The sequence below is a fragment of the Calonectris borealis genome, chromosome 1 (assembly GCF_964195595.1).
Source record: "Calonectris borealis chromosome 1, bCalBor7.hap1.2, whole genome shotgun sequence".
NCBI lineage: Eukaryota > Metazoa > Chordata > Aves > Procellariiformes > Procellariidae > Calonectris > Calonectris borealis.
Genome location: NC_134312.1, coordinates 76,487,501 through 76,765,950, shown reverse-complemented (window position 1 = coordinate 76,765,950; position 278,450 = coordinate 76,487,501). Strand labels below are relative to the sequence as shown.

The 278,450-nt window shown below is 44.0% G+C and overlaps 9 protein-coding genes across 29 annotated transcripts; 4 read left to right on the top strand and 5 right to left on the bottom strand.

Moving 5' to 3' along the window:
• Positions 1 to 5,080: 5,080 nt before the first annotated feature.
• LOC142087307 (lactosylceramide 4-alpha-galactosyltransferase-like) lies at positions 5,081 to 55,995 on the top strand. The gene is made up of 10 exons (XM_075161428.1): positions 5,081 to 5,141; positions 7,972 to 8,111; positions 18,243 to 19,449; positions 23,380 to 24,986; positions 26,310 to 26,420; positions 26,555 to 26,618; positions 40,135 to 40,221; positions 42,258 to 42,353; positions 44,832 to 44,942; positions 54,073 to 55,995. Exons 1-3 carry the CDS (start codon positions 5,081 to 5,083, stop codon positions 19,368 to 19,370), a joined length of 1,329 nt encoding a protein of 442 aa, XP_075017529.1. The 3' UTR covers positions 19,371 to 19,449; positions 23,380 to 24,986; positions 26,310 to 26,420; positions 26,555 to 26,618; positions 40,135 to 40,221; positions 42,258 to 42,353; positions 44,832 to 44,942; positions 54,073 to 55,995.
• LOC142087335 (lactosylceramide 4-alpha-galactosyltransferase-like) lies at positions 27,278 to 29,971 on the top strand. Its single transcript, XM_075161474.1, has one exon. The coding sequence runs from the start codon at positions 27,310 to 27,312 to the stop codon at positions 28,390 to 28,392; it is 1,083 nt and encodes a 360-aa protein (XP_075017575.1). The 5' UTR covers positions 27,278 to 27,309; the 3' UTR covers positions 28,393 to 29,971.
• LOC142079522 (poly(U)-specific endoribonuclease-A-like) lies at positions 28,913 to 44,067 on the bottom strand. Its single transcript, XM_075144314.1, has 6 exons — positions 44,047 to 44,067; positions 32,316 to 32,427; positions 31,628 to 31,749; positions 31,430 to 31,542; positions 30,699 to 30,852; positions 28,913 to 30,273 (listed from the first exon to the last, which is right to left on the bottom strand). The coding sequence occupies exons 1-6, from the start codon at positions 44,065 to 44,067 to the stop codon at positions 30,013 to 30,015; spliced, it is 783 nt and encodes a 260-aa protein (XP_075000415.1). The 3' UTR covers positions 28,913 to 30,012.
• Positions 44,859 to 67,145, top strand: LOC142087313 (lactosylceramide 4-alpha-galactosyltransferase-like). Of its 7 annotated transcripts, XR_012675419.1 has the most exons (4): positions 44,859 to 44,942; positions 45,957 to 47,167; positions 47,675 to 47,741; positions 47,819 to 48,671. XR_012675419.1 is itself a non-coding variant. In XM_075161439.1 (2 exons), exon 2 carries the CDS (start codon positions 45,960 to 45,962, stop codon positions 47,091 to 47,093), a length of 1,134 nt encoding a protein of 377 aa, XP_075017540.1. In that variant the 5' UTR covers positions 44,859 to 44,942; positions 45,957 to 45,959; the 3' UTR covers positions 47,094 to 48,671. The 7 variants fall into 7 exon arrangements, 1 of the variants encoding a protein (XP_075017540.1); XR_012675422.1 differs by lacking the exons at positions 47,675 to 47,741; positions 47,819 to 48,671 and adding an exon at positions 67,064 to 67,145; XR_012675421.1 differs by lacking the exons at positions 47,675 to 47,741; positions 47,819 to 48,671 and adding an exon at positions 54,073 to 55,995.
• LOC142087361 (poly(U)-specific endoribonuclease-A-like) lies at positions 47,613 to 57,922 on the bottom strand. Its single transcript, XM_075161515.1, has 7 exons — positions 57,671 to 57,922; positions 52,854 to 52,953; positions 51,016 to 51,127; positions 50,328 to 50,449; positions 50,130 to 50,242; positions 49,399 to 49,552; positions 47,613 to 48,973 (listed from the first exon to the last, which is right to left on the bottom strand). The coding sequence occupies exons 1-7, from the start codon at positions 57,679 to 57,681 to the stop codon at positions 48,713 to 48,715; spliced, it is 873 nt and encodes a 290-aa protein (XP_075017616.1). The 5' UTR covers positions 57,682 to 57,922; the 3' UTR covers positions 47,613 to 48,712.
• Positions 62,026 to 83,440, top strand: CYB5R3 (cytochrome b5 reductase 3). Of its 3 annotated transcripts, none has more exons than XM_075161494.1 (9): positions 62,026 to 62,221; positions 67,064 to 67,195; positions 70,977 to 71,049; positions 73,557 to 73,663; positions 75,022 to 75,151; positions 76,784 to 76,867; positions 77,005 to 77,090; positions 79,359 to 79,458; positions 80,927 to 83,440. In XM_075161494.1, exons 1-9 carry the CDS (start codon positions 62,201 to 62,203, stop codon positions 81,097 to 81,099), a joined length of 906 nt encoding a protein of 301 aa, XP_075017595.1. In that variant the 5' UTR covers positions 62,026 to 62,200; the 3' UTR covers positions 81,100 to 83,440. The 3 variants fall into 3 exon arrangements, with proteins under 3 accessions (XP_075017595.1, XP_075017587.1, XP_075017603.1); XM_075161486.1 differs by having other exon boundaries at positions 62,151 to 62,221; positions 75,022 to 75,156; positions 76,789 to 76,867; XM_075161502.1 differs by lacking the exon at positions 79,359 to 79,458 and having other exon boundaries at positions 62,151 to 62,221.
• Positions 83,441 to 84,369: 929 nt separating this feature from the next.
• Positions 84,370 to 87,303, bottom strand: REP15 (RAB15 effector protein). Its single transcript, XM_075161528.1, has one exon. It carries the CDS (start codon positions 87,301 to 87,303, stop codon positions 86,551 to 86,553), a length of 753 nt encoding a protein of 250 aa, XP_075017629.1. The 3' UTR covers positions 84,370 to 86,550.
• Positions 87,304 to 89,656: 2,353 nt separating this feature from the next.
• PPFIBP1 (PPFIB scaffold protein 1) lies at positions 89,657 to 232,423 on the bottom strand. Of its 6 annotated transcripts, XM_075161295.1 has the most exons (31): positions 231,906 to 232,423; positions 174,473 to 174,548; positions 145,202 to 145,363; positions 142,952 to 143,157; positions 132,020 to 132,106; positions 130,688 to 130,801; positions 130,000 to 130,131; positions 123,439 to 123,531; positions 122,846 to 122,938; positions 120,960 to 121,074; positions 119,394 to 119,426; positions 118,013 to 118,074; positions 117,222 to 117,297; positions 114,082 to 114,239; positions 113,004 to 113,134; positions 111,394 to 111,447; positions 110,146 to 110,206; positions 109,036 to 109,065; positions 107,672 to 107,843; positions 106,196 to 106,228; positions 103,745 to 103,886; positions 103,336 to 103,464; positions 102,511 to 102,661; positions 101,158 to 101,269; positions 100,923 to 101,011; positions 96,319 to 96,441; positions 95,367 to 95,492; positions 94,321 to 94,509; positions 93,584 to 93,763; positions 93,172 to 93,237; positions 89,657 to 92,344 (listed from the first exon to the last, which is right to left on the bottom strand). In XM_075161295.1, the coding sequence occupies exons 3-31, from the start codon at positions 145,263 to 145,265 to the stop codon at positions 92,258 to 92,260; spliced, it is 3,108 nt and encodes a 1,035-aa protein (XP_075017396.1). In that variant the 5' UTR covers positions 145,266 to 145,363; positions 174,473 to 174,548; positions 231,906 to 232,423; the 3' UTR covers positions 89,657 to 92,257. The 6 variants fall into 6 exon arrangements, with proteins under 6 accessions (XP_075017396.1, XP_075017407.1, XP_075017423.1 ...); XM_075161306.1 differs by lacking the exons at positions 106,196 to 106,228; positions 231,906 to 232,423 and adding an exon at positions 207,535 to 207,639 and having other exon boundaries at positions 117,213 to 117,297; XM_075161322.1 differs by lacking the exons at positions 122,846 to 122,938; positions 231,906 to 232,423 and adding an exon at positions 207,535 to 207,639 and having other exon boundaries at positions 117,213 to 117,297.
• Positions 232,424 to 232,948: 525 nt separating this feature from the next.
• BMAL2 (basic helix-loop-helix ARNT like 2) lies at positions 232,949 to 272,647 on the bottom strand. 8 transcript variants are annotated; one of them, XM_075161416.1, is made up of 17 exons: positions 272,414 to 272,647; positions 264,689 to 264,836; positions 263,374 to 263,409; positions 260,154 to 260,192; positions 257,334 to 257,491; positions 253,991 to 254,070; positions 253,158 to 253,250; positions 251,005 to 251,122; positions 250,039 to 250,182; positions 248,124 to 248,364; positions 247,074 to 247,180; positions 246,330 to 246,480; positions 245,041 to 245,096; positions 244,120 to 244,228; positions 238,272 to 238,359; positions 236,520 to 236,628; positions 232,949 to 235,208 (listed from the first exon to the last, which is right to left on the bottom strand). In XM_075161416.1, exons 1-17 carry the CDS (start codon positions 272,472 to 272,474, stop codon positions 235,072 to 235,074), a joined length of 1,875 nt encoding a protein of 624 aa, XP_075017517.1. In that variant the 5' UTR covers positions 272,475 to 272,647; the 3' UTR covers positions 232,949 to 235,071. The 8 variants fall into 8 exon arrangements, with proteins under 8 accessions (XP_075017517.1, XP_075017465.1, XP_075017456.1 ...); XM_075161364.1 differs by lacking the exon at positions 272,414 to 272,647 and adding an exon at positions 272,202 to 272,286; XM_075161355.1 differs by lacking the exon at positions 260,154 to 260,192 and having other exon boundaries at positions 272,414 to 272,591.
• Between the last annotated feature and the right edge of the window lie 5,803 nt (positions 272,648 to 278,450).

Genomic DNA, 278,450 nt, shown 5'->3' with positions numbered 1-278,450 from the left:
CAGCTCATTTGGAATTAGCCCAGACAAACGTCAAACCCCTTGCAACACACAAAGAAGTGGAAAAACTCCTCTATTACACAATATTTCTGTGAGCTGGCTGACGGACATGAATGGATCCACACCTATTCCTCTACTTGAGGTTTTTTTGCCTGTTGCCCAAGTTAGCTTCGGTGGCTCACAGTCACATGCTGCTTTCAAACTGCTACAGGTTTCATATCAAAATGGTACATCCACTTCAAGTCAACAGGAAACTTAAATGAAAATGTCCAACGCCCCAAAGCCCCAGCACTCAGACTAGACCATCCTCTTTCTGGAAGGTGCATTAGGATTTGAGAGGGCAGCCCCAGATCAATAACGAGCCAGGCAGATTTTTTGAAAATGGACCTTCTGCATCCACCTACGTTTATAGTCCTAAATGAATTTTACTTCCAAATAGCCTCAGACTAAAGAGTAATTCATATTTAAAGTGTAATATTTAACTCAACAAATATCCTTAAAGACCACATTGAACAAAGGAGTAACAGAGGACTTCTTAATGACCTTTATTCGTGTAGGAACACAACGGTCAGTTGTTTTTAGGACCATCCTCACCATGTTAATTATATCTACACCCCACGGTAGGTTAAGCTGCAAAAACCAAGAGTATTTTATTGTGTGCTGTGCTGGAGCTGGGAAATGCTGCAACTGCTTTCCTTATGTTAGGAAAACTCCACGTTATGCCCTTGGATGGTAATATTAGTCTGATAAGCGATAAACATTAACAAATACATGGAAATGCAGGGAGAGGGGAGAGCCAAACACTGGGTGTTTGCAACTTCATCTCGGTGCCCAAATCAGAACCACCTGATTTAGGGGAACTGGCAACTCTTACCGACTCCAGTGACTCTGTCACATTACACAGCTTTACAGATGTGGACCCTTATTATTAGCTACGAAATTTGTCCTAGAAAATCATTGCTATGATCAGTGCAGTCAGTTTGGGATTTTTCAATTGTTTTGTTTTTTCTGACATTTCTTTCAAAGTGGCCTTCTGGCAGGAAGGACAGAATTTTAGTGAATATCAACATTAAAAGAAGATGTGATGCAGGGAAATAAAGGTTGGCAAAAAATTTTCCAAATTTGACACATTCTGAGAAAACAGTTTCCCTCCAACTCAAAACAATTATTCCTTTTGAAACTTTAATTGAATTTTGAGTTATTTAAATACGATAGAAATTAAAATGATTTGATACAATCAGCACAAAACTTTTAAATATGATCCAACTCAATTTGGTGGTGATTATTAATTCAATACTCTTCTACTTTGGACTTGGGCCAGGGAAAGCTTTTGCAATCTCAGGTTCCTACAGAGAGGGAAAAGCATCCTTGATTTCCACATACCCAAATGTTTCCAGATCTTCCTGCAGCCAGCTATGGATATGCGGGAGTCGCCTTTACTGATTCGTGTCCCGAATGAGCTTGGCCAGGTAGAAAGCTGAAGTCAAGACGTACTTGGCCCGTTTTTGCGCAAAGCGGATGGCTCCTGGCCTTTCGTCCAGCTGAAGGCTCTTATGCCTGCGGTAGCACACCTCCCTTTGGGTTTAAATTATGTAGCAGCCATCCTGCCTTCTGTCTGAAGGTACCGCGCTGTTCCAATTTCCCTCTTACCACATCTTCATTTCTAATCTGCTCGCTGGACACGGCGCTTATCATCATGCTTGACTCAATTGGCAAAATTTCTAAGTGCATCCCTCCTTGGTGAATACTGATTGATAAATATGATACCATCCTAACAACACCGAGTTAATGCTTCTAAAAGGATTTATCTGTATCTGCCAACTTCGTTTTAAAAAAAAGTCTTTTGGTAGAGGCTCAGCAACTTCATTTCAAGGGGTGATGTCTGCTAGCAAAACCATTCACTTTTTTTTTTCTCTTCTTTTTTCGTCTCACAGAAATTTGATCAAGAAAACCTGGCCATGGGAACGCGCTCCGGTTTCGATTGCATTACGGCTGATCGGGAATACCATCCCCTTGGCACCGTAGCACAAAAAAGGCAGGTGGTTTAAGGGTCTCAGTCTGCAGTCTGGCTCCTATCAGGAGAAGACCAGACAAGCGCTGGTGTCCACATCATGAGAGGGTTTGTTCTGCTGTTCCGAAGAGAGGGGAATACTTCTGGTTTGCTTAAACACCAAGCCCAAAGAGACAGCAGGAGTGAAGCCCACAGCCGAGGTTGAGAAGTGGGAGGAAGGAGAGCAGATGCAGGCGGCTTTCAGCCTGGCCGCCGAGTCACTGTCCGCCCCCCCCCTGGGACGAGCCGTCCTCCACTGCCACCCTGCGAGGAGCCGCCGGACGGAAAGGCGGGAGCAGCGCTGCACCAGACGTCCCCGGTGCCTGCAGGAGGCAGCCCTCGGGCAGGGAAAAACAGCCCCAAAGGCAAGACTGTGCCCTCGGTTATGCCCATTTACTACTTTGGGCCTTTCAGCTCCAAGAACATCTAGGCCATGGTCTGTCCGTCAAGGAAAAGGTATGTATAACAGCAGAAAAGCATGTATAATACCCGGGAGGGTGATACCACAAGGGCTTAATGCCCCGCTGGCCACCTTTCCTCCCTCCCCACTGCACGCAGGCAACCCAAAGCCTCTGGCATGTGCTTCCTCTGCCCCCGTGAGCCATTTACTTATTTCCGAGGCTGAGACCAGCGCCGTGATTACGCCTCTTTCGTAGGAACAATTTTTGCATAAGCTTTTTCCAGCACTGGTGCCTTAGCGGCTGATGCACAGACCTTTCCGGCAGTGGGACTCAGCCCCGGCTGGCAGCTCATTGGCTTATTTTAAAAGAGGGATGAGGATGAAGCCACCTGTAGTGTCATAGCAATCCTCCCCAGTGGCTCTCCCCTCCCAGTTCAAACCAAAGCCACCTCACTGGCTGACAGATGAGGTAGGAAATTTCTCATCAAATCAAAACCAGGCTGAAAGCACTTAAAAACTGTTTACTCAGGTGATTTGCAGCTGTGAAATTAGCTTGCAGGTGATGCTGCCCTTGTTCTGCCAGGTGCTTTGGAGGATGATTTGCATGGTGCTACGGCCTTTACAGTGGCTGGGGGTAGATCATTTGCCTCCCATAGCCTCCCTGAGACCCTGCGTACCCCGACTCTGATTTGCTAGCAGGGCTGGCTAGCATCCTTGGGGTACTCGCCAGGTCATTGCCTCCTTCGAGCACGCGGGCAGCTGTGCCACTTGCACGTCAGCACTTTAAGGCAAATCCAAACCAGTGGCAGTTCACACAGGGCTGTAAGCTTGACAGTTCAGGAACTAGTGATAAAATGGCCCAGAGGCACGTGTGAGATCCAAATTCTGCTGTTTAGCTAACATCTCCATATCCAGAGACTAAGACTTTACCACCTCTGCTCTAGTAGCCCCATGGGAGCTAAATACTGGCTCTGGCAATCTTCTGGAGAGATCTCCGGGCTTCAGGTCCTCCTTCTCCGCTGCTGTTACCATTTCACAGGGTTCCTGCGCATGGCAGTGCTGCAGATACTGCGCTCGCCCTACCAGCTCTCGTGATGTAGCTGTTTGCCCCTGAATGAGCCCAAGTGCACAAACCCCATCTTGCCTTCCCCTGCATCCGATGCCTGCTTTTACCCAGGGACCAGGTGAGGAATAGCATCTCGGGGCTCAGCGCCACGGGCTGCTGAGGGGGCTACTCGTGCAGCTCAGAAACGAAGAAAAACTGAGGTGGGAAGGGATCTCAGGGGGTCATCTGAGATCCCTCGCTCCAAGGAGGGTAAGCGTTGACACCTTCAGTAGCAACTGTCTCATTAATCTAAATTCTGCTCAGCGGGGCAGGCAAAAATATCTGGAAATCGATTTTAACTTCAAATTTGATTAAGGCCGGTTCTTATAAAAGAAAGAGTTTAACATTATTGCGGGGGCGGGGGGGCAGTTTCAGATTACTTAATTGTGGGGAAAATGTGTTTTTTGTTTAAAGTAAATGTCAAACCTTCTTTCGTGGAAATGTTCCTTATGGGTACACTGTTTCCTAACACATAAGTAACATGGTGTATCATGAGAATCATAAAAAACAGGACTGGAAGGCATCTCAAAAGAGCTCGTGTCCAACCCCTGCTCCAGGTAGGATTACCTCCGTCTAAACCATTCCTGATTATCATCTAACCTGCTTCCTAAAATCTCTGGTGATCTTCCCACGCAATTTACTCCACCCCATAATAGCCTTGCAGTCAAAGGTGCTTTTCTAAATGACAGCCCAAATTTCCTTTCTCTGTTCACGCTTAAGAACTTGTTAAGCAATCCTTTGCCAGGAATAATTTAGGCAAAACTTTCTCCTGCCTGAGGGTAGATATGAAACTTGCTCTGCAACATGTAAGCAGCTCATCTGCTGGCTAGCTTTTTTTTTTTTTAACTAAAATTTTCAGTTTCACGTCTTTATTGACCCGTGTTAGCTTTGTAATCATTTCCCTTGGCGTCAAACGATGTAGGAAGCTCCCACCCTCCCCCTGCTCCTCCTTCTGTCCGTCGTTTACCAGCCTTCAGGCCGTGAAGTCTCAAACGGGGGTCGGTGCAATCCCCTACCTGCTGCCCTACCGGCCCAGGGCTCTGCGCTACCGACCACCGACACGCATGGCGGCTTGCGCTCCCCTTGATGTATCGCAGCGTGACAAGAGGTACAACTGCGATGAACAGCGTGGATCGGATTACAAGCTCCCGACCGGCCGTGGGGTAGAGGAGAAATTCCCGGAGGTGGGGGGGAGAGAGCGAGGGGGAAAAAAAAAGCCTTACAGCAATTTAAAAAGATTGAATTTGCAATTGATGAATTAGAAAACCCCAGCCCACCACCCCAAAAGCAGCAGTGGCCTTGCCTAGGGAGGAGCCGTTTCTCGGTGCCGTCGGGGGGGCGATACCGCCCACTCCGGGGCGCGGGGGCTGCTCGGGCGGCGCCACCGGCGCCGCGTCTCCCGCGAGTAACGGGTACATTTCCCCGCCGGCTCTCTCCCACCCGACCCGCCCCGCCGGGGCGGCCCCCGGGAGGGGGCGGCCGGGGCCCGTGCGGAGGCGGGACCGGCGGGGGGCGGGCGCCGTCGGTGATGCCCGGGGCGGCGGAAAGGAGCAGCGCTTCTCGGCAGACGCAGAGCGGTGGCCCCGGAGGTGAGCCGGGGCGCGGGGGGCCGGGGGCCGCGGCTTGAGCTCCGGGCCGGGCTGCGGGGTGGGCGGCGCAGCCCCGGGACGGCGCCCGGCTGCAGTCGGAGCGAGGGGGACGCGGGTCTCGGGTTGCCCGTCAGCCGGGGCTGGGTGGCTTCGTCCTCCCTCCCCGCTCGGAGAAAGGTGTATTTTTCCACGGGGAACTTTGCCATGAGCGCAGCGCGTCCCCGGCCACCGTGGTGCCGGCCACCAGCCGCCCTGCGGGCAGTCCTTAGGTGTGGGTTGGAGCCGACGTGCCCCCGGGACGGCGGCTCCGCTCGCCTGGTCGGGCGCAGCGGGTGGGAGGGCTGCCAGGCCGGGGGGAGGCGGCCCCGCACGGCTGCCGGGCTGCCCTCAGCCGGGACCCCCGGGCAGCTCTGAGCTGGCTGCGTGCGGCTGCCGTGCCCGGTCGGAGCTCTGCAGATAGCAGTTCCTACGGTCCAGGCAGACAGGGGGGTCTCCCGCCCGGTGGTGGCAAGGCATTTCGGATGAGTTTTGCGAAGGGGAGCTTCTCTCGGATCCCTGCACAGCTGTGTGAGGGTTTCTGCTGCGCAGGCATCGCTGTCAGAGGGAGCTGGCGAAGGTACGGCTGAACATAGCAGCCGCGGGGAAGGGAGCTGCACGTACGGTGCCCACGTGTGCTGCAGACTGAAAGGGCTCCATCCCACTTGAGAAGGACGAGTCGAATGCTGAAACTGTGGGTCCAGGTGAATGGTGGGAGCATGGTGGGAGAATGAAGAGAAAAGGGTCGGATGGGATGGAGAAATCATCTTTGCCGGCGGTGACAGGCTGGGTTGGGTGAGAGAATGGAAAGACAGCAGAACTGGTGACAGGGGAGAGTGCGGTTGGCCGTCATGTTCCCAGGCAGACGCGCCCTGAAAAACGTTGGAGTCTGACCGCAGATAAGGTCTGAGCAAGAAAGATGGATAATCGCAACAGAGCTGTAGAAATGCTTGCTGTGGCAAGAGGGGGAAGAAAGCCCGTACAAAAGACGCGTAAGAAAATATGTAACTCTTGTAACTGTAGTAACCTAAAACTAGTAATGCTGCTGAAAGAAGGCGAGTTTAGAAGCTTTGGCTACGAATGAGCTCTCCTGGTTAAACTAACATGTTGTTTCCTAATGCATGAGAGGTTGCTCAGAATAGACTGGATGTTTCTTAACCCTGAAGAAACTCTCTCTAGCTTCTGCTGAGCTCTGATGACTTTGCACTATTATTCATGTTTTTTGTGGCCGGGGAAGTCAGAGGAGCAAATCTTACAGAACTCAAATTCCCCTTTTTGGTTCTTGTAGCAATTGCAGCAGCGTCTCGAGGCACAGGCTCTGTAGGAGGAAGCACCGACTAGGAAGCCATATGTGAAGGCCTTTCTCTTGTTCGCATGCCCCTCATTTGACAACACAAAAATGGCAGTCATCCTTGAGGGCCGGAGGGTGTGATGTTGGGTGAATAGCAATCTGCCTGCCATGAATTAGTTTTAGGTGTGTAGTTCAGGTAGCTGCTGGTAGCTGTGCCCCAAGTTTTCCTTCTCACAGGATTTCCGCTGGCTCTCAAGGCATTGGCTGTCTCCATCGCACAGTGGCTCTCATGAAGCGTTCCCTGCTCAGGGGGATCACAGGGCCAAGTTCAGTAATTGTGGACTGTGGAGGCCTCAGTGTGCAATTTGGCGTTACCACGGAGCTAAGGTTGGTGACACTAAAAGGCTGCAGCCTCCTGGCTGCCTGTTCTTGCATCTCTTTCTGTGCCTGTCTCACCCTGCAGTAGAGCAAAACCAGTTTGGGGAGCTAAACCAGCAAGAAAATCAAATCCTTCAGCAGAATGGGCTTTTTGGTGCTTTAGCTCTCAGGGCTGGTCATGGCAGGGTCAGAGGAATGTCAAGGAAGAGCCGGAGGAGGAAGAGAGGGGGGCTGCTTGCTTTAGCAACAATTAGCCATTGCTCTGGTTTTGTTGTGTCATCAGCAGATACTTTGGCACGAGGTACTTACGAGTAATTCTACTTCCACCTTACTTTCGTTGCATTTGTTTGGTCATTAGTATAGAGAGAAGCTGCTCTCTGCCAGGCGCAGTTACAATACAAAACCATACAGATGTGCCTGTTCCATACGTAGAGGAGAGACCAGATGAGCCGTGTATAGCATTGGATACGTCTTGCCATTGGTGCTGTTGTGGTTTGGATCAAGTATGTGATGGCAGGAGAGACTGGGGATGCCCCTCTTTTCTTTACTGGCAGCCCCTCAGTAAATCAGCATAGCTGTACTATCACTTAGCTCCCTAAGGCTTGCGCTTCCTATGCTTGTTAAAAGCTTGGACTGTGTCTGCTGGCTTTGAGATCCCCTCCTCTGCTCTCATCTGGAGTTGTGTGTTTTTTTTTTTCCACAGGCACTCCTGCCCAAACAAATACTTAAAACCCCTTACGTTGCTGGGTCATTTGGATTCCAGAACAGATTCACAAATCTTATTTTGAGTGCTTTCACTGGGAAACAGGTGATATGTTACCAACTCACTTCTTTGCTTGTAACTCACTTCTTCGCTTGTCTCTACTGGCTTTTACAATTGTCTTAAACTGGGGTTGGGAACCCTGCCCAACAGTTTAAATGAGATTAAACAGTTTAAACTTCAGATTATGGCATTGTGAACCAACCGCTCCTCTGTGAGCAAAGGATTGAGTACAATCATGTTAGTATTTAGGTGTTTCAGTTAAAAAGGAAAATGTTCCCACGGTGTGTTTTGTATAATTGCACAAAACCTCCCATCTGTGCAAGATACATGAGCTAATATCTCCCCATCTTGAATATGTTCAGCCTTGCAGTGGCTCCATCCAGGGAGGAAAGTACTCCTTCCATGTTCGCAGGAGGAAAGTTGTGTTAGAAACAGAAAAACAACCCCCCTGCGATCCTTGAAGAAATTTAGACATCTACTTCACTATGGTTTCAAGGCGGAGGTGAGATTTTATGCTTTAGTTTTAAGTGACTTATTTCTTGGCCCGTAAGAAACCTGTTCCAAGGCAGCAAAATAAATAGAAATCCCCTGAATCCATGTGTAGTGGTCTGCTGGTTGGACCATTTTCCTCTCCAGCGTGCCTCTGGATTTTAAAAACAGAGAAAGAAAGTGTCATCCAGATTAGGGTAAGGAAAAGATCACTACACATTGGCCTATTAGACTTGAAGTGTTTAATCATTAGTATGCTCTGATACACTCCATCTCTTCACTTGTTAATACTGCTGGATGCCCGGTCACATTCGACTGACCTCCCTGTAGAAGAGGACAGCATCCTCAGGGCCTTCTCTCTGTTTTGGAAGATCTGCTGTGAAGCCCTTGCATAAGCTTGTAGGCAGCAGTAATATTGGTGATTAACAGGATTCGCTCACTTCCCAACCAGGCGTTGTTCTGACTTCCGTGTTCTCGCAGTCTGCTCGTACGTGCATGTCCTTCCAAAGAGCTGCTCCTTTTCTAGCCGCATGCCAGTAATTGCTTGAGCTGTGAGGGTTAAAACAGTGTTTAGATTTAAATTTTATACACAGTTTCCAGCCCTATTATACAATGAGTGTGCATGGCTTTCTACAAACATGCAGTAATAGGAAACTACTATTTGAAAGCTGTCGGTGGCAAAGAGCTGTATCAGTTTGCTAGCTGCTCTACTGCTAGCATCTGTCCCTTTTGTCTGTTTGTCCTTTCCAGCAGCTTTCCACAGCCAGATTCTGCCTTCTCTTTTATTTTAAATATTGATGAGGGGTTTGTGTGGTCTGTTTCTTGAAAGCTAGAAGCTGTGAGGTACAAAAACTGCTCCTTTCAGTTAAAGACGACGCAAATGCTAAGCCGTAAAAAAAAAAAAAAAGTGTTGGGAAACTTTTCTTGACAGGGTGCTGAATAAGATGCTCATGTGCTATTTTGGGGGGAAGGAAATACCATTCTGACTGTGCACTGTAGCTGGGTTCCTGATTTCAACAGCCTTTCTCTACCCAGGTCTGTCCATAAATCCTCCTGCTCCCCTTCGTGCCTGGCAGTGACCCTGGCATCTTTCCTCGCTCCGCCACACTCATTGCATTGCTTGGGGTGCTCCCACCAGGATGAAACCCTTCACCACTCAATCCCCCGGGGACCTTGGTTTGGCACAGAGGAGCCCAGCACCCTGATGCTATATGGTGTTACCCCAGCAGTACACTGGGGAGCCACGCAGGGCCCTGGGGAATGAAGGGGCCGGGCAGGCCCTCCCCAACCCGTGCCAGCCCCCGTGAGCCGAGTGGGGCAGCCCTGGGGTGCAGCGGGCTCAGCCAGGAGCCCTGCACGAGGCCCAGCCACGGGGGCGAGGCAGCTCTGGGGTCAGTCTGTGGGGCAGGGTCTGGATCGATGGGGTACTGGGCCAGCATAGGCATGGCTGCAATGTCAGGGGCAAGAGCCTCAGCTTAAAAGCCCTCTCCACGTTTCTCAGCTCCTTCCTTGTTCCCGGCCTGCAACCTGGCTGCCTCGTACTGTGCTTTCTCCTCTGTTGAGCAATTCCATCTTCTGTCCTGCCTCACAGCTCTGGGTTGGTGATGCTTGCTGTTGCCATCTCTAATTCCTGAAGCCGTCCTATGTAGCTGCTGCTCCCCAGTGTCTCCTGTGCTGGGCTCAAGGGCCATGGCAGAGTGGGGAGGAAGGTGTGGAGCAGAGCAACATGGGGAAGGATGCACCTGCGATGAGGAAGTGAAGGGGCTACGGCCCACCGTGAAGGAGGGATGGAGGTTCAAAAAAGGAAAACGAGGAGTGTGCTTCGAATTACCACAGGACTTTTTGAGTTGGGAGGCAGGTTACAGCTCCCACATCACTGGAGTGCTGTACTCTGCAGCTGGGAGTGCTGGCCGGCTGTACAGTACCTAGTGCTGGGGACTTTGCAGTATGTTCTGCTGTTGTGTCTGTCAGGTGCAAGTAAATCTTACCACTTTGTTCATGAAATAGGCATAGAAATCTCATAGAAATCTCAGGCTGTAGTGTTTTACTTGTGCTTAGGAAGCTTCACTAGGAAATACTCAAGATGATTTGAGATCCTTGCAAGGACACGCGGAGTCTTATGTTTCAGTAAACGGTCTAAAGAGTAGCAACAACTTTTCGTAAAGTTTAGAAGAAAATTAATCTTCCTGGGGCTTTTTGGGTAACCTGAGGTGTCCCCGAGCAGGTGAGGAGCAGATATCTACCAGAGGGCCTTCCCGCCCCACACCTTGGTGGCCTCACCGCAGAGGTGCTGCTCGCACCTGCAGAGCTCCCTGGAAGGCTTTGGGAAAGCTGCAAGTCAGAAATGACGCTTCCTCTTCAGCCCTGTATTTGTTTGAGCAGTTCAGCCCTGATTCATTTGAGCAGGCAGTCACGATTTCCATATTAAATCTCTGCTCTTGATCAGGTAGCTGATTCTCTATGTGAATGCTGTGTGGAGCATGAATAGCATTGAATTTTAAAAGGAGTGCATTCAGGGAGGTTACGTGTGATTCTGATACGCGCTGCTTGAGCTAAGTGCAAATAGCACATTATCATCAAGTGTGCAGAAGTGAACAGAATCAAATGCATTATCTCTTGGTGTTTCATATGTACAGTATTAGTCTTGGGGGAAGCCTTAATAAGCACGAAACTTTCACTTAGATTCAGGTTGTGTAAAAAGTTGAGGCATTTTAAATGTGTTAACTATGGTACCTGGTGTACCCTTTGGAAAGGGCACCATGTTTCCCCCTTAGGCTGTGATCGTGTGAATGGCTTCATACAAACTGACCTGCGTCTGCTTCCATACAATCTGTAGCAGGGGGGCAGAACCAAAAAGCACAGCTCCAAACATGAGTCCTTTGTCCACCTTTCTGCTGCAGGCTGCCTTGTTCCAAGTATTTCTAGAGACCGTTCTTGACCATAACTCTCCACGGCACATAGTAACAATTCAGAGTATCACTTCCTATTTACTGTTTGGGGCAAATGTGCTAAACTTGAAAGAGCGAAGGGATAAAAGCGGAAGGGACAGTGCAGAGCAGTGTTGTGTAAGGACTTTGGACTGAAAGACGCTGCACAGTTTGCTTTGACAATTTGCGTAGTCTGTCGATCTGTTTTTTTCCTAATTTGTTCTTGATGAAAGCTTTGCAAGCTTTAATTTTCCATTGTGCTTGAAAGGAAGGAAATGCGTATCTGTAGCTGCTCTGAAACACAGTAACTGGGACCATGTGAACTTTCAGCAGCTTTTTTTTTTTGGTTATACTTAAGGGTAGGGTGCCTTAACACCAAGTGTATTTAATGGGAATTATGCCCACTGGTTATTCTAAATTCCCTTAGTTCTAGATTCAAGCTTAATATATGTCATTCTGGTGCACCAAATGTTACTTAAAAGTCTACCTTGACAATTCTGCTTTGATACTAGCTTGAGATTTTAAGATTTTGTGTATTTTCATGTGACTTATGTTTCCAGTAGCTTTTAGAGGAAAAGCTATAGGTGCACCCCCCAAAAAACCTGTCGTGGCTTTCCAAGAAAAACAGAAGCAAGGGCTAAAACCTCTCTGCAGAGAGGAATGGAATTATGGCTTTGACCTTCTCCATGAAGCAGCAGCAAAAAGACTCTGGATCTTTTCTAACGTTGATCTGGGAAAACATCCTGGACTCAATATTAGGGAGCATATTTAACAAAGTATTTAAAACCAGCACTTTACCTGACCCATGTAGAATGCTCTAAACTTCTATTATATCACCTTCAGTGAATTGCAGCCCTGTCTGCCTTGTGGAAACTCTTGAATGGCATGCTCCGTGCCTTGCTGAGCCAACAGCATATTGCTTCAGCCATGGTTAACTAACCATCAGGGCTGAAATAGGAGGTATCTGGCAGCATGTGAAGGCCACTTTGTGGGATGGATGTTGTGATTGATGCTGGCATGTGGCACACCATCCTGCACAGAAAGTACTATACTGAAGGTACTTTAAAATAACAAACAAGTTTATTCCTTGGTGTGTGCACCACAGTAAATGAACTCAACAGAACTGTCCCTGCCCCGTGGGAAAGTGCAGCCTGGTTTCTGTGAGGGAGGACCTGGCTCTTGACTCTTGCTGCTGTGGTACCTGTTTGCTGCTAAGTCATCTCTGCGAAGTGAAGTCTTAAAGCGCCTCTTTCTGACAGGGTCAGGAAACTCCCTTGCTCAGAGCTTATTAACGTTTGCTTTGCTTTTTAGTCACAAAGCACCTGTGAAGTAAAAACATGAGTGCATTTTAAGCAAACGCAGCTGCATGTTTGCATTGGTGTGGCAGTCATTTCTGTGCTTGTGGTCGTTTCCTCCTCTTTTGTTTCATCAATCGAAATTACTAGATGGGACTTCAGTGGTGTATCAGCCATCTTGTAGCTTCAGACAAGACTTCAGCAGACATGATAGAAAGAAATGGAGGTCTAAAAGACTACTTTTGCTCTAGCCCTAGAGGTGTTTACACTGCCATGGAGGAGCCTGTGGTTTCCCTGGTGCTTTCACTGTTGTTGCTATTTACTGCCTGAGATATTTCTCTCCTGTTCAGCTGCTGAGTATCTTTGAAAGAAATCAAACGGGGACATTGCTGTCTCCCCACTGCTCATAAGGAAGAAGTGTTGAGGGAGCAATAGCTCTCTTAACTACCTTCCCTCAGTTTTCCCAAGATTTGTGCTTCAGTCAAGCTGTTCTGTGGGAGCTAAACCATCAAAAAAGCTTCGTATTTATTTTGTGGGTGGAATTTTCTGCCTCAGATACCTGAGGGAATCCCCCTTCTGTTGGAAATTTCTCCTTAGGTTAGTTTAGCTGCAACACAAAGCCTTGCTTTCTGGAGAAGGATGCGTACATGGGGTGGCAGTGCTGGGACGTCCTTACCTTCCTGCTTAACTGGTAGAGAGTCATTTGGCACGTGCTAAGGAGACATTTAGGGTAAGCTGTTGACAGGCTTGAGCAAATTATGAGTTCTCTGGAATGTGAGGCCATCAATAAATTGTTGGCAAGCCCTTTGCATTGCAAGTAGGTAAATGATGATGCGTCACGGTCGCTCTTTTTCTTTGTTTGTTTAAAGAATTGTACTCGGAGCTTTTGGAGACAGATGTTACCACAAAGGGAAATAAATACATGAGTCATTCAGGAAGTCTGTAACCTGGACCACCTAACGTGTTTTTTACCCCATTTTGTTTGCACTAGGTAGTGAAGAACTGTTCACCAATTGGTAATCTAACATCCAAATCCAGATTTCACCCTTACAGGGGAAAAAAAAAGCAAGCTAGGGACTTCTCTCTAGACATTACAAGGTACTTTGTATTAGACATAACTGGCAGGGTGTGGGGAGCTGGGGGCTGCAGGGGTGACCTGTGTGGAAAGGGGCCATGAACTGCCCTGTGCTGCTTCTAGCTGGTTCCAACAAGCTCCAAAACAGACGAAAACAGCCCGTTGCACACCAAAACTGCAACCGGTCAGAGCAGCACACGGTGCTTCTGCTTGAGCGTATTTAAGAAAGGGCAGTAGCTGCTAGGGACAGGACTCACAGAAAGGAGACATGAGAGGAGACACAAAAGGGCACACATGAGGACAAACATGGGAGGACACGTGAGGATGCAGAAGAGGAGACGTGAGGAGTCACAAAAAAGGACATGAAAAGGTGACATGGGGCAGGAGGCACAAAAGGACATGTGTGAGGACAAGTAAAAGGAGACACAAAAGCAAAGATGTGAGGAGACACAGGAGGACATGTGAGAAGAGACACAAGACGACATGCAAAAGGAGATGTGAGGAGATACGTGAAAAGACATGTCTGGAGTAAAGGGAGGAAGAAGTGGAGGAGACGTGTGGAAGGGGCCATTGTTGGGTACGTGGCTGGAGATGCTCTCTTGGAAGGAGGCACACTGTGCTGGAGGAGGTACCCTTGAGGGACTGCGACCCATGCTGGGCAGGGACACCCCTGAGGGACTGTGGCCCATGGAGAACCTGTACCAGGGACTGCAGGCTGTGGAGGACCCATCCTGGAGCAGAGGAGCAGTAAGAAGCAAGCAGCAGCGGGAGAAAAGTGAGATGCGAGGAGCAGCCAAAAGAAACCGTTAAGGACTGACCCACAGCCTCCTTTGCCTCCTGTTGCCTCACTGAAGGAATTGGGACAGACTGAGTGTAACCCACGGTGAAAACAAGGGAAGTTGAGACAAGGAAGGGAGGAGAAGAGGTGTTAGACTGAAGATGAGCCTGGGGAAAGAGGAGGAAAGGTGTTTTCCAAAGTGTTTGTTTAATTGTTGGTTGGTCGTCGTCCACCCCCCAGTACCTGAATCGGTAATTAAAAGTTTATAGTAATTTGTAATAAATTAAAAAGTGAAATTCCACAAGTCAAGAACGCTTTGCCTATGGCAGTATATTCATTATGCTGGGATGCAGTGGTTTAGCAATGACGTGGCCAAGCAGTACAAACCCTATGTGGACATAATCTGGGTAGTTGCCCCCCTCCATGTGTGAGACTGGCATACCCCTGTATTGCTGCGTCGGCGCTTTGGCGTTTTTGCAAGTACAGCCTTCTAGAGAAGGGCCAGCACCAGCCAGTTGCAGGTGTTCACGAGTGGTGATCTTTGAACACGTTGTGTAGGCAAAAGCCACAAAATAGATGCAGTTTTATTTGCAAACCCTTATATTTAGGCTGTAAAAGATTCATTGTAGGGCAGAGCTAGAATAAACTTCTGCTGTTGATGTGCTGTTTCTGCAGGGTGGAGTTGCGTAGCCATCTCTTTTCCCCCACCCCCAAACTCTTCGCTGGTGCAGTACTACCAGCCTGGCAGTAACTATACCGTGTACTCCAGGTGCAATGCGGTTAAAGAAAATCTCACTCCCTCACTCTTGTTCCTTCCAAACACAAGTGGAGCGATAGAGGGAAAAGGGAGAGAACAGAGGGAGGGGAGATGGAGGGTCTTGCCATTTCTTGCAAAGAAAGTGTGGAAAGAAAGTGTGTTACCCTCTTAGAGTCTGGAGGAAAGCAGAGGGTACGGAGGGGAAGGGCAGCTCACCGTGACGTGGCCGTTGATGTGTCATTGTCTACAGGTAGAGCAGAAATGCTCCAAAGTGGTCTCTCTGAGAGACTGAAGATGTGTTGAAAAATCATAGGATGATAAGGCTTTTGTTCAAATGGAGGAAAAAAATTGAGAGAGAAAAAAATCTCAGCGGAGATTTTTCTTTTTTTCAACTGAAGAATGATTAATCTGAAATGGAAAATTCTGTTCTGTTATTAAGCTGACCCATAACTATCTGTAGCAGGCGTAATGTAATTCTCTATTACATTCTGCACATTTTTGGTTTGTCTCACAAAACTTCTGTTTTCACTGTTGGATTGTATTGATTTTATTTCTTTTAAATTACGCAAACTTTTACCAAAAAGGGAAACAGGGATTAAAGCAGAGAAGACACTAAAATGTTTTGCATCTTTCAGACAATGTTTTTTTTCTTTAAAGAGTATATTCCTTGTGAAACCTTACTGTTTTTTTCTTTATTAAGAGCCTGGCACCACTTTGACTATGCAGGCTTTGAGGAAGACGTTGCCACATTGATGACAGCGCCCTTCAATTAGACTGTGCATTGACACACCTTGTTTCAGACTGTTAAAAACTGTTGGACTTTCTGGGAGGTAAACTCAGCTCTACTATTCCATTTCCTGCAATGTATATCTTCATCTCCAAATCTATACTTGGACTTCAGAGATCTAAACTTGGGGGCTGGCCAGGACAGTCACACTAGGCTTGTAAAAGCAGAAATAGCACTGTGTGTCCCAGCTCAGCTGCCTGACAGGGGGGTATATAGGTGTCCCCCTACTCTTGAGTGTACTGCTAGAGAAGGTCTGGCTCTGTGGGTAGAACAGGTGGGAAGAGAGGAGAATGTGTCTTTTAAAGACGAATGCTGTGCTGAAGGCTTAACAGTCATAATGTCCGATTCTCTTTCATGAAGTGTGGTTTTAAATGGTGAAAGAAGGGAAAAAAATAGTGGTTTTTTTTTTTTTCAGTGAAGAAAAGTGTTAAGTACTTTAAGTCTAGAGGCTTAAATACAAAATTAAGAGCATGGTCAAGAACAGAGGTGCTATGTGAAGGAACATAGTAAACACTACCATGTTGTGGAGCTTTGTGGCAAATATGGGACACAGGCTGGTTATCGAGGAATAAATGGAAGGGAAACAAGTACCATTCTGTGATTCTGGGAGCTGAGACCTCTTGACAGGAACACATCATAGCACTGGGGTTTTAGATTAGTTCTAGTTTTGGGGAAGGCTGGCAGGTGGTTCTCCTCTGGGAAAACAAAACACCTCAGAAGCAGCTGTCCCACTCACTGTCAGGTGTCAGGATCATTAGTATGGCAGCAAACTGGAGGACAAAAGAGAATCTAAAATCCTAGTATCTAGGATTCTTCTTGTATGTGTCTGATTTGAAAATAATGGACTAACAAGGATAAAATGGAATAAATACTGTATTTCCTTACAAGTGGCAAGCACAGTATGCATCCAGGGAAGTAAGCGTCAGTCTTGGTTTGTGAAGGAGAGTAATCTTTGCTAGGGGACAATATATCGTACTAGCTCCAACAGCCCGAGAGAGGTGAGGCTGCTGCAGCTCCATGTCCAGACAGTAGCGAGGCTGAAGATGTATTCAGCGGGCACACGCACACAAAGCACACATATACACTACATATATATGTGCATATACATGGCTGGCCACACAGATCACAGGCAGGCAGACAGAGCACCCACATGAACATAGGGAGCACCAACAGCCTCATCCTGCTCCCCTCTCTGGCTGGTTGGACAGGATGGAAGTCCACAAGTGAGAATATACATAGACATATGTACAAAGTGGATTCCTCCAGCAGCTGGGCTTAGACACTCAGCCCAGTAGCTGCCCCTGGATCCCAGTCTCCCCTGTTGCTGGCACCTGGACATACAAGTCCCCAGGGCCGCAGCCCTACTCCAGTTGCCGGTACAAACCGTCAAACGCACACACACACAGCTGGCCAGGACTTTCCATGTCCCATAGCCGACCCCCCTGCGCTCTCGCCCTTAGAGACACACAGGTGCTCTCACACCCAGAGCTGGCCCTTAGGGACCCACTCATGCTCCTGGCTCCCAGGCCACTTTGCATACTCACAGGCTGGTCCACTTGATCTTTGCTAGCCATTGCACACTTGCACACTCACACTCACTCCAGTTGCTGGCACCATGGACACATAGCTCCTCTGACCTGCGGTCTGACCCCAGTTGCTGCATTCAAACCCTGATATGCACACGTGCACACAGAATTGAAAGCCCTCACCCAGGAAAGAGTCAGAAAGGAATTTAATAAGAAGACAAGAGAGAGACTGCTGATCAGGCACAGGGCACAGCAGACAAGCGTACTGACCAGCAAGCTATTTACCTGCATCTGGCCCTTGTTATCCCCTTAAACCTCTATTTTCCCACTCTTGTTCCTCCCAAAATCACCTAAACCCCTCCCTGGCTCTGCCTTTGGTTTCTTTGCCAAGTATCTCATAATAAGTCCTGTGTGATTCCAAACTGTTCTTTCCCTGCACCCCATAATATGTTCCACCCCTAGGCAGTGACCCCCTTAGTACGAAAAGTGATCTGGAGAGCTGCTTCTAGTGACTGTGGTGATGGGTTTCATGCCTGGACACTGGACAGCCCTGGGAGGGGTCCAGACAAGGTGCTGGTTCTTCCAGAGTCCTTGATCTGGGATCCCACCTGCCGTTGTGCTTCTGTGCTCCTCTGGACTTGGGCAGATGGGCCATTGATGGGCTGATGGCCCCTGTGATGGGCCTGGGAGTAGCCTGGCAGGGTGTGTTTGGGCTCCCCCTCCTGCCATTGTCCCTCTGAGCTTTTTTGTGGGTGTGCAGATGAGCTTTGTCACATAACCTCACAACCTGAACCTGGGCTGTGGTTTCTAATGGGGCCCTGTGGGCACTGTGGCAGCATGGAGGAGTCAGGATGCTTTTTTAAAGATGACCTAAAGGTGTAATTCAAGCATGCCAGCATGAAGGGGAGTTCAGCATGTGGCTCTGCCATAGTACTGTCCTGAGGCTCGTGATCTGTTGCCTTCCCTGTCAATGTCTTTTTCTTCTTTCCTCCTCTTCAGATCACGACGGTTGTCTTGGGAGAGCAGGCTCTGACGGGAGCGAGAACGCTCAGGATGCCCAACTGCCTTCTAAAACTGACCAGGGTGGTGCTGAGCCACAAGCTCAGGACTCTGTTTATTCTCACCTTTAAGTTCATGTCCTTTGTCTCCATCATGTTGTACTGGAGAATCACGGAAGACCCTAAGGGCAGGGGCCAGGTCTACAGCTTGCCTGTTGAAATTCACTGTGCTCATTCTGTGCCTTCTCCTCCCCGTGCAATTGGTGATGGGCCCCCTCCTTCCCCAGGGGATGTGTTTTTTGTGGAGACCTCGGAGCGAACTAACCCAAGTTACCTGTTCACGTGCTCTGTGGAGTCAGCGGCCCGGACGCACCCTGGGACAAGGGTCGTGGTGCTCATGAAAGGCTTGGTAAATGGTAATGCCTCGTTACCCAACCACTGGGGCTTCTCGTTGCTGAGCTGCTTCCCCAACGTGGAAATCCGGCCCCTGGACTTGCCGGAGCTTTTCTCTGGAACACCTCTGGCAAAGTGGTACTTGCAGGCTCAGCAGCGCTGGGAGCCTTATTTCTTACCCGTCCTGTCTGATGCCTGCAGAATTGCCATCATGTGGAAATTTGGTGGCATCTACCTGGACACAGACTTCATTGTGCTTAGGAACTTAAAGAACCTCACCAATGTACTTGGTACCCAGTCCAAGTATGTACTGAATGGGGCCTTTCTGTCCTTTAAGCCCAAACACAAGTTCATGGAGCTTTGCATGCAGGACTTTGTGGACAACTACAATAGCTGGATCTGGGGGCACCAGGGCCCACAGCTCCTAACGCGTGTCTTCAAGAAGTGGTGCTCCATCAGGAGTCTTCGGAGCAGTACAAGCTGCAAAGGAGTCAGTGCTCTGCCCCGTGAGGCTTTTTATCCTATTCGGTGGCAGGACTGGAAGAAATACTTTGAAGTGGTCAGCTCCTCAGAGCTTCACCACCTCTTTAATAACACCTATGCAGTGCATGTATGGAACAAGAAGAGCCAAGGGACAAGGCTAGAGATCACATCCCAGACTTTGCTGGCTCAGCTGCATTCTCACTTCTGCCCTGCCACATACGGTATCATGAAGAAGGACTCTGAACTGCAGTGACTCAAGGGTCAGCTAAGAGATGTTGCCTGGGAGCCCACAACTCTCCAGCTCTTCCATCACAAATGAACCTTCTTTTGAAGTGAGGTGGTGGGAGTTGAGGATAAAAGCCATTTGTGGGGTGTACGTGTAGATGGAGCCTGCTTCAGCCAATGTCTGTGTAGTCTTTGTCTTGACTTTAACTGCTTACCAGCAGTATTTTTTTTCTCTGCAGGACCTTTCTTCTGCTCTGCTTGGTCAGGTAGAGAAATCTCAGGAGGGGAGCAATGTTGCGCCACTTGTGGCAGCCTCCATCAGCCTTTCAGAGGAGTAAGGCCCCTTTCTATGGCTGTAAACCTGGAAAAGGCCTTTGTAGAAATGCATATCTCATAGCCTGATTCTCAGGACTTCTGAAGTGCAGTCCTCAAAGCCACAAAAGGATGGGAGAACAAAGAACAGGAACTGAGGAGGAAGTTAAAAATGTGCTAGAGGAGGTCTCCTGAGAAAAATGTAGAGGAAGACAGAGAAGAAAGAAAGGGCTAAAGCAACTTCTTTTTCTTTGCATTCCCTTCTCTTCTGAAGCCTTTGGTGGAGGAGACACTCTCATGTCTGGTTTGAGCAGGGAGCAGGATGCTGCAGTCTCTGTTCAATGTCATAAATCTAAAGACATGGAAATCTAGTGTGAATCAGAACATGAGGATCTGAGGCCAGCTCATCATTTAGAAGGAGCTCTTGCGCAGCAATGTTTTATTTCATAGTAGCAGCAAATTAACACCCTACTAATCCAAATCACACCTTAAATTGCACCTGACACAGGAAGAGCTGAACTATCTTTTACACTGAGTTTGTCTCTGTGACCAAATGTCCATAACTTTGTCTAAGAAGCACCAGATCTTTCAGCACTTGGACGGATCCTAAAGGAAAGGCATGATATTTCCAAGTATTTCCGAGATTACAGAGAGCTTGGTAGGGAACCTATATGTCTAAATTCAAGTCCATTTGTGAGTCATTTATAGTGGACCTCTTCAAGTAGCCTGGAGTATTCCTGCAATTCACTGTCCAGGAGTACAAATCTCTCCTGGGAGGTCTTGAGGAGGGCAGTGGAAAGCTTTAGTCTTCTCCCTGAGTATCCTCCTGAATTGCAGTGGAGAAAGTTAATATATCTATTGCAAGGTGCTGATGTGCCTTTGAGGGTTCCCACCACAGAGGCAAGTTTGTTGAACAAACTGTGGGAGAAAACTCGTCCCTTACCTTGATGGGTGAAAGGATGTATTGATGCTCTTACAGTTCTTGTCAGAAAATAATGGAGAAAGAGCAGTGAGAAACAAGAATAAGGTCGAGACCATCAGCATCATTACATCTGGTCCCCACCACATTCTAAAGGGGATTGCTGAGGCACATGAGCTTGGCACTACGATAGGGTTAATGCAGATGGACAGAGCATTGTCTATCCCCTCTCCTACACTACTAAGAGATTATGATCTCACTGTAAAATCTTTTCGGCCTCCTTTTCTCTTCCACACCTATGAACAGCAGTGGGGTGGTCCAATGGCCCCTTTGATGACCACAAGTCGGTCAGATTTTCAGTGTCACCTGGCCCCAAAGTGACAGCTCTTTCATGTGGTGCTTCCTGCAAGTCCTCTGAGTGTGACTCAAATGATTTCTAGATCTGCAGTTGTCTGAGGCCTCTTCCGTTTCCCAGATCAACCATAAGCAATGTGAGGTTTGCTCAATTTAGCCAAGGCAACAGTCAAAAACGTAAAAGCCTCTGCATGCAACATTTCTCTGCATGTCTCAGGATTATTTGTCTCTTCTTTGATGATAAAAATGAGAAAGACAAATTGACCATCACTTTTACAAAACAGTTCCCTGTCCCTCAGGGAAAACGGCCATGGGAGCTTAAGGAGGGTGTGCACCTTTTGGTTTGTTTTTTTTTTTAATGCTGAGCTGTCCGGTGTTGATCGGAGGCTAGCGCTGCTTTGATTGAAAGCTACCTGCCTGTGAGTTGGGCAGGGTGTGAGGTCTGTGCATAAGTAGCCACTCTGGAGTGAAGAAGGTGCTGGAAACACCCCTCCAGTGGCTGGCACCACATGCATGCATGTATGTAGTGCTGCCCCTTTGTTCTGCCCAGCTTTACGGTATATCTTGGAGGCATTCAGGATTTTGAACGTCTGCAGCTCTTCCAACACTGAACATCTTTAAGAATAAAGACTTTGTGGGGAAACAGCAGATCTTCCTGACTGTATAAGCATTCTTCAACACACTAAGTGGTATAAATGGATGTTGTTTTCACTCCCTACTCTCACTGTCACTATTCTGTGGGGTTTTTTTCACTGCTTTCTTTAGAAGCAGCTGCAAAATTGTCAGCCTTAGTGTGTGGTCAGTGAGGCATGATTTGTCCTTCTACTGGTTCCTTCTGTATTGGGCCCTTTCGGCTAAACAACAGAAATCTTAGTGAGCTACGAACCCCTACCAGAGATAGTAAAATGGTGGTTGGTGATCATAAAGGCATAACAGGGGACTCTACTGTGGCAATACCATGGACTGATTATGGGAGTGTTTGGGACCCACTGCAATGAATATCTGGCTTGATGTACCACTGCTTATTCTAGGAAAGTGCCTTTTTGGATAAGTGGAGTGGATTTTTGTTTTGTTTTTCTTTGTTTTTTTCCCCTATAGAGTCAATGTTCCAGCGCTTGATAAGGAGAGAATCAAACCAAAGCAGCCTTTGGCCTTTTCCCTCTGTCTTGTGAAAGAAAAATAAATACAGTTTTTACTATTACTTGTCTCTGCCAAGATGTTCCATTTTGTTCTGTGAGGCATTGGTGGTAGGTCTGAGCAATCTGTTAGTTATTATGCAGAAAAGCATTTTAAAGTTCTGTCCTGAAGTGACTCACTAGAATTAGGAGTGTGGAGTGAGCATGAGACAAATTGAGCAGAAGCACATGTGGAAAGAAGGCTCTGCGGACCATGACTACATGCTATCTTTGGGACTTGAGCAGAGGGAACAGAGGAAAGCACAGTGTGTGGTACTGATTCCTAATCCAACCAGGTATCGCCTTATCATTCATGACTTGCAATCTATCTGAAGCAAGGCATTTTAGTCTCACTCTGAAAAGTCTGGATGTTATGGAATAGGAAACTCCATGAGAAATTGTGTTGCTTTCTCCCTGGGTGATAGGCTACAGCCTCCCTTAGTAGTGACAGTGTCTGTGCTCTTGTAGACCTAAAAGTGGAAAGCTTGTGCAGCAGCCATTCATTTTCCCACCTGCCTTTCAGAGGCTGATCTAAAGACCCTGGAGTCCAGGGGAGCATTTTGAGAAGCTGTGAAAGGACTGGTGGGGTCTGGTGTGCAGAGGAGTTTTATTGTGACTCCTTGAGTCAAGAGCCAGGGAAACAGTTTTCGCTTGAGTTGTAAAATAGTTGCCTGTGCTTTCTTCATTGCTGATATGCAGTCAAGGATGATGGGAAGTGGTGAGAAGGCACTAGCTGTTTCTTGCCCTGTCTCCTTTGTCCTTGAGCTTGTGAAGGCTCTGCAGTACATCAAGGAGAGAAGCCAGGGGCGGGGGGTGGAGATGCAGAATTGGACAGTGCAACAGAAGAGGAGTAAGGAAGGATCAGTAGGGTAATCCTGGACCTGGTCTCCTGGGAAGAAACTAAATGATGATGATTTTCTCTGTGCTGACTGAGAGCGCTCCTATGGAGCCAGGAGTCTTGGGGGAGCATCTAGGATGCGCAGTAAGTGCTAATGCTCTGTAGAGGCTCTTTTTTCCCTTGTTCTTCTCCTTCCTGTTTCTTCTCCTTCCCCCCAAAATGTGTATTCCAGGAAGGCTGTGGTGCAAAGCAGGTTAAGAGCCCTTCTTGGGGGAAAGTGCAGTTACCTGCCTTAATCATATACATGTTGGGAGCTGAGGTCTGCCTAGGCTGGTTTGTCCTCAGCAGGAGAGAAGAGGAAAAACAAAGCTCTCCACATGCGCTGTTTGGATATGCCATTTGTGAACGCTGGCACTCTGGTCTTTCTTACGTACTTCAGGTTCATCTCTCTCAAGTATTTGTGACCATTCCCTGTGTGCACTTGGCTTGTGGTCTCTCTGGTACCTTCTTTGCAACCATGCCTGGAACTCAGATGAATAGGCGTAGTCCAGAAGAGAAAACTACAGAAGGAAGTCATTTCAGCTGCACCCTACCATTACAGCTCAAGCTCAGATCTTGACCTTTAAATTTGTGTATAATGATGGAGCCAAAGAGCAGCTGCCATGGCTCTGCAGTATGTTGGCAGAGGTATGAGAAGTAAGAAAGTACTCTTCACAAAGTGGAGTTTTTCCAGAGGGAAAATTAGGTAGGCACATAAAGTCTGGCAAGTTAAATAGGCTATAGAAAACATTGTTTGAAAAACAATTAACAAAACACATTAAAGCTACCAAGTTGTTATTTTTTTTTCCAACTGCAGAAGGAACAGGAAGCCTGCTAGAGAGGCGGAAGGTCAGTAGGCGATGAGAGATTGAAAGGGAGTTCAGAGATCAGTTTGAAGCAAACGAAAATTAATTTCTGCATCTGGCTACAGATAAGAGGAACTTGGGGATGTTTCTCTACACTGTAATCCCTCCTTGTAGAGGATGCATGCCACAGTCTCTTGTGCATCACCGTGTCCATGGAATACATTTCAGGACTGAATAAACAGACAGATGATGGGACCTGATGGGATGCATCCATGAGTGCTGCGGGAGCTGGCTAATATCATTGAGAGACTGCTCTTTGTTATGCTTGAAAGGTCGTAGAGATCAGGAGAAGTGGGAGGAAGCAAAAGTCACTCCCATCTTGCCTATCTTCAGGAAGTGCAAGGAAGAGGATCCAGGGAACTACAGGCCAGTCAGTGTCACCTTGACCCCTGGGAAGGTGATGGAGCAAATCCTCCTGGAAGTCATCTGCAAACGTATTAAGGACATGAAGGTGATTAGGAGTAGCCAGCATGGATTTACAAAGGGAAAATCATGTCTGGCTAAACTGATAGCCTTCTATGATGAAATGACCAGCTCAGAGGACAGGGAAAGAGCATCGAATATTGTTTATTGCGATACTTCAGTATTGCCTTACTTCAGTAAGCCTTTTGTCACAGTCTCCATAACAGCCTCATAGACATACTGATGAAATGTGGACTACATAAACCCAGTGAGGTAGATTTGAAAACTGACTGAACTTCTGGACTTGAAGGATTGTGATGAGTGACACAAAGTCCAGGTGGAGGCCAGTAACTGGTGGTACACTCCAGGGATCTGTGCTGGGGGCAGTACTGTTTAAAGTCTTTATTAATGACCCTGATGATGACGGGACGGAGCGCAACCTTGACAAGTTTACAGATGATGCAAAACTGGGAGAAGTGGTTGATACACAAGGTGGTTGAGCTGCCTCTCAGAGTGACCTCAACAAGCTGGAGAAATGAGCCAACAGGAATCTTGTGAAGTTCAACAAAGAGAGATGCAACTGGTGAGAGATAACTCCATGCACCTGTGGACAAGAAGTTAACAAGGAGCCAGCAGTATGCCCTTCTGGCAAAGAAGGCCAACAGCCTGCTGGGCTGCATTACGTAGGGCATGGCCTGCAAGGTCAAGGGAAGCAATCCTTCCCTGCTACTCAGCACAGGTGAGACACATCTGGAGTGCTGTGTCCGGTTCTGGGCTCCCCAGTAAAAGTGAGACATGGACATACTGGCCCAAGTCCAGCGAAGGGCCGCTGAGATGAGAAAGGGACTGGAGCATGTGCCATACGAAGAGAGGCTGAGAGAGCTCTGATAATTTTTCTTGGAGAAGAGCAGGCTTGGGGGGTGTCTTGTCAAAGTGTATAAATACCTGATTGAAGATGGGTGGGGTAAAGAAGACAAGCCAGACTCTTCTTTGCAGAATCCAGTGACGGGATGAGACACAATGGGCACAAATTGAAATACGGGAAATTAGAATGAAAGAAATGGTGGTGAAACACTGGAACAGGTTGCCCAGAGAGGTTGTGGAGTCTCTGTCCTTGGATAAGGTGAGAAGCCAAGAGGACACGGTCCTGAGCAACCTGCTCTAGGTGACTCTGCTTTGAGTGGGGGGTTGGACAAATGATCTCCAGAGGTGCCTTCCAACCCCAACCCTTCTGTGATTCTGTGACTAGATGGGACCTCACCTGAGGCCTGGAGAGCTCCATCGGTGAAAGGGCTGGGAAAGCTTAAGGTGCTTTCCAAAGAGTGTGGGCATCTTATGAGTCTGTCTGTGGTGCTGCCATGCTTGGAAGGATTTGGGGAGAGGTGAGGGGTCTGGGAAGCTACAGAGCAATAGGCCTGACATTTGTTGCAGGCAACTGAGTAGAAACTGCACTAAACCCTAAACTTAGTGGCTGTATGAATAAAGGTGGTATTTTATGAATGCGTGAACGTGTCTTCTGTAAGGGAAGATCAGCCGCCACCAAGTACAGGGACAAGAGGGAACTCTATCATAAAATGAGGGACACCTGAATTTGGCAAAGTCATTCAATGAAGTATCAGCATAAGAGTGAGTGTTCCCAAATGGATGAATAGATTAATTGGTTGAAAGAGTGTGTGTTCAAAGGAGTGTTCAGAGCTGAAGCCTTGGGGTGGAAGGAGGCAGCTCTATGAAACTCTCAGCTCAGTTCTTGTGGCAGCCACCCAAGCAGCATGAGCACTGGGAATTCTTAGCAAAGGAGTAGAAAACAAAACAGCAACCGGTTTTGTGCCACAGTATAAAGCTTAAAGTGTAGTGATAACGAGGTCTCAATTTCCTTCTTCTTTTGTGTTTTTTTTTTTTGTTGCATTTTGCTGATTCTTTTCTAATTAGATGAGTTCTTCACAGCACAGCCGCATGACCTTATATCAGCCACTGTATTAGCTGAACGAATGATGTCACATCCTCCTTGATCTGCTTGTTTTTTCCATGTGTTCAGAGTCCATCTTTCACCATTTATTTTCAGGAAAAGGAAGTGCCAGACCACAGAGTTATAGGTGCTCTCAGAGACACTAACCTCTTGAAAATCTTGTCCAGCTGAGCAGTGACTTCTGTGGTGTCTTGAAAGCAGGGACAGGTGAGTAGTATTTGCAGTTTCTGTGAGTGGGACTTGCAGTTTCAGAGGAAGGTAGAGAGCCAGATTTCCTGCGTCTGTTTTGAGGAAGAAAGAATTCTGTCCCCTGAAGCCTGTCCTTGCTTTCTCTTCTACAGTTTACCAAGCTAAAGATGATTTACAGGATTCAGCCGGCTGTGGTGTGGAGGGAGGGGGAAATAGGTATGTAGAAAGCAGAGTGGGTTTTTTCTGCTGCATGTAACAGCCACAGCACATGCTGGCATTTCTCCGCAGGAGAAGAAAATGTTCTGGGAATCCAGAGCTGATGATTTGTGTATCGGCTGCATCTCCTCTGTCCCCCAAGCCCCAGTGGCTAGTGGAGAGTGGTGGCTCCGTGCTGTTGCATTTGGAAATCTGCCAGTGTGGCTGACAAGTCATTTTCTGGCTACATGGAGAGTTTAGTAAGTGACCCAGTTGCAGTAACCAGGGGTGAATGACAACTGGGACCGTGCCAGCTGGGTTCTCTGTCCTGTTCCCTGTCTGTTCGGTTACAGCTGTTTGATTAAAGTTTTTGCTGTTTCCTGAAGCTCTCTGCTCTGGAGCATGGGGATTTGGAGATGGAGCAGAGGGAGGCAGGAGAAATGCCACGATCCTCCTTCCTGCTTCCCCCTCAGTTGTGCATTGACCTGAACAATATGGAGAAGCCGGGAGGCTGTTTCAGAAGTGACCAAAAGGCATAGGTTAAGCATGCTGCCCTGAGGTGTAGGAAGGAGAGTTCTGCTCTGCTGTGGCACTGTCCCAAGGCTTGTGGTCTGCTGCCTTGCCTGTCAGTGTCTATTTCTTCTTTCCTCTCCTTCAGATCACGACGGTCGTCTTGGGAGAGCAGGCTCTGATTGGAGCAAGACTGCCCAGGATGTCCAACTGCTTGCCAAAACTGACCACAGTGCTGCAGAGCCACAGGCGCAGGGCTCTGTTTATCCTCACCACTTCATTTGCGTTCTTTGCCTCTGTCATGTTCTACTGGAGAACTGGGGAGGATGCTGAGGGCCAGCTCTACAGCTTGCCTACACAAAGCAGGTGTGCTCAGCTTTTGCCTTTCCTTCCCCATCCCACTGCCGGTGGGCCCTCTCCTTCCCCAGGGGATGTGTTTTTTGTGGAGACCTCGGAGCAAACTAACCCAAGTTACCTGTTCACGTGCTCTGTGGAGTCAGCGGCCCGGATGCACCCTGGGACGAGGGTCGTGGTACTCATGAAAGGCTTGGTAAATGGTAACGCGTCATTACCCAACAACTGGCCCTTCTTGTTTCTGAGCTCCTTCCCCAACGTGGAATTCCAGCCCCTGGACTTGCCGGAGCTTTTCTCAGGGACGCCTCTGGCAAAGTGGTACATGCAGTCTGAGCACCAGAAGGAACCTTATTTCTTACCCGTCCTGTCTGACGCCTGCAGAATTACCATCATGTGGAAATTTGGTGGCATCTACCTGGACACAGACTTCATTGTGCTTAGGAACTTGAAGAACCTCACCAATGCACTTGGTATCGAGTCTCAGGATGTACTGAACGGGGCCTTTCTGTCCTTCAAACCCAAGCATGAGTTCATAGGGCTTTGCATGCAGGACTTTGTGGACAACTACGATGGCTGGATCTGGGGCCACCAAGGCCCAGGACTCTTATCGCGTGTCTTCAAGAAGTGGTGCTCCATCAGTAACATCCAGAACAACATGAGCTGCAAAGGGGTGTGTGCTCTTTCCCCAGAAGCCTTTTATCCTGTTTTCTGGAATGACTGGAAGAAGTTATTTGATACAATCAGCTCCTTGGAGCTTCACAAGCTCCTTAAGAACACCTACGCGGTGCACGTATGGAACAAACTGAGCCACGGGACAAGGCTAGAGATCACGTCCCAGGCTTTGCTGGCTCAGCTGTATTCTCAGTTCTGCCCTGCCACATATGCGAAGATGAAGAAGGACTCTGAAGAGCAGTCAAGGCCTGCAATGTGACCTGTGGGCCCTTGGCTGCAGGGAAGTCCCCCAACCTGAAGGAAACTGAGTGCCTTTCACCTTCTGTGGAGCAGGTATTCTGTGTGACATCTCAGTGATTTTGTACCGTTTCCGATATCTGCCTCAGATCCTACGTGCTTGAAAATATACACCAGAACCTGAGTTTGGAGTCTTTTCTTGTCCATCAGTAGCTCTTGACGCTGCAGGGAAGGGTGAATTGGTTAATCGGTGCCTATGAGTTGCTCCTCTGTCGCTGTTCTTCAATTGTATCAGGCCTGAAACACCTCTCGTGTAGTTTCAACAGCTGTAGGAACCCTTGGCTTGCTCTCTGTAACGTTTCTAAGTATGTACATAAATGCCAACCAGTGCTATAGGACAGGGTTTAGAGGAGCTTTGGACCAAATTCCCTGGGTGGTAAAGGTTCTTACGGCTGGCGAAGTTTTGGGAGAGACTGCGAGTATATGAAAATTGCTTTAAGAAACAGAAAACATTTTAAATCCCTGCTCGGCTCAGTGTAAAGTTTTTCTTGTTTTCCAAAGGTACTTTATTTCCAATGATCTTGCCTACTGTTTTACATTCCAGAGCGATAGGCTGACTTTTCTGGTCCTCTTCAGGAAAACAAATAGCCAGAAGCAGTTCTTTTACCAGTGTGAGTAAAGATCCTTGCGTAGGTGGAGAAATTCTTGTGGCATGCGAGTATCTAACCAGTCCTTGTCACACTCTCAGAGGGTCTCAGCATCTGCCTGTTTCTGCATTGGTATGAGAAGGAGAAGCATCACCTTCCTTTCTTTGGAGTATTGAACACATTTTGGAAGAACAGGGGCAGACATGTCCACATCAGCAGAAGGACCAGTGACCAGGTCCAGGAGTAGGAGCAGTGTCCCCAGAAAGGATAATGAGATGTCAATGGATTATGCATTCATGTAACCCTAATGCAGACTACACAAGCAGATAAGTGGCTGCAGGCATCACTGCCCGTAATGGGAACACAAGTGTCTGTACCACGGACTGTTAAAGTTAGGTGAGATAAAGCCTAGTGTGGCTTTTAGCAAACCTGGGCAAAGCCGATGCAACTTGCTGTAGATCTGATGACCATTCTTACATCTGAGTGTGTTTCCTGTGTGTCCAGGGCACTGCAATTGTAAAAATGCATAACCTCTTATGAAATGAGGAGCGGAGAAGAAAACGTACTGTGGTTCTGCTGGTGCCAAATCAAAGTTCCTGTCTGGAAGGCAAAGTGTAACCAATGTGGGGTTATTGCTCTTTCAGATATATGCAGTAGCTAACAAATAAGAGAAATATCAATTTTAACGTAGCCTTTTCCTAAATTCCATTATCTGCTGAAAAGTACAGTGTTATCATGCATGAAGGAAGGCTGATCTAAGTTTGATCCAGCCTTTAATATGAGCAGCAGTATGTTTCAGGGTTTGTCAGACACTGAGCCACAGCACACTGTTGATTGAACACTCCATTGCAGACCAAAAGCGAGTGAGTCATCAATTTTTACTCAAAATGAGTTGTATAAAACAACACATCAGCTTACTCTGCTGTCCGGTCCCGTGTCCCGTCTCCCCCCACCCCCCGAAAAAAAAAAAAAGAAATGTTGCCTGGTGACTCTAACTACTGGTCTTCACTACTGGTGCTGAGGAGTACTGGATATGCCGTTCCAATGTGGTGCCCATGGCGGCAAACAACCATCTGTAGCTCATATTCCTCTATCTTCACTGTTTCACGTGTGACTCTTTCTTCAGCCAGCAGGAAAATGACGGTGTAAAGGGCAAATTCAAACTCTGGGCTGACACCAATAAAGGTGCTTCCAATTGGCTTGACCGAGCCCTTCCAGCTGAACTGGATGCTCAAAACTTGGTCATCTTTGTCAGGCTGAAAGCATAAACAAAACAACAGAATAATCTCCAGCACAGCTGTGACCAGACAGATACAATTTCCGACTCCAAATTTTTGAGGCCATTGCAAGATTCAGTCATCCTTGCTGTGCCAGGGTGCTATGGGTAGAGCACAGCTTTTCCCCTGTCCTCTGGAACGTACATGATCGATCATTGATCTCAATTAAGCTTCAGCAGTGTTGCGATGGTGTAAACACCAGCACTACTTTTTAACGTAGTTTTTGCAAAAAAAGAAGCTGGACTTGAGGGCATGCTAGTATTTCTTCTGCGTATATAGCCCTGGGCAAATTAGGTTCAAAGCAGTTGAGCCTACGATTGCATCGTTGTGCCTTGATTCATTACCACAGCTTTTATTTCTGGATCCATTTGTCTTACTTGCAAAGGCACCCTGCTTGTTCTTACCCTGGTTTTGTTCTTCCGAGCGACATATCCCTTGTAATCAATTTGGTTGTGCTTTTCCTGAAGGTAAAACTGCACCCAGTTGTGCAAACCTAAGATCTGTTTACCACGCCTTGTTTCTCCAACAAAAACGTGTTCAAAACCGCAAGAATCAGGTCTGTAATAAACCAAAGAATAATATATAGGTCTTTCATGTGTTTAAATAGTTCAAAGTGGCAGAGGTAAAAGGCAAGAATATGCACAAGCTTGCTTAGGTTGATTTGTGAGCGGGTTTTTTTATTTGTCTGGATTTGTTGGGCTTTCTTTCCTACTTTGCACAAAACTTGCAATGAAATCTAGCCACTATGCATCACTGCTGCTTATCCAGATTTTAGCAAGGCTTCTGACACTGTCTCCCGTACCAGCCTGATAGGCAAACGGATGAAGTACAGATTAGAAAAGTGGATGATGTGGTGGGATGAAAAGTGGGTGAACGTCTGCGGTTGAAGGCCTGTGATTAGGGACACAAAGTGCAGCTGGAGGCAATTCCCCAACGGTGTGCCCCAAGGGTCAATACTGTTGGTATCGGATGAGTAAGCCTTTCAACACGATCTGTGTGGGAGCAACGAACACCTGATTTAGGCCGTATTCTGAGGCTGTCTTCCAGTTCCGTGTGTAACAGATGGCCCTTGGGCGTATATTTACCCGAGTCAGAAGAGTGTAGAGATTATCGGGGCCATATCCATCCAACATACCTGTCTCCTTCTTTCCTGGCATAGAGCTGGAACCAGATGTCATAGAGCTGATATTTGAAATCGGCAGGGTTGGGCTTTGCTAGGTTTTTTTTAAGCAGATATTCATGAGCTAGCTGAAGAATAGAAAACCAAGATATATTCAGAGTTTACTTTTTAATTCAGTGTTTTCAGCGACTGAAAAAGATCTGTGTTACTCACTTTCATGACTTCTGTTGCTAAGATAGCATCAAGAAAGCAATTGTTTTCAACTATTTCTTCTGGAGTCACTACTTCTGCTACCCCAGTTGATGTCTCGTAGTTGTCCAATAAGGAAATAAAGGCTGCAGAAAAAGAGAAACTTTCAGCATGCTCATCCTGATGAACAGGCCATATATGCCTCGCTAGACACAGGATTGTGTGGCTCAGAGAGGAGTCGGGGGAACAGAGGACAATGGTGCTCCCCATTATGCCAGCTGTTCAATCAGCTTAATGTATCCGGGGAAAAGAAAAATCAGGGAAGGAAACAAACATTTATAGACACCCTTGAAGTATAGCCCCCAACAGAAATGCAAGAAGCTGTGAGCAAAGGAGGAAAGATGACTTTGGCGTCTTTTTCAATACATGGAATAACATCAAGGCAGTGACAAGAGTGTCATCCATTTCACTTTATAGTGGAAGAACCACAGAGAAATTCAGATTTTGGCCAAGGCACAAAAGGATGTTCTTCCTGAGGCTGAGGCTACAGGTAACCTCCGTGCAAACGTTGTGGAAGCTACCTTCAAATGACGCGCGGCCTGATCCTCACCACCATCCAAGTTATATATGATGTTATATTTTAGGCAAACACAAAAAAACCAACAGGGATTCTTCATGTCATTTGCACCATTAACAAAAGAACGGGTCTCACTTGCAAAAGTTTTTATGCTCTTCAGGCGTTCTTCGTTTACATTGTGAAACAGACGTCTGGCTGCGCTGTCCTGGACAGCACTGTCACCTTGCTGTGCGGCACCTGCTTTTCCCTAGGAGAAACACCAGAGTAAAACAAGGAAAGAAGTAAGATGTCCTTTGGGGAGACAGTGCCTGCCTTATAATAATGAAAACAAACCCCATAACACTGCCAGGATTCTTTGTTAGGAATGGTCTTCCTACGAAACAAGAGAAGACATTGCAGAAGAACCGCCAGCACAAAGAAAAATGACGTAATCTCTGACACTGTAAGAGCCTGAAATTTCTCTGTTGACTCATTTTCAGAGGTGATTGTGATGACCCATGTGGTAGCTCAGTTCTGATCAGTAACCAGCTGTGCTACTATGCTGTATACATCACAAATGATGAAGAGAAGTAATGTAGAGCCAAGGCTCCCTCCCACCACAAATAAATAAACAGGAGATCTGTGCACCTCCTTTCTCTGTTCATTTGTAACCCAGAGACCCACTGCATATAGTCGATGAGGCCATGCAGTGCAGCAGAGGGATTGTTTCTCTCCTGAGTCCCTACTCCCCAAGCTAGCCGGTCTAATTCTCCTCTCCTCCGTGATAATGCGTAAGCAATCCAACTCCTGAGCAGGCTCCCTCAGGCTCAGCCGTTGTTTTCTCCCTCTGACTTCATGACCGCAGCCCCAGCCATTGCCCCCGGTGCCAGGGAGATGCTGAGATAGTTCTGTGCAGCTCCACCAGCTTTGGACTGGTACGTCCTGGTGCTCTGAAGTTTTCAAAGACTTCTGGTTGGCCACATTTAAGGGCATTTGAATCAACGTTACCAATAAGCACATCCAAAATGGAAAGGAGGCTTTCCTGACAATTTTCAAGTTTCTGTTCCAAAAAAGGCATTCTCAAAGAAAGAGGAGAAGAGATGAGTAGCAGTTTGTTGACATGGGCAAGGGGGAAGTAGAGCCTTGTTCTGAGAAATGGCGAAACCATATGGGAGAAGTTTTCCCCCACACATTTTGGCCTGAGGTAGGTACCCCTTTTTCAAGTTCATCAGCCATAGAAAATTATATCTGAGAGTGTGAAGCAACGTTGAAATAAAGTGTCTGAGCACTTGTCTGAGTACAAAATTGGATACTGAATATTCAGTAGCGTGCTGCAATTTGTGGCCAAAACACACGGTCATGTTTGCACTACGCTGAGCTGGCAAGGAGTGAAATGGCTGCTCATCAACCCTGATACCCACTCGTCCCTCACAGTTCCCTGGGACTGGTAGTAGCAACCCTGAAACCCTCCTCACCCACACCTCTGTGCTACTCCACACTCTCCAGGAGAGACTCAGGAATTCCTCACATTCCTCCCTTATTCCCCCAAGAATGTCTTGGGACCTATCTCCCCTTCTCCCTTGCTGCAAGTCACCCAGCTCATACACACAAGCAAGTCATACACACACAGAACCATCCAGGGTGGAGGGGATTTCAGGACATCTCTAGTCCTGCTCAAAGTATGGTCAACACTGAACTCAGACCATATTGCTCAGGATGTCGTCTTGTTGGGTCTTGAAAACCTCCAGAGATGGAGATTTCACAGCTTCTCTGGGCATCCTGTTCTGGTTGCATTTGTCCTTGATGAATTTCATGATGTTCCTTCCTTGGCCTGTTCCTCCAGCCTGATTCTTCGTCATCAGGAAGTCCTGCCTGTGCCATTAGTGGAAATGATGAAGCATAGGCAACTCTTTTAGCAAAAGGCAGTTTTGCAGCCACCTTTTCCTACAGTACCATACTGCCCTTACTCCTCATGTGACTTAGCAACTGGTTACCTGCAAATCAATTGTGCAGTTCTTTTACCAGCGTGGGGAAATGTGACAGGTATTGAGAACAATACTGTCCTGCTGAGTCACTGCTTGGAAGTAGAACGGTCCTTGTCTAAATTGCACTTCTGCAACACCTAAGTAACATATTTAAGATAGCACTGGTCCTAAAACAGTTGGTAGGCTGTCAGTGATTAGAGGGTGGTTTGTTTGCTTCTTACTGTTACATAGGTAAAATAATAAGTAACCCACAGTAATACAACTCAAATTTAACTTACACCAATCTTTTTTCCTCGCATCCAGAATCATACGGTTTATGACTATATCATTCACTCTGGTGGGTACTTGTATGTCATTTCTGAGAAATGGTCCTGTCATCTTTGTCAGGAGTGTGGTTGTACACCTTTTGTTAACCTTCTGTATTTGCTTGATATGGAAGGGTTCTTCCGTAGAAGTATTTCTGTCAAATGCTAGGATTGGTCTGGGAAAGACCAGGCTGTGCAAAGATGCAGGATGGTCAAATGTGCAGCTTGTCATGCGTTTCTTGTAACTCTTGTTTTAGACTGGATACCAGTAGTACCATAGTGAAATACTGACATCTTTATACGGTAACTTGCCCCGATTGTGTTATGGAAAAATGATCAGTCACTAATGGTACGATACCTTGATATACGTCTGAATTTCTTTTTCTCTGTCATTACTCTGTACTTGCTGTTTGTTCACTACATAGAGATCCCAGTGCACTTACCAGCTATACATGTGGGCAACTCTGCTCCCAAAGGGAGTGCGTGTATTGCCAACCTAGTAGGACTAACATCAGCACATGGATGTGTCTCGGAGGTGCATGTAGGCAGAACAAGCCGGTGGCTTTCCAGATGTGTTTTTTTCTTCTTTTAACAACCACTCTTTTTTCTACCAAAAAAAGCCCCTCTCAGAAGTCTCTTTGTGTTTTATTGTACAATTGACAGAATTCTGGAGAGCATAATCAGTGGGAATATTTCTTGATTAAAAGATTCCCATCAGAAGCATGTGAATATAACAAACACATTTTGGCTAGGTTAATCATTTTAGCCAGGTGAGTTTCTTAATTAAGTTCACAGCACAGCTGCATCACCGAGGTCCCCTCCATGTACTAGACACCAAGCCCATCCCGCTAGGTGCTGCTTCGATCTGCTGCTTTCTTTCCTGTGTTCAGCAGCTCACTGCCCATGCTACTCCTTCACAACAAGCTGTGCAACTGATTGGTGGTATTAGTATGCAACAGGATAAAACCTCCACTATCTTTATGTTGGTTTTTCATCTACAGAAAAACACAATGGGAGGAAATTTCTTCTTGGGCTGTAAAAGAATCCAAGTGTAACTTCTGCATGAGGTTGCTGTTAGATCGCAGCGTCTGGCTGTGCAACTGGTGATTCTTTTTTCAAGAGGGGAAAAAAAAAAGCAGCGCTTCTGCTTCTGGTCAGCAAACCTGCACCAGCTCGGCTGTGTTGGAAACTGGGGCTATAAGGGGAGGGAGGTGTAGAAGACACAGGGGCGTAGGAAGCCATGAGAGCAACAGACTGGTGCTGTTTGTAGAAAGTGCCTAAGAATAAAAAGCCCAAACTTGCATTTCTGTATCCTTGCCCCTGGCACAGCTGGGTGCGGTCTTTTGGGTGGCCCCCATGGCACGACTGTGTCTGAGCACGATGGGAAGGATGAGGGAGGTAAGTCAGCACCAGCACGGCAGCCTCAACCAAAGAGGAAGCAGGAAAAAGGCAGAGTGGTCTCACCTGTGGGCTGGCAGGCTCCTGCAGCCTGCCTGGCCACGGCGGGGCCATGGGAGCACCGTGGCCAGCCAGGGCTGTCATGGAGAGGAGGAGGGCGAGGAGGAAGGGGATGTGCTGTGGGGAGTGGGGCAGGGGATGGCAGTGGGGGATGGTTGAGGTGCTGATGGGGAGGAGCAGGTTGTGCTACCTGCCCTCCAGAGTTGCCTTCGGCTGGAGAGGCGCTGAGGCGGGCACCTGCATGGCAGCAGGGGCCCTGCTGCCATCTTACCCCGTGGAGGAGAGCATTTTGGCAGTCCCTCCTCGAGCTCTTCCTCCTGCTCAGCTTTCTCTAAACCGTGGAAAATGGGGCTGGGCCGCCCCTCCCTCCTCCTGCTGCCAGAGCCATGCAGGCCCCACAGACCACGGGCGTGTGCCAGGGCAGTGCCCTGCCACCGCGGCTGGGCTGGGGGCAGCAGCTGAGGTGGTGGTGCTGCCATGGCGGAACCTTCCGGAAGGCTCTGTGCAGCCAGGGGCTGCCTTCCTCCCTTCTGGGCAGTACTGGGGGAACGGAGTGGATTTGGGGTGGGCTGTGCCTTGTTCCCTCTATTTCTGGGCTGAATAGGAATAACACGTCTCTGGGAGAGGCATCTTGTGCTCCTGTGGGCCTGTGTCCCTCCCTCCTCCTGCCTCCCCAGCCCTTTGCTCCGGTGGTGTAGAGTAGCGCAGCTACAGCCGTGTTGGCAAGAGCCATCCCAGTGCGTTATGTTAACGTGGTGAAATCCTGCCCCTTCCTATTGCAGGGTAGCCCTGCTGAAATTTAGGCAGTTTCTTGGGTCAGTGATTAGAGGGTATTTCCCTAGTGGTTTTTCTGGTGGTTGGGGATGGTCCCAGTGCTATGAGGCTAAGCAGCCCTTGGCCAGAGATGTCTGATCTCTTGGGGGTCTCTGACCCCTACCTGTGTTATAGGGAAATACAGCATGTCTTAAAGGCAATCTCAACTCCTGGGGTTCAGCTGTGGGAAATGCTGATCGATTTATCGTTTCATGTTTGATTTTTTTCCCCCCTCTTGTGTTTTAATCACATTTGTGCTGTTTTTCTTGGAAGAACATTAACTCTGAGGCAAAGATAGGATCTGTGTAGCTGTGCCAGCATCAGTGCTGTGAGTGAAATGCAGCCTCTCTGCCTTGCATTAATCCTCATCTTCATAATGTCTTTGCAGGAGATGAAGAAAAGAGCTAGTGCATACCAGAATATGTTTGGATTCTTGTAGCCATGAGCGATCGTTTCCTGCAGACCTTTTCCCCAGTCCTTTCCTACCCGCTATGTCATGGGCACATCAGTTTTCACCTTCCAGTACTACGGAGTATGATCTAAACGGCAGGCAGGCCCAGACTTTTTGGGTAGAGGACTCTCTGTAGCAGTCCCTTTATGGACAAGGTGCTCAGTGGAGTGATCCATTGGCGTGTTGCTTTATGGTCACTTCTTTGTGGGATCTGAAGGATCCTATAGCAGTGCTGGAGCAAGTTGTGCTCCCTGCTTCATCCGTCCACCCTCCAATGTGATCCTTCCGTCCCTCCCTTCCCACATGATTCCTGAGTTAGCTCAGCAACACTCCATTCAGTCTGCTATTTTCTGGCTGTTTCTGAAGCTGGAAACTGATGTTTCCAGCCGCTCCCCATAGGCATGAGATGGTGCGGAAAGAACCTGCAATTACCAGAGCTGAGCCAGGCCGGGAATAAAAACTAGAGAGAGCATCTCTAAAGTTGAGGACAAAGGCACCAGCTAAGCTGTGTAAACTACATGGTCTCTGTCTACTGGGGAAGTGAGCAGCAGAGCTGACTATGTACTGGGGTTGGCACCTAACAGTTGACATGTGTCGTGGTTTAACCCCAGCCAGCAACTAAGAACCACACAGCCGCTCACTCACTCCCCCCCGTTGGGATGGGGGAGAGAATCAGAATAGTAAAAGTGAGAAAACTCGTGGGTTGAGATAAAGACAGTTTAATAGGTAAAGCAAAAGCCGCGCACGCAAGCAAAGCAAAACAAGGAATTCATTCACCACTTCCCATTGGCAGGCAGGTGTTCAGCCACCTCCAGGAAAGCAGGGCTCCATCATGTGTAACGGTTACTTGGGAAGACAAACTCCGAACGTTCCCCCCTTTCTGCTTCTTCCCCCAGCTTTATATGCTGAGCATGACGTCATATGGTATGGAATATCCTTTTGGTCAGTCGGGATCAGCTGTCCCAGCCGTGTCCCCTCCCAACTTCTTGTGCACCCCCAGCCTGCTCGCTGGTGGGGTGGTGTGAGAGGCAGAAAAGGCCTTGATTCTTTGTAAGCACTGCTCAGCAATAACTAAAACATGCCTGTATTATCAACGCTGTTTTCAGCACAAATCCAAAACATAGCTCCATACTAGCTACTATGAAGAAAATTAACTCTATCCCAGCCAAAACCAGCACAATGTGAAAGGCTAGTCCCACGCTGGACACAGGGAGTTCTGGGTTAGCTCTTGTGCCATTTTGGGGCTGGGGTTCTATGACTTCAGCTGGGCCATCACCCAAACACGGGCTTGGAATGGTTCCTAGGAAATTTTAAAGCCCAGGTGAAAGCTAATGCTCACAACTAGGGATTAGACTTGAACTGGAAATCTGGTTTTGGTCCATTTCCAGTAACCCCAACCAGTCCCATAAGTCCAGAAGGATACGAAAATTGCAAGGGACAGAAAGCTCCAGGGTGAGTCTGAAACTGAGCTCTGACTTGCTTTCTTAACCTTGTCGCTTTGCGAGGCTGCTGCTAACAGCCAGGTCGCCAGCTGGTGCCAGCTTGTTTCTTTTGGTCTTGAACTCCTGCTGCACGCTTGTGAGCAGAGGTTTGTCTGTGCTGCCGGCACTAACAAATGCATTGCTGTGCCTGGCTGACCCGCTCCTGGCAGTGACTCAGGTGCTCCGTGCCACACAGCACGGCACATTCTGCCTTGCTACGTACTCGTTAAGGTAAGGGTGCAATTGCTTTTATCATAAAAGGAGACCGGTCTCTTCTCTGGTGGTACGTTAGCCTTGTGACTAGTACTGACTGCCTTTACTGGTCAGTCCATCAATCCCTATTTTATCTGTACATATTCAAAATGGAAGTTTACCTGCTGTTTTTCAGAAGCAGCCAAACAATAGAACGCACCGAGTCTAATACTGGGTTTTCCACAAAACAGCTCTCTTGTGCATAAGAGTAGTGTGGAGAGACCCCAAGGAGTGAAGCTAAGGAAGTGCTAATTCTTTGTGATTTCAGGTGAGGATGAACAAATAACGAGCCGTTTTCTTGCCCTGCATCTCAGGGTTGGTCTGATAGAAACCGCAAGTCTAGTATTTCTTCTTAGTCCTGTTAGAAGTCTTAATTCCTGAGGGAAGGGAGAGCTGAGTGGCACAGCACTGGGCTCTGGGCTACAGTCCCCTCCTTGGTGGCTGGATATCTTTGATACTGAGCCATCACCACACTCAGTATTAGTGTCTGGCAGCCATCAGTGGGGTTCAGAGTCGTCTTAGTGGCAATACGTATATCTAAACTTGGTCTTTTCCTGCTGCGGGGGTTGGCTCAGGGGTTAGTGCTCATATGCACTGTTCTGGTGCACCACTGCACTGTCTCTGAGCTTGCTCAGCAAGCAACTTACATTGGGGCTGTAACTAACAACACTGGTAACGTTAGAAGAACCGCTTCTCTGTTATGAATTCATATGCCACCATTGTCAAATAGCACTGTCACTGGGTGCAAGCGAATCCTGTCAAAGTGTTACTGTCTGAGAAAATAACAGCTTCTGCTAGTGTTTTTTTTACATTTGATGAAGGTATTGAGCAAGCTCACGTAACTGAAATTGCGCATGCCTGTTTTTTCGGAAGCTGTTACAGCTCTATCATAATTCATTCAACAAATTTCCTACTCTATCTAACTGTAATAGCATTACTGACCATCTTCCACTAACCTTAGACTACTGCTTATTCTATTTAGGAGACGGAAGCTGATTTGAAGGTGAATGATGTTGCCATGACTGGCTATGTGATTTTCTGTTTGTGGCCATTACTTACATCATTGGTTCTCTCTGTTGCAAATAACAGACAAAGGCTGTGTATTTTTTTCTGGGTAACTTCAGTGAGATGCCATCACATCTGTGGCCACATTCTGTACAGTGATTTGGGAATCAACAGCTATAAAAACTGCCATATCATTTCTCCCCACAATCTGTTTATTTTTTGCAGAAATTGCTAATATCCTCCGACTCTTTCCTGTGGCTTGCTTTTAATTTGGAGTGTCTATCCAGCACTGCATGAGAGCTACACGAGCGGGTAATTTCACTTTTCTTTCTTTTATTTCAGGAGAAAACTTAGTTCTAAAAAACATGTAAGTGAAATTGGATATTGCAGGGTTCACTCTGCAGTGAAGTTCACTCAGGGTGAAGTTGTGATTAAGTACAAAAGATGAAGTTAAGAGACAGATATGTGTCCTCTGTATGTAGCTGCAGTATCTTATGGCTTCGTCTTACAGTTACATTACTTACTCTCATCTCACCTCAAATATTTGCACATGCTTGGTCTGCCATTCTGTCTAGGGTCAGAAGGAGGAGCTCTAAAGTTGTTGCTAAAATGCTAAATACTAATTCCCCTAAATACTAGGGGAATTAGCTGGTGACTTCATCCCTGTTTGGCACCGCTCTGCTATTCTGTGCCTAACAGACTGATCTAGTTGAAGATGTCCCTGCCCATGGCAGGGGTGTTGGACTAGATGACCTTAAAGGTCCCTTCCAGCCCAAACCATTCTATGATTCTATGGTTCTATGATTCTATGATTAGTCACCTACTGAATGTTGGTATTGTAAAATCTTACCTCTTCCACTCTTGTTGGTAATGTAAATCTGGAGAAAATGGAGATCTTCAGCTGTTTTCTGGTGGGTCCCAAAAATACTCCTGTCAGGCGGCTTGTGATCATTGATATTGTTCAAGACCCCCAGCAGCTACCTGGGTATGCAGCAGTACTTTGCTGCGCCTTTTTCCTCTCTGTTTTTGTTACTGAATTTGTAGCAAATTTACACACCCCCCTTCAATGTTTTTCTGTTCATATGTCCATACACTTTCTTGAAGGGACATCACTAAACTCAACAGTATTTGACTCATTCTCCTAAAGACAACTGGGACTGGTGCAATCACTTCCAAGGCTGATTAGAGCTATGTTGCCATGTTTCTACTTGATGTACCATAAATGTAGCTTTTGAATAGTTTAATGGCATAAGATAGTTGAAGTTGCACTAAAATTGTGCCACAAAGACGAGCAATGATAAGACAAAGAAAGAAAGGAAGGTATACCACGGTATACTTTCATTTAGCCTGTGAAGCTAGATTTCGATGTTCATGATGTTCGTGCCCCTGTACTCGGCACTGGTGAGGCCGCACCTCAAATACTGTGTTCAGTTTTGGGCCCCTCACTACAAGAAGGACATGGAGGTGCTGGAGCATGTCCAGAGGAGGGCAACGAAGCTGGTGAAGGGCCTGGAGCACAAGTCTTATGAGGAGCGGCTGAGGGAACTGGGGTTGTTTAGCCTGGAGAAGAGGAGGCTGAGGGGAGACCTCATCGCGCTCTACAACTACCTGAAAGGAGGTTGTAGCGAGGTGGGTGTTGGTCTCTTCTCCCAAGTACCTAGCGACAGGACAAGAGGAAATGGCCTCAAGTTGCGCCAAGGGAGGTTTAGATTGAACATTAGGAGAAATTTCTTTACTGAAAGAGTGGTCAGGCCTTGGAACAGGCTGCCCAGGGAAGTGGTGGAGTCACCATCCCTGGAGGTATTTAAAAGACGTGTAGATGAGGCCCTTAGGGACATGGTGTAGTGGGTATGGTGGTGTTGGGTTGACGGTTGGACACGATGATCTTAGAGGTCTTTTCCAACCTGTATGATTCTATGATTCTATGATTCTATGACGTATTCTGGCCGATCTCAGCTGTACCAGATTCTCCAGCCCTGCCCCAGTCTCAATGCCTCTAGAACTGGGTCCCATGCTAAGAGCTGCAACTCTCCTATGCTTCCCCAGCATCTGATCCCCTCTGGGTAAGACAGTTGTTTATACTGGTTATGCTGAGGTCTAGGCCTGGAGGTTTGAGAACTTCCACAGAAGTCATAATCTGAGAATTATACAATTCTAATGTAGTTATGTAAAAGCAATTCTAATTGCTTTCAGTGTAAACTGAGAATGTAATGTCTCATTCTCTGACATAGCTAAATGCATGCCCTTAAAGAATTTGTACAGTTTATTTCTTGCCATTTATTATCACTACTTGAAGATGTGATGATGTTCTGTAACGTTGCTCAACAGAGTACATTTTTTCCTATTAGGAATGATTTGCCAGGTTCCAGGGACTTCTGAGTATCTGCTGTTGCAATTTGAAAAATAGAGGATTGCAGAAACTGGTGATGCTTGTTTGGCTTCATGTAAGTTGGCCTCATGTACAATTCATATTGTACCATGATCACCCAGTCATCCAATTGTCATCCAATTTTGGTTGTTTGCCTTTTTTTGTTGTCAAGGAAAATATCAGTAAAGCACGTTTACAGTCACGTAGGGCAGGAACCCCTTTGCTCACAGCAGGGTGCTCCAGAACCCCTTAGGGGCACCAAGAGTAGACATGAGCATGTGCTGATCCAGGAGCATCAGATTGGGTGAAGTCCTTGCACAGAGGAGTTACAAGATCTTCCAAGTCTGTTCCCTTTGTACTATGTTTTATCCTTTTTGTGCTTGGTAGAAGGGAAACTTGCTATCATTTAAGTGTCAGCCTTTAGCTTATGCAGTAAGGTGTCTCTGTACATTTTACAATTTTTGTTTGGACTGGGTTTTTTGTTTTGTTTTTTTTTTTTTCTTTGCATATTTCCAGCACTGTATTGATTAGCTAGGCTTTTAAATTTAGCAAGCAAGGTTGTGAAAATTATATGCAGTATTTTGCAAATCATGTATTATCAGAAGATATGCATTAGCAGGTTTCTTGCTCTGTTGAAGAAATTTTTGTGGCATGTGAGTATTGAACCAGTCCTTGTCACACTCTCAGAGGGTCTCAGCATCTGCCAGTTTCTGCATTGGTATGAGAAGGAGAAGCATCACCTTCCTTTCTTTGGAGTATTGAACACATTTTGGAAGAACAGGGGCAGACATGTCCACATCAGCAGAAGGACCAGTGACCAGGTCCAGGAGTAGGAGCAGTGTCCCCAGAAAGGATAATGAGATGTCAATGGATTATGCATTCATCTAACCCTAATGCAGACTACACAAGCAGATAAGTGGCTGCAGGCATCACTGCCCGTAATGGGAACACAAGCGTCTGTACCACGGACTGTTAAAGTTAGGTGAGATAAAGCCTAGTGTGGCTTTTAGCAAACCTGGGAATAGCCAAAGCAGTGATAGACTTGAGGAGAGGAGAAAAGTACATGGGCTGACCAGCTGGAAAGCATCTTGGCAGAAAAGGACCTGATGGTCCTGTGGACAAGAAGTTGACAAGGAGCCAGCAGTATGCCCTTCTGGCAAAGAAGGCCAACAGCCTGCTGGGCTGCATTACGTAGGGCATGGCCTGCAAGGTCAAGGGAAGCAATCCTTCCCTGCTGCTCAGCACAGGTGAGACACATCTGGAGTGCTGTGTCCGGTTCTGGGCTCCCCAGTAAAAGTGAGACATGGACATACTGGCGCAAGTCCAGCGAAGGGCCGCTGAGATGAGAAAGGGACTGGAGCATGTGCCATACGAAGAGAGGCTGAGAGAGCTCTGGTAATTTTTCTTGGAGAAGAGCAGGCTTGGGGGGTGTCTTGTCAAAGTGTATAAATACCTGATTGAAGATGGGTGGGGTAAAGAAGACAAGCCAGACTCTTCTTTGCAGAATCCAGTGACGGGATGAGACACAATGGGCACAAATTGAAATACGGGAAATTAGAATGAAAGAAATGGTGGTGAAACACTGGAACAGGTTGCCCAGAGAGGTTGTGGAGTCTCTGTCCTTGGATAAGGTGAGAAGCCAAGAGGACACGGTCCTGAGCAACCTGCTCTAGGTGACTCTGCTTTGAGTGGGGCGTTGGACAAATGATCTCCAGAGGTGCCTTCCAACCCCAACCCTTCTGTGATTCTGTGACTAGATGGGACCTCACCTGAGGCCTGGAGAGCTCCATCGGTGAAAGGGCTGGGAAAGCTTAAGGTGCTTTCCAAAGAGTGTTGGCATCTTATGAGTCTGTCTGTGGTGCTGCCATGCTTGGAAGGATTTGGGGAGAGGTGAGGGGTCTGGGAAGCTGGAATTTGTTGCAGGCAACTGAGTAGAAACTGCACTAAACCCTAAACTTAGTGGCTGTATGAATAAAGGTGGTATTTTATGAATGCGTGAACGTGTCTTCTGTAAGGGAAGATCAGCCGCCACCAAGTACAGGGACAAGAGGGAACTCTATCATAAAATGAGGGACACCTGAATTTGGCAAAGTCATTCAATGAAGTATCAGCATAAGAGTGAGTGTTCCCAAATGGATGAATAGATTAATTGGTCGAAAGAGTGTGTGTTCAAAGGAGTGTTCAGAGCTGAAGCCTTGGGGTGGAAGGAGGCAGCTCTATGAAACTCTCAGCTCAGTTCTTGTGGCAGCCACCCAAGCAGCATGAGCACTGGGAATTCTTAGCAAAAGAGTAGAAAACAAAACAGCAACCGGTTTCGTGCCACAGTATAAAGCTTAAAGTGTAGTGATAACGGGGTCTCAATTTCCTTCTTCTTTTGTGTTTTTTTTTTTTGTTGCATTTTGCTGATTCTTTTCTAATTAGATGAGTTCTTCACAGCACAGCCGCATGACCTTATATCAGCCACTGTATTAGCTGAACGAATGATGTCACATCCTCCTTGATCTGCTTGTTTTTTCCATGTGTTCAGAATCCATCTTTCACCATTTATTTTCAGGAAAAGGAAGTGCCAGACCACAGAGTTATAGGTGCTCTCAGAGACACTAACCTCTTGAAAATCTTGTCCAGCTGAGCAGTGACTTCTGTGGTGTCTTGAAAGCAGGGACAGGTGAGTAGTATTTGCAGTTTCTGTGAGTGGGACTTGCAGTTTCAGAGGAAGGTAGAGAGCCAGATTTCCTGTGTTTGTTTTGTGAAATAAATGGACTGGCTAATGCAGCGTCTAATATGTCCTCTTTTCTGCTACAAAAGCAGAAATGTATTTCTAAATATATGGAAGTGCAATTGTAGTAGAAGTTCCTGCTCTTACTAAAGATATGCATGTAACCTTGAAGCTCACTGTTAGATTAGAGCCACGCTTTCCTGCCTTCTCTGCAGCAAAGGCTCTGTCCTCCTCAAGCCTGTCCTTGCTTTCTCTTCTACAGTTTACCAAGCTAAAGATGATTTACGGGATTCAACCGGCTGTGGTGTGGAGGGAGGGGGAAATAGGTATGTAGAAAGCAGAGTGGGTTTTTTCTGCTGCATGTAACAGCCACAGCACATGCTGGCATTTCTCCGCAGGAGAAGAAAATGTTCTGGGAATCCAGAGCTGATGATTTGTGTATCGGCTGCATCTCCTCTGTCCCCCAAGCCCCAGTGGCTAGTGGAGAGTGGTGGCTCCGTGCTGTTGCATTTGGAAATCTGCCAGTGTGGCTGACAAGTCATTTTCTGGCTACATGGAGAGTTTAGTAAGTGACCCAGTTGCAGTAACCAGGGGTGAATGACAACTGGGACCGTGCCAGCTGGGTTCTCTGTCCTGTTCCCTGTCTGTTCGGTTACAGCTGTTTGATTAAAGTTTTTGCTGTTTCCTGAAGCTCTCTGCTCTGGAGCATGGGGATTTGGAGATGGAGCAGAGGGAGGCAGGAGAAATGCCACGATCCTCCTTCCTGCTTCCCCCTCAGTTGTGCATTGACCTGAACAATATGGAGAAGCCGGGAGGCTGTTTCAGAAGTGACCAAAAGGCATAGGTTAAGCATGCTGCCCTGAGGTGTAGGAAGGAGAGTTCTGCTCTGCTGTGGCACTGTCCCAAGGCTTGTGGTCTGCTGCCTTGCCTGTCAGTGTCTATTTCTTCTTTCCTCTCCTTCAGATCATGACGGTCATCTTGGGAGAGCAGGCTCTGATTGGAGCAAGACTGCCCAGGATGTCCAACTGCTTGCCAAAACTGACCACAGTGCTGCAGAGCCACAGGCGCAGGGCTCTGTTTATCCTCACCACTTCATTTGCGTTCTTTGCCTCTGTCATGTTCTACTGGAGAACTGGGGAGGATGCTGAGGGCCAGCTCTACAGCTTGCCTACACAAAGCAGGTGTGCTCAGCTTTTGCCTTGCCTTCCCCATCCCACTGCCGGTGGGCCCTCTCCTTCCCCAGGGGATGTGTTTTTTGTGGAGACCTCGGAGCAAACTAACCCAAGTTACCTGTTCACGTGCTCTGTGGAGTCAGCGGCCCGGATGCACCCTGGGACGAGGGTCGTGGTACTCATGAAAGGCTTGGTAAATGGTAACGCCTCATTACCCAACAACTGGCCCTTCTTGTTTCTGAGCTCCTTCCCCAACGTGGAATTCCAGCCCCTGGACTTGCCGGAGCTTTTCTCAGGGACGCCTCTGGCAAAGTGGTACATGCAGTCTGAGCACCAGAAGGAACCTTATTTCTTAGCCGTCCTGTCTGACGCCTGCAGAATTACCATCATGTGGAAATTTGGTGGCATCTACCTGGACACAGACTTCATTGTGCTTAGGAACTTGAAGAACCTCACCAATGCACTTGGTATCGAGTCTCAGGATGTACTGAACGGGGCCTTTCTGTCCTTCAAACCCAAGCATGAGTTCATAGGGCTTTGCATGCAGGACTTTGTGGACAACTACGATGGCTGGATCTGGGGCCACCAAGGCCCAGGACTCTTATCGCGTGTCTTCAAGAAGTGGTGCTCCATCAGTAACATCCAGAACAACATGAGCTGCAAAGGGGTGCGTGCTCTTTCCCCAGAAGCCTTTTATCCTGTTTTCTGGAATGACTGGAAGAAGTTATTTGATACAATCAGCTCCTTGGAGCTTCACAAGCTCCTTAAGAACACCTACGCGGTGCACGTATGGAACAAACTGAGCCACAGGACAAGGCTAGAGATCACGTCCCAGGCTTTGCTGGCTCAGCTGTATTCTCAGTTCTGCCCTGCCACATATGCGAAGATGAAGAAGGACTCTGAAGAGCAGTCAAGGCCTGCAATGTGACCTGTGGGCCCTTGGCTGCAGGGAAGTCCCCCAACCTGAAGGAAACTGAGTGCCTTTCACCTTCTGTGGAGCAGGTATTCTGTGTGACATCTCAGTGATTTTGTACCGTTTCCGATATCTGCCTCAGATCCCACGTGCTTGAAATATACACCAGAACCTGAGTTTGGAGTCTTTTCTTGTCCATCAGTAGCTCTTGATGCTGCAGGGAAGGGTGAATTGGTTAATCAGTGCCTATGAGTTGCTCCTCTGTCGCTGTTCTTCAATTGTATCAGGCCTGAAACACCTCTCGTGTAGTTTCAACAGCTGTAGGAACCCTTGGCTTGCTCTCTGTAACGTTTCTAAGTATGTACATAAATGCCAACCAGTGCTATACGACAGGGTTTAGAGGAGCTTTGGACCAAATTCCCTGGGTGGTAAAGGTTCTTACGGCTGGCGAAGTTTTGGGAGAGACTGTGAGTATATGAAAATTGCTTTAAGAAACAGAAAACATTTTAAATCCCTGCTCGGCTCAGTGTAAAGTTTTTCTTGTTTTCCAAAGGTACTTTATTTCCAATGATCTTGCCTACTGTTTTACATTCCAGAGCGATAGGCTGACTTTTCTGGTCCTCTTCAGGAAAACAAATAGCCAGAAGCAGTTCTTTTACCAGTGTGAGTAAAGATCCTTGCGTAGGTGGAGAAATTCTTGTGGCATGCGAGTATCTAACCAGTCCTTGTCACACTCTCAGAGGGTCTCAGCATCTGCCTGTTTCTGCATTGGTATGAGAAGGAGAAGCATCACCTTCCTTTCTTTGGAGTATTGAACACATTTTGGAAGAACAGGGGCAGACATGTCCACATCAGCAGAAGGACCAGTGACCAGGTCCAGGAGTAGGAGCAGTGTCCCCAGAAAGGATAATGAGATGTCAATGGATTATGCATTCATCTAACCCTAATGCAGACTACACAAGCAGATAAGTGGCTGCAGGCATCACTGCCCGTAATGGGAACACAAGCGTCTGTACCACGGACTGTTAAAGTTAGGTGAGATAAAGCCTAGTGTGGCTTTTAGCAAACCTGGGCAAAGCCGATGCAGCTTGCTGTAGATCTGATGACCATTCTTACATCTGAATGTGTTTCCTGTGTGTCCAGGGCACTGCAATTGTAAAAATGCATAACCTCTTATGAAATGAGGAGCGGAGAAGAAAACGTACTGTGGTTCTGCTGGTGCCAAATCAAAGTTCCTGTCTGGAAGGCAAAGTGTAACCAATGTGGGGTTATTGCTCTTTCAGATATATGCAGTAGCTAACAAATAAGAGAAATATCAATTTTAACGTAGCCTTTTCCTAAATTCCATTATCTGCTGAAAAGTACAGTGTTATCATGCATGAAGGAAGGCTGATCTAAGTTTGATCCAGCCTTTAATATGAGCAGCAGTATGTTTCAGGGTTTGTCAGACACTGAGCCACAGCACACTGTTGATTGAACACTCCATTGCAGACCAAAAGCGAGTGAGTCATCAATTTTTACTCAAAATGAGTTGTATAAAACAACACATCAGCTTACTCTGCTGTCCGGTCCCGTGTCCCGTCTCCCCCCACCCCCCGAAAAAAAAAAAAAGAAATGTTGCCTGGTGACTCTAACTACTGGTCTTCACTACTGGTGCTGAGGAGTACTGGATATGCCGTTCCAATGTGGTGCCCATGGCGGCAAACAACCATCTGTAGCTCATATTCCTCTATCTTCACTGTTTCACGTGTGACTCTTTCTTCAGCCAGCAGGAAAATGACGGTGTAAAGGGCAAATTCAAACTCTGGGCTGACACCAATAAAGGTGCTTCCAATTGGCTTGACCGAGCCCTTCCAGCTGAACTGGATGCTCAAAACTTGGTCATCTTTGTCAGGCTGAAAGCATAAACAAAACAACAGAATAATCTCCAGCACAGCTGTGACCAGACAGATACAATTTCCGACTCCAAATTTTTGAGGCCATTGCAAGATTCAGTCATCCTTGCTGTGCCAGGGTGCTATGGGTAGAGCACAGCTTTTCCCCTGTCCTCTGGAACGTACATGATCAATCATTGATCTCAATTAAGCTTCAGCAGTGTTGCGATGGTGTAAACACCAGCACTACTTTTTAACGTAGTTTTTGCAAAAAAAGAAGGTGGACTTGAGGGCATGCTAGTATTTCTTCTGCGTATATAGCCCTGGGCAAATTAGGTTCAAAGCAGTTGAGCCTACGATTGCATCGTTGTGCCTTGATTCATTACCACAGCTTTTATTTCTGGATCCATTTGTCTTACTTGCAAAGGCACCCTGCTTGTTCTTACCCTGGTTTTGTTCTTCCGAGCGACATATCCCTTGTAATCAATTTGGTTGTGCTTTTCCTGAAGGTAAAACTGCACCCAGTTGTGCAAACCTAAGATCTGTTTACCACGCCTTGTTTCTCCAACAAAAACGTGTTCAAAACCGCAAGAATCAGGTCTGTAATAAACCAAAGAATAATATATAGGTCTTTCATGTGTTTAAATAGTTCAAAGTGGCAGAGGTAAAAGGCAAGAATATGCACAAGCTTGCTTAGGTTGATTTGTGAGCGGGTTTTTTTATTTGTCTGGATTTGTTGGGCTTTCTTTCCTACTTTGCACAAAACTTGCAATGAAATCTAGCCACTATGCATCACTGCTGCTTATCCAGATTTTAGCAAGGCTTCTGACACTGTCTCCCGTACCAGCCTGATAGGCAAACGGATGAAGTACAGATTAGAAAAGTGGATGATGTGGTGGGATGAAAAGTGGGTGAACGTCTGCGGTTGAAGGCCTGTGATTAGGGACACAAAGTGCAGCTGGAGGCAATTCCCCAACGGTGTGCCCCAAGGGTCAATACTGTTGGTATTGGATGAGTAAGCCTTTCAACACGATCTGTGTGGGAGCAACGAACACCTGATTTAGGCCATATTCTGAGGCTGTCTTCCAGTTCCGTGTGTAACAGATGGCCCTTGGGCGTATATTTACCCGAGTCAGAAGAGTGTAGAGATTATCGGGGCCATATCCATCCAACATACCTGTCTCCTTCTTTCCTGGCATAGAGCTGGAACCAGATGTCATAGAGCTGATATTTGAAATCGGCAGGGTTGGGCTTTGCTAGGTTTTTTTTAAGCAGATATTCATGAGCTAGCTGAAGAATAGAAAACCAAGATATATTCAGAGTTTACTTTTTAATTCAGTGTTTTCAGCGACTGAAAAAGATCTGTGTTACTCACTTTCATGACTTCTGTTGCTAAGATAGCATCAAGAAAGCAATTGTTTTCAACTATTTCTTCTGGAGTCACTACTTCTGCTACCCCAGTTGATGTCTCGTAGTTGTCCAATAAGGAAATAAAGGCTGCAGAAAAAGAGAAACTTTCAGCATGCTCATCCTGATGAACAGGCCATATATGCCTCGCTAGACACAGGATTGTGTGGCTCAGAGAGGAGTCGGGGGAACAGAGGACAATGGTGCTCCCCATTATGCCAGCTGTTCAATCAGCTTAATGTATCCGGGGAAAAGAAAAATCAGGGAAGGAAACAAACATTTATAGACACCCTTGAAGTATAGCCCCCAACAGAAATGCAAGAAGCTGTGAGCAAAGGAGGAAAGATGACTTTGGCGTCTTTTTCAATACATGGAATAACATCAAGGCAGTGACAAGTGTGTCATCCATTTCACTTTATAGTGGAAGAACCACAGAGAAATTCAGATTTTGGCCAAGGCACAAAAGGATGTTCTTCCTGAGGCTGAGGCTACAGGTAACCTCCGTGCAAACGTTGTGGAAGCTACCTTCAAATGACGCGCGGCCTGATCCTCACCACCATCCAAGTTATATATGATGTTATATTTTAGGCAAACACAAAAAAACCAACAGGGATTCTTCATGTCATTTGCACCATTAACAAAAGAACGGGTCTCACTTGCAAAAGTTTTTATGCTCTTCAGGCGTTCTTCGTTTACATTGTGAAACAGACGTCTGGCTGCGCTGTCCTGGACAGCACTGTCACCTTGCTGTGCGGCACCTGCTTTTCCCTAGGAGAAACACCAGAGTAAAACAAGGAAAGAAGTAAGATGTCCTTCGGGGAGACAGTGCCTGCCTTATAATAATGAAAACAAACCCCATAACACTGTCAGGATTCTTTGTTAGGAATGGTCTTCCTACGAAACAAGAGAAGACATTGCAGAAGAACCGCCAGCACAAAGAAAAATGACGTAATCTCTGACACTGTAAGAGCCTGAAATTTCTCTGTTGACTCATTTTCAGAGGTGATTGTGATGACCCATGTGGTAGCTCAGTTCTGATCAGTAACCAGCTGTGCTACTATGCTGTATACATCACAAATGATGAAGAGAAGTAATGTAGAGCCAAGGCTCCCTCCCACCACAAATAAATAAACAGGAGATCTGTGCACCTCCTTTCTCTGTTCATTTGTAACCCAGAGACCCACTGCATATAGTCGATGAGGTCATGCAGTGCAGCAGAGGGGTTGTTTCTCTCCTGAGTCCCTACTCCCCAAGCTAGCCGGTCTAATTCTCCTCTCCTCCGTGATAATGCGTAAGCAATCCAACTCCTGAGCAGGCTCCCTCAGGCTCAGCCGTTGTTTTCTCCCTCTGACTTCATGACCGCAGCCCCAGCCATTGCCCCCGGTGCCAGGGAGATGCTGAGATAGTTCTGTGCAGCTCCACCAGCTTTGGACTGGTACGTCCTGGTGCTCTGAAGTTTTCAAAGACTTCTGGTTGGCCACATTTAAGGGCATTTGAATCAACGTTACCAATAAGCACATCCAAAATGGAAAGGAGGCTTTCCTGACAATTTTCAAGTTTCTGTTCCAAAAAAGGCATTCTCAAAGAAAGAGGAGAAGAGATGAGTAGCAGTTTGTTGACATGGGCAAGGGGGAAGTAGAGCCTTGTTCTGAGAAATGGCGAAACCATATGGGAGAAGTTTTCCCCCACACATTTTGGCCTGAGGTAGGTACCCCTTTTTCAAGTTCATCAGCAATAGAAAATTATATCTGAGAGTGTGAAGCAACGTTGAAATAAAGTGTCTGAGCACTTGTCTGAGTACAAAATTGGATACTGAATATTCAGTAGCGTGCTGCAATTTGTGGCCAAAACACACGGTCATGTTTGCACTACGCTGAGCTGGCAAGGAGTGAAATGGCTGCTCATCAACCCTGATACCCACTCGTCCCCCACAGTTCCCTGGGACTGGTAGTAGCAACCCTGAAACCCTCCTCACCCACACCTCTGTGCTACTCCACACTCTCCAGGAGAGACTCAGGAATTCCTCACATTCCTCCCTTATTCCCCCAAGAATGTCTTGGGACCTATCTCCCCTTCTCCCTTGCTGCAAGTCACCCAGCTCATACACACAAGCAAGTCATACACACACAGAACCATCCAGGGTGGAGGGGATTTCAGGACATCTCTAGTCCTGCTCAAAGTATGGTCAACACTGAACTCAGACCATATTGCTCAGGATGTCGTCTTGTTGGGTCTTGAAAACCTCCAGAGATGGAGATTTCACAGCTTCTCTGGGCATCCTGTTCTGGTTGCATTTGTCCTTGATGAATTTCATGATGTTCCTTCCTTAGCCTGTTCCTCCAGCCTGATTCTTCGTCATCAGGAAGTCCTGCCTGTGCCATTAGTGGAAATGATGAAGCATAGGCAACTCTTTTAGCAAAAGGCAGTTTTGCAGCCACCTTTTCCTACAGTACCATACTGCCCTTACTCCTCATGTGACTTAGCAACTGGTTACCTGCAAATCAATTGTGTAGTCTTTCCCAGGCATAAGGCGGTTAACATCCATATCCCACATCTCATTGAAAAGTTTAGAAAGTTCATGATTTAAGGCCTTCCTGTCAAGAAATCCAGAGAAATACACGTTAAAAAAGACTCATGCTGTTATTTCTGCAAGTCACTTCTAGAGTCTTCTATTGTCACTCTATGTTCTGGATACTAGCTTGTCATCAGGAGAGCTTTCTCTTCTCGCCACACTTTCCTGTCAGTGCTGCTCTAAAAACCATAGAGCTTACTGTTCATGTTCATATCTAAAGAATGCAGGTAACCTGAAGGAAACTTGAGCCTTCCCTGGGGTTATTTTAGAGTATATTTTAACATAGTTCTTGCAGCTTTCCTGCGGTTTTCCATGCACTGAAACAAAAATGAAGATGATGGTGTTTCATTCAGGAGGATTCTATGTACAAACCAGAGGCAAGCAGGAGGTTGTTATCAGCATGCAGCAACACTACACAACAAAATAGGAAGCAAAGAGTTCTCTCTATGATGCAAATCATATACAACTTTTCCTACCTTTTTTCCTGCAAGACTCCACACTAGAGATGCTCTCCTTCGCCCATGTGCGTGGTTATCCTAGCATAAAGTTAGCGTGCTGAAGGATGACTAAGACTCTAAACACAGGGTCTGCATACAATAAAATTCTCTCACGCACTGATCTCTGATGCACATACAAACCTACCCAGGCTGGTCCTTTCCTCATTTTAATGGAGTTTTGTCCTGCATCATAGTGTATAGTTTTCAGAAGTCTATCCATGCATCTATCAACATGATTTAGGAAGAGTTGTTATTGTGATGAACCGGCCAAAGGTAGCTCCAGTTTCAAGGGCATTATGTCTACACTAACACATAAGATCCAGACAAAGAACAGAGTGGAGAAGAAAGAGAAGTGGATTAATCTTTACATGACTGACAGTTGAATTAACCAGTTACAAACCAGCACATGCATCAAAGCCCAGAGAAGAACTGCTTGATAATTTTTAATTTCTCCTCCAAAGCAGATGTTCTCCAGAAAAAAAGAGTGCAGAAATTTGTCAATTTGGGCATTTCTTTCAAATAGCCATTTGGGCAGCTTGCCATGATTTTAACAACTGGTTCTCCCAGATTGAACCAAGGCACCTTCAAGCCCAACTCTGAACCGCCTAACTGATTGCTGTTATGTCTTCTCCTATTCTGGCCAGGATGGAGATACTCGCTGCATCCTCCAGCCAGTGGCAAATTCCATGCTCTCTAGCAGAAAGAGCAAATAAATATTGTGGTAAGGTCACAGTCTTCTGATGTGGCAGCCTTGATGTGAGGCAGCTTGAGAGCCAGGAAGAGCAAAAAGTGAGCCAGGCGGGCACCTGCCCTATTGTTGGCAGGGAGGGAATAGAAATCATAGCAGAAAAGAGGGCATTAATGAAATGGTGGGAGATTAGTCTAGAAGCAGTACAGCAAGATTTTATGTGCCTTCTCCTGTCCTGGACTGCGCTTTGTGGCTGGCTCAGAAACTGCTGATCTAAGCTCCGTATTGAAGGAAACAGAAAGTAGCAAACTCTGCTTGGGGAACTGGGACCTTTTTTTCACATTATTGAACAATTCTTCTTCTCCAGAATTGTCTGTGTAACTGTGGGATGGAGCTTATACAGCCTAAGATTAAAATCATAAGCATAAGCAATCTGTGCTTAACTCCTTGAGAGCTTGTTAAAGGAATTCATATCCCTGAGTTAAGAGCCAAAAGCAGCCAGTTTATATTAATGCACCAGATGATAAGCTGCAGCAGCTGAGGAGCGTAAAGAACATATATGATATTCATATTATACTCAGCATTATTTAAAGTGGGAAAGCAACTTCCTACGGAAGGGCAGGGCAGACAACCATAACTGCCACACCTCAGTCTGCCTGCAGCTGGGAATCTGAGCCATCATGTACCTCAGCTACACTAGAGGCACTGACAGTCCATTTTCGCTCGGGCTCTGTGATGCTTTGAGATCGTTCTTGATGGGAAATCTACAAGATCACTTGAATTTTGAACTGGGCTTGAATAGGTGTCAATACCTGATAGAAGGAAAAGGACTAAAAATTTTAGTATATGGGAGCCAAAGGATATATTTTTTTGCTAGGGTTAAACACGAATATGAAGGAAGATTTTTGCTTGGAACAAGTACTTGCATGGATCTTACAGTGGAGCAGAAGGAGTATGTCACAGAGGAGCTATATTCAGGCCTTGCCGAAAGCCCAGGTTCTGCTTATACAGCAGAAGTGTGGCTTGTGGCATCACATTATCAATACTGGCTGTGCAGCCCAAAGGAGGCACCTACTCAACTTCACGGGGAGTTAACCTCATGGCATATCACAGAAGCCACCACCAGCAGCATTTTTATTGAGCCGTACCTCCACATTCTTTCCAGAGAAGAGCAATTCCTTCTCAAAAGAGCTTACAAACCAACACTAAACAGAAAATTGTTCATCTCACCAGCTCAGCTGAAGTCCCAAGAACAGGTTCAGCAAATTCACAGAACAGTACCGGAGATGTTTTTCAAACTTCAAGCACTATCTACATTTCTGTTACCTTGAACTGACCTAATTTTATTGGATCACTTTTCTCCTGGGTTCTGGACCCTCCTGCTGTCTACTCCTCTGCATCAGCTTATCCCGTTTGAGTACCACCATATTATGTTTAATATGGTTTTACTTTGGAAATAACTACCAGTGGCAGATAGAAGTCTGCTGTCTGTTGAACATCCAAGGTATATTTTCACATTTAATTTTTCTATTAGGGGGGATGTCAGGGTTTTTTTTTAAATATTTTGTTCCATATATATAGTATTTTATATACATATATTTTAGTATGTATGTATTTTGGTAAAAGTCACCTTTACAGGAAATCTGTCATCCTTTCAATACCTACTGCTTGTTCTTGGTCTGCTCTTGGCAGGTTTGTCCTGTTTATAAAGGACTGTAGGGCTCTGTTTGATCTTTCCTCCTCTAGAAATGTTATTGAATATCACATGAGCTCATGGAGGCAAGCTCAAGCTGTCTACTCAGGAAAGGGTTACAGCAAAAGCGTACCTACAGATTTCAATCCTCATATTTATTTAATAAATAAACTTCTACTAAATGTATTCCTGCATTCAGAAAATGTCTCCCAAAACTCTAAAGTCACTTAATTTTATAAAATAAAAGCCTTTTGTCTCTTTTTTCTCTCTGGGTGCTACCACAATATCATCATGGACTTTTCCTCTCCTTTTTGTTGTCCCTTTAGTTTCCAAACAGAGCAGAGCACCTGTACACATTGTAACTGAAGATTAGAATAAAAGAAAATATATCCCTGCCAAAGCAAAGAACCTGTTTAGCAACTTACATAGTCATCTTGTAAAAACCCTTTCTGAACAGTATTTCTTTAAAAAAGGTCCATAAACTTAGCTTACACATATGAGGTGAGAGAACTTCAAAGAGAAGAAGCCCAACACCTTCATGTAAATCCGTGACACACAGCATTTAAGTAAGGTTTTCCTGAAAAAGAGTATTGTGTATTTACTCTCTGGTTTTCAATACGATTGCATGTATGACTCAAAACATCATTAATTCTCAATCCCCTCCCTATGGTGAAATCTTTCAGTTGTTAGATTTGTGCTTTCACATAGAATAAATTATTTCTGTGCAAGAAGTTTGGTCAATTGGGTTTTGTCTAGTTGGACTCTTGCTTGGATGTGCTTACGTGCGCAAAGCACCACCCCAATAACAAGAAAACTTCATCTGCACTTGTAAGACCTGACAAAACTTTTGGGGGAGGCTCTCTGCAATAATAACTCTAATGCAGCAGCAGCGCAGCTAGAGCAAAAGAATCTAACATCTCCATTTTATTATAGCTTTCAAATGAAACATTCACATGGTGTGCCTGTTTTTCCAAATTACTTTCTTGTATGAAATCTTCATTCTATCCAAAACAATGCCCCAAGAAGTCTTTTATTGCTATAAATCAGAAATTACTCAAGACATGAAAAGAATTAAAGGGCCAATGGCGAACCATGTGAGCAAGTCAACAGTGTCAAAGCAAGAAAAACATGTATTGCAAATGGATCACATGGAGCCCTGCAAAGAAGGTTTGATTGAACGTCTTCTCTAAAGTAAATTTACCTTCAGAGATCCTTTGAACAACATCCAATTTTTAAAAAGCCTTTAATCTTGGCATAGAGAAGAAAAGCATTTGGAAAGCCTGATGAGCAGCCATTTACAAGGAGTTTCCAATAATTTAAAAAAATTGGTTCAAATGTTGTGAAATACATGCATCAGCTTATATGGTTAATAGAAAATACAAGCAACTCTCTCGTTTTTCCTCTTATGCCAGTGTGTATGTCTTTTCCTTGAGTCCAGTGATGTTTTTCTTAGTTTAAAGTTGGTATTTGAAATACCAAAGGATAAATAAGACAGGTTTTGTAGGTGGAAAGGAAAATGCATTGTAAAAGGACAAACATAAGAGTGGGCAGTTACTCAGCAAACACTCTGTCAAGGTCCTGGGCAGGTGGGTGATGTTTGGAGAACCGATTCTACGTTATCAGCTATGTTTAAGCAAAAATTGATCTCAGCGTCACCTTATTTTAGCTAAAACAGCTTATGATTCAGTTGTCTCGCCAACTTTTTACGCAGAGGTGAGTTAGTAAAACAGAATAGAAACAGGAAGCAGGGTTATTGCAGTGCTGCATTTCACATAACTCCCTTTTACACGTCTCCCAGACGAATATATCCCATCCCCACTGCCCTTCGCATTAGAGAAGAATTAGTATGATTTTCTCTTACCCATTAGCCATGCCAGGAAGAAGTTTTTCTCTTAGCAAATACCCTGAGCAGGGAAAATGCAACCTGAAGCTCAGAAATCCTTCTGGTAGTCGAAGGCATGGAGCTGTCTCCCTCTTATACTCCGCTTACCCGCTGAGGACTGTCACTCAGACTGACAGGCAGTGCAGGAAGGCAAGGGAGAGGCGGGAGGTGCCAAACCCCACAAGAAGACGTAGAGTATAAGGACAGTAGCCCGTCTCACGCCTCTCTCCGTGCAGGCACGCTCAGACCAGGAAGTCAGAGCCACCTCTACCAGGCTCCTGCTTCGCCTTATTGCCGCAGACAATCAGCATGGCAGAGAATACAGAAGGCAACAGCAGAGAGACACACGGCAACCGCAGCCTTCTCCCACCTGGGTTTTCAGATACGAACCTGAGATCCTCGTATGAACTGCAGCCATGAGTCACGGCATTGCTTCTGGAGTTATGTTGGATTGTTTGTTAACAGATTTTAGATCTCTGCATGAATTTTGGGCTCAGAAATAAGCTCTTCAAGTCTGAAAGCCTTGACTGAGACGGATGGGCCATTCTAGTCTTGCTGTTCTATATACAGTTATTATTTGACAATAGAAGGGAAAATGATAATAAATCAGGACCAAAAAAATTATAGGTGGGAAGAAAAATAAAAAACCATGTGCTTCTCTATTTACAGCTGAAATTGCTAGTTGTGACCTTGTAAATATTAGGAGGCGTTATAACCAGGAAATGTTTTACAAAGGCAGCACTTTGCACGCACCACTGGAAGCAGGTGGTGGCAGGTGCTGGTAAGTGCAGGTGCCCCTTCCAGTGCCTGTCCTGGGAAGCATGCATTCATTATGTGGCTAAAGTAACCTTCAGATGGTTTAAAGCTTATTTTTGTTTGGTTGATACTTTTATGATTTTCTTATTCATAATAATTACTTCCTGAAAAACATAGCTTTAGGTTTAAACTGTATATATGTATATACAGAAGCCAAAATGGTTTGATGCTAAGCTACCAGTTATAGAAATGGTTCTGCACCTCTGGTCCATGTACCCCTTCAAAGAACCATGTTAGAGCCGAACAAAGCTGCAGGTAATGAGGATGCCTGCCACATGGAATTGCATAAGGGGTGAGACATGCAGCTAGCTCACTTAAAAGTGAAGCTTCCTTCTGACACTGGTAGGGGAAATTAATGTATCTCAAAATTGAATATCCTTAATTTTAGGAGAATTTTTTCTTTACCTTTTTTTTTATTGCTATTTATTGCAGTTCTGGGTAAGCAAGATAAATGACAAAAATACAGTGCCTGTGTTTATCAGCTGAATGCAGGAAGCCTTTTCCCTGGCTTTCATTTAAAATACAAAAGCTAGTGGGCATATTCTGTCCATAACAAAGTTGCAACTCCTTTATTCGCATTAGCAGAAAGAGCCCAGATGGGAGCCCAGGGAATTTCCATTTACAAGCAGCAGCATCACTGGAGCCAGTGTATTTAAGTTAACCTTTGATAAAATTACAGGGCAGATCAGTAGCATCGCTAGCGATTTTGTAACCAAACGTGTACTTAAATTTGTTGTAAAACTTCTGTCCTGTGATTTAGCTGTTGGGCTAAGAAAAACTTACGGATCCCAAAGAGTGTAAAAGGGTGCGTTTGCCAACAGAAACGAAGTATCGATCAAAGGCAAATGAGATCAGCACAGAATCTGGGTAGTTCCAAGGTCTAACGCAGGCAGTAAGAAAACCTGAGTGTCCAGAGAGTGGCCTTGCTAACACCGTGGGTTGGCTTTCTCTACCAAAGAGACCAGGCAATGCTTTGTCAAACCTATTGCACAGGGCAGTGTATGTTTGTTGCGCAGGAGCTGAGGTCAGGCTCCCCCTGCTCTCTGTTCCTCTTTTCTGGCACAAGGGAATGAGGAGAGTATTAGGCACTGTCTCACTCACATGTGAACAGCATTTCCAAAGGAATGGGGCAATAGACTTGCGGAAGACGCTCTGCCTAACAAAACTGCCACCTCAAGTATCAGATGCTGACCTTTGCCAAGGTCAAGGATCAAGGAAGGCCTGTGAGTAAGACCTGTTTCTAAAGCATGTAGGCATCTCTGTGCATTTCTGGACTAAGTATTTTGGTTTTCTAACCAAGGTGGCCAATGGATAAGTTCTGCTTTGTCACCTCTAGTCAGGTGCCTAAACTTCCCTGAAGAGGGAAAGGGCTCATTCAGAGTTAATTTAAACCTTGTTGGTGGATCCAGAGGGTGAGCGAGAACACTGTGCTTTACAGGTTTTCACACCAAAGCAGCCAGAGCTCACACATGCACGAAGGGCACATTTGCGCTGGACAGGCTCACTCAGGCAGACTGAGTAAAAGCTGGCAGCTAGAACAAACACCATGCAGATCTACAGCAGGCTCAGTCCTTTCCCTAGAGAAGCCAGAGCAGGCCCTTGGGTCACCTTTTGTGCGTGGATATAGGGAAGAGAAAAGTTTCTGAGAAACTGGGTTTGCTGGACATTCCCATAGGAGCTTTGGCTATTGCCAACAAATCTCCACAAGCTGACCAACACTGAAAAGTAGTGGAGATATGGCCTGGGCTGGTCAGTGGGAACCTACCCAGGTCACAGCTCACTGAGAGCAGGGAGTGGGGACTTTGAGGTCTCCACCCTTCCTTAAGCATTAGTTCTCAAGCTGGAGCCTCACCCGACAGATTGTCTCCCACCAAGCTGCATGGTCCCTGTGCCCAGCCTGTCTCTTCGTTATCCCCCCAGTTTCCTAAGCCTCAGCCTCCCAATCCTGAAGTCCTTCTCTCCAGCCAACGCTGTTATAATCCCTCTGCTTACTCGGGAGTTTCTGGTGCAGCAGCTGTCTTCAAAGAGAAGAGTAAGAGGATTACACAGCCAGGCATGGTTTTGTCATAGAAATGCCAGGAATAAATAACTCCATTCCTGCAGCTAAATGTCTTTACCTAGACTGTGCAGTGACGTGACCTGCTTACCTTTAGGTTGGTCTGTTAACCTGCCTTTATTTACCAGTGCTAATTCCCAGGTTTAATAGGTAAACCACGGCAGCCTTATGAATGTTCTCACAGCCAGATGAGCTGCCTGCACAGTCAGCAAACCCAGAGGCTGGGAGGAAGCGAGTGCTTGGGGACGCAGGTGGCTCCGTACGCCTGTGTGAGATGAGGGACTAAGGGAGGTAATTTGTTATTGTTTTTTTAATCTTAATATTAGGACTGTCAAGCATACGCCTTCCTTGATTTTGTAAGGAGAAATTGTGTCTAGGAATCATCGAGGCCTGTTTACTGCAAGTTAAGACATACTAATTAAAGAGCTTTGAAGCGTTTCACGTTTAGCACAGACACAAAGACGCATTTGCTTGTTAGTCATTAATTTATACACATCAATGTAAACCAAAATTTTAGGCGGTCTGGCTGAAACATCCTTTCTTGTTGCACAGCTCAGTTCTTGTGCTTTTCGGATAAACATTGCCATTAATGAATCAGGCTGTTGGCCATCACTGGCCTAGATGAGACAGAGTAGATTCACTGAAGGATTCAGAAGTGCCAGTGCAGGGCATCCTGGCACCCAGGCACCTTTCTCCTTACTCCTGGTTGTGTGCAGGTGCTGGCTCTGAAGCAGTACAAGCGGGGGAAGTTGAGAGAAGTTTATTTGATGTAATAATGAATTGTGGTGTTGACATTAGAAGAAGTTACCCTCTTCTCACCTTGAAAAGAGAGCGGGGCTTTGATTGCTGGTTAGAAAAGGAAGATACCGTAATTTTATGACCCTTGCTTTCCCCCATGATTATTTATGCAGTTAATCCAGGGCAAAAGGGCCTTATGTATATGGTGTGCTAATACAATAAGGGCAGGCTTATGGAAGTGGTAGCAGTAATAAAAATCACGCGCGTGTGTGTTCCGTGTGGCGGGGAGAGGCGGGGAAGGGAAACCCGCCACAGGCAGCACCGAAAGCACGACTACAGGATTTCATTTTTTGTGTCATTTCCACGCCTCCCGCTGCGGTTTGTGCAGGCACCGGGAGGTACCGCCCTGCCAGCCCGCCTGCGGGCAGCCGCGCCCCGCGGCCATTTCGACCAGCGCCGGCTCCGGGCCCCGGTACCCGAGCCGGCGGTTCCCCACGGCGACCGGCCAGGGGCGCACTAGCCGAAACAACGGGGGCAGCGCTTCTCCCACCCCGCTCCCCACCCCGCCCCACCTCCGCGGGGGAAGCGGGCCCCGCCGCCTGTTCACCGGGCGAGGGGCCCAGCGCCCGGGCCCCGCCCCCGCCCCGGCCTCGGGTGCAGCGGCCACCGCCCCGGGCGCCTCAGCGAGGAACGCCCGCCCCCTGGCGGCCGCGCCGCACCCCGCGGCCCCGGCGGGCGCCGGCCGGGTGGAACGGGCCGCGGGCCTGCGCGGGGAGGGGGGGAACCAGTTGGCGGCCACCAGGGGGCGGTAGCGGCTCAGCGCTGATTGGCGGGCCGCGGTGTGACGTCGTAGGGCGGGGCAGGGCGGGCGGTGCTTTGCCTTCTGGCAGAGGGCAGCGATGGGGGCGCAGCTCAGCACGGTGAGTGCGCCCTACCCCGGGCGGCGGGGGGCGGCCGGGCCCGGCCCGGCCCGGCCCGGCCCGGCCCGGCCCGGCCCGGCGGATGGAGGAGGGAAGCAGGCCCTGCGCCTCCCGGCAGCGGGCGGCTGGGGTGCCGGCTGCCGAGGCGCTGCGTTCTGCACACACGCCCCCCGCTCCCTCCGCCAAGGCCCTGAGCGAGCTGAGGCCCCGAGTTCAGGCCCGGAGGCCTGGCCGCTGGCGGGGGGAGAGGCGCGGCCGCTCGGCCCGTCCCAACGGCCCCGGGGCGGGCCGTCTCTGGCTGCCTGAGCAGAGCGGGGGCCGTTGGGCGGTGTCACAGGGTGCCCGAGGCCCCTGCTGCCTCCCCTGCCGTGTAGCCATCATCCGGGAGGGAGAACGGGGGTGCCTGTGTTGGGAGCCGCGTACCTCCCCCCGCAGCGATGCGGTGGCTCTGGGACCTTCTCGTGGCTGGCGTGGGCTGGGGCGTGTGTGGCAGTGTGGACACGTATGGCTCTTGTGCGTGGGATAATGGTGCCTGTGTTGGCTGCCGTGGCGTGTGCGGTTTTGTTCTCCCAGTTCCCTGAATAGTTTTTCAGTGTCCGTGCTGATGGCTTTAAAACCACCAGCCCGGCAGCTGCTGTTGTAGTGGAGAGCTCTTTCGGGATCATGTCTGCCGAGTGGTGGGTTTGCAGTGCTATTATCTGTAGCATGCATCGTTACCCTCTTTCCGCAGCTGCTTGACACATCGTTCTTTCCTCTGATGCACCTGCTCAAACACTTCTGGCTTTGAGTTTGTGAGAGGAGCAGGACGGAGGTGGGTGCAACATATGCTAGTTTGGGTACAGCTGCTTATTAGGTTACTTGAACAGAAGAGGATGAGTGAGTTGCTAAAGCTGCAGAAGTGAAGAAATGCCTGCCCCTTAATCCTCTCATCATTTTCTGAAACAGATGAGAAGAATGTTTCATTAAAATCACTTAAAAATAGGATTTGAATAAGGAAGTGGGGGAGGTGGGATTGGAGCTGAGGGTACAATATTTTTCTTGCCAAAGAAGCGTTTGGTTTCAGTGTTTGTAGGGCAGTTCGGTGATGGAGTGTCCTGCCATAAGCTTACGCGTTTAACTGTGTTTTGCTCACCACGCCCTAGCGGAAAGGGCTGGCAGTCTTGATGCTATGGCTTTTCTCTTGTGGCCTTTTTTGTTATCCCACAGAGGTTTGTTTCCATTAATAAAAATTCCTGCTCAGTTACTTATTTTGTGATCTCTGTTACCAAAGATTTGTACAACTGGAAACTGTGAGTCACCAGATCTTCATTTAGTGATTCCTGGCCTTATGGTCAGCCAGTCGCTCCCTCAGCTGCTGTAGATCTGATGCAGCTTCCATGGTTGCAGGGCAGTTATCTTCATGAATATCTCGATATACCCTGTGGTAAGAGTATATAGACAACATTTAACACTGATAATGTATTTCTTAGCAAGGGTAACTTTTTGTAATCATTCAGCCTTCAGTTCTTCCCCTTTTTTCTGCCCACCAGCTGATATCTTCTGAGTAAGGAACTAAAATAGCTAGCTGAATTAGTGGGTGTGCTGCTTCTTTCCAGGCTAAATCTCATGAGGCTTTTGCACTAATTGACCGTGAATAACAAATTGCCCTCCACGAGGCTAACACTGTGTTAAAAGTATTTGTCAAAATTAAACTGCGTTCTCTTTCAATAGACTCAGATCTGGTGCCTTGCGTCAAAAAATGGTGATTGTGCACATTTGGGGAAAGAACGTGTTAATCTCATTTATTGAACAGCTGTGGTAGTTTTCACTTGACATATGATGACCCAGAAGCGATTTGCAAAGATGGAGAAAGCATTTATCTCTGCACATAGGTGAAGAAGCTGTCTTGCAGAGATGGTATTTTGAACTCCACTCTCCTGCCTTCCTGATCAGCTGTTACTGACATACATTAGTGTTGGAGTTGGGACTGAGCCTAAGTTTTTTGAATTCCCATTTTCAGCTGTAATTTTGCTAGATCACAGCTGCGCTTTTTTTGGTCCATTTTAGACAGGCTCATGTGTAAATGAAACTAGTTTATTTTAACATATTAATGTCTTATTTGGAACATCATCTTCTGCAGATTCAGCTTGCTATCTCCACCAGGTCTCACTAACCTATTGCAATTCTCATTAGGGAGTTTATTTGTTGCTCTGTCATTTTCTTTAACAACTCCCTTCCCCTCCCCTTTCCCCCCCCTTTTTTTTTGTGACTCAATAACAAAAGTTCTTCCTGGAGCTGCAGTAATCTCGTGGATCTGTAGGAATTAAGGAATAACATTCCTGTAAACTTCAGCTTCTTCAGAAACAACCTGTTTGGAGCTATTTCAGTATTTTCAAATAAAAGTGAAAAATGCAGTGTGTGTATGTATGGCATCGTGTGCCTTCAAGCTGTACCCAGTGTTGATATATTTTAAATGTGTACAGCAGCATTTTAAGAGAGAGTTTATGCTGTCCCTTTTTTTTAATTTTACACTTGCCATAGTATTAGTAATAATAATGTAGGACATGTCTTTCATAGTCTCCTGAGAACTGTCACACTTGTGGAAATGTGCTTCTAAAAGACTGGTCAGGTCCCTTTAAAATAAAATGAAAGTGAAAGCTAACAGGGGAGGCCTTTGAACACTTCCAAAAATTAGTTAGTGCATTATATGCAATCTAAGAATCTAAGTATTTGCTGCTTTCCTTACACTCCCCCTTCCTCTGTTAAAGCATTGAATAACAAATTACAGAGTTAGAGAGGATTTTTATAAGTAGTTACTCAGTTTATTCTCCTGTCCTAAGTTAGGTCCAAGTCTACCTACACAGGTGATTTTGTAGGCTGTTGTGGTGCTATCTAACCTTGCAAGAACAGGACTGTCCCTGGGAACAGGCACTAGAAACGAAGGCACGGGCCTCTAGCTGAGCACGGTCCTGGCAGGCTCTGCGCTTGTAGCCTGTGGGTGACCCATTTTCAGCCCCATAGACCCACCAAGTGCCCGAGGCATATGGCACTGGGCCAGGGAGATGACATCTTCCTTCCGTCTTGTCTGACAGCTGTAGTTGCAGCAGCATGGTCTCTTCTCTGCCTTCCCGGGCTGGTGTGGCCACTCAGTCTCTCCTGGCTAGGCAGCCTACGCGTGGTGTCGGGGATGGAGAGGGTGGTGTGGTGTGGGGGCATAACCTGCTCTCATCTTGTGGGGCTTCAGCCCAGGGGTGAAGCTCATGTCTGCAGCAGGCTACATGACCATGTCTCCATCTGCCTCCAAGCGCTGTGATGTAAAAGGCGCAAAGCAGTGATGCGCGTTAGGTGACATGGTTGAGGAGCCTGTCTGCACATGTGTGCACCAAGGAGCACAGAGGCACAATGCTGGGGGGGGAACCTGGGTGATACCCTGACCTGGCTACTCCCAGGCCCGTCACAGGAGAGCAGCCAACTTGTGAAGGCTTATCTCCACACACATGCGCACAAAGGAGCACAGAGGCAGCGGCAGGCGGGAGAGCCCCAATAACCCACTCAGAGAAATGAGCCCCAGCCCTTCTCAGAGCTGTCTGGGGGTGCCGTTGCCCCGTGGGTCAGGGGTGATGCCCGTCTGCATGTGTCAGTGGGAGGCTGGCTCCCTTTGCAGGCTGTGGGGGCACGGGATGCAGGCCAAGAGCATTTGGGGATTGTGGGACGTTTAGGGGAGGAACCAAAGGCAGGGATCGAGGCCATTTGGGGAGGAACAAATGCCGGGAAAATAAAAGGATAAAGGGATAAAAAGGGCTGACCCTGTGTAAACAGGCTTGCTCTGTACCCTTGTCTGGCTGTCTCCTGCAACCAGTTAGCACAGTCTGTCCTGTTAAACTCGTTAAACTCTGTAGCTGCTTTCCCGGGGAAGGGATGCTGTTCTGTATGCACATGTCCGTGTGGAGGTGTAAGCGCTAGTGCCTGGAGCCAGACTGCAGGTCAGAGGGCCTGTGCGTCTGTGGTGCCAGCACCCAGCGCGAGCGTGCGGTGGCTAGCAAAGATCAAGATGGACTAGCCAACAAGTAGGTGAGGTGGCCTGGGAACCAGGCGTGTGTGCATCTCTGAGAGTGAGACCACTGAAGGCGCTGCCTGCTGGAGGGGCTGGAGGTCCTGGCCAGCTGCCACAGAGAGAGTGGGGTCTGTGGTCGAATGTGAGACCCCCAATTGCTTGGGGGTGCACAGCGCATGTGATGATGTGTGAAGAGGTCTGTGCAACAGCGGCTTGTATGCCCAGATGTCAGCAACTGGGCAGACTGGAGTCTGGGGACAGCTGCTGTGAAGACTAAGCCAGCTGCTGGTGGATCTACCTTATACACATGTGTGTATATATATTTCCCACCCATGGACCTTCATCTTGATCGGTCAGGGAGGGGAACAGCATGAGGCCATTGGTGCTGTTTGTGTGAGCATCTGTCTGTGTTGATCAGTGTGGCCAGCCATGTGTGTATATTGGCGTGTGGTGTGTGTGTGTGTCCATGTGCGTGCCTGCTGGACATAAATGCTCAGTCTTGCTAGTGGTTGGACCTGGGGACACGGAGCTGTGGCATCCTCACTTCTGTCGAGCTGCCAGGTTTGACAACCCTCTGCCGGTATGCCAAGTGCCTCAACGTAGGAGTAACGCCAGATATTCATAAAGCAACTTTGTGTGTTACGCTGGCTGGTGTTTTTTTTAATACTTCCTCTTCCTGCTCATATTAATACAAAGAAACACATTTTTTTTAGTGGTTAGATTGTCATGTTGTGCTACCATATTACTTCTCACCAAAATAACTTTCTTTTGCTATGCACACGTGTCTAACACTTTCTGTATTTCTGCAGTTGGGTTGGGCTGTGACATACCCAATACGGCTAATCTACATCACCATCCTGAGGCTTTTCAAGAATCCCCATCCTGCCATTACTCTGAAGGATCCTGAAGTGAAGTATGCATTGAGGCTGATTGATAAGGAGGTAAGTGCATGTACAGTGCTGAGTATGACCTCTCCATGGATACTGTGAAATGCCTATAGCTTCTTAAATCTCGGGTAATGTTGAAGCAGGGCGAATACTTGTATTTTAAGGAAAGGACTTCTTTATAAATGCTCCTTGCCTAGTGTAACTGAGTTCTGCAGTTCTGCAAGCAGCTTGTTTCCAAGCAAGTTACAAGTGGAGAATGCTGCTTTACAATGACCAAACTCGTGTACTTTCTGTCACGTGTGTCTCATGTCATGGAGTACATCAGCAGAAATTCCTAAACTCTGCATTACTACATTGGCTATGAGACAGAAGTCATGCTGTCAGGCAGAGCAGGCAGTTTTTTCATGGTCAGTAACATTCAGCGTAGTAGTTGTCAGAACTATGTTGATACTGATTCCTGTTTGTGGATTTATGTACTCTTACAGGAAGAAAGGTGTTTAAATGATGTAGTCCTGACAGCGCCTGAGCTGTCCCAGCTTCTCTTTCCCTCTGTTAAAAGTAGAAGCTGTTCTGTACCTCCCAGGCTGCTCAACCAGCTTTTCAAAGGAAAGTCATGACCCTTTCAGGGGTGGATCTTGCAATCAGAAGTTGGTAATTCAACTTGTGGGAAGGGGACCAAAGCCACGAAAGGTGAAAAGTCCAGATTTCCCTTGGTAAACTTACCATCAAAAGCATGAGATAGAAATCTTGGCTTTTCAGGTGTGAAGTCACACCTGAAGATATTTTTAGTGTTGACTTTTTAAGTCAATGAGCTAGTCAGAAAGTTATCAGAAGAGTTTTGATGAAGAGGGCTTTGGACTGGAACAGAGCTTTCTTTGAGGCATAAAGAGTGCACCGATAGCTTGCCTTTTATTTGTTCTGCCTGTCAAAGAAAATGATTATTGTAATTCCAAATCCTGGTTTCGTGGGAACTGAAAGCCTCCCTGTGGCTTGGGTTGGGCGGCTTTACTGAATTTATTTCCCATGTATACTTACTGAATTTATTTCCCGTGTGTACTGCAACAATGCTATTATTATATACTCCCCACTTACTCATGAGATCTGTAGCACGTGGTTGCAGGTACAGTCTGCCTGACCTGCAGGAGGGGAGGGAAGCTTGAGGCACTGCACACGCTTCTGCGAATCAAGCTACTTGCAGGTTTCTGCTGTAGCCGTTTGTAACAGAAGAGAATTCACAGTTCACTGGATTTTTTTCTAAATACTGATTTTTTTGTTACTCTGTTGGTTTTTTTTGTATGCCTTTTTTTGATCTTGGGATGGAGGAGCAGCTCTTATATAACGAGGTCAAATGCTGCTGCATGTGGTACCTTGATCAACTGAGAATATTTGACTAATGAATGTTTATTATTTTATGCCTAAATCGGAAATGTGTCCTGGAAACAAGTTAATTTTGAAAAATAATGACCTGGTACAATAAGTGCTAGTAGCTTCTAACATCGTGCCAAAAATCTGGTGAAAACACTCTGATCTTTGGTACTAAACTTCTCAACATTGCCATATCCACCTGTCTGGGAAAGATGAAATTAGTCAGAGTCTTTCTGACATGCTTCAGTTTGTATTTCACAAGCTATTAAATTTGAAGTAGATGAGAACTTTAATCGAAAAATAGCTGTCATTACACAAAAACATTTTAACTTGGGAAGAGAATCGTGGCTCTCAGTGTGGTTGTGGAGCCTACTCAAGATATCTGTGTGGTTGGCTAGCGTTTACCTTCCATTGCAAGAGGAATTTTCAGTAGGCTGGTTTTACCTTGTAATGTTGCTCCTTTTGCTTGCCCAGCCTAGCTAAAGACCCTCATATTTTTAAAGTTTCTGCTGTTCCCATGTTAGTATTTATCATTCCCTTTTTGTGAATATGAAGCTGTTGGTACCTTCACCGGCAGAGCACCAAAATGATTTAGTTTAAAACAGAAAATGAACAAATGAACTCCCTGTTTTGGGAATAGCTGGGGGCTGTAATTTTTAACCTGACATATTTTGATGATATAATTGAGAGTATGGCCTTGCAGAAACTTTTCTTAGTGGACTGTGGCCCAAGCAAAGGAACAAGAAGCTTGACCAGAAAGGGAGGTGGCAGGAACCGCTTCGACTGATTTCACAGCTAAAGAAAATGGACCGATGATTGTAACGGAAAACTGAGTCACATGTATTGGGCTGCCATGCAGCAATACATGTACGTGAAATTTCAGAAGGATTCCACAGTTACATAGAAACAGTTTTTAGGTGACTACAATCTGAAGTTTGAAAAGCACTGGTCTAGAGAATGCCTAGTTTGGCATATATGTATCTTTTAATGCAGTTTAGATTTTTGTGTATGAAAGGTGGAAATCGAACATACCATTTTGGCAAGCTGCTGCGAGCAGAAGACTTTCTTCCTCTACCCCCTGTCTGCCTTTTACCCACCAGCTGAAACATTAACATCTGCCCAAATTGAGTATGCCATACCTGCCGACTGTTGGACAGAGAAATAGGGGTCACAGGGCTTCTTCCTAGAGTTTAGCATAGGAAAAAAACCTGTCATAATATAGTTAGGTGTGCTAATTTAGTTTACACCTTAAAAAAGCCCGCAACCTCAGGGCTTTTTTTTGTAATGGTAAGCGTAATTCATTTGTTGGCTTTCAGTGACTTCAGCAAAGCACCAGCCTGCAAAAACTGTTCTCATGTGGAAGACTCCTCAGCACCTGCAACTTGAGACAGAAATGCGTGCTGGTAGCCGGAGGCCAAGGGCTTCCAGGTGCTTAGGGCAATGCCAAATGATGGCATTGGGGAATGCAGCGCAGATGACCCCATGCTGGAAATGGCTTCTGCGTTCTAGATCTTTAATCTAGTCTTGATTAACGACTTGCTGAATGGCATGCTCAGTGTCTTGGCCATGTAACAGCGACAAGGCCTAGGCATGCTGATCTGGGTACTGGGAATTTCTTGAGCCTTTTAGTGTTTCTCACAATTGTCTCTTGTGATGCACCAAAATACTTGTGTTCAGATACCTTTGGCTAAGCTATCTCGACTTTAATTGATGAGATGATTAACCGGGAATTCAGAACTTTGTTCTTTCTCCATGCTGTTAAAGACAGCATCTTAAAATAAAGGATTATTGGCAAAATCCAGCTTTGTCGTCGTGAAGTTGGTACTGAAATTTTCATACAGAAACAGCAGCGGTCAGTGTGAGAGTGAGAGCAGCAGTGTTAAGTCCACGTTAGCTGTCCTTCTAGTGGAATTTTCAATGGCAGTTACTGTTCCTGAATAGACCTAAGTACAGAGAAGCACTTTTTAGACTGCCACTCAGTTCCCTTCTTTCTTCAGCATTCACCTTAAAATGATTTATTGTGAAGAAAATTTCATCAGTGTGACCAGCACTCGTAAGTGAAGACTAGACAAACTGTGATGAGAAAGAAATCTGTCTCCATTGGTTACTTTAAAAAAAAACAAACAAACAAAAAAAGCGTTACAATATTTTATAGGATGTTTATGAAATTTTCTCTAGAAAGGATATTATGTCCCATAGGGCTTTAAAAAAAGAAAGTAATTGGATGAGGCATTAGGCTGTAGGCTGTTTCTTTGTCTTTTTTTGCTGGTTTTTTCAATCCCATGAATGTCACCTGATTTTTAAGAGGAGTTCATATTTGCATTATGCAAAAATTTCAATCAGGATGCTGCTCTCCCCCAAATATTTAATCCTGCAGGAAGCCAGACTACCGTATTGGTTTTACAAGTGAAATCACGAACATTAAATCCCAACAACATAGCTGATTGTTCTTTTTATTTTCCTCTTTCAGGAAGTTAGTCATGACACAAGAAGATTTCGATTTGCTCTCCCTTCCATAGATCACGTTCTGGGTCTCCCTATAGGTACGTTCTGTCTTTCCTTATTGAGAATCCAAGTGTTGTTAATTATACCATAAGAGATTTTGTGGGTATTTTTTTCCTACATTTTGAACTGTTGAACTTCAAATACTGTTCACATGGCTTGAGCTGGTTATTTAGAGCTTTGCAAGATTATCCTCATGCTGTGAGTCATCTGCAGGGTCTGAAATCTTGTGTACTTACAGAGAGTGTACATCCAGCTTGTTTCTGTGAAGGCAGTAGAAACAAACACTGGTCTTTACTCGTATTTTCCCTGTCTTAACTTTCCAGTGTGTGTTATTCCCGAAGTGCTTGGTCTCTGTGGTCCCTTTCCATCCCCCGAGGCAGCGCTCTCAGCTACTTCTCCTCTAACACATGCGGTTTACCAGATGATCTGCTCACTTCTGAATTTGCAGCCAGTCTCATGGAACTTCTTAGTCACCATGGGGTAGATGTTTCCTTAGGCCTTGCCATGTGGCGTGTTGCCTTCCATAATAGCTTAGTGCTATTGTTTCCTACTGCTCATATAACGAGCATTTAATTGTGACTTGTATTTAATAGGGACTTCTGCTTTAACAATCTGTTGCAATGATCTGTGGATCAGGTGCTTCGTGGTAGTCCTCAGCACCTTTCCAGCATTACAGTTCATCGTGTTTAGGTTCCCTCTTGTTTGGGATATATTATTCTCTTGGTCCTGTTAAGTAGCCATGAGGGCAAAGCTGGTTTTCTCTCCCTTGCCCGTAGTGAACATTGAGGAGTGAGCTGTCTCACCTCTGTAATTGTTATTGTCCTACACGCTAACAGAAAGGAAGCCGTCCGGCGTGAATTTGGCCTGCTGGATGCCACAGCTTCCTCCAGTGTTTTAGTAAGGTCAGGGCAAATCAGCCAGTTGTTTCAGCACAGCCTGAGAAGGTCCGTGTCTGGCTCTGCATGGTCCCAGGAGCAGCACACTCCCAGAGGTGCTCTGCATGGGCTACTCGGTGGGTGACTGAGGGAGTGGTTTACTGGGCGAGACTTGGGAAGCAAAGAGAGCTGCAAGCTGGTGCGGGTGGTAAAAGCAGCTGGGAGCAGCAGGCTTGGCAGCCGTGGAACAGATACTGGCGTGCACTCTGCATGCGTAGTCCAGCACCAGCATTTCGCTTTTCCCACCAGCTGGAGCGTTACAGGAAAAAACACGATTCACTCTGAGGGAGAGTGGGATTGTGTATGGCCCCATGCAGAGGCTGCCAGCTGCTGTGCTGTCAGGGTGGGGTAAAGCTCTAACAAGTAAGAGCATACGGCATGTTTTCCCTTTGGGGGGACACCTTTTTGGATCTGTACCAATTCTTGTGAGACATGTCCCAACAGCGGTCCCGTCTGTCTTGGTTCACAGTCTGTAGTGGTCACCATGGGTCTGTTCCTGGAGGAGGGGGCGGCGAGGCCACCCCTTGCCTGGAGGAGGAACGGGAGGCTGCTGCTGCAGCTCCCTTCAGGTCTTCCCTAGCAGGAAACATGCGTGCTACCAGATATGTATAAGCTTTGCTGAGTGGGTTATTTGAATCACCCTTACATTATGTCCGTGTACAGCTTCAAGTGAGTTACAGTTGCTGATTTCCCAAGTCACCAGGCAGCACATCTTCATTCACCCACTGGTTTGCCTCACTGGCCCTCCGGCTTGGCAAACCAGCTCCTGGTAAAATCCCCTCTTCGTGTTCCCATAACAGGCAGAGGAGATGCACCGTCTTTGGAGAGCTGCATTCATCTTAAAAGATAGGTTGTTCTGTTGACCTAGTGGTGATAAAATAACAAAAACCAAATCCCTCCCTAGGTCTTCTTCTCTTGGGTTTCTTCAAGGTGTTGGAATTTTATAGGAGAACCTTTTGAAGGAGTTAATTTAGGTTTTTTGCATCAAAAACGTAGACATTGAGAAAAGAAGCTATTCTAGAGAGCTCAGTGAATGTGTGACAGATTGAATCACTGTGAGTCATTGTGATCGCTACATTCAAATGTTAACCTGGAGGAATGGCAGGGTTAGAAAAGTGCCTTAGCAATGGCAGCTGGAAGACCTCCTGGTAGATATGAGTGATTTGTGGTCAAAGTAAGAACAGTTGTAAACTCAGCTGTAACTCAACTGTAACAGTTTATAACTAACATGTTAATAAAGAAGTGTGAACAGCACTTGACAGTTTTCCCCTCCTGTGTCCTTCTTACCTGTCTTTACGGCAGAGACATATCACATCTTTTGCAAGATCTCGCGTACAGTCATGCAAATTCATGAAGCTATCAGAACAGATATGATTGTCACATAAAATTAGCAGCAGAGTTGTCTGCCCTTCCAGGTAGAATCTGTGCATCGTTAACAACTCCGGCAAGGTGTTACAATGTCAGGAAGATGAGAGAGGAAAAAGTGGTGTCCTCAAACAAGGTAGTTAGGAGAACTGTGAGACTGCATTTGCAGTCCATGCCAAATCAGTACATCCACTGAAAGAAGAATCTTTTGAAAGCAAACTGCTTTTTTTCTTCCCTGCATACAGGACGGCATATCTACCTGTCTGCACGGATTGATGGAGCTCTGGTTGTTAGACCTTACACTCCAGTTTCCAGTGATGACGACAAGGGCTTTGTGGATCTTGTTGTCAAGGTGAGAATGTCACGCTCTTTTACCAGGCTGAGCAACTCCTGAGCCCACCTTTACACTTGCAGTGCTGTGTGAAGTCTGATGTGCTGGCTTCTGTTCAGGTATGTGCCACTGCAGTCTTCCACTATTGTAACAAGTGATCTGCGATTACCTACAACCCATACGGCATTTTGCAAGCACTTCTTTAGTGAGTGTGTCTCATGAGGTGCTGCATAATTTTCTCGTTTTGCATACTGCAATTTTCCAAAATCTGTGTAGACCTGCAGATGTTCACACACTTTTTTAATCTTTCTGAAATAAGGAATTAACCTTGCCTGAACTGTCCGCTTCTTCTGAAGCTAATGTAATATGGTCATTATGATCATTAAGAGCGGTGATCATTATCATTACTGATCAAGACAGTGTGAATGACTGATTTAATTGGCAAGAATGTGATTTTGAGTCTTGTGATAATGTACTTCTGTTTTGTCTCGTGGTAGCTAGACTAAGCAAATATATTTAAAGCTGACAGGAATTTAAAACCTGAATATCTGCACTGGATTTCCTCTTAGAATTTTACTCTTAAGTTTTTTTCTTCTTTACAACTAATAAGACTTTATTCATTTATTGTGAAAGTAGACGTGAATTTGCCTTTTACTACCTACTTATCTTCATGAGCATGGCGTTTCAACTGAAGACATGACAAGGGAAACATGTAAATCTTTGACTCAGATAGACACGTTTCACAAGACTCCTTCTTCCCAGTGTGGCTCTCCATGCATGCAAATGATGCTGTTCTTGTAAAGGTGTAGCTAGTCTCAGCTTGAACTCTTTCACACCTATGTGATTTAAAATAAAAAAACCAGCACAGTTCCAGCAATGTAACTACATCCACCGATACCTGTTGGTGAACAGTTGAATATTCAATTAGTTGGTATCCGCTTTTTTTGTTACTTTAACTTTGAGGTACAAACAGTTGGCATCCCAAGAAGGAGGTTTGGGTATATCCCTTTGCAACTGAGCTGTCAGGGATCTTTCTTAAAGTTTTTCTGTTTGAAATCACAGTGGCTTTTTTTGTTCCCCTTTTGAACTTGGGTGTAAATCGTGTTCATTATTTAGAGATATTTTCTATGTTACAGAAATACAGTGGAGAAGTTGCCAGTCTGTGTCCAATCTGATCTAAATTGGGGCAAGAGTGGCATTTTAATCTTTTTCAGAAAACTCAATGCTTCTCTTTTATTATCAGTCAAATCTGCATTGATAGTATTTCTTTATGTAGTTCTTGTCTTCTTTGCATGAGGAGTATGGGTACCTAAATATTTGAAGGGCATATGCTCATTTTCGAGCTGTGAGATTAATTGCTTCATTGTTCTTTTTAACAGATCTACTTTAGAGGTATCCATCCAAAGTTTCCTGATGGAGGGAAGATGTCTCAATACTTAGACAGCCTGAAAATAGGGGATACTATTGACTTCAGAGGACCAAGTGGCCTACTTGTCTACGAAGGAAAAGGCAAGGCTGACTTGGAAGATACAATTTATCCAGAGGAAACAATACCAAAGAAACCATTATAAAGCAGTAGTAATACTGGTCACAGTTTTTGCCAGCTTGGTTCAAGTCTTTATAGAATCATAGACTCATAGAATAGTTTGGGTTGGAAGAGGCCTTTAAAGGTCATCTAGTCCAACCCCCCTGCAATGAGCAGGGACATCTTCAACTAGATCAGGTTGCTCAGAGCCCCGTCCAACCTGACCTTGAATGTTTCCGGGGATGGGACATCTACTACCTCTCTGGGCAACCTGTGCCAGTGTTTCACCACCCTCATTGTAAAAAATTTCTTCCTTATATCTAGTCTGAATCTACCCTCTTTTAGTTTAAAACCATTACCCTTTGTCCTATTGCAACAGGCCCTGCTAAAATGTCTCAGCCCCAACTCAGCCTTTCCTCATAGGAGAGGCGTTCCATCCCCCTGATCATGTTTGTGGCCCTCCTCTGGACCCGCTCCAACAGGTCCATCTTTCCTGTGCTGAGGGCTCCAGAGCTGGACGCAGGACTCCAGGTGGGGTCTCTCCAGAGTGGAGTAGAGGGGCAGAATCTCTGTGGCTACATTTTGATTACACATGCTGTTCATAACTGACCTTCGCTATCACCTTTTATTATTTGGGCAGGTACTCTCAATATACTCACCTCTCCCACTAGGCACAGGGATTCTTTTCTGTTGTTAGCATCTCTGTACAGAAGAAATTGCTAGTGTCTTAATTAAGTCAGTGGCCATCCTGAGGGGGATTGTTATATGACTATAGAAGTGCTTGTTACTGATACTATTCTCGAAGAAGGGAATTCTCGTCCTGCTTATATGGACGTAGTTTATACAGTGATAAAAACACTTGGTATTTGCACTGTCCAATGCTAATTTCCCAAGTGAAAGTGAACTTTATCAGTAGGAAGTACTTTTATGCCAATATGAAGTATCTCACTTTGGCATAGTGCAGCCACAAATGTGTCACAAAAACCTTCTGGCAGTTTTGTGAGCAGCAGAACTCAGACACGTGGTTTTCCAGAGCTTTGTATGTTGTGTTCATGTTATCCTGGACGAAGAGAGGTGTGAATACAACAAATACAATATTTTGGGCAATTTCAAACTCTCTGTCAGACTTGGCTGAAACTGGCAAATCAGCTCAAAAAGAGGAGATAAATATACAAAAAAATACACCCTTATATTAAATTAATATTTAAGCTTTTCCCTTAAAATAATCTGTGTGGGGTAAATAAACTCTCTGAGCAGATTAATTCCTTTGTGTAGAACTGTTTCCAGAATCTGAGCTTCTGAATATCACTGGGGGTATGGGACAGGAGCAAATAGAAATACAGGTAGTGATGGCTTGATGCTGTAGTCAGGAGTAAGTAATAACCCATGTCAGTGATGTTACCATCATATGTCTTGCAATCTCTAATCATCTTTCAGGATTTAATTCGTGACATCTTCACCTTGTCTCTTTCCCGCTGCTGCTCTACGGAGGGGGAAGGGTGACAGGGCTGAAACAAAGTCAGTTAGCTGAACGTGCTGGGAAGGGATCACAGGCGCAGTTTCCTGCTTGCTTCAATGTTTTCCGTCTCTCTCTCTCTCTCTCTCTCTCTCTCCAGGCAAGTTTGCTATTCGGCCTGAAAAGAAAGCTGAACCAGTTACTAAGAAAGTGAAATATGTGGGGATGATTGCAGGTGGGACAGGTACGTATACGTAAAGAGTCGTCCTTGGTTTCTGACAGCTGGTAGATGTATTTGTTCATCTTTTCTCTCACGTGCTCACTTGTGCTTGCTTTTGCTCCTTCGCATTCTCGCGTCATTGACCTGCTTTTCTCTTTCAGGGATAACACCTATGCTGCAGATCATTCGAGCAATCATAAAAGACAAAGATGACCCTACCATTTGTCAGCTGCTTTTTGCTAATCAGGTAATTCTGTCCTTTTTTCTGTTTATAAAGTTTTACTTAACTAACAGAACTCCACTCAGCAAACAAAATTCTTGCTGAGAAAACCTGGTACAGAAATACAAACCCTGAGGGGAGAAGTGAACTGAAATGTTGAAAACGTCCCGTGTAAAAGCACTATAATGAATTGGTTTTTTAGTGTTACTACAGAAATGCTGCTTTCCTCGCAGCTAATGCTGGCTTTCCTATGTCTCGTTGCTCTGTTTCTAATCCAGTTTATAAATGTTTTAAAACTCTGCATTCCTTTGTGCAAGTTGTTGATGTTTTGGGCAGACTTTCAGAGCTGTCTTTCTTAGTGGCAACATGTCTCCTTCAGCAATTGTAACTCCTCAACTTTGCAGCAGGGTTTTATGTGGAATCTTTCTGTTTGAGAACACCTTAGGTGAGGCTAAAATTAACAGTGGTCTCCAGCAGCTCCTTCAACTATGGAGCTGTGATTCTGCATGGCTGTCTCCTTTAATTTCCATTCCCTCTGTCAGTTCGTCATGCGTTTCTATTGCTCTTTGAGGTGTATCGTACTGCCGTGCTGGACAAAAGGAAGATCTCTCATCCATGGAGTCCTTGCGATAGAGATTTCTTGGATGACCAGGCAACCCAAATGGTGGTGTGCTGCTGAACTGCAACACCCCTTCTTTGCCTGATGTTCTTCTGGTGTTAATCCTTTTGCTTTTAAATTTCTCCATCATAATGAATATTTGTTTCTGGCTTATGAGCCATTATTTGTGGTGAACCTCACTTCATGCCTGTGTTTTCTAGCTTCTTGAGGCTCTTTTCTGTCATTCCTTTCTCCTCTGATACTCAGTGTGTCCTCATTTCCTTTGTACCATATCTGAATTATAAACCAAGAATTTCCTACCCAGAAGCTATGATCCCAGTGCCAACAGATGCCCTCTTCTGATGCTTTGTTACAGTAAGACCTCCGTAAGAGCCCTGCCGGTGCCCGCTGGTGCGGCTGCAGCAGCTGGTCTCTGCTGAGCGCTAGGAGTGGGCAGGAAGTGCAGTCGGTACCAGGGCAGGAGGGCCAGGATTTGCTATGAGTAATTCAGAATGGCTAATCAGGGCTAGAGCTGCTTCAGCAACCTAGAAAACCTACTGCTTCTTGCAGGGAGGACTCGGGGAACAGTTGCCTGCCTATTAGCAACAGCCTGTGTAAATATCAATCCTTGGCTTTAAAGAGTCCTTGTACCCAGTAGCTGCACAAATATAAAGCAGCCTCACGACAAGCGGTCAGTCAGGAAAGCCTGCAGACTAGATGTTTTTTAATATTTTAAAATATTTGAAAGTATTTTTTTAATGTGTGTTTTGCTGATCTTTTATTTTGGCCCTCCTGAAAGTGCTGTGTTGGATTACAGATGACACTGTACGTGGGCTCGTACTGTGCTTCTGACTAGCATGCTTTGAGTTGGTCAGGCCCAGTAATAGCTTTTCTGGAACACATGCAACTGCAGATCCAGAAATAGGCACCTTCTCGGCAATAGTTGCCGGCACATTCCTCCTTACCCCCACAGTTACAGTGTAGTGGTGTCCTCAGTGCCAAAGTATTAAGGCTGCAGAGGATGGTACCACTTTTAGTCTCTACCCTTTTCCCTCCTTCCCAAACTGCAGCTGCTCTTACGGGAATAAGGCTTTCTTTTGGCCTTCAATGATGTTGCATCAGGGAGGAGCAGAACTTGATACCCTGGGTAGCGTTTGTTGTTCCAATCAGAACTCGATACCCTTCTGGTTATTTGTTCCACATCCTGTTTAAAAATGGAGCAATCTCCATATGGCAGTGTGGATGAAATTTGAAGCGGCAAAGGTGGAAAACCTGGCATTTTCCTGACTGAGCGGCACAGTATGGAGGAGTAGGGAGATACTTGGGTGCAGTCATGGTTAGTTTTTTGATGGAAGTTGCTTGTGTAATAGGAGTGCTAAAAGAGGGCTTTACTCCTTTGATACTACCACTAATTCCCTGAACAAGTGAAGGTTCTGTGTTTTGATACAGGTTTTGCTTTGTTTTATTTTTTAGAGGGAAGGCATTGCATGGTGAGGATTTGGGGAAGTTATGAATCTTTTTGTTAGCTCTGCTACAGGATAGTCATGGAAGTAACTTGTGTTTGCTCTCTTCAGCCTGTAAAACGGAGGTGAATAATCTGTTCCATCTCACAGGGCTGTAGAGTAGCTAATGCTCTGTGGTCATCTGAGGGCTACACTCAAACGCAGAGCTTAATCATTGTTTTCCTTATCCTGCAGACCGAGAAGGATATCCTGTTACGTTCTGAGCTAGAGGAGATCCAAGTTCAGAATCCCGGTCGCTTTAAGTGTTGGTACACACTGGACAGAGCACCTGAAAGTAAGATCTAACATGCTGCTTCCACTGAAGCTTAAGTTACGAGTATTAATGCATGTGTTCGACAGGAGACATGCTATGTCATGTGCATATTTCTGAGCTCCTTTCTTGCTTAATGAATCGTGTCTGAATGCGTCTAGTAGCATCATTCTTCACACATGATGCAGAGAAACTCTTGGATCCGGCAGTGTTTCCAAAGCTACAAAGCTCACCTCAGTGCAATGTTCCTCCTGTGACTACGCCTGAATTTACCATTATTTACTCTTCCTTTCTCCTTCCCCATAGACATAAATATAACATGTTATCTTACTGTCTCATGTTTAGAGCATGCATTAAGGCAGCTGCAGTGGGAGTGTCAGAGGCACTGGATCTCATGGAGATGCGGCCAAGTGCAGACTCCTACCAAGCTGTCATTGTATGGCAGTTCATGGTAGCAGATCTTCTTCCTAGGCAATGGAATTGCCTTTGTATTAACAGTGTTTTTCAATGAAAATACTGTTCCAGCTTGGTGCGGTCCAGTTTTAAAGATAATGTGATGTAGTTGACTGGTCTAGATGAGAGGATGAGCTTAGCTGAATGTGCCTTCCTCAGCTGTGCAAGTTTGAGGAAGAAAAGGCTAAATAGTTACTGCTGTTGTGGTAGTTTGGGGCAGAGAAGGAAAAGCCGATGCCTTCTCTTACCTTGCGACCAAGAATACACCTCCGGTAGGGTGGGGGGAAGGGTCTTGCTGTCCCCACAGTCTGTTGCTGTCATGTCATCTTCTGCAATTAGTGTTCTCCTGGAATTTCTAATCACTGTTCCTTTTCTTTGATATTTGTGAATTGTGAACTGATCTTAGCAGTTGCGATAGAAGTTCCTCCTTAGGCCCCCTCTACACTGTTCTGCAGACTTTCACTACCATACGAGAAACCAGACCAAAACTGGCATTTTTTGGACAATCTGTGGGAGAAAAATGTGTCAGTCTTACTGCGCCCAAAGGTTTAGGTCAGCAGCTTTTTGCATCCAGGGCTGGGGATGCGATGGGTAAACCTGAATCCTAGTATTAATTGATTAGCACCGTGAGTGTTCCAACCGGGAACAACTTCATCAGCTAGATTTCCCCTAGTGAACTTGTAAACAGTGGGGTAAGGAGTGTGGATGTTGTTATTTCACAGTGCTGGAGCTGAGAAGATTCACGTTTTGTTCACAGCTCTGCTTGAGATTTCCTTGGGGCTTTTAGCAAGCTTTATTAAGTTAGCCTTTGTTTTCTCCATACATCAGTTTTGCATCTTAAAAGCAGAGGTGGCAGTTTTTCCATGTAGCATAACTGTGTTGAGGACGCTAATGCGAGTGAAGTGTACAAATGCTACAGTCCAGAATGTTACTAAAAAAACCCCAAACCCCCACACTTCATTCTAAAGTGGCTTGTATCTGTCTTTTCCTCCTTTTTTTTTCTCATTCGCTTTCCCCTACTTTCGTTTTTTTTTAACAGATTGGGATTACAGCCAAGGATTTGTGAACCAAGAGATGATCAGAGACCACCTGCCTCCACCTCAAAACGATGTTCTGATCCTCATGTGTGGACCTCCTCCAATGATCCAGTACGCTTGCATTCCCAACCTGGATAAACTGGGCTACACCAAGGACATGAGGTTCTCCTTCTAAAGACGACTGATAATTCAGTGATCTTCTGTAGAAGGGAAGGAAAAACATTTAATGGGGAACAGGATGAAGTTACAGAGATAGCTGATGCACAGTGCTGGGAAGCTACATTTACATTAAAAATGCTTCTTTTTTTCTGAATCTCTGGCAAGTAAGACACTTAAGCTCAACTGTACTAAAACTGTACTGTATGTTGCAGAGAAATAACTGTATTGTGGAAAGGTGGTGATGCCTAGTGCTCGGCTATATTGTATACTCCATCTCAAGGGAGGACAGTATAGCTGCTTAGGGCAGTAAACACTCATTTACACTTTTTCTTAGCACTGTAATCAAATGGTGGTAATATCCTACTTCCTAACACTGTGCATACCCAGTATTTTATTTGGTATGAGGTATGAAGATATATAGAATGTGCTGGATTACTCACCTTGCTTATGCCAAATTTTAATCCTTACAGAGCTTTTACAGTATAAGGGCCAGGAGTGTTTGCCTTGTATGCATAATCTTTGCAACATCAGAAACGTAAAGATGCTTATTCAGTTGAAGGATGACAGTTAACCATTTATGACTGAAGTTGTTCAAGCTGCCTTGTTAATCAAAACAGAGAGGTAGACAGCAATACAAAATTTGTTCCCTTGTATTTTGGTATAGCCTCTCTTAAATGCAAACACTTTTCCAGCTGGTTGCAGTTCTCATCCCTGGGCAATGAAAGAAACTACAGCAAGCAGGCGGCTTTGTGCACGGTTCCACAAATAGCTGGAATTTTTTGCTTGTATGTGTGTGGAATACTGAAAAAAAATACTGACTTTTGCATTTACTTTTGAATAGCAAATGGTGCCATAGGAGTACAAAAGCAGTTGTTCTGCACTGTCCTGTGGAGTGAAAACAATGCTGGGTGAAAACTGGATCTAGTTTTAGTTTCTTGTTTCCCAGAGGTGGATTTGGAACAAAGGGAGCTCAGGTTTCATTGCCAGGGTGGGTTTCGGCAGGTGGCCCAGCTTCGGATGCGGTATGTATGCACACACTCGGGGGACTCGCCTGCGCGTCTTCCTCAGGCAAAGCTCCGAAGGGTTTTGCTTGGTAAGGATGCATGGGAACAGCCTTAAGTCACCAAACTGACAGCAAATTCAAATGTTTCACTGAATCTAAAACTGTTTCTTAGATGCTGTTTACTATAGCTCTGATTTTTATTTTTTTTTAATATATTTTTTTTTACAGCAGCCTTTTACCTAGTCTTCAGTAAGCTTAAGGCATCTTGTGTGCCGAACCTTCTGCTTCTAAACAACAGAGATGCTGCTGAGATTAGAGCTGTCCTGCAAGGAATCTGTGAAACTAAAAATCTTGTTCTGGTGATGAAATCCGAAAGACCGAAAGGATGTTCAGTCATACATGAAGTAATGTGGATGCTAGTTAGCTACAAGCACCAGTGTATAATACCACTTTTTTAAAGATTGGGGTAGGTATTTGAGGTTATAGCTTGCCATGTTTTCTTTTGTGCCTGTGCACCAGATGGGTACTGTGCACTTAAAAGATTAACTTTCAGCATGAATTAAAAGGAGAAAAAGATATTACAGTTAATTTAAGGAACTTCAAATGGATAATATTGTTATTGATTTTATTAATTTGACGCTTGCCTCTGAAGTCGTGAATTTTTGATGTGTGCTTCTGAAACTTGTTCTTTAATACTATGCTCCAAAGTTCAAATAATACTCAAGTAAGTTTCAGTCCCTTTTTTAGGAGGCAAAAAGCAGAAATATGAGAGAAATTATCTTGCTGCTGGTTTATATCACTGTGGGATACGCGTAATTTTTTTTCATTATTGTATTTAATGAAGTTTTCTTGTGAAAAATAACTCTTGCTGGTTACACATCAACTATTTTGTGTTACTTACTGTGCTTATTCAATTACTGGCTTTTTCACATCTGTGTAAGAAATAAAGTATCTTGCAGGTGAATCACCTGTGTGTTACTGAGCACATCATCTTCAACCTCGTAAGCGACAAACTATAATTGCAAAAGTGAAGGTTCAAAAAAAAAGCAAGCCTGTTTGTTAGATTTGTTTGCTCAAGTGCTTCTCTCTTTCTTTGGTTTGAGTTTGGTGAAAACTGCTGTATTTGGATGCCGAGTCAAGGAGTAAACTGTCTCTGTTTTTCTCCCTATCACTCCAGTCTCCTCTGTTTACCTTTATTTTGTACATCTTCCTTGTGAACATGAGGCTCTTTTAATAAATAAAGAGAGGGATTTTATATAATCTACTGAAACAAAACTGTGTCACAGTCCCTTTTGCTTGATGGTCCTGTATTATAGCATTTAAACAAGTCAGTAATAAAAGTTGGTTTCGCATACTATTTTTTTTTCCTTTGAGCCAATTCATCTGTCTTACAGAAAATGAGAGTATTCCTCCAGTTTTCTGACAGGATGTTTGCTGACACTAACCTCTGCGTTACAAAGCAGCTGGGGAAACACGAACCTCTGCATGAAAGGCATTTTGTGGCAAGTTTCCTGAGAGAAAGAGGATCGAAAGGCCTGCTGCGGCTTTGGCTGTATTGGAGGTGGGTCTCCTTCACTTAACCACTGCAAAGGCTGGTGGATGCTATCAAGCAGTGTCCCACGTGGAGCTGACCATAGAAACGAGTCCTTGCAGCAGCGGAAGGGGAATGTCTGTACAGGTTTTATCCTCCCAGGGTGTGGGAGACGGAAAAGAAAGTAGGGGTGCACTGGCGATGGGTCACCCAGGGAGGAAGGGTGGGAGGGGGTCACTGCGGGATAGCTGTGGATGAAGGCCTCTGCCAGGCAGCGTCCATGGAGCGTGCAGCTTGGGGTACACAGACCACGCTGTTGCTTCTGCAACAGGGGAGCAGAAGGAGTGGGGGGGCCATGCCAGACGTCCTCCTGGTGTAATAAAGCGCTGGCACTGAGGTCATCTCTGCTCGAGTCAAAACTCCTGGTGGACCCAGGTAGGGTGCATAGCTGTATCCTGTGATAAGCTAATCATGCTTCTTCAATTTAAGTTTCTTTAAAAAGGGTGGAGTGAGGTGTTCTGCTGTTTTTGTTATGAAGACCGACCTGGCTAAGCTAACCAGCCCACAGCAGCAGTGCTGCAGGTTTCCTCTTCTCATAGCCCTTCTTCGCTGAGCTACACTTCGGTGAGCTCTCAAGCTCAACTACAGTATAAACTATACAAACTGTGCATTATACTAAACTATACATTAGCAAACGATGTCCAAAAGGAAAAAAACAAACAACCCAACTTTGCTTTTACTAACCTTATTACACAAATTACCATGGGATTAAACTGTCTGAGGTCAGCACCTTACCTGGTAAATCAGTCTGTGAAGTTACAGAAGCTTGTGGTGTGGCTTGAGTCACCTGAGCTGAGACTCCAGCTTGGCTGAATAAATGAACGTGGTCAAGTTTACATCATTAAATACTTTGTTGTGCATCTTCACCATTATTAGCCGTAGTACAGAGTCTTGGCCAGGCTGAAGGCCCCAGGCTCCTGAGCTAAAACCCTCAAGGTAACCAGGCGAAGAGTCTGGCACAGCCTGGGCGATGTACCCGGCTCCCAGAAAAAACACCAAGCCTGAGGAACCAGAGCCACTTTGGAGGATATGGACCAAATGGGTAGCTGCCCCAATGCGTAACTTCCATAGTCCAAACTCTATAGTCAAGACGTTTTGATTTTCCGCCTCCCCTTCCAACTCTGAAAAAGCATGCAAAACATCCAAATGAAAAAGCCCAACCAGTTTTCAGAGAGACAGCATTCCTATAGAACTGAATCGCTTGAGTGACACACACTAGTTATAAGTAAGATACCAATTTAATGCAAAATTAAAGCTTTTCTGCTGGCCTTTTATAAACCAGTCAATCCAGCTGCAGTATTGGTTATGCTGTTACTTTAAACAGGGGGAAAAAAAACCCAACAAAAACCACCCAACCCTTCTGAATGGGCATGGAGTCCTCACGCTCTGCACATACCCCGCAGCTATGCACGCTTTCTACACCAGAACTATTTCCTCCGTCCCACCAAACCCTGCTACATACACAAAATACAATGACGCCAGCTCTTTAAAAACAACTGTATCTATCATCTCAATGAACTATTTCAAAACTAAAAGGCCTCCCTTCCCCATACCCAGCTACGTTTGTGACTCTGCAAAAATTTCACAGGTCTCTGTGTGTTTATTTCTGTTCACCTTTCAGCCTACAGCATGGAAAGCTACGAAAACTTCTGGCACTGATGCTGCAGCTTCTTTATGCCCTTTTTTTAATGGCTGTGTAAATAACAGCCTTTTTATTCCTCAGCTGTCACAGCTGCCCCATCTTGTAACACACATCAAAAATAGTAAAACGTGAATGAGATTTTGAAATTATTTTTATTCTGCTAAAAAAAATAAATGAAATTATAAGAAAACTACAGGCAGTGGTGTTTTGCACCAACAAACTATTCAGATAGCTATAAACAAAGTGAGTTTACCAGTTTGATCAGGTCTTCCTTCACTGGTTAACAGTGTCTGAAGGAAAGTAATTAAAATTGTGCAACCCAAAAGTCTCACTTTGTCCACTAAAAGCTGAGGGAAATGGAATAAATTTTGGTCCATAAATGCAATCAGCTGCTAAGCCACTGAAAACAAAAGTGAAATAATTTTGCCTCCTCCAGACTTTTGCTCTCTGCCACGAGTGGTCAGGAGCTGCCTCTGCTTTTCAGAACACCAACATCTCCAGGGCCAGGTTTTTGTCCCCGTTGGTTGATTTCCCCAAGTTTTCTTTAACACCTGCCACTGCTTTTTGCCACATCTTGGCCTGATGCAGCCGCTCAGCAGGAACAGGCTTTGCAGCTGGGACCAAGCCTGCCCCTGCGTTTCAGTCATGGCCCTCCGTAGCCTGGCACTCGTCTACTTTTAACAGGCAGGTAATTATTAGGTCTGTCATGTAGCCCATTTGTATCGCAGGGAAGGGCTTTTCCTCTTAGTTGTGAAACAGCTCATGCCTCTAAACCAGCATTTTTAAGCCCTGGTATTGTCCTTCACACTCAGTGTAAACCTTCTGACCAGCACCAGTACATTTTCTTTATTACAGCCTCAACCTCCCATTACAGGAAAACACTGCCACCCAGTAAACAAAGGCTGTGAGTCAAGTCTAACGCGACCTCCCAAAGGCTCAGGGCGATAAAGGTTTCCTCAGCTCCAGCCAAGACTTAATGTCTGGTGAACAAAATGTTCTGGAAAAATGACGTGCCTTCTATAAACATTTTTCTGGCAGGTACGTCCTGTTGTTTAAAACCTGGAGAGACTGACTCAGCCTGGCTTCTGCAGGAGCAAAGGGAATGCGATGGGTGGAGGAGAGGGTGGGAAATCGGGGGTGGAGGGAATGGCGTGTGAGAAGAAAAGAGTAGAGCTGAGCCCCACGCAGCCTCTGGCGCCGGCGTGCAGAGCCACAGCTGTCAACCAGCAGTTTACAGAAAGTTTATGTACACATTGCCCACCTCCTTCGGTCCATTTTTTGCACCAAGGCAGTTTTCCAGCATGTCTTTTGTGGGCAGGAAGCTGTCAGTACTGGTGACAAATTGCCGTAGCGCGTTCCTGCCCGACAGGCGGCATTTTTGCTCCTCCCTGGCAATGCTGTCTAGCATGACTCCTCGGATGTCCTTGGGCTTCCCTGGCACACCGAACATGATGAACAAGCCCAGGCAGTCCCGTCCCACCAGGCGGCAGAACTCCGCCAGCTTCTCAAACCTGCTCCTGTTCTGGAAGCGTCCGTCTGCCAGCACGGCTTCCCGGCAGCAGTCCTCCACCGCCTCAGCGGGGCCGCCTTCGCTGCGGAAAAGCTCGGCCAGCTGCAAAGCCTGCACGGCGATCTGAAGTTTGATTTGCTTGTCAGCTCCAGACAGAGTCCAGATCCAGTCCACCCCGAACAGGGAGGACTGCTGCTTGGTCATTTTGCTGGTTGTGATACGTTCCTCCACTCCCTTTTCCACACAGAAGCTGATGAAGTTGACCAAAAAGATCTCGCTCAGTGTGTTTGTGGCTGGCTGGAATTTGCTCTGAGGATCCACGAAACCAAGGTAGTCCTTCAGCCTTTGAGATGCATGGACCACGCCTTGGCTGAAGACTTCGCAGATGACTAGAGTTTCAGCCTTGTTCTCCTGGTTGTCCTCGTGTGAGACCTTCTGGCCCATTTTCTGTGCAGGAGGAGGTTGTTCCCACATGCAGACCGCCTCGGGGAAGTCCCTTCCTTTTCCAGCGAAGGCTCCGTGGGCGCTGGGCTCAGCCAGACCTATTAAGCAGGCACACAGTCACCTGCCGCCTTCCAGACGGAGGTCACGGCAGCGGCAGAGCTGAGCTCCGTGAGCGGGCTGCCGTCCCGTGGGGCGGACGGGCTTTCTCCTGGGTGTGTTTCTCCACAGCTCACTGAGCAGCGACCAGCCCGACAGGCCCAGTAACTTTCACACCTACTGAATTCATCTGTGCGTCTTTTCCTTATTGTTAATTCCGGCACCATTTCTTTAGCCGATGCTATCTCACTCCAGTCTGATCCTGCCTCCCTTGATCTCCTTTCTAGGACTATTACAGAGAAGCCATTTTATTCGCTCTGGGTGTTTCCTGGAGATGAAACCACCTTTTGCTTTTAATCCCCCAGAGAAGGGTACACATCCGAACCTGACCATTTATACAGGGTGCTCGAAATGACGCGGTGGTCTTTTTTGAAGGGCCATTGCCTGTATCCCAATATTAACTGCCGCTACTGTCAGTGGCATTAATTGTGCCATGGCAATGCACAGGGACTCAGCTGGACTTTTGGCTCAGCTGAGAAGCTTGTGCTGTTGCTGCCGCTAACTGGATTATCTCAGAGAAGCTTGGACAGTCCACGCACCACCACGCATGTATCAAATACAGCTGCAAATAAACAAGCTTCCTAACCTTAAAAAGTCCAGTCTCCCTAGCTGTGAAAGCTGGAACGCATGTTACCGCTGCAGCTGGAGCCACCCCTGTTCAGCTCTGGATGTTGCTGGTGCCAAATGCACCACTTGTGGTCTCTTCATCGGCCCAGGATCTCGCCACCATTCTCAAGAAACGGGCTCTGTCCTGCTGAACACTGCTCTTCCTCCTCCTCTTCATTCTGAATGAGTGAAAAAAGTGTCAAGGATCTGTCTTTCTCTGCCGTTTTTACTCTCATTGCTCAAAACATCTTCATTTGAGCTCGCTCTCCTTCTGCCTACAGATGTTCATGTGCTCCTGCCACCCCAGGGAAACACCTTCTCAGGTGCACGGGCTGGTCAATCCTGCTGCTGCCCTCAGGTCCCTCTCTCTAAGAAACAGATCGTGTCCTGCGTATTATGTGTCTTTTCTTCCACAGATCTTCCAATGTGTCACGGGCCCATCTCCATTCCTTCGTGACCTTCTCACAGCTGCGATTAGGGAGCACGCTGCTTCTCCTGTTATCTCTGACTGTAACTCTAATTTCCTTTCTGTTCAAGGGTTCTCCAGCACCTAATACTCTCTCCGTGCTCCAAATCTGCTGGCAACTCAGAAGGTTTTGCATCTTAGCTGCCCCAAAGAGCACTATCTTCTTCCTCCCAACTGAGGATAAAGAGGCTAAGTAGGAAAAGCTCTTGCTGCAAATGAAAATGCCAAAATACTAAGGTGAAGCATAAAGTATGCACTAAACATTCATAGCAACAAAGCGGTGCAAGGTATAAAAAGCATGCAGATAGGATAAGTGCAACTTCTCTCCTGAAGGGAAAGCCAGGATGCAACAACACCTAGTGGATGGGAATCAGAAGAGTCATTCCAGAGGTTATTCTGTATTACTTCTCCATTCCTAAGCATGTATGTAATGAAGCAAACGGAAGAAAGCTGGGTTTAATCTCCACAGGCTCTTGATCAACACACATCTACCTTTTCCTCATCACTGTAAACAAGCAGACAACAAACATTTATTATACTCTAGGTTTCAAAGCGTCTATCCTCAGTGTTCCCACTGAAACGTTGAGCTGATGAACAAAACCACAGAAATGAACATCACGAGATAGGGGTTCTGCATTCTCTGGTCCCTTATCTGGGCTAAACTGGGCAAAACATTGATCATCATTTGTACCCCAGCAACAAAACATGGTTTGGGGAAGCTCAACTCCTGCTGGCAAAGTAGGTGCAGCTCCTATGACTGCTGAGGGCTGCGAGGGCACGGGGAGGGGAACGACACCTGGGACCAGGGAGACGGTTGCCCTTTATGGCGAGAAGGGCCAGAGCTGGTCCTTCCTTCAGCACCCTGCGAGGACTCGCCGAGGAGCACACACCGAGCACACCATACCAAACAACCCAAGATGGTTCAAATCTGGATCCCAGAAATAAGTAAAAACGCTCGGGATAGTTGATTTCTTAGCTGTTAGCTGCAGAGTGTTTCTGCAGGCACTATCTACAAACAAACTAATTAGTCCACAAAAAATCTGCGATTTTGCCCCTTCTCCCTCCTTTGTCTTTTCATAGTACAAAAGGAGCTTCCTAGGAAACAAAAAGGAAAAAAAGAGGACACATTAAAAAGGAACCAGCTTCCAGAAACACTTGGTGTTTTCCAGACTTTATTGGATTTTACATGGCAATACACAGTAGTTAGGTTGCCCTCTTCAAACACGCACAAATTAAAATGCTCCAACGGTATCAACTGTGCATATGCGCACATAAACTTCCTGACTTTATCACTTGCTTTTGTATTCCACCCCCATAAAATAACCGAGGTTCAGATGACAGGCAGCTTCAAGGGGACGACCTGGTTTCCAATGCAGGAAAAGGGTTGTTGGGAGAGAACGCTACTTACACTGGATTTAAAATAAACCATCATCTGCCATTGCTGATACGCTTGCTAGCAGCACTGGACTGAAGAGAAGAGAGAGTATTTGTTTGTGCATATTTCAGCACGTAATAATGTGTCACTAGCCCCTTTTTTTTCCCCCTGTGAATACCCAGTCGTTGCGTTCACTAGCCAGTGCCCAGTGAGAGTGCAGCCGGAGGAACGCTTTTGCTCAGAAGCCTGCACCACGTCTTCCCAGTGCTTCTGCAGCATTTGGGAGAGCAGGGTCTTAAGTCCAACTTACATGTAAAATAATAACCGCATTGCAAAGTACTCACAGAAAGCGAGCCCTGAATTCACATCCCAAGCATTTGCACCCTAAAGCTGACGGCAGGCGTTACACAATGTGGTATTTCTGCCCGAATAAAATAGCTCCAACACCCCCAAGACTGCAGAGGAAGAAACAACAGATGGCAAATTATTTGCAGACATTACTTTGTCAGGAATTTTGAATAAAGCATCAGTTGTGATTTGTTTGTCGACAAATGGTAAGCAGCACAAACTATTTTATGTACACATTATGGATTGTTTACCTGGCTCCAGATACTAAAGAGAAAATGGCAGCACTTGATATTATGTATAACACAACCGGTCCACATAAAATTTTTCATCTTGGTACATAAATAATAGCCTACACTGCACGTCTTTCAAAGAACCAGGCTGGTAATAGCTTATCAGGTTACAATAATATCACGCTAGAATATGTCTCCGATCTACCCCCAACATCTGATGGGAGCTCCCTGGAAGCCCCTGAAAGAACCTTTCTTCCTTTCCTAGCTTTGTTAATAGCGTTTCAGAAATACCCACAAAGTCAGCACAAATCTAACATCCCTTGCACCACACAGCAATGTGTTGGAAATGGTCTCACTTCCAGCAAAGACAGCGATGAAAGGAATGACACACGCTCGATAAAGCAACACACCACCGCAAGGAACAATTCCAGCTGTACTTTTTTTACCTTTACAAAGCAAAGAAGCTTCATGCCATTGTGCTAAAACACATGCAACGTTCAACACCATACGAATGACCACTGCGATAAACAGAGTTACTTTTTTTTGTTTGCTTTTGGCTAGGACACCTCGCAATACCAAAAGGCTGACAAAAGATTTCCACTGGCTAGTTAGGATTTTTAAAATCTGATGATCTTCAAAAGCAAAGGAGCCGTGCTTTAAGAAGGTAAAATGATGAGCAACATATTTGATATATGAATTTTTGAGGAAAAGTCCCACCTTAGGTTTAATATTATGAAATAATATATTTCCTATACATTTCTCTATATAACTTTTTTTTTTTGCAACTACACCATCTTTACGTTAGTCACAGCACAGAAATATCCCTTCCATATGCAAGGAGTACTCTCAACTTTAAGGAATTTTTTTAAGTCACAGAAGTGTTAATAACCTTGTTTGAATGCTATAAATACTGCTGCTGGGAACAAGAAAGACGACGTTTTAAAATGTGCAGTTTCCGTAAGAGTCACTGCTAGAAGAAACATGCTTTATAATTGTTTTATCCCAAATGGAAGATCATTAAACTGTGCACTTAGTAAAAAGCAAGGAAAGCAAACAGTTCCAAAGGTCAGCCTGCCTTTTCCAGTAACCAGCTGGTATGCAAACTGGCATAATCTTTTTACAACCCTCTCCCCTTACCCCACACCTCAAACTTTCCATCACTCTATCTCACAAAATTTAAATTTTTGCTTTTGTATGTACTTCATATACTTTTTTCTTTTTTTTTGTATAAAACGGTATAAAAATAAGAGCAACAGTCAAGAGCTACCGAGGAGTTTATGCAAGGCAGGGATGACTAAAATCCTGCATTGAATACCGTAGGAAGGGCAAAACTGGTATTTGTGCTGAACAAATGCACTTGAAAAAGAGCAGTAACATCTTTTTTTCAGCTGAGAGCCTAGAGAAAGCTGATGCACAATATCTACAGACGCAATACTTCTACCTAACATCTTTTGTTATTTTAAAACAGTATAAAGGATTATCTGAGGCCATGAATAAGCAAAAGGAGCACTATGATACCATGTAAATTTAAATGCAACACTCTGAAACATATCACCAGTTTGTACATTAAATATAGTAAAAACCATTACCATTCACCAGTGTCTGGGTGTTTCTTATGGCAACTTTAGAGTAGGCACCTTTTTTTCCTCTTTTTTTTTTTTTAAATTCTCCATCCCCCCATATTACTTCTAACAAACAGAAGCAAGAGCAATGTAATGTACATGATCTGCTGCCCGTCACGTATAACGATGACGTTTCTTGAGTGTAGGAAAGTGAGCCTTTGTCAGTGCCTGCTGCTTACTGTCACACGTTGGAGTCCTCATCTGTTATACTGGTGCTAGGAGAGCGAGTCGCAAAGTCTTTAAACATTTCATCTTCTTTCAACATGTGCTAGAAAGGAAAGGAGGGAAGAGTCAAGGTTCAGGCCCTCACAAGTAAAATCAAGCACCTGGGAACGGCCCAGTCCTGCGCCCGGCACCAAACAGCGCCCGCAGCCCTGCCAGCCACCGCTTTGTTCTGCTGAGGACGTTTTTCACCCGCGCTGGTTCCTGACCAGCTCGCGGCTCAAGCCCCTTTCTGCTGGCCCCAACAGCGGGGGGAGCGCAGGCTGGGGCTGGGCTTCCACCAGGAAAACGTGGCATGACTCTCAGTTGGCAACCCACCGCCCAAGGGCAACCCGCCAGATTAGAGCTGGGCGCCATGTCCTCTGCCCTCCCCGCAGGGTGGAGAGGCAGCAAAGAGGGCTGGTGGCCACGGGCCACCACTCCTGGCTGGGGGAACCTCCTGGCCAGGATGGGCGGGTATCTTCCTCAACCACTAATTTTTCTTTTCCCCTCTGTCCCTGCACAAATACTAAAGGTCCTCATTTGACCCCTAGTTCTCATGAGGCTTCACTATACTCATAGTTTGCACAGTGTTTGACATACTTTAGCCCTCAGAGATCAGTTGGCGCTTCACTCTAAACAAAGACTAGGTCCATTATGCACTGAAATCAATCAAAGCAATTGCCCCCGAAACTACAAAACTCAGCTGCTTAACAGAGCCAGTAATAATGAAGAAAAGTTGTACTTAGTGTATTTGTATTAAATAGTGGTGCTATTTAATATTAATATTTATATGAATAGCACCGCTATTTAATACTAGCGACTGCCAAGGGATTTATATCCATCTTACAGAAACAGAGATCTTATTCCACAGACCATGCTTTTAAGCCTTACTGTCAAGTTGTTGATGCCTTCAGAAAACGCTCCTATTTGCCTCACTGTCCCTTCTGAATCTTCCATCTACAAAAAACAGACAATGAATGAATAATAAATTCATTGTATGCCACGACAGGGTGGCAATTAAGTGCAGCAAATAATGTAAAACTTGCTTGATTACGCTCCATATGGTCAGAGCAAGGGAGGAGTGTGCCCTGTCAGGAGAGGACAGTTATGCCACAGTAGGTCCTAAAGGTGCTGCATCCGCAGCTTGCACCTCCTGGGGCTGAGAGACACATTTGTGCGTGGTGCTGTGTGACTGCAAGAAGTCAGGACCTTCACAGGCCAAAGCAAAAGGCAAGTTTCCCTGTGAAAAGAAAGGTTTTTCCGCCGACCCTGCCAGCACAGTCAAGGACTCCAAACTGCTTACCTGCTCCAGCCGGTCCAAATCATCATCGTCATATACTCGGATATCCAGGCCAGGCTTAAAGCCCTTCTTCGACCCACTTCCAGATGCCCGCCCCAGCTCCATAGGACACACATACTCTTCCACATCATCTTGCTTCTTCTTCCTCAGGCTCCCAAAATTGCTGAAAGCAAGTTTCTTTGGCTTATGAGTGAAGAGAAAATTGACAAGAAGTTAGAGAGTTAGCAAAGAATTAACAGATCTCTTACTCTTGCATTGGTGTTTCACTGATGAAGGGTCAAAACCCTACTGCTCTCCTAGACAAAGGTCTTCCGAATAGCTGTATTTCACGATAGTAGCATCCGAAAGAACAAGATGTGTCCCCTCATTCTACCACTGTTAAGACAATACCATTTAAAGGATCCCAAATGAGATCAGAATCCCACTGCATTAAACCACGAGCACATAAACAGTCAGAGACGGTCTCCTTCCCAAACATCTTATAGTACAGACAGAAGGACAACACACAAGAGTGCTGCCTCTTGTCTGTGTGTGTGAGAGGCTGAGATGCGGTGCGTTCATGATAGACACACGTGTCAAACCCAGATCTGCTGAGTCCTGCTCTCAGTAGCAGCCAGCCCCTTTTCTCAGACCTTACTGCCAGACCTTTCTCAGCCCTCCAGTCATGGATAAAACCAGCACACTGGAGATCTAAATGTCTGCCTGGAAGCTCACGCACCAACCCAAAACAAGTGATCTACCTTTACTTTGGCAGTTGCTGTTAAGAGGACGTAGTCTGGGGACTCCATGGCTTCGCGTTTCTGATGCTGGGCCTGCTGCCCAATGAGGAGGTTGAAATGAGTCGCCAAGTGCCGTCTCAGCAGCGTCTTGTTTGGTGGGATGTTCAGCAACTGTGCCATGGTTTCTACATTGAAACGAGGCTCCAAAACCTATTAATCGAATCACAGAGAATCCAGCTGAAGCCAGTACTGTCTGATGAGGTCTCAAGGACATCAACAGGCACGCCTATTTCGGTCACTTCCTAAAATTGCTTTGGGGTTTTTGTTTGTCTTTTAGAGGAAACGTACGACAAAGAGAGAAAAGAGAGTTAACTAGTTGAAGGATTCATAAAATCCTACCTCCAGGCTTTCCAAATAGAAACAAATTGGCAGGTAAGAAGAAAGGAACAGATAAATCCACCCTTAAATCATGTAACATGTGAAGCTGCCAAAAAATGTTTACCCACCATCCTCTTTAATTCTGGAAAACGTAGCCAGAGGAATGATGTAAAATAAACAGACATGAAGTGTTTGGAGCAGGGATATACCTCTTCATCACCACAACAAACTTCTGCAAGTATAAGTCTTTTGCCTGGAGTATCTGGTGCTAGAGCAATTAAAAACAATCCTGGTTTGACACTGAAATCGCAAATTTTACAAAAGTAACAAGCCTTCCTCACAAAATAAAAACATATCCAGGTCTAGGAAAGAAGATGGTGGCTGTTTTAACAGCATGATAGCAGTGTACAGCATCGTAGGACAGGAGGTGGAGAATGCCATACCTGAATTAAATTGTGAGGGGAACACAGCTAATCAAATCCATTGCTGCCCACACTAATTCTGCCCAAGACATTCATGTCCTTTAAACTACAATAATAATAAAGGGTAATAAATTTTGATAGTGACTTCTTATTCAGCGGAATAAGAAGATAAGGTGTGTGCAGCAAAGATAATGTCAGAACTTTGCTCTAGCGATTCTCAGCCATATTTTTTTAAATAAAATGGAATAAGCCAGCCTAAAACCTTACCATCAGTCCCCCATGCACGCCGCTCCCCCGCAGATTAGGAGCATACTCTGCCAGATCAACGGAGCGTAACCATTCCATCACGCGATGATTGGTCCACTGGGTGACCTCGGAAGGTGTGACGTTATTCTGTGAACAGGAGGAACGGGTAGTTAAGGAGACTTCCCAAGTCAACTGTCCCAGCCCCAATCTTTACTGAAACAAACCTCTCCTGCCCTTAATGAACGCAAGCTCACTTCGCACTTGAGAAAAAAAACCTCTTTTTGGATTGCTATCTTGCCTCAATACCAACGCGGAGATGGGTCTGGACAGTGGGCAGGTCTGTTTTATGCTTCATGCCATTTGATTATCCTGCTGTGCACTAGGACTACTTGCAATTTCTACCAGTAGAACTGAAAATTTAACTAGCTCCATGAGCCGCTGTGCTTTTCTTGCAGATACACGTCATGAATCTAAATCCAAGAGTCTGGGTTGCTTCATCATCCATTGCTCTATCCAGCATACGCTGCATCCAAAACAAACCGATGGCAGTCTCTCATCTGGTAACAAGGCCAAACTCCTTTCACGCAGAAAATTTTCACAAAGCCATCAATTTTCCAGAGAGTTACACAAGACTCACGGCAACAGTGCACTGAGTTCAAGATGATTTACGTACCAGACAGCACATCAGAGGCTAAGCCAAAACGGCCAGCTGCTGGCTAGGAAGAGGAGTGGGAGATGTGGCAAGGGGACATGAGTCTGGGGCCATGACAGGTGGAGGAAAGAAAGTGGTGTTCCAGGTAGTGATGGCAGAGCATGAGACTTGGAAGAACAACATGAGAAAAAGGAAACTGAAAATGAAACAGAATGAAATAGGAAGGAGGAGAAAGGAGGAGAAGGCAGAGCAGGAATAATCAGGAACACCAGGGAAAAACCCTAGAGGATTCCTCTTCACAGTTTCATCTTAAAGCAGTACCTCATCAGACGGCCTCCTGCGCAGACAATTGGGCTCAAAGTTATTTATTCTCAAAACCTGAATGGCTCTTTTGATGCTGAGGTGGTGGAGGACGCTGACAACTTTCAAGGACAGCAAGTCATCCTGTCGAAGAGGAAGGGGGAGTTAATAAACACAAACGTTCTTATTGGTGGAACCAGAACCCGACTGGAGGAGACCGCTTCGGACCCTGGCTTAAAATGGCACATCTGACACATTCTGGGGTAGGATTTTAACACGTGAGACACGTGATTAACGTCAAACCATCTGTCCCAAAATAAAAGCTTCCCGTGTTGCTCTGCACTAGCTCCTGGACAATGTTCTTCACATAGGGTACAGAGCTTAGTACAAGAAACCTGGGGTAACGAGGAGGGGAGAGGGTGAGATGACACATCCTCAGCAATCTGATTAGAGCCAGGACAGCTTTCCAAACACAGTGCATCGGACTCACCTGGCATTTGCATTTAATCCTCCCAAAAGTTTTAATACCACAAACATCCGGCTAAAAGTTTAACTGAAAACAATAAATTACCCTGAACATTGAGGCATTCTGTATGGTTAGAACGAAAAAAAAAGAGGGAAGAAGAAGAATACGAAGGTGTGTCGGGTTGGTCTCCCACAACTGCAAACGATAAAGGATTTTTAAAATGCTTGTCCCAAGTGATGGAACAATGGAAAGGGTGACTATACCCAGGCTGCGGAGAGGCTCACCTGAAGTCTCCTTGGCCCCAGCTCACCATCACTGTGTAGCTCCTACCTTGTGCAGGCACCGGCTATGGTTCAAGAGGAGGAGGGCAGGTTGGCCAGGAGCGACGATTCCCCCTCACACGTGCCAAGGGAGCACGTTGGACACAGGGGCAGCCTGGAGGTTGGTTCTGTGACAAGGCACCACAAGGCAACCTGGCTGTGCCTTTACACCACACCGTTTTCAGCATGGGATGAGCCACTTCTCACACGTTGCAGGGCAAGAGCCTGCAAAGGCATGGCCACACTCCTCCCTGCAACGCAGCGGTGACACTAACAAAAGCAGCTGGTTCTTTCTCCAAAAGCTCAATCCTCGCAATGTGTTTCACTTAAACATTCATCTCATGGGGGACTTATTTTATAGCTTGCACAGACTGCCTGTTTAGGCTCCCACCAGTGTCCGTGGAAAGTGTCAGGCATCTCTTAGGACAATTCGTGCCATGCTAAGGAATGAGATAGTGCCTCACAGCACCCCTCTCTCTGCACTGACCACAGGGCACAGACGACTGCCTTTGGCGGGACAGGTAGCTTTTGGATGTCAAGAGCTGGGAGAGAGGAGTTCCCCCCTTCATGACTACGGTAGCAAGCACGAGTTTTGCTTTGGTTCCATTAAAGTTCCTTCTTCTCCTTCTTGTACTCAGGGGTCCTTCAAACCACTGAGAAGGGGAGAGACAAAGCTTTCTGGCACCCAAGGGGGCTCAACTCATAGGACACATGTGGTGGACAATGGCGAACGAGGCAGAAGGTTTAGATGAGGCTCACAGATTAAAAAAGGCTGCTGGTGCTACCCAACACCCTGACCTGCTGACAGGTTTGCAAACTAAGCAATGCAGAAGACGTCACATTTTGCCGACCTCTGGTTTCATTCCAATGACTAGCCCCAGAAATTTAGCATTTCAAAAACAAAATAATAAGATGCTTTCTTATTCAAGGAGCCAAGCCATGAAAAGCTTGTAAGGAGGTGTATGTGACAGGCCTGGCTAGCCTTCCCGGCTTGCTCGCTGCTGCTGCTGCTGCTGCTCCAGAGGAATGCTACACATGAAAAACCTCCCGTGCACTGCAACTGTGGTCACATGCCGTGAGACTTGCATTCCTGCTAAGATAGGCTCTTCAGCTGTAATTGAGTCCTAACTATGCCATTAAGTGTCTCAAAGTCCAATTCTCTGCTGGTGCAAATTGGCTGACAGATAAATTTATGCATCCTTGTGCAGGGTTAACCTGGCTTAATATGTTTTAGCATTACTTATGCGTTACAAATACTGGACAAATTTTGTCAGAATATTTAAAGACTAAATTCTTTGCTTGCCCAAATAAACTGTAAGATTAGAGTTTCTATTTTGTGGTTTTCTAAGTCAGGGTAACTTCATGTGATTTTAAAAAGTATTTCTTTCGTACTTTGCATATAGCTGTATTTAGTTGATCATTTACACTGAAGCTGCTGTTATAATTTGATGGTGAAAAATGCCTAAAAATATCCCTAGTGATGTATAATTAAAGGGAAGTAACAAAAAGAATACGTATTTAATAGGCAAAGCTCCTGCTACACATCCCTCCTCTGTCCATCTATTACTTTTCTTTCTTTTTTAATAGAAAAAAGACTGACTGTTGAATAACACAAGTTCCCTTACAATACAGCCTATGCTGCTTCTTATCCACATTCAATCCTCATCCAGGTAATACAGCGGTAAAGCCTCCCAACACAAGATCAAGCTCAATGGAGCCTACTGGCATCAGATCTTCAAGACTTAAGAAGCAGAAGAAAGAAACTGCCTCCTACTTTTATATTAATGTCTGAATACAAAAAAATAAAGAAAACAAACACCAAACCACACTACATAAGCAGCGAGTATTTAACATTTGACCAAAATGGACGCAACAGCAAAGTCATGCCAGGTAGCCGAGGCAGGTCAGTCCTGGGCAGCAGCTGCAGTTCCACAGCAGTGCTCTGCTTGTCTTACAGGAGTAGAGTTAGATGGATCAACCCTAGGCTTCCTCCTGGTGCTATTGTAAAGCCTATACAAAACACATGCAAATGTGGCATAAAAAGGTAACTTTTACTCTGCCCATGGCATAGCTCAAGAGAGAACAGGAGTATGATTGATTTCTTCTTTGTTATACAGAAGGAATTAATATTGGCAATGCTCAGTTTGCATTTCTGTCTCCAGAGAAGAACAAAGGTCTTATCTCATCTTATCTGAGACCTTACACAAAGGAAACCTGCTGGGTTGGCTTCACCTGACCAGCAGTAAAGTGGGGAGCTGACACTGGTGCTAAGCATTTTGAAATACATTATGCAAAAGCTATTAAATGTAGCCTGTTTTCAAACAAGATGGCTCTTAAAACGGCAATTTTCTTCAAAGGAAATTGCTTAGGTTTTCTTCACCTAAGCATCCACATGAATAGGTAAGTAGACTGAATGTTTGCTCACTGAAGAAAAAAATTCCACCTACTTCTGTTAATTAATAACAACCTGAAGAGCAAAGGCCCAGCTGCATGAACTGTGACCACAGAATTTGCACACTTTTGTGTACTTACAAACACTGCCTGAGCACATCAGCGTCATGCACAAGTGTTAAGCTCAAGATTGCCCATTTCTCATGCATGAGTCCGGACTCTTGCTTACTATGTTTGTCTTCCACCTTAAGATAGTATCTTTAAAGCTGGAAAAAATATAGGAAATACTTGCAGATGAGTAGTAGTATCCAGCCTTCTGTTTTCTATAGGTTACAGCTATTAGCATTAGCCTAATACCCACTACGTTTTCAAGGGGTCCTTTAAATACTGCAATGAAGCACACAGACAAATACAGCATTCTGACACTCTGACCTCCCTCAGCCTTCTCCCTTCAATTATCCAGAAAATTTTAAGACCTGATTTATGAACCATTCAACATCTTTGAAATTATTGTCAGAAAGTCTCATGAGACACACGAGATGTTTAGCTGTTGAAGTCTGTACTTCTGGTACACTACATAGGTGTAGCCTCTGCGACGCTGCAAAAGCAAGTACGAGTAAGCTCCAACTTTAGCTTCCTTTCAGTAGATCCAGTCATCTGGGGCAAAACTCACATGCGCAGACGGCGACCACATGGTACTTTTATGTTCCTTTTTAAAACTTTCAACACAGAGTAATGCACAGACAGTCTGCCGACCTCCACACGGGCACCAGCTTGCTGCTCTAGGAAGCTACAAGCCAGATCACTGTGATCCGGCTCTTTGGCTCCTTGTGGACACTGGATCCCATAAATGCCTGTAAGGGACCCGAGAAGGGTTGTCTGTGACATGAGAGCTGCCCACGCAGCCATAGATCCCCTTCTGCACCCCACAAGCGGGCTGCTTGTGGGGCCAGCCGGGATTTGGCCAGTGGCCGCTCGCATGGGAGGGCCGAGGGGAAGAAGGTCAGCCACGGTGGCTGGTGGCAGTGCTTCCTCTCCAGCCACAGCCAGCTGTCTCTCAGGGCCAGCTGCTGCCTGACCCTCCCCTTCCCCTTACAGGAGAGGCAGAAGGGTGAGTTTGGGGCCGGGGCTGCCGCTGGGCGAAGACTTGGGGGAGGCTGAGAGGAGGTGAATGTGGAAAGAGGAGAAGGCTGCTCGCAGAGGTGCATGGTAGGGCACGGATCCTGGTGCTGTGGGGTGCAAAAAAGGTTGCTGCCACTGGCAGCAAATAGACCCAAAGGGAGCAGGAGGAAGATGGACGCTGGGATGGAGAGGGAGGGTAGGCACAGTGAAAGCAGGTCTCTCTAGTCTCACCTGGTCTTTAGTGAGCTATCTGGAGGTACGCCAGCATGCATTAAAGTGGGGAGAAACTAAGAACACAAACAAGAAAAGAAATGCCATTTACTCACCACGCTCATGTAATGGAGCATTCGGCCGTCCACCTTTCCTTCATCAAACTGGGTCTTATACTGGGGGAGGCCAATGTCATCCAGCCACCCTAAGGCAGAGACAGACACTCATGTTAGTGTGGTAGCCAAGTTACCTAGCACCAGTTAGTGTTATTCTCGCTCTTTGATCCCCAAATTAACCATGATTAGGAACCCCTATCAAAAGTTGCTGCTTCGGCATGTAATAAAATCTTACTGGTAACCCAGTGGTAATCCAGTTTTCCATGATTGTTTTCCTCTTCAGACCCGAGTGCCTGCAGAGCAAGCTGAAGCTTCTTCCGATGCAATGGGTGCTTTATCCCAAGCTCCTGTGAAAGGAAGGAAAGCAGCAAACCTAGAGACAATACTGTATTTTATTTCTCCCTCTGCTGAATTACAAATGGTTTCAGAGAGTCACACTGTACACAGCACTTGCTGGTGACTTGGCAGGTGTATTTTCTATTTGCTGAATATCAGCATCATTTTAGCACACGTTCAGCACTAGGAAAAGGCCCGCTCACTGTGGTGGATTAATTTCAAAATGTGGTGGATTCCAAACTGTATGAAAATGTCAGGCACAATATTCTCATACCAGGTTAAAAAAACCCCACAATATAAAACATGTTAGCATTCAGAAAAATACTTGATGGGATTACTTCCTTCCCTCCCACTTAGGCAGGTAAGGTTAGAAGAATTATTTAGTTAAGAGCACATGAAAGTTCCAGGAGTTACTGAAATTTATTAATACTTCCAAATGCCTAACACCTTCCCCAATTTAGTTGCAAGTGCAGCCATTCCAGCATCTCTTCAATCCCATATACACTTCCACCAGTGCTTGCTAGTTAATGTTACCTCTGATAACATTATTACAGGCCACTATGTCCTTATCATGCCTTTCTTATTTCGGTCGTAGTATAACTACAACTTTGAATTAGCTCACTCCCTCACGGAGAAAACAGGGTTACTATTTGGTGAGGACAGTGATCTTTAAAAGCTGAAAGTTCAAATGTTAGCAAATACTGTGGATTCAAAGTATACACTGAATCAACTTTTTTAATGTTTCTAGTTTTAGAAAACAAGACATAAACAGTTCTATAACGATTTAAGACAAAGAAACTGATCACCCTTGTGTGTAACAAATCCTCATTCCTCTTTGTGTAAAATGTGCAGAAAATATAGTCAGACCAAAACAGCAGCTTTTTACACCTTTCTCACACAGGCATAAAATAACTGTACCATACACAAGTGCTAATCAATCTACAAACCCATATGATAATGAGGCACTCGTGTGTGCATATTTTTAAAGTGGCATAGCCGATTGGTATGTCCATGCTTAATTAAGTTAAATCACATATTTGTAATTATTAGTTTTATCACACAGCATTACATTTCTACGAAACTTCAACTAAAAAGAAACAAATTTGGCATCACTGCAAATGACAAAATTTTAAAAATTCATCTTTTTAAATTTTTTTTTTTACTGGATGCACCTTATAGACATGATTTACATGCACAGAAATAGCAATTTTTTGTACGTTTAATTGAAAGCAGTGTTTCCAGTATTTCTCACCTTTTCCAGATCCTGCTGAGAAGCCTGCAGAAGCGTTTGCCCAGACAGTATCCAGTGTTTGCCATGACTAATGTAAGAGCCTAGGCCTTGGTCCTGGAGCCAGTTGCAAACCTGCTCCTTTGTCCACTTTGCGAACGGCATGTCCAGCTCACTACAGAAATTTTTACCAAAAAAAGACTGATAAGTCCCATGTCTCAAATCTCCTATTCTCATACAGAACAATAAAACCAAAACCTAAGCCTAATTAATGAGTATTTTGTGGGAGCTGGGACAACCTCCGTGGGAGAACGTGCACCAGGGTTGGCTGTTAGGTGAGCCTCGTGAGGCAGAGGGTGTCCCTACTTCTGAACTGTCAGTACCACGAAGCACTGATCGCTGCTGATCTCCTGCCACTATCACAATAAACACAGACTATTAATACCACTGAAACAACCACCTCTGCTGCTAGGGTGGCTAAAACTCTGAAGTAAGACCATAATGTTTTACTTTAGCCTTTAATCCCCAAAAGTGCAGCAGGAAATGTACCAGAGGAATATCTGTCATTGCCACGTGAGGGCTCACACCCCGCTTTGCACGGCCTCACAGCTGCACTCCTGCGAAGCCGTGGACAAGGCAGGCACCACTTGCAGCAGGACCCCACCACCCAACCAGCCTCAACCCCGCGAAGACCATCTCTCAAAGGAGGAAACGGCCTGGATCCACCTGCTTCCATTTGCCAGGTGAGGGGACATTTCATTTTGGCACTATGCTTCTCCTTTGGACCCCGTGCTGGACTGGAGCTGCTGGGAAGGCAAGCACCAGCAGACTTTGCACCACTCGTCTTACTTGTGAGACTGCCCCAGGTCTCGAGACCAGCCCAGTCGCGGCCCCGCCGTTGCTCTTGTCCCTCCTCTTTTGAACTCCGTCTCGGACATGTCATCTGGGTTGAAGGTAGTAGACTGACTTCTTTTAAGTCTAGTTTAAAGGAAGAAAGCATATTCACATTTGGCTAAGGAAAAGGCATGCTTCTACTACTGCAACCAGAATAGGTAAGATCTCCTGCAGGGTTTGTAGCTCTTCCTCCGCCCCCCGCTGACCTGCTGTTAGCTCCCTTAAATGCCACGCTGGCTCCTGCTCTTGAGACAGTAACCATGGAGCCACAGGTTGGAGGGGGGAAAAAGGGAAGATGTGTTCCCAGCAAACCCCCGAGCAAGCTCCAGCTCTGAAGAACAGTCATTTCTCATCTTTTACTTACTTTCCAAATAACTTTTTGATCCCTCTGGCCTTTTTCTTGGAATCTGGAGAAGGCGGAGTCATCTGTAGACTATCCATTTCTTTTGGGCGAGGGGGCAAGCCAGCCAGATCCAAGTGATCTGCAGATCCCTTCTCTGTTTCAGCTATTAGAAAACAAAAGCTCCATCAAGACTCACTCGCGCAGGACTGTACAGACACACTCCTGAACTCGGGAATGACTCTTGGTAAAATTATTGAGAACCATCATGTTAAGAAAATGGGGCAAAGAGGGATGGGAAAATCCAGGAGAAACAGCACGTGTTCCTCCTTCATGGGCCTGACTGGGAACACTCCAGGGCAAAGCTCTGCACCGGTTAAGTGCCTTGCATCCGAGGTGGGCAAAAAACACCTCGTGAATCAATCAGTGAATTAAATCCCAAGTCTACTCTTCCTTGAGGAGTGCTCCTACAGTCCTTTCATAGACAGAGCCAAGGCACATGGATGCCCAGGAACAATTCAGTGCCATGGCAGGGCACTGAACCAGGAGTCCCCAAAGCACAGAAAAATAATTAATTTCCCTGCAGGCATCTTTGCTAATAACTTGCAGTATCCCATAAGTTCCCCATCCAGGAAATTCCAGCAACAAACAACTCCTCCTGCCCCAGGAGCAGGAGGGCCCTTTTCCCCTCACTTCTGCAAACTGTGGAATATTTTGTTCCTCTGCAGAGAAACACCAGGAGTTTAGGCTCTGTCTGAACTAGATCTTCTCTTTCGAGGGATGCATAGAACATCTCTGAGAGACCCCTACACATTACCACCCACTCTAAAAGCATTAAATCTTTGATCTGTAGCTGCTGTTTTCTATGACAACAAACCTGAGGGCTCCTGTCCCCGAAAGGGAAGTTGTCAAAGTTGTTTAGTAAAAGCTAAACTAACAAAGAAGAAAACTATTTAAGATAATTTAAAAAGAAAACTAAAAGAATTGCAATATCTACGAGGCTACGTAAGCAGAGATGTGCCAGCAAGTGCCAGATAGCTGAATAAAATCACCACGTGGAGTTTATGCCACTTACTTGCTGAGGAACAGTGACAGCACGAGCCTGTTCAGATGAAGCACCCGTGGCAAGGCAGCCTGCAGCAGGCTGACAGTCAGATCTGTAACCACTTTTACCATCTTTTAACATGGCTGTGTAATTAGATGACCATCCTTTGTTTTTGAAATGGACACTCAGACTTCCAGGAGAAAACCAAATAAGTTACATGAATCAAGGTAGAGCATATATTGCTGGGACATGTGGTCTCAGGCCACAGAGTTAATGCTGAGGCGGCCAGAACGTGCCTCAAACAGCAACAAACTGCAGGCTTTGCCAGCGTGTCTTTCTGCTGGGCAAAGTTTAGATGATTCAGCCAGAATACATTTGAACATGGCCCATTTTCCACCGATGCTTTAGACGTTAAACCTTGCAGTGAAGCAACAAGGTCACATAAAAGATTATTGCCGGGCACTTTGGTTTGACCGCTATTGAATACGGGGATCCTGCCAGTGAGAGGCAGCACGAACGTCGAACCAGGCTTTTGCATTTGTGGTTTTTGCTTTACTTGTATAAGAAAAAGTGCTAGCTTAGAAAAAACACATTTAAACAGCATTCTAGAGAAGGACAAGGTTGGGTGCATTAGTAGCAGAGATTTGCGGGTATTGCAACGTTTGCTCCTTGTACCTTGCTCCCCTTCATGCAATGACACAACCCCGTAGAACAGCTGACATTTAGGAGGCCACATGGGATACCAAGAGAGCCCAGACCACTTGGTCTCTTCGTCAGCGAGGGACACACTGGGTGGCTGTACAACCACCCTGACTGACACAGCTCTGCTTGCTAAGGCAGGATCTTGCAGGTCTTGCCTGTCCTTGCCAGAACCACCCAGGCAACGCTTACGTCACAACACTAATTTTTACTACGTGAATGGCTCCATCCCCATCTGCCCCAATTAATTCTCATTCGTTTATTATGTAATAAATATAACTACATCTTAGAAGAGGAATTACGTACCCTTCCCCCCAGAACTCCGCTAAGTGAACACCTAGGAAATACACCTCATTCCCTGCTTTGCCAGCCTTTAAGTTCTTCCAGGGGCTCCAGGACAGACGACAGCACAAAGGTGCCTCCGGTATTTAAACATCACCGATACTCACCTGCTACCTCGGACTGTGGGTAACTTTGTGCTCAAAGTTACGGCAAAGGTCTCTGCAAATTAACCCGCAATCTCTCTGATTAGTAGCAGTTACTGAGAAATGGCGCAGCTGACTTTTAGCAGATGGCAGATGTTACATGAAAACTCCTTTTAGTGATGGACAAAAGTTTCGATGCAGAGCTCTGGTGTCTAGTTCTTGTTTGAAAAGTGTGTGGCCATAACCAGCTGTTAGCAGCAGTCACAACACAGCGCTGGTACAGGCAGACATGCAGGATTACTATACCTAAAGTAGGTGCACTTGCACTTCGACTGCGATCTTCAGATATCCAAATAACGCACATAACCACACGCAGCACAATGGGAGAGAACACGCAGAGGGACAAGGTAAAACACAGTTCAAAACTTACGTCAGCAAAATACAAGACAAAAGGAGGGAGGTACATGAGACACATGCGCCACACGCAATGCTGAATTCACACAGAGATTAGGATAACCAATTTACTGCTAACCCCCCTCTCACAAAAAAGAAATGCAGTCGAGCTGTATGGTGGACAGGGTAAAACAGCACTGCAGTCACTTTGGTGCAGGGAGGTCACTTGCTCCATGACACATTGGGCAGATGACTCATGCGGACTCCCGTGAGGCGGCAAGTATCTGGACACCAGCTTTACAGATGGAAGCACTGAAATCTGGATAACATAACTAACTTACTCAAATTCACAGGACCCTGATCTAGATGGCCCATCTTCCAATCCTCTAGGACAGCCAAAAGTACTCCACTTTGTTAGACAAATTAATTTCAGGATGAAACAAATGATTACACAAAAGCACACATGAAATAGACCAAAGCAAAGAGTCTAACCCTCAGAATAGACTGTACATCTATTCCAAGCAAGCTAGCAAGTTCCCATGTGTAGGTATGTTATTTCTTTTGAACAAAAGTCTAAAATTGTCTTTGAGTAAGTAAGAACAGGAGACTTTTCTGCTCAACAAAGCGAAAGCTATCCCCCTTCAGGCTTCTGAAAGATAGAGCTAAATGCCTAAATCTTGTGCAAGAGAAAGCCAAAAACTTCAGATGTATGGCAGTAGATCTGATGCACAGACTCACTTGATGCTTGAACTGGAACAGTGGAAAGACTACCATAGCAGAGCAGTGAACGCAAGTAGGATTTCAGCTGGTGGCAATAGTGACTTCTGCATTAAGCAGAACATTTTGTTTATTTATTTGTCATGTGCACATGTCATCAAATGACAATACCAAAACAACCCCCCCCCCCGCCATTACAGGTCCAAAAATCAACATGAGCTTGAATAACTTGTCAATCCTGTTCCTGTTTTCACCATCTCTTTTGCAAGGCTGCTTAAATACACATAAAATAAAGAGGAAGACTGAGGGCTGTTGCCTCATTTCTGTACATCTGAAAATCTTATGAAAGATAAACTGAGGATGGAGCCAGGGGAAAAAAAAGCCCACAAATCCCATGTGTGAACTACTGCCAGACAGCTAGCATTTCAAAACAGCAGCAATCCAGGGGAGGTATCACAGCAGAGGGTGAAACAGATCAAATACTTCATTACACCAGTGAGGTTTTTTCCCCGGGTTTTTTGTTGCTGTTTTATATTTTCCAAACATTCTATTGAGAAAAGTGCCACCAAGTCACAGTGAGACTAAGGCTGGCCTTCCTGCTTCTTAAGACAGTTGCAGCTGTTAAGACCCTTCAAAAGACACAGAATATGCATGCAGGTGCATGATACCTACCCAAATTGGGGGCACTCGCGGTCCTCTTGTTATTTTTTATCTTGAAAAAGCCTCGTCCAAACGAAGATCTGGCTTTACGGGTACCAAAACTATCCTCGTCGCCTGTGCCACCATGAGAAGGAGACTTTGGAGGGAGGGTTGAGAAATTATTACCTTCCACAGGAGGTTTAACCTGCTCAAGTTAGGGAAATAAAGATTCGGTATCAGGGAATTGCAAAAGGCCTTTCGACTGCTGACAGATAATCTGGAGAGTCCCTCTCATTTGTTACTACAAGAAAACAGAATGTAAAAGCCATAAAGGAAAACATAAACAAGATCTTCATTTGAATATGTTCAGGACTTAGGATTACTATCACTATCTTCTAAGAGTAACATGTTGTCTTTAAGATGTTTCTCAGTTTCTGCAAGGCTGGCTTACAGGTATGGAAAAGGTAAAAATACAGTCCTGGAAGGCTTTGAACTTTTCCAGCTTTCCAGGGTTTCTGTCTCCCCTGCTGGTAGCTGTAGGGGCAGTGGGAAGCAAACAGAGTGACGAGACCCCCACAGTACATTGGTTCTCTGCCAAGTGTCAGACAGCTCTTTTTGTCTATCACTGCTCTGCAATTTCAGAATTAATGGATTAATTGACTATGTCCACTGCCAAAGCTGAGAGGAAATTAAGTATCAAGCAAGGAGTATAAAGGCCAGGACAGACATCAGACACACCAGTTAACCAATTTAAAGCAGTAGTTTTAACCTTGCCGGTTGTTTCACCGGCTCTTTAAAAGAAGGAGGAAGCAAACCCATTCACAATCCAAGTATGATCCTTCGGCTCTTACTGAATCGATACAGCATTCACCATACAAGTGGTATCTGAGGTATGTCATCTCTGCTCAGGTCTTCCTATAGGTAATAACTGTTGCATGCAAACTATGGCCATACGGTACCACAGGGTAACTGTTCTGCAATGACAGTCTTTTTAGGAACACAGTTGCTACTCATAGAAAACAATTTGGAAAGCCAAAGATTTTTAAAGAGACACTAATCAAAGGTAATTACAGAGTCAGTAAAATACTTAATGGTTAGCTTTGCTAATTATCTAGTGGTAGACCATGTGGGGGAAACATTAGCTTAGATGGCAATCTTATGCTCAACCAGACTGAAAGATAATCCATGTGTGAGAAGACAAGAACGTGCAAGACACTATAAGCCTGACTCTGAAGTGATGGTGACAACCATCATATATTCCTTGCTATCTTGTCTGCAGGTCTCCTATTTTCCCCTCTGGAGCTGCATGCTGCAATTTCATACAACTGAGCCTTTCAACACCTGCTCTCTGTCTGTGTTTCTCCAAGTACGCGCACGAGCGCACACACACACGTTACCTCTGTTGGCTTCTGTGCAGAATCTCTGTCCTGTTTGTGAAAGATTGAGAAAGACATTTAAAAAGTCATGGTTTATAGCCAGTATTCAGTTCATTATGGTTACCCTGAGTTAAATTCTGACTGAAATACCCTTCTCTGCCTATTTTTTCCCCCAAAATAAATCTCTTCAGAGCTGTGTTTCACACAGATTAATTCTTGCTTTCTTTGAGGTGAGTGAGCTGACATGAAAATACAGTTGCTTTGATTTACTTTTTAAAGGATTAGCTGTGTACATAATTAGTGATATGCCGTCTGTTAAGGCACTAATGGGCACAGCTGGCTGAGGGACCCAAAGCACAAATCAGACAGGGTAGAAGCCAAGTAGGCAAAACATCCACAGCCTCCACTCCTTGGCTGTCCAAACAAACAAAAAAACCTCCCTAAGTCATGAACTCTAGCTCTCATCATCAAGTTCTGGTTACATTTTCAGTCCTGTCAACATCCCTCGGGAGCTGTAAGGCACAGCTCAGCAGCTTGGGTATCAGGGAACTCAGGAGCTTTCAGGAGTTTAGGCTGTCAAAAAAGAGCACAGGAATTGCCCTGATTTGATGACATTGTTAGAGGCTGGCTGCTTTTGGTCACTTCAAAAGAGACCTAAGCCAAAGCTATCACCAGACCTACAAAGGCTCAGTATTTTGTCCCTGACTACCTAAAGCATATAGTCATGCCAGACTGTATTTTATAATGCATTAATTACATGGCCTTCCAAAATTATTCGCCTTAAACACAGGCAGGAAATGGTAGTGGGACTTACTTTCTTCTTGTCTTAAATCAGAAAAGCGTATCAACTAAAAAAAAAAAACCCTCATTATCTGAGGAAAAACACAGCAAGAGAGTCTGTGGTAAATGCCTCATGCAAAAAAGCGCCTGTGTTTTCAAGGACAGATTTTCTCCTTTAATAAAATCTGGAAGATATCACATGTACGTGACCATTGCTAATGCATGACATGAAGAGCCCTACTCTGACTCAGAATTTCTCAGAAGAAGGCAACAGAGTGTCCATGGGGTCACTGCCACAACAGAGATGTCACGCCTACTTCTAAGAGGATGGAAGTAAGAGACCAAACCAACCGCTTCGGATGTCTCTTTTCTCAAACTGCTCAGACTGCTGGACTTCTGCAGCGAAGAAGTTCTGAAACAACAACATAAAAAGCAAGCCAAATTACTGGAATTAAATTTGCTAAGATAAACACACTCTCAGGAATCAGCTTTAAAGAAAGCATTATAATACACTATGAGATATACTAAAAACAAAGACATTTTGAATTAAGGCAATCAATGTACTAATCAGAGCCCATGCAATTTGATGAGATACTGCAAGAACCTCCACATCTTAATTACTGTTGCTAATGCTTCGGTGACATGATGCCTACCTTTGGATATTTTTGGCTCCTTATTTAATGTTGTATTTTCAGAAGTACAAGCAGAAGTTACACAGGCAAAGGAAGTGATATAAACAAAAGCTATGAAAAATAGTATTTTTAGCAACAGGCTTCTGACTAATTTAATCCTTAAAGAAGCCAAGCATATTAAGTCAAGCATGTGTGTTTTAGTATTTTATCTTCAGTTCTATTTTCCATTTCGGACCAGATATCCCCCAACTTCTGGTGGGATTTACAGTCTAGAACACTTAGGTCTGGTTGAAAAGAAAGTTACCATTAAAGTTTTTCCCGCAACCAGGTATAAATTAAGAGTAACTTCACTGAATTTGACAAAGTTACCTATCTTTATACCAATATAAGGGGACTAGAATTTGTCTTTTTGGGAATATTCTCGTGGCACTGACTAAGTCACTCCAAATAAAAACAGCTGCTGAGCCTCACACTGCATACCAGACAAACCCTGTTGACTTAGGCTCCTTACTAACAGGTCACTTTGACTCAACTTCATAAATGTTCATAAATAGTCCCACTGATTTCCCTAGGGAATATGGCTATGTGGCAGAAATTAAAATTATTTTCTCATTGTAGTCAGCTGATCACCTTTCTCCCACTATCAAAAGAAAAAAGCAAATCACGTGCGCATTTACTATGGAAAAATGTAAATTTCAAAGTATATTGACAGTCTACAACCCAATTAGAGATGCTTCACAATGTAGAAGAAACTAACTGCACATGTGCACAGATAAAGCATTGAAAAATAATGATCATGAAAACATAGGACATGAGCAGAAAACTACCACCACTAAATATCATCTTGGCTAGAATTAGTTGACATATTTACATGTGTATGTAAAATATGTGGGTGCATTGGGGGGAGATTCAAGTCAACAATCACATATAAATATGTTTCCTAAACATTTTTGATTATGATACTTACACCGGGCTGTCACACAGCTGAGTTTCTGGGGAGGAACCTGTTGATCTTCCTTCACTGTAAAAACAAAAAAGATATGAAACAAGTAAGGTATCTGGGGATCCCATCCAAATACCTTGCTGTTACAGAAATCCTATCATCTTAGCCTGCTTTAATCCTGTTTTCACTTCAGCTGTTACGGTACTAACACATGGCAAATTTTCCCCTCTATGGTGGCAAGTCTTGTAAAAGATAAAGGACAAAGGTGAGCTCAAGAGCCCCAGGAAAGACAACTCGCCCTGTAAGTTGATGACAATACTGCACTATTCAGCTTAAATAAATGCAGAGGTTACAGCATGTGCAGGGTCTGCAGCAGCACCAAGTAGTGGAGGTCACCAGCTCCCTGCAGGTCACCCACAGTGCAGGGCATTTTGCTGGAGGTTAGTGCTTTGTTTGGTTTTTTCCAAGACGGGACACAGATGAAATCCCTGCCGGTGATGGCTAATACTGCATGAGACACAGCGCAGTGGAAACCAAGCAAAGCTGATCTTCTGGATAGGATGCTTTCCTTGACTGGAACCAGAAAAATCACACATCAACTTGTGCTTGCGCTGATTTTTCACATCAAGATCGATGACAGTTTTAAGCCAACAAGATTTCCTTGCCTCTGGATTCTTAGTATTTGATACTCATTTAGATAAAGCCTGGGATTTGGACCCAGAAGAAAAAACCCTAGCACAGCCTTGGTCTAGCTGTGAGTCCGGTGTGCTTTTCAGTACTCCCTGCAGTGCCAGTCCAGATCTGCAGGGGCCGGGTTTCCTCACGCAGGCAAGGAGGGTGCAGGCTTAGAAATGCTGGAGGAAGCTGACGGTTGCTTCTCACCCAGGAGGCTGCCACTGGGTTCAGGCATGGAGGCCCCTGGGTGCCACAGCTCTGCCACAGCGCCGGGGTGCAGCCACGCATCCCCATCCCGGCTTCGCTGGGACGCTGTGCCTACACATTTCGTCCGGCTTTCAAAATCTCAGGCAGGGCTCTCATAAGAGCAAGCGGAGAAATATCTTTGCATTTCATCATGCCAAAGGACAGCAGCAAGGATATCTCTTTCTCTGATCGTTTGAAACGCCGCTTGGGTTTCCTTCTGGGGCTCCATTAGCAGCTAAAGGTTAGAGCCAGACAGTTCTTTTGTTGCAGTTTTGGCAGTGCCTTACACCAATCTTTAGCAACTGTGGAAAATGTCTGAATGCAAATCATCAGGAATGCATTTGTGCTAGCACAGCCAACACTATCTCAGCCAGACCTAGATGATGTAAACCTAGATAAAAATAATGATTCTGTGTCCTTCATTAATTAGATCAGTTTTTCTCTCCTTCTGTTCATTTCTTGCGAAGCAGCTGGTATAGAGTATGAGTGCTGCTACAAGCAACAGCAACCAAACTAATACTTGCTTACTGAAAAAGATTTAATCAATACACTTCACGAACATAAGATTAGTTTTCTATAGCTAGTCAAGTGAATGCTAGCCTTGTTTAACTGACTTAATGACTTGACAATACAGTAACTGACAGATTATTACTCTTATTAAACATCACAGAATATTGGATTTACAACTGAAAAATACATGGAAACAATAATACCTTATGTCACTTGCAGGATCTGGCCTAGGCTGTGTTTTCACTTTCTCTGCAACAGTTTCTGAGTTCTTGGATGTTGATGAAAAAGAAGGGATTGAAATCTGTAAAATACTGGTGTGGATCTGTAAGGAATTCTAAAAAGAATGAAGAATATGTGTTACACTGTTTTGAGCTGAAATTAAGCAGTCATAAATGAAAAAGGAGTAGCAGATAAACTATGAAAGAAGGATCTGAAATAAGATTTTTAAAAGTGATTTTTTTTTCTTTCTTTCTGTTGTAATACAATGATTTACTACTTGAAAGATGGCACTGAAGATAAAACATGAATCGCTGCACAGATAAGCTACAGCATAGACAAAATCTCGTAATTCTCCCAAAGCTGTCTGCTAACTCTCTCTCTGCCAAAGACTCCATGAAGGGTAGCTCACTTTTCAGGTTTACTCCTGTCCTCAGCCACTCAGAGAATACCAAAAAGCTGCTAAACATTTAATTTAATTTTGGTTTCTTCATAGTGTGTTCATGCTGTTTAGTTAAGTAAGTCAAGTCCCTGCTCTGATTCAGACCGTTAAGAGAAGAGATCTATAGTTTTATTACTGGAAAATGTGATTGTAAAAATCAGAGATTGGACCACAAGCTACTTATCATTTAACTGAATGGATGTAATGATGATTGAATCCTTTTAAATATGACAGGATATATCAAGTAAGTCCCAACATGTTTATCTCAAGTTCCTGACAAATTAAATGCAGCTCCTAAACCAGCTATGTTTGATATGAAAAGTCATTTCTATGTTTGATAGAAAAAGTAGTTTAGACCCATTCTCATGACAAATACAGCTCTCTGCTGTCTCCTGATCCCATTTGATGATTAAGAAAAATAAATTTAACTGAACTCAAATGAAACTCCTCAGCAGCTTTCACAAGAAAACTACATTCTCCAAAAGGATATGGGACATTACTAAAAACTGTGCAACTCAGAAAAAATCTTTTCAGAAACTTGAGTTTTGGCATCTGCAATATGAATCCAGCACAAGCAATGTTTTCAAGGAGTGATGGCATTAAATGAGGAAGAAAAAAGATACCTCTTCGTGAATATTCATGTTAAACTCATCGTGGATTGGAGATGCTGTTACTGGGGTTGGGGATGGGCTTTTCTCTGGGTCAGTCAGACTTGGTGTGTCCAATAAAACCATGGAAACAGACCCTGAATTCAAGAAGTCTTCACCATCACTTTCCTTGCCTGAAGGGAGAGAAAATGGAAACTTGTTGGCTTTACTTCTGGATACATGATGACCCTCGTTCCCATGCAAGGCACAGCCGGCGTGCTCATTTATGGGCCAAAAAGGGAAGAGGCTAGGATTATTTTTTTTTTTTAGGACAGACTACAATAGGAGAAGGGGAGTCATTACCAAATGTCGCTTCCTAATTCAACCACCACAACACAGCAGGGTTGGAGCAGAGGGAAGACATACATCTGACAGCAAAAAACCCCATCAAATGCCCTCAGGGCATTTAGTGGGATCAGTTTCAACAAGCTGAATAAACTGGAGTAGTTATTTCCTGTCCTGTGTTCTGGAATTTCATACTAAATACTTATTTTCCCTTATTCACTAAAGAAAGACCAGGGGGTCAAGTCTGCCTGAAACTTAAGATGTGTCTATGGTATCTTTGAGTTACCCACGGGAAAAATGCAGCCTACCGCACAAGATTCTAACACCAGCTTTTAAGAGACTGCATTATGTTTGCAGACTGCCACAAACTGAGTGTGTCTCATTTAGTTAATGCCATAGCCCGCATCAGCATCTGGCATCCTCTGCTCCCAATGAGCGACTCACTGTTCCTGAACTACATCAGTATTACCAAAAGGCTTGGATTTCCACACTTGTCATCGATACCAGAGTACTGACACTGACAAGAAAAAGTTAAAGGCAACCAATACTTTCTAAAAAGTGAGCAGACACCTAGCACTCATTGCCAAAGATCTGATGCAAATACAAGCTAAAGTCTGTTCACAGCAAAAACCTCTCTTGCTCATTTTTCACTGCCTGAAATCTCTGTCCATGCTCCATGAATTGACCATAAAGCACAGTTCCCAGAGACCCAAGGTCTGTTTTAACATCCTCCTGTCTGAAGGCATAGCACTGCATGAAAGAGCAATATCTATTCAAAAAATGCTATTCCTCTTCTCCAACACTCAACACGGTGTTTTGCCCTCATCACCATCTTTCCTCTTCCCTCACTGATAATGTGCTTTCCCAGCCTTGCAGATCGAAGACATGCAGCTGTGTCCTTAGTGCCCCTCAGCGGTTTTAGGGAAGGAAAAGCCTTTACATACCAAGATCCAAAGCCCACAGAGAGTTCTCAGCCCAGCATGCTCTGGCACGTGCCAGCTCCCACCTGGGCTTACGTCCACGATGCCAGACTAAGAGAAGCTGCTCCCTGAAGCCACTGCTACACCCAGCTCAGGGCTGCAGTGCTCGTGGGGGAGCAGGACAGGCAGCTGGAGACCATGGTCAAGGGCTTTCATGTGGCCCTGCAAATCAGCTGGTGCCCTCAGGAGCGGAGTTGGGGATCTCCTTGCTGCAATCACCGCCTTCCCACAGGGGTGACCTCTCAAAAGCCAGGCAGAAGCAAAGAAGGGCACCAGAAACCTCTCTTTTCCCTGGGTCTTAGCCCCAGTCTTGGCAGCATTGTCCAGATGGGGCTCTGCCCTCCACTTTTCCTGTCTTAGCCCAAGACAGCAGACCCAAGAGCCCAAACGTGAATCCACCACCACAAAAATGCATGTTTTGCCTCCTCACTCATTGCTGGCTATTGACAATCTTCACTCTTTGAAAGGATCCCTGGGGGCTCCTACCTCCCTCTCCTAGGAAGGTTATCCACCTCCAACATCTGCATGGCCAACAAAAGCCACAAGTCCTTGTCTGTCCTATAGAAGCTCAGGCAACGAGCTCGGGTCAATTCAAGGTCTGTGGAAGGCTGGGTTGGCCTTCCTGGCCTTCAGAGGACTCAATGACAAAGAAGGTTTCCATAAGGCACTAATACAACACTGTGGTGCAGACTTTAAGTTGTGCATATATTATAAGTGCATATATTATCAGAATGCTAATGTCTAAAATTTGTTGGGGACGGGTCTTTCAGAGGACAGTGACCTACAAAATGCAACTTGAGTGCTGAAAGAACAGGATGATGCAGGGAATAAACCCACCAGGCCAGGATTATTGCTGTAAAGGGAGATGCTCATTTTCTAACATCTAAGCATTTTCATCTCAAACCCAGAACCATTTCAGTGTAATGTTCTACACGTGTTTCTTTTGATTTTCTTTTAAGGGAGAAAGGCGAGAGATAGGGTATTCAATATAATTACATCAAACTGATGACCACCTCAACATTTATCACCTTTGGGGATCAGAAGCTCCTGGATTTGGAAACTTCCACCAGTCTTGGGACATACGGAACAGACCGTTACGTGTTACAGTATATATTATAGCCACCATTTCAGCCACACAGTTAAGCTCATTATCTAGTGGCAGATAAGGCTTTTTTTGGGGGATGTGTGAAAAAAGACTGGTAGGAAAAGCCAGCCTGGTTCCCCACTGCAGTAAGGAAGGAGAACTATTCCACAGCTGCTGCACATGGTGGTTTGTGAAGGCTTCATTACGTGCCAAAGACATGGCGTGTCATCGCAACACAGTCCTGGCTGCACATCCACTTTGCTACAGACATTTTTGCAGCTCTCGGGCATTGCTATTACAGCGTGCACAGCCGCTGGGGTGGTGCTGGTTTGGCTTGTAGGAACGTGCATGCTCAGGCACTCTTCTGCTCAGCTACCAACTGCTCCCCAGGAATATATGCAAGAGAGGGGAACAGCAATTTTTAGCAGTTAATGTAGCAGCCAGTCCTGAAAGGCATTTCAGGAGGCTATGGAAAGAGCCTGAGAGCTTATCATATCCCAACTAATTTTACAAGGGAGAAATAAGCAACATGACAATAATAGTTACTACTACCAGACGGTAAATGGGACAGCACCCAAATGTGCAGCTGCCTGGACAAAAAAGGCCATTAGCCAGTTCACACCAGTTAAAGAACTGGCTTTTACTCTACTTAAGAGATGCCTCCCAAGATAGTAAGTCTAAGAGTCGATATAGCACTACCACAACGCACTTAGACTTTAAATGAGAGTAGAGTTTAATTTTTTTTTATTGTACAATACCTTTTTTACCTTGAGCCAATATCACCATGTCTTGAACTTTCTTGTACCTATTCAGAGATTGCCGAAGCTCTTCTATCTTCCGATCCTAAGATAAAGGAAAGTTGTGACTGTGCTTCTTCCTTCAGCAAATCAAAAATAAGAAATACAAATACTAGATATTCTTCAGTTTAATTGGCTGTGAGACTAAAAGAAATGGGCAGTGTGGATGGGACAGGACCCAGTACTCTGAGAGGCTTTGAAATATCAAAACTTGTATTTAGCAAAAACTATCATCTGGTTAATCACCAGAATTGTCCCAGCCTTGAAAGTGGATTTCAGCTCCCTTGTTAAGTCAAAGGTAGAGTACAATAAATTTGCCATGTACAAAGAAAGCAGTAAACAAAGGATTTAGGACTTTGGTGATCAAAAGAAAACATCCTATAAAACGCACATGTGTATGAATGCGCAAAATCATACATTAAAACAATTCATACGCTACAGAAAGCCCTTTTGGAAACGCAGCCTGTGATATCTCATGGGACTTGTATGGAGCTCTTTACATTTTCCGAACATGGTGTAAATTGCAGTTGTACTGAATTGAATGACACAACAGTGTAAGGACTCTGTATACACGCGACAGAGCTCATAAATGCTCAGTTACAGTCCCTTAAACGCACTGCAGTGCTTCTGACGATGTTTAATCTTTGATGCTCACAAATTTGAGTTTTTAATTGAATGGTGACAAGTTCATATGTGAAGATTTTCTTAGAGATTTAACTCAATCTGCTGAATAATTACTGAGAAAATAATGACTTTGCTACCTTCTCTTCATTTGCTGCCATTAGAGATTCTACCGCCTTCTTCATTTTCTGTACCTCTATATCTAAAAACACAATACAGTTCTCTAAGTCAATTTAAATAAGACAGTGTAAGGAAGTAAGAAAAACAAAAAACCTAGAAGCAACTCAGTTATATCTGAAAGTAAATTCACAAATTAAAAGACAAAACATAAGCCACTTAAATCCTATTTTAGATGGAAATATATAGAAGAAAACCCTTTTCAAAACCTTTTTTCTGACATTTTTATCAAGGAAATGATGAAATTTAGGATATTTCCTTACCCACCCCCCCAGCCCTTAGGAAAAATGGAAAAGTCAAGAGTAAAACTACTGCTTGACTTTCACTATCCCCATCTTTCAAATAATCAAATAATTGCAAAACAAGAAGTCCAAAATATAAAAGACTACATTTAGAGTGCAATAAAACACATCCTCATTACAACAGTCAACAAACACCCCAAATGGCATCTCAAAAACCCACTATACAAAGCAATAGGATTAATGGATATGATGAAGAAAGCATTGTGCAGTGATGCTTAGTCTTAATTCAGTATGAATGTAGAAATGAGGACAGCACAATGGAATGATACAAGTATTTGCTGTGATGAGCAGTCATGCTAGAATATATATTGTAGTTCAGACTTGGAAAAGGTCCCTAATACAGACGACAGTGTTCTGCACCTCATCTATAATCCTTATTTACAAAGAAGTATAAATACATGGAAACATGTTTGTTCTAACAAGGTTAGATTTTGGAGGTGTTCTGGACTAGAAATTCAAAAGAATGGAAATAATCTCCATTTTTGCTAAAAATCTACCTTGCATAAATGAAGTAAACTTTAAATTTCAGTACAAACATAGGCAGGTGGCCAAATTCACAGGCAAGAATACATTTTACCTTAACTTCCTAAAATTTCTGGAAAACAAACCGACTGGGAAGAACATTTTCCTCCTTAATGAAATGCAAGAAGAAAACAAGCTGCCTGGCTGGCTTTCTAGATGAAAGACATTTAGACACATGGGGCTAAAACAGCAACTGATCCAGTTCCAATGATTTTCACTCAGTTATGCTAACTGAAAATCTGGTTTACTGGATTGCGACTGCATTTCATTGACAGGCAACTGTTTTGTGAGACCCCATGAGACCAAATCTTTGTCTATCAGCTTTTCTTCAGAAAACTTTGTATTTCGAGTTTGATATGTCCACACTTATTCTCAAATTTTACTGTAAGTGTAACTAAGGGTTATAGATGATGCAACCTAACAACGTTTGTTAAAGCAGTTTTGCAAACACATGCAGAAAGCTATTCTGGAAAGCACTTCTGAAATGCAAATGCTTGTGGAAAGACACCAGAAACCTTACTTTTATCTTTGAGCTTCTTTTTACAATTTTCATCTGTGCAGGAAAATCCATTGGATTTGAAATTAGCATGAAGGTTATGACATTAAATAACTTTTAACAAAATATTGATACTTAAGGAGTCAACTGTTCCTCACGTATTACTGCAGAAGCAAGCAGTTCACGGTTTCATGCACTCCCCTGGTGCTAAAGTTCCTAATGACACAAAATAGTCTCACTGCTCTCATGCACAACTACCTGTCTCAAGGATACATTTTTCAACTTTTCACTTGTAAGGCCTCAGAAACGGCTTATACCAATAGACTACTCTGAAACTAACACTTTACTGGCAAAAGCCAGCTAAGTGATAATGTATGCATATTTGTTCAGAAAGCATAATTCAGCTAATGGAGCAGATAACCAGTGTCATCTGCAAACAGCATTTCTTAATATTGGTCCAAGGCAGAAAAAACATGGTTCATCGTAGCAGAAGATCTCCTGCTGAGCTATACTGAAAACTAACCTAAAGCTGAGACACCAGAGGGTAATGGGAGTTCAATGTACACAGCCGCCCCCAGGAAGAAAAGCCCCATATAAGTAGTCATAAATGCAATAAAGTCAGACCTTGTTCACATTTAAATGTTCTTAAAAAAAAAAAAGGAATCATGGTTCACTTGTCACTTTTAGTGATCTTACGCAGTGGTTTTGAAAACAGATTGTTTTATTAAATAAAATGTGAGAATCTACACACAGCGTTTTCCTCCTCAGGTCAGGGGAGGAGACTAATTAATCTCTTGTGGCTTTATTCTTCTAAAAAACATACTTTAAAAGCGCAATCTTAAAATCAGCAATAACTATCAGCGAGAGATATTCAGAAGTGAAATTGCAGCAGGTCAAAAAAGTCTGTGGAAAATTTTTGTGAGGCTTTAAAGAAACATTTCTATTTTTAAATAAATTCCCGAATCTAAGTTTCCCCCAAATAAATACTGATTTTGTTTCTTCTATGCAAGCAAATAGAAGAATTATCTGACATGTAAAATTTCTGTGCTAATTCAAGCTTAATTAGGATTTAGACTTAAGCAGTGCACAAATCCAGAACCAGTCCTCAATTTCACCTACTTATGGCTAGGTCCACACTGAATATTTGCTGGTACACATCACACTTTGGTTTGCAGTATGGCATTTCCCCTTCCTTACCAGTAAGGGGTGTACAAGCAAAGCCCACCATAGATACCCACACAGAAAGTTTCCTTCTCAATACAATCTTTTCGGGGAACTTGTTGAAATTAGTTTAAGGATTTCTTTGCCAATGTAAACTGCATCTTTTAAGGCACCATGCAAGCCACGTAAAGAGCTAACTAGGGATTACTTAGGCTAGTTTAAAGTTGATCAAGAACTTGCTATGACAGTAGGTTCAGCAGGTGCATCGTGGACACCCACTAAATATATTAAAAGAAGTAAACACAAAGACAGAAAGTGTATGAAAATTGAGGCTTTTTTCTGTTATTGCCTGTACAACCATTCATGGAAACATGACCTCAGATGAGGTGACCGAGGAGGACATGGTGAGAGAGCCTCCCTTCTTCTTACCTCTGTCCAGTATTTCAATTCCTTCTCCTTTCAGCTTGCAAACCAATTTTTCTTGCAACCTTTTTACCTCGGCTTCCTTCTGCTCCAATTTGTCTTTCAAAGCTGCTAGCTCATCCTGTAACAGACACAGAATCACTCAGTGACACCTTCCACACACATCTGAGACGTTTCCAAAATTCCCTCCTATGAAGTACAGTGGACAGGTCCTCAGCTGGTGGAAACGACCGAGGGCCCCCTGGCATTTACACTGGCTGAGGGTACACCCACCAAACTGACTCTGAACATCACAACAGACCGCTGAGCCCATAAGGGGGCAAAACCAGGGGGCCTATGGTCCGAAAGTGTTGGTCTCATGTATAATTGAAAAGAGATTTTACATCTAAATTTAAAAACCAAAAGTGTAAAGCAAAAAGCAGTTTTCTTATTTAACCTTGCAGAGACAGAAAAGGTGCAGGTGATGAGGCTGGATGCTAAAATTTACAAACACTTATTTTGGTATTTATAGGGCATTTTGCATGGTCAGAGCTGGACAATTATGGAACCGTGCTTACACCAGGCTGAGGACAGTTTCAGAAATAACCACTGCTTCTATGAAAGAAAAATCAATCACGACACCATCAAGCACATAAACACATACTGGAAAGCAGTTCAGATGAAAATGTGGTACCTCTGCCACAGTTTGAGTTTGCCGATCAAGCATTAGGAAAGGAAGCTTAGAGTTGAGATTCATGGGAATAAGACAGATGGTGTTTGGGGGAGTTGGGGTGTATTAGATAAATGCTGTCAAAATTTAACTTAGATCTAACCATCTGCACTAGCAAGTGACTGGCACGGATCCATGCATTTAACTTTTTAAAATTTGAGTCAAATCCTACCCAGTTTAGTAACATGTTTCTTTGATGTCCGAGGATATCTTGTGCAACAGCATCATCAAGACAGGACCCTCAGTGCAAATGTACCCAACACTGAAAATTTAATTTGTTCAGTTTGTAAACAAAACAAAACAAGGCAAGACTCATAATTTTGGCATTTACAGCTTCTAACTGAAGTTTTAAATCCTTAAAGGAATAAACCAAACTAGAATACTGTGGCTTAGATATATTCCTGAGCTTCCCTCAAAAGATCTGTTGCAAACATATAGTGACGTCTGCAACCCAGACTATGGCCCAGACTACAGAATTTCCTGAAATTGGTTCCTGTTTGCTCTAAAGCACCATTAAAAAAAAGATCAATCTTAAAATTGCCAAGAAATCAAAGCTTCTTCCAGAACAGTGGTTGGACAATGCAATCCTCCAGTGCTCCAACTTGGTACTGATTTTGATGGGATTTCTGCCAGTGTAGGACCCACGTTTCTCTAAAACAAGACCATGTCTTGGTCACTTGAGAAGCTGCTGTTATACCCATAGGCAACTAGAGCTGCATGTGGCTGTTGATGTGTATTTCTTCGCCTGAATTAGAAACACAATATGTACATTTACACGGGGGAGAGGGGACGGTATAAAAGAATCACTATTTTCTAGCTAGTTTTCATGAATACATTTTCTCTAAAAAGGTGAGAAAAAGTTCCGTCTGAAAAATGGATGTAAGCTACAGAAGAGGCAATCTTCCCTTGGAAGGGGAATGATTTTAACCCAAGTCTAATTCCATTATGTGTAACCTATGCAAAGTTCACAATACTAAAATCCTCTCCCATCCAATATAAAAGCTGTTTACAAGGAATATCTACATCAAGAGCTTTCCACATCTAATGGGAAAGGGCGCACTGCATATCAACACACAGTAATTAATGAAGAACAGAGAATGACAGCACAATGCAAGACAAACCGTAAAACAGTGGAACATGAAGAATTCAAAACAGGCCCAATGTTACCCAGAAACTACTACACCTTTAGCATCTGGCTTTTTTGCTCCATCCGCTGCTTTTCATACTGCATCTGACCCACTTTGATTTTCATACTAGAAAGTTTGGCCATTAAAGACTGGTAACAGAGACAGAGGAGTGAGAGAAAACTAAAGATAGAAAAGAGACAAGGCTAAATGGCAAAGAGAAGTTAGACACTTACAGAAACAGGCTGCTAGAATTACTTAGGTGAATGCTTTCTCTTCAGAAATGGCTGATTTTTAGCACATTTAGAAGAAAATAAATGCTCAGCTTTGGTCTCATCTATGGCACATGCCTTATGTATTGCAACTGGAGTTTCTTGACACATATGTGAAACAAGGGTCTAAAGAGGTACTAAATTTACTGATAACAGCCAGCTGCACAGTAAGTTATCCTTCATAAAAAACAATGCCCAGATCTGAAAACCATAGCATGAAATTTGGAAATAACCCCTGTTGCTAAGTAAGTACCATGAAACCCCCGGGCCTGAGTGTGCTCAGGATTTTGCAGGGTGCGGGCAAGGATTGGGGAAAAGAGAGCAAACTTCTAAAGCCTGGCTTACACCCATCTCTGCTTCTTCCCCTCAGCCTCACTTACTTTGGTCGTTTTCAGTTTTTTCTCATACTGGAGTCTTTCGTTGTCCATTTCTCCCACTCTCAACCGCAATTCATTTATTTCCTGGATCAAATCCTGAGTGAGGGGAAAAACAAGACGAGAAACAACAAGCAAATTCAGAAAACAAACCAGAACAATAGCTACCCATTGGTAAGACAGCAGCAATAAAAGGCACTCCGTACACAAAACCACACCACCTAAATTCATAGCTAAGTCAGGCAATTCAGAGCCTCCTAGATATCCAGCGACTGTATTTCTCAGTTCCTGCACTACTGCACTGAATGCAAGAGGGCAGAGGACAAAGGGAGACATAAATTCAAGTTGTGTTCCCTGGGCTGAGGGCCAAGAAAGGCCTCCTGCCTCTCTGGCTGCTCAACTGCTGGGATGTCCACCACTACGAGCAGGTAATGGAAAACCGTGGCAGCCATCCTTCAATAAGCAGTAGCCACATCCTCCCCTCCCCAGTCCCTCCCACCCCAGCCTCACCAGCCGTCACCCGCCTTTTCAAAATATGAAGCAATTACAGTGTAAATCCATGTTTCCATCACTCAGATGAGCCCCTCTAACTGAAGGTTGAATGGAAAAGCCATCACTGGTTTCTACAAGCACAACGGCATATGTGTTTTAAGCGCCAATGGCACCACTAAATCTGAGCTTTGCAAATTCAGCCTGGTTTGGAAGAAACTCGGAGCCACCACCAACTCACATCTGAGCTCCCTCAGGAGAACGGCTTGACCTCCTGGCCATCCTCCTGGAGAGACCTACCAGGTTTGGAAGTCAGCCCTGAGTGCCACCAGTTCTACAGCTCCCTTCCTGCAGTGGTCAAACGAACCCTGAGTTTGACCGCCCCACCAAGGTGCAAGGCACTCTTTCTCCAAACCTCCCCATCCTCTAGATGGGAAAGTGGGATCTCAAGTAGCCAGCTGCAGACCTGCTGGAAGCCTGGGGGACAGCCAGGACAAAGTGTCCCTCCATATAAAACATAACAAACCACAGCTTATTGGGAAAAATGATCTTCCTGCTCAGCAGGGAAACACATTACCAGAAAGCTGTGGCTTTTGCACAACTCAAAGATGTCCAGCAAGCTTCTGCCTCATGTATATCTCACTGACCTTTAGTTTATGTATGGACACCAAATCAGCGACACGTTTGTGTAAAAAAAGAAAAAAAAAAGAAAAAAAAAAAGAAGAAAAAAAAAGAAAAAAAGGCAGTTTCTCAGCAGCTATTGTAATGTTGTATTGCCGGGAAACTCTTCAAAAGAGGAGATAAACTCTCTGTGCACCCTAGAAAACATAAGAGACTTGAACTGCAGTACAAAGACTTTTAAACTACCAAGAAGATAGTATGGTACTTGGTTGGCTTGTCTTTCCTACATGGTAAGGCAAATCCTATCCATGTCAAGCAACACTGTACATTGAGCTAACAACTGTAAGCACAATTTTTCAGACCTAAGTGTGTAATTAGTAGAGATTTATAATTTATAAATTAACAAACCAGCAGCTGACATTTAAAGAGTATTTATGGGTACCTGGTAACATCTGCCTTCCAGCCCCATGCCACATTTTCTAAGCTTACAAGCCCCCAGTTATTATTTTGTGCTTAATGAATCTCATGGTAACAGAGCAGCATCTGTATTTCTTTAGCAAGATCCAAGCTCAATTACCAGAACTACAAGGAAAATAAAAACACAGAATATTTTGATGCTATTAGTAATTTCCACTGCTAATGTATGACTTTCTGATTTGGACACACCTGCAGTTCCTCACTGATTCTTCAATGTGTGACCTTCACAAAGCACATCACTCTTCTGTATAAATGTACATGGATGTCAGTCTGCATGACTACATTAATTGATCTGTTTCTTATCAACAGCAAGTGTTTGAGATCTCTAACAAATCTCTGTTCCCAGGTCTGATGGTCAGCTTTGACACTATGACAATTGATTTGCTTGGGGCTTTTCTCTCCTGCAGCCATCACTTTTGCTTTGCCATGATCCAATGCCAAAATATGCTGTGTAGCAATATCTGCTGAGGTTGTTGCCTACATATTCATCACTTGAACTATGTGACTTCTAAAATACTGGAGGAAGAGAGGGAAACCAGTTATCCGTATTCAATAGGCCCCTCTGAGCAAAAGGAGTGACAAAGTAGAACTCTGCTCCTTTTATGAAAAAAGTTAGCGCAACCCATATAGATTAACAGAAATGTCAAGATGCACTCACAATGTCACGGAAAAGAGAGCAATCTTGCAACCAGAATTCAAGAGTGTAAGATCTTGGAGCAGAAACTAAATTCTTCTGCTTAATCTCTTACGGGCCCGATGGGTAATCGGATCCTTTACCATTTTTGGTAACTGGTCACCAAAAATACTGTACAATTTGCTCAAGGATTAAATAGAACTAAATACAAGTCATAACAGCATGCTTTGCCCTAAAAATATTTTCAATTACTCTCTTGCAAGTGCAACATTAACTCACGTCTTAAGTTATCTACAACACAGTAACTGTAAATGACATTCATTCTCATCTTTTTGAGGCAGAGGAGTACATTAAAGATTCACCAGGTGCCATATACAGGCCCTCATTAGTACAAGAGACGGTCAAGCCTTGCATAAAAGAGCAGAGGAAAAAGAAAAGGCCCAAACAGGGCTGTCTGCCCTGCTACTGAATTACTATTTAACTTTGGGCAAGCTACTGGAGGTAGAGATTGTCCAAGGCACTGAGGGTCCCTAAGAAATCCTAATCTTCCCAGCGTATTTCACTTTCCTGCTTGCTGCCCTGAAACATTTACCCTTTTCTTCCACTATTCTCTGTTCAACTGATTTTGACTACAAACCTTTCACAGCAAGGACTGTGCCTTGCCCCCTCCTGCGGCAGCCCCAGCAAGGAGATCACAGCACTGTTTGAAACCTGTAGGTGCCAACCATTATAACTGCTTATGGCCTGAAGAGGTTTTGGGCCCAGCGTGATGCTTGAGGTGCCTACGTCCCCATGGCACTGAGGGTGTTGAACGGGTTCATAGGGATCTGAGATCAGACCAAAAACCCACTGCGTTCCCTGGCTGACTTGGATGAACCAGCAGTAGAACAGTCACCCACATGGTGGCCAGTGTATGGCACCTGCTCTGCTTGTATTTAATACCTCCTCTTCGGGCACCCACAGATGGGTTAAAATACCTGCCCTGGGCATAATGCATGTTCCTGTCTCAAAAACCTGCAAAACAGGAAAGAGCCATCAAACGGTCCTCTTCTGATCCAGGGTCAAGTCCCTCCATGCAAACACCCAACGGCTGTTCCTCGCACGGATCCATGAATGGAGCTGACGGGGTGGGACATACGGACTCCTATTTCCCACAGCTTTTCCTTCCCTGCTCATGTTACTTGCTCTCTTCATGGCCCGGTCAGGGAGGCACAAAAAAGCAATGATAATTTTAAGCTTCAGAGGTCAGAGGCTTCCTTACTGGCACAAGAAACACAAACTACATTTGTAGTTTTGCTCCACTCTGAAATTCATCTGCACAAAGGAGACTGGTGGTGTTTAAATTACGAAGAATTCCCCATGAGTGAGCCAGTTTAACCTCTGGCTGCTGCTTCAAAGACCATGTCTGGTTATGGACTCCTCCCTAAACTCCCTCGTACGATATTTTCTTACAGAAACTCAGCCCAACTCAGACCACCCGTGCTCTTTAAGGAAAATAATACTGGTGTCTGCTGAGAAAGTGGAAAGACTGGAATGATTTAAAGAACAGAACAATTCTAAATCTCTACTAAGTATACAATTAGCTTTGAAAAAGCTGTGTATTTGTGAACATCTAGACAGGAAAGTCCTAGAGCACAAAGGAAAAAAAGCTTATACATCTAGTGAAGCATCTGTTTAGAGAAAGAATGGTGAATATGAGAAACCTACCAAGCTGGAATGGGAAGGTGCCATGACAGACATAAGTCAAAACTGGATAATATGAAGGATTTAATCTGAATGGTAGCAGACAGTAGCTCCAAAAGTTGTTTTAAGATGTCAATGTGTTTTTTATTTTCACTTTCTTTTCCCTAAATAAAAACAGAAGCATAGTTTTTCTTTCCCAGTTTGGGCATGAAACTCCATTTTGAACACTGCATGTAAATGCCATAATGTGTTTTATGTTAGAGTACTTTAAATATTCATTTAAATACTCAGCTCTGCTGAAATAACTGATCGTCTGTTACTTTAAACAGGAATATAATTAGATCAACACTGAATAAAATATTGTGTATTTCTGAGTAAGTCCTGCCTCCAAAATACCTGCCAGAGATTTCGCATGGCTGAGACCCTTACAACTAACTAGCCATTCATTTTTCCACTGAACAAAATGGAAATTAAGATATATTATCCCTTTCAGTGTCTAAGCCTAAGCCTTTTTACAGCTATAAAACAAAGAAGAAACAACATAATAATTTCTATCACACTGAACTACATCATTCTGGTTTTCAAAGGGAGGGAGGAACGTTTTAGTAATAGTTCATTAGTTCCAGCATAAATATCCAGGAAATATATATAGCTCCTAATTATAGTAATTACCTTTTAAACATAATTTAGGTTATCTTATTTTTATCAAAGACATTAAGCGTATTTCAAGGTATTTCAAAGAGAAAGGTCTTCATAGCTGCCATGCCGGTAGGCCTCCTGCATCGAGCCTACAGAGTTGCAGTGCATATTGTGGTCCTCACACTAACCACTTTTCTGGGAACAGAGGTAGCTCCACATCCACCTTCTTGGTCTGCTGTCTGAATTGTGCTATTAAGTTACGGAGAGACTGCAGTTCAGGAGGGAAATGAAAAAAGAGGGAGTACAGGAAAGCTCAGCAAAGAATCATATTCAATAAAAATAAGAATAGAAAGAGAGGAAGCAAATCACCCAAAGCCCAATCACTTTTGTAACCTGTTTTGGAAAGCACAAGAAACCACAGGGTGTTTACAAATGGAGATGCAGTGGAATCCAGTTCTGAAAGCACCTGCTCACTGCAGTCGTTTGGACCAAACCCTGCCTCCCCAGAGCCATTTACTGCTGATGTCAACTCATGTATCTATTGTTCGGGCTGCTTCTGATAGGTGTCAGTATACAGGTGAAGAGAGTTATCTGATGTATGCTGTAATTCATGAAAGAGCCGAGCACTGTGTGGGCAGAGAGACCTCATGGGAGCTGAGAAAGCAGCTTAACACACCTCCTATGGATGCAGCAGACCTTCAACAGTTCCCTCCACCTTTCCACCTGCCCATTTCTCCAGCATTGCCTTGCACAGTACTTGCCTGGACTGCAAAATCAGCCGCTTTTAAAGGCAATGCTGTGATCCTTCACATAATGTCTGGTTTCAAACTAGAGGAAAAGGTAGCAGGAGGCAACATGAATCTGATCCACAGCTTGGCAGCACCCAGATGTGCTACATTGCAGGAACGGACACCGCCATCACTACGTAAATGATCACCACCTTTCAAAGCTGAACATTATTTGAGTCACTAGTTTGCAACCTGTGGACTTCTTTCAGTCTGCCTATTACTTCAGATAGGCCCAGAGAAAGTAATTCAAAAGCAAGCCTAACTTTTGCTCTTACGCTTGCAATACAAGTGAGGAACGACACTTCACTGGAAAATATGCAGGAAACTGAAAGGGAGTTGATAAACCACTGATTGAAGCGGAAAAAGCAAATTTTGTCTCCTGTGATGACATTATGGCTTCTTCCCTTCTAGAAATGAATGACAACTGGAACATCCACAATACAAACATCCGACATTTCAGCTCATTGATGAACTCAGAATTGGAAATTTTATTCTGTTTCCTAGGCAGACTCCAAGGTATTTCTGATATGGGGTATGTCACCCTGGCAGCGAAGCTTGGCCTGATTCTTGGCGTTTCCTGGAAAAACTGGGTTTGCCCACCTGCTTTGAGGCTTTCTGGCTTCAAACACGAGCAAGGTTCAGCTACACAGATCTGCGGCGCACAGAGGGCAAATGCCTCAGGAGAGCGCTGCCAGGGATGGCAGCTCCAGGCTGCAGCTCTGCCTGACACTGTACACCGCTGGGCTGAAGCCTCTTCTGTGGGGCTGGGGTTTGAAATAAGGCTTCAAAATGCCCTCAGACTGAGTCACCTCATTCTCTCTGCTACTGAAACCAAAAGTTGTACCTGTTAGTGTGCCGTGTCTTTGCACATGCATGCTTTTTGTACTTGCAATGGGCTTAAGCATTTGCCTCAAACATGCCTTACTAAGACAATGACAGTTTCAAGTTGGGACAGAAGAGTGCAGTATGTTCATGGCTTTATTTAAATCCATCCTAAATGCCATCCCTCCTGAGATCTGATGGCAAGAATCAAAAACTGGTTTTGGAAATCTTTCTGTGTAAAACCAGAGTTTACCAAAGAGGACACTTTTTATTTTAAGAGATACATGTTTTAATCTTAAAGATGAATTCTCTTCTTGCCTGGCGCAAAAAAAAAAAAAAAAATTCCCAGGAAATTTTCAGGTAATGTGAAGCTAGACACAGCTTTCACAATTTATTCAGTTGGGTTTTACTCACGTCTGTGTCTCTGAATCTGTCCTCATAGTCCAATCTATCCTTCTCCACAGATGTAAGCTTTAACTTCAGAGTGGAAATCTCTGCCATCAGATCCAGCTTCTGAGTTTCAAGGGACGTTCTGCTTAAAAGCTCCTGATTCAACATAAAGGGGAAGAAAACAGAATTATTCATCCAAGGGGAAGAAATCGGTAATTCATTTCTACAGCTAAAGGCCTCTTTCATGGGGAAAAGTATCACACTCTTCCTTGCACTCTGTGAAGCCCTGGGACACAGCTATTACCCATCTGACAGACGCCAGGCAGCTAGGATGCATCTGAGATCACGGGGGCACTATGACGGGTTGGCTGCCAGGATGAGAAAAAAGCTTGTCTGTCATCACAGTTGCTCTGGGCAGCAAGGAGCGTTGAGGGGAATCCACCCATCCTGCCAGAGGCTTTAATCCAAGTCTGTTTGAAGTTCAGTGGGGAAAGGCTCAAAGAAGAGCAGGACTGGATTCCTACAGTGTAAAGCAGCACTGACATCACCAAGTACAAAGACTTTAAAGCAAATATGGTAGAAAATCATCACTTAGTTAAGAGACATCAAGGGGTGCAACACCTTGAAGTGCATTGCTCTCACCGAAGCAAAATGCAGTTTGTTAAGACAGAATGAAGACAGACAGCGAGACAGACATGTGCCTGTGAAATACCTGCTGCAGCATCTCTTCCGTGGCATTCAGCTTCTCCCTGTGCTCCTCTAGACAGAACTCCAGATCCCGAATCTTTTCTCCTTGGGCTTCCACCTGGTCTGTAAGCACACTTACCTGCAGAGCGGAGAAAAAGGGATGCATACTTAGTACCTTGCACCCATGCCGTATATGTCACCTGAAGAACTGTACATGAGTAACAGTGCTGGCTGGGCCACGGATGAAACGGGACCATGGGGGGAGGAGGAGCAGCAGCAGAGCTCTGCAGTGGACACAATGGGTGGCAAAGGCAAAAAGAGAGGAGGGAAAGCTCTCCCCTCATGCTTACTGGAATTTCAGCCAAAGTTCTGGTGGACACAATGCAATCCTGCATTTCCCCTCCTGACTTGCCCTGGAAGTTTTCGCAAGGGGTGGCTGCTGCATTTTATAGCCAACAATTATGCCGTTGCTGTGACAATACATTAACTAAAACCCACTAGCTCCTACCTTAACAACCAAATAGCTAAACCTCATTGCATACAATTTATTCTGCTTTCCAACTGATTGCATGCAGTGTACCATAGCGTACAGCTTCTCCTTTTCAGAACAATAAAAGCAAAGGAGGTTAAAACACATGGACTGAGGCTAGGCAAGACCAAGACAACACTTTTGAGACTGATTCTCATTTTGCCTTTTCTGAATTAAGTTTTTGTTTTAAACAGGCTCTTTCGAGGAAATCCACAGTACCGCTGGGAATGAGGGCAAGCTGCCTAGAGCAGAACTCAAAATTGTCACAGCCCTTAGGCCAGGTCTGCGTCAGAAGACCGCAGGACACCTGCGCAGACCAAGAGGCGCCAGGTAGTCCCAACTCTGATGGCAAGAGTAAGCCAGCTGGCAAGAGCACTCGGGGCTGACCCAGTCCAGCCCAGCAGCAGGTGAGCAGGACCTCCGAGGAGCTGCTCATCTCCTCCTGCCCATTGGCCAGTCCTGCAGCTTTTGTCACCTTTCACAAGGACAGGACATCTGTCACCTGATGCAGACAGCATGTGAATGGTCATAGAAAATGGTGATCTTAAGGATACACACGAATGTAAGAAAGTGGTCACTCTGCAGACCTGCTCACCTAACAACATTCAAAAAGAGATCAGATACACAGAAAGAAAGCCCTTTAGAATTTTCCTGCAATCTAAATTCACACCTATCCTTAATCTGTGTTAATTCTCAAGTATCAGCAAGCCTTCTGAACACTGTCCAAGATGACACAACTGCAAATAAATCCTCAGAGGTTTTATCGCATACTATCAAAAAGTCTTATGAATGCAATAGCAGAAAAAAATAATTTAGGTGACTACTCACTTGCAGAACAAGAGATTCCTTATCATTTTCCAGACGAGCCAGCCTTTCTTGATACACATCTCCATTCCCAGATATATGTCCATTAGTCTGAAAAAGACAGCAAATATTGTGTTGTCAGCTATTGTACCATAAGCATCATTCAATGTTATCAGCACGCTTACAGAGTATTTTTAGGAGTATTTTTAGTCTGCACAGTTCAAGAACAGATTTAAAGTATTCTTCAGCTCCCAAAGGGTTACAAATCGAATAAACTGTCAACAAAGGATACACAACCACCGTTCAGGACAAGAATTGTTCAGAGGCTTAAAGATGAGAAAGGAAAACCTTTTGGTGACCCAATTCTGTGCATTCAGCATTTTGTTAACAAAATTTGTGCTCAATGATGTACTATGCTAAGCCATACTTGCAAAGAGACAAATACCCCAAGACATTCAGCAAGTGAAAAAAAATCAATGTACAATCTACAAAATGTGCATTATGCTTCTCAATTTTTTCTAAAACACACATAAGAGACATCCTTTTACATCAGGCACATTTTACTGGGTATGGATGAACGTCTGCACTCTAAACGCATCTCTTTATAAAGCTGCCTGAGGCTAAAGAGAAACAAGAATACATGTTAATGCTATCAGAGTTCAGAGGAATCAGCAACTTACTTTCTTCATAAAAACTTCAATGCGCTTGAGCAGCGAGAAGGATTTTACTCTATCCATATTCAAAGCTGTCTCAAAGCACTTTGTGATGGACGCCACAATCAGATCTCGGCTCAGAAAAGACATTCTTGTTCCCATCATTGCCTAAATCACTTAGAGGATTCTGAAAAGCTGCTCTGAAATCCAGCGTGCTCAGTACAGAGGCTCCCATCAACTCCGAGGGGCCTTGATTTCCCTCTGAGTATGTGACGAGAAGAAACCGGGCAACTGATCCTCGTGCCCCGGTGAGTCTGCAGCGCAACCCTGCCATGAGAGGCCACCCCCATCTAGGAGCTCCAAGCCTCGGAGCTCCTGCTTTGAATCTCCCTTTCACACAGCCTGTCTCCCCCGATTGCAGAGGATGCCTCAGGAAACGTCCAGCTAAAAATCCCTTTCTAAGTTACGTGCCTGACTTTGGGTGAAGGGAAAAACTGCCTTGTTCAAAACCAGAGGAATAAAATGCCCACCGGCACCACTTAAAGATTAGACGCAAAGCAAACAGGAGGGAGTACAAAGTATTTGACCTCACCTTAGCGCTCTCCTCAAGAAACCAGGCTGTGTCATGGCAGCTTGTAAATCAGTGTGCAGTTGCAAATGTGTCTCCCAAGCATACATGTGTAACCTTTACAAGGTGACCATAATATCTCCCCTGAAATCACTAGAACTACAGCAGACTAAGAAAGGATGCTCTCTAGTAATTTGTACCAATACCTCACACCATAATGATACCCTGAATCTGAATTATTTAGCAGTAAATTACTAGGCCTCCTGACCATCGAGAAACTAAGCACCAAGGCAGAAATACTCTAAACTTCTGAGTTTGCTCTGTTTTCCCCCTGACCTCTACCAGAATTTAGCTCATGCCATAGGATTTCCATTCGAGATCAGTGAGACTTCAGTTTTGTAATAGTTTTAATTTAGGTCAAAGAAGTCGAAGAGCTTCCAAAATAAACTTGTTAGCTGCTCACCTAGCAGATTATGCTTTAAATTTTGTAACTTGACTTGTATGCGAAATACAAAAACGAGGTTTTTGCATACTTTTGCTATTCTGTAGCTCCCTTCTCATTTAAAGACCTCCGACACATCTCGGGCACTTACTCAGCCGCCATGAATACAGCATCTGTATTTCGTAACACACAACACATTTATCAATCCAGTGTATGTCTCTGATGTAGGAAAGTGACATTCATCCCCCATTACAAGGAGACAGCCAAGGTGCAAAGACACCCCTCCAGCCTGCCAGGGCTCACATGAAAATCCTTGTCAAAGCACAGGCTTGACTCCCTGCCTCCCAACCACCACATCAGCGCCCTCACCACCGAACCTCCCGATGGCTCTAGTCAGCGTAACCAGACACAAATTAACTAAAACCAAAGACTGCGTGAAGAAAATATGTCAACATAAGCATTGGTTTCACACTACGATGAAAATGTCTTTACGATGCCATGAAAATCAACGAGGTGTTAAAGCAGAATGTAGTCATTGTGCGTAGCATCTTGCCAAGACACCTTTGTTGTTAAACTCCGTTCCCATTCCTCAAAAAAAAATCCTATTTTGCTCAGCACATCGTACTTTGTTTTAAAATATGAGTATTTAGAGAGTCAGAGTTCAGGCCGCAGCTGCACATTGCCTTGAGAAAGAGGGAGGAGGTGATGGCAACCCCAAACAGGACCAGAGTAAAGGTTTTTCTCCCACAAAACCAAATACAAAGATGTCTTTGCTGGCAGTTGCCAGAAATATTTTGTAAAATCTGCATAAAAACAGACCTCCTGTGGAACACCGAAAACAGAAAACTTTGTGTACAACCCAACAGCAGTTTGCTTTTTGCCTGACATGTTGTTAGCTTCTGCTTAATACCTGGGACTAACTCTTCATTTTAGGCATGAAAAGGCAAGAAAGTCACTGACTTTGGTTACAGTGGGGAAAAAGATGAGAGTGGGAGAAAGCATGACCCAAGAGCGGTCACAGCAGCTATTTCACAGAGCAGCAGCCCCAGCACCTCCTATGGTGGTGCAGAGATCGGGGACCTGCAGGCAACAGCCACACGATGCCTTCCCACACCTCTCCTCTGTGCTGTCTTCAAAGGTAAAAAGTTGGTACCTGGCATGATTTTCTTCCCAGAGAGATGACGAAAGAAGAGAGGAGATGAAATGCACGAAAAGAAGAACAGGGTAATGACGGCAGTGGGCAGGACTGAAGAGAAATGGAGAGGGAAGATGCCCAAACACTGGATATGGGAAATCAGTGCATCGGGCGATGGGGTGGAGGGAGCTGCTGCAGGGAGGTATGAAAGATGCCGGGAGACCTGGTGTGTGCAAAACCTGGGTGAGCAACACTCGGTGTGTCCTTCAGGAGGAGTTTCTCTCCACCTGGGGACCCGCAGCCTCCCCTGGGACTCAGCCCGGCAGCTACTCACTCTGCAGAGCAATGGCTCTGCTTTAACAAAAACCAAAACCAAACCAAACCAAACCAAGCAAAGTAAATATTTGATTCAACAGCAACCGCAGGAGGATTTGGGGCACTTGGTAGGTCTGGATCAAATTTGTATCACCGAAGTCAATACAGGATTAACATAGTTTACTAGCTGTGTAAGACAAGCTTTTCCATTTCCCAAAGAAGGCTCTTCCTCATTAGCAACTTAAAATCTATGTTCAATTAAGGGGTTAGTCTTAGCATGTGTTTTCAATTTAGGGATTAATTGCAAAACATTGTATGGCAAGAGAATGCAGATTTACCAATACTGATCTTAATCCTAAAAACAAAAGAACAGTTGTCACGATGCCACTGAGGCTTTGCAGAAGTTTGAGGTTAAGCGTTTACTTAAAATGACTTATAAGATCAGACCCAGTGCACTTAAAAACTCTGCAAGATCAATCTGTGGCTAATCTGTTAAACACGTGTGTAGGCTTTGTCTGCAATCATATAAGTGTAAAAATCCACACTGCTCTGGAGGGAATTATTCCTGTAATAAGTAGATGCATCACCAAACTTTCACAGCTTGCCTGCCCTCAGTCTTTAATCCATTTTCCCTGGAAGTGAGTTAGCATTCCAAACCGCAGGAAAGTTTCTAACAGCTGCTGTTTTAAGCCTCCTAATAAAAAAAAAAAAACAAACTCCGTTTCCTCTCAATTGTTGAATTCTCCTTTCAAAAATAAAACTCATTTTTAGCCTACTGCAGCTGATACCCTCATTTTCTCTTCTGCTTTTGAGACAAAATAAGCAGAACAAATCACACTGTTCTTGCTGAAGATGCAATTTGATTTGTATAGAAGGAGCTGCCACTCCACAGCATTATTTTCTTGTACAGCAGCTTGCACTGACTGTTTTGACCAAGACAGCCCAGTCCACAGTTGGGCAAGTGAGCTGTCCCTGACATCTCTTTCCTGACCATCTGGAGTTAAATTAGAGCTCATCAACATGCTTACGTTGTTCAGATCATTATCATACACATTACCTATGCTTAGCTAAGCACGGCTACTGCTGTTCTGCCTGTTCGCTTTGTTTTAGGGAGTCCCTTGCAGGGGGGCTCCTCCAGCCTCAGCTACCTCAACATTACTTGGTGTGCCATGGGCAGAGCCTCCAGGTTGTCCAAGCAATGTATTCACCACCGTCTCCCCTGTCATACAGAGCCGTGACAGCTTTACCCTCCGGAAGTATTGATGCCATCCCAAATTCATACTGGTCAAATCTGTCTGAACACAATCCGTACCCGTGTTTAACCAGTTTGCATGGGAGCTCACCGCTACCCTCCCAAACCGGCATCTCCTGCATTTCACGCCTCCCTACTCATCGCTCTGAGTATCCATAGCCTGCTCCACATGCTCCGGCAGCAGGCAGGCAGACCCGCTGCTCAGCTTTTCCTGAAGTTTACAGATTAATTCCTCCCTACAGAATGAGCTGGGGGGCGGGGGGGGAACCCCACTCAAACCCCCTCCATATATTTTAAAGGCTTCATTACAATAAAAGTGAATTCTGAAAGAAAATCAGCTTAAGACAGGCCTTCACTCTGAGGAATTTACCTGAAACATTTTCTAAATACAAGTAACACGGCTGCTGAATAGGGAAGATGCAACCGTTTCAGAACGTTCAGTTTCTTCAACAGCAGCTCAGCTGGTATCTGATACAAGAGAAGGACGAAATGCTTATTCCGTACCAGCATTGCCCAGCTAAGGCTTGTCCCTTGGAGAAATGCAAGAGCCAGAACAAACACAGATAGCCTTACCTTATTTAGCCAGATGCAGTGTCCGTGAATGTCCCAGCTATACTCCATGCTGGTCATGACTATCTTCATGCATTCAAGGACACGAGTGACTGTGGCAAGCAGCCGAGGCTGAGAGCTGCAGCCCCAGCACCGCAGGCGCCTGCCGTGCCGAACGGCGCCGTCAAGGCTCCTCTGAACCGAGACGGAGAGGTTAAGCGACAGCAGGTTTCCTCGTCTAGCCAAGGACGGAGGCAAACGTGGCAGCGGAGTGGGAGATGTGGGAAGCGGAGCCCGTGAAGCAGCAGCGCTCCTCAGGCGGAGCAAGCAGCTCCTCTGGGGAATTAACACATCAAAGCCCGGGATGATCAACCCTTCTTCCAACCTGAGCCTGCCGCTGGGATCCCAACACACAAAAGCCAGGCAGCGAGGCGGAGGAGGTGCAGGCAGGGGGGTGCAGAGCTGCGTAAACCTGACCAGGAGTAAGGGCAGCCCCACGCAGGTGGCAGCCGGCCATCTCGACCCTCACTCCTCACTGAACAGCCCCTGTGAGAGCAACCCCCTCCTCTGCACCCTGCTGGCACTGTGGAAATCATCCAAAAACACACAAGAAAAGAGCAATTCCGACCCCTTTACCTGACTACAAGGTAGACAGGAGGGGGAGTCTTCTTTTCTTGGTGGGCTATTAATTGCACAAGCTGGAAGAACACATGTAATTCACTTGTAGGCGCCAAGAAAAAGAGGAAAGAAAAAGTTGACTCGACTGTCTCAGGTCTCATGAATGGCTTGTCTCAAGTTTGTGTCATACTTAAGAACCATGTCAAATGCAACAATAACAACCAACCTCTGTCCTCACATTAAAGTTTCAATTTACCCAGCAACAGCAGCAGCATAACAAATCCTTGGTATTTTTGACCACAGAGCCTAGCTCCTGGAGTCCTGTGATTATCTCAAAACCCATAGCTTTTATTATTAAAAAGAAACGTTTACAACTACCGTTGATAGATAAAAATCTCAAAAACATGAATACTGAATAACCCAGAACAAAAGAGCAGAGCAGAAGAGGAGCAGAAGCTGTGTGTTTTAAGCCAGACTGATGCGTTTTGGATTGGGAATGGTGATTTTTGATGGCTCTGCCATCAGGGCTCCAGCGCAGGACCGCAGGGGTTGTTCTTACGGCTGATGAAGTCATATCTACGATGCATGAAGATGCCACGCCAAGACGTGCTCTAAATGAGCCCGTATTATCTTCCAGTGTTAAAAACACACCAGTCTGGAAAATCACCTTTAGCAAGAAGCAGGCTCCTGTGTTTCAAGAACTTTGAGAGGTAGACCTCTCAGGGACAAAAAGTATTGCTGGGAGGCAGTTTATGATGACAGACTGAAACGGTATCACGAGGCTCCTTTCACATTGCAACTTGAGAAGGGATCTCAAATAGGTGTTTGGTGGTAAATGCCTATGTGCCACACATTACCATAGGACCTTTCGATAGCTAAACTCAACATAAGCGCAAGCAGAGCCAAATGAGTGCACTGTACGCCCACACTAAGACAATCAAACAACAAACTTTGGTTTGAAGACAAGATTTTTCCATGAATAAGAAATATTAGATGATTTCTGGCTAACCAAACCGCTTCCCCGACTTGGGAACCACCCTGTTCCCATCCAAATAGGCCAATATATCTCTGTAAGATTACAAGCTATGTTTATCCAGCAAGGAAAACATCTCTCTGAAATCTAATATCCTCTCATATTAACTCTCATTACTCCCAGCCACTTTTTGGAAGAACCAACTTGTTGAAGAAGTGTCAAAATCTGAGCTGGTCTGTGAGACGACAGATGCTGCTATTCACAGCAGCAACACTCTGGATTGCACAAGCCACTATGGGTACCAGAGCTCAAATTGACTATCATCTTCAGATGAGCTGAAAATTTTCTTCAAGAAACCTTTGGAGGCCATAAAGTTTGTTTTGCTTTAATGGTCTTATAGTCAACTTCAGAAATTCACTTCTGGAGTAAAAAAAAAAAAAAAAAAAAAAATTCAGAAAGTCACTTCCAAAGCTAAAAACACAGTTGCACTTGCTGTGGATTTTAAAGAAAAAGTATCATCTTGGCTCTTTCGTTCCAGGAGCACATCCTTTAAAGAGGAGAAGGCAAACAACAGGACCCACATACACAAGTTCAGATCAGGAGCTTGGGGAAGCTGGCTCTGAGGTGTGGGAAGGGACTGTCCACCCACTTCTACCCTTCACCCTCCTTTTTAACAAGACACAGTTGGTTTCTTCTTTCTGGGAAGGTTGTTGCATAAGATGTATTTTAAAAAAAAAAAAACAACCAAAAAACACTGTAAGATGTATTTAAAAAAAAAACAACCAAAAAACACTGTCAAGAAAGATAATAAACAGAAAGAAAACTGTCTCTTGTTTGTTTCAACTGAAGAAAAACCGGAGCAACATTCATGACTGGGAGCAAGGTTTCTGCGAATTATTCTTCAAGAGATGGATCTATCAACTTCCAGCTGGACACAACGGGGCTGCCGTGGTCTTGCAAAAGGCAGAGTTTCATCTAAGATGGTCTTGTTACTGGTGATGATGTTACAGATTACTCACACGCTGTCTATATTCAAGCCAGAAGCTCCATTTTCACAGAGTGCAGCACAGGTTTTATTAAAGCACACATGAGAATACATGAAACATTTCTGTTCATCAGGAGAAATCCAAAAAAACCTCCAAAACTTTGGAATAGTTATGATCTGGCTATGGATTTCAAGTCTGGTCCCCAGTGAAAGCACACAGTCCCAATACCTCTGAGCTTAGAAAAGGCCTCCGTCCCTTTCCAGACTTTGAACAAATGGCCTCGTTTGTAATTTTAATCATGACATTCACCTGCCCTCCATTTGCACATGGAGACAGGAGCAGGGTTTCAGTAACACAGAGATCGGTTTTGAGCTGTAGACAGACAACTAGAAATGATGTGTTACAGTTAAACTGGCTTATTTGTGCAGCAGAAAGCTGCATGTACAACTTCTCTGAACGGCCCGTGGGGACCATCCGATGGATTCTCTTGGAAGAGCTCTGCCATATGTCCAGGCACTGTACGTGCGCTCTGATGTCACGTGGCCATCTGGCATCCACCGGTTAAAAAAAAAAATGGCATGAGGCATTTTAACTCGTTGGCCCTTTTTGAGTGCTTGTGTAGACTAAGACACTGAGAGGAGCAGAAAGGAAGCGGTCACTAGGAAGCGGTACAGGGACACGGGGCAGCCAATTCTGGCACTGCAAAACTGAATGCTCTGCCCCGTTTTACAGAAGCGAGCAACTCTGGGAGACTGCTTTCAGACCCTTTTCCCAACTAGGGCATCAGCGGTTTCCCTGAAGGGGCCAGGAGAGGATTTTTCTCCTGTGACACACTGTTTGGCAGCAGCAAACACTATTTTTGTTTTCCTCCGAGACACGAGAGACTTGCTTACAGCTTTGGATGGGATGTCACGCACCAGTTCCAGCAGCTTGGAATAGCCTGGTGGATGCAACTTCTTCATGCGTGGAAGATTAAACTGATTTCAAACCAAGGAGGTGTCTTCCCTTCCTCGGTAAGGACGGGCATAGTTGCAGAAGGCCTTCCTGCAAATCATCCGGGCACTTCACGTGACACCTTCCTGCTCAGACAGGGACCAGTGACACTGGTGACACCTGCAAATCCCATGCTTGTAGCACAGTACAAAGTGTAACGTTCAGTCTTTCCTACTAGGGGCTTTAAGGATGCCAGAGAGCACAAGGGAGTAATTTGAGGCAGAGTGAGGAGAAGCATAGATGGAATAGCTATTTTCTGCAATTTTTTGTACACACAAGCCCTGCACACCTTTTCAAGTGCTCAGGAGGCACTAAGCCGAATGGCACAACAGAGCCCTTCCTCTCCCAGGTTCAGCCCATGGCTGCAATGAAAATCATTACCGTCTCATTGCCATGCGGTGATCCACATCACGCAGGTCTGAAGGACCTCCTTCCAGATCCTAACAGCCAGGCATCCCTAAATCACACATTCGCCATCACAAAGGGCAATGACTGGCCTTCACCTCATTAATCTCAACAGGCCTCCAGCCACGCTGCTGGGCCCCTTTACTCCAGAATAACATGCAGTGGATCAGCATCACTAAGCATGGACTACTGCATGTCTATGCACACCATGGAGAGCAGTTAATTTTCCAAGGCTGTTTATTTGGCATATGAACATTTTTTTATTTATATAGGCCATACTTACATGAAACCTGTTATGCCCCTGGATTTCTGCTCCACACAGAGCAGAGACTAGTTACAGCGATGTTCACTGCTGTATGTTACACAGGAAGGAAACGCTGATGTTAGCAGGAACTCTGCGTGTTTTAAAGATCTGACTTGAATGTCACTCCCGTCTCCTCCTCCTGATCTCAGCGTTGGCTGCCACGCTTTGACAATGGGGGCGAGATCCAAATCCACTGGAGGCAGCGGGAAAGCTCCCACGTGCCTCATTAAGTTTCAGGCATTTTCAAATGCGTAGTTCAAAGCAAAAGAAAAGAAAAAAGCTCTCCCCTCAAACCTTCCCGCAAGAGCTATGCAAGCGAGCCCGGCCGTGCTAGCCCAGGTCCCCGTCCCTTCCCGCAGCGCTGCGCACAGCCCGCGTGCCGCTAGATGGCACATCAGGTCACCCGGCGCCAGCGCAGCGCCACGCCTGCCGCGCCCGCGGCTGGGGAGCGCAGGCCAAACACCGTCCTGTGCCCACCGCTCTGGGCTGCAACTGAGCGCTGAGTATCAAGATATTCAGATCTTGTATCAAGATAACAACGTTTTACACAAGATCAGCCGTGGCTCCAGGGTGACTGAGCCCTTTCTGAGGGGGTGTGATGTCCGTCCTGGGAAGGGACCAGGCGACGGCGGCTGCCCGTCCCAACAGCAGCAACGCATAAGGTGCAACACAGAGCCACCACGGTGGCCTGTCCCGCATCAGACCCAGCCTTCATCAGATCTGGCATCCCCATTTCAGCAGTGTGGTGTTACCTTGGCCAATGCCAAGTGTGTCAGACGGGAGGACCCAGACACTGCTGCAATACGGATTTGGCAAAATCTGCAGAAGTGCACACCCACCGCTGCTGTCATTGTTACAGCTACAGGCTGACTTAAACCCTGAAGCACGGTCTCTGGAAATAAGTCTTGCCTTCTACTGCTGGAGCTTCCCCAAAACCTGTGCACGCCCACACCACCGCAACGCAAACCCTGCCACAGACCACGAGCACGACGACTCCTATTTGGCCCTGCCAGGAAGTCACCAGTCACAGGGCACCTGGAGGTAAAACCAGTGGGTCCTTTGAAAACGATGTCATGTAACTCACCTTCTAATAAGCACAACATTTTATTTTCCAGAGTAGTCTTCAGGTAGCCTCCACTCAAATAATATTTGACCTTTTTGGAAAATCAAGTCTTGGGGAAAGAACAGCCTTGTCACGTATATTTTGGCGTATTTTTAAAGCGAGGGTGACAAAAACTGGTAGATTGTCACAAACACAGAAAATAAAAATTTGGTTTGGTTTCCAGGTTAAAAGGATGCTGAGCTTATACCACTCACTTCTGTTATAAACCAGGTAAGGAAGCTCAGTAACAACACTGGTCCCTCTAGAAAATACGCTGCCAAAAATGCTTTTTAGTGAAAAGTTCATATTGAAAACAGGTTCCCCCCGCCCCCCCCCTTCTAAGTGTCTGATTCCTATAAAAATGTCTTTCCCCAAACCTCTGAGATGAAACGCCAATTACCAAAAATTTTTTGCTCCCCAAAATGAGGCACGGTGGTACATCAAAAAAAAGCACAGGCCAACCTACTGCACAAGGTATTTGTGCTACAGCTTTTCCGAGGCCCCACAGCATCATCTCCAAACCGAACTCTCTTTCCTTTGGCTTTTTGAAACCCACTCTAAAACTTTTAAATGTCCTGCATAAAACACAGCCCCGCTGCCTGAGCCGGTCTAGTTAACACACAAATGAGTGTATTACAAGTGAAACAAGACGAGACAGTACCATTTGACTTTGGAGCCATTCGATCAGAGCCTCTGCTGTCGAGTCTGGGACCTGGCAGCGCAGCCCCTCTCTCTCGTCCGCTTCCATCATCTCCAGCAAGCCCCGCAAGTCCTCCACCAGGTGCAGCGCCCGCAGGCCCCCCATGAAGGGAGAGGTGGGGGACTGGCAGTCAAAGATGCCGTTGGAGTACTCCAGCGCCTTCGAACCTGGAGGGAGCAAAATCGCACGGGGTCAAGCACGAGGCAAGCAGGTCAGACCCGCAGCAAGGCTGAGAGATGCCAGGCGACATTGGCTCCCGACGGGCATTTATCTGAACCAAACTCAGTGTTGGTGCTGGATTCTGCCCGCACCACGTGGCAATTCGGAGAAGTGCAAGCCCTTGCTGGCGGGCTACGTGGACGGAAGCTCCAGCAGGAAGGAGATGGGCTGATCCGACAGAGGACATGGACGCCACAACTGTGCCCAGGGGTTCAAGGCGCAGGCTGGGCTCCTGCTCCCTGGGATGTATCGGAGGCGGAAAGTACTGTGGGGGGAACAGGCTCTGCTGATGCTTTGAGTCACCCCGTAGGGACCCAAGTCCAGACAGTGATGGTTTCCAGAGGAAACCACGCTCTGCATTTTTTTTTCACGCAGAAATATGTTATGCTGCTCCAAGGCACTGGAAATTTTTTAAAAAGAATAAAGAAAAATATGAAAATAAATAAAAAGAGTAAAGCACTTCTACATGAGAATAAATTTTAAACCCAGCAGTTTGACATGGTAGCACTGACATCTGCATGCTAATAAAGAGAAAAATCTCATATTTGCATAAACTCACAGTACGTATATTTGACCTACATTAAAAGTTGCTATATATTAAGTGAGGAAGGAAACTACAAATTCAGGATTAAGGTTGATTTAAGTCAACCTAGCTAATTCCAACTATAATTTCAGCACACTGATTTGTGACCTTAATACTGTAATGCCTCGGCACAATGAGACATGTTCATGACAGAGCATCAGCTTTTGTACTGTCAACTTTTGGAAGCTACAGTGATATGCCATATATGCACTTCCACGAACTTTCATTAACCTCATCTGGTAAGCCACAAAAATGCAAGTATTCTGCTAATTCCCTTTGAAAAAAATGAAGAGAAAAAAATCCCCTCAACAGCATAGGAGTCGATATCCCTTTGTTATATTACTTTCTAAGTCTATTCCGACACATGGGTAAATTAAGTCTGTGGTGACTTAAACATCCCAACATCACATTTTATTTTTATATTAAACCTCATCCTGCCATAACCCAACTTAGGCTCCTGGAAACACAGATACATGATCGGATCCAAATACCAGTATCTACTTATGGAAATTAGTAAAGTCACAGCTTATATTTATTTTTAGAGATCATTATGATCCAACTGAATCCACTTTACATGTGTTCCTGCTATGTGTCCTTAATATTTAGGAAAACTGCAGAGAAAAGTCATTGTTCAAACAAAGCACGCACTGTATGATCTTTTTTTCCCCTAAGGGAAATTATTTTAAGTGGACCTATTAAAGACTTTATAACTGTGTTCCTATCCTTGCAGACCATTTTTTCAGTTTGGGTAGCTGTTTGCATAGCTCTGCTGGAACAGGATTAAACTATGAATTTCTTGCTGCTTTGCTCCTCTGTGTTGTGCACTTATATTATTTTCTAACTCACCAGACTCAACTTAAAAGCAGACATTGTATACTTCGTGATGCCTCTCCTTAGTCCACTTACAATTTACAAGTACTTATAAAAACTCAAATGTGAAAGGCAGGTTCAAGCCAAATGTTTAGACCAAAACATTCCAATTTTGAAAAAAGGAAAATTCAATTCATGTTTTAACTCTTCAGAGTTGAGAGAAGTTCAGAGTAGCCAGTATTAGGCAAACTTACTCTTCCTGTCTTGCAGCAGCTCTTTAAACACACTCATCTTGGTTTGAAACATGCCTCGTCCTTGGCTTTCATGGTGCTGTGTGCACCAGATGAACTGTGTCACTCAGCCACTTTGAGCAGCATTTTGATAGAGGGTAGGAGAAAAACTACAATCTATTTAGCCGTGGTCTGTGTGTGAGAGTCTGTGCAATCCCCCCACTCCATTTATTTGTAATCACTAAGCTATAAGGGAAGACACCAAACACAATTACCAGCACATTCCCTTCTCAGCCTGAAACTCTGTCCTCCGGGTATGAGAAAGGAGGACCGAAACAGTTAAATGAACAAGCTGCCCCAGGCGTTTACCTGCTATAATGCCATCCATCTGCTCCAGCGCTGCAGCGAGCATGTCACTTGCATCACTCATCATCTTCTCTCTTCTCAGGAATGATCACCAGCTACACCATAAGGAGCAATGCAACACCGATAGCGTAAGTTGGATCCAGAGCCTCAAGTCTGCAATTCAATCTGCAAAAGAGAATTTCATTTCACTGCATGTTCTTTGAATTCAGACACCACCATCGCCAGACCAGCAGGAAGACTGGGGCCATTTGCTGACCACAACAAGACTTGGAGGTGTTCATCACCAGGCATGAACTGGCATCAAAGAATCAAACCACCAACGTGAAGGTCCAGTTCCTGCTGTTGGTCAGCCCATGGCGTGCTCTGCCTACAGGTCCATGCCACTGAAGGGGCATCCCATAGAGCACCTCAGAAATCCCACATGGTGCTTCACGGAAGCTCGCACAGAAGACACAGGCCTTCGATCACTAAAAGGAAGCTGAAACTCAGCAATAAACCACGACTATCCCGCTGTATTTTTTCTCCCCAAGAATTTGCTGGTATAGAAAAAGAGGAGTCTGAGCATTTGCCCAACATTTCCGGATGTCTGACAATCCAGAAGTCCTAGGCATGCAATGATTTGCCTACAGGCAGGATATCTCAAATGCCCATGACTCACTGGATGCAGTGTGCATGCACGGACTAGCCCTCCAAAGACGCTGCTCTGAGCTTAGCAGAGATTCACACCGTAACAACGCAATCTGATCTTACCCTCAAACTTTTGAAAGCCAGAACTGGTTGCCAGAGGAGTATTTCCAGTAGAGTCTGGAAAAGCGAACCTGCCCCATGTGCTGCCTGGGCAGGTGAACTAGCAGACCCGAAATCCCGATGGACTACAAGTTAAGCACGTGCTTAGGTACTTTGCTGCAGAGGTCAGAGGCATACCCGATCCCTCCACCCCAGCACAATGGACACACAAGCCACCGAAATAGCCCAGACTGCCGCGGCTTTAATCTAGGACACACGAGACTACTTCTGCTATAAATACAGTTAGGGAACAAGGCTAAACAAACACCAGGAAGGAAAACTCACTTTAACCTTTTGCATACCCTGCCATTTGGTTTTTGTATTAGGCTGTACCGCTGCTGACATTTGCCCCAACATAAGCAATTAAGAAAGTTGTTCACGCTATCTCTGGCATAAGTCCTGGAAAAGAGTCTACTAAAAACATAGCAAAACAAAAATTCATGTTATAAACTAAATTTTCCCTCCTACAAGTCACCTCATTGGTTTGACCCAGCTGGGAGGTAGCTCTTATTGGAGGCTACCAGCTAGCTTTGCTGAAATGTTGTCCTTGAAACGCCAACAAACATTTCATCTTTCACATCAAAACTTTTATAACATAAAGCAAGTCCAAACTCTATGGTAACTTTTGAATGACAGCACAAAGACTACTGCACTTCTGGAAAATGTCTTGCTTTATTATTTAGTTGCCAGAGTCAGAAAAGCCAAGAGAAGTTTAAAAAGTCAAAATACCTGTAAGTGAAGGTGTTGTGAATCTTAAAAAACGCAGGAGTGTCATAACGAAAGATTTCCAACCTTCAAGGAGGAAGCCCTCGATTTTAAACACAGCGTAAACAGTAAGCTTCAAGCAGTACAATACCTGCCCCAATATGTAGGTCCTGCAAGATATTTGGTCCGTGCCTCTACGCCTGATAAAAAAAGAGCAGAAAACTCAGCTTTTGCAAACACATTCACTTGGACAATTCTGAAGACAGTCTTGTCCTTTCCTCTTTAGGATTCCCTGGCTCAGATAACCAGGTCCTGCCGACATCTAGTAAACATGGGCATCTATGAACATAAAGTGTGACTGATCTTCGTTGGATTGCTCTCTGAAGGCAAAGAGCACACAGAGAAACCCCAGGGCTGCTGCTGCCCCAGGCAGAATGCTGATTCCTCACAGCTCTAAGTGGAAAAGGACCAACGTCACAAAACATCCACAAACCTGCAAGAGCCAATTAATGTTTGGGAATCGGAGTACTCGCGATCTTCTCAGTGTGCATAAACACCTGATGGGGAGAGTAAAGAAGACAGAGCCAGACTCGTCTTAGTGGCGCCCAGTGACATGACAAAACGCAATGGACACATGTTAAAACAAAGGAAATTCCACTTACGCGTAAAAAAACAAAATAAAAAAACAAATCTTTTTTACTGTGAGGTTGGCAAGCACTGCAAAGAGTTGCCCTTTCGGGGTCTCCATCCTTGGAGCTACTCACAGACCGACTGCCCGGTGCAGCCTGCCCTGGGCAACCTTGCTTTGGGCAGGGGGTGGGCTGGAGACCTCCAGAGATGCCTTCCCACCTCGGCCATCATTGAGCTCAGCACAGCTCACGATCAAGCATTAAATACAGTACTGAGGAGGCCACCTAGGCAAAGCCAAGCTGCAGGCTAAAAATGTGCTAAGGAACAGAGCGCTCCCTAATCACATTTGTTCACAGTGCACCCCTTGTTCCTCACCTTCTGTCTAGGAGAGAGCTTAATTGGGGGCAAGGAACTGCTAATTGACATTTGCACAATAAAGCCATGGCTCATAGGCACAGAAAAATCACCATCCCTGCACTTCATCCAAGCACAATCACTCCTCATGTTTCCAAAAAAAGCACTCCTTGCTTTTCCTAAACAAGGGGTTTGTTCATGGTTATTAAAAATCCCTAAGACAGCTCTACTGAAGGGAGCAGCAGTGGCAGATGGTGATACCAAGAGCATCCAGGAGACCCCCAGCATTTACCCCACTGTTACAGGTCCTACCTCCAAGGAAGGAGAGACGTCAGTCTGCACAGTGTTTCCTCCACTGCTACTGCAAAAGGAACTGTGCTGCCGAGAGCAGCAGTGAGAAATTTTAAGATAAAATTTAGTGAAGCAAGACCGTGCAAACACACGGATCTCCAAAAAACCTTCCACCACTCATGGAGCATCTGTTAGCAGCCTGACCAAGCCTATAGCTGAGAAACTTGGAGAGATGAAACAAAAAGAACAAAAAGCCCCCAAGCCGAACAGCTGGAGATGACGCAACAAAATCCCATTTCCCCAGTTATTTGGTCCTAAAAGTGGTCATTGAAAACTAGCCTGGAACGGCACATCCTGCTCTGGCCACCTTCCCAGCACAGTGCATCACATCTAGCAGTCAGGAAGTAAAACCGCTGTGATAGAAAACTACTACTGGAGGGATCCTTCCCCAGTAAGGGCATAGAACCGCTTTTATTCTTTGCACACCATCACCGGCACGCAGGGAACGGATGGACAGGGGGGAAATCAAAGACCTCATACACCAGCGGACAAAGAACCAAACTGCATAAAACAAGAAAAGACAACAAACCGCAGGAGGAAAAGGGTGGAAAGGGGAGGTTGCAGAGGGAGTCAAAGAAACGCAATTATTAGACAGAAGTCATAAATCAGCAGTCCTTTGTGGATTATAGGAAAGAGGACAATACTGAAACACCAGTGGATTAATCCCTGCCCGTACCGAAGGGCACCGAGGCTGACTCTGACTTCACAGACTTTGAGAGGAGCCTCACTGACCACTAACACAGCAGAACTTTCCTGATATATATGTTCCTTTCTTTACTCTTTGCTTTTAATGGTTTTGGTCTAATAGAAATAAAACCTAAGGGAAAACTCAAGGCTTTGGGTTTTTTTGTTGGCAGTGACTAAGGAAAACTACAAATGAAAATCCATCTTGGAGAATCGCAATGGTGCTCCTTAGGAAAATAAGGAATAGCTAATATTTCAGATGATGTCAAGCAGTTTAAATTCCTTTCATCCACAAAAGCAGAAAGAAAAAAAAAAAAAGGAAAATTATCATTTTTACACAGATGGATCTATGACATGGCAGATGAATGAGAAACCAAGGTGCACACAGGAGACAGAGAGGCAGACACACAAAATCCACCCCTGGCATAACACCATCAAGAACACACCTGGGAGGAAAGTACTGATAGTACCCTGTCTGACGGACCATTTAGAACAAGCTTTCTCTTGCTTTCCAAGAAAACGATGACACTTACCTTCCTGCGTGCACAATAAGCGCGAGGTGGGGCAGGGGGGTTGTTTTTACAGAGGCAGATCCCCTTTTTAGAGCTCCCAGCTGAATACTTTGTTCATGCCGACAAGAACAAGCATTGCTTCATCAAGGCTGTATTTACAATCCACCATTAAAAAAAAAAAATACAAATGCAGCTATCTCCACGATCAGTTATGATTAATCTTATCACTAGCTGGCATTCCTACTGCATCCCTGGCCGTTACAGAGAAGACGTTGTTTGGTCTTACTTGTTTAACGTCCCTTCCTCTGGTTCGAACACACCAGCCGGTTGCTAGGGCTATGCTGTTCACTTTTCAGTAGGTGGAGATTTTTTATTTTTATTTTTGAATGACACACAAACCCTCCGGCTACAGCTTGCGAAGATGTATTCCAAACGGCTTACCGAGAAAACAAAACACTGCCCTGCAAATAAATCCAAGGAAAGCTAGAAAAAAACAAGGGGCTTTGTGAATGGGGAACTGCAGTCTGCTGGATGCAATCATGAAAGCTGCCTGAATATGGATTTCAAAATTAAATATTTAATTAAGATGGCAGATTTTAATAAAAAAAAAAAAGGTGCTTAAACATTTTACATATGTAGGAAATTATAGTTTCCCCACCCAGAGGCTCTCTCTTTCCTAGATCAAACACCACACAGACAGGCATCTAGGGGCAACATCTTCAAGCCGATTTCTTTTTTATTTTGAGGTAGTCTCACTCTGGACATCCACCTGCAAAACACACCACGCTTTAAAACCCAGAGGTTCGCAGAGCTGAGGAGAGTCACCTGCCTGCTAGCAGGTCCGAAGGCCAAAAGGACACATCGTGCCCAGCATGCAACCTCTCCGGGGAAGGGCAGGAGCTGGCCTTTCGTCCCCCCCTCTTCCTCCTCTGCAAATGCTCAGCGTTTGGAAAGAAAGCATCAGCTACAGATTATTTTTATGACATGATGCAATAAGATGGATGACTTGAGTTTCCCAGCTCTCCCATTCCTACATAACACTCCTTAAATCAGGAAATTTTGATACACAGGAATGAAAAATCTTGATTAGGGCTTGTTCCTGAGAGCTGTAGAAAATAAAAAAAGGAGCCCCAAGAGCAGGCTGTTACCCCAGAGCAGTCTACAACAAAAATACAATGAAAAAGCTAACAAACTGCAGACATCTTTTACGGGGAAGGTGGAGGGAGAGAACCTGTTTCACAGCAAAATTAAAACCCCAAATTTCACCTTGCTGTCAAAATTAATGTCCCTGCATTTTCAGTCCTACACATACGAGATGACTGCGGGAGGGTCTGAAGCATCTTCTGGATTCATCTCTCTCGCCTCACAACACTGAAACAACGCATCCTTAGCAATTAATTTTTACAAGGTAAAGCTCTATTTCATGAAGATAAATGCCATTTCAGACACATTATCACATCTATTTGTGTTTTTTTCTGGCTGGCCAGAAGAGAAACACGAACACAGAGACTTATTTGCAAAATACATTTCAATCACAAATAAAATGGGCTTCAAATGAATCCAGTCTAAATCTCTGGCACAATTTCTCATGGGCTGTTTTGAAGATACTCAACTATAGTGCCACTATAGCACTATTTTAACACTTAATAATGAATATATTCAGCTAATTTACACCAGGAGTCATTAACATTTTTTTTTAAATAAAAAAAGACTCCATTTCATACCTTCCAGGCCTGAAAGAAGAAACTAAAAATGGATCCTTGTTGAATATATTGCTCTGGTGTTTTGCAAGAGAAGAACAAATTAAATCTAAAAAGTAAAATTAGGAAATGCTGGAAATATCTTAATGGGAATAACGTAGAGAAATATCTTAGCATGAGGCAGGGTCAGGAAACTAATTAGGTCCCAAACATGCTTTGAACTGCATAATTCAGCCATTGCCCCCCTTCCCCGAGGAGAAGCCCCGGCGGCCGCGGGGAGGCAGGTACCCCTGCTCGGTTCCCTCCCGGGCAGGGGGACACCTCCTCAGCAGCTTCTCCCGGCAGGCACCCGTGCTCTCTTGCCCCGCAGTGGCCGAACAGCCATTACACACAGGCTGAAGCAAGGAGGCCTGGTAAGACCAGGCACGTCCTCTGGCTGGTCCTTCCACGTACAAGTCCTCCTTTTCGGGAGGACGGCTATGAGGAGCCCCGTCCCCGAAGCGGGAGCCCAGCGGGGCCAGGCTCAGGGCCCCACCAGCCTGCAGGCTCAGCACCCTCCAAGAGCCCAACGCTCAACCGTGCAAAAAGGATAATCATCATTATGAGTAAAAAACAACCCAAACATTGGCAAAGGCTTACTTAAACTGATAATGTCTATTTATTTTTATATATATAAATAAATTTCTTCTTGAATTTGCTGAACTCTAGTCAATGACATCAAAGCAATACTGTTCTCGTATTACGCAGGACTACAAAAAAGCAACAAATGTCCCTTTGTTCCCTAACTCTAGATCCTTTCTTTGTTCCCTGAATTTCATTATTTCTTTATTATACAACAAACATTATTTATTTCCTTGAACTGATAAAAGTGAATGGAAGCACACTGAGGCTGAAAGCCTATCCCACAGTACATAAGACATGTCTTGAGATAAAAGGTACCAAGCCATAGAAAAGATTTAAAAGTATTTTAAGAGCATAAAGTGCAAAAGTCCTTCCAAGATATAATTGTTTATACCTGGGAAAAACTTACCTCAAATCACACAACAACCTTTATTACCAACCAGCTTAGTCACATTCTGCACTCTGCCTTAAAATTTGTTAAACCCATTAGTCACGATGCAAAAGCTGAGCCTCCACAAGATAAGCATCCTTCAGATACTTTGACAGAGAGGTATACAAACACCCAAGTCTCTGAGTCAAGGTTTATGGCTTAGATTCATATCCAGTTACAAAACAAACCATTTATTTTGGTCTGCAGTATTGAAATCATTCTGGTTGCTTATCTCTGCTACCCTATTCTCCAGCAGCTTTTTTTTTTGTTATAATTGGAAGGAATTTAAAAACCACAGCAAGTGACACGTTTCGTTGTTTTGTGATGCACAAGTGAGCTCTGTGATTGCTGGATGACAGGGAGGCAGCCAGAGCAGCAGTACCTTACCTGCAAAGCAGCCGTGTAATGCATGTACCTGTCTGCAAACACTCTGGACTCACTTTCACTCTTTACTCACAAGCCATCCGAGGTCAAATGGAGGCTTGCAAAAAAATCCCACAGATATACTTCACTTTAGGCTGTTCATGTTTTCCTGGTTAACTATTTAGTAAATGCCTTCAACTACTCACCTTAGAGAGTCTGAGAAATCAATACATTATTTTCTCACATGTTTTCCTTGGGTCCACTGATTAGAAAAACAATTGAGATATTCACTCCTTGCTCCGAGACTGCTAATGCAAGCGAGGAAATGCCTCACATTCCCCAGCAACATGTTATTGACACGCTGTAGCCACACAGGCTACAAAACAAAAGAGGCACTGTTGGTTATGAGTCCAAAAGGTAGTTCTTCGAAATACCTTAAGAACAACCAAATCTCGAGCACAGACTCATGTTTAGATCCAATTTCATAGCTCATGCCGCTTTCTTTTAATGGGCTGGATCCAAAGACCAAATTCACAAACTTCCAAATTTGAAAGGGTTCGGCTCTGAATTTTGTACCTAGGAGAGAGATCTAGGAGTCTCCAGATCCACAGTTTCAGTGTTGTCTCTACACAAAGCAAAAGTAGAGGGCACCTACCATCAAAAGCCCAGAAAGGAAATAAAATATATTTTGCTTGGACGTTATTTTCCTATGTTTAACTACCAACTACCTGTAAAGAACAACAGAAAAACCAACACTTTAATTCCACAGCACCAATTGTTACAAGGGGAAAATTTTCATATAAAGTCCCAGCATTACATCCTTACCCTTGTGTCTGCCTCTGATTTTGTTATCTTAAGATTTATTTTTCCGGGAGGATACGTAAAAGAAGAGTGTGATCTGAAGTATATGCCTTGTATGTGGGGATATTTCAGTTGTTTAAAGACTCATGGTATCTGAGAACTTGAGGTTGGCAGTACAACCACTGCACCACTGATACACCAACAATCCCCTGATATAGCATGATTTGCCATCTCTCTCCTCTTAGCAATTTAAAAGTTAAGCAGGGTGAAATTCAACATGGTGGAGGGCTTTTTTTTTTCCTCATGTAATAGAATGGGACTGAACTTTAAAGAGAAAAATATAGGGGGGGAAAAAGTGAAAAATAAGACATTGTAGGCCAATTTTCACTCTGGCTTTGTCTTGCTCACCTCAAAAACATGTGGACCTTTGCATTTTCTTTTCTCCTAAATTAAAGCCCTTTGCCAATAGCTCACACTGGAGCTTTGCCAACAGCTTATGTTTAGGTAGTACACTTGGGAATCTGAAAGTCTACATCACGACAACCTGCTTTAGGCAGCATGTGATCTTAATCACTATTAAAAATGGACCTTCTACCTTTGAGATTCTTAGAATATCAGATGTAGGTACTGTGCCTTTCAAAACACAGACTTCAAATTTTGAATTAGTTCTCAGCTTTGAAAAAGCCCGAGTAGTTCACGTGCAAAACACATCCCGGAACATCCGCGTTTGCTCTCGTCAATGACAAAGCAAAGGTGAACATAGTCACCGTCGTGTTTTGACAACTGCCATGTGTGCTATCCTGTTGCTGGCCAGAGCAGCCACAGACGAGGATCCTGCAGAGCAATGCACTACCCAGCTGCACAACAAGGAGATGCCTCTTGCCCAGGGAGTGCAGTGCTGCTGGGATGCTCTCCCCCATCCACTTAGGACCACCCTCCCCTTCCTCCAGGACACAGCCTGTGTTTGCTGCCCAGCTCCAGAGCTGCTCATTCAAGCCAGGGTGCAGAAGAGGCACTCACAAACACGGCTTTTTCCCACCATTGCCCATCCCACACTTTCTCTTCATTGGCTTCTGTCCCCCATGTCCCTTCCCAGGATAGAACCTCCAGTCCCTAGGACAACACAGCCCTGAGTCTGATAACCAGGAATTTTGGCAATGCTGGAGTAAGCAAAGCTTTTTTATTTTTTTTTTTCCAGCCTGGGGGGCAGAGTGCTGTTGATTCTGTCCTGCTTTTTTAATACCAAAGTTTCAGTGCCAACAAAGGACAAAAGCCACATGCTCTCAGCTCGAGGAAAAGGTCCTTGTCTTCTCTCTGAATGCCGTGCTGGTGAGAAGCAACAAACAAACACCCCCCCAAAAAACCCTATTATTACAGTGCAACTTTAAGGAGCCACATGCTGTCCTCACCGCTAACACTTGCCCTTGCTTGGCTGGTGAGCCGTATGTCCTGCCTACCCTTGGGCCAGCCTCGCTTCTCAGCACAAAGGCAATTTTGCAGCTAGGATACAGAAACCAGCTCTCTTGCTGCCCGCTCCTTTTTCAAGAAAGCTCACAGCCAGTTCTTCAGAGTAGAGGTTTTGCCTTCTCCATCCCATCTCAACCTCCCTCCTCTTGTCAGATTGACACCTCCTCCCTGGCCTTCATGGGAAGACCTTTTCATGCCCTGGTGGCCTTTGGCCTCCAGCATCACCCAGGCTAAGAAAACTCAGCGGAGCAGAAGCTGAGCTGTGCCCGGGGCTCAGAGGAGCTCACAAGAGAAAGGTATCGGTGCTGGGGGAACAGGAATGATGCTGGGGCTGGCTGCAGGGCTACACAGATACGTTTTTTATGTTTAAAATGTATGTAGCTGCAGGGCTACACAAGTAATAGTCATGGAGTACAGGTGATACTAAAGGGTAGGAGGGTTTTCACCAGCAAGGTAGAGGGAGGCAACAGGTCAGCATTAAGCCAGAGCTGTGACCTCTGCAGGAACAGAGCATGAAACCTAGTCCCAGCCCTACCGCCTTCCCTTTCTTCTGCAGCAGGAAGAGGAAGGAAGCTGGGAAGAAAGGACGTGGCAGAGGAAAAGGTGACTTCTTTCTGCTTCTTCTCTACTAAGAGAGAAAGACCTAGGGATGGAAGGGAGCAGCCACTTTCCATCCTGTGGCCAAGCCTCTGTGCATATGTAGGAGGGGGAAATATCCCTCCTGTCACCCATGGCCCCATCAGCAAGATAAGCAGAAAGTACCAGCTTTACAACAGAAGAAGATGCAGCTCATGAGATGAAGAGAAATCTTAGCAGTCAGAAACTTAAGACATACTTGCATCAATGCATGTTTGATGCCCAACTGGGGACAGAATTGCAGCTGCTACAAACCTACCTAGATTTCTGTGGGATAACAAGGTCACTGAGAATGCGTTTACTTGCTACAGGTGATCTGCTAAGTGTGAAACATTTTCTTTTTTATTACATAGAACAATGCAAAATGCCTGTTTCATTAGATATAGCAACAACAAACTGTGATTTATCACCGACCTTACTAACAGTAGGCTGCCTTTAGTAGACAGGGCTATAATGCATTAAAATGGAGAAGAATATAACTTTTAAGAGCAGTGCAAGGAAGTTTACCATCCGGTTGCAGTAGTAGAGTGCGAACACACCTATAAACCACCTGGTCAGGTACCCAGAGGAGTCCAACTGCAGTAAGGGGCTGCACAGCTTTCTTAGGCAACAAGATAAGCAGTGGGTGCATTAGCACCCACACCACCCTGTGCTGCTGAAGGCAGTGGTGCCACGATCCAAGTCAACGAGTCTGAAGCAAACTTAGGTGTGGTTAAATCATACAATAACAACAATAATGTAGAAATACTGCCCCGTGCAAGAGCTGAACTGCTCCTCTCCTTTATTAAGTATCTGCAACGTGTTTAAGCCAGTCTACAACTCTGATATGCCAGTCAGGTTTACAGACTCTACAGTTTTACACCATAAACCTTGCAATATCCGATTTCTCCCAAAACCTGAGCTCTTACAGAGAAGTAATTCCACTAGGATCTTAGTTTTCATTAAGAAAGAAAAAAATATTACCGAACCACATGGTTGCTAAAGGAAGTTTAATGCGATCTGAGAATATCCTGAAAGTTTGAACACAGGAAACCCTTGTTTGACATGTAATGTAAAAAGGCATAGAAGGGATGTGGATGGGGGAAGCAGGATCACCTGACTCTTTTTTTTTTTTTTTTAAAGTCTGCAATAAGGAAAAAAAAACAGCTTAGGCTGCTTAACTGTTTCCCTTCCCTCAACCTACAGTTGTAATTAAAATAAAGCTTCAAAAACAATACAAGTCATTTAATACTATTTTAATTAAAAATTGTTTTTAAAACATAGAAAGACCAAAAGTAACCTCACTGCTGTTTCATAGTTGTATTCGGAAAAAGAGGTTCTTGTGTAACTTCATAGTTTTCTAACTTTCCGAAGCCCCAGTGTAATAGAAGATAGCAAGGTTGGGACAATACATCTAGGATTTAAAGCTCTGCCTAACCCATGATTTATACACATCTAATGAGCTCCTCTTGCACACACTCACCCCCACCCTTGAGCTCTGGGAACTGCTAGTATAATTCCTGCAATTAAAAACTTCGATGCCAGAATCCTTGTTTGCCAAAAGGAAAAACAACCACCCCCTCATCCAGCACAGTTGGGCATGTTTTTACAGGAGTGGATGCCCAACCGCAAGAAGCTCAGATCCAACATCTGAACTCTCCCAAAGTTCAAGTTGTTTATTAGAAACCTGTAATTCACCACCCCATTGCCTCCCAAGGACCCACCACGGCCCTTCTCCAGCAGAGCGACCGATGCAAATCAGGAGTTTTGGGAGCTTAACGCACTGCAGTTTTATTTGGCCAATATCCAGGGATCTCTGCTGGACATGGGGTAACAGTAATGAAGAAGTCTCACACTGTAGCAGTGTTGTGCTTTGGTTTCCCCGTCAGAGACCATGTTAACTCCTTACTGTGTCACAGACATTGGCAACACAGACAGATGGGTGAAGCTCGCCTGCCACGATGTGAAATCAAAACTAGTACAGAACAGTTCAATGCATGCCGACTGGCAACACTCGTAATGTTTTGGATGGATTAATGACCCTTAGTATTTCCATACAAAAGTTCCTCTGAATACAAAATCTCAAGATAAAACTTCAAAAACCTCAAGGGATCAGATACACTTTTAATATTACATTTCTTTGAAGTACTTTCCCTTTGTATTTCAACAACACTTCAAAGTTTTCCTACTTACATACAAATCAAATTAGACATCCGATGCTAAAAGAAGCAGACATTAAAAATGTTTCACACTTTCCCAACCTTCGGGTGGGGTGAGAGGGAAGACTCAGTCCTGTAGAAAGGTATATATTAACTATACGCCGACTTTCACTACACCAGCTGGCTGAGAAGGAGGAGTTCATGTATCAAAGGTCGAATAGAAACAGGGTGCAGCCCCAGTTCCACCTGCGGCTGAAGATCCTGGTCCCAATGAAGAACACAGGTTTAACCTGTGGGATGCAAATAGTCTTGCTGACATCAAGAGGGAATTTGTGATCAATGGAAGTGCCCAGTCCGCGAAGGCCACAGGAGGGAGGAGGTTGTTCATGGGAAAAACAAAGGTCCACTGGCACTGCCAAAGCCCTTATGAAGTTTAACAGGGGTGAGCTGATCATCTTCAATGGTTTTCTTCAGAGGCAAAAGGGAGAACTCAACAGAACTCCGAAAACACTGTGAAAGTTGCCAGTGAAAGGGAAAGGGGGTAGCTGGCAAGATGCACCCGGTCTTTGTGCCTCAACCAAGTACCTCACTGGACCAGTTGAAAAAAGAAGGTCCTACAAGTTGTCCTCTATTACTATGCCAAAAAAACCCCAAAAACCAAAACTCCACCCCAAATAAACAGAAGTAAACAAATCATTGTATTTTCTCATCATCACCATGAACTAGCAGCTTCCTCAGCAACCATGTGAACATCTGAGATCAAATCCTTCGTGGTATACACGGAGGCTCAGGAGTTACTTGGAGGTAAGTCTTGCTTGATCTCAAGCACTAAAGAAGTTTTAAAAGGTTGATTCTTGCGTCATATATAATAGATCTATAAAAATAACTATTTTAAAACTATTGCCCCTGTGTTTCCCTTTGTTGGAGCTGCCTATTTTTCATGTGCTTACTGAGCCATCACTGGAGGGACTGTTTTGGGGGGGGTTATATTTAGCTCTGAAGCACTGCAGATTTTGTTTCCCTGGCTAAAGTTAGGATGCGGTCCTCCCTTAGAGGAGGATCATACTCTGCTGAACGGAAAGAAAGCACCGAGACAGTCTAGTCTGGGCTTGCAGAAGATCCTGGTGATGCCAAGGCCCCAGCTACGATGATCCTGCTGCGTAAAAAGGGAAAAGTAAATCCAAAACCGGCAAGAATGTTTACTTTACATATGCAATAGACCTACAGCTTCAGCCCTGTTTAGGAAAAGAAACATTGCTTATATCAGGATGTAAATCATCATACATCTTCGTGCAGGGGTCCCGTCATAGTACGGCTCCTCTCGGGGACAGCTTGTCATTTATTTACCACGATACAGTAACAGCCTGCAGCAGAGGCACTTAAGCAGCTCTGTGAGGTTGCCTCCTCAGTCACCAGACAGAAGTGGGGGCAGCTCTAGATCATGTGTGCTGAACTGCCCACAGAGAGGTCCGCCGCTGCTCCCACCACCTCCAGCAGCACTACCAAATCCCTATGGTAATTACCCTCCTTACAGCACGGAACTCTGCCGCTCATGTAAACGGATTCATCTGCTTCAAGGTTTTGCTGGTAAGATATAACTACTATGATATTTTACTTTGTAGAGGTTCAGGTCTTTTTGATAAACTCTGTTACTTTTGCAAATGAATTACTATGCATCAATCAACATGAGTGTGCTCACTGCTGGTATACTAGTTTTGCAAGTACTGAAATGCCTGGGAAATACTGTGTTACTAAAATAACATGATTATTAGCGGGTTTCTAGCAAAGTCCAAAAAGCAAGACTACAAGAAAGCTCTAACTGCTTAGGCGCTACAACCCAAGGACTTCTCTAGGACAAACTTTTAAAATCAGCTATGGCAACTGTGCGCTCAAGTTTGCATAAGCTGGGTGCTCCTGCAATTCACTACACACTTCAACTGCTTTACCCAGGGAAACAGACTTACTTGATCGCTGAAGATAAATACTGTGTGCAAATAAGCTACAAGTCCAACAGAAAGCCCTGCTGAAGCTTGTAGAAATCCGCATAAGCACAAGGATCACTTGCATGTAACAAAGTGCAAGATTACTGCTGTTAAAGCCTCAAAAAATATATTGCCATTATATTGTATTTCATTAACAAAAAATTCCCCCAACTGGAACATACCTTACCTTAAAAAGTGACTGAAGGTACAAAATTTAAAAGTAGTGTTTCCTTCTCTCCTTTTCGGAGCATAACATTTATTGCAATACAATCTGAGTGGAAAATATGGATGGACAATATTAAACTTGTTGCCCTAAATACAAATTTATTAGAAGTGCCAAAGTAGTGCTTTCTGAAACAGAACAGTAATAGGCTCTACATAACTACTCTACATAACTACTCTAATTATAGACCTTACCTAGCAAATTATCTTTTAATCTCCAACTTTTCTAACTCCATTTTTCAAGCTAAGGTAAGAGTCTTTGACAGAAGCCAAACTCCTTGATGTTGGGAGGTGAGAGAAAAGGAAAACACCCAGAATAACTCTCAATTCTATGACAAACCATTTAAGAAGCATTGTCCACATGGCAGATCCTTGAGAAAGCCGTGGTCTCCTCATTTTTAATCAATTCTTGATTATTTTTTGGAAGACAGTCCACCTGGCCATATATTTAACAATCTATAAGGGCAATGATCACTCTAGCTTATCTAAATTCTGGTTCAACATCCAATGTTAAAATAAAAAAAAGTTTCACAGGTATGAGGGAGGGAAAGGGGGGGGATGAAAAAGCCAGGAACAGGTATCTCGGTGTGGTAACAACCAGATCTCTGGAAGTGGAGGTGTCCGAGTCATGCAGTTGGCCTTTGGGATTTGGTTTTTGCCCTTTATTAAAACTTTTGACAGTTCCAAATAGCAAGCTCTTGTTTCCTGCAAATGTCTCAAAGATCATAAATGCATTCAGGCCTCTCATAGTATTTTAATGAAATATCAGTTCCTGCTCCTTTACTTGACTTGCAGGCGAAATCTGCTATTTTAAGGATATAATCTTAAGCAGCTTTCCGAGAAATGTCAAGAATACTAAATTGCCATTTCTGTGCTCTGGTTTCATTTTTTTCCCCTTAATAGTCTATTTAAATTGTCTTTAAAAAGAAAGTGGAGTGCTATCCAAGATGAAGTAGTGTGATGTGCTGTATTTTACAGACTGCAAGACCTGAATCAGTACTGTCAGCTAATTAAAAACCTTAAAAAGTAGGGGTTTAATTCCCTGTGTTGCATTATTGTGTCTAAAAAAAGACTTAGGAAAATAACATGAAAAAGACAACTATTAAACGGCATCCTATTTTTCTAAACTGAGGCTCAGTTATCAATGACACAAATGCTGATGCTCAGCCACACTTCTGACAATTTTGGCCTGTTTCGAAGCTTCTGCAAACCTGTTTTAATGTTACTCAGGCAAAAGCTGCTTATGATTTATGGAAACGTCTTTGTTTACGGAGAAGAAGCCTTAACTTGCTGTTGCTACACTGCAGCACCAACTCTGTCCTCAGCGCTGGAGAGCGTTCCCAGTTCTGGTCGCCCTCTTCCAACTCAGCACAGCCGAGGACGGATGCCGGGACAAATCCCATGTCATGCTGCAGCAGTGGTCTCACTGGGAGAAGATACCACCAGCATTCGGGGGGTTTATTTGTCAAGACTGACTTGGTCCGTGGTCCCTTATGGCTTATAATTAGGCAGGACGAGACTGCCTAAGCTTCCTACACTGCCTAACTACTGAACCAGGAGGAAAAAGAGCCAGAGGATGTCCAGGTATCTGAAATAGGGGACCCAGCAGTGGAAGGGCAAGGTCAGCATTGAAGAGACCTTCCACGGAGGGAAGCAATTTAGCACGAGTCTGTACTTGGCAGGGAAGAGACAGGTCTGAGTAAGGTACCTAGGACACCCCAACAGCATGTGTCCCAAAGGCAGCCTGCAGAGTACATAGGTAATAAAGCCAATCTGACCTGACCATGTGCCTGGGGGCCTTGGGAGGAGACATTGTTAGCGTTGACCCTACAGTGAGTGACCAGCAAGGAGACCTGTGCCCAGCGGGCAGCACCCCAGCAGTCAGGGCTGCCCTGGGAGCTTGCAGAGGGAAGGAGGGAAACCAACAGATCCTGGGATAGAGGACTTCTTCAGGCCTGAAACCAGTACTGAGAAGCCATGTCCAGACAGCTATGATATTCCTTCCAGCTAGAGGAAACATTTTCACATGGTCACAGGCGAGTTCCCACGCCACAGGCGCTCCTTGGGCTACAGGCGGCAGCGCCCCTGGTTGCTGAGACCACCTGCTCCATACCCGCACAACACCTCGCGCTGCGGCAGCCTGGCCCAAGCTCTCCGGTACTACAGCAGTGAGGTCCAAGGCAGGAAATTGCCAGCTTAGGTGGGGACAGCAATTTTTAACATCTACACAGCAGTCTGCCAACACAAAGGATACGCTGTGAAAAATACATTATTTTCCTAATTCCGGCTGCCAAACAAAAAAGAGCTAACCTGACTGAAGACAGGCATAAAGATGAAGTAAATTGGGTGTTAAATCAAAAGAAACAGCTTAGCTGAATGACTCGCCCTGAAGGGCTTAGGTTAAAAGTTGCTGACCTGAGCTGGGACTCCTGTTACTCTGGTCTTCATGGCTATTTTAATGGGTTAGCCTACCTGAGTAGAGCACATGTTCACCTACCTGTGCAAACTTCTCACTTGTGGGAACTTCTCACCAGTAGGGAAAAAGCCAGCACTCCACATGGAAATAGCGTCCAGGAATCTCAAGCACAGCTCCACACTGCTAAGGCCGCACTTAGTGCGGATGGATATCCAACTTGCGACTGAGCAATCGTTATCTCATAAATAACCAACATGTATAGCGTTGTCCGCAGATCTCAAGCTATTAATCTTCAAATCATTTAGAACTGGGCACAGTATGGGGGAGAGGAGAATCAAGTGTTACTTCCCACTAACACTAGAAAATAATACAGTGCTCTTCTGAAGTAAGAAAATATCAAGGAACAATAAAAAAAAAGAGAAACACACCCAGTATGCATGCATGCCAAAACACATATGGCACCACAAGGACGTCTCCAGTATCTCTGCAACAGCAGCCTGTTCCTTGGAGGTTTCTTGTCCAAGAACTGTGACCCAGCCTAGCGCTCCTTCGCTTGCAAGATCTGACAAGATCCCAAGAAGCTGATGTGGCTGCAGGCCAGCGACCTTGTGCTGTGCCGTGCTCCAAAGAGCCATATGCAAATGCCTAACGAGAGTAACATGACTACACACGTTTCCTTTCCTGTTGTAATGCCAGCAAGGCTCCAAACTTGTTCTAGATAATACAGGAGATAGCAACTCAGCCGTATCTCAGTGCTCCATGGTGTGGACCATGGCATTCACTACAGCTGTCATAATACACTGTAAATTATAAACAACATGCACTCTTAATAATGCAAACCTCAGAACTGTCTACATATTTTGCAGTAGCAGGAATTAACAGATGTTGACAACTAATCAGATAGCAGAAGCATTAAAGGAGACAGACGTAGTCCATTACTATTATTTGTTGTGTACATACATGGTTTCTTGCCGACTTAACTGACTACACTGATAGTTTCTTCTGATGTTGTTGGGCTTCTCTTTCCCATTCTCCCAACACGCAATTATTTCAGTTGCTCAAAGCAACCTACCTTTAGTGACAGGGGATTAAAAACTATCCAGAGCACACAATACCACGTTTGTGCTGGTCTGTGCACATCTGCCCAGAGCACTACAGCACAGCTGGCAGAGGTTTTGTGAATAGGAGCACAGCTGCAAAGAAGGTCCCTAAATGAAATGACGAGATAAGCTATAAAGGAGCAGGAACATGCAAATGAGGGCAAGGCTAGCTACTCTAGATACTCACAGGATGCAAAGGTGTTAACTTCTGAAAGTGTCCAAAACTGCAAGGGAAGCAATAAACAGTAGCAAACTGTTGTACTGAGAAGGATCCAAAGCAGAGGGAGGAGAGGAAAGGCAAGGCAGCAATAATGGAAATCTGTGCCAAGGTCTTGGATGGAAAAGCACCAAATCCACAAAGAGGCTCCCGCGAGCACTTGGAAGCTGGCAACTGTAGACTGCCTTTGCTCCATTGCCAGACTATTTTGGGGCTGAGACACTGATAGACAGCAAGACTCTCCCCCAGACAGCCAGAGATGTGGCAGAGAGCGGCATTCCCCACCTGGTGGATTCTCATTCCGTTCTGGGAGCTGGGAACAGATACAAAGGGCACCAGAGCAGCCATCAGCTCGGTTTTGGTTTTACCAGCAACGCTGCAGCACCTGATGAAATGTACGACCCTATTTTCTGTCCACACATGGCCAGGAGATGGCTGTTCACTGCCTAGATAGGTGGCCCCAGCAGAATCACCACAGCTGCTTTACCACTGCCATCACCTGGTGGACCTCCGGCAGCACGACACCCAGGGCACATCAAGTCTCGACCGCTCGGCATCAAGCCAAGCAGGCAAACCAGCCAAAATGCCCCTGGCACCAAGCCTTGTGAGCGCAGCCAGGAGCAGTTGCCCAGTCCCACAGCAGAGTTGAACTTTCAAAATATTTTGAACAGCTCCTTATCAGCAAAGCGGCTTTACACCAGCTCAGCCTTTCACGATGTTTATAATCTGGTCCCCTTAAATTGGATTGACAACCTAGCCTGAAATAGAGACAGTCTCTCCTTCGGCACAGGATCTTTTCAGCAAGACCCACCTAGCCCAAGATCAGCAAGTTGTGTAAGCCCACATTTGGCGACAAGCATGCTCCTAATGCCACTGAAGTCAATGGCACTGGGAACATGTTTAACACTAGCTGCCTGTTTGACTAAGTGATCAAAACAGGACCTCAAAATACAGATCCTGCCAGCTTTGTGCAACCTATGGGTGCTTTCAGTAATATCAGCCCCCTGTTACAAGGTTCACAGTAAAATACCAGCTCTCCTCACCTTGACTGACTTCAGTCCATCAGCCGCCAGACATGACCTCCGACACAAACCGAACGCAAGCGAGTCCCCACAAGCATCCTGACCATTGTGGCTACAATCTTCCTTCCTTCTCCAATTAGAAGCACTGCCAGAGCACAGCGATGGTGGTAGGGGGGTGGTGGTGTTTGGGCCCAAGGGAAATGCTGAAGTTACAAAACTCAAATCAAGTCTGCAACAAAGACACGTTCTCTTCCCATATTGATCTTGCTCCAGATCACTCTGGTTTAGTGTGACACCATCACACAGAAAAGCAACTTCTTTAGCAAGATATTTCTAGGTAAAATTTACTTAAGGTTACATAGAACCACTGTGACCCATAAGCTTGACTCCATACAGAAAACAAAACAAAAAATACTCAGTGAGTCAGGGCAAACAGGGGCTGCTCTATCGTATGAGAGAGCTCACAGGGTGGGGGAGCAGGCTGCCCTGCAGAAGGGAACGAGCCGGGGAAAGCCTCCACCGAAGCAACTGGGAGTCTGGGAGAAAGCTCACCCATCTGCCCAGCGCATGGCCAGCAACTTAGCTAAAAGTTAACAGCCTTTGCCAGACATGGTGAGGAGCAAAACACTGGCCACTCACTCATCAACCTGCAGGGACAGCCTGCAATATTAGTTTTGTCAGTTTATCAGGTACTGATTATTATTAGCTATTGATGCTTATATGATTATTAGTTTCATTGTCATTATTTAAAATAAACAGCTGCTAAGGGCATGAGAAAAGAAATCTCCTCCAGGACTAGGACCGTTGGCTTGGTTAAGTGAGGAAGGTGTTTCAGATGTCCGAGCTCTTGGATGATGCCCACCTGCCACAGTAGGGATTATTCTGCTCCCAAAAGACGCATCTTGTCCCTGCCAGTGCCACTCACTGTAGGTCTCTGAGGAACAACTTCATCTCCCTCAAACCAGGGGTTTGGTGGTGGGGGATAAGCCTAAGTCCCTACTGCTTTATGTACCTTGAATCAATGTGCACTGATCTGCTCGGGGGGAGGAAAAAGGTGAAAGGATGTTTCCCAACCTACCCTCTTGTTACACACCTCAGTACAGGTATACCAGAGGAGAATCAGGCCTTCAGAAAAAAAAAAAAGATAAGAGAAAATATGGCAATCGTTGTGCTACCCTAATGAAACAGACTGAATTCTCTGGCCTTACCATTACATTAAACACCAGATGATTCAATTGAATTTGATCTCCCCTCATGAGGCAAGGCTATTTCCTCTCCTACTTTCTTACGGTAATTCAGATTTGTCTATGTCCTATTTTTGATATCTAAATTAAGAATATTGCTCATAACCAGATTATATGGCATTTATTCTGAAGAGTAAGAGATACTGATACAGCTAAAAATTCAATATAAACACCCTGTGGATGTAAGCTATGACATTTATACACCAGATTAATAAGCACTAAGAGGAATTTCTGATGTAGGGCACATGACCCTCCCTTCATTTCAAAGGCAATTATTTTAATACCATGATTTCGAAGTGTGACGTGTCCTTGAAAACGTTTGCAGAGAGACAGCTTTATCAAAAAAGCTTCCAAATCCTGAAAGGACAATTTCAGGTGCATCTCCGATTTTGAGATAAGAGAACATCTGGGAGTGAGTGTATGGGCTGGCCAGCAGATAAGCAGGCTGAGAAAAACATCAATTTTATGCAGTATAGATCTGAGCCTCCCTTAGACAAACAGAAAGGCTCGGGGAGATTTGACATAGAGCTCCTGCTTCAGCCCGTCTCTAGTTGTAACCAGCACCACTCACGTTGCCGTCGCTACCAGCGGAGCACCGCTGCGTCCCCAGTCCCCGCTCCCAGCAGATTTCTGGAGCGGTCTCGTGGCTCAGAGCAGCTCTTGCCTTTCACACCTTGTCACCTACTGCTTGATATTTTCCAGATACCTCAACCTGGAAGCTACTGCCTTGTTAAATTCAAAGGGCCAACTTATAGCTTTAATCACAAAAGAGAACACAGCCGGGCTCCCAAGTTATCACTTGTCAAACCTGGTCAGCATCAATTCAGCCTTTCAAACAGAGAACCGGAGAACCGGCCAATTTGTTGTAAGGAGAGCTGAAAAGATGACAACAGCTGGTTTTCCATTCAAGACCTTAAAAGTTCCCAGTGCTTTCTGACAACGGTTTGACGCTCCAGGCAAAAAAAAGCCCATCCAAGTCCCTCCAGGCAAGAGCCGTCCGCACACCTGGGCCATCGCCTCCCACTCCAGGGATGGTCCAGCCGGTCCCAAGGGAAGGCGTGTGGCTGCTGGCATCCTGCGCACGCCATGGCACAACACGGCTTCTTCCTGAAGCAGCAGCTGAGGTGGCTTCTCTTAAACGTCGACTCATACTGCTTAATTTTGCAATCAAAGATCATCACCCATCATGTTAATCGTAGCCGTTTCCCAAACCTACCCTGAATCCTAGAGTCATGTTACTATAGACATACTATGCGAAGTAAAACTGTAAGAAAGGCGGCAACAAGAAGTCCAGCTATCATGCAAGGCTTGCACGTGAGGGTGTGGTGATACGGGCTGTTGGGCAGGCACGTTTAACGTGGAAGTTGCAAATTTAAGATCTTAAAAGTAAAAAAATACTCTCGGTTCCCTTATGTTATTTCAGAATCGAATTTCTTAGTTATACAAATAAAACTGTGGAGGGTAGTAATTGAGTTCACCATGGGGAACCACACTGGCTCAGGTACCCATCCCAGTACCTGCCCCTTGTTTCCCTCTGGCCGTGATCACCTTCTGGCTGCCATCTCCCACTTCTTCATTCAAGCTGATGTCCCCTCTCCCACTACCCTTTTCCCTCTCCTGATACTTTCCTACTCCCTTGAGTGCCCATGATGTTTGTGATTTGCAATCAACCCGTAATACAGGACAGCTTCTCCTTTCTCTTTGCTGCTTGCAAACAGTTAGGAAGAAGCATAAAAAAACCCCAAAACATCCCAAACAACCCTGCCCTCAGTTCTCATGCTTGGCACAACCACAGCCACAAACAGGCGATGGCAGGAAAAGTCCTCTTCAGCCCCGCGACTACTGTGTTGGACCTTGGGGCGATGGTGCTCTGAGTAGCAGCTGCCACGCGGGGCCAGGCACAGCATCCAACTCTCAAGGCTCTGCCGAGCAGAAGGACATGCAATTCTTCTCACTGAGAAGCTGAGAAGTTACCCGAGTTTTGGTGAATTTGTGTTGGGGGCGGGGAAGGAAAAGGAAGAAGTATCCAGATAGTCAGGTAGCTCCCTCCCTCTCTTAATTTCATATGCCTAAGTAACACAGAGAGATACTAAAGTATCTCAAAAAAATTCCTCGGTAAGGGTATCAGCACAATCTGAGCAACTCGTTCTGAACACATTCTTGGAAGCACTCACGATTTTTGGATGCACTACCTCAAAAAATTACAAAACACAAAATTAAAAAAAATAAACACAACAAAAGAGCCGAAGGCAAACATGCAGCTGCCCACATGTTGAGCTGCTGACGCTTCTTCCAAGCAGCTGAAATCAACCTCTAGCCAGAGAAGTTGTCAGATGACAAAGGAGAGATACAAAGCCACCACCACAAGCCCTCGTACCCTGCAAGTAAAGCGTGAAAGCCTGCAGACCAGCTGCTCTGCACTTACTGCTGCAAAGTCCCGGTCCCAACCCAGCCCTGATGGCTCCCCACGCCCAGCAAGGGAAAAACATCCAGACTCATGAAAAGCCACATTCAGCTCCTCAAAAAGTCAGCTGACAATTAATCAGCAGTTTGGGTATCATGAGAAATACTGGATGAAACAGGAGCCCTGTGAGTATGCCGTGGCTCAGGACAGCTCTGCTCAACGCTAGAAGGGAGCACGAACAAATGAGGTATCAGCAACATAGGAGATTCAAAGGAAAAGAAAAAAAATACTAGCTATGATACCTTGGTGCTGCTGTCCATCGTTGAAGGTCTCATCTAAGGCATCAGGATATCTGTCCCATTCATCAGAAACAGAAAACTAAATATAATCTTGGCAGTTAAATCCTGAGCCCCTAAAAAAGGCTCAGCAAAGTTTTGCATCCCCAGATAGAGCGCATGGCTGAAGCAGCTGCTTTCTCTGCCGCCTTCACCAGCAGGGCATACCCAGAATAAAGTTGCGTTAAGTCATGCAAGGCTTTCGCCAGAAAGTTTATCAAACAAGGCATCTGAAGCCAGCCAGAAGGTGGCCAGGGAATCTCAGAACCTGTGGAGAAGGAGCCATAGGATTTTCCAAAGAAAGATGAAGAAATTCTTCGTGCACCAAGCCACTTTTCACCAAGCAGATTATCTGTTCTCCCCAAGAGGACTAAACTGTCCTAACACTGCCCAGTGCTCCAAAGCACCTTTGTAAAAAGACAACATTTCTGAAAAAAGTAGTTTTAAGTAACTTTGAACAAGTAGTCAAAAATACTGTTACCGTGACTTCCTCTGTAACAGAGTTCATAATTTCACAGTTCACTACTTACGGCACTCACCTTTTGTATATGGCATGCAACACATTTGGGCATCTTGTCAGTTAATTAAGCAGCTATAAATCCACACCAAGCCCTATAGCCTAATGCAGTTGTATAAAATTATTTCTGCAAATGAAGTAATCCCGACACCACTCTGAGTCAACAACTTCCACTAGGGCCCACTAGGAAAAAAAAAAATCCTAGCATGGCATGTGGGTGGGTGAGACAAGGAGGATTGGTTTCTATATATGCTGCATGTTAACACAGTCCCCATTTAGGATGCCTCACTTTTCCCATCTCAGTCAGAAAACAAGAGCAGGGGGACACCACTTCCAAATACTACAGAAAAGGTTTCCACTGCTGCCGGTTCAAGGGGGAAGAGGAGGGAAGGAGCAGAGAGATCCCCCAGCCGGTGGGGGGTGAGCGACACCCTCCCCAACAACCTTAACTCAATTCACACGCTGCTTCGCCTCTATAAACTCCAGACAATTCCTCGCATACCTCCAACCACACACTGAGAAGTGACAACCACATCAGTAAGTTAGACAACATATTTAAAAACAAACACCAAAAAACCACCACCAACAAATGCGCTTAACTAAATAGTTAACAAGGTTAGGCAAGATCATTAAAGATAAACAGCTCTCCCTTTCTTTTTGTTGTTGATGGGAATCAAACTTTCCTTTTTTTTTTTCCTCCTCTTTAGATTAAAGAAGAAAGAGGTGTGGTGCTGTTCTAGTACAAGTCAGGGAGCCAGGACCTCAAGTTGATTTTGTTTCTCCTCTCATGGCCTAAGGTCACTTGACGACTTATTCATTTTCCCCATCTGTAAAATGGGGCAAATAATAATTAGAAACTACTACACAATATAGAAATTATTCCATTCATAGCCGTATAGTTCTTTGAAGGCGCAAACAAAGTGCCAAGCATTATTACTAGATGATGAAATGATGTATTTTTCTCCCCCAAGCTATATAGGGGAAGAAAAAAGCCATGCAAACAGCCAACTGTATTCCTAATGAGATGCAATACTCAGAAAGTGGGACATCTTAAAACAGATTGGACAATCTTCTTCCAGCTCACAAAGATTATTCCCAATACATAAATCTCAGAGAGTTATAAATGTAAGAAAAGAAACATCATTTGCCCAAGTTTCTGCAGACAAAAATAAGCTTGCCTAAATAAACAGGGAAAATGTAAATTCTCAGTCTTGAAGAGAGCAAAAAGAATTTATCAAAGAAGTAAGGGAAGAAATGAAATTACATTTGAAAGTTTTGTGGAGGATGAATTTGTGTTTTCTGAATATAAAGTGACTGTCAGGACTGGGAAAGTCAATTAAATAAAAAGGACCGGATTGGGAGGGAGGCAGGGAAATGCACTGTGCAACAGAGAAGTCACATGCTAGATAAACAGGGCAGTATGCTAACTATTTACAGATAAATACAACTCCCTCTCTCTCTGCAGAGATTTATGTATATTAGAGAGCCACCATCAGTACTGTGGGTGAGCATAACATTAAATTACATTAACGTTACCCAAACCACATCACATAAAATGTGAAGAGCAAAAGCATAATAACATACTGCTTTCCGCAAGCAGCAATATTGCCTCTCAGACGAAAGGGGGAAAAAAACAACCAGAAAAATCCTCCCTCCTTCCATCCCCACCAACGCCTGCCAGGCTGGCATTCTCCTTCCCCATCCTCTCCAGTCCGAGGATCATTGCTCAGCTCATGGGCTTACATGGGACAGGAGGTGTCATTCACACAAGAGAAATGTTAACTCAAAAATAAATAAATAGATCTGCGGTTTTAACTCTTACCGAACCCAGCAGCGAGTCAGATCAAAACTGGCCTTTCATCAGTATCCCCATGTAATTTAATGCCCTAATACTGCTCCAACAACATACTGGGTTATGGCGGGGGAGGTTTGGGCAAGGGGAAGGCATCGCATTTCCTGCAAATGAGGAATTTTACCTTGCACTGGACCCTTTGCTGTGCAAAAGTCTCGGGTAACATGTCAACATGAAGGCAATACCCCCACCCTACGCACCCTGAAGCTGCGGCAGCGTGAGCTGTGCCGTGCCCCACGGCTGCCCCACTCCCGTGCCCTGGCCCCGATGGGCCTCTGCCCTGCGCCTGCCCGGCACGCGCACCACAACCCCAGGCAGGAACGGGACTGGGGGTGGCCTGGGTGACCCCCCACGCCCCAACCGCGGGCAGTGTTACGCCTCCCATAAACATACAGAGCAGCCACAGGCTCTGGGGAAACGATTTAAATTACTACTATTTTCAGCACATTTCAGTTTAGCACAACTATTAAAAGCCCAAGAGAAGCTGTGTGTGGGCTAGACCCTGCAGGACAAGTCATCAAGTGCTAATAAACGCAATAATGAGACGTACACAGAAATAGCCTTGTACTTCTTTCCCTCCCATATTTAATGTGACATGGGGGGGAAAAAAAAACCAACAAATACCAATTTTTGCCTTTTGCACACAGGCACTGTAACAGGGTGGACCAGACATGTGCTATTTCAGTACTGCATGTGCACGCTCCACCTCACCTTTGGACACCCAGACAATCTGCCACCACTGAATGCAGACTTTAACTCAAAGCAGTCCCAAGAACCGGTGGAGCGAGGTAAAGAGGTACCTGAAAACCTGCGTGGATTTTGCTAGGAAAGAGCAGCAGCTGCAGGAAGTATGACTGATCTGGCTACACGGACATAGATGGGTTTCTGTATCTTCGTGGCACCACACTAAAAGCGGCTCTCTCTGCTAAGGCTTGTTTTAAAAGCCTTATTGAGCTTTTCTGGATTATTTATACACACTGCCTTACTGTGGGCCACAGTTGAACTGTCAGCACCATGTTTAACGCACCATGTGCGTGCTAGGGAGGGAACAACAGGATGGAAATCCGTGCTTCTACGGCTAAATAGAGGCAGGCAGCAGGCAGAGGCACCAGAAGTCCACTCGAAACACATCGGCATATTCTGTGTGGCGAGATCGGAGCTCAGACATCTGGGCTGAACTTGGGGCAACACAAGGAGAAAGCCCCTGTTCCTCCCCCTGGCTGGGAGAAGCAGACAGCAGCCTGAAACACAGCCCACTGCTCCTGTCAATGCTGAGTCAGGCACGGGGATTTCTTGCCGTCTTCCTATGAGAGGCTCTTATTTGTTTGTTTAATAGTGAAAGCAAGAAGCAGCCAGAGAAATCGGCTCCAGCTTTCCAGACCGATTGCTGAGGGCAACGGGTCTGACTTGAACAGCACGCCTCCAAATACCAGAAGCATGCCAGTACCAGGGCTATGGGAACAGAGAAAGGAGGACTGAGCACCTGCTACTACAGCCTAGGATGAACACGGACACACACCCCTTCCAGGAGCAACAGCACAAGTGACAGGGAAAACAAAGCAGATTTTGGTCCCAAATCTTCTGCTGCTCCTGGGGAGGGGAAACCATCACAGCATCTGGAGAGCAAAGAGGTAGAAACTTCCAGCAAAGGCAAGACACTTGCATGGTGATGCCAGCAGATTGAAAGTCTCCAAACACACATCCAGCAGAACATGGCTGCCAGCCAACATCGGACTTCTAACAATGTTTTTACAGCCACGACCGACTCAAATCCAGCTGAAGCGCAGGGCCAGCTGGAGTGTAATCCCAGCAACTCTGATAAGCAGCAATAAAACTGAAGAAATGTGGCCAGGATGGGAGACAATAGGTGATAACTGCTCCTGGAGCTAGCAGACCTCTGATTAAAAACCCAGAGAATAAATGCTTTTGGCACTGGAGTTTAGGGTTCCTGACAAACAGGGAACAACACCCACTTCTTTCCAGGTCCACGCGAGACCCCGGGCAGCCTGTGAATCCCAGAGAGAGCTCACACACGGTGATTTACTGTGGGAAGGGTCGGAGATCCAAGACAAGGCGCTCCAAAGGCTATGGAGAGGGAAAGGGAGGAAGAGAAGGGAAATAACATTTCAAATGAGACACCAGCCCTTATGTACTGCGGGCCTGCAGCGCGGCTAGGGATGCAGGACAGCGCTAGGGAGCAGCAATGACCAAAGCCAGGAGAGCCCCGAGCCCTTGGCAGCTGCACACCGTTGGTCCCAGGCAGCAGTGGAGGTGCTTGCTGTCCTCTCCAAAGCCCAATGTCTCTGCTAGCAAACCTGTGCATGCAAGGTGGGCACCTTCTTGGGTTTTTAAACGTTGCGAGGAACAGCAGCCACCACTGACCATCTCAGCTGGCCCCGGGGTGGCGCAGGGAACACGTGAGCAACAGCTGCACGTGGTGTGTGGGGAACAGAAGGAGGATCCAGCCCATCTGCCCCAGAAAGCATAGAGAAAAACGCAACAAGTCCCAGCCGGAGTGGAGAGACAGCCTTATGAAGCATAAAGACAGCAGTCGAGAGAAGCCCAGTACAGCTGTGGGACAGAAGCTGACATAGGTAGACTTTCAGGGGCCCTGGACAAGTGAACAAATAAGTGGCCAGAGCCTTATGTAGATGCATCATAGAAGGAAGGTATGCTTGCTTCTCTGGCAGGCTAACACACACCACCTCAGAGAGGACGGTACAAGCAAATATGACGCTCCTCATCCAGTGATAAGACAAGGATGAGGGGTTCAGAGACAAGAGTGGTTGGAGGGCAGCAAGCCAAGACGAAGGATGCAGCATACTAGTAGACGCAGGTCTTGGCAAGCGTTTGTACAGAGTATGAAACAGAGCAACCACATGAGTCAGAAGGAGAGACCCAGCAAGCAGCTGGGACCTCAGAGGTGGTGTTACGGGACGAGCACATCCCAGCCGCAGGGTGCACGGCTGAAGTGCAGATGAAGCAACTCGACCCAGCTCTCCAGATGAAGAGCCAGCTGGAATTTAGGATGCTAAATCATGCTAGGTCATACTGTAATATCCAAACAAAGTAGACAAGGGACAACCGTTCCCAAGATAAGACTGCCAGCTCTGACACGTGCTAGGCTACTTGGATCAAATCAGTCTAGACCGAATGCAAAATGCCGCTCCTTGAAGTCAACAAAACTGGGCCATTTCCAAGGGGTAACGCAACAGATAGACTATATTGTTGAATGCGTTTTCACATAAACTTGCCCCGGTAATCTGAAAGCTCTTGGCAGTTTCTCTGCACATTGCCATAGACCTGCTGAATCAGATTAACTGCACATGCACAGCACAGCTGCATCACGCAGGTATGGCAAGTCCAGTGGGCCTCAAACCGGAGCATTGGCACTGCTTGAGCCCATCATATGTCACAGAACAGCTCCAGTGGTCACTTCAGTTTTATTTCTTGGATAATCAAAATATACTTCATTACTCTGCCACAGTCCATACGTTAACTCCAAAGCTACTGTCTTTAAAATGTGGAAAGCCTCCCTGAATCTAAATAGTGGTTCAGACTGTGTTAAGTGATGGCTATCCTTTAAAAGATACCAAATAAATGGATGTCTATACAAGCAGAAGCAGCATGACATTCTTCCAACTCCTGCTGGAAGCCGTATACAGCATAATTTTAATGACATTTGAAATAAAAGCCTAAAGGAGCTGTTGTGTAAGGTATCAAGCAAAAAACCAGCAGATATGTAGATAGTAGACATCAGTGATGCCGTGAGTTAGATTACTCACCCAGAGGAGGAGACTTAGTGCTGATCTCCACTGTCACTCTTGAGCAAGTACCACTGATCCATATAAACTTCTGACACTGAAAAGAGAGAAATAAAGAATTTAATTCATCACTACAAAGTCTGAGGTGACTTAACAGTGATATCTTATAAATCATCAAGTGACACAGGATACAGGAAGCACAGTGGATGACGTACAAAACAGCATTAAAAAAAAGCCAATACCAAGAGATTAAAGGATGACAACTGATGTACAAAGGGGAAATGAGCTTGTTTATTCCAAATAATTCCCAGCAACATTCTCTCTCAGTATTTCTACATTACACAGTTGGCCTGTGCCTGCCCTCCACCTCCCCAGCTGATCACACATGTATAACACAAAACAAAGAGGGTGAATGATGCCTTGCAAAGCTTCCTTCTCACTATTGCGACCTCCAAAAACCCCAACCAAACACCTCAGGGCACTGAAAGTCTAGAGATCAAAGCATGAAGTGAAGCCAGTGGAAGTCAGAGCAGCCCATAGCACTAAACCAACCCTACAGCTCGTTCCCAACAGCTATTCCTGAGTCTCTTTACTATGACTATTTTGGGAAATCAAAGATGTTCTCTGTTACTGTGGTTTGACAGAAAGTTTTAGTCATGGATACTCCCATCTCCAGATTGTGGCCAAAATAAGAGCTATTTGGTGTGGGAAGCTTGACAAAATTGTTCCGGGAGAAGGTTCTGGGTAAACTTTGAATTTGAAATGCAAAAGGGAAGTTTGGGGAATAAAACTCCAGACCAATAACAAAAAACTTCCAAACCTAGGCAATTACATGAGCTTCCATTAGAAGAGACTTAAGAATCAGTAACTCATACACAAGTGCTCAGTGAAATATGGCTGGTAGAAGGATTGAAACAACCAGGAACAGTCCAGTGTACCCCCACCTGGGACACTGTGCCGGCATGCTGAGATGCTGCTTTCCGAACAAAAATCACGCCAAGAGCAAGAACAGATCTTGCCAAATTGACAGAAGTTTAGGACAAGCAAGCAACATGATTAGAAAGCATGGAATCAGCTCAAAAAAACTGTAAGGCTAAAAAGACACAGACTAACCAGTTGTCAGCTTGGGGCAACAAAGACCAACTGCAAATATCCAGAAGGTGTAAACTAGAACAGAGAGAATTCAGCCCCTGCATGACTGGGAGATAAGCACCAAAAAAAAAAAAAAAAAAAGCATTTTCAGGTCTAGATACTAAAAAGCCGTAATAGATGGTCTCAGGGCACACAAATGATTGGGTGCTCACTGCTTCTCAGAGCAGTTTTTTAGACTAGATTTAACAAAAACACCAGAGAAAAAAAATTACACAGAACACAAATGACAGGGACATAGGAGCCTCTGCAAGCAGACTCTGTCATAGAACGGGGGCTTCGGGCTATTGCAACAGAATAATTGTGTACTGAGCCCTGTGCAACCCAGGAAAAAAACATCCGTCAGATGGAAAAAGAGACAAAATGTGGTAGGCGGAGAAAAAAAATATTTGAGGTTTCTATAAAGGGTACTGCAGAACGTCATGTATGAAACTACAAAGCCAGGGAAAAAAAGTTAGTTAACTGCGTTATTTTAAGTCTGCTTGAAGTAATACCAAGGGCTGAAATGGAAAACCTATAATTAGACGGAGCTTCTCCCCTTCATTCCAAATACTCGACTCCAGCTGAGCCAGGCAAGGCTCACAAACTGACAGGATCTTTGGGATTCCCACTGCCCGGGCTGCCAGGACGCGCAGGCAGCAGTCGGGCAGAGGGGAAGGAGATGCGGAGCGCGGCGGCTGTGGGATTTTGACGCTAGGCCCTGCTGCGTGGCACTGGCCGGCCGGCCAGCCGCCTGCTGTCACAGCTGCTCTACCCCTCTTGACACCCGCTTCACAGGCAGTCAACAGCCTTGCCCCAATTTACTCATCGTCTCCTCCACCGCAGAAAGCATTTCCAGTGCAGCGAAGTCCTGCCTTTTCAGAACGAAGCTCCCTCCCGGCCCTGCCAGGTCTGTCTCCCTCCATCGATGGTGTCTTTAAGGACGGGAGAGTCACGCTCCCCGTGAGTGCAGATCTCCGACTGATTTGCTCTTCCCGGCGTGGGGCGCCGGCAGCACCACAGCTATTCCCGAGCCTCTCTACCATGACTATTTTGGTAAATCAAAGATGTTCTTTGTTACTGTGGTTTGACAGAAAGTTTAGTCATTTCCTTCTCAGCAGAGTCAGAGTTACACATACACAGCCCACACCTCGGGCGGGCTTACGGCCGCTCGCTATCTCATGAGGAAGGGAACACTTGCATGCGTTTCTCAAAAGTGAACTAACTGCCTGAGACCCTACCTTGAGAGCTGTCAACACAAGGACTCTGTTTGTTTCAAAGGCTGCTAGGGAAGTGGTCTACATTCCCCTTCTCCCCCGCTTCCTTCCTTCCTCAAACTCAATTTAATTTTTACTAATGAACTTCCCCAGAAATCTGACTCCCTCTAATCCTACAGCTAAGGAAACCTCTCTTGCACACCCTCACGTCTGAAGATGGTTTTCAAAAGTATCTCCCATAGGGGCTGGCTGTGACGTTCACCCCAGTATTTCTCCTGGCTGAACAGGGCACAGGACATAGGGATCCAAGGGCCTTTACCCTGTGACCTGCATTAGGATGGCAGGAAGGCTGGCAGCCCCCGGGAGAAATCTGGAGCTCAGAGACGCTGGGTGAAAACTGGGACTCGTTGGACTTCTGCGAAAGGGTGGAGTTCTTCTGGTTTAGCTGGAAGGGTAAATTATCATCCAAGAACAGCAACTGAGGGAATAGCTGCATGATATACCAAGGGAAGAGCTGCATGTGTGACTTATCATCACACATGATAAACGTGCCACAAAGCCCCAACCAGAGGGCACACGGGCAGGCAGGCATCTGGGGGATGGGAGTCCTCCAGCCTGGACAGCAAGAGCTAAGCTCTCTGCAGACACCAAGTTCAATGAAGGCGCAGTTTCAGTATCGAAAAAACAACCTCCCAGAAAACCACACTCATAATCAAAAGCCAATTTTTAGGAATGATCATTTAAGAAGTGCGGGACTAGGCAAATCAGGTGAGACAAAAGTTAATTGCGATTTTGCTTTCATACAGAGAACAACGTAAATACAGATGCCCTGGAGGAACCAGTACCCCAGGAAAAAACAGTACTGCAAGACGAATATAAAACAAGAGAGAAGTGCAAGATATAAATTTTTTTTGTCCTTTCCAGACCATAATCTCTTAACCAGGAAGAAAACACAAATCCTATTCCTACAATCTTGCATGTTCAGCAATAATATTTTACCTTGCCAATCAAGGGTTTTCTACAATAGCCACCCATTTCTTTTTCAAATTAAAGGAGCACAATTGCATGCAATTACATGTGTATGAATTTAAACAGGACACAACCCCATGCCTAAAGATCTGAAAAATTCTCACGTTGCATTGCATTTAGGGGCATGGCTTACCAGGAAAGCAGCACCACCATTTCTTTTCTTTGTGCCTACTAGAAGGTTTGTTTCAGGAACATTTTTGGAAGAATGCAAGAGTACTACAAGCAAATAATCTGGTTTATGTCTGTTCTTTACTAGATAAAGATCTGCTTTGCCTAATCATTTGTGATCAAGAAAAGAAGGGCTTTCGTTACAAGACCTGAGAGAGACCCTCCTCTCTACTAAAAGCAAAAATGACTCTGTAACACGGGACTCAAGTAGTTCACAGCCCAATTCAAATTACTCTTCCTTCCCACACACTTGCTTCATGTCTACATGTTTGTGCTTTAATTAAAAGCTACTATGACATTCTTCCTATATTTTTAAAAGAAAATGGGGCGATACATTCCATAAGCAACAGGACTTGAAGTTTGTATTTAAGTATCTCCCACCACTCCTTCCAACCCCAAATCACTCCACGAGCTAAGCCTCCTACACACATACACATGCCTGAATCAAATGTGCGGGCCAGCCCTGCTCAAGATTACCAGGTTTTGTAATTGGACTGTTTACACCTTGAGAACATGGTCAGACTGGTGGGCAAGTCATTCGGGCAATGGACTTGGGACTTTCAGCACCAAGAAATCACACAGGGAGGAGGGACCTGGGCAGAAGGGCTGCGGCTGCTGAGGACAGCATCAGCCAGACAGCAAAGCTCTGCCTGCCGCAGGGGACTACTAAAGAAGGCAACTATAGTTTCCCAGACAGTGAGTGTTTCTTGAAATCCATGATGAAGGTGGTCATGCCCTGCGACCGGAGCTGACGCTGCCTGTAACACTGACAGCAGGCATGGTTGCCTCTCCAGGAAACGTCTGACAAGAGCCGGTGCTTCCCTGGTGGTCAGCAGCTCCGCGCCCATCCCGACACCTCATCCCTTCCCAGCGAGGATGCGAAAGCCTCTGCTTTCTCAAGGTAGTATCGCTTGGATCTCTTCTGACAGCCACCCCTTTCTGCAGCTTGGCTGCCAGGAGAAGAGGTGGCAAGAGGCCTCCTCTGCCGAGAAGCCTCCTCTGCCCAGCCCTTGTCTGCCACATGCGTTCCTCGGGGCAACAAAACATGAGCGAGTGCTCAGCTTCTCCAGGGACCCTCCACCCGCGGCCAAGAGGCCTCTTCCCGAAAGCCCAGCCGCACTTGCAGGAGCTCGGCCAAGCCCTGGTTTCACGCAGGCGTACACGGAGGCTCCCACGCAGGCGCAGCTCCTTCTTGTCGAGGCATGCACAGGCGTCTCTGCAATCTCATTATTCCTGCAGATCTATACATATTAGAACTTACTTTTGTAGAACTTGGCCATACACTTTCACCTTTTCCAATGGTAATACCTAGCTCACGCTGGGCAGTACAAAGCATCATCTTTCTTTAAAATTTTTTTTAAAGCTTACATTGAGAAGATTCTTGCTTGAGAAGCATATTTGATGTTTGCGTACTCTGCCCTTAGCCTGTGTTAACAGGCTATTTTTCCTTTTAAATTTTTTTTCTCTTTAAAGAATGAATCAGTAGCTACTAGATATAACTTCACTCAAAAATTTATGAAGGAAAATTAATAACGTATATTTCCAAGGAAGTAACCAATGCAGGCTGATTGTGTCCAGTTATCTTGCCTTGGAAAGGTGGGCAGAGGATTTAAAGCTAAGAAGCAAAGCAATGAAGAAACACTAATAGTTTGAATGATTTGGGGACCTAATTAATGATTTTCCATGGAAAAAGTCATTGCTACATGTCTTCTATTTTGGTACACTAATGGCACAATTTTTTGTAAAAGGCCTTTGGGCAAAGGCTGGTTTGAACCCAAATGGAAGTAATCAGGGCTGCAGTTTGAATAATTCCCCCACATTTGTATACATCATCTATCCACACCAAGTATCACCCACCAACACCCAATCTCTCTCGCATTTAAATCACCCTGTCCCCAGATACATTTTTTCAGCTGCTGCAGACCATGTAACAGATCTCTTATTTACAATGGGACAGGCTAGCTGCACTTAGACAAACACATAGAACACAGATGCTTTAGCCCTTATCTTTATTTTTGGTTTCTAGAAGGCTGTACATCTTTTGACACAGACAAAAACCACATAGCATCCACATTAACAAACCAATCTGGTTTTGGATATTACTATACCCGCAGCTGAAACCCGAAACAGTACTGGTCCATCCTGCGAGTGCCAGCCTTGAGCTTAAAAACCAAGTTTTGATCCAAAACCAAGGGGTCTGGCACCCACAGAAACCCAAAGTGACAACTAAAGGGACCTGAGCAAAACTAACCACATCATTAACTCCAGTGACCCAAAGAGCTGATATCTCATACAACAACATTGCTTACCACAAAACAGTACATTTGAACAACGTACAAGCACAAATGTCATGAATCAACATACCAGCATTGGAGGATACAGACAACGCAGCCAGTTGCCACAGCAAAGAAACACTTTCTGGCAGCGTAATAAAATATTATAAATAATCTCCTGAGTCAGAGAAGAGTAACATCAGACAGACCATTTAATGAAGTACTCGTAAGATCACTAGCAAGAACAAACTGCAGAAGGTTTAAATAAAAGCTTTCAAATCACTAACTTATCAGAGTTTAAGTGAAACTAGACATGATTTATGCAAGGAAAAAAATTTATGACTAATCTATGACTAATTTTGTATTAATCACTGACTGAGTCCATCTCTGAATTGGAGCGCCCCTCCATACAGTTTGTGTCAGTTACTGCTTTGTTTTTATGCTACAAGCCAAAGCAACAGGTTATATGCAGCTTATCGCCTGTGAAAATGCCAGTGTCAGTTGATGGAAGATGCAGAAGTGACTGGAAGACATGGAGGATTATTTTATGAACTTAATTGAAGATCTCATGCCCCCAGCGCCCACGTTATGGAAGCAATGTGATAAGAAGTCTGTGCAATCAGATATGAGAGAATTAAATCTCCTGGAAGACATTTTCCATAGCAAAAATTTGATACCACCAAATACTGGTCTTGTCAGTATTCTGCCTCTTTCATAGTTATGTCAAGTTTGCTGACACCAAGGTGACTAAAGCCACTGATCTTGTTAATCACATGGCAACCTGGAGCACACAGGGTGGACGGCCATCTTCAGGCATCACTTCTGTCCTTGTGTAAATACCAATAAGCAGTTGGTGTCTCAAGCAGCCCTCGTTCTGGAAGCCAAGAGGCTGCAAGAGTTTTGTTAGAGGAGACTGCTTTTTTAGGGTGAGATGATCATAATGGGCTCTAACACTGCTATCACTAAACTAACATGAAAAGATTATCAAAATGTTTTCTCTCTCATAGACACCAGTTTGGTCTTATTCTTCTACACAGGCAAAAGAGCCAAGAAAAGCCTCCATGTGCCTCTTGGTTGGAGGTTTATGGGACACCTTCAACCTTGGCATGCTCCGTCAAATGCAAAAGGCGCTGCTCTCTCAGTGTTGTTCATCTTCTTAATCTGACTGTTGCCACACACTGGTTTCTGTCTTCCTTACCAACTCTACTAGAAATAAGCACAAGACATTCCTTTACAAAAAGGGATCAGGCTCACACATAAGGTTTGCCATAACATTTTCCAGGAAGATGCCTGCCCTTCAATTATCCTGAATTGTTATGGGCATCCTTCACTTTGAAGTTCAGTCACAGCAATACTTTTGCCACTCCTAGAAGGAACTTAAATAGCTCCAACACCACACACTTATAAAATCATGTTAGTGAGGCACACACATCCAAACTCTGTGTTTCCAGAGGTGAGAAGTGAGGTGGAAGCTACGCAAACAGCAAAAACCAAAAGCACTTATCAGGAACAGGAACAAAATACATTATTATTTTTTGTTGCTGTTGTTAAGAAGAGGCAGCCAAAAGATTTCATTTAAAAAAACTCGAAATTAAGATCAACATAACTAGATGATTTGCCAGCTTCACAAGTAAAAGTTTTATGCATTTATTTTGCTATTTCTCCATGCAGAGACTTCAGTTGTTTCAGCCCTTTTAAGTTGGTTACGTGCTAATATACATGCACACAACAGGATTCAGCTGTCGTGTTTTCATATGCACTGCAAATAATCCTGAAAATACCATTTCTACTAATCACATTGTTCCACACAGTTTTAAAGCACATGATTGCAGAATAAAACCCTCACCACATATTTTTGGCCTGGATTCTAAAGGAAATTAAGTTTATGTGGTAGTGTTGTTTGTCACTCCTCACCCTATTAAATTTTCAACTAGCTAGTCAATTTTGCCCACATTTGGCAGAAGGCAAAGAGATCCGAGTAGGTGTCACATTCTTACATCTTTGGGAGAAATTAGTATGTAGGTAGAGGAGATGCATCCAAATTAGCCTCTCACAGAGTCAAACTCTGCTGCAAGAAGTCAACAATTCCCTGCTTGCTTTGGCCCAGCAGCCACTCTGTCAGCATCTGCATGTGGGCATCCAGGGCACATGGTGGACTCCTGTGTCGCCAACATGAGAGGCACTGGAGAGAAACCACGGACCAAGCCAAAAGGGAGGGAAAAGATAATTTGGAGACAAGGAACAGTGAAAATGAAGCAGTCCAAAGAGAAGAATCACAGGTCATGGTGGACAGAAGGCCAACGCACTTGGGGAAACAAAATCGTAAAGAACTAGGTTTTGTCAACTCTGCTACCTGAGGGATAGTTGGTGGCAGCTGTTTGCCATCTCCGTACCTACAAGCACAATAATGTCCTTTCCCTGCCCTCCTTCCATCCCCTGGAAAGCCCACAACACACCATACTCCCATCACATCCTGGGCTAGTTGTTTACAAGCTGTGTTTCATTTTCAGATACCCACAAATAATGCTGGATGCTACTCGGTCCACAAATGGACCATGCCTTCACCTGGTCGATGGAACAGGAGCAGCAACCGTGCTCACGCTTGGGAAAGAGCCGGGGCAGACTAGACCCACCTCAATCCACCTGCGTCACAGCTGCAACAGAAAGCAAGATCCCTCTCCAGAATGTCACCTATGAATTGCAGCCACCTTCCTCTTCATCCTGGAAAGGAGAAATGCACACCGCATCCTACAAAGCTCTTGCTAGGGAAAGGAAGCAACCCAGAGGCACTACTGAAAGACAACCAAACAATACCGCCTGTAAGGAGTACAAAGGGAACAACAGCTTACGAGCCGAATCAAGATAACTTGCAACCTATGTGGGTTGTTTTTGCCCAAGGAGCTCTCAGTATCATAAACCCGGACAGCTATTAGGGGATGAGAAGTATGATCAAATTATCCCTACTTCAGAAGAAAGGGAGGGCTGAAGGCCAGAAACAAGCAATGACTACCCTGAGGGGCACCAAGCAGCCAGGACAGGCAAGGGGAGCATGCTGCAGAGCCAGGATGGACGTCTACCCCCAGGCAGGGCTGAGCAGCCCCAGGGCAAGTCCCACAGCCACCAGTGGCAAGTAAGGCTCACCCCACTCCCTCTCTGCGCCTAGCAGCTAGCAGATAGAAAGCAGGAGGTTTTATTTGTACTAGTTCTTAGAAACGAACACTTCTGCACCATGAAAGCAGAATGCAAATATCTCCTCCCCACACCCCCACAAGCCTTTCTGGCTTAGTTTGATTTTATTCAAGAATCTTCTTTATTATCAACCTACTACAGCACTTTATTTAAGGAGTAAGTAAGGATGCTGTCACCAGCATTAAATACCCTTTCACCTAACAATTACAGGGCATTATCCTCAGAGGAAAAACTTCATTAGCTTTCAGTCTCTCTCCTACTTTAAAGAGGTCAGTGTCTTGCAACAACAGAAGAAACAGTTCTTCTCTCAGGGAAAATACCAAGGGTGCTGTTCAAGACACAGAAAAGATGCAGGCAGAGCACAAGACTCATGGGATAAACGAGATGCAAAATCATTGTCCCCTTCTAAACCATCACTTCAAGTTCAGACCAATTACGCAACAATCCAAAAAGTCACCAGCAGCGGCTCTCTCCATCCCGTTCATGGTCTTAATATGCAAACCATGTCTGTGATGGCAGCCCATTTGTCAGAGGGCACTTTATCCAGCCCTCAGACTGAAGCCCTGTGTGACCACAGCTGGCAGGCTCTGTGGGAAGCAGGGCTGGACAGCCACAACAGCCCGAACAGCTCCATCACTGCAGCAAACGCCCCGGATCAAGAGCAGCACGTGTCCTGATGGCAGCGTGGAGAAGACGCTGGTCCAGTCAGGAGCACTGGATCTGTCCTGTGATGAGATGCTCTCTCTCCAGCTGCAATAGTCTGACTCCTCTTATTAAGAGCAGCGTGCTGGCATCTATAGCCCAGGGCTCTGAGCCAAGCACTGCACTGCAGTGTGTCAAGAGCAAGGTGGCAAGGTTTATGGAATAGAGCTTCAAAACACTGGGGCTGGGAACAAGACAGAGCCTGAGCATAAAAATAAAGGTATCCAACAAAAACAACAAGCCTTAAATGACAATGAATTATGACCGACAAATGCATCGTAGCAGAGCCTGAAACAGAGCCGGGTGGGGATATCTGACCCCAGAAAGCAGTATCTTCACTTACGAGCTTTCCACTCAACTTGGTCCTATTAACTCTCCTATTTCACCCACCCAGTTTTCACCCGCATGGAAGAACAAGCAGCCCTAGCCACCATAGCAGCCAAGCAACAACTAGTTCAGTGAAAGCTAGTTTCATATTTCACATGAAATATGAATAAATAAATATTTCATATTTAATTGGTTGGTTGGTTTGTGGAAGGGAGGTTGTTTGTTTTTTTAAGGAAGGAGGCAAACTTTGCTTAGACTCCAACACGTAAGTCAGATGTGAAAGAACTACTTACAAGATGCTGGGGGCAAACAAGTGCACCATTAAGTATCTGTTGCGTTGTATCTTCATTTAGAAATCACCTAATAACCATCTTTCCCATGGGGGACAGTTAATATTAGAAGCCACATCCTACACAAGGATGTCTCTATTAAACATCCTACATAAGGACGTTCCTAGAATCCAGTAATTTAGCTAAACAGATTTTTAACTGCTGTGTAAAATTTGGGCCACAGCAAAAAGACTTCAACATAACTCAATCTGATTATTTTCCACCACATAAACTGGGGAAAGGACCATCGTCAGGAGCATATTCTGACAGGTGGTGGAGCACGGGGAGACCTCATCCCCTGCGCAGAAGGGCTGGGCAAAACCTAAGCCTTCCACTGGAAGACTGCAGAGTCCCTCCCCTCAAGCCATACCTAGGAGCACGCATTGCTGTCCCATGAGGGAGATGGTGGAAGCAATGGAAATAGGAGAAGCAGACGAGGTCTTTTCAGAGAAAGTCACCATCAGACCTCTCACCTTCTGCAATCCAACCCATCCCCATTACTGTGATTTACAGTGAGCCCCCTCCACAAACAATATGAGAGATTGCTTCAATGATGGTGTCAAGATATAGAGAAAAGGCTTTCAGGTGACAGCATGTTTCTGCCTCCGTTCCCCTTACCCTGAAATATCCCCTAAGAATCCTATAAATTTGTGCAGGGGAAAAATAGTCTCCCATACTTGACCGAATAGCAAAATACAGCTTTACCTACAGGGCAAGTCATCACTTGCAAAAACATTGGGTTTTATGGGGTAGAGTACAAAGGAAAACATAAGAATACAGGCAAGTCGTTCTGAATTTGTACCCAGTACTTTCCAGTGGCTGCCTTAAGTGCTTTTGTGATCGTAAGCAGTCAGTTGTTAAGATTTTCATTAGGAACAGGAGCACTGCCCCAAAAAGAGGCAAAGGCCGTTTTACTTTGATTTCCACAAAAACCCCTAGCTAGTGAGCTCCAACACAATTTTCACTTCCCATTCATTCCTCGTTTACTATCTTGTGCACAGTAAACAGAGTTAACAAGTCCATCATTGAACCATCAGCACCCTGGGGGCTTGTCACTGGGGAAAACATTCTACTGTAACAACCACCAGCACAAGAGCATCACCTCACTGAACAGCCTGGGAGAAGGCAAGCCTTACTCTTACTTTTGTGTAACTTGTCAAGGTAACTCCTTAGGTATAGCACATCTCTAACGCCAGTGAAGACAAGGTCTAGCAGATGTCAAACTTGTAGAGCCCTGAATTTAAAAGAGAATGCAAGTCAAGACGAGCATCCGACAGGACTACATAAAGACAATGCTCTACAGAGGGTGATCTAGATGAACCAGAAGAGCATGAGAAACGAAGTGCAGAAGAGACAGATTGGGAAGAGTTTGTACAAGCTGTATGTGCATTGCTGAACAGCCTGCCGCACGGAGAAGCCAGATAGCTTCTGCAGAGAAACGCGTCTCAAGCATAGGGCTGCCAACACACAACACCACGTTCTTTTTTAATTCAGGATTTTTTTCCCCTTCTTTATGCAAGCTGAGAGATCACCTGCTGCAAGATGAAATTATTAACGCAGCTTAGTGCAGGTCCTGCCAGACTCATTAAACCACAGTAACCCTCACACACATGGCAGCAGTGCAGCTGGGGATAATGCATTTCCCCTTCCTGCTTGCATCACCAATTCTTACTCATTAGGGCAGTTGTTATAATCTTTATATAGAACTCCTTTATGTAGCCTAATTTGCCAAGAAGTAATCACTCTCCTCTTCCCCTGGTAATACAAATGAGACAGAGCTGTAAAGTGATTCCATTTGCCATTTATTCCATGGCTCTCCTTTCCAAAAGTTTCTTTCAGATGTTCTGTATGAAGCCAGATACGTTGGGTCATTAGAAAACGTCTCAGAGATACACAATGTTTCATCAAGTTTTGTGTGGAAAAGATGAGTAACTTAAGAAGCTTTACATCTTTGAGTTTACTTGGCATTTCTTGCCAAAAGAAATCCATGAACTTCCTTCCTTAAAAAAATTTTAAAAAGCCCAGAAAGCACTGAAGAATTCAACTCTCCATTCAGAGCAGGGTAAATGGAGCTTATCCGATGCTCAGGAAGAGTCGCATCCCTGTAAAACAAGGACAGGAAAGGAGAGCACGACAGACACCCTCTTACAGACCCGTACCACACGCAGGAGGACAGCGATGCAGATCTCGGTCTGCCCTGGCTCGCTTCGCACCCGGAGTCGCAGCAATGCTATCTGGTAATTACGCTGCAGTGTGGTCTGGCAAGCCACAGGCTTCTGGCTGCAGGTTCGGGGCTTTGCTGCCAGCTCATTCGGGGGCTCCAGCACATCTCCTTACCATATTGTCTCAGGCTTCCCTCAGGGAAAACAAGAAAAGACAGCCTAAACCCAGAGCTGTTACTCTATGCTAAGGCTGCGGTCCTGTGCATGCAAGCCAAACTTTAAAGGCCAATCTCACTGCTTTTTCAGCATTTTGTTGGACAATAAGTATTCCGGATGCCGAAAAGGTCACTGCTGAAATAATCGCTGTCCTGCACTGACTACCACTCCCTACAAGTGAGTCGAAAATAGGGAATACAGATTTGTACCCAGCCTTCCCTGTATTCAAGAGTGTTCATGACAGATTATTTTGCTTCTGGCCGAGTCCTAGTCCTTGCTGAGCCCTCAAAATTTCTGTAAACGCTCACCAAGGAAGGGAAAACGAATTATTGGCTTGCAGCACCTCATTACATGCAAACCTCATTGCTTTAGCTGTTTAAAACCATCCACCCCAAGCAAAGGAAAAGGCTGTAGTTACAAACTCTGAACCGCAAAAATAGTACTATTTAAGACAAAAAGGAGAAAATTGTTTTAAAAGAGTAGATCAATTCAGACAGTCCTTATTTGCAAAGACCTTCTTCTACATACCTCTACGCTTCTGTGTTTCCAAACAGCCTTCCCATACTGCAGTGAGTTTTGTGTAATTACTAGGTAGGTACAGAGAAACTTAATTGTACTGTATTAACAATTAAGGTTTTTACTTCCTATCCAAGGGCTCTACTACTTTTAATTAAAATTGCACATTGTAACATTGTTAAGACTATGTAAATCCATACCGTGAAGTCAGCTCTAATAAATGCACAGGTAATCTTTGAGCCTCCATACAAGGATGCTGATACAGAGTCAAAAATAAGCTTTGTTACTACAGAAAACAAACAAACAAATACACAAGGGTCCAGGAAATGGTTTTGAAGGTTGAACTTCGCATAATCCATCCTCAGTGTCTTTTCAAAGCCACTACAAGTCTCTTCAACTCCTTGTGTTATTTGGAGCGCTTTACAACAATGTTTTCCATCAGATTTGCAGCAGATTGAGGATTGCAGCTGGGATTTCCCATATGACAACTGTGCAAACCAAAGCCAAAAAGAGGCAAGACCCAACGGTGCTGCAATGTCAAGAAAGTGAGAGCATCGAACAAGATCAACGGGAGAGTCTGCTAACCCAGGCTAACACCGAGTATTTTTTCTGTCTGAACACAAAGGAGCCGGTTTTGATTCTTGATTCAAAGGGCACTTTTTACAGGGTTATAGCACTGACTTAATGGAGCACTGCCTGAATATGCATTTCCTCGAGCCAACGCTGGATTATTCCCCAGAAAGTCAAGTTCTGATGCTCGTACTTGCACATCATGAAAGCAGAGGGAGAAGGTGCCAGGGTAGGGCTAAACCAATTTTGAATGTTTTCTGAATCCTTTCATGTTGGTCACGGATCCTTTACAGTCAGAGCTGTGAAGACGCAGTCTAGTCATGAACCCCGAGGGAGAACGATCCAGACATACATGTACCCACTGATTCAGGAGCTGGAGCCATTTGCTCCCCTAAGCAGCTGCAATTAGCCCCGAAACGGTCCGAAGGGGCAGGGTGGGGTGGGAAAAGGGAGGAAAATCGAAGGAAGAGAGAGGGGCCGTGTGGCCACCTGCAAGCCCTCCCCGAGGAGGCTGCCTGGGCTGGAGGGAGAGGCTCTCCCTGCTGCACAGCCATCCTGCTGCTCTCCGGCTCCAGCCTGCTCGGCCAGGGAGGGAGAAGGGCCGCACGGCAGTCAGGCACATCTGGCAAGCAGCTCCCAGGGGTGGCTGCCAGCTCCGGTGGGGTGAGATTGCTCCAGGCCAGACGGGGCAGCAGGGACCTCTGCCACAATCCCTAGCCAGTTGTCCCTCCGGCTTTGCTCGGTCTAAATTCGATGGGTCTGATCATCCAGGTGAGCGCCTACGTCAACACAAACTTAAAGGCCCATGCGGCGTTATAGCTGTGGTGGCTGGGAACTAATTTTGGCAAAGCGTGGGGCTTTCTGGAAAGCAGAGCCAGGAAAATGACAAATAAAGGCCCATATGATTTGTCTCACTGGTCCTCCCAGTACCCATTTCATTACATCACTATTTTCCTAACTAATAAAGGTCAAACTATAATTTTCATTATTTTAGATGTATAGTTTCTCTCAAATGAAAGGCATTCTTACGCCAGGAAGAAGCAAAAAGGAGATTTATTTGCCCTACAGATACTGTAGCAAACTCAGTTCAGAAAGAAAAAAAAAGAAACGTTTATTTCCCTAGTCTTTTTAAAAAGTGAGAAAACAGCGAACAAGAAGCCAAGATTATTAGCAGACAGAAGAAAAAAAAAGAAGACAAAAAGCAATAAGAGCCTTTATTCCCAAGAGCTCCTTCGAAATAACTTAGGAGACTCCAAGCGATGCGGCTGCACTTCCTGTGACCTGCAGCGTTCAGTTTGGGAACAGGAGGAAGGTCACCGCCTTGGAACAGCTCAGTACACCCACACTGCGCGTGCAGAGCACGCAACTCAGAAACGCGTTACACCGGGGCAGACAGATGAACTGAAAGATACTGCGAGAAGATCCTTTCTCACGGCGCAGGAATGAAGGACTGCTGGTCTACAGAGCAGTCCTGCAACGGGCACCCGCTCAAGCTCGTACACGGTAGCAGGCTTCCCTCAGGACTCCTTCAGAGCAGAGTCTGCAGCAGCAACAGGAGACAGAAAAGCACACTCACAACACACAGTTGAGAGAACACCAACCAGATAACATGCACGTGCTGTCCTTGCTCCCAGCTTCAGGCAGGCTGGGCATTTGTAAGAGTGGTATTACTAAGTAGTAAATTCAGCTCGTGATGAACCACACTGTATTAGCATGCTTCTTGCCATAAAAAGCATTTGGAAATGATACAAGCAGCTATACACACAACAGTTTTCACAATGCACACACAGCCCAAGGAACATCACTTGATGTATTATTGATAGGCAGCCACTTCTGAGGCAAGACAGACTTTGAACAGTATGCAGCAGGAGGGTAAGGTAGAGGGACAGAAAATGACAGAACATGAATGCTAAACTGCTGCAGGACTTAGATAAACGGACTGACTAGCACAGTTTGTCTACATTGAAAATTAAGTCAAGCGTTGCCCCTAACTTGACCTCCCATCTGCATCTTTAATTCGAGCACGGCACTTTTAACTTGAGTTGGCAGGAGAAACAGGCAAAAGTTTTATTAAGCACATTTAAGCAACACCTATACACCAGTGCAAGCAAGCAACACTCAGGGATCCCTAAGCCCTCCAAGTTTTCCCCGCTATTTTCCCTCTGCCATGCACGCAGGTGCACAGGAACAACACCCTTGTACCCTGTGGACAAACTCAGAAAGCAACTGAACTTCTTTTATATATATAATATATAAACATTTATATAGATTATATACATATTTATTTTAAAAGTTTAGTGCTATATATAAATATAGCAGAGCATTCAGACCCCTTGGCATCCTGCAAGCACAGATACTGCAATCCAGATTCAGTATGGATTCAAAGGATGCCCAAGATGGCTTGAGCTCAACTCATTCGAGAGGGGTCAGCTCCGCTGGGACCACCTCTCCTCACAAGCTCTTCTTTTCAGCCACTCACCAGGGGAGGGGTGGCGAGAGCACCATTCAGTATTTCAGGCACACAGACCCTTCATCACTAGCAGGAGCCGGCATCGAGCTCAATACAAACACGCAAGACTGCTACAGGCTTAACTCAGTTCTGAAGGACGTCAGCAGGCAGAAAGGAGGTGAAATTGCCGGTCCCTGCGGAATAGGAGGGGGAGCTTAACCATTACACTTGCCTAGAGCAAGGAGGCATTGCACCCTGACTCAGGATACCTTGTGTTGGAACCCAGCCAGAGAGGCCAAATAATAGCCCTTCTGCTCACAAAATCACCGCTGAATCTTGACTGTTCACAAGCTGTCTGGAATACAGTTTTAAACCCATTTAAGATACAATGGGGAAAAGAAATTCCCGCCTCCCATCACCCTGAGAAGGTATTAAATCGATGCTTTCTCCATTCTTGCTTTGACTGTTTTTCATTACTCAGTTCCCCAACAACAAAATGCTTTCTTCACAACTGACAAATTTTAAAGTATTGGGGTTTTATGTATATCTTTATACTTCCTCCCTGCACGATGCCATTGGAAACCTTTAAGTATTGCATATGCACAGATACGGAAATTTTGCTTTTATGTGGATTAAGTGTCTGCACTGTTTCTTTGAATGATCCAGCTTGTGTCTTTTACAGGAAATTAAGTTAATACAAAGCATCTTTTAATAATCGTAAGAGCACTCCAACAATTCAATTTGCAAAAAGACAGACCAGCATTCTGCATTACAGTAGGTGGTTTATCAAGTGTTTTGACAGAAGATCTTGTTCAAAGCCTCGTCCAGAAATTTAACAGCACCCCGTACTATTCCAGCAATGCAGTCAATGAACAGAAAACAATGACAAGAGCACAGCCAAGCAACCGCTCACTCTGTTCGCAGGCTAAGTTGCTTCACAGCCTTAAAATCTGGAAGTCTCTGGGTACCAGCTAACGTAATCCAACTGAGCTGCAGCCAGGATCAACTCCGTGAAGGCAAGTTAATACTGATCTGCTTTATTCTGTTTTCCTAAAATGAAGCCAGCTCTGTACCGCCAGAGGCCCCAGTCTTGTGAAGGAGGGAGCCTGGTGGTTCCACTCCCAAAACCTGCATGGGGTCTTGGTAGAGACTCCTCAGCACGGGTCATCTCAGAGGATGCACACGAGAGGGACGAGGGGAAGAGATCGAGAGAAAGAAAGACAGCATCAAGGTACGGAGAGGACTCACAACAACTAAGAAGCCCAGGGACAAAGCCTGCTACGTGCATGTGAGCAGCTGCCCCTGCCGAATACATAAAACATGGCCAGAGGCAGCAGCCCAAACCACAGGAAAACCTTCGCTTCGACATACCGACCTCTCCACACGCCACTTGATCACCTGTGCCTCCCTGAAAAGCGTTGCTCCTGCTCAGCTGCACAGTCTGCCCTTGCATGCTGCAAGGGCTCTGCACGCTACACAGTCCTGCAGCCCTGTCTCGGCGGAGCTCGGGATCCAAAAGTAGGAAGACAGACAAAAGGCCTGATAGCAAGAAAGCAGCGAAACCGAGGGAGGCAACATATCCCAGCCTAAAGAGGGAATGAGCGGTAGAGTTAGAAACAGAGCTTAGCCTGGCCCCATCCACCCAGCAGCAGCTCCGGCATGAGCACAACTAGCTTTTGTGCAAACGCTGAGACACGGAGCATGTTCCAAACAAATATTCCTTAAGGGGGAAAAACAAGAAGAAAGATGCATCAAGTAAGACTTTTGGGACAACTACTTTTGCTCCCGGGTTCATGGGCTTTAGCCTATTTTAGTAAGTTGTCTTTGCAGACGCCAAAATAACGTCTCTCCCTCTCTGTACATACACAGCTGGACATGAATCTTCGCAGCCTGACAGACAGCATCTGCATTCAAATTCACAGATGTGAATTACAATAGGAAGTCTCAAGAGGAAGCCTCTTCTCTGGAAATCCAAACACAAGTAGTTAATATGGTCCCAGTGCCGAGCATAAGGCCCACAGGAAGGAGGGACCCAAAAGTGCAGAGTTAGAAAGTTCCTTCCTCACCACCAGCAGTATTTCCTCCACCCTTTATTCCTAAGCAGCATGCTTGAAAAAAAATCAACATGCGCAACTCAAACGCTCTAATACAGAATTGCTCCTTTTCTCCAACACAGGCGCTATTAGCACACAGGATCACAGCTAAGAATTGGCCTTTCACTGGGAAACTGCCTCTCCTCAGCCATCACAGCTCTGCAGAAAGGCAGCAAGTCTGTTTACATTCACCAGATCAACACGATGTCCCCGTGGCAGGAGAGGCAGCCGGACCATGTGGGCGCTGCTTTCCCATGGAGGAACACTGCTGTGTTCCCGTGCTGACCTGAAGTTTGTAATTCCTAGGTGGCATCCATCCCTTTCGACTCCCAGCCCTGCGAGTAGCAAGTGGCATTGCAAACCCTCCAGAGCATCACAGTGCTCTGACTGTTGCCCAGTAAACCGGATTATAAAATTACACTGGTCCATCTTTTGCCTCCACTGCTCATTGTCACCAGCACATCTCCCAGAGCACGCACATTTTTGAATGCTTTTCGTTGGCCTCTGGAGGCCCAAAACCCTGACTGGGAGAAATCTGCCCACTCCAAAGACACAAGCCAGCAAAGCCCTGTGCCCCCAGGGGCTGACTCCAACTCCATCCAGAGAAAATCATCCTGGCCTCCGAGGCTGTCCTTAATGCCATCATTGCTGGGAAGTCCACCATACCCTCACCCCAGTGCTGGGAAAAGGAGACGAGGGCCAGAGCCAGCCCCAGAAACACGTTTTCCCGCTGCCGTGGGAAGTGCCAAGCTCCCTGTTGACTGTTTGGCTACCATCCAACCCCCACTGTTCCCCGACCCCCACAAGAGGTTCTGCAGCAAGAACAGGGCTGTTGCCCACCCACTCGAAGGCTGCCCCGACCAGATTGTTTTCCCTCACTTTCCACATCCCTGCCACACGCTCCATTGCTGTAGAGCATGAGGAAAAAGCAGGCATACCAGAACGGCAAAATCCCATCACGTACACGAACTGGCTCCAGTTTGCCCATGTAGCAGGGCACACAAACTGACCTCTCCCTCCTCCGTAAGAAGGAGCGTGCGGGTCCACAACCACAGATTCACCCTCAGCGGGCCCATGTTTAGCTCCTTTCCTTCATCTCCAGCAGCCCTCTGCCTCCCCATACCCACAGTCCTTTCCCATAAATCTGCCTCATTTCTTGCAAACGCCTACGCAGTAAGCTTGGCGTACTGGCTTGTCTCGAAACTTCATCAAACCTCATGGTCCTACAGGCGCAGCCAACTTTTCAAGGAGGATTCACTTTTCATTCTTCATAGTCTCAAAGCTATGCAACATGTTGAGTCCGTGCTGTAATCTCCTGTTTATCGCGGAACGCGTAACATAGTTTAATTTGGATTAATTTCACGTATGGTTTCTATCAGACCCCAGAGAACCTCTGGCTGCCCTCGCACTTCTGTATAAACATCAACCAGATCCAGGCATGAGGCTCTAGATACAGGAAGCAAAGTCTCTGCCTCAAAGCTTTACAGTGCGAGCTAGACAAGAAGGATTAAAGAAAGGACACCACATAAATTACGGTGCTCTGAATTTCCTGTGCGCCTCTGGGAGACTGTGGGCTGCGGTACAGAGGGCTGGGACGTGAGCTTAGAGGATGGACCCCAGGACAGGTGGCAGCACACGTGAGGAGCATGTCCTCCAACGAAGCCCATGGAGGCCCTTGGGAGTCACACACGCTTCAGCTGCCGAGACCACTCTTCCTCTCCCCGGCTCTCAGAGTGGCCAACAGGACAGGGGATGCTGGGTCCAGCCAGGCAGCGGCACGGCGATGTAGGTTTGCAAAACAGATAGCTGCAACACCAGGGATGGCGAGGGGCAGCCAGCTAGCTGAGCACACCCGATCCAAAACTTCACAGCCTGGAAGGGCCGTCTTTTGTCATTTTTATGTCAAGCGACAGTATTTTGGGCTGTGCTGTTGTTGTATCCTTGACCCTGTGATTTCCAACTCTTGGAGCCCACAGGGTCGCCTGTTCTGCCACAGCTGGCTCCGGAGGAGCACCCACCACCCAGCAAGCCCACCTCTACCCGCCCTAGCCCAGCCCAGTCTGCCCCAGGCCCTCTGTGGGGCCTATTTCCTTGCCCCTCACTTCCAGGCCCAAAGACTTCAGCAGCAGAGACCCCACCACCCGCTCCACGCAGGGGGGCAGTATCAGGATGTCCTCCTCCCTTCACCGTCCGTCTCCCTAACATCTCACCCAGACAAAGGGGACAAAAGCAAAGGCATCTTCACTGGGTCTCCACCCCTGTTAATCTCTCTCCTTCCAGAAGAACATGGCAAGTTGGACAACGCAAAGTTGAGGTCTCACTAAAAGCAAATGCAGGACTTTCATTGCCTCCAGTAGGTATTTCATCAACTGTGTTTTCTCCCTCTGCTTATGGCAAGTAACATCTTACGCACAGACAGCCCGATGTCTTAGGGCAAAAAGGACAGCAAACCCAATGCGGCTCAGAGGAAAGAAAGGCCGAGGGGTCCCATTTCTTCCTTTTAACACAGAAAAACAGAGACAGCCCCCCCGTTTTGCTCCTAAATGCATACTCTGCAGAAGCTATATGAACACAGCTGGATCTAAGGAAGGGAACTGTTGTTCTTCACCACGTGCAACGGAAAAGCCAGGCCTTAACTACCGCAGCCATAGAAAGATGATATAGTACATTTAGCAAGAAGAGGAATTAACTGCAACATCACAGGCAAATTCCGATTTAGCATCAGCAGCCTGGCTGGATACACTGCCCTAAACAACCAGGCAGCCAATCCTGAACTATTGCCACATGTACGTAATTTCCGTACCCCCTCAGCCCCTCCCCTCCAAAAGAGGCGCTGCAATGCATCAGTATATCAAGGCAAGTCCCTACAGAAACATCATCTTGTTTCAACTACTTCTGCATTTACAGATGCCCAACAGTAAGATTAGCCTTGCCCAAACGCGGCAGACCTAACTCTGCAGCCTGTTATTTTTATGCCGTGCCCCAAAGTGAACAGAGCAGTGTAAAGCACAGATGCATGTCAAGTCGACCTCACATATGTTTTGACAACTGCATTTTCATACCAGCGCTGGGTTTCACTAGGAGCAAAGTGACTTTTCAGGACAGCACAGGACAGCACGTCAAACAGTTTCTCTTCATGGAAACACAACAGGGCAAGACATTTGTTGCAAGAAACTCAAACACACACCAACCACAATTTTTGTTCGCCATATCTCCATGATATTTTTACTGATGAATGAATAAATTATCATTTACATCAAAGGCAGGATTTCCAATTGGAGGTTATTTACTTTCACCTCGATCACAGCAGCTCTGGCAGGCTAACTCAAGATACAGATGATGTACAAACCAAGCAGCAAGTGCTCACATGCTGGGAACTGTTCAAACAGGAATAATTCAATCTTTTTGTAGTCTCACCCTGGCTAATTTGCCAGAAGCTGTCTCTTTTCAGATGCTACATGAAACACGAGGAAAAAAAACAAGTAGGATTAAGCTGGTACATTTACAATCAGTTAATCTACTAAGAGTTCAGGTCAGTTAGTTTTCTACATAAAACAAATTCATTTTTTCAGTTTCACAGGGTTAAAGGAACAAAAATTTATTGCAGTAACGAAACATTTCTCACCGGACAAGCGTGCAGCGATTACTTAACTAATGCAAACGATTTTCAGTCCGCATGCAAGGAATGTATGGGATAATTGTAGGGCACTCTCTTCCACCACATTTTACAAGTACTTTTTAGGTAGCTATGGAGACGTCACAGCCTTTTTCATTTTGCTGTCATAACTAGACAGCTATTGATTTCTTTGTAAAATTCTTTGGAAGAGTTGGGAAGGAAGGGGGAGTTTTAAGTACCACAAGGTCTGAGAGCAAGAAGCTGGAAGAAAACAGAAACAGATTTCAGATGGCGACAGCAGCATGGTGGCTCCTTGCAGGAGGCAGCCTTGAGCTCCAGGTCCTGCTTTTGTACTTCTGAAAGTATGAGGTAAACATACACCACTATATAGCATGCAGGCAACAGACGGATAGCCTCCCAACCAGATCCAAAAGGAAAAACATTTCTAGCTACCACTGCCGTCACCCTGCACAAAAGGAGGCACTCTCCGACTGAGGGCCTCCTGCAGTTTTGCTCCGACACAAAAGTCTCTGGAGACGTGGTGGGATTCCATCCTTGCAATCATCATGCTGGGCTACAAGATGTCCCCTCTCCCTCCAAGCAATTTATGTGGAAGCCTCATCCCTGGCAGGCCTGGCAGGTAATCAGCGCTGCCTCTCCACCTTCCCCAGGCATCACAGCCTTGTGCTAGACGACTGGTCGAACAATCCTGCACTTCACCCTCCTTCCAACAGCAGCTCAAGAGCTTGCCATACGCTGAGCAAATGCTGGTCCTCAGTGGCCGATTCCACCATGTTGCCCAAAATGATCCCGAGAGAAATGCCATTCACCATATTGACATCTCTATGATCAAACGCTTCTGCATATGCAGATTTAAGACCGCCCATCATGACAAGCAAGTCTGAAACCTGAGATACTGACCTGGAAAACACTGTGTCGCACAGATAAGGACGTGCAAATAATTACGTATTTAGGTCCCATTCAGAAACTCCCCCAGTAATGAGAACAACAGATCAGGCTTGTAACAGATTTTTCCCTTTGGATAAAACAGAAAGGAAAGCCTGTTCAACCAAAATATTTTTCTTAAATTCACCTTAGACCCAGCCACAACAATGGAGCCTGAACCTGCAAAATTATCTCTACCACCAAGCTGCAGGAAGTTTACCAGCACCACCCTGAAAACAAATCTCAATCTTCTCATCTCCACGTTGTAGTTAAAGCCTTGCAAAAATGACACTCTCAAGCAATACTGCAGAGGGAGAGCAAGCAAGACGCTGCTGCTGCAGAAGCGTTTGCACCTACGACAGACCTATTACCGCTCCTTTCACATAATGCCTATCCATCTATGCAACACATTATCAATACTGTTTTGTTAATTTATGTGAAGGCTTGAAAGCGGAGAAGGATTAATCATCCTTTAAGCTCCCCAAGAAGCTGGCTGAGGAGTGTCATTACTGCCCTCGGGGCGTACGGTTGCCACCAGCCACCGCTTGGCCTAGATGGCACACACACACTTTCAGCACTCAGTGACAGTCAGATCGGCCCACGTTCACAACACCCTGGTCACAGCTTTGCCACGTACTTCTGCGGCTGGCGCTACTAGCTGGCAGCCAGCAAGGCCACTCAGGCCGGTGCCCGCCAGGGCAGGGCTGCACTGGGAGTGGGGCAAGCCAGCCAGAGGGGAAACATCACGGGGCGGCCCCGGGACTCTCCCAGATGTTTCTGCCACCCCAACACCACCAGCAGCATCCCAGTTTCGCAACAGTACCACAAATCCGGTCGCACACCCCGCCAGGCACCCGAGGCACGCCACGCGATTGCAGCATTCCCGTGCCGTGGGGCACGGCACGGCCTCGGCCACTCCTGCCGCGTGGCTGCATGCCTCCCCCCGGGGCGCTGGGGCAGGAGGGGGGCACATCTGCACCCCCAGCCCAGCAGCAGTCCTCCCGCTCGCTCAGAGAGCAGAGCCACACTGCACACACCTCCTTGGGGTCCCCTACCAAAACGGGCTCCAGCCCTCCCAAGCAAGGGTGGCGGGAAGAGACGCGTACTCCCCCGCGGTGTCCAAATTCCTGGTAGTGCTGCACGTCCTGAGGAAGCCCTTGAAAACACATTTCTGTGCCAGCACCATCAGAGGCTGCAGTGGTCCTGCCTGGCACTACACAGGAGGTCCAACACCAGCTCCAGGATGAGTGAGGAAATCTCCAAGAGAATAGTTTTGATTAGGACCTGTTAATTACATGTTTCACATCCAAGGGAAGTGTAGACCAAGGTAAGCCACTATATGCTCTTTTTGGAGGAGGGAAAAAACCCCACCAAAACCAAAAAAACAAACAAAAACCACAAAATGTAGAAAAAAATCCCAACCTAAGACAAAAAATTCTTCTTTATTGACATAAGAAAAACAGGTTCTTGGAGCCAAATTAAGCTTAGCCAAGAAACATAAATATGCATTTCTGAACCTTCCCCTGATGCTGCCTCTACAAATATAACAAATTAAAAGTGCTGTCACAAGTTAAACGAGCTTCAGTTAAGTGGAGAAAAAAAAAATGCTGATGGCTTCAAGATCCAACTGACAAGCCTTTTCAGGTCTGCTCTGAACCAAAACCAACTTCCCAGAGATTTAAATTAAGAGTAAAGAAATAAGTCTCCTTTGCTTAATCCTGTTTTGGAAGCAGGACAAAGGATACTACAACAAAGCTAGCACCTGAACCCACCAGGAGGCATCTAGCTACCATATGCCTTTCCTGGAGATCAGTTGCTCAACACACCCACCTCATCTTGAAGAAGACCTTTGCTCCACTGTACATACAGCTGTGGGCAGGAATTTGGAACACTCAGTGTGTCTTGGCTGCTCCAACATGTCCTTATACCCCTCCCTCTATGTAAGCCACTAACCCACTGAAATTGTCTATAATACACACCCTGTTCCAGGAGAACAGCCATTTGCACTCAGATCTTGAGAGACGCCACCAAGGACGGCTACTCGAGCCTCCAGCTGCAACATGAAGGTCCCCCCTCGCAGCACAGAGAGGTCCCCAGGAGGTAGGTTACCCAAAGCACTTGTCAGCTATGGTGTGGAGCACCTTGCATTTTCAGTGCACCAGCATTTTGGGGAAGATGAAATTTTTGTCTGGTTCTTAAAAAAAGAGCTCTATGTACCATGCCTTCCCTCCCATTTAACAAAAGTCTATCAGAGATGCTTCCAGTGCAGGAGAGAGACCAAAAAGGCCCCAGCTGAGCAGCACAGGGAGCACAGCCATCAGACTACCACCTCCCACTGCAAAGTGCGTTTTCCAGCTTGGACACTTGGATAGGGAAACCAATGCAGGTCACAGCACCAGGAATGCTCCCTGGTCCCGCACAGCCACAGCCTCATCCATGTCCCAGCCTTTGCCTCCCCTCGCACCCTGCACACAGCAGCTCTAGGAGGCAGCACGCTCTCCACCAGGCTCGCTCCCAACACTCCTCTGAGATGGACAAAGATGAACTCATACCACATTTCAGCACAGGTTTATAAACCTAAATTAGCGTGGTAAAGGAGATGCTTTGAATCCACAAGAAAAGTTTCCAAAATAAGGCAAAACAATACAATCACATGGCTGACTTCTACGAATACCCATTCACGCTCAAGCTGAGGAGATCCCAACTGGCTATACGCTCCCTCCCCTTGCCAACACCTTGTCTCCACAGGACTTCTTCCATATGAGGGGACTACCTGATCCAAGCCTAAGGGAAAATAGATTCTGGCAGTCTTCGTATGGCAAAAGTGATTTTACAAACTCAAGCCGGCTGTGTCCTTGCTAAGCTGTACAGAACCCAAGACCACAAGTGCTACAACCGCGTGGGATAGTAACTATTTTCAGAAACACAGAAACAGCTCAGCAGTTTTTTTACAATGAAGATACTTTTCCTCACCTGCTCTTCAAGGCAGACGTTAATTATATTATCAGCATTACACTCTGCAGAACCTTAATTTGATCCCAAAGACACCTTCATGTGCCAATCTCATGACATCCAAAAACATGGAGACCAGCCTCCAAAGGGCCTGTGTGTTCTTTTCCCCATCCCTTCCACTCCCTATGATCTGGGCTAGTCTAAATAGCTAATTTCCTTCAACAATGCTTACACCTTTCCTGTGTTTTGCAAAGGCTGTATTTCTGTCTAAACTTCATACATGGCTATAGCTAGTGAGTACACATCCTTTAGAGAGAAAATATCAAGTCAAGACTGCAGTAAAACACCTATCCAGACTTCTTGGATTATTCTGGGTCTTTTGAATGGACTTGAAGTTCCATGAACTCTGGAGGTAATCAGAAATTAAATTTTGCTCAGATCAAGATGCATGCCATGGAAAGACACTCAGCAGCGCAGAACAGACAGTCTAAGCACACTCAGCAAACCCAGCACATCCTCAAAGCATCTGATGTACTGCAAGAACCTCAGGTGCAGCTCTATGCGTGTAGCAATCACGCTCCTCCTGCCCTCTACCTGCAGCATCCCTGGGACAGCAGGTAGCCAGCAGTAAACCACAGGCCACAAAAACTACCATGAGCAGCACGCAGCCTGCGAGCCATGGCTTGGTCACTCCTTTAAGCGCAAGTGTGATCAAAAACCTTAACCGCGCCTTACTGCTGCAGACAGACAAACCAGCTCTGACATTTTTGCCAAATTCCGCGTCGAGGGGCAAAAGCCAATGAAACAGCCTCCGAGTCACTCACCGAACCATTCTTCTTTACAGCAACGAAAGATGTCGTTATTATTAAGGACCTTCCTTCTGAATTTTAGAACTTGGTCTGAAATCCTTAGGACTTGCACTACGCTAGGGTGAAGCCTTCGGCCTGTGAACATCCAACCGCAAAGCTGGGAGACATCCAGACTCCCATGACCATGCCCGCTGACAGAGCACATGGACAGCTGTGTGCACAGCTGCGACAGCATCAACCACCCTTCCTCATCCCCAAAACCAGATCCTGGTGCCGATTTGGTAAATGCATGTGTGTTCTTGTTTCTGTCATTCATAAAAGAGCATTACAGGGGAAAGATTTGGAAGTGAGGAGGTTGGGGGGTTGTTTGTTTGGCAGTTTGTTTGTTTTTACAGTATTAAAGCTATTTTTCTGTTACCAACTAAAAATTGTGTATGTTGTATCTCCCTTTGCAACCACTGCAGCATCCATGAACTATTTGGGGTTATATTCTACATTCATATATAAAATACACCCTATACTTTTTCCCTAGATTTTTGTTTCAGAATTGATCAATCTGAGAAAACGCAGGCAAAACCAAATCACTCAGTCATTTCCTCTTATTTTGATACACCTGTTGCAGAGCAAGAAAACAAAGTTGTTCTCCCAAATCCATCACATTTGGAGCCACAAGAACTCTTTGATTTAAAATGTGCTGATTCATGCTAGTGGTTATCAGATTTTTCTGATCTGAGACATAATTAGACAGCTGTCTTTGACAGCACAAAGATTCTCCAGTTTAGAGTTCAGCTGCAACAGTTTTCCACTGATATTTAGGAAAAAGCCTATAAAGAAAGATGCAAGTACAAATCAACTTTTGGATCAGAGTATTTGATCTTGAGGCGTTCTGTCCACAAGTGGCATTTGATGGGATTTTATTCATGCAAGCGTTACAACACCGTGCCTACTGGAAGTGTGATTACCATCAAGATGTATGCAAATGGCTGCTTAAAGTCACACTTTTTGTTATTTTTATCTTCCCTCAAACACCACGAGCCAGAGACTGCTTAAATGGCCTCTGGTCCTGGTTCTTTGACACAACCTGCACTGCTTAATGATGCAGAGCGGCAGAAGGGAAAGCGAGCATCCTTACCTTAACACAGACCGGGACAGCAGTTTCCAGCCCAGTGCAGGACAGATCTAATCTCCCTGCCGAAGTATTCTCATGCGATATGGGGGAACCTAGCTTTTGCATCTCCCAGCGGTTTTAGCAAGATTCAGACTTGTACCATGCTTTTGAAGAAAGAGGAGAACAATTCTGGTCTTAACCTGGGGCCATTCTTCATGGTCCTGAGATGACATGCGGGAGAAGATCCAACATGCAAGGCACGAGGGTGAGGTTTAACAGCATTCCCCCCAGATGGCACCTCTGATGAAGAGCGCTCTGATGAAGCACTAGCTCTGTCAACCTGGAGGGGCCAAGCACTCAACAGCAAGAGAACACAGGACTCCCATCCAGGGGATATGTCAGGTTTGTGAGACCGTACTGCACAGCCTAGGCCTTTCCCAAGTTCTCCACCTGCCTCCCCATTAACGATGAAGAAGACCCAGGGAGGGGCAAGGAGAAGAAAGGCCTATAGCTACGACTGGCTGCAAGACCTGTATCTAAATATATTTCCACTGAGGAAAGAAACCAGCTCTTTACATAATTGGTTTATCTTGGCCTTTTGACAGAAACAGAAGCACAGCCATTGGAAAAAGGATAAAGCTTTAACCCACCACACTTTTCTCATGTGCAGCAGAAGCCACAGAGGAACAAAGTGCTCTGGAAGCTAAAGGATATGAGGAAATCATATATGCCCATAGCAAGGGCAATACACATCACGAGCAAGCAACTGCGAATTCAGTATGATGACTGAATTATTAACGGAAAATTCCAACCTTTAAGCAGAAATAAAGTACTATCTTGGCAGCAAACACTACTAGAAAAATAACAGACGGCCACTATCCTCAGCCTGAGCTGAGCCAACCCAGAAGTCAATTTGTGAGAGAGGTGGAAAAAAAAGGAGGGAAAAAATGGATGCATCATTCCCTGCATCCCAAGGTGTGTTCACAGCTGAGTACCCTCGCTGAGCATCTCTCTCCTTGAGATACAAAGCAAAGATCCAACCAGAAACCCACTGAGATAGATGTTACAATTTAGCATGGTCATCTGCTAAAGTTGCCTGCAGTTGGAGAAACGCAAGAACTGCAGATAATAACCCCACAGCAAGAGAAACACTGCCCTCCAAAAGAAGGACCAAGCTTTAATTCTGGATTGGATGCTGACTTTTCCAAACATTGGGCAAGAGATGTAATCTCTCGGGAATAACACGGAGCCTTTCCTATGTTATACAAAGATTAATGCTTGTAAACCTGCCATCTTCAAAGAGCTATTTGAACAGTAAACTTCACTGATTTCTGAAGCTGTCGTTAAACGGCCACCCTTTCTCCAGTCACAGATCACTTGTTTAGCCGTCAACTTTTCAGCACTAACAGTCACTTTCCTACCAAGACACAGGGAAGGCTGATGCCCTAGTCCTACTAAACTAAAAAAGTCAGCACAAATGCAAAGACTGACAAAGGAAGAGACCTAGGCACAGTACATCTGCTAAGGAGACACTGCAACACACCAGTTAGACTCTGGGCACACAAACAAATTTACTGTAGGGCAAGACAGGGTGGGAATTTATACTAGATGCTAAATAAATGTCTGGGTATAAACAACAGCAGTAAACACGAGGCAAGGCAATGTAGTTTACCTCTCCTGGGCTGGATCCAAGAGCAAAGTCGCTAATGGGATCTCACAATTACAAAATGGGGGATGGGGGGCCATTATTCAGCCTAAGTACAGGAAGGTACTAAGTGGTTTTATTTATGAAGGTATTAAGTGTTTTTATGTATTCTTAATGCACAGCTGTATGCACAAGCTCCACACAAGAAGAGTGAACACAACAAAACCCGCCTGAACGTTCCAATAAACCTGTTCCTTGCATTTATAAATTTACAGATGTGGCTTGGCCAGAAATAGGTCAGATGATAATTGTACAGCTTTAAAGCAGCAACGTAACTTGAGTTTTGCTTTGAAGCCTGAAAATAACAAAGGTAAGTACGAGAAGAAGCTGTCTCAGGCATACCAACCTAACTTGCATATCACCATTTACAGGCCGAGGCAGAGGTTACCAGCACCTTTCTTAAGGAAGAGCACACAAATTCAGCAGCACAACAGGGGCTTTATTGGCCACCTCTAACACCACAATAATTTCCAGGATGCTCCATTACCTCCGAAAATCCTGCCTAATAGCTGGGTTCTTACTTTCTCTGTTGAAAACTACTGCAAACTAGTGGACTCCCCAGTCACAGGCATTTTTTTTTTTGTGCACTGTTCTTGCCTCACCCCAGGAGTCAGGGATACATTTTTGGACCATCTGTATCAGATCTGTGATCCAGCCACCTTGCCGCGCTCCCCGACCTTCACAGAAAACACATAATGCAAAGCACAACAAAGAAAATTAGTCAGTTATTCAAATGAGTTTACAGCAACACTATCTTGTCCTGAGTAAGCCAAAGGTATATTTTGATGCAATCACACCACTGTCAAGTAAGTGACTAAACCTTCTTTGGTTTTAAACCTCTTCAGGGGAAGGATTTTCACTTCATTGAAACTGCTCCTTGAAGCAGTAAAAGACAGAAACATCACAGAAACCCCATTTGGATGGATTCAAGAGACACAAAACCTCCTGAAGGACACTGTACTGTGCACCTCATAGCACACAGCGTTGCCTGCCCTCAGGCCATCCAGACCTGACCAGTGAGCAGGGACCAGACTTGGCCCTCCTCATCATCAGCGAGCGATGGGACCAGACAGGCCGGCAGCACCACCTGGGAACCTCAGTTTCCTGGGAACGGCTGTAATTTCAGGAATGTTAACATCATCCTCACGTTGACACAGGTCACAAGCAAAGTCTCCCCATACACCTCCACAGACATTCTCATCAGGTCCCCATTCCTCCCTGCAACGTTTTACATTGCACAGGCAGCGCAGCCCAAAACGGAAACAGGACTCGCATCTAAATAGGAAAAAAACAGAGATGACATTCAACACAGCTTTCTGCCCCATTTGACATCCCTGACTTCAAGGCACTCCACCCTGTGTTTCAGGGACAACCAGAAACGTTACTCCCCAATTTTTCCAGAGCACAGATCTGCTGCAGAGCAGAGATCTGCTGCAGTCACATGTGCACAGGACACATCAACTTAAATATTCTTCAGCAGAACTCTTAAACCCAGAACCGATATAGCAAACGGATGAAAACCCACGGCAAAACTCACTGAAGCCGAGAAAGCACTTAAATATGGATCCAGGCATTTTGACTCGGGCTCCTGCCGTTATCTTTTAAGACAATTACAGTAGCTGCTGAATACCTAACAGCACCTTGTTTAAAGGCAGTGTGCCTCAAAGCAGGAGCAACGCTGCTGAAGAGGGAACCCGCTCCTAAGGGCCCCGCTCCACAGCCAGGCAAACACATGGAGCTCCCGCTGCCTTCGGGGACGAGGGAAACATCAACTTCATACTCCCGGCACGGGAACACCGACCTTAATTTATGAGCGACGCAGCACACCATTGACAATCATTCTCACCAGCAAGCCAAACAACTCCCTCTGCTTCTAGGAGCTGATCTGTTTGATACAGCTTTTCAAGAAACTGTTCTAAATCCTATTGTCAAAACTCCCCTGGGAGGGGTACTGAGCCAAACTAGGGAGCACTTCATCTCTTAATTTCTTACTGATGTGAAGAAGTTAAGAGGCCAAAATGCTTAATGCATTTGGAATCAAGAGTTTAAGCAGATTTCAGGTTTCCTGGTTTCCAGGATGCCTTTCAAACCAACCTGCCATGCCCCCTCACTGAGTGCACCGGTTTTAGTGAAATCCGTACTTGTGATTCTTATTATAATTGCAAGTCACTTTTGTCCTTCACAAAGTTAAATCCTCAAGCTATGGCTGCTACCTTTAATAGAAGCAATAAATCCAGAGTGGGCACACCGAAACATCTTCCTCTCAGATATTCGATCATGTAAGCACGGAGAATATTCTCACTCTGTGACCCATTTTTGCTGTTTACTTTTTGGAATGCAGAGACACTCGTATTGCTCAATGTGCTGCCATTGCAATACATACCAGACCTTACACATTGTGCTGTTGGTAGTATCTGTGCTTGGGCTGAAATAAGGAGAGCCAGCAGAGTCTCTGAAGGCTCAGACACAGCCAAGCCCAAGTCCAAAACATTTCATGTGTGTTTTTGCACAAGATTGGCAGCGCTGCACTTCCACAGGAGAGCACACTCATGCTGTTGTACCACACCGAAGCGTTTAACACCGTAGCTTACTTTTCCCCCCCACAGAAATAACTACATCGGTATAAAGCACCTTTTTACTGCTACAGCTGCACCTCAGCCAGGGTGTGAGCTAGCACAGCTATTTCAGTTTTTTAAAAGCCAGAGACCTACAAGAAACAGACCTAGAAGAAATAATTACAGGATGTAAGAACCCCAGGCCTTAAATCAAAACACATTTGTTAGTTCAAGATAAAGCTCACGACTGAAGTTTCACAGTACTTGTGTCTGAAGTGTCCTACTAAAGCCTGAAAAGATTAAACCGGAGCCTACCGCTCCCAAAAATTTCCCTAAAAGCTATGCCAGTTCCAGCACATAAATAAGTTACAACAGGTCAGAAGCTAATTACCGACCCTCCCACTGAAACCGCTCTCCTTCCCCCTTCCAGCTAGGATGCAGCAAATGCAGAACGGGAACACCTAAACGTAGCCTGAGGACAGAGGGCCGGCTGTTTTGCGGCAGGGGGAGAGCAGGCTGGAGGGGAAGCCCCCTCGCCCCGTACTGCTCGGGCCACGACCGAGGCGGGGGCTGCAAGCGCGGGGGCCGCCGGCCTCCCAGCGCCCCCGCAGCCTCTCCCCGCCGCCACCCCGAAAGCTGCCCGCTCCCCGCACGGCGCGCAGCGCTTCGGGGGACACGCGGCGGGTGCCCGACCCACGGTGCCGGGCTCGTGGCGGGCTCCCAGCCCACGCGTGGGGCGCGCAGCGGCGCCCGGCCCGCCGTTCCCCGGGGGGACACCCGCTGCCCCCAGGCGGGGCAGGCGGCCCGGGCCCATGGCGGCGGGGAGGAGCCCGCCCCGCTGCGGCCCGCACGGCGCGGCGGGAGCCGTCGGGGCGCGCTGCTGCCACCGCCGCCCGCGCAAGGCAGCCGCGGGGAAGGGCACGGCGGGGGCTCGTCCAGCCGCGACACAAAGTTGCCGCAGTCGGGCTCGGTTCGGTTTCGGGCAGCGGGGCCGGGCCCCGGGAGCTCCCCGGCGCGCCCCTTACCTGCGCCCAAACCCCGGCGGGCCCTACCCGGGGCTGCCGCGCCTCCGCCTCTGCCGGCTCCGGGCAGCCCCCGCCGCCGTCCGGTCCGCGCCGCTCCGCCGCCCGCCCCGCCCCGTCCCGGCCGGCCCCGCCTGCGCCCCGCCCCGGACCGCCCGCACCCCCGCCTCGCACACGGCGGCCGGGACCCAGCGGGGCCGCGCCGCGCCGGGCCGGGCCGCGGCGGGCGCTCGCCTCGCTCCCCGCCCCGGGGCCGGGTCTCCCCGACGGGGCGGGCGGCAGCGCCGGGCCGGGCAGGCGCCCTGATTGGGCCCGGCGGCAGTCACTCGGCGCCGCCGGCGGGCGGAGGGCGGGGCGGGCGCGGCGCCGGGGCCCGGGCCGGAGCTTCCCCCCGCGGCCCTCAGCCTCGGCCCTGCCCACGGCGGGGCGCCGGCCCGCCCCGCCCGACGGGAGCCTCCGGAGACGCCGCCCGCCACCGCCCCCGGGGCCCGGGGCGGGGTGAAGGGAAGGGCAGGGCAGGGCAGGGCAGAGCCGGCCTCCTGCCGGCCGGGCCCCCGGGGTTGGGGTCGGGGCGGCGCCGTGGCCCCTTCCCGCCCCGTGGCCGCGGCGCTCCCTGCCCGCCTTCGCGCCTCGGGATCCGGCCGTCGCCTCGGCCACCAGTTCCACCCTCTGAAAGAGCCTGTGTTAACCCCCAGTCGCTCCTCGGGAAGGGAAGGCGGGCTGGCCCCATCCCTCCGAGCAGGGCCCGAAGGAGACCTCGCACCTACCGCCGGCCACGGCAGCCACGCCGGCAGTGGGGACGGGTGCGCGCCATCGACTGCCTCGCCTCCCACCCCTAAAACCAGACGTGCCTCTCGAGCGGCAAAACGGTCGACAAGGCCGGAATATATCACTCCTTCATGCAACTAGCGGAGCGGGGGGCTCAGCTTGGCAGCCATGTCCGGCCAACTATTAATTTTGCTTTGAGTTGACCCAAAACTTTTTATTCTCAGAGCCCTTCCTCTCCTCCCCTCCTCCAAAGGCTGGGTTAGACAAAACTCTTAATGTAATGTGTTTGTATGTGGAAAAAATGATTTGGTTGTACTTAGTTTCTGACCATAATTTCTAAAAATGTGGAAGTTTCCATTCAAAAGCATGTTGAAAGTAAACATTTCGAATTCTCAACAAAAATGGGAAAGTACCCATGCTATGCTGTAGCATCAGTTTCTACAATTGGTCTTTTTGCCCATTTTCCTCAAATCCTCATCAAATCTCCAGCAAATGTTACCAGTTTGTTGTCAGCCGACGGCAAGTGCTGGCGCCGGGCTGAACCACAAGGCTCCCGCATCCAGCGCTCCGTCCCTCCTGAAATGGCCGGATTTGGACTTGCCCAATAACAAGCACTTGGAACAAATATTGATCCCCACTGAATCCAATATTCATCAGCCTTTGTTTTCTGAATCGCTTGCTATATTGATTTTTTTTTTTACACTTGAATTAATTTTTAATTCAGAATGTGAAGATTCTTATTAAAGAACCTAATGCAGAAGGGCTTCGTTAGTCCAGGGTGGTGTATGAGTGAGATCTCTCTGAAAACAAATCGGAGCTGACAGAACATTTCAAACAACCGTTTGAATTCTTTCATCAAAGAAAATACCTTTGCAAGTTAAGACAAATCTCTGATAAGGCTTTCTGGCTTGCTTATCTCTCATCTCCCAAAATAGCTTAGCCCTTTTTGCTCCAGGCTGGTTTGCAAGGAAAGGTTGATTTTCTCCACGTTTGTGAAAATGCAGCAGCCTCTGAGAAGGCAAACCTCTCGCTCGTCCCTCCTGTGAAGACTGCAGGAGGTTACCACGAGGAAGAGTGTTTTCCAACATTCTTCACTGCTTGAGGAGGGAAGGAGCTTTTCCCTCACTTTGCAACGGGAACACGTACCGTCTCCCTGGTTACAAATCAATAAATGGCATTAAGCCTAGTATTTCAAGAGCTGTCAGAGGCTTTTTGAAGGCACGGCATACACTCTCTTACATGATCTTCTTTGGGTGGTACTTCGAGTCTTCCGCGCGTTCATGGTGTGGTACAACTAGAGATTCGGTGTTGCAGTGCAGTTATTTTTCAGCTGGATCAGTGGGGTGAGCAGACACACTCCAAGCCCCAGAGATCACTGGCACATAGCGGGTGTCTGTGTGCCAGGGGTGGAGGCGTGAGCAGGACCATGCCTCTCACTGGCAGTGGCTCTGAGATCAGACTAACCCCCTTGCAAAACAGCAATTAATAGCATTCTTATTGCACCTGCAGTGCATCTATTCGGTGTTTTTGCCTGAGCCTCATTGCCGAGTGATAAAGTAGTTCAGTTTTTAATGCAGTTATCCTTACAACATTCTCACAAGTGTTACTATCTCATTTTACAAGGTTGAAGTGACTCACCTTGGTTAATTGTGAGTGCTAATGACTTGTAGTGATCCAGATCTCAATTTTCCTCTCCTCTGGAAGTCATCTGGTTTTGCAGCACAATGGTCATTAGTCCCACGCCTCAGTATCCGTACCTGCTCACAGGCAGGGCCCTGAAATACAGGAACAAGCTGTGTGCATCACAGCCAATTTTTAATTATTTTGTTTTAAACTTCAGCACCTTGTTGGGCCCCAGAAGTTTTCCTTTAGACCAAACCCACTCCCCAAAACAGAGCTGAAAGAGCCGAGGGATCTCCTTCCCAACAGGCAATGATTTTGCACACCCAGGCTGTGCACGTCTTTCATTTCAGGACAGCTCAGAAGTGGGTTCTGTGAGTCGCTCTCTTTACTGCCGGCCGGGTGTTAACCCCCAAGCTGAGCCAGGGTGTTTGCAGGTCAGGTCTCTGCTACCGAGTCTCCTGGCACAGTTGTGTCAGCCAGAGCTGTGATGAGATAAGATCGTTTGAAGCAGAGCTGTGCCAGAAAAAGCACCTTGGGCACATGTAGGTATAAGCAGAGAAAACAGCGCTTTTGTCCAGCTAGCTTATTTCGCTCGAGAAAGCTGGAATTCGCTCTCTCAGCTAAAGCATGGTTTTACTGTTAGAAGCTGCATCTACCTTGGAAACATTTGCTCTTCTGACCAACTGCTGTAGCTACGCTGTCAAAGCTGTCCTGGCTTTCAGCTACCTGAAGTATCCTGACTGTTAAATACTCAACAGAGCTAATTGTTTTAGCCAAAACCTCGAGCTTCAGTATGACATTATGTTCAGTTGTAGGACAAAGCACTGCACAAACAGTTTCTAGCTGTCAAATCAATAATTTAACCTTCCTCATGTTTAAATTCCCCTCCAATCCTTTCCTAAAAAGGAGAGGAGGAGAGGAGAGATTCAGCGCCCAAAGGATCCACAGCAGCCTAAGTACAAAACACCCCCAAACTGTACCCCCCAGAACGGTCAAAATTCTGACCTCGGCTGTTCCATCCCTGAGTCCTCCTGCAGCCAAGCTTTTGAAAACACTGTAAGAAAAGCCCCGCACGCTGAACCTACTGCCGGACCGACAGAAGGGGTGCTGCCTTGGCTCTGCTGCGCTGGCCAGACAGATCTGCTTAGGGCTGGAGTGCTTCACACAAACACTTTCTCTCCAGAGTTTCTAGTTCAAACCCCTCAGGAGGAAGAAGGCCATTTAAGAAATGACCAATCAGCTCCTGTGCATGGGATTGTTTCAGGTGCCTCTGATCCGCTGAGGTGGGGTTACCTGCAGGCCCGAGAGCCTCCAGCAGCAGCCGCTGCCACTGCCACAGCCGCCACCACCGCTGCAGCAGCAGCCACTGCCGCCGCCGCCAAAGCACATCACCTTTCCATTTGAGAATCTGCGTTCTAGGGGTTAGTAGTGAAATCCGTCTGTGAAGGGTCGTCCTGAAGGCTGGATAAAACTGAGTCTCCCAGAAAGTGCTGGAGAGAAGATGCCATTTCACACTTGTGTTATTTGTACTATCTTTGGCAAGATGCTTGGTGTGGCCATCGCCACCTTGTTGAGATGACCAGTCTTATGTATTTTGCCTGGAACCTTGTGCAATTAGCCCCTGGAAACCAGGAAAAAGCAAACTCAAGTTCTTTCTCAAGTGGGCAAGAAAGCTTCCCATAAAACTTTACCCACCCATGAGGGTGAAAAAGTAACTAGCTGCAGAAACTTCTTCAACTGGAACACTGAGATGAACCTCAGAGATGTGTCAGTGTGTATTCAGACATCACAAAAAGTAATAATACTAAGGAGAAGATGCTGCACCTTTTATGTAAAACGTGAGCAAGAGAAAACCTCCTGGCATGAGGAATGCATACACATTCAGTGGCAATAGCGTGGCTGTTGAAAGGATTGAGTGTTTCAGATGGGCTTTGTCTTCCCGTTATTTTGAACGACTACAATCATTAAAAGCAGGAAAGGAGAGATTGCAGTTCAAAAGTAAGTTTTACATTCTTAAATTTCTGCAGGCCTACAAAACATTATTTTTGTTTCCCTGGAGGTCTCCCACTCACTCATTTAACTGTAAGCGTACCTTAACTGGGCTGAAATACTCATTAAGTTCATGCACATGCAATTTTCATAGCATCCTCTCTATTTCTGTATCAGCAGCTAATTCTTATACTTACACTCAGAAGCTGCTCTCTGTTATACTCAGTGAAGATGACTGCTTGATCAAGAGCTAGAGAGAAGCTCTTTGGGTACTCAAAGTGTTTAGCTTCAGACACAGGAAAAACGTTCAACAACTTAGTGGTGTAAGAATAGCCAGAAACAGGCGTGTAGGTAGTGGCACCAACTTTTCCTGATAGACCTTGCTGTGGAATGTACCAAATAAGCACATCTCCGCTGAAATACACACACGCACAGCTTGCACAATGATCAGCCAGCAAGGCAAATACCCGAGTCTATGAAGTACTGCAAAATGTTATCAGAGGAAAGCAGGAATGGTGGGTGCAGCAGGACGTAACAAACGGTGAGCATTTCTGGTGCCTATGGAAAACCCTGCCAGAAATTCAGTTTGTAGCATCTGCCTGATCTGAAGGAGACTTTTCTTCTAGACACAGCCAAATTCATCCCTTGTACAACTCACACTGTTAATCATGTCTGACCTCACCACCACCCTTCTTCTATGCCTGGCCAGCGATGATACCCTACACTTAAGCTTCTGTGCCCCAACCGCTAGAATAACTCCCACTATTCATTTCCCACTAACTCTGAGCTCATACTGCTCCGGTTTGCCTGGCACTGTTTACATACAGATGCGGCCTTATCGCCCTTTCGTTCCTTTCATAATGACTTTCACATTCCCATTCCCTCAGGAAATGCATGAAGGGGGGCTTTCCAGCAAGTAAAGCACTAGTACAGAGATAAAGTGCCTTTCTTAAGAGAATCTCAAATATTTCATGCTACTGCACAGAAGTTACTCTCTCCACAGTGCCAATGAAGAAAACAAGGGATAAAGAGGTGAAGGACGTATCTCAGCTCGCAGTGTAACACCGTCCAGAGTCTCCTGAGCAAAGCTCTGAGCAAGGCGGTACATTTGCACAATACAGAGTAGCTGAATAGTTGCGTTCGCACCATCCAGTCCCTCTGCCACACAGCTGGAAAAGCAGCCGTGGTGCGGTGCCAGCCCCACTTCCAGAGCCGCAGATATCTCTGCCCGGCACGCTGTAGACATAACTGTAGTGACTTACTCCAGATCACACAATGAGTCAGTGTGGAAGCTAGCTCAGTCAGCTGGCCTCTAGGCTCAGGCTTTAACTGGCCTTCAGGAGAGGAAAACAACGCCGGTTCAGACATTCCTTAAATACTAGGGCCGCGAGGGCCCGGGGGAAGGTGACAGTATCCTGCCTAGACGAGAGCAGGAACTGCGTTTGCTTCCCATTTCTAAGAGCCAGAGATATGTGCACCTTGTTTGTTCCTGGACTGACTTCTTTGGAAATGCGTTTTGCTGGTGACTCATTGAGGTGGGAAACAAGGCCAGGCTCCCAGGCTGAGTCACCCCGGGCGCGCAGGAGAGGAAGGGGTGCTTTCAGGTGGCAAGCACCAAGCAAGTTAATCACTCGAAAGTACTAAAATCTTCTGTTCTAGGAAACAAGAGGCTGTAAGCAAAATCTCGGGCTCACTAGGATAGTGACGAAGCTGTCTTAGCGTATCAGTCAACGTGATACTTGCCATGCTCTAAGCAAAGTCACAGACAACCATGAAATAGGGATGATTTTATTCTCAAAGAAAGAAGAGAGAAACATGGAAAATACAGCTCAGGGGGAGCACAAGGAGGTGGTGATCATCAATTTAGCTGCTATCGGTTTTGGTCTCCCTCTCTGTGTCTCCAGAGAGTTTACACCTTAGGAATAAGAAGAATAAAGCTTTTGTTCGTGGAAGATACCTATTTTTTAGGTTAGAAAAAACATCAAAATTATCTTTATTCTCCACATTACTTGTGAGCCCTGTCATTTTGTGTTAAGGATAAGTAGGAGAATAGACAAAGGGATTTTGTTTAAGTGGGGAGTGAGTCTTATCTGAGTTAGTACAGCTGATAGGAACAGTTTATAAATAGAACTTCACTAAACCTATAGAACTAAAAATACTTTCATTATTTACCTAAAACAAACTATTTGAGGACCATTCATGAGACAAACAATGGCAAAAAATTAAAATCACACTTCAGCATTCTTATCAAAAGGTGTGTAGGACTAACTGAATTTCTGAAGTTATCTGAAATTTCGGAGAAATAGTTGCCTCTTCCCATTACAAAAGTATCTGAATATCTTACTGAAGTTATTACACAGACAATTTAAATGTAGATGTCAGAATGCTTTTTCAGATTACATTTATTCAACAATGTTTCTATTAAGGCTGGTTAAATGTTTTAACTTCCATCCCAAGCAAAGTGCTGATTTTGACATTTTGAGAGAAACAGAGCAACGCATTTGGGATGAAGAGATGAATATTTAGGATTTTCATGAAATTAAATATTCCAAGAACAGCAACTAAGCAAATTAATATGAAAATCAGAACATAACTATTGAGTTATTCCATGGGAATGCATGAATGGGTTTGTTCACCATTTAGCCTGGTCAGAGCAGTGCTGACCAAGTAAGGAGGTGAAGGCTGGGATGGATGCACCGTGCCAAGCAAACAGCACAGAAGTACTGCCAGGCTGCGGGGTCGCTCTGTTTTGTTGAGCTGTACCTTCTGCATTTATCATAGAATCACAGAATCATAGAATCATTGAGGTTGGGAGAGACCTCTAAGATCGAGTCCAGCCGTCAACCCAACACCACCATGCCCACTACACCATGTCCCTAAGCCTCATCTACACGTCTTGTAAATACTTCCAGGGATGGTGACTCAACCACTTCCCTGGGCAGCCTGTTCCAAGGCTTGACCACTCTTTCAGTAAAGAAATTTCTCCTAATGTCCAATCTAAACCTCCCTTGGCGCAACTTGAGGCCATTTCCTCTCGTCCTATCACTAGTTTCTTGGGAGAAGAGACCAACACCCACCTTGCTACAGCCTCCTTCGAGGTAGTTGTAGAGCGTGATGAGGTCTCCCCTCAGCCTCCTCTTCTCCAGGCTAAACAACCCCAGTTCCCTCAGCCGCTCCTCACAAGACTTGTGCTCCAGACCCTTCACCAGCTTCGTTGCCTTTCTCTGGACACGCTCCAGCACCTCAATGTCCTTCTTGTAGTGAGGGGCCCAAAACTGAACACAGTATTCGAGGTGCGGCCTCACCAGTGCCGAGTACAGGGGCACGATCACCTCCCTGCTCCTGCTGGCCACACTATTTCTGATACAGGCCAGGATGCCATTGGCCTTCTTGGCCACCTGGGCACACTGCCAGCTCATGTTCAGCTGGCTGTCAACCAGCACCCCCAGGTCCTTTTCCTCCGCTACTCTTCCCCAAGCCTGTAGCGTTGCCTGGGGTTGTGGTGGCTGAAGTGCAGGACCCGGCACTTGGCCTTGTTGAACCTCATACAGTTGGCCTCAGCCCATCGATCCAGCCTGTCCAGGTCCCTTTGCAGAGCCTTCCTACCCTCCAGCAGATCAACACTCCCGCCCAGCTTGGTGTCATCTGCAAACTTACTGAGGGAGCACTCGATCCCCTCATCCAGATCATTGATAAAGATATTGAACAGGACCGGCCCCAGTACTGAGCCCTGGGGAACACCGCTCGTGACCGGCCGTCAACTGGATTTCACTCCGTTCACCACAACTCTCTGGGCTCGGCCATCCAGCCAGTTTTTTACCCAGCGAAGAGTGCACCTGTCTAAGCCATGAGCCTCCAGCTTCTCTAGGAGAATGCTGTGGGAGACAGTGTCAAAGGCCTTACTGAAGTCCAGGCAGACCACATCCACAGCCTTTCCCTCATCCACGAGGCGGGTCACCTGGTCATAGAAAGAGATCAGGTTGGTCAAGCAGGACCTGCCTTCCATGAACCCGTGCTGGCTGGGCCTGACCCCCTGGTTGTCCCGGACATGGCTCGTGAGCACCCTCAAAACGAACCACTCCATAATCTTCCCCAGCACTGGGGTCAGGCTGACCGGCCTGTAGTTCCCCGGATCCTCCCTCCGGCCCTTCTTGTAGATGGGTGTCACACTGGCAAGCCTCCAGTCGTCCGGGACCTCCCCAGTTAACCAGGACTGCTGGTAAATGATGGAGAGCGGCTCGGCAAGCTCCTCCGCCAGCTCCCTCAGTACCCTCAGGTGGATCCCGTCTGGCCCCATAGACTTGTGAGCGTCCAGGTGGCGTAGCAGGTCGTTAACTGCTTCCTCTTGGATTCTGGGGGGTTTATCCTGCTCACCGTCCCTGTCTTCCAGCTCAGGGGGCTGAGTACCCTGGAGATAACTGCTCTGACTATTAAAGACTGAGGCAAAGAAGGCGTTGAGTACCTCAGCCTTATCCTCGTCCTTGGTGGCAACGTTCCCCCCCGCATCCAATAGAGGATGGAGATTCTCCTTGGCTCTCCTTTTGTCATTAATATACTTGTAAAAGCATTTTTTGTTGTCTCTCATGACAGTGGCCAGATTGCATTCTAACTGGGCTTTTGCCTTTCTAATTTCCTTTCTGCACGACCTAACGAGATCCCTGTACTCTTCCTGAGTTGCCTGCCCCTTCTTCCACAAGTGCTAAACTCTCCTTTTTTCCCTGAGTCCCAGCCAGAGCTCCCCGTTCAGCCAGGCCGGTCGCCTTCCCCGCCCGTTCTTCTTGCGGCACATGGGGACAGCCCGCTCCTGCGCCTTTAAGACTTCCTTCTTGAAGAACGTCCAGCCTTCCTGGACCCCTTTGCCCTTCAGGACTGTCTCCCAAGGGACCCTCTCGACCAGTGTCCTGAGCAGGCCAAAGTCTGCCCGCCAGGTGTTTTAGGTATCCTGCTGCCACCGCAGCTCCTTCACAGGGACAAGATGGACAGGCTGGATGCAACGCAGCTTGCAGAAGTGAGCGGGCCTGTGAATGATGAAACATTAAACACGTGCAAAAGAAAAAGCAAAGCATAGAAAACAGGCAAGCATAACAAAACAACGTAAGGGTGGATGAGCCAAAGTGTGTATCAGACGAGATTAATTATACTCTGAGTCTAATCTTGCTGAAGATGGAGGGCACACCTACTCTGGCAGCTTGGCTTCATGAAAACACCTGCGGCTGTCACGTCTGGTTGGCTAAATGCCGTTGTGCAAAATGGTTTTACTAGCCCTATCAGCTCATTAATGCACAATTTGCTAATGCACAGGCATGAGGGCTGGGATCCTGCATCAGCGGTCCTGTTGTGGCGGTTTTGTCTTTGTGCCAAAAACTTCTGAGAACATCTTTAAAGAAACAGCTTTCCATTAATTCAGGTAACAGAGCAGCATGCACTGCAGGTTTCGTCAAGACCTCCGAGAGCTGAAGATCTGTTTCACTGAGAACAGCTATGTCCGTCTTCTATAAAAATGTCTTTGGTTCCTAAACCAAACATTTTATCTTAAAAATGTTCTTAAAGAAAGTTTCAAATTTAAGTGATCAAAGTTATTGTCATTTCTTCTTAACATCTGTGGATATTTCGTCTAATCCTGGGTTCAGGAAAGAACTATTTAAGCATTTCCAAATAACTTACTCTCCAGTTCCCCTTACTCAGATGGCTTCTTGTATAACTGCATACAGCATTGCTATATTTGTACATAAACCACCTTAAAAGTCAAACAAAAATGTCAGGAAGTTCAGATATGAGGCCTTTAATTCATATACAAAACACATGCAAGGAACATTCAAAAGAAGTCTCAATCCATCTTAGGCATCCGAGGAACGATGTTTTCACATTTAAGATAAAACGGGAGTCAAAAGTAACCATTATCTTTTGGCGAGTGTTTTGCAAACATAAATGTCCCCCTTAATCTTTGGAAATCGGGACTTTAAACTGCATGATATTTAAAAATCTTGTTTTCTTTTAAAGTATATGCATATACTTTTACATATACATAAGTAAACACTTAAGCTGGATTAATTAATAATTCAATAGCCTACTTAAGACGTAAACCTATTTAAAATAAAGCATGAAATTCTTACACAGGTATTAAAACATAAGTTTAATATTTTTTTTTTTAAATGAATGAAATAAAATTCCAGGTGAAAACCATAAACGTTTGCTGTTAAAGTTTTAAAGAACATAAAATCACTGAACTGATGGAATTACCATCTGAACATCTGGAACAAGAACTGGCTGAACTGAACCAGCTTTTGATAAAAGCGGTTTTTCTACATGTGCAGAAAGAATATTGGAGCTGAACAAGTTGAATAATCTGAAACAGAAATAGCAATAAGTTCAAAGCTGAGAAACTAACTGGGAACTAAACACTGAAAAGCTTGTGTTCCTCGCTAAGCTGTGAATAAAAGCGAGGAACGAAAGCGGCACCTCTCTTCGTGGATACGTTTTGAGGGACGCTGTGATCAGCAGCAAGCACTTCAATTCACCAGCTGCAAATGATCCTTCTAAACCAGTTTTAATGAAAAATATATACGATGATGAGCTTTGCATTGTTTCTTCCCTGGACAGCATGCTTGTAACGGTCTGTGGGGTTAGTTAAAAATACTGAAGGAGAGAGTGTTTTTGAACAGTGTGTGCGCACTCAGCACCGAGCCATGAAGCGAGCCAGAGGCCGAGCGTGCAGGGCGCCCACCCCGGCCGCTTGGAAGCAGTGGGCTTCCACCCCTGCACACGGGCACTGGAGGGGTAAACCACCAAACGCTGCCACGTAAATTCTCCGTTTTCTCATTCCTGCATGAGATGGGTGCATATTTTTCGTTGCCTCCTTTGGCCCAGGCTTAGCTCGATCAGCTGTGCGCTGCTGGCTTCAGGCTGGCTCCTCTTCGCTTACCTCCTACAGCCCACGCGTATTTTTAGCCTCAGGACCCATACACGCGTAAGTAATAGTACCTTTGTTAAGGGAGTACGATATATATGGAATAAATGTGCCATACATACGCTCTTAAAAGATGTTTCTGAACGATGCGCTGCGTTCACAGCAACGTATTTTCCGCGGCAGCAGGTGACCCCTCGGAGAGTCGGGGAAGGGGGCGTACGGCACCGTTGGTCACGTCCCCTAGAGCCGGGGCGGCAGAGAGCAGACTACTGACACGCACCGTCAGCAGCGCACGGCGGCGGCTCAGGAGCGCCGGCGCTTTGCCCGGGGCCTGCCGTGCCACCTCCCTGCCTGTCCAGCCTCGTGGGGCTCGCTGACCGCTGCGCCAGGCAAACCTCTGCCAAATAAACAAAGCAAAACAAAACTTTCCACTCAAGCGAGCCAGAAAATGAATTTAAGGAGCAGCTTGAAGCTCCCGACACCCACCCCAGCCCCGAGGGGGTGTCCATGAGCAGCTACAGCGGGGACGGGGCTGGGCAGAGGCATGGCCGAGGCCGAGGGTGGCAGCAAAATGGTGACCTGGGCTGTGGGGCCTGGGGGAAGGCGTAGGGGTGTATGAGGCCTACTGGTTGCTCCCGGGGCACGGTGTGGCCCCCAGGCAGGAGGTTTGGCCGTGTGTGGCTGGGGCAGGGGTCCTGCCAACCCACCGGAGCAAACTCGTGGCGGACATGTGGCTTGGGGGCACCTCTCAGCCACCACGGTTCAGCAGATGATGGCCATTTGACAAGCTCTTCCTTGCCACCTCCCCTGCAGATGCCCAGGCCCAGGTCCCGCCACAGTGGCCAGCCTCTTTTCTTCAGCTGCCGCTGGAGCACCTGCTGTCCCCGGCAGGGACCTGCTGCCATTTGGGCTGGCTGGGGACATGCCACACATGGCCACCCTCCTCCCCTATCCCTTGTCTCACAGGTGCTGAGGTGGCACTGGCAGGCTGGGTTCAAGCGGCTTTGAACGGGGTTAGAATCATAGAATCATGAAGGTTGGAAAAGACCTCTAAGATCATCAAGTCCAACCACCAACTCAACACCACCATGCCCACTAAACCATGTCCCTAAGCGCCTCATCTACATGTAGATGGTTGAGTGAGGTCTTGGCGGGCGGCGGTTTCGGGGCCCATGGTCTACCTAAGCTCTGCCCCAGGCACCTACTCAGGGGGGGTTTGTATCACCTGGGCCACAACACCTTTCCCCTGGGGGCAATCTTGCTGCTGCCTTACCGATAAGGCTGAGCAAAACCAAGCAACTTAGGCAAGGCTTTTGCCAAGGTTGGAAATCAGCACCAGAAGCCAGCAGCTCTGCTCTCCAGTCCTCCAGCCCGGCACCACGTATCGCCCCCCCACCCTGTGTGCTGGAAGGACAGCATTTGGCATTTCATCATGAAATTCAAATGAATTTGAATTTCAATTTTGAATGAAAATTTTTCAAACCTTGAAGGAGCCCCCATCCCCCTGTCCCCACCCCGAGCACAGGAGATGACGGAGAGCGTTTCAGTAATGCAGGACAGAAACTGTGCTGCATTTCTTATGATAAAGTATGAAGGAAAAAAGACTTAAAAATCACAGGACTTTCATGTCCTCTAGCGTCATTCAGCCCACAGGATCGCTATCGGCTATGGTAATCAGTTTGGGCTGTCAGCTACCAAAGCTGCATTAAGTATGTGGTGGTATTTTTGAATTAAACATGTCTTATTTTACATATAGAAGGACAGGAAGGCAAGCTGCACTCCTACTTTTCATAAAAATTATGCAGCTGATTGCTCCTGCATTAACTGGGAGACACACATCAAAGGAGAACCGGGAGACTGACATGGGCCCCCAGTGACTTCAACCAAAATGAGTTTCAGGCAGTTTCAAAAAATTTGTCTCACCCAACCCAAATGTAGCCACAGCATTTCCAAAAAAGGGGCATCGGAAGCGAGTTCTCGCTCTGCTTAAAGCTCACGTCCCCTGCCCTGTGTCGGGTCTCAAGACTGATTTAACCTGGAATTTGCTTTCGGTGGGGAAGCAGCTAGCCCGAGCGTTGTGCAGGCCTGCCAACAGCTTTTGGAGTTCCACAGGGGGAAAAAAATCTCTGTAAATAATGATTTGAACTTCCAGCATCAATAAAGTATTATAGTGAAAAAGGCTGAATGAGACACCACAGCAGGAGAATGAGAGGAGGTAGCCTGGGAAGTGTTTTCTTACGCAGCCCGCTGTCCCTCGCTGTGCCTGGGGGGGAGGGCAGCAGCTCTTCCAGCAGGGCAGTATGAGGAGGAGGACTGAGGAGGCAAGGACGGTGTCGTTTTGAACACAAACCCGAAATGAATCCTCACCAAGAAGAGATGCCAAGAGACACAACGGCAATCTCCAGTCATCTTACCCTTGTCTTCCTCCTCCATCCCTTGCTATAGCCTGTTGCAGATACTTGCCTTCTGTTTGAAACTACATAAGCAGCTTCTGGAGGCCAGAACCTGTAATATAGCCACAGGACACCACAGAGCTGTGCCTCCATCTCCGTGAGGTATATACCCTGATGGCACAGGAGGAGCAACTGCATCTCTTTGACAGCTGAAATCCGCATCCGCGCTATGTTCAGCGAGGGTTGGTATCGTTTATTTGTTGGTGCCCTGCAGCAGCTCTGCCTATCTGCTTGAATGCTCCCACTTCACGAAAAAAGCTCCTCCAGCTTTTTAGACAAGCTCTGTAGCTTGCAGGAGGGGGAAATGTCAAACCAGCACAGAATTATATTTAAAGCAAAGCATTACCCGCCAGAGCAGGCAGATCTGGAGGGGATGTTCCTAAGCTAGCACAAACTTTGTTTGGAATAACTTGTTCTGCTGCACGTGCACCGGTGCACTCACTGGGGACTTACCTGGCTCTGTGGCCGTTCATATCTGTCAGTTAAATCAAAGATTCCCCATGGTGACATGTTAGGCCAGATGCTGAGAAAGACAGTGCCATTGCCACAATTTTGTGTGGCTGTGCAAGCTGGGGAGCAGGCGCGGTACCCAGGGAAGATCCCCCCTTGAGCCATTGGGGTTCCTTGCACATTCCCGGCCTCTGCTACACACACGAGATGGTGAGACTTCTGTTCCCATCTGCTCTCTAGCAATCGGGACCAACGTTCTTCAGAATTTCAGAATGCTTTTTCTGGCCTAATCCAAGTGCTGTCTCTGTGATGGGAATGTTCTGGGTGACTCTTTCAGCAGCAGCACCGCTGAGCTCAGTAACTGGCAGTAAACAAGGCACTGCGAGTCCTGACTTTGGGAATCTCATTTAACTAAAGGTGGGATTTTTTTTTATAGAATCCCTTAATCCTAGATCTATCTCAAAGTAGCTGACTTGGCAGTAATATCTGATGATGAAGAATGGATCATCAAGGTCAGGTGCAAAATAGAGGTTAGCCACATCTGATGGAAAAGTGTGTAGATTCAGGCACTTCTACGCATAGCCTTCTCTTACAGATTTCAAACCTCCCTCAGTCTTAGGGAGTAACATCAGTTTACACTCTGCACACTACAGGGAACACGTGCTAAAATCACCTAAGGGAAGCATTACAAGTACAAACCCAGCAATCCCCCAGGTAAATCTGCAATTCCCAAGCAGCATGTTTTGGCCACACAATTCTTTTCAGTGAGACACTAAAGCCTCTGTAGTCTGTATTAACGTGTGGGGATAGCAAATCTACAGCTGCCATTAGCACTGTGCTGCACTGCAGAATTACGTTATCTGTGCATCATTACTTAGGGTTGAATATTCAGCTATAGAGAAGACAGCTGGGTGGGCTATTGTGAGACAGGAAATACTATAGATAGCAGCACAGCACTGGATTCACTTTTAGCACAAAGCTCATCTTCACATGTCATTTTCTCCAAAACCTTAAAAAGTCAAGTCACAGTAAGAGCTCAGACTTACTGTCAATCTGGCGAGATTTAAATATAAACAGCAATTGCCGTAACAGAAGCACAGGGCTAATGTGCGCACAAGTTATTATTTTCTTCAGACAATCACAGATCAGCTCCATATGCTGGTTTTCTAGTCAACAGCTGTGTCCCAGCTATTGATTAAGCTTTAATTAATCAAGCTGAAAAATGGCGTCGCTGCTTGCAAGTGCAGCTTCTCATATGCAACTCAAATTTGGTTCATCATGCTTATTCTGCTTTTCAAAAAGAGCTACCAACAAAATCATTACTTCAAAGCGGCAGTGTTCCTCATCAGGCAAGGAGAGCCACAGCAGGAGACAACAGACTTCTCAAGGTCTTGAAGTCCGGCCACTCCAGTGTTCTCTGATAATCCTCTTCTTGTTTTTAACCTAATGGTATACTATTTCATTAACAAATTGGCAAGAACTTTCCACCCCATCCCTGAGCTACAGTACAAGCTACAGCATTGATTTCCTTATACTGGTATGGCATTAGTTATCATCTACTCTATACATTGTTCAGAAATGCAGCCTTAGCTTGACAATAATTACATTTGGCAATTATTAACTCTCCATATGTGCTGCTTTCCCAGGAAAACTAAGAGAGTGTCACTAATGCGTGGTGTCCCTCTGCCTTGTGCACTTTATTATTGTTCTTACCGTAACAGTAAAGCAATTATTCTCAAAAAAAGGCCTTTGAAGTGTGGAGTACTTTGAGCCTTGTTTTCACAGGTGGGAAACAGAGACAATGGTATTAAGTGAAGTCCAAAGGTCACACAGGTTGCCTGTAGCAAAGCAGGAAAACTAGACGCGGCTACCCCAAACACTAGGCAAGTTGTTTAAAGTGCATGATTGTTGAACTCTGTACCCTTGTATATGTGATGTAAGGTAGAATAAAAATAGCCATGGAAGCTCCCTCCTATTTTCCTTCTCTTTCATGGGTTTAGAAAAATTTCTGCATCAATACACATCTTTGAATGCAATCTTTAGTGTGTCTGAAGAGCCTGCCCTAGCTCCTTGTGAGGTTGAGAAAAACTCTCAGTAGCTGTCGTGAGGGCAAATGAAGTTGTAGGCACTGATGTGAAAGCACCGGAGTCCATCCATCTGCCCAGCCGTTGCCAAGAAGCAAAGCCACTGCAATCAGGATGGTTCACTCGTGCCCTTTACCCAAAAGCATGGGATTTTATAAGCAATAGAGTTTCGCACAGCTGATGGTCTCAACCACATCATGCCAATGAAAACAGCAAGTAGGTTTTTGACTTTGGCTCTAGATCCTGGCTGGTTTTGAAACAAAGATCTGAGGAATCATGGACCCAACAGTTTTCCTAGTTTGTTTTGTCTCAGCTCAGCATTTTCTGTTTCCTGCCTGCTACCATGAGCCCCCGTTGTGGGGATCACCCTTTACCTGGAGGCTCTCAGAACTGAGAATTACAAACATCTCTCATCTGCACAGTACCTTTTGACTACAAACTGCAAAGCTACTAAATTCACGAGGATCAAAACCTGTGAGTAGGGCCACCCCAGTATCTGAGGCGTAAGCATTTACATACTACAGAACAAATATGATCGCAACTGGTGCACGTTACAACATGGCAGAGCAGCCAAGGAAATCGAAGGTGAATTTGATGCATCCTCTCAGGCTGAGGAAATATCTCTGCATCCAAGTTGAGGTGTGTGGAGAGGTAGCACAGCATCAAACAATCCATTGACTAGGATCTTCCAGCACAACCTTGGGACAAAGGCATTTGATATCTATATCCAAGTTTCTACTTCTGTAAAAAGACAAACACCTGGGTTCAGGCGGTAATGTTTGAAGTCGCACAAACCTATAGCTACAAATACCTGTGGTAAGTATTTTTATTCTGTTTTGTGACAGTCCTTGGTGTGGAGAAATGTCATTGGTAACATTATTATTCCACATTATTTTCGCATTCATAAAAGATTAAGAAAGAAGACCCCCTTTCCAAAACTACAGCTAAAAACCCCACAGCAATTGATGTTGGTGAGCTCCAAACAGTAACACCTGTGCTATTCTAGTAGGGTTTCAGATTCGATGATCCAATTCCTTTTCTCAGCATTAAACTCCTTTAAGTGATGTCATTCTGCCACAGTACTGACAAATAACCCCAAATGAAAACCCAGATAATAAGATTTTGTAGATTAAGTTAGTCTCACTGCAGGTTTCTCATTATGAAGACTAGGTAAAAACCTATTTGAATCCTCCTTATTTCAGAAGGCAGATAAGGTGAGACACAGCTCTGAGTTACCTCTGTTAGCGCCATACAGCGAGATTGGGGGTAGTGCATAACCTCAAACATGAAAGTGTCAGTCTTGTTGAGTATGTCTCTGTTTTAATTTGCACTTCTCTTTGCACCAAGACTTATTATATATGGGTATGCGCAAGTGACTGAAAAGCAGATATTTTTGAAGAAGAATGAGAGGGTTAGGCCTTCACTTCTCATGGAAGTGCAGTCAGAGACGGCACCTCACTCCATTACACGCTTTGAAAATACAAGCCAAGTGAGAGCACTAAACTCACTCCTTTTCCACAGAAAGGCTTAAGGAGAGAAACAGATACAGTGAGGCCAGCTGGGCGACTCAAATCCCAACCAAGAATTAGTCTTCACTTTCCTTACGATTTGGGCGTACGTAAAGATCTCACCTAGTTGGTAAAAAACCAGCTTCAGCAGTGAATGATCAGTTTTCATCTTGAGCTAGATTACAAGTAATGTGGTCGCTTCAGGAGAGACTCATTCATTCGGATGAGCAGAGGTGTGCTCCCTTCCTCGGCCCCGTGAATCTTTCCCTTATTCCTGTACAGTGGTGCGAGTTTCAACAGGCAGGACTGGAAAATGTTTTCATGTCAGTTTATAGGCTTTAGGAAAGTAAGTTAATTGCTAAAAATACACAGCAATCATAAGAGTAGCTATAACATTGAGAACCGATAGGCAAAGTTAAAAATCTGGAAGTGGTATCCCGAGTTTACAGAAGGGAAGTCACATCTGCTTAGTAAAGTTTACAGCTATTTCTGTATGGCTTTGCTTAAGCTGAACGATGGCTGAATTCACATGTTTACCCTGGCTTTGCTCTTCAGCCAAGTTTCCTATTACCACAGTAGAAGCTCTACTCAGCCCGTCGTTAACATTTGTCCTGAAGTTTCAGCAAATGCCCCTTGAACTCCAGAGTGTTGTCTCTGATGCAGAAAGAACTCAGTGATTTGTTGTGTTTATTGAAATATATTCTCAAGAAAATGCTACTAACACCTTTGCTAATGTTAACGATCGTGTGCATTTCTTTGAGAAATATTTTGACTGAAATGGTTGCACTAAAAATCCAATTAGGCTTAAAATTGAGGTGCAGATCACTTCTATTTAATTTTTGAGTAAAATTTTACAAATATCTCAATATAATTTTGATGCTGTACACCTGTGCTAAAAAGTGATTTTTTTTTTTTGTCTGTGGCTCCACCTGTTTTTCTTATTTTCTCTCTTTTTCACTTTCAGTGCGGAATTACTGTGCTGCCACAAGCTTTCACTTAACCGCCATCCAAAGAAGCAATTTAATCTGTGGAGTTTAATTCTAGCTTGTACACTCCGAGTGCAAATACTTATTTTAACATGTGGCAAATTCTAAACAGAGCTAGTCAAGTGAATAAAGCTACTTACATTAAAATGTCTGTGAGATTAAGCTTTTAGGCTATGTTTACACCATACTGAGTAGTGCTTTGTAGAGATACCCAAGCTGGATCTGGAGGTAGGTGGTGGAAGACAAGCCAATTAGGTCAGTCCTACAGGCGTTGCTACCATAACTAGATCATTTCCAGGATTCACTGGTGTGCTGATGGTGCTGTACTGTGCCATAGACAAAACAGCCTGTTCAGAACGAGCCCTGGACTTTCTCAAGACACTACTGCACAGCGTTCTCACGTCGTTAGTCGTATCAGTATAGCAGGGACCTTTCTGCAGGGAAATGCTGTATCACTTAAAAAAAATAACAGCATCCTTTCATACACAGCAGATATTTTTAAAGCACTTGTTTAAAACCAATTATTGGTTATACTATTTCCAGCTCAAAGCGAAACATGTATAATCAATTTTAGGCCACTATTTCAAAATTAAAGCTCATAAAATGAACATCTTATTATGTAGAACTCCTCCTGAACAGCTACTAAGGACTGCAGTTTTTTAACCGATGATTAAATTTAGCCATCATGAAAGGGAGTAATGATAACAAACATCATTAAGACTCTACAACAGTCTTACGCCTTTTGCAAAACCTTTTATATTAATTTTAAAATGTGAAGTGGACATCTGCATCTCTTAGCTAGAATACGACTTGTATTTCTCCAAGATGCTGAAACGCAATTTAAAAACTATTCCAAGACATCATTCCCTGAGATCGCAGAAACACACTGCATCCTCAGTAGAAATACTGAAGAACCTTTTTGCTGTTATTTTTATCTGTGAAATAAATTATGTGAAAAGTGAACTAATTTCATTGTTTTACACAAACATCTTGCCAAAATGCTGGGTTTGAATATAACTTGTTCTCCATGTCATTAACTGTGGCACTAACCTTGAGTGCAGTACATGAGCATTGCTGCATTTTTTTTTGCTTCTTAACTATCAACAGCTGTACATGACAAATTTATCAGTTCCTGAAAAGCTATAACTTTTAGAACGTTTGGTCTCATTAAAAGATGTGTTACTATATCTATAAGCGACAAAGTTCTGTTACAATGAACTCATCTGCAGCCTATGTGAATTAAATATATATCGATTTATATATCTAAATGCCCATACAGCTCTCCAATGTTAACTGCAGAGAAAGAACAGAAAAAAACACAGCCTGTCTGTAGAGAGGATTTATACCCAGCCCATTTTTTTTACTTTGAACTTCAGTTTTAACAGTCACCTTGCAATTATTCTTAATATTGATCTTGGCCACGCTGAAGCCAGAGGCAAAGAATCTTATGGATTGTTGTGGAGTCAAGTTTGCACTCAGTTTTTGCTAGTATAAATTAATTACAATGTTAAAGTCCACTTGGGACTTATTAAACATACTATAAATTCTGGTCTGCATTCTCAGTGAAACTCAACTTTTAGAAGAAACAAAATTGCAAAGAGCTAAAAGCTCATTCTCCATTACAGCTATTTGAAGGGTTGGAAGAAGTTTCCCAAGTCGTTTACTGGCAAGGAAGGGCTTAATCCATCCATTGACATACACAAGATTACATTGGGCCTTTCAGTGAATCACAAATAGAAGTGCCCGTAAACTTCCTTGCACATCAGTGACTAAATGAAAATACCTATGAAAGTCTGATCACTTAGGAGGAAAAGACAATCTGGTCATCCCATACAGCATGTGCCTAATTCCCACATCAGTAACCAGAGTTATTTCTTGACATACAACGGACTGAATTAGGACTACTGGAACAAGTTAGAAGTTCTGTCCTATGAAAAGCTTCCTGCCATAAAAATGTAAATTACTGGACTCTTCCAAATTTCTTGTTCCAAAAATACCTGAACAACTTTGACTCTGTATTTGAGTGGGACAGTCATCAAGACTGCAGATGTCTCAAATCCAAATTTTGAAAGCCTTATTCCCTATTACCCTGTCTTAATGACTTAGCTTGACTAAAGCAAGGTACCAAAACCAGGCTGAAAGCAGCCACATGAGGAGTTAGAAATGGTAACTTACAGTCCTTCTGAAAAGGATCCTGTTTACTAACACAAGCAAGCCTTTCCAACAGTGCAAGTTCCACTCAGCACTGTGCCCAACTCCTTCCAGATTGATAAAGTGAAGTTTCAAATTCTGTTTAGATAATCCTTAGAAACCTAAATTCAACAATTTTGAAATGGGTTTGATTATGCAGTGACTGCCTGAAAAGGCAGCAGTTGCATACTAGCCTAAGCAGGAAAATAATCCACTTGAAAATATTTTGCCCTCAGACTGCTATCAGTAATCCTCTTCACCATTTTTAAAGTTGCTAACCCTTAAGCTTATCACCAAATCTGAAACACCATTAAAGTGATTGTGATAAGAAAGTTTATCAGAATCAGTAAATACTTGGTTTAAATACAGCAAAGATGGAGGTAGAGAAGAACAATCCAGCCCTTCGCTTTATCACAAAGAAGGAACTGATGGAGCACCACGCCACAGCCCTACTCATACAAGCATCTTGCTTGTCACATGGTATAGAATTGCATTTTAGACTATTTATATAAGTAGTTGTCCTGACTGTTTGTGATATGTTTTGGTTTGGGGTGTGGTTTTTTTTTTTTCGTGAAAAATGTGTATTTTTCCTGCAACCGTATCTGGAGTTTCACTCCATTTGATCTTTCTGTTTATCTGCAAACTCCCACAACATTGGAGTGTTTCCCATGGCTTTCTACCAAAGCAACTGTAAGAATAATGACCTCTGATTTCTGAGATACACAACACATGTTTTTATACTGGAAACTTCAAGTTCCTCACAGAACTTGGATACAAAATGCCCCCAAGAGTTAAAACATACCACAGGAAACTAAATACATGGGTCTTTTTGAAAAGACTATCTAGGAGCATGCTGTAAATCAGTGTAATAAACCACGAGCAAGACAGCTCTTAAGAACTGTATGATTTAAAAAGTTTTAAAGCTGAGGGTTCGTAAAGGGGGACTGACATGAACCCCTAAGAAGTCATGAGTAGCATAGAGACAGAAGGTAAGAAACAACTGTTCGTTGTCTCTTCCAGTACCAGAAGCGGCGACCCACAAACGTCGTAGTAATCTGCAGATGAAGCTAGCAAGAGCCAGAACAGAGAAAATGGCTCTTCCTGCAACAGGGAGGAGGCCCGAGGCACTCCCTGTTAAAGGAGTCTGCGGATACAAGTAGTTTCCATGGGCTCAGTGGAGGGGTGGTCAAACAGACACACTTGGAATAGACATCCTTCAGGGCTTACCAAACGGACAAACCAAATCCCCTGAGCTGAAAGCAGCTGAAGCACCTACTGTGCTTATACTATTCTTAACTGTCTTTAGGAGTCAGCTCATGTCCATTGCTGCCCGCAGCAGAACGGGCAGTCTTAAACACCGCAGCTGCTCTTACGTTCCATGCAGAATGAAGTGCAAATCGGCTGGAGCTCTTCAGAACAAGTGTTTAGCAGCTGACTGTATCTTGCTGAAACAACACTAAGTTCACCTGCCTGTTTTTCTGTTTTGTTTTGGGTTGGTGTTTTGTTTTGGTGGTTTTGTTTGGGGTTTTGTTTGTTTGTTTGTTTGTTTTTTTAAGAGATTTACCATCTCCTTAACGATAACAAAAACATTATCTGATACTGCAACTATATCTGTCCAGTAAAAAAAGAGAGTATTCTTAAAGACCTGGCAAATCAAATGTATGTGAAGTATGAGGGGTTAAGAAACCAATTTGCTTATCCTCCTATTTTGACAAGATGAAGTCTAAGGATGGAACCACTCCTGTCAAAGAATTTTTATGAACTCATCTTAAATTATTTTGTCTAAACACTAAAGCCCCAGTAGTATTGTCTTCTCTATGATATAGCCCTATCTGTAAGAAAGAACCAATCTTTGAAGTCAGATTTGTTGTTTAAAAGCATTGCATATTACCTGAGATATTTTATTGTTCAAAGTTCTGCTGCTCACTTTACAGTCCCTTCTAGAAACACACTGGTATACTTCGTTGTTACAAAAGAGCCTACTAATTATGTCATTTTCTCTCAGTTGTGCCAAAATCCCCCAAGTTTCGTAGGACAGATTGCTGATGTCAGGACATGTACACTTGGGATCTGCAAATGCGGGGGAAGAAAACTTTTACCGCAGGGCCAGCGTTGCGAGAGCAACAAACAAGGAAGATCTTTCCCACAAAACTTTTTATGATTTCCAAAGATTGTCTGGTTATCTCTAGAAGTTTTGACATGAAAACATCTAAAGGATAAAAAGTTATGTGTCGTAACTGCCCATATATGTGAACTTATCCTTTAATAAATCAGGCATGCTGAGGTACTTTATTCCCTTTTCTCTCCCATTTAACAAAAGCACTTCACAGAAGTCGACACATAATATACACAGCTCTCAGGGCCCTTAATTTGTTTGTTTGTTTGTTTTTGTTTTTAAATGTAGTAGGCTGCTATAGCTTGGCAGCTGTTCCACAGGATCTTGAATAAGAAGAGCTATAGAGACAGGATCTGCACCAGTAAAACTGTTACTTCCAAGGGACATGAGAATTTTTGTCATGTCTCAGGAATTCTGCCTTTTCCTCACCAAGAAGATACGAAGTTTCTGAAAGCAATTAAGCCAGGAACAACCCAGAAAATTTAGTCATGACAGCCATCTGTCATGGTAAAGGGGATCTAGATGAACCTTCTAGAAATGAGGTACAGACACAGAACGTGCCACAGCAGCAGAAGCTGTATTTTAGCAGCTCATTCACCACTCCACTTGCCTTTTTTGTGGATCCTCTAATTCTGCTGCTCTGAAACATGGTTTTACATCTTTTAACCTGCAAGAACCTATAACCCCAAGTATCCTCGTCACCTCCGTATTTGTATAGAACAAAATAATTCTCATCAGGGATGGGGAATAGAATTATCATCTTCAGAGAAGTCCTAAATGGCACGCGGCTTTCCAGCCGATGATTACTTCCTGGAATTCCAGGACATTCTATGAATTTACATGAGGTATATCAGCCTACAAAAAGGAAGCAAAACACTAAGTGAAAAAGGCCAGAAGTCAGAGCTTAGGGAGAAGCAGCATCACTTATGCAAGAATAAATTCTTCATTTCAGTTTGGATCATGAACAGGAACACACTATTGTCAGCAACCACTGAAATGACTAATTTTGGCTTTTTGTGCTTATGAGTAAGCCAAATTTTCCAATATTCTAAAAAAAGCATAAGATCCACAGAAAAGTCCAGAACTACAATGCACCGCAGGAAAGAAACATGGACTGAAGAGCTGCTTTAGACCCATGCAATAGCACTGTACTTGACTAAACACTCCAAGGGAATCCCAAGAAGCAATTACACCCGAAAGAGTACAGAAAGGATCCCCCCTGCACCCGCAACAACTGTCAAGTATCGTTACAGGAAATGCAAAAGTTAAGGTTTAACATATTGACGTCTTCACGACTCACCACTGTAAGACACGATAGTATTCTGAAGCACTGTTTTAATCTTGTGTGCCACATGGCAGTCCAGGCCTCCCTGCAGTCTACCTCTGATCTAACTCAGGCTGGGATAGCCAACTATTACCCTCCACCCAGCCAGATCACTTTCTCACTCCAACGATACCCAGATGGTATTTGTCTCTACCACATCCTTATTCTCTTCTCCTAATTCTGAAAAGAATTCTCTCCTGTTTTCCTGTCAACACAGGAACTGGTTTCCCAAATAAGCTGCTGCTTATATCAGAACTCCCCTCTCATGAAGATTTTCTTATCTTTAACTCCATATGTGCCTGCAGTAACAAATTAGTTGACCCATCTCCAAATACAACCTTGATAACTAATACGGCTTTTAAGAGCCTGTTGACACCTGCTTTATCACTCACCATACCTACCCGTGGCAAGACTCTGTAAGAATCGTATCCACGTACTCCATTTGCTTCTGATCCAACAGGCTCTTTCAGGTACAGCCTACAGGCACTCTCCTTTCCAGAGATGGCCCGATTAAGCTGCAACATCAGGGGTTTTTAGTACCTATAACAGGCATGTTAGTTTGGATTACAAAGTTACCCTGGCTAGGAATATCATCTTGAGCTACCAAAATCCACAATAGTTCAACCTACCCATTTATATTTTTAGGGAATGGGCCTGGGATCTGAACGCATGAATACTTCATATTTAAATTCCGTATTAGGTAGAATTGTCAGCAGACTAACAGCAGTGCATCAAAATAACATTTTATTGACCTGATTTAACCACATCCTCTGATAACCTGCACCATGCCAAGAAAAAAACCTGTCCACATCTTACTAGAATTGTATTGTTATACAAACAGAAATAAGCACATACTATCTCAACTGTATTAGAAAGTATGTATTAATTTCATCATAAATATTTACAAGTGACACTTTTTCTTGTAAGACTGTTTTAAACCAGAAAAATTCACAAATAGTAAAGGGAGAATCTAATAAATTAATTGAGCGCCGCAATATTGATCAATGACTGCAAAAGACTCAAAGTTACATTTTTGTTTTTATTTTTTAGGGAAATCCAAGAAGAATCCAAAAATAGTGGTTTGACTCTAGATGGTTATATAAATCTTGTGAAAGAATAAATATGCTCCTTCAACAACAACATCTGCACCATTTTCAAACCAATCCAGTTAAAAAAGAAAGTATGTTGAGGAAAGTCTGTAAAATTTTAAGTTATTTATTTACTCATTTATCTGTGTTGGCTACAGTATTTCTTGGTTTATTTAGAATTTATTTCTAGAATAAAATAGAAAAAGAAAATACATTTTACAATGGCAAAAATTGAAATTCTCAAATTTCATTTATACAAATAGAATTCTATCGATTCTTAGAAAGTACCTGTTTCTTTTTTTCACTTTGCTCCATGATAGCCCAAAATTCATTTTCTGTGAAGAAACAGAAAAATTTATTCTAATAAAGCTAGAGAACAGATAATTTTGGCCCCATGTCTGTAAAAAAAAAATTGGAACGCAGGAAATCGCATGCAAGTTAAATGCAAAAAATCTACAGACTTTAAAAAAAAATCAATCCAACAAGTCGTTCTAGAAAACCTGGACAAGATGTCAACAAAAAATTAATCGTTTGCAAAACAATTCATATCTATAAGATATAAAGCTGCTCTGCCAAAGCATAGGAAGTCAGTGCATGACAAAATTATGTATCCATTCAGGAAAGGGTAGTTATCCAACAGCAGAACTGTGACATCTAGCGGCTACTACCCCTAGCTGTTCACACACTTCAGCCTTTGTAAAAAGATCTGAAACAGGCCGCCTATCACTCACCTTTAGTGTTAAAACAAATGCAATAGTGCTTATGGTGGTGCCTGTGTTTAAATGTCTGTACTAAAAATACCAAGTATCTTCAAATGCTTTCCTTTCGTTACCCCAATTAAAAAAAACAAACAGAAAAATTATGCTTTTATGATATATAATCGATGCAAAAATTTGTCTAAACCTTTAATACTAGAGATAAAAAGATCCACTTTATATATTAATGCTATATTGTTCCAATACAACCTATTAAGTGCCATGTTCTCGAGTAATTTGCTGTAACTGCGAAACAATTTTTGCAAAAGCTGTCCCCCGAAAGAGTATCATCCTACATAGCATTTACTTACAGACAGTACTATATTTACATAAATATTTTAAAAACTCACAGACTCAAGCAATAGAAAAATCACCCTAATCTCTCCAAAAACATAGAGACTATAAAAGATGCTGTAGAATTTTCCACTAATAGACAGTGCTAGCTTCAGTCTGGAACCAAGACAATCTATCCAAACTTCTCTAGTGATGAGACTGAAGTGCTTTATTACAGTTATAGCATTACTTTCCTTAGGTTCTATGCACTGCCCCTCTAATAATACATCACAAAAAATACAAAATAGTAATTAAGATTTTGTTGCTCTTTTCTTATACCCTTATCATGTTTGCGTACTGGGGAAATGACCATTTTTCTCAAAACATTCTCCTCTGATTGTTATGGTGATCTAATTCAAATCCTTGCTCCCAGAACTATATGCTTTATTTTCACTTTTGACTACAAAAACTGCACTTCTGAAAAGGGCAAGGAATCACAAACTGCATCATTTGAGAATTACAATACCTTACTGTACAACTGTAATGTGTGCAAAACATTTTAAATTTCATTTCAATGAAATTTAATAGCTACAAATATTCTTAAAGTGTGTAAGTACAGTAGGTTCTACAGAAAGTAACATGGATAATCAATATTCTACCATTTGAAACAAAAACAATAAATAGAAGTTTAAGTATTAAAACTAAGAAAAAAATATTCCTGTACATTGTACAGTACCTTTTGGTTAAAGCTTCTTAGCAAAAATATAGCAATGTGTTGTAAGCATTCCAGTTACAGATGGTTCAATATTAAAATTTCAAGGTTTCCCCATCATGAAAAAAATATTGCATTTTTCCATAGGTGCAGCAGAAACTGTCTCTCTCTGAACAAGGCTTCAGTCTTTAAAAATATATAGACAGTAAGTATGAATTCAAATGAAATATTAAAAAATTATAATACAGTACTGAGGATGTATGGTTGTTGTGCATTACAGATTTTACATTCCTCCTTATTTTGAAAAAGCAAAACTAGAGAGCCCATTGTATATCACTGAGTTCAGCTGGATCCCCAAGTCCTCCATCAGCCTCCAAGTAATTCATAAGAGCCGTCATAGCAGTGTCATCATTTTCACATATCGCATCGAAGTCCAGCTGAGAATTACCACCTATAAAATTATTAAAACATTAACGTATGCAGTACAAAGCATGAACTTTCAACACATACTTGTTTCTAAAAAGCACCTTCCTTTGAAGTCAAGGCAAACATTTACATGTAAACGTTAAAAAAAAAAAAAAAATCAAGTAATAGAAATGATGTCTGTCCGTAGACAGTTATAAGGGCATACATAACTTGATTTAAGATGACTTAGGTCTTGCCATACATTGGACTACCTCCAACTGCTAGCTAATAAAACTTGTATCCATGCAGTGAAGTTCATGTCACTGAAATACAAAACTGCTTTCTACTTTATGTCACCTTAGTGGGAAACACAATCATGTACCTGAATTCTCATCTGATATACTATGCCGGATGAACTCCTGAAACAAGTTCCTATGTGTTAGCTCTAGAAATCAACGCTATACCCTTGCCTTTAACAGTAAGGTAAAATGCTTTAGCTCAAGTATCAGTGAAAAACACTTCCTCGCCTAGCTTCAATAAATGTTGTTGGGTTTTTTATTTATTTATTTATTTATTTTCTTCCAAACCCTTATTTGAGGATTAGCTTTTTTTGCCCTTTGGGGTTTTTTCTTTTTATATAAAGGTCTTATACCTAAACTGGAAGAGAGCCATACGTTATAAATAAATAAATAAATAAATAAATCTCTAGAAACTGAAATAAAAGAGGGAGACTGAGAAGTTTCTAAGAGCTGAAATACAGGATGAGCATAAACATTGCTTTTATAGCACTTTGCCTTTTATATTAGAAATAATACAATGACATTCTCCTCTTACAGGGTCAGGGAATCCTATATCCAGACAAACTGCTGCCGTAGTGCATGCTTGAAGGAGGGGAAAGAAAAAAAGAAAAATTTCCTTCTGAAACATTTTGACTAGCCCTTTGTACTGACTATTCATAGCTTGCAGTTAAGTCAGAGAGAAAGTGCTAAAAGGACTATACTTCACAAATTACAACCAGTTCCCTTACATTGCACTGAAATACTTTTCCTTACCCATCTCTCTTTCCTGGAGAGAGAACTAGTAAGTACCTAATTAAAACTGCAGCATGCGAGAATGCAATAGTAGACTTCTGTTACAGGATGTTGTTTTTGTCATGAACAGTCAATCACTGATCAAATTTTGCTGTTTGCCTTCCACTGATAACACATCTGTTTTAAGAGTCCTCTCATCTCAAGAGAGTCAAATCTCTTTACAATTTATACATGGTTGTAAAGTGGTGCACTCAAAAATTACACCATTTATCAGAAATGTCTTTCCCTGAAACCCCCAAAATATCCACAAGAGAAATAAATCTTACTGAGGAGAGGTTCATTATTGGGAAATGGAACAGCACCCTGGTTTTGTTCTGAAGTCTCTAGAACTTCTGTTTCCGAAGGACATAACTGAATCATCTCTTTATTTGGCACCTGAAAGAACAGAAGTAGTAAAAGGGACAGAATTAAATCCCAAATTTAATCACATTTATCACATTACAGAAACATTATAAATTGCTGTTAAATCTATTAAGAACTAAATAAATTAAATAAAAAATATGCCTCAACAGGCAGATCAACTGCATTTTAAAATAATTTTTTTTTAGAAGTTCACATAGCACTGGACTTGGCTTAAATAAAAAGTGTTACTTACACATCTTTCAAAGCTACTTCACAGTGATGGCATCTGCTTTATTGAGGGTCTAATTCAATATTCAGCAAATAAATCCTGCACAACAAACTGCACTGGTATATACTTTCCATGTCTAGTACCATAAACTACAAATTCCCAGTGACATCATGTTTGTCAATGTCGACACATTCTAGCTAAAAGATAAAAAAAAGACCCTCATACCTCCCATGTTCTATATGCATTAAACCATATGAATTATAAACTTGTATCTTTTCTATTATTTTGCATCTTGTTACCATCATGATAAAAATCTACGTAGTTTTAAATTACTTTTTGCACTTCAGAAAAATGAAACTAGCAACAATAGAGATGGAAGTCATCCTAACCCAAACATATCAGAACAAAAAATCTGGTTTTTTTTTTTTCATTTGTTTCACGTAACACATACATGCAATTTAGCAGGATAGATTTCTTGGGTTGCCTGACTTGTGTATATTCTATTACAAAATTAATGAAGTGGAAATGCTTTACAAAAGGGACACCAAAGCAAAGAATAAAGAAAAACCTTCAATGAATACAATGAAGTTATCCTTATGATGAGATGCTGCATGAATTAGAGAGTTCAGTATATATAAGTCAACCAACTCTTAGGAAGAAAGACCCGCAGTAAGGCAGGGGAGAACTGATCATAAAAAAGGGAGGAAGCCAAAACAATCCCTAGTCCAGAATAGTATTGTTAGGAAATGAAAATTGCAATGGGAAGATAAACTGTCTTTAAATGGAAAGAAATTTACATTCAAAGTAGTGCTGATGGAGAAGTAAATGTTTGTTCATACGGTGCACAATATACAACATACAATATACTTAGGTAAAAAAATGTTAGTTATTCCATAGCTATGGTCAATAACTATGATAGTTATATTTGTGGTGTTACCAGCACTACTAGATTAGCAAAACAGCATATTCTATCAATTTTTAGAAGACTACTGAAATACCTTCAAAGTAAAAATTTTAAATTTTTAAAAGGGTCTTCAAGAACATTAAGATTAAAAGTACAAGTGAGAGAAAACAAGAACTGGTATTTTATTTAGGTTGTCAAGCTGAACAGGTGGAAATACTTTTACTCTGACGGTTATTTAGCAAGAGTTTTAATGCAATTCCAAATCCAGAAGAGTCCTCATCACATGAATCACACTCATATTTAGCATATTTGTAAAGCTTCAGCAGCCCCTTAAGGCTTGAACTGATGCCCCCGTAAATGAGGCTGGGACTTCTGCTGCTGTCACATCTCTCAAATGACTTTCATAGCTGCCAGGTAGTTGGCAATACCTTACACATTCTCTCACAAACACACAAGTCAGGGTAATTTGGTTCAAACATAGGCTTTGAGCTATCTGACATTAACCTTTTACTTTTAGATTTTTACAGGCAGTGACATACTCACATTACTGCAGTTTACAGTTAAAGCTGGAGAAGGTGACTTTCTCAAGAGATGTGATGGACTTAACTCCCCAGATGATGAAGAATGCAACCTAAAATTGTATATATTTAGTTGATTTACCAAGTCACATTGATCATAAACTGAAAAATAGCCTATGTGTTGCAGAACCCACCAGACCTCCCCAGTGACGAAGCACGAGCCAGCTAATCTGAGACAATGTTGTCTTAAATTCTCCTGAAGATTCTAAATTCTCCTGCTCCAAGTTTTGATAACACAAAAAACAGAAGAGATCAATAAAGGCCATGGGTCATAATTACTTGATTATACTTTTATTTTTCTGTTGAATCACCAGCACTGACAGACCAAAGAGTAACAGGTTTCAGAATTATGCACACTAGGACAAATAGGTACATTTCAAATACAATACAGAATACAGACAACACAAAGAAGTTCTGCTAAACAGTGGAGGGAAAACAACATATCCTTCTAATGCTCCCTCTACTATTATTTTATTATACCTCTCTTTCCATATTTTCCTAAAATTCCAACTAAAAGTAAAGACCACTTGTTTGTTACTAGAATTCTTTGAGGTACTGCTCATCCTCCCTCACCAAACATGCTAGATATGAAACTAACAGTGAAAATGTCATACCAGGGCCCTTTGGACAGCTTGCTCCCATCTCCCCCTGCTCTTCCTGACTCTCAAAGCACAAGGCTATAGAAGAATTGGGGCACTCTGGATGCTTCTGTTTCCATCACTTTCTCAGATCCAAAATGTGATTAAGGGATTGGAGGAAAGATAGAAAACGGGTGAATAAACAGCCTGTCTTAAATAAGTCGAGTTATTTGTGTGGAATATTTGTTAGTTCCCTACATTCCAATATCCAATGCGCCATTTGATAAGCAGTACTGCCATCTCTGAAAGCTGGGACAGAAACTCCAGATTGAATAGATTTACAGCATTGCCGTAACTGAAATGATCATCATCAGATGCTAATTCAATTCAGATATGCTTGTAAATAGAGCTGTAACCATAGTCCTGAAATTTTTTAAAATACCTGGTGATGCCTGATGCACAGCTTGAGAACCATCTGTGTCTTACTGATATTAAAAAAATGCAGAGAGCAGATTCAGGTAGTAAATGCACTCATCCTTTTGGATTATGTTTGTAGTCACAAAGGTATTTGATGAAAAACAGCTGGTGTTAGCCTCTGTTGATCACACTTTTGTGTAATTTTGATTGCCTCAGTGTGTGCAAGATAGTAACTTGATTTCATACAAAAGAAAAATGAAGAAATAGCATGAAGTTCTACTCTTCGGCTGGGAAGAAATACAGCGTTGTTCTCAGCAACAATTCTGGAAACGTGAACTACATCTGGGTGCAAGCAACCACATCCAGACATCTCCAGAAACAGTCAGTTGTTACTGATGAGGCCTTCAATGGCCAATTGTATTTGTGAACGCCTCTTCCTCTTATAGAGATAAAACCTAGTTTATTTTCCCCCAAGATACAGGGCTGTAGGATGAATATGATTCCAGAGATCCCAGTTACACAGTGCAACTGCTCCCTTCCATAGCTAGCTTCTTTTCAGAACTGCCCTTCCTTTGGATACAGAGTTTACTTTATTCTGCGTGACTTTGCTCTTAATCTTTTCTTTCACCTGCATAGCAACTTCTTGGGCTATTAGTTTCAGCACAAGTTTATTTCTCCATCTCCAGTGTCCATGGACAACTAAGATGACTGAAACAAACACACCTGCACAAAACTAAAATGGCTTAGATCACTGTGGCTGATGAAGCTGGCAAGCAAAACGTTTCTCCTTTCAAAATCCTGTGACATTCAGTCTATTAGTTGAGAAATAAGATGACTGCTCCCAAAGAAAGCAACATAACGTTGTTTCATTTACTAACCAGTGTGCAAGATGTGAACATAACCAGGAAAAACACTTAAGTTCAATCAATGACTTGAAGAATAAGACTACTTGATGCAGCTTCTTGAGGTGTGTGCTCATCACTGCCAGCACTTTCACAAATATTTGTCCTGGAAAGTAGTTCTTAGAATCCAGAACTTGCAGTTTATTTCTCCTAGCAGGCTCGCTTTTTAAATTACAAGCAAGTCTGAACTATCACTGTGATCTTCCTGAAAAGATGTTTTGGTAAATCAAACAAACTGGGGTAAACATCCTGCTGCCATAAACTGCTGCTCCATAAATGAGTAAAGCCATGCTTTACTTGTATGATGAAATCAAGACATCCACAAAATTAATCTCTGACAGATAGGGAGGTATACATCATGAGCTTCAAGCTTATGATAGGCAGACAGACAGAAAGAAAATTATGGCAGTGTTAATATTACGGAAGCTGAACTTTTTGATAAATAACCTCAATTTCTGTAAGGTCTGTAGTGGACTAGAAAAACCCATTCTTCTTTTGGATCAGGAAGGATATAAAATAATAAATATTCCTCTGAAATATCCCTAAGGAGGCCTCAGTCATACCTGCCTCAACTGTACAGCCGAATTCCATTTAAACAGACTTAAAAAAAAAAAAAAACTCTTACAAAAAAATCCCCCCAAATTGGGGAGATTAATTCAGTACCATAATCTCTTCTCCAAATTCCACAATTCTGTCTGTTGTAATGGATTCTTCTGTTTCCCAAGATTAAAACACATAGACTTTGCTCTCTTGTGACCTGCTGAACTGTCACAGAAGAGGAGTAATGGTTTGGTTTGATCTTCATACAAAGCTCACAAAATTTCCCTCTGTTTCTTAGGAAGATAATGCTCCTGAAACTATTGCTTCTGTAACAATATGAAGAGAGAGCATTGCTTGTGGTTCTTAAAAACACAAATACCAGAACTTTCAAGGGATAGGTTTGAAGAAAACTTTCCCAGGAATGCATTCATTCTTTCATCATCCAGTAAATTTATTATTCATCTACTTAATAAACTGGTTTCCTTAAACTGGTAACATGTATGCTCACATGGATGAGCATTTTCAGCAAAGGTCAGGTGATCTCAAACAAGAATATCACATTGAGCTGACTGAAGTGTCTAGAACAAGAGTCAAATTAAGCTCTTGGGTCATGCCTGGATATTAACCATCAGAGATGAGAACTTTTGCCAACAAGAGTCAAATTAAACTCTTGGGTCATGCCTGGGTATTAACCATCAGAGATGAGAACTTTTGCCAACTTACTTCAGTCTTCAGAAAGATATAATAAAAAATGACTCTCCTTCTCTCTATAGGTGGTACTGATGAGAGGACATTAACAATGGTATTACCAAAATGTAAAATCTCATCTTCGTTGTTGAGGATATCAATCCTTTTTTTGTTGCCAGTGCTTTTCCTCCTCCTTGCTGGATAATCCCAGTAACCTGCCAACGTGCTGTGGGATGGGTTTTAATTTTTTTTTTTTTTTTGAGGTAGCAATCTTTTCATCCCATCACAATCAAAGTGTTTATTCTTTTCTTCCTTTCATTGAAAAGGAATGATTCCCTGTGCAATTTGACTATTCTAGTAAAGGGACGTGACTTCATCTTTGGAAGGTGATTCCAAAATACTGGAAACAGTAAGAAACATCTACCACTGTCACTCATCACACTCTTAGGCTCTCACCATAGTTTTTACTGTTTCAGAAAATTAAATACTATCTTCTGATGGAGACAGCTGAGAAGACAACCACATTGCGAAAGATAATATGCAACCCTGGACTTCAGCATGGATTTATGAAGGGGAAATCACATCTAACCAACCTGACAGCCTTCTACAAGGAGGTGAATAGTTCAGTGGACGAGGAGATAGCATTTGGTGTTATTTACTGCAACTTTAGTAAAGCTTTTCACACTGTTTCCCATAACATCCTCACAGACAAGCTGATGAGTCAGACTACTACTGAAACAGCAGAAGCTGACTATGCTATGGCATATCAATGTATGTGTAGATTGGAGGACAAGAGGCTGGAGCGCAACCCTGCAGAAAGAGATATGGGGGGTTTGGTTGATGGTAAGCTCAATGCAAGTCAACAATGTGCCCTGGTGGCCAAGAGGGACAATAGTATCCCAGGGTGCATCAAGCACAGTATAGCTAACTGGTCGAAAGAAGCAATTGTCCCACTAGACTCAGCATTAGTGTGGGCTCACCTCGAGTACTGTGTGCAGTTTTGGGCTCCACAATATAAGAAAGATATAAAAATATAAAATGTGTCCAAAGGAGCGCAAGAAAGATGGTGAAAGGACTGTAGGGCATGACTTATGAGGAACAGCTGAGGATACTAGGTTTGTTCAGTTTAGAGAAGAGGAGAATGAGAGGTGACCTCATTGCTGTCTACAACTTCCTTATGAAGGATAGCAGAGAAGGAGGTGCTGATGTCTTCTCTTTGGTGTCCAGTGATACGACATGGGGAACGGCTTAAAGCTGTATCAGGGGAAGATATTAGGAAAAAGATCTTCACTGAGAGGATGGTCAAGCATTGGAACAAACTCCCCAGGGAAGTGGTCATGACCCCAAGCCTGTCAGTGTTCAAGAAGCGTTTACGCAACACTCTTAGATATATGGTTTAACTTTCAGGTTGCCCCATGTAGAGTTAGGAGTTGGACTTGATGATCTTCATGGGTCTCTTCCAACTCAGGATATTCTATGATATGAAACTATTCCTTATACCTCTACCATTGTTGCCAAAACTGGCATACTTCTTCCTGGAAGATTTAATATTACTACTCTTTCAGGTCCAGTTGCAAAAGTGCCAGTGGAAAGAACTACATGGGACCTTGGAACACACTGCTCTGCAGACACAAAAAATTTCTTGGCATTCCTTTACCTGGAACTGGAAGTATAAGATCTAAAGTCTGAGGGATTGCTTCATTATCCAAAGCTAACACTTAAATAACTTGTCCTGTGCTGATGAGATGATAGGACCTAAATTATCCTAAATTTGACCTTAACAAAAGTGGTTGGACTTTCTGATGAAGCCTTAATCCCTGAAAGAGTTGTGACTGAAAACAGACTTTTTCTGTGCATGTGCATCCCAAAGTCCTGGAATTAGCTAGCTCAGAGACTTCTTAAAAAATGTTCTTAGACAACAAGCACTGATACAGTGCAAACGGACATAGAGTAGTAACCTCTCCCTCTATAAGCAGGTCAGGCACCACTGTGAGTGCACAAGACAAAAAATACATACGGATATCTTCACATTAAAATGATGTTTCTTCCTTTCAAATTCCTTCGCTATGCAGTGTACCTGCTAAAACTAGTTAGTTTTAAAACGGTCAATCTTTAATTAACAATTTTAATCTTGTATGGATTCCCATTTGGAATGACACAGTGAGGGTTTTTTTTAATCTATGGCTGGGTACTAGGAAGGAATTGTGCTATCACTTTAGTCTATGTTCAGGATAATCAGGAAAGGGACAAGACAGGCTATGAAAGCGCTCCACTGGGGACTGTTTCAAAGAAAGGTCTGCTAGCAGAGCAATGCTATCAGAAAAATATAAACGCTACTCACAGACAACTGATTTTCCATTCCCGAATGGTTTATCTACCCATTTCAACATCATGTGAAGAAGCTGCATCACAGTAACACTTTTGAAGTCATAATTAAATAATACTTTCATTAACAAAGGAAATTGCATGCCCAGAACAAAACTATTTATCAACACCAGTGATGTGTTCTGCCATGCATGAGACTAACATTAGGTTATAATTGGTATCCCACAATGTCACTGCTCAGACTAAAAATATTTTATACATATAACACAATAAAAATGAAACTTGAACAACCCCCACATAATCACATATAACTCTTCTCTATCTTTACTTAAAAGCCTAATGTATGATGTTAAGCGTCTGTTACCTTTGCAATTCTAATATTTCATTCGCAATTTCGGTTCCTATACTTCCAGCACCAAGAACTGTTCCAGAGGACATTCCAGGTACACTTACTAAAGACTGTTTTACAGCATCTACAGTTAAAAAAAACAAAATAAAACCTTAAGTTTGTAGCAGTTTCATTACGCAGCAAGGAACAACCACCTCAAGGATTCATTTTAAAGCAGTTTTTATTCTATATCTCTTATTTTCAGAAATTAAATTCCTTAAAACACTAACTCATTGGGGAGGGTGTTGTAAGTCTCATTTGAAATATAAAGATAAGTGAATAATATATTTGTGAAAATTGCTGATCTCCAGTAATGAAATTAGCTTTAATCATTAAACCTCGTCTCTCTCGGAGAAAGACGCAAAACACATGAGAAAAAAACCCTTGGATTTTTCACAAATGGAAATCGGTTATTAAAAAGAACAATTTCAAAAGCAAAAATAAAAAACCTTATAGCAAGATGACAAAACAGCATGTAGAAATTGGAATTTATGCACAGCAGAAAAATATTAACAAAATATATATCAGTATCAGTATCACCCTATATCCTATAGGTAAACTCAGATAGTACAATTGCATTTCTTCAAAAAACCAGGCATAATACGTAAAGGGTCTGTGACAGAAGCATAATATCCTGTCAACCAAAATCCTAGTAGAAGCTCTAGATGGAAAAGATATGCTATAAGCCCTTCTGATCACAGTTATGTGAATGATATGAATTAGGACGCTGTGAGTAACTCGAAATTGTCACCAGAATTAATTTAATTAATTTTTAAAAATTAATCCTTCCTTGCACAACAACCTAGAATAAAAAAAATTCCTGGATTGAATAAATCTAAAATTGTAATGGATTGATCAGGAGATGCACCTATGATAACTGTAAGAAGCAACACTTGCCTTCTGCAGGCTGGGAACCATGGGGGACCTGTTCTTCAGCTGACTCGTTATGACCTCTGAGATATAAATAAATAAAAAAAACCAAACAAAACAATCAGCAAGTTTTTAAAAGGCAAAGTGCGGCATATTTATGTTTGATTTCAATACTTTACACAGAGAAAAACTAACATCCTCAAACTAGTAAAAAAAAAAGAGATATTCCTCACATTTCAATGTTCAATCCTTTGTACTGATGTTTCTGAAGCACTGGGTGAAATATTAATTTCTACTTATTCTACAAATAAAGAAGAAAGGCCAATATAGTTGTCTGTGTTCCATGACAAGAGAACAAGGCTACCATTTTTACTCCTAGGAGGGAAACCAGTTAACCAGAAACGACTGGTACAAGGACAGGTCATTGGCTACCTTCTGCCAGCAGCTGCTGCCTACCTTCCCTCCTCTAGACAGCTGCAGACGCCCAGATGTCCAAGGCAGGCAAAAGTGGCCTTTGGCTGCTGGACAGTATACACTGTCTTAACTGCTCTTCTTTGTCTTCTTGAGGAAAAAGGACATGGGCAAAATAGGTGGGTGATGTTGACTTAAAACATGAACCAGCTACAGAACGGGTAAAGGGCCCCCTTGACAAGTTGGTTTAATGGAAATAAAATCCCCTCTGTGCCCCTTCTCAAAAACCCAGTCATTGGCAAAGATACTCAGTATCATTGGAACAATCCAAATTATATCTTGATTGCAAGGCACACAGAATAAAAAAGAAGAATTAAAAATAAAGAACAAAGAATTAAACACACGTTTACTGTCTCACGGGCTCCTCCCTTGCAATCAGTTTGGAGAATATCTGTTCGTCCTGCCTTGCATTTCTACAATCTATCAATTATGCTTCTCCACATTCTGACATATGGTAGGTAGGGTAGCACTTAAAATAAGGTCAACTGACACATGCAGTCTTGTAAAGCTCAGAAAGAAAAGTAGAACTAACTTCACATTTCCATTTATTCATATCTGCTTTTCTTAAAAGATCCTTCCTTTCCTCGTTTAATAAGACACTCTTTCACCTCATTTTTTTATACAGAAAATAGCACAGTTTTCAGAGTGAAATCCATGACTTAAGCCTGAAATAAAAATAACTGGTAAATGCAAAAAAATGTTCTTCCAGGTTACTCAACCACTTTTTGTGCAGTATTGATATTTTCTGGTCTTGTTCTGCTTCTTAAACAGGTTGCTTTCTGTTAAAGCTAACTGTAATTAGGACAAAAGAAATAACATGGGAATTCATATCATGAATTACTTACAATACCACAGTGTTGTTTGATACAATGTACTCCAGTTCTTTGGTCCACGGATTCATGAAACTAAACCACTGACTCTTTAAAGTAACAAAAGTCCCATCTTTTGCTCTAAATTTGTAGGAATTTGTAAATACTTTTTCTTTATTCTGCAACACTAGATAAGAAAGGAAAGCTGTAATCACCATATTTATACTTAGAAAGATAACAAAAAAAAAAAAATCTGTTTTATAGCATCATAAAACCAAAATGTTTTTGATGGCCAGAAATACAAATTAAATGCCAGAACAACTGACAGGACAGGACCCCTGCTAAAATCAAACTACAGTTTCAGCAATATTATTAAACTTCAATTAAAGCCCAAGTACCAAGTTTCTGCAAACCACTAGTAGGGAGACTCCTGACTTGGTGAACTTTCATAATCGATGTCTTTAATTACATCATTAGGCACATTTGCTCTTCAGGACTCCCTCCTCATTCTTATAAAGAATTGAAGCAGGGGCTTGAAAGAAGCATTAACGTTATTCCCTTGTGATTAAAGCACTTCACCAAGATCCAAGACAACAGAAGTTTCTCCCTATTTTTATTACAAGCTTTACGCAGGCGTGTCTTGATGCAGATGTAGAAAAGGACAATGCTAAGATTGTTTAATTTTATTAATTCTCAGCTTACGATTTTTTGATTTGTACTGTTCTCACACAGCAGTTACGTGTAGTTGTATGTAGTTTGGGAGGATCAATTATTTTGTACCTTCTTTATGTTTTTCAGCTAGATGATTGTGATCATCTTGATGGCAGTACTCGTAACAAGAAGTTCCTAGAAGCTCTTGTGGCAGATACCCTAAAATTGCTGTTGCACTGTTAGAAATAAAAACATGAACTACAGCGGATTCAAACAATTGCAAAAGCAAAGCTTGTTTTCTTCAGTATCAGATAAAGCAGAAAATTAATATTTAAAGGAATAGATGCTTGTGTTCATGTTTGGGAAAAAGATATAGCATTAGTATAGCTCTACAACAACAGGAAATATTACTCACTGCAAATTATCCATTTGCAATGAATGGCAGTTCAAAGACAAAACAACAGCGTTTAAACATGCAAACCACATGTACACACAAAATATTTATGATCATCAGGTCTTCCCATTTGCCAATCAGGGTACTGGTCACACATAAGGAGTCATACAAAAAATTTAGTAGTTGAATTTTGGTCTGCCACTTTAAGAAATAGGTTTAAACTGACACTTTTAGATGAAAGACAAGATGACTGAATGCAATAGAAAGCTTCCAGTGGCAATAATGAAATTCAAAATGCAAAGTGGTAACTCAGTCTATACAACAAATAAAAGTCTGTGTTAGAAAGTTCAGAAAATAGGAACTTAGCTTTTACTTCTAATGAAATCATTTGGTACCTCATTTAAATATAATGTATGTGTTCCAAACAGTAAGATTTTAAGTAATAATTTTTGGTTAAGTGTTTATTACTTAAGTCATATGCATAGCTATGAAGCTCTAACTTAAGATTTTTCTTTATGAATAAGTACATCAGTTCATTTTACGACATATTTTAATCTTGCTAGATCATCTTTTCCTATAGAACAATACACTTTTATACATTACATTTTATGTTTGACAAAAAACCAAAGCCCAAGTACTCAAAGATTTAGAATGAACTGCTTCCTGTGTACAGCACCTAGAAATTCTATCCTGTTTGAGAAACGACAGTTCTGACAGAAAGTATTAGAAAATTTAACTAGTGGTGTCATTTTCATTTTCACTTCATTAAAGAGCAAAACGCTTACCGCTGATCTACATAAACAAATTTTCCATCCATGGCAAATCGTGTAACAAATTCTGTTGCTTTGACTTGTATCTCTCCACTCTTTTGTGGAACAATATAAGGGTGTAACCTCCCAATTGCAACCAGACAGTTAAAGTTACTACTGTCCTTTTCTACATCATTTTCCTCTTCTACTCCCACCTCATTAGGAGGCCAATTCTTCATATACCCAGTACAGTGAATGGTACAGTATTTTCTGTGATCTAATAAAAAGAAATGAAATAAGGAGCAGTTATGGTTCAAAAAGTAAACTGGATTACTTTTTTTTTTATTCTGTTCACCATGAGACCAGCTACTATATTTTATGCTTACCTACAGCAACTGTACAAGGCTATTGATAATTTTACAGAGTATTTTTTAAATTAATTTTGTACTACTTCATTTTGCCTTACCTGGAAAGAGCGCTTCTAACCCTATGTAAGATTTAGGAAGGTAAATTATAGGTGTTGGCAGAAAAAAAAATAAACAAACAGTCTGGTAACCCACAGATCACTTTCTCTTTATATAGTTTCATATGTATTGTAAATTAAAACAAACTAGAGAGGCACTCTGTAGCTTCCAAATCAATTTACCTGTGGTGAATATGATCTTAACATACGCTTACTGCAATTACTGAAAAAAATCAGTCGAGAGAACAACCCAAAACAACCTAGCTTATTTTCTATTTATCTTAGGCTTCTGAATTCCTCAATCTTCTGTGAACACAAATATTTTAAAAGTCTTAAATTACAGCATACACTGTCACTTATTCCTATGGCCGGTAGACTCTTTGCTGCCTATATAACATGCAAACACCCTCAAACGCATCAAGGCATAGAGATGACATTATGTGTCCTACAATAACTATCTTTCAAAAAATTGCCAAAGTATTCTTGATATCTGTACCTAAACAAATTATGCTTTACATCGATTTGACTGCATTAACCCTATCAACTACGGAAAACATATAACAACTCTGTAAAATGAAAAACTGAGTTATCCTACTGTGACTTTGTCAAAATTTCTCAAGATTGTCAAGGTGCCTTCCCTCAATACTGCTTTCCCAAGAAACATTTATACAAGTTAAATTCTTATCTCACCACGTTAGCTGGCATATCAAAGGGAGACTGAATTCTATTTACTTACAATGACAGACCTATTTTAAAATTTACTATGTATGGAATATCTCAACAGGTTACATTGAAAAACAAAAGTAGGAGGATTTTTTCAGGGTCAAACAATTTAACACACCTTTGCAAAAATCAATACTGAAGTATTAAATAACAGCTGGAAATTACATTTAAAAAAGATCCATTCACTGAAAACTTGACAAGATCATACTGCTGTACAGGCATTCCAAAATATGAACTAAATTAAAATTATTGGAAAAATGAATGGAATTACACTGATAAATTAACTTAACTATTAAAAGAAAAAAAAAAAAGGAAAATTCATACTTTTTAAGTACACACAACACAAAAAGTAAATCAGAAAAAAAGTTGGTTTACTTGCTTTTTTTCCTTCAAAACAGTAGATTTTGCAGGCCTTATTCACAGTTCTCTTCAAGACATATGTTATTTAGTTTCATTCTTCTGATCTGCTCCCGTGCTTTCAAAAATTTCCCTGAGACTTCTAAAATTTGACTATAAGAGACCATGCGCTCCTAAACAGCCACTGTAACTCAGGTTCCTCCCTCCCTCTTTTCCAGGAGTGAATAGGGAGGAGAAAGAGTACAATTAGACTGTTTTTCAAAATGTGTCTCCAGTACATATTTACACTTCTCTACAGCTACTTTGTGAAGTCAGTGGTAACTACAAGGGTCACACTACCGACTCGGAACTTAAATATACCAAGTTTCAAGACAGAAAGCCCCCACTTCATCTACACTGTTTGAGTACCTTTCTTCTTTGGGTTGGGCAAGCACTCCTTTTCTTCTTTGACTGTGGTCCTACTACATTTTATCCGACAGAAGAAGGAACGTCGAGCACCAGAATTCAGTCGAGCTGGTCCAGTTTGAAAATCTGTGTGTACTTGCAAGCCAGCTTACAAAAATTTAGTAAAGTAGTTAAAAAAACAAAATCCAACAATAAAATTTCAGAATACAAGGCCTTTTCTTCATTTTAGCTTCCAGCACATTCTGCTTACTCTTTAGTTGCCTAAATTTTGTCCTTACAATTAAAAATGAAAAAAGTCTAATAACTTAAATAGGGCAAAGAAAACGTGACTGTCACACAGATTTCAAAATTAAAAAGAACTTCCAAACTATTTTTAAACCCTTCTTGATATTTTGCATGGTATTTTAATAAATATGCTTTATAAACTTTCAACTTCTATTTGGTACAAGGAAAAACTGCAAAGATGCTTATAAAAGCTAGCTATAAAATAGTGATTGGCTGCACAGTACATAATGTTTTCCGTATTAGAAATAACTGTAAACAAAATAAGATTTGGTTACATTAGGATTGACACTTAGCATTTTCAGAGAAGACAGTGATTCTTGATATTGAAGTATTTTATCCCATGTTCGACTACATCAGGTCTTTTGTATTGACAAGACCTATCAAATACAAGAAAAAAAAGTAGTATGCCTGGTAGAAAGAATGTCAGACCACATCTTGGTAAATGTTTAACAATGCAAATTTCAGTCATTCTTATTATCTAAAATAAATTCTTTTCTGGGCTAGCTTTTAAACTGTAAGTGCATTCTAAGCAGCAGATAAGTATTCAAATATGTTTCGTTCATAAAAATTATACCTCAAGTTTGTACATCCATGCACATACGAACACATGAATATGTCCTGCATAATAACTAAATTTATTAACATCTCTTTAAAAAAATCTGAGCACATTCAAATACAACTTACTTTTCCCATCTACGAGCTTCTCCCTAGGAGAGATATCCGAAGAAGAAAGTTGCTCCTTAACTTTTGCAACATCTTTTGGATGCAAGTAATCAAATAAACTTTGTCCAATTAAAGTGGCCTATTTAAAAAAAAAAAAAAACAACACAACACAAAAAACCAAAAGATATAAGAACCACATCATTTTACAACAGGACCCCATACATATTACTTATCTCAGAAAAACAACTTTCTACACCATTAAAAAAAGTCAAATACCACAGTAACTCTAAACATCAATATTTTGATCCACATTTAATTTGACATTGTTTAATATTATTTTTATAAAAACAGGGTAGTAAAACCATAATTTGTTACTTCCCCTTTGCAAAATAGCAGATTTAGTTGAATATTAAAAAACAGTTCTGTAAAACCAAATGTTTTATTTATGTACATAATATGATTCCTGATCCTAGCCAAAGAAGGTTACACACAAAATAACTCCACTCACAGATTATTGGGGCGGGGGGGAGATAGGGAAATAGGAAGAAATATTCATGCCACCTAATGACTGAGCTCTAATTTGGTTGGACAAAATGGCACCATTGAGCCAAGAGCTGCCTGGAAGCAGGGGTCAGCTCACTCCAGCATTCCTTAGCGGGGATATTTACAGGAATCTCTCTAGCTGGAATCCATTTAACCTGCTGACTCTGCTGATCCAAAGTAACTGGTCTGCTGCACTACTGCAGGCAGCACTACTTTCTTTTGAAACAGGAAGGAATTCTCACAAAAGTGGGCTAGTTTGGGTTTTTTGATTGCTTACTTTCACCACAGCAGGTCAAATCAATGGGTAGAAAGGAGCTGTGCTGACAAGCAGTGTTCCAGATTCAAATTGCAACTCATTTTGGACCCATGCCACTTGCTATGTGATCACTGCATTCATAAAGGGGAGCACTTTTCCAATAAGCCAGAGTGAGAAATGGGTTTAATGAAAAGCTTCTAAGAAAGCAGGATAAACATACAGCCTCTTTCATTTGCCCAGTCCCCACCTAACCCAAATGCAAAGGCAAAATGCTGAGTGCCACTGAGAAAGGCTAATAGCAGCCTTGTCAAAATATATAGGTGTAACTGATAAGGCTGCAGGATGGGATTCATAACCTAGAATGATTCCCAAATAAGCTAATAAATTCATGGGTTAAGTCAATTGTGTCCTCTGAACCTCTTTGGCTGGAATAGCAAAGATCTTATGAGTCTGGAAGTAGGTATGTCTGATGTGAGAGACTCCAAAAGGTACTTTTTAGTCCTTGAGTAAATTCAGTGTAGAAGTCTCTAAAAAAAAAAAAAAATCTGCTTTATGCTTGTTCCTGTAAAATGAATCATTTCACTTTAATTTAAAAAGAGATAGTTTTCTTTAAAAAAAAAAAATTACAAAAATCTACAAAACACAGTCCAGATTGGTTACTCTTCCATTTTGAGGTAAAAGAACATAGCACAAATGGTTTCAAAGTTATAGAAGTAGACAGATGGAAGCACTAACTGGTTTAGCCTCTGTTTTTGGAACAGAAATCATAGATACATGAACAAGTTATCATGCCTCGATTATTTGTGGTAATTGTCCATGATGTTAAATGTCAACTAATGGAAAGTACTTACATTTTTCCTATTTCTCTTATGCTGCAGGCTAAGCTAACGCACACTATACCAGCTTCCTTCAAGTTAAGAGTAAATACACGGATAGTTATTGTGGATGAGGTCTTATGTAGTGCATCTGAGTGTAAAGGCCTTACCAAGGAAAGCTTTAATTAACTTCCACTGCTGAACCACCAATTTTCCTTGGCCTAAAAAAAACCCCAAAATAACTTCACCATTTAAAAGAAAATCTCTTGGAGATAGAAATTAGGACATCTTCAAATTATCCCTTCCTCTCAGACTAGCAGTTTTCTTAAAGATGATCAACTGAAATCTGGTGTTATTACTCAGGTCAGGAACACTGACTGTACTTGTAAATATTTCATTCCAGGATATTCAGCCTTACTCTGAAGGAAGTTAAATCAGAGAAATTCCAAGAAATGATACACAAGGACTGTTTTTTAATAATATACAATAAAATGGAAAAGTTTAAAAGTTTCTAAGAAAATGCAAAGTAAAAGCAAACCAAGAAACTCAGTTATAACCACCTGATCATAATTAAGTATTTTGCAAACTGATTCTGAGACAAACAGAATTTTTCCTCTGTTGCATCCAACCACAAATAGGAATCCATCTGCAGCCTGAAAATATAAAGATACTGTCTTTAAAAACATACAATTAAAATATACAATAAATACTGATGACTACAAGGAAGCACACTTTTAAACGTGAATTTTTTAATTAAATAAGTTACAAATCACACCAAAAAGCAATTAAGATTGCAAGGACCAAATCAGACCTTCAACTACAGACAGCTAAAGTTTCTTAAACACAGCTTTAGGAAAAGAGGTGGCCAGCTGCAAAACAGCTTAACTTGGGAGTCATCTTACAGATCTTGGCAAAGTCTGTTATTGCAGCAAAGGAAAAAGAAAATAGTTGCAAATGAGAAAGGGTAAAGGGGTGTGGATATATGATGAAGTGCGAAAACAAGAAGAAAAATTTTCTTTCAGGTATTATTTCTGCATCTTTTTCAAAGTACATCTTTAAAAATTTAAACGGAGAGCAAACAATTGCAAGTATATTTTTGTGTAATTAAAAGCATTCTGTATATTTGCATGCAGACTTCATTACCAATATAAAAAATGTTATGTATTAAATACGTGGACTGTATACAGATCCATGCTCACAAATCATCTTCTGTACCCTTTTAAGAAAAAGCCTGTATAGTATACAGTATTAATAAATCAGTACTTATTCAAGTACATCAAAGCACTTGCTTGAAGAAAAAGATGGGGGAAAAAAGCATTCTCCAACTAAAAACTCAAGTTAATGGCAAGCTTTACTAAGGACATCATTTAACTGAGAGTTTCCTTCCACCTACCCTAAGGATTAACTGTCGGAGCTCATCATCCTTTAAAAATGAAGGTTTATACCGGACTTCTGCATAGGAGCTAGTGGAACCTGGAAAACAGATTATTTGTAGACATAATGTCAAAAGTTACATTTTAAATTTACTTTTAACAGAGTTATACTTGTTTTGTATTTTATAAATTTTCTTCACAACAGCTGAATAAAAAAAAATTAAAAATTCTAAAAATATTAAAAATAAAAAACCTCATAAACATATGCTGGTAATGAATATGGGCACACAACCAGTTTTTTCTTGCCCTTTATTTAGCATAAACCAAGGAAACTTCTGTACAGATATCTTTGATGTACTACTATAGAAATGGTACCATGAGAACTGAATTTTCTAGAAACATTTCGCAGGTCTATTTCAGAATCCTTAATATTTGCTGAATCTGAATAATTCCAATGTTATCAATTGTCATGATTGAGTGCTTTATTAGTGCTATATATCCAACAATCCAAAAACCACTCTATTGTAGTTAAATTTAATGCCTCACTAAATGTAATGAGACTGACTCACTACATTTACTGTTCTAGCACCCATGGCAAGTACTTTAAATTAATTTTTAGCCATTACAAGCATTTCCACAACTTTTCTAGATTTTTTTTTTAAGTAAATAGCAGTTGAACTTTCCAGCAAATTTCAGCATTCACTATAATTCCACATAATATCTTATATTTTCTTAAAGCATTTGTTTTGAAGATACATATAATAACTCTGCTGGATGGAGTCCAGTTTTCATATCCTGTTGTTAAAATACAAATGTTTGAGCTGAAGATTTCTTGTAGATGCTTGTTTAAACTGCAAGTGCAATTACTGCCCTGCTAATTTGTCACATTATTTCTTTACGCAAAATTCTCAGCTTGCTTGGGCCAACAGACCTCCAGAAATCCTTTCCAACCTATATTATTCTATGATTCTATTACTGTCAAGTTAGTAGCATAATTCGTTTCCTACACTCCTTTGACTGAAGACTAATGGGGTTCTTATTAGATATGTTTATTCATAATCAATTTTTTTTGCAATGCAGATAGATGTGGTCTGCCTGGACTTCAGTAAGGCCTTTGACACTGTCTCCCACAGCATTCTCCTAGAGAAGCTGGCAGCTCATGGCTTAGACAGGTGCACTCGTCGCTGGGTAAAAAACTGGCTGGACGGCCGAGCCCAGAGAGTTGTGGTCAACGGAGTTAAATCCAGTTGGCGGCCGGTCACGAGCGGTGTTCCCCAGGGCTCAGTACTGGGGCCGGTCCTGTTCAATATCTTTATCAATGATCTGGATGAGAGGATCGAGTGCTCCCTCAGTATGTTTGTAGATGACACCAAGCTGGGCGGGAGTGTTGATCTGCTGGAGGGTAGGAAGGCTCTGCAGAGGGACCTGGACAGGCTGGATCGGTGGGCCGAGGCCAACTGTATGAGGTTCAACAAGGCCAAGTGCCGGGTCCTGCACTTCGGCCACAACCACCCCAGGCAACGCTACAGGCTTGGGGAAGAGTGGCTGGAAAGCTGCCCGGAGGAAAAGGACCTGGGGGTGCTGATTGACAGCCAGCTGAACATGAGCCGGCAGTGTGCCCAGGTGGCCAAGAAGGCCAACGGCATCCTGGCCTGTATCAGAAATAGTGTGGCCAGCAGGAGCAGGGAGGTGATCGTGCCCCTGTACTCGGCACTGGTGAGGCCGCACCTCGAATACTGTGTTCAGTTTTGGGCCCCTCACTACAAGAAGGACATGGAGGTGCTGGAGCGTGTCCAGAGGAGGGCAATGAAGCTGGTGAAGGGCCTGGAGCACAAGTCTTATGAGGAGCGGCTGAGGGAACTGGGGTTGTTTAGTCTGGAGAAGAGGAGGCTGAGGGGAGACCTCATCGCGCTCTACAACTACCTGGAACAAGGTTGTAATGAGGTGGGTGTCAGTCTCTTCTCCCAAGAAACTAGTGATAGGACGAGAGGAAATGGCCTCAAGTTGCACCAAGGGAGGTTTAGATTGGACGTTAGGAAAAATTTCTTTACTGAAAGAGTGGTCAGGCCTTGGAACAGGCTGCCCAGGGAAGTGGTTGAGTCACCATCCCTGGAGGTATTTAAAAGACGTGTAGATGAGGCCCTTAGGGACATGGTGTAGTGGGCATGGTGGTGTTGGGTTGACGGTTGGACTCGATGATCTTAGAGGTCTTTTCCAACCTTAATGATTCTATGATTCTATAGTCTTTGATCTTTGCTTACAGTTGACTAAATTATATTCTGAAACAGTGCTGTCAAAAAACCTGAAATCTTATGTGCTGCTGATAGACCATGCGATATGCAACTTCTACTCGGATATAATTTTTTTTAGGGAGGAAAAAAATCTAGCAACAGCAAAAGGAGAGGAAAGAATAGATCCTGGTTTGATCCCAACACTAAACCATTCACTGAGATCCATGATTAACTCTGCTAGCTGACTGAGGATATAAACTTTGGATAACTCCTTCTTGGTACACTCTAACATTTCATGGTGTTCAAGACTTTAATGTAATCAAAGTCAACAACCATTCTGTTAAAGTACATTTTATCTTGAAACATCCCTTTTGACTACTGTTCTTGCAGGCAAAAAAATAAGTTTGAAAGATGATTATGTCCAAATGTGATTTTTTTCTTTAGTTTTACGCAACTGGTTTTGGTTTTATGAAGTTACACTGTAAAAGACTTAACCTATCACTGAAGTGAGTTCTCTGTGCTCCCCACCAGTGCAACTACTTACATCAGTTTCTTTAGGTAAGCATTTTTTTAATGCTCTTTTTCCATGATGTTGTAAATTCCAAAGTCAATAGATAAACATGAAATTCCAATACAGGGACAAAGGGTTGATGAAATCACAAACGTGGGAATAGCAAACAGGAATATGAAGACCATTTGCCTCTCTATTAGCAGTATAGTTTTGGTATCAGTACACCACCACAGATATTACTGCTACAGAAAGTATGATAGAAAGTGGAGAGATCACAGAACACGTTTAATTTGGGGGTCGGAAAATAATGAAAGACAGACTTGTTTGATCGCTGTAATTTTTAAAAAGAATCAAGGAGTGACTCAATTGCAAGGCATACCCATAGCAGACAGAAAATATCAGACACTGAAGGGTGGCTTTTTTTCTGCTATACTAAGCAAAAAGAAGAAATGGAGTTCTGGAAGCTACAAACACATAAATTTAAATGAAGAACAGACTCGGAACTGAATTCAGTAAGGAAATGTAAAATAAATGACCTGTGATTTATTTAACATCAAAGAAGACACACAGTATAACTCCTGACAGAACAATGACTTTCAGGATTAGTTTCCTAAAACCCACCTTTTAAAGATTTTAAGTGTTGCACAGCCATCCGTAATACTGTAAGCTTGTCTAGCTTTCGTGCCATGGGATTGCACTGAGGTATCATAGCAGACAATTCCTCTATCAAATTATTCATTTTGTCTCTTCTTCGTTTCTCTGTTTGACTGTGAGCCTCTCTAAAAACAAAAATTATTTTAAGAAAGATGTAGAACACATGATTTTCCCCATAATACTAATCAATTCAATTTTAGGAACAGAACATACCACAAGAAGTACTACTGCACTGAAACAGTTTTTCATGCACTACTTGTATTTGACAACTGAATTTTTCACTTGAACAAAGCAGAAATGGTCACAATAATGATGTGAAATATTGAGGGGAAAAAATACCTCAAAAGATCAAGCAACAACTTGATTATATGTGACAGGAACAAGAGGCTATTAAGACTTATAAAAGTTAAATTTTTCTTGTGACCCTTGAAGTCCAAGTGAATACCTTGACACCTTACTGTATATCAGAGAACTTTTGATGTCATTAGTAATCACTGGAACACATTTCTGCTCCCTGGCCCTATCTCCACCTGGCCTGTGTAATCAAGATGGGGTATTCATTCTGCTACTTTTTTTTTTAAAAAAAAACAAAGAACGCTCTAAGCACTTCCTAAAGCATTTCTGAACTCTGTTTTACGCAAACTCACAACAATCTGAGATGAGCCACGTCTTCTTGTTATCTCATTACCTTAAAAATTACTCAGATTGAAGACAAACACATTTATTCATAGCACAGCACAAGTAACAGACAACACACTTATATGTGCTTATCAGAGATGTAATGGAAACTGAAAGAAAAAGCTATGCCTCACGTAATTTCACCAGAGGTATTTCAGAAAGCTTTCCCCTTCATTCACCTGATAAGGTGGTAGAAAGGGTTTCAACCTCTGTGCATACCTTGTGTCTCAGGTTTCATCTCTTGGTAAGCCTCTGTCCAAGAACTCAACCACAGAAAGACAGCTTCTCTTCTTGGACAGTTTTCATCAGAAAACCCTTCTAAGGCACATGACAGTGCACATCACAAATATGTTTATATCTCAGGTCACTTTTTCTTTAATTCTTTCTAGTGGAGTATGTTAGCTTTTTTAGCTGATCTCCTCCCCTCTAACATCCTCTACCAGATCAAGAAAAGTTTAATTTATTCTATTCCCTCCTTACCCAGAAGTCAAGCTAGCCACTCAATTAAAATGAAGATTATTTTCCCTTCTAATTGAGACCAGACACAGTGGTAGTTAACCAAACTGAGGAACAACATGTTTTGGTTAACTGATCTCCAGAACGCTTCCTCTTAGGCATACTGTAACAGAAAGTATTAAAGGTAATAAGTTAACTACATCTGGCGTGTTGAGAAAGAAGAAACTACAGTTTTAAAGACCTAGTCTTCTATTATTTTTATTATTTTTCCCCAAAATAAATCCCCTCTCCACATAAATAATTCTGGGTCATTCATCCAAGCAATTAGCTTTTCTCTCTCTAAAGACTTTTAAAAATACTCTCAACTCTACAGGTTCACCCAACTTTTCCTTCCTGTCAGGTAGGAACAGTCAAGTAATTATTGTGTATGCTCCTTGAACTGTGAACCTCAGGAAGACAGATACAAACATTTGGGGAAAGAGAACAATCTTCCACATCTCTAAGAGTCAGTAAGAAGTTATAGAAACCGGAACAGGTGAATGCAGAAATTCAGGTGATGACTGGATGATTCAAAAAGCCTGCTGTTAAATTCCCCAGTTACAAAGGCGAAGGAAGAAAAGCAAGTACTCCAATAAGCTTGCGAAAAGAAACACTGAAGGGAGATAACTGTTATGCAAACCTTCAAAGTGTCTTCTAATTATTTTTTTCCCTTCCAACTAAAGAACCAAAACTTAAGGAAAAAAAATTAACAAGACAACATGAAAGTTATTAAAGCAATGTACAAAACAGAATCTTGTATAGCAATTCGGATATTCAGTAAAGAAAAATTAATTTTGGAATTAAACAAACAAACTGTAAATATATTTTGGAACACTTTCATTTCTTCCATTGAATTTAAATTACAAGAACACTTCATAATTATTAGTTAGCATACTGTATAAATAATGCTTTTGATAGCAAAGTGGATTATGTATTTCTGCTTTGACATCTCTGCTCACATGACAAAGGAAAGACACTTATTTTTGAAACAACTTTATAAAAACAGCTCTAGTTTTATTAAGTGGCTTGTCTATAGTTTAAAGTATTTGTTTGGAATGAATCATGACTGCATTCAGCCACACAGCACTTCAAATCTTACAAGTGCTTTATGTGAATTTCCATTTGGATTCACGTAAGATGTGAATTCAAAGTGCAATGGCAAACCTTGAATGATTCCCTATACAAAAACTTGTTCCAGAACAAGAATTCTTTGTCATGCTTTAGCTGAATCCATTTTCATGTGGGATAAATTTTGAATACCTCCAAGTGTAGACAAATCTAGCAAAAACAATTCTCAAATTCATTCAGACTGAGGATCAGCTCCTCCCTTTATACACGACTTGAGTGCACTGCATTTAATTCTCACCTTGAAAATTTTAACTTCAGGTTTTTGCTAAACCGTCTGAGATATTCCGCAACACAACTTTCATTAAAATTAGTAGAAAATAAAATCCTCAAGGAGGCTCTAAAAATTACTATACATTTAGGGGGAAAAAGGAAAAGTTTACTGTTAAATATTTGACGGTTTTAGTGAACGTTACCCCCAAACTCATATTTTACTATTGTGAATCCTAGTATTTACTAGCAAAATGTACTTTTATTCTAAATTAGTACCTGAAATCTTTTATTTTAACATGTTCTTCATCTTCACTCCTAGAGAAAACAAGATATAGTTTTACATTGCATATTTAACACTAGGCACTTCTTTCCTCCCATGAATTCAAGAAGATATAGAAAATGCTACGAATTTACTATGGCTCTAACAAAAGCAAACCCACAAAAATTCCTAATACAAAAATGATCTAGCAAGTGATGCATAATAGAGAGAGACCAAAGCAAAACTTCCAATATTCATAGTTATGTGAACATACTATGGGGATATTTCATAATTACAGGGCTATTTCTATCCTGGAGAAAACAAAATTAATGGAACATTCAAATAACTTAAGTCCAGGCTTGATATTTTTTTTTTTTAAATTTAAAAATTTATAAGAGACATCATCTATTCATGTTTTTATTTCCAAAATCTTACTGTCAAAAGATGGAAAAAGCAACCCTAGTCTAGACTGAGACTAAAATACACTTTAACCGCTCATGGTCAGAAAAAGTAAAAATTAAGTATTCTCCTATAGCATAGAGCAACGAGTGGAAAGTCTATGTAATAAAATTGTAAATGAAAGACAATCACAGTGCCTGTATCACAACAAATACTTGGCAGCAGGAAAATATACAGGATTATTCAAATAAGGGCAATAATCTTTTTTTGTCCCAAGATCACTGTATTCTTCACCACCATCCATTACGAATTTCAGAACGTGGCCTAATAGGTATCTTGCCAATTCAGCATGAGCGATTTGGTACTTGCAGAGAGGTAGTTCCCATACAAATACTGGCTACTATTTTCTTTAAAAGAAAAACCAATACAAGTATTTTTAATCATTCTACAGCAGTTCTTCAGCTTTTTTAAATTCCACAGTGGAAACGTCTCATGCAGTACTCCAGAGGAGTCCATTCCAGAGGAGAGACCTGCTAGCCTATGACTATTTTAGAAGAGGCATATGTTGTACCAGAAGGATTACAATGAGACAGGCCAACCAGTCAGCAGCTATTTCCTATGAGGAAACAGAAGTGGGAAATAGAAGGACAGTTGGAGATTACAGCTTTAGGAAACACCCCAAAAGCTGCTTCCACCTGTAACTAAACACTGAGCCCTGCAAGGATCCAGCAGCCAGAGCCAAATTAACACACGATTCAGAGATCCAGCTCTTCAACCTGGGATTTCACTGGAACCCAGGAATCTTCTAGACAGTCTGATAAACCCAAACACAGGAGTAGTTTGGGGTCAAGAGAGCCTAGGACTTTTCTTCAGTGAAACTGTTTCAAATTTAGACAAGTTAGCAATAACTAATATTTTTCTTTCATTTTAAAAGAAGCTTTTACCAGAAATGTGCATATACTGTGAACTACAACAGAAGTTACATTGTCTGACTGTAAGAGGAGAAGAGCCAAGGGGGACTCAGACCAACTGCAATGCAGCATGTGGCCTATTAACAAACTCTCCTTGTCCCTCAGGAGCTCCACTTGGGGAAGAAACTAGAACAAATTTGCTTCTCAAGCAATCAGTCACAGCCTTCAATGGATTTATATAGCCTCTGTTCTAGCAGCTGTGTTGTTACTGATATAAATAGCTAGATTAAAACTACTTTGACTATGTGAACATAGGGTGAAATTCTACCTCATGGCTATAATGGAGATATACTTAATTGGTACTAGAAAGAACAGAATCTGTATTAATCAGGAAAAAATAAAGAATACCACCTTTTCCTCTATTTTCTCAATTGATTTATTAAACTACTTCCCCATTTCTTCTAAAATGGAAGCAGAGGTTTTAAACACAGAAGAGGACTATTTTAAGTCACACTTTTCCATCATGAGCACCATGGGAAAAATCCACAAAGAAACGAACAATTTATCCCCAAAGAAAGATTTTTATACTACCCAATAAGCCATGTACCAACCACTGACTACCCTGCAGAAAGGGATCTGGGGGTGCTGTTTGACAGCAGCGTCAATATGAGTCAGCAGTGTGCCCTGGCAGCCAAGAGGGCAAACCGCATCCTGGGGTGCATCACAGCAAACACAGCATAACCAGCCAGTCAAAAGAGGCGATTATCCCACTGTATGCAGCGTTGTTGCGGCCTCACCTTGAATACTGTGTGCAGTTCTGGGCCCCACAACTTAAGAAGGATGTTAAAGTCCTTGAATGCGTCCAGAGGAGGGCAACAAAGCTGGTGAAAGGGCTGGAAGGCATGTCCTATGTGGAGGGGCTAAGGACTCTGGGTTTGTCTAGTTTGGAGAAAAGGAGGTTGAGGGGCGACCTCATTGCTCTCTACAGCTTCCTGAGGAGGGGACGTGGAGAGGGAGGTGCTGATCTCTTCTCCCTGGTATCCAGTGATAGGACGCCTGGGAATGGTTCAAAGCTGCGCCAGGGGAGGTTTAGACTGGATATTAGGAAGCATTTCTTTACCAAGAGGGTGGTCAAACACTGGAACAGGCTTCTTAGAGAGGTGGTTGATGCCACAAGCCTGTCAGTGTTTGTTTAAGAGGCATTTGGACAATGCCCTTAACAACATGCTTTAACTTTTGTTCAGCCCTGAAGTAGTCAGGCAGTTGGACTAGACGATCGTTGTAGGTCCCTTCCAACTGAAATATTCTGTTCTATTTTATAAAAAATAATACTACATATAAACAAATGTATTTTCTAAGTAAGGTATCCTGGTGCAGAAAAAGAAAACACAACAAAGTAATCATGAAATTAATAACTATCCCATAACATATATACACAAAGGGTTTACTTATGCTGCACAGCCAATCTTAACTCTCATTTGTCACCTTATAATAGCATTATTTTAACATAGTTGTGATAGTTTTATTTTAAAAAGCACTTGACAAGGTTAAAACAAACAAACAAAAATGTTTACATGCAGCAGTCCTAGAAGAGTATGAGACCTTTCCTTCACCTCCCTAGTCTTCTTATTTAACTGTTACTTTTCATTTGTTCCCAATTCTTACCTTCACTTCAATACTAACAAGTCTGGTAAAGTTACAAGCAAGTCAGAGTGTCGTCTTAAAAAGAAATATCAAAAAACCTTAACATTGGATGGACCTATCCATCCTGTTAATTAGCTATATGTTTATCACCTTGTGCTGTACAAAGACCTGCCCTTAGACAAAGCATTCCTTAAAGCATACCACACAGCTCATCTAGTCAAACAGGAAAATGTGACATGTTTATAGCACTGAAAACAGAAATGGATTCATTTATAAAAAGTACCTTTTCTGAGGATCACCATCAACTTCAACTGTATCCCTGCAGAAACAGGTAATAAAGTAAGCAAAATGTAGTTTGAGGCACAAAAAGATGACTTGATATACCCAATGAAAAAAAGTCACAGAAAAATTTTAGTGGAAACCCCACTTGATTAGTTATTGTCAGCAAGAACATTAGTTTTTAGAAACTAATTACTAGTTCTTATAAAGCAGTACTTTTTCAATTAGTATTTCAACATGGACATGAATTCTTTTTATGACAGAAGTTTCACAAAATCACAGAGAGATCCAAACTTCAGGGAAACACTACTGATGAACCAGCACTTTTACTGAACAGGTAAAAAATCAACAAGTGCAACTGAAAAAGAATGGAGACTTTTTTTCAGAAACTAATGTATTTCTGGAGTTTTCAGTGATTCAAGATACACTTGAATCTCCAAGTTGACAATTATATCAACATCCAAAGTATGGCTACATTCTGTAGATCAATGGACTATATATGGAAGAAGCAGTGATTAAAGAGAATTGCTTTAATAAACACAAATACATGTAAATTTCCTACCTCCTCCCCTTTTTTAAATGTGGATTTTCCACACTAGTTTGGAGATATTTGTAGTGCACTAGATCTGCAGGTTCACTTGTGTCCCTTACTTCTGGCTGATTAATATAGCTTTGAATAGATCACTTTAAAAAAATTTTTTTTCTATGTGAATGATTATTTGGTTAACTGGCATCTGTTTGGCAGTTCTAAAACAGAAGAAAACAGTCGCCAGTATCATCTCAGTAGTCAAGTATGACCCACTTAAAAAGTCTGAGTACTACTGTAGGACAGTCCTCATTTTTAGGTCACAGGTCTGTCTGGACATTTAAGTAAATGCCCTGGTCACTGAAGAAGCAGTTCTGATTCTACAGTCCCAGATGAAAGAGCTTAACTAGTGATCTTGTTTCACACTTTAAGGTGATATTCTAGCGTGAACTTGTGAGACTTCAGGCAACTTAGTAACAATTTGCTGCAAAAAGAACTTGCCTTTACTAGCAGGCAAAGAAGAAAGAAAAAAAAAAACACATTAGAGACACATTACCCAGACACTTCAGGCCAGGAAATGCCGTTACAGAATCCCACATATATCCCTTAGATTTACGGATTATTTTTTCTATTTTTAATAACTCAGGATTGTCAAAGAATGCATTTGGAAGAAATTGTAATAAATAATGCTAATAAATAAAGGAAAGAGGATTAGAACAGTTACCATGTTGCATAAATAACAGATGAATGTCTCAAACGGATGTTGAGACACATACAGAATCGATTTACTTACTGGTTATCAGAATCACTTCCTTTGCGCTTCCTTGGAATCTCAGCCACAGAAGCGTTGAAAGAAGTGGTGGTGGCAGGCTTAGTTATTGGATTCATGAGACTGGGCACTCCAGAAGCAATGCACGGGTTTCCATCTATTGAGAAATTATCTGTGAATGAGGAAAAAAAAGCTCAGTGTCCTGTAAGAGCTACATCATCGTGTACCCATTCTGATTTTCATGTGGGGAAAAAAAAAAATTGTCCGTGGGTGGCTTCTACGCCTCTGACACAAAAAACATAAAGGTTGCACTGCCACAACCCAAGTACAGAAAAGAGTACATTGGCTTCCCACAGTCCTGTAACGATCTCATCAACCCAATCAACACACCAGTGCAATATAAAATACACCTATTCTCCTCCTTACACAATCTTAGCAGGCTACCCTTAAATCCCCCAGCACCTCAAACATCCTACTGCAACATCACAAGATGTAGCAGTAGTTAACAGATCAAAATACTGCAACTAACACTAAATTAAACTTAAAAAATACATAGTGAACTATGTTTTTTAAACAAGCTGGACATCAAAAAAAAAGAAAGTTTGCCATAACTATGTTTCTGACATAAAATCTACATAAAATTACACATCATGTCAGTCATGTAAGTCAGAAGAGTCTTGAAAGCTTGTCAAGGTCTACCTCAAAGTTCCCTTCACAATTCTCCTCTCAAGGAAAACTGCTTTGTTTCTGGGAGGGACAGAAAAGAAGCCACAAGCCAAAATAATCCTAGCAACCTACTGGGAAAGGAAAATAGTCTCAAGGAATCTAAGCACTATTACACTTTTTTCCTATCTCAATGCAAAGCTATCACAAAGAATCACCCAGCTGACGTTCAGGTAAAGAATCAGAATTAACTCTGTTTCAGCAAATGTAGGCACTCCTTTAGGCTTCGTGTACTAGTGAGGAAAGTATCCTATGTGATACATCTAGAATCAATAAGGAATGAACTCCATGAAGGGACAGATGAGGGATTGAAAGACGTCATTTAAGGAAGTCAGCATCTCTCACTTTTAGCAGGAGGCAAAAACCAAGATAAGTAATTTCAAAATCCAGCAGGAAGAAAAACTGGATACTTTACCGTGAGCTTTCTTTTTTTTTTTAGCATCTGTGCTGTCTGTAAACAATAGGTAAAAACATGTAAGAAGAACGATACACAGTGTATGTTTTTTTCCTCTTAGGTGTAAGCATATCTTACACCAGAAAAATTACCTTCTAGGTTCTCATTTTCTGTTGGAAATGACTCTGGAGAGTTAAATGAAAATAGGCTAATACTTGAACAACAGCTTGCCTGGTCTTCCACTAATCCTCTCTCTATCAAGTCAGACTACACAGAGTCAGCCCCTGTTTTATTTTAGAAAGCTCTTTAACGCAGGAAATTCCAAAAAAAGAGGTCGAAACTCAAAGTATCAATAAATACTTGACAAATAAGTAACAGCCTTTGGGCATCTGGAACAGAAAGAAAACTTGGTTACTTCAAATACACAACATATTCAAGTTAGGGATATTAAAAATATATTAAAAGAAATGACATCGTAAATCCTACAGGGGCACAAATGGTAAATGTTTGAAATATTTTTATGATTAATCATCATTTCGTAATAGTCTCATTTTATATTTCTACTATAAATTTGTGCAATTATAAAACAAATAAAAAACCCCAACAATTCCAAAGGAACTCTTTATTTATAAAGAGTAGTTTTAATTCATTTAGGTCATAGCAGCCTGTAATTACTAGATTAAGTTACTGAAGTATAATCATACTTCATGAATATTCATGAAAGAGTACTTACTAAACAGAAACCAAAATGTTATCAAAGACAAGAATGCCTTCAGCACAACAGATCCCTTAGTCCTGGAACAAAGCAGGACAGAACAGACCCACTGACCTAAATACTCCTTTGCACACAGATGGCCAGCCTGCTTTCTAAACCACTTCCCTTTAAAGAAGCAAAGCTTTTCCAATTTATCCTTCATATTATCAAAATAACTACTATTTTTTTTCCTCACACTCAAGCAACAAATTCTGAATACTGCACTTATCTCCACCACATTTCTTAACAACACCCTTTTCTCTTTTTCTTAACTAAGAAAAAAAATGTTTAGATTATCAGCAACAATGACCTATTAAGAACTTTTACACTACAACTTTTAGGTGATAAATTGAATCCTAAATACTATCACTGTGACAAACTAAATGCCATGCTAAATGCCAGTAAGATAGCTGATTGATCTTAGACAAAACTATAAGGTTAAGAATCTGTATTGACCCCTAACATGTACAGCATGCAGCATATATTCTTTATATATATTCTTTAAGATTCTAAAAAAAAAAAAAAAAATCAAACACCAAACAAACCCCAAAACCACGCAAAAGAAAACAAATAGAGAAATAAATTCAAAGCTTCAGAACTACCAAACTTAGTAGAAAAGTAATTATTTGGAATTTAACAGACGAGCAAATCTTTTTAATACCTACTACTCACTGAACAAGAAGCAGACAGAAACAGTTCATAAAGCTAAGTCAGCTTTGAGAAGTCAGTAAGAGCGGTTCAAAATAATCTCTTAGGGCTTTATAATAGCCATCATTATGATACTAGGTGATTCCAAGGTGCTTACTTTCTCTCTGAAGAGTGTCTTAACCTCAGTTCTCATCACATCAATATATAAGACCATACCCTGCTGAAATACAACCTCTCTCGTGTTTTTCTACACACACAAAAAAAAAAAAAAAAAAAAATTACAGTCCCCAAGGGGGTTGGCACGGAAGTGAACAACTGCAAATGAGCTATATGAAATTACTGTTTAGGGGTGGCATATGAAGTAAAGACACATAAAATCAACCGTATTCCCATGTTCAGCAAAGGTTCTGTGTAAGTCACATGCAATGCATTAAGAAACAAGGCTTGGCAGAGTCTACATTTTTCCAATTACTGACAATAATATTTTCTAAATGCATGCCACATTCCTCAGCTGTTTTCTCCACTAGCAGTTTTAAAGTTTTCAGTTCCTAAACAAACACACAATCTATTAGAAAAGGCTTATGGCCAAACTCTACCAGCTATAAAAGGCGAGATTCATCTGAACAAATAAAGATGTCCACATCTGAACGAGCCATTCTAGTCCCTCTTGGAGGGAAGAAGATTTCTAGAGTGATTCATTTCAACCTAAAATAGATTCCTACAGTTGGCTAGATGAAATACAACATTTCTAGGGTGATTCATCTCAATCTAAAATAGATTCCTACAGTTGGTTAGATGAAATACAGTCCAAGAGTGCCTACCTCTATTCAGTAATTATACGAAGACTAAAGTAACTAGCTCAGACTTGGATATCTACTCTGTAGACATCTAAAGACAAGTGAGATGAATCCCACCCCAGGTGGCTATAGAACTATCACGCAATTCTTAAAATATAACAGCCACAGACAGCATCTGTTTGTGTCACATCCAACAACTTTAAGCCCAAGACAGTCTTTCAAAATTATTGCCTTAATGATGCACTACCACCTCATGACCCACTCACCCCACTATAAAAGGTTAGCTTTTCTGGCTAGGTTTACCTCCTCATAGGCTTTCCTAAAATATTATTTTAGTACTAAAACATTATTTTGATTTTTTGAAATCATCAAAAGGAAATCATACAAGATACACATAAGCACTCAAAAAATCAGCAGAAAAATACAAGTCACATAGATATTAATAAATTAATAAAAAGCTGTCAGTCAGCCCTCATTTAGCCAGTTCAAAAAAGAACATCTAAATCCATCTATCAGGATACTACAGTAAAATATGCTTGAAATAAAATGTTAGGAGTAAGCACATTTATAAAACTTATGGGTGGCACTCTTCATAGTCTGTGAATAAATGTACACACCAGACTTGGAGAAATGTCGCAGCACTGCAGCTGTTTAAGTTAACAATATGGTAACACTGGCACAACCTTTCTAAGAATAAGAAGGCACTTTCAATTCAGCTTCCTATCTTGAAACACTTTCTGGCAGAAGGAAAGGAGAAGAAAGAAGCTGCTTTGAATTGAAGATTCTAAGACCACAGGTGCCACAGACTATTAAATGTGTATTTTCCAAATGCATGTTCCTAGCATGCACAAAAACCTTTAGCTAGAAATTCACACTTTGACAAATTTAAAGAAGTCAAAATTACGTTAGAAGTGACTGTAGCTAAAGTGGCACATAAGGGTTCTTTAGTCTAACTAGATGAGTTACTAAAATTGAAATCTACTCACACAAGCTATTAGGCTATGTCTACAGCAGTAAACACGATGGCATAACAGCAACAGTCAGTAGAGAGAAGCAGTTGGTGCAGAAGCCCCTGTTTCTAATTTATAAGTAGTTCAGGGAGCTTACACTAAATCACATTTAGTCTGGTTCACTGGGCCAAAAATCCTTACAATGCATGTGTTTTAAAGCTGTCTGAGAACAAACCACTAGTTCAGTCCCTTATGTTTGGAGTTGGAGTATGTTTGGTATGTGCCTGGAGTAGCACCTAACCTTGGTACAACAAAGTTCTAGTTTAGTTTCTTCTGAAAGGAGTCCAGTTCATTTATACCAAAACTGCTCTGCAAACCAAACCAATGAGCAGTGAGTGGGGATGATGGGATTCAATTCAAACCTATGCTATTGCTCTGAACCAAAAGGCTGATGTGCACACAGCCTCCGAGGACTTACTTGATTCCAGGGTCTCAGTCTAAAGTCCTTAGGAGTGCAGTCATACAAAGAAGCAGAGATATATACACACACACAAATCTAGGCACACAAGCAATCTAAATTTTCTAAACTGAGGTACTACACAAGATATCAAGTTGGATTCTTAAGTTTTGTCACAATTGACATGCTGATTTTTTTTAAGATATAACGTATCTCTGATTACCTAAGCAATTACAGATATATCTATCTATACATGCAGCACACACAGGATAGCTATTGAGTCAAATAATTTCAAATAACTATGTCATGTAAATGGCTTTATTTTACTATGGAGTTATTTTTCTAGAATTATTTTAATGAATTCTTACTGCAGATTTTCATTACAGAAAGAGAAAACTATACCTATATTCTACATACATACAGTACTGTATGAGGAAGAAAGTTACAGGTGCTGTGATATGCATCACTTTACAGGTCCTACAGATCTGAACACCTATAAAACAAAGAACCGTATTTTCTAAATAGGGGCAAAGGTTGTATTAAATATGCTTTTTATTTATTTTAGAGCTTTAAAATAGGCCATGAAAAGCATCTTCAGACTAGTTACAGCAAGTCTGGCGTCCAGACCACAGCCCACAGTATCTCTCATTGAAAGTTGGGGCAACAATTTTCATTGAAGTTAAGTTGTGAAAACAGTAGAAATGCACTGTCTAAAACAGGGGTTTTTTTCTCCCAAATTTTATAAGCATGCGTAATGCAGGAGCAAGAGAGACTTCAGTAATGAAACCATCTTATGAACAACACTATACAGAGAATAAACTCTTATAGCTTAACTTAAGAACATTGGATTTTTTTTTTAATATCACAAAATGATGAAAGGAAAAATTATAATATCCTGAATTACAGAAATTTAAATCAAACATTAACATAGGCAATTGATTACTTTCTGTATCTATTTTTACTTATTTCCACCACTCAGAAGAGTAGTAGTGAAGAATCACAACTTACCAATTAAATAACACATTTACTTAATAGATTTCAAACACCAAATATTTGGCCAAACCTATTAGTGTATTAAAAAGTATGAATGTAACTACCTAATGAAAAGATACTACACAAGCCCTTGAAAGGCTACCCTGCTTTTCCAGTCATTTTCAAGCTCAAACCAGGTCGCTGACAGAAATCGAGAGTCTCGTATATCGTAGTTCATTACTGGGGAAAAAAAAAACAAACCTCTCCAATCATATACTGCTAAAGCAATGGAGGGTAGCTGTTTTCTTGTAAGTTTTTGATTCATATTATTGCAAAATGCTGATTCCCATCAAGTCAGCTACAGAACTTCCAAGGGTTTAGCTGGCCGCAGAGGCCAAACAGGGAATTTTCAATAGAGTATTCATAATTATTCACTTCCCACAATCACCCACCAAATTACTTGTTCTTACAATGAATTTGATTCTTAGTTCATGTGAACTGTCCAATTTAGAGTTTCTTTTTCAGAATGTGCAAGTATACCAACCATAACATGTACACTCAAAAAACCCTATTAAGCAGCTAACCTTAACGTGGACCTATTTCACAAAAATTAAGATACTTTTATCTTTAAAAAAAAAAGTTAATAGAAAACACCTGTTTCTTCAAAATCCATTAGAAGAATAGGTATAACGATGGGTAACAAAAGAAACCAGGGAGTGGGGTTTCTTTCACAATAAAACATGAAAGCCTATGGTTCATTGCTTTCCCAAATCTATTTATAAATGGAAACGTCCACGTATTTGGGGTTTTCTTTATTTTGATTATTTCCTTTCCTTACAGTATGTGCATGATATAGAAACAACAAATCTTTGTTTTAAGCACAATTTAACAGACGGCAAAACCTCTACCAAAAACCCCACCTTGTTTTCAAACACTAGATTAGTTGCTACAAAACTATCCCAGTATTTAAACAATCAAGCAGCAGACACAGAAAAATGCCAATTATTCTAGACAACCAGGATCCCCATATACATTAAAACACACATAACCCAACAGATGTTTAGAAAACAACAATTACTAAATCTAGAAGAATTGGTGCTAACTAAACAGAACTGCAATGGTGACTTAGGAGAGATTTTCTTACTTCTGTTTTTCAAAACCCCGTGCAAAACACTTCTTTCTCCTTGGAGAGGGGAAGCAACATACCCATTTCAAAGCAGAAGGAGCACGAACAGCTGCTGGTGGTTTACACCTAGCCTTGTTTTAGTACCAGAAACTTACGATTAAGAACAAGGAAGGAACATCAAACTTTGGTCACCATACAAGCACAGGCATGCACGCACACACACACAGAGAAGCCAAAATCACCACACCTGAAATACTAAATTATTTTTACCTACAAAAAAACATACTAGCGTATTAGTAACACATAAAACGGCTAAGTGTGTATCAGAAACAGTAAACTACATACTAAGTTCAAAAAACAAAAACATTTTTAGTCCACCTCACATCAGTACGATGACACATCTATAACAGTAATAAACAGAAGCACAGAGTGAACATTATACTCGGGATTTCTTTGTAAGTGCACAACATAACGCCGTTGCATCCACCCCTGTGTACCTTTGCCGAACTTCAATGGGAGAAAGGAGTTAGCAGCCTCCAGGTCATACTTTGGGCCAGCGTGCGTGCAGACAACAGCGTGAATTAAAAAACCCCCACCACAGAGTGATACTGGGAACACGACTAGACCGAAGTGCCCTCACAGAAAGGCTATACCCCACGGACGGCCGCGCACAGCCTGGAGACAGGCACCCCTGCCCCTGCACGACGGGCACCAACCTCACAACAACAGTCACGCAGGGCTCGCCCGTGCCACATCACGGAGGCTGACAGACAGACAGACGCACCCCATCCAACCCCATACGTACCCACGATCGCCTCACACACACACTGCAACGCACCACCCACAGTCGTCACAGCGGGGCGGGAGGCACCCAGCTGCTCGCCCGCCAACGGCTGCCCCCCCAAACGGCCCCCTCCCCCGCCCCCACCTTCAGTGGCCCGCCGCTCCTCCTCGGCCCCCTCGGCGCTTCCCACTCCTGCCTCGGCCATGGCGGGCGGCTCGTGCCCCGCTCCACAGCGCCCCCGGCACCGGCGGCATGCAGGAGGTGAACTAAGGTGAGGAGAAACAGCCCGTGCCGCCGGCCCGGAGGAGGGCTCACAGGCGCCCCGCCAGCCTGCCCCCTCACTGGCGCCGCCTCAGCAGCGCCGCCATCACCCCGCCCCCAGCCCGGCCGGCGGGACAATTCTCGCGAGATTTCGGGCGCGCGCGGACAGAGGGGCGGCCGGTGTCCGACGGCTGCTGGTCAGGGGAGGCGGCGGGGCCCCTTCCCGCTGTGCTGCGCCTCGGGCTGTTGCCCTTCCCTCGTCCCCGAACAGAGGCGGGCTGGAAGTGACCAGTGGGTGAAGGCTGGTGCCACCCGCACGGCCCTCATCTAGAGCTCTGAGACCCGCGAGGGTAGTCGTGGCAGTGGGACAGGCCCCGCCACAGCAGCCGTGTTGAATATATGATGGAAGCGGCCCCGCTCCCTTGTGGCATATTGGAGAGCCAGGGTAGGCGTAGGCCACTTCGGACCTTTGCAGTATGGGGGAAAACCCCAAAATCGCTTTGCCTGGGCCTGCGTACCTGTTACATGTTCAGGGTGCTATACAGAGGACACCTTGTCTGAGGAAGAATCAGGATCTTGGAATAATTTTGTTTGGGAGAGGCTTCTTTGGGTCATCCGGTCCAGCGTGTGGTCAGAGCAGGGCAAAGAACAGTCATGCATATCAGTAAAAAGTAGCCTAAAAATAGGGTTAATTCTTACCAGTATATTAAATTGTGCTAAGTAAACCCAGATTACGCTAGATGCTGAGGCTGTAGCTATGTTTTTTGTTAATACCGGGAGTGCACTTTTGAAGTGAATCTGCCCATTATTCTCACTGTGCTTTGGTTCACATCCTGGAGTAGTCTGGGTGTGTGTGAAGCGTATTCCTTCTGTACGGAGACCTCCAGATGCACTTCTAAGAGCTTAGTGTGCTCCAGCTGCTAACAGGCGTTCACAAGACCCCACTAGAGCTAGTCTGAAATGAAACCTCTACAACACGTAGAGCGTGGGCATTGGGACCTCAGCAATGCCTGTTCCGCTTGACAGAACTGCTCTTAACTGTGCTGACCTGCTTAATGTTGATGTAGGCTGTGCTTGCTCAATTGCAGTTGAAGGTGTGGCAGAATAGGCTGTTGCCTAGGACTCACACATCCTTACCTGTGCCATCTTCATGGGCTGCGTGTGTGCCTGCTTCTACCTGTTGGACTCAGGTATGAGGGAACTTGCATGTACAGTGCAGCTGGTATCGCTCACCAGTGAGGCTGGATCCAGGTGATCAGGGACCTGTGTGAAGAAGCTACTTCTGCAGGTGAACCATTTAGTGGGCTTTCAGAGCTTCTGTTTGTTATTAGTAATGGGGGTTCCTTTGGAACTAACAAAAGTAGGTGTAATACTTTGCAAAGTATATTACATTTTTTTGTTATCTGTTCTAGTGGTTAATATCTAAGTCGTTAAAATTTATGTCTTTGAGCTGCAGACATGTGATTGTTTTTTTGGATGCATAATAAAATTACTCTTAAGATAAAAAGAAAAACATCGTTTGCTAAAAGTGAAAAAGGAAGTGTGACTAAATACACAAAAAAGATCTATGTGGTTTTAATAAAAGCAAGAATATTATTTACATAAGTATTTTCATCATTGACTGCATTACGCTGAGGGGAAGTATATGTGTGTGAATGCCAGTTATCTATCCAGGTCCAAGGAAGCTGCAAGCATGCAAAGGGTTAAGACAAACCTATGGGTTATAAAATTGCTCTTGCAGAAATAAATTGCTTGAAAGATAGTTTTCTGAAAGGCTGTTTTCTTCAAGAGGATAGTCACATGCAACCGAACAATGAGTCTGGAGCTGTAGAAACAGTGCAGAGGGACTCTTGTAGTAATGTTTATAAGAACCTCACCATTGGTGGTAAGACTACAGGTGATTATGGTTATTTATAAAATTACAAGAGACTGTTTACTGTTGACTGTCTTAAAAAAAAGAAAGCTTTTTTTCCCCCCCTTCAAAATTAAGGAAATTTTGAAGCCCTACTAAAGATTCTTACTATAGCTTAATATACCTGGACAAAAACCTCATATGTGTAAAACAGCTGTTTCTATGTCTGTTTTCTCTGTGTAGGAAAGTTAATATTTTATTTTGGGAAAGCTAATACCTTGAAACAGAAGTCTCATCGAATCTTTGCTTCTCTACTTCCATCATCCCATTTAAGACAGCAGTTCAGTATTGTCTTTATTTTCCTTATGTATAAACATGTATGTCTGCCAAAACACTTTAAAAAACTTGGGAAAGTAAATCCTCACAAAATGACATGGGCAAAATCCACTTGAAGACCTATGAATTTAATTTAATGTGGTGGAAGATTAGTAACTTCCCTAGTCAATGTTAGAGCTGGGAAAAAAAACAGAAGAGAGAGAGGTGTTTCGTTCATCGCTTTCTAAAATTTAGGCAGAATTTAGTTGGCTAAACTCCAAACTATAATCTTGAGAACGGTTACTCAGATGCAGTGCTGAACTCCATTTCTGCCATCTTTTATATTTTGAAGCTCCCAACACATTTCACATTCGACTTGGAAGCCCCCTGTCTATATGGGAGTGGGTGGCTCAGCATCTTGCCCATAGCTAAGCCCAAGGGTTAGACTAGGCATGTGGAAGGGCAGAGTGGGTGAACAGCTCTAACAGAATATGCTCACCTGGCCGGGGAATCATGGCTTCCAGCAGGGGATGTTGTTGAACAAATGCAATTGCGCTACTATGACGTTCTCAATGCATACTTTTTTATGAGGTACTTTTTTTCCCTTGGAAATATATCTTTTCATCTCAGAATTTTAAGTTATACGTACACAATTACTATTGCAGTGATATATAAATTCCACAATGCTGGGTTCAGTTGGTCTTACAGAATTTGTATTGGAGAAAAGCAATTACAAACCACTTCTGCCCTAAATGAAATAAAAAGCAGTAGGAAGAGCTAAAAACCAGGAGTTTGACAGTTTTACCATCTTTGAGAAAATAATTGTCATTAATGCACATTTGTGTTATTCATATACTACAATTGATACTGAAAAAAATTTTAAAAAATTGTTTATAGGAAGCTTAAATGTCATGTTTGGCCCTACTAAAATACTCTTTTGCCCCAGTTTTGAAGCTAGGAGCTCGCTTCTCCAGGTTTGCATCATCAGTGGACACCCAAATGTTAAGGAGATTTCAGAAGAGTGAGTCAGCCACATTGACTGAAAATGTTTCAGAGGCTGAGTAACCACAGAAAGTTGAAAATGGCCGTTATTATAAAGCTCAGTGAGTTAAAGATTTAAATAGTTTTAACAAACTTAATAGCTTAACAGCTATTAAATACAAACTCTCTCCATATGGGAACATTCAATGAGGACATTCAAAATGCAATAGTTTTTTTTTCTTTTAAACTGACTCACGAGAAACAGAACTAATGTACCTCATTCACATTTTATTTAATATGTTTTAGTGCAACAGTAGAAGTACTTGTCATTCAATTAATGCAGAAATTTTGGGCACTTAATATGTCTAGGCCGGAAAATCAGATCAATCCCTCAGCAATATTTCTGCCTGTCATGTTTTCTTCTGTGTATTTCTCATCCATGCTCAATGTCACATCTCCTGGCACTTAGCTCTTATAAACATAATGCACTGCCAATTCATTAACACAGATTTTAAACATCATTTTTTATACTTGTTTCTTATTCAAAGGTGATGATTAGTCTCTTCGTTGAACATTTCATACATTTCATATATGACAGTAACTGGTATTTATAGCATACAGTTAGCCCTGAGTCTTGGCAGAGCAGGATTCCAGTTTATGTAAGGCACTGATTTTGAGTAGGCCACACTCAATATTTTTGCCCCATTTTTAGGTGAGCACTTTCTCTTGAATAGCTTTTAGCTGTAAAGTAGAAAACAGAATGCTTTATGTAAGCAACGGATAGCCTCTTTTTTCCAAACAGCTTATACAACAACTTGCTAAAGGGGTAAAAATAACAAACCTCAGAGCAGTTAAATAATAGCCTGAGACTGAGCAGTCAAAGAAAGGTGTCTGTATTATTACTCCTTTTTCTTTTCTGTAAATGATTAATGACATCTGAAGCATAGCATGTCTTAGCCATCACACAGGACACGAAGAGCATCCAGTCAGCATTGCTCTGAGATACCATCCTGAAGAGGATGCAGATTTCTTTGTGTATTTGCTGGGGTCAAGCTAGTTCCATGCGCACCACTCTTAATTAAGAGACCTATTTCAGAAGCTGAGAGTGACTGGAAAAAAAGCACTCTGCTCCTCTGAGGGAATACTGAGCGGTTGCCTGTATTATTAGAATGACTTACATTGCTTCACATAAAAATATACTTAGGTGACTGCTTAGGGCTAGCTAGCTAACTTTTTTCTACTGAAACTTAATAGCAGTAAACTGAAGTTGCTCGGCATGCCTGTAAACAAAAATACAGATTTTTCACAGACTTCCAGAACACAAGTGTTTATGGTTTCCCCTCAGATCATGGTATTACATGGTTCAAAGTCATGTAAAGAACAATACCTGTGTCCTGAATCAAGTACGTTTTATAGAGTACATGTGAACAGGCTAGCTAATTAGAAGAATGAATACAATTTAAAAATATTTTTTTTAGTCTGTGGTTTGTGTTTGCAGGTCATTGGATTACTTTTAAGGGCACCACAAGCAATTTTTTGACTTTGCTATAAATTCTGTGCCTATGCATTAGTAAAATCTGCTATCATTTTAAAGAAAAAGTTCTTCCCCAAATCAGAGAGCCTTTTGCTTCAAAAATTATATAAATGGCGTAATCATACTGTAATCAGCCAATAGCAAAAATAAGCTCTTTAAAGTTATTTCCACTCAATAATTGGTACAGAAGCCCTTCAAAGAAGCAAAAAACCAGCACAAAAGAATTCAGGGTTTGCCACCAACAGGCTGTGGTATGCTGGCACAATACAGTGAGTGAAGTTGTATGGATTATGTTACGCAGTACGTCAGACTGGATTGTGATAGTGATATAGTCTGGCCTTAAAAGATCTATGAATCACGGACAAATTCCTTGCATGATGAAACAAGTCTAACTTGAGAAAAGCTTCCAAATCCTACTTGCTCTCCATCTCTAATCTCAGTATTGGAGCCAGTAGGATGATCAGTTTACTTTGTGGTTTTCTAACAAAATTAAGTCAAGAAGATTAGCATTTTCCACAGTGCCTATGTTATTTTGGAGTCCTGGCTGGTGAGGTTTGTACCCACAAAACACTTGCTTGTAAATCTCTTACCTAAAAGTCTCTCAATTTGATGGTGCCACTTTTGATTGAAAAAAAAAAAATCTTTAGTTTTTAAATAGCCTTTTCATTCCTGGCAGAAACGGGTATTTTTTGAATGCCTAACAAGAGCCTAATGTCTAATGTCTCTGAAAAAAGAGTATCGCCGTTACAAATCTCTACACAAGGATAAATAAAGCTGCTTAGGGGGCCTGCTGAAACGAAAAGCAATTGCAATGTGCCCATGGTGCACTCAAGTGGCAGCTCCCAAGCCGAGTCCTACCTCTCTAGGATCAGTGAGATCCCACCCAGTGCCTTTTCTGCTGTGGCTAAAAGAACAAGGGCAGCTGTGAGGGCAGCATATCTCCAAGGACAAAACACCTTCTCTTGGGTTTGCACACAGCCAATCTGCGAACCTCCAAGCTGCAATTGTCTCATCCATCTTGCCTGCAAAGGTCCCGAGAATGCATTACATCACTGTCTGAAAGTCTTCTCCTTGATTAAAGCAGACTTGTCACCCGCAGTACAGATTCCTGATCTTTTCAAGTGTTAACAGCCTCATGTTAAACAGCTGGTATAGGAACAATGCAAAGATACAGAAATGTAAACCACCTTAAACCTGTGCCACTAAGTCAGGGCAGAAGTAACTGAAAAGAGAAACGA

Excerpts from the sequence above, each read along its gene's own strand:
- LOC142087307 (XM_075161428.1), top strand. The coding sequence starts at position 5,081 with ATGCCCGGGGCGGCGGAAAGGAGCAGCGCTTCTCGGCAGACGCAGAGC. Across the intron at positions 5,142-7,971 it reads GCAGAGCGGTGGCCCCGGAG|CCTTGCAGTGGCTCCATCCA; the intron begins GTGAGCCGGGGC and ends GAATATGTTCAG. Across the intron at positions 8,112-18,242 it reads ACTATGGTTTCAAGGCGGAG|ATCACGACGGTTGTCTTGGG; the intron begins GTGAGATTTTAT and ends CCTCCTCTTCAG.
- LOC142087335 (XM_075161474.1), top strand. The coding sequence starts at position 27,310 with ATGTCCAACTGCTTGCCAAAACTGACCACAGTGCTGCAGAGCCACAGG.
- LOC142079522 (XM_075144314.1), bottom strand. The coding sequence starts at position 44,067 with ATGGAGCTCTCCAGGCCTCAG. Across the intron at positions 31,543-31,627 it reads TAGCAACAGAAGTCATGAAA|CTAGCTCATGAATATCTGCT; the intron begins GTGAGTAACACA and ends TCTATTCTTCAG. Across the intron at positions 30,853-31,429 it reads GCCAGGAAAGAAGGAGACAG|ACCTGATTCTTGCGGTTTTG; the intron begins GTATGTTGGATG and ends GGTTTATTACAG.
- LOC142087313 (XM_075161439.1), top strand. The coding sequence starts at position 45,960 with ATGACGGTCATCTTGGGAGAGCAGGCTCTGATTGGAGCAAGACTGCCC.
- LOC142087361 (XM_075161515.1), bottom strand. Across the intron at positions 50,243-50,327 it reads TAGCAACAGAAGTCATGAAA|CTAGCTCATGAATATCTGCT; the intron begins GTGAGTAACACA and ends TCTATTCTTCAG. Across the intron at positions 49,553-50,129 it reads GCCAGGAAAGAAGGAGACAG|ACCTGATTCTTGCGGTTTTG; the intron begins GTATGTTGGATG and ends GGTTTATTACAG.
- CYB5R3 (XM_075161494.1), top strand. The coding sequence starts at position 62,201 with ATGGGGGCGCAGCTCAGCACG. Across the intron at positions 73,664-75,021 it reads TTGTGGATCTTGTTGTCAAG|ATCTACTTTAGAGGTATCCA; the intron begins GTGAGAATGTCA and ends TCTTTTTAACAG. Across the intron at positions 75,152-76,783 it reads ACTTGTCTACGAAGGAAAAG|GCAAGTTTGCTATTCGGCCT; the intron begins GCAAGGCTGACT and ends CTCTCTCTCCAG.
- REP15 (XM_075161528.1), bottom strand. The coding sequence starts at position 87,303 with ATGTGGGAACAACCTCCTCCTGCACAGAAAATGGGCCAGAAGGTCTCA.
- PPFIBP1 (XM_075161295.1), bottom strand. The coding sequence starts at position 145,265 with ATGATGAGTGATGCAAGTGACATGCTCGCTGCAGCGCTGGAGCAGATG. Across the intron at positions 130,132-130,687 it reads CGGAAGAGATGCTGCAGCAG|GAGCTTTTAAGCAGAACGTC; the intron begins GTATTTCACAGG and ends ATGTTGAATCAG. Across the intron at positions 92,345-93,171 it reads AAGGCATCAACAACTTGACA|CACATGTTGAAAGAAGATGA; the intron begins GTAAGGCTTAAA and ends TTTCCTTTCTAG.
- BMAL2 (XM_075161416.1), bottom strand. The coding sequence starts at position 272,474 with ATGGCCGAGGCAGGAGTGGGAAGCGCCGAGGGGGCCGAGGAGGAGCGG. Across the intron at positions 257,492-260,153 it reads GTTAAAATAAAAGATTTCAG|AGAGGCTCACAGTCAAACAG; the intron begins GTACTAATTTAG and ends TTTTGTTTTTAG. Across the intron at positions 235,209-236,519 it reads CAATAATGAACCTCTCCTCA|GTGGTAATTCTCAGCTGGAC; the intron begins GTAAGATTTATT and ends ATAATTTTATAG.